General features: G+C 38.8%; 6 protein-coding genes and 1 pseudogene across 17 annotated transcripts; 3 read left to right on the top strand and 4 right to left on the bottom strand.

Moving 5' to 3' along the window:
* Positions 1 to 117,010: 117,010 nt before the first annotated feature.
* On the bottom strand, positions 117,011 to 141,865 carry LOC135581327 (uncharacterized). 6 transcript variants are annotated; one of them, XM_065104136.1, is made up of 9 exons: positions 141,469 to 141,865; positions 139,720 to 139,961; positions 123,851 to 124,320; positions 123,638 to 123,759; positions 123,480 to 123,546; positions 123,183 to 123,266; positions 118,952 to 119,046; positions 117,983 to 118,177; positions 117,011 to 117,845 (listed from the first exon to the last, which is right to left on the bottom strand). In XM_065104136.1, the coding sequence occupies exons 1-9, from the start codon at positions 141,658 to 141,660 to the stop codon at positions 117,576 to 117,578; spliced, it is 1,737 nt and encodes a 578-aa protein (XP_064960208.1). In that variant the 5' UTR covers positions 141,661 to 141,865; the 3' UTR covers positions 117,011 to 117,575. The 6 variants fall into 6 exon arrangements, with proteins under 6 accessions (XP_064960208.1, XP_064960209.1, XP_064960207.1 ...); XM_065104137.1 differs by having other exon boundaries at positions 123,498 to 123,546; XM_065104135.1 differs by having other exon boundaries at positions 123,183 to 123,546; positions 123,638 to 123,729.
* An 849-nt stretch (positions 141,866 to 142,714) lies between these two features.
* Positions 142,715 to 144,379, bottom strand: LOC135610098 (CBS domain-containing protein CBSX5-like). The gene is made up of 2 exons (XM_065104133.1): positions 143,988 to 144,379; positions 142,715 to 143,757 (listed from the first exon to the last, which is right to left on the bottom strand). Exons 1-2 carry the CDS (start codon positions 144,314 to 144,316, stop codon positions 142,914 to 142,916), a joined length of 1,173 nt encoding a protein of 390 aa, XP_064960205.1. The 5' UTR covers positions 144,317 to 144,379; the 3' UTR covers positions 142,715 to 142,913.
* Positions 144,380 to 150,564: 6,185 nt separating this feature from the next.
* LOC103972975 (uncharacterized) lies at positions 150,565 to 157,283 on the bottom strand. Of its 3 annotated transcripts, XM_009387401.3 has the most exons (11): positions 157,113 to 157,197; positions 156,854 to 156,903; positions 156,664 to 156,762; positions 156,466 to 156,574; positions 156,296 to 156,377; positions 154,764 to 154,849; positions 152,320 to 152,423; positions 152,095 to 152,225; positions 151,916 to 152,009; positions 151,382 to 151,437; positions 150,565 to 150,979 (listed from the first exon to the last, which is right to left on the bottom strand). In XM_009387401.3, exons 3-11 carry the CDS (start codon positions 156,706 to 156,708, stop codon positions 150,883 to 150,885), a joined length of 804 nt encoding a protein of 267 aa, XP_009385676.1. In that variant the 5' UTR covers positions 156,709 to 156,762; positions 156,854 to 156,903; positions 157,113 to 157,197; the 3' UTR covers positions 150,565 to 150,882. The 3 variants fall into 3 exon arrangements, with proteins under 3 accessions (XP_009385676.1, XP_064960204.1, XP_009385677.1); XM_065104132.1 differs by having other exon boundaries at positions 156,664 to 156,903; positions 157,113 to 157,283; XM_009387402.3 differs by lacking the exon at positions 156,854 to 156,903 and having other exon boundaries at positions 157,113 to 157,185.
* A 212-nt stretch (positions 157,284 to 157,495) lies between these two features.
* On the top strand, positions 157,496 to 162,680 carry LOC135610097 (bystin-like; annotated as a pseudogene).
* A 734-nt stretch (positions 162,681 to 163,414) lies between these two features.
* On the top strand, positions 163,415 to 207,958 carry LOC135610096 (probable allantoinase). 3 transcript variants are annotated; one of them, XM_065104128.1, is made up of 15 exons: positions 163,417 to 163,591; positions 163,912 to 164,005; positions 164,155 to 164,275; positions 165,204 to 165,277; positions 166,110 to 166,243; positions 166,344 to 166,380; positions 166,582 to 166,667; positions 167,437 to 167,496; positions 174,088 to 174,236; positions 175,224 to 175,350; positions 175,904 to 176,068; positions 176,141 to 176,251; positions 203,689 to 203,799; positions 206,288 to 206,386; positions 207,534 to 207,958. In XM_065104128.1, exons 1-15 carry the CDS (start codon positions 163,505 to 163,507, stop codon positions 207,660 to 207,662), a joined length of 1,584 nt encoding a protein of 527 aa, XP_064960200.1. In that variant the 5' UTR covers positions 163,417 to 163,504; the 3' UTR covers positions 207,663 to 207,958. The 3 variants fall into 3 exon arrangements, with proteins under 3 accessions (XP_064960203.1, XP_064960200.1, XP_064960202.1); XM_065104130.1 differs by having other exon boundaries at positions 163,420 to 163,591; positions 166,110 to 166,186; XM_065104131.1 differs by lacking the exon at positions 203,689 to 203,799 and having other exon boundaries at positions 163,415 to 163,591.
* Positions 207,959 to 209,181: 1,223 nt separating this feature from the next.
* On the top strand, positions 209,182 to 215,695 carry LOC135610094 (WD repeat-containing protein PCN-like). Of its 2 annotated transcripts, XM_065104125.1 has the most exons (12): positions 209,182 to 209,472; positions 209,565 to 209,708; positions 210,544 to 210,664; positions 210,731 to 210,847; positions 210,923 to 210,986; positions 211,202 to 211,315; positions 211,405 to 211,567; positions 212,469 to 212,622; positions 212,727 to 213,289; positions 213,508 to 213,689; positions 214,146 to 214,406; positions 215,017 to 215,555. In XM_065104125.1, exons 1-12 carry the CDS (start codon positions 209,305 to 209,307, stop codon positions 215,318 to 215,320), a joined length of 2,355 nt encoding a protein of 784 aa, XP_064960197.1. In that variant the 5' UTR covers positions 209,182 to 209,304; the 3' UTR covers positions 215,321 to 215,555. The 2 variants fall into 2 exon arrangements, with proteins under 2 accessions (XP_064960197.1, XP_064960196.1); XM_065104124.1 differs by having other exon boundaries at positions 210,544 to 210,847; positions 215,017 to 215,695.
* A 1,159-nt stretch (positions 215,696 to 216,854) lies between these two features.
* Positions 216,855 to 221,661, bottom strand: LOC135583223 (ACT domain-containing protein ACR10-like). Of its 2 annotated transcripts, none has more exons than XM_065104126.1 (6): positions 221,286 to 221,661; positions 220,664 to 220,900; positions 219,956 to 220,061; positions 218,258 to 218,585; positions 217,532 to 217,816; positions 216,855 to 217,286 (listed from the first exon to the last, which is right to left on the bottom strand). In XM_065104126.1, the coding sequence occupies exons 1-6, from the start codon at positions 221,437 to 221,439 to the stop codon at positions 217,149 to 217,151; spliced, it is 1,248 nt and encodes a 415-aa protein (XP_064960198.1). In that variant the 5' UTR covers positions 221,440 to 221,661; the 3' UTR covers positions 216,855 to 217,148. The 2 variants fall into 2 exon arrangements, with proteins under 2 accessions (XP_064960198.1, XP_064960199.1); XM_065104127.1 differs by having other exon boundaries at positions 221,296 to 221,490.
* Positions 221,662 to 255,000: the final 33,339 nt, after the last annotated feature.

Below are 255,000 nucleotides of genomic sequence, written 5' to 3'. Positions count from 1 at the left end.
GAAGTATTTCTATTTCATGGCATTTTGTGCAGGAAGCTAAGCTATTTTCATGCTCAATCTTTACTCTATCAAAGTCGCTACTAAGAGAAGCACGTTTATTTTTTAAAGAGTTATACTTTTTACTCAAGATTCTACATTCATCAAACAATTCATAAAAAGCACTTGAAAGCTCATCGAAAGTTAAATTTGTGTCTAATGAACTTATTACCTCATCTCAAATAGCTATTAGCTCATAATGAGCAACTTGCTCGGTGTTGGTTGGCTCCTCTTCTTCGGAAGCACTTGAGTCATCCCATGTAGCTTTGAGAGCCTTCTTCTTTGGTTGCTTCCTCTTTGCTTAGGGACATTCACTCTTGAGGTGTCCCGGCTACTTGCATTCATAACATATCACTTGTTCATTCTTAGGTTTAAATTTATTTTTAGTATTATTTTTAAATTTATTTCTTTTTATGAATCTTTTGAACTTCTTTGTTAAGAGTGTCATGTCATCATTAAAGTCCTCATCACTTGAGTTTTCTTTCAAGTGGTATTCTTGTGTTCTTCTTAGTGCCATATCCTTTTTGTTATTTGGAAGGGTGTTGTCCTCAAGCTCTTCATGAGCTTTATATGTCATTTCATAGGTTATTAGTGACCCAATTAGTTCTTCAAGAGGAAAATTATTTAGATATTTGGCCTCTTGAATGGCCGTTACTTTAGAGTCCCAAATTTTTGGAAGGGATCTAAAAATCTTATTAACAAGTTTAAAATCTAAGAAACTTTTACCAAGTCCTTTTAGACCATTGATGACATCCGTAAGTCGGGTGTACATGTCTCCAATGGTCTCACTCGGTTTCATTCGAAACAACTCATAAGAATGTACTAAAAGATTAATTTTTAACTCCTTCACTCTACTAGTGCCTTCATGAGTCACTTCGAGTGTGTGCCAAATGTCAAAAGTTGTTTCACATATCAATACTCGATTAAACTCGTTTTTATCTAATGCACAAAACAAGGCATTCATAGCCTTTACATTTAAAGCAAAAGTCTTCTTCTCCAACTCATTTCAATCATTTATTGGAAGAGAAGACTTTTGAAAGTCATTTTCTATAATATTTCATAATTCGAAATCTATTGAAATTAGGAAGATCCTTATTCTAGTCTTCCAATATGTGTATTCCGTCCCATTAAATATGGGCGGATATGTAATTGAATAACCCTCTAGGTTGCCAATAAATGCCATCTCTCTTGGGTTTAAAACCAAATAAGAGTAAACCTTGCTCTGATACTAATTGTTAAGATCAAGAGTGGCACTAAGAGGGGGGTGAATTAGTGCAGCGAAAAACTTTTCACGATTTCAGAAAATTGTTCATTTCATTTAAAACTGATTCCGACGAAAATGGTTTCGATTCAATCTGTTTTAAAGAGAAGTTGTGCTTGAAAACTTTCGTAGAAGTGCAAGAGAAGATTAAGGAGGTTTGCAGTAATGTAAATTATATAAATGAAACACAAACCAAAATTTACCGTAGTTCGGTCAAGGTGACCTACATCTACTTTCGGATTCCTCCTCTGACGAGATCACCAGCGTCCACTAAAGGCCTTCCTTCAATAGGTGAAGACTGAACATCTCTTTACAGTACTTTCTCCTTTTCTCGAGTTTAGGAGACAACCCTTACAAGTCTCACTCCTCTTTCTTATATGGTTACAAGGCTAAGAGATGAAAGAGGAGAACTCGAACTTTAATAATCTTTTATGACTCAAGAATTCAAGATTAAGTCAATACTTTCATACCCTTTTATGCAGAAAAGGTTAGAGTTCTTATAGGCCCCAATGGCTTCAAAATTGGAGCTAAAAAATGTCACATCCCCGGAATCCAGGGTACTAGCGATACCACAGTCGTTACTGGGCGATACTATCATCGCTAATCTGACATTGGGCGGTACCACCACCGAACAGGGGCGGTACCACAGTTGGCAGCACTACTGCCAGCGTACCACCACCAAGAATCCCAAGGGCACTGCCTTCTAGGCGGTGCCACCGTCGGCCATGTTTTTAGGGGCTGAATTGGGTGCTCAATTCGGCCCAATTCAGCCCTGTTAAGGGCCTAGTTGGCCTCTAAGTTAGTGGGATCATCTCCCAATCATAACTTAATTTATGCTCTAACTACAATAATTAAGACATGATTTACAGTGCTTCTTGTTCCGGTGTGTCAATTGCTCTTCCGACGAGCTTCCGACGTACTTTCGACGAACATTCGACGAACTCTCGGCAATGTTCCGACGGACTCTAAGTAAGCTCCTAGACTTTACGATGATCTTTTTGGTGAGTTCTGACTATTTTCTTTGGCAAGCCCATGGACTTCTCGGTTGGTTCCGGCAGAACTTCCGACGAATGTCCGGACTTTCGTCGAACTCTCGAACTCCCAATGAGATCTCGATCTTGACTCTGGCACAACACCTGCTTTATGTCTTACTACTATCGTAGTTAATCCTGCACACTTTTCTTAACATATAAATTAGATCAAATAAATTACAATTGACTTCATCATCAAAATCCGAGATTCAACAGCATGATCATAACTTTTCCCCCTTTTATCATTGTAAACAAGAAAGAATAAGGGAAGAACATAATAGTGTAAAATATTTTAATCATTTCAAGGCATTCATGCCATGCATACAAAGAAATCATGTTATTAAAGATAAGACCACTTAAATACCAAAAGACATGACTCATATAGTAAATCTCTTCTTTAGAAAATATCAAGAAAAATCGTAGGAGTACAAAGAAGAGATCTTGATTAAAAAAAATCTCAAGTAATTCCAAGAAACCAAGATCATGATTTTGATAAAACTCATTCAAATTCAAATCATCAAAACCATCAAAAACTTAACATTTCTTTCAAGAGATTCAAAATGGCATAAATAATTTTATTGATCTCTTAGTGAAAAATCGATAAGGTAGGGATTGAGAAGTTTTCAAGAAAAATACTTTCCTCTTTTTGTTTCGACTTATTGATTGATTTCATATATTTATGTTTTTTTCTTCTATGTCAAATCCATGCATCATTCTTTAATACCAAAAAAGAAATTCAAAAGATCACAAAAATTATCATACATAAGTTCAAAATATAAAATCATCATGCTTAATTAAATATAAAATCGTCAAGTATGATACTTACATTATTTCATATAAGCATGCCTTTGTCATTTATGCCAAATCAAGACATGTATCTTTTTTAAAATCGAAAAAGATACTTTCATTATGGTAAAAATCGATAATCCATAAATCGTAAGAATCATCATGCATAATTTCGAAAGATAAAATCATTAAGCATGATATTACTTCAAATCAAACGTGATTTCATAAGGCATTTTTAATCAAAAATTATTTTGTTTATTTATCATAAAATATGTAATTATTTTTAAAATCACTATAAAGGGTAAGCATGATCTAATTTTATTTTTGTATTTTCATTAAACATGCAATTCAAAAATATATATATAATTTTTCTAAGCTAATTTAAGAATAACTTATGAAAAGCATTATGTAATTTTGAAATAAATTAAAGGAGTTTCATATGAGTTGTTTACCGCATTGTCAATTGTCGTTAAGGCATAGTTTGCCACCTCACCTTTGTTAATTTTTTGCTTGTCTTCGGATGAGCTCAATTCGTCCAAAGTTGCCTTCTTCTTTTTTTTAAGTTCATTTTTAATTTTCGATTCTTGTTTTAAAATTTTCATGAGGAGTTCAAGTTCACCATCACTTGAGCTTATGCTCAAGTGGTCTTCAATTGTTCTAAGTCTGAAATCCTTCCTGTTCTTTAGAAAGTGATTCCCAAGTTCTTTACGTGCATTGCACGTCATTTCATAAGTCATCAAAGACCCTATAAGTTCTTCAATTGGAAAATGGTTCAAGTTCCTTGATTCTTGTATTGTCATTATTTTCGAATCCTAATTTTTAGAAAGCAATCGTAAAATCTTGTTAACTAGTTCAAAATCCGAAAAACTTCTACCAAGTGCTTTTAAACCATTTACGACATCCATAAAACGGGTGTACATGTCTCAAATGGTTTCGCTTGGTTTCATATGAAATAATTCAAAATCATGCATTAAAAGATTGACTTTAGAATCTTTTACTCTACTCCTGCCTTCGTGTGTGATTTCGAGAATGTGTCGTATTTCGAAAGTCATTTCACAAGTAGAAACTCAATTAAACTCAGTTTTATCCAAAGTGCAAAATAGAGTGTTTATAGCTCTAGCATTTAAGGAAAATGTATACTTCTCCAAATCATTTCAATGGTTCATTAGAAGAGAAGACCTACGAAAACTGCTTTCGACAATATTTCATAAGTTCAAATCCAACGAGAGCAAGAAAACTCTCATTCGAGTTTTTCAATCTGTGTAATTCGTACCATTGAACAAGGGAGGACAAATAAGAGAGTGACCCTCTTGAAAGCCGAAAAAACCCATTTCTATTTGGGTGTTAAACCAAATATAAAAAACGAGGCTCTGATACAAACTGTTAGGAACAAGTCGGCACTAAGAGGGGGGGTGAATTCGTGCAGCGGTAAAAATTACATCGGTTCTGAAAATCTTTCGTACAATAAAACATATTTCAGAAATGCTTAACTTTGAAAGCAATAAAAAGGCAGCTTGCAGTTAAAGTAAAGTGCTTAAAGGAAATGCAAACCAGATTTTTATAGTGGTTCAATCGTTGTGACCTACATCCACTTCGTCGATTCCTCTTCCATCGAGGCCACCGGCATCCACTATCGGTCTTTCTTCAATAGGCGAAGACCAACCACCTTTTACAACTCGATTCTCCTTTTACCAGGTTTAGGAGATAACCCTTACACCCCTTACTCCTCTCTCAAACTATTCTAATACTTAAAACTTTTGAGAGGAGTTCACACAAGATTGCAACAGCGTTTCTTTCTATTTTTACTCTCAAGTCTTTTGTATTGAATCTCGGATTTTGATGATGAAATCAATTGATGGGTTAATTGATCTAATCCATATTATTGAGTTAAGTGTGCAGGATTAACTACGATAACCAGAAAACACAAAGCAAGAATACCGGAGTCAAGATCGATGGACGTTTAAGAGTCCGAAGAATCATCGGAGATGCTGCCGGAACCAACCGAGAAGAAATCGGGAACCTGTCGAAACTTTCGAAAGTTCGCCGAAGAGATTGTCAGAGGTTCACGGAGATCACCGAGAAGGCTCGGCTACTCGTTAAAGTCATCACAAGATCGGGAGTTTGATGGGAGTCCGTTGGAAGAAGTTCGTCGGAAAGCTCGCCGAAACAAGAATCGACGTTCGCGGTTGAAAGCTTGCTTAGGATGTGTTTTTGTTATGTAGTTCACTTGTAATTAGGATTAGGATTAAGAGATAATCCTATATCCTGGTTAGGGGCCAACTAGGCCCAAAGTCAGATATGGTTTGGGCTAAAATTAAGCCAAACCAGTGAAATCGGAGAGCTAGGCGGTGGCACCGCCTAGCACCCGGGAGCTGGGCGGTGACACCTCCTTGGCTGGGCGGTTGCACCGTCCAGCACCCGAGCGCTGGGCGGTGGCACCGCCTGGCTGGGCGGTGGCACCGCCTGGCTGGGCGGTGGCACCTCCAGCATTCGGGAACCTAAAGAGAATTCAAATTTTGGAGCCCAAATTTGAATCCTCTTGAGGCCTATAAATACCCCTCAAATCTCAACTGAGGTTACAACTTTTGAGAAGCATTTTGATTGAGAGAAAAGTCTTAGAAAGTCTTAGCAAGTCTTGTTTTCAATTTGCTAGAGAGTTCTCCTCCTTCTTTCCTATTGAAAATTTGTAAGAGGTTGAACTGCTTGTAAAAGGTTGTAAGAGGGGTGTTTACCCTTCCATTTCAAGAGATTTGCTAGTGGAAGGTGGGAGCCTCATCGAAGAGGGGCATCACAAGTGGAGTAGGTCATTTGACCGAACCACTCTAAAAATCGACGTAATCTTTGGTTTGCATTTTATTATTGTCATTTACATTACTGCAAATCTTCTTACTGCTTTAGTTCCTTATTACCCTTGTTGCGCAACTTTAAGAATACGCTTTCAAGTTAAACTTTTCAAGTTCCGTTCTTATCGTACGAAAGATTTTGTTAAAATCGAAGTTTTAATCCGCTGCACTAATTCACACCCCCCCTCTTAGTGCCGCTCCGATCCTAACAAGTGGTATCAGAGCGAGGTTATCTCTCATATTTGGTTTAATACCCAAGAGAGATGGCTTACTCCGGCATGCAAGAGGGCCACTCTATTGCACGACCACCTTTGTTTAATGGGTCGGATTACACATATTGGAAGACTCGCATGAGGATCTTCCTCATTTCTATGGACTTTGAGCTTTGGTCTATTGTTGAGAATGGATTTGAAAAATCTTCTCTTCCGATTAGCGAATGGAATGAATCGGAGAAGAAGGTTTTTGCTTTAAATGCAAAGGCTATGAATGCCTTGTTTTGTGCATTAGATAAAAACGAATTTAATCGTGTTTCAATGTGTGATTCGGCTTTTGATATTTGGAGAACTCTTGAGGTCACTTATGAAGGCACTAGCCGAGTGAAAGAGTCCAAAATCAACATCCTTGTGCACTCTTACGAACTTTTCCGAATGAAACCAAGTGAGTCCATCGGAGACATGTACACCCGGTTTACGGATGTCATCAATGGACTCAAAGCTCTTGGTAAAGATTTTACTAACTTTGAACTAGTAACTAAAATCTTAAGATCCCTCCCTAAAAGTTGGGATCCAAAAGTTACGGCCATTCAAGAGGCCAAAGACCTTAAAGCATTCCCTCTTGAAGAACTCATTGGGTCTCTAATGACCTACGAAATGACATGTCAAGCTCATGACGAGCTCGAGAACCCCCTTCCAAAGAACAGGAAGGATATGACACTCAAATCACAAGAAGACCACTTGAAAGGAACATCAAGTGATGAGGACAGTGACAATGACATTGCACTTTTGACTCAAAAATTTAAAAAATATTTAAGAAAGAACAAAGTTAAAAATAATATAAAAAATAAATTTGAACAAAAGAAGGACCAAGTGATTTGCTATGAATGCAAAAAACCGGGACACTACAAGAACGATTGTCCTCAAGCCAAAAAGAGGACATCAAAGAAGAAGGCGCTCAAGGCAACATGGGATGATTCAAGCGCGTCCGAAGAAGAGGAGTCCAACACCGAGCAAGTTGCTCATTACGCGCTAATGGCTTTAGAAGAAGAGGTATGTGATTTATTTAATGAAGATTTATCTTTTGAAGAACTCTCTATCGCTTTTCATGAATTATTTGATGAATGTAGAACTGTTAGCAAGAAGTTAAGTATCTTAAAGAAAGAGCATGCTTTGCTACAAGATAAGTTTGATAGTCTTCAAACTCCTCCATGCTCGAAGTGTGAGCATTTAGAAGCAATAAAAAATGAAAATTTGCTTCTTAAGGAAACCTTAAACAAGTTTAAGGTTGGTAGCAAAGGATTAGATATGATCCTTGCACACAAGGGTCACATCGCAAATAGAAATGGAATTGGATTTGTAAAAGGATTACATCAAAATCCTACCACTTTCATAAAAGGACCTACATTACATGTTTCCTCTTATATGAAATGCAACTTCTGTTGCAAATCCGGACATATTGCCTACAAATGTCCATTTAGGAAAATTAGTTCACAAAAATTAATATGGGTTCCTAAAGGAACTATAAAGGATTCAAAAATAAATAACAAGGTTAGTGGGTCAATTTTTGAGGCACCCAAAATCAAATGGGTACCTAAAAATCATCCTCTTTTGTAGACAAACCCACAAGCTAGGAGCAAGAGATGGTATCTCGATAGTGGATGCTCAAGACATATGACTGGAGATCCATCTCATTTCTCTATGCTCACTAGCAAAGAAGAAGGGTACGTCACCTTCGGAGACAACAACAAAGGCAAAATCATTGGCAAGGGAACTATTGGTAACAAATTTAGTTTTTCCATTGATGATGTTTTACTAGTTGATGGATTGAAACACAATCTCTTAAGTATTGTCAACTATGCGATAAAGGTTATATCGTTAGATTTGAATCAAATATGTGCATTATTGAAAAACCAAATCATAACATGACTATGATTGCTTTAAAACAAAATAATGTCTATACCATCAATCTTGATGAACTAAGTAATGAAATGTGTTTCTCCATCGTAAATGATGATGCTTGGCTTTGGCATAGGAGATTAGGTCATGCAAGCATGAAAACAATATCTAAAATCTCATCTCAAGAATTAGTACGAGGGATTCCGAATATGAAGTTTATTAAGGATAAGGTATGCGATGCATGTCAACTAGGCAAACAAATTAAATCATGCTTCAAACCAAAAAATCAAACTAGCACCACTAGACCATTACAATTGATCCATTTGGACTTATTTGGACCAATTGATACAACAAGTCTAGGTGGAAGCAAATATGCTTTTGTGATTGTGGATGACTACTCTAGATACACTTGGACCTATTTCTTAGCTCACAAAAGTGATTGCTTCAAGTGTTTCTCTAAGTTTTGTAAACTCACTCAAAACGAAAAAGGCTTCATGATTTCATCAATTCGGAGTGATCACGGTGGTGAATTCCAAAACCGTGACTTTCAAAATTTTTGCGAAGTTAATGGGTACAATCATAACTTCTCAACTCCAAGAAATCCTCAACAAAATGGAGTAGTTGAAAGGAAAAATAGAAGCCTACAAGAAATGGCAAGAACTATGTTAAATGAACATAGTTTACCCAAATATTTTTGGGCCGAAGCCGTAAATACGGCTTGTTACATCATGAATAGGGTCCTAATAAGACCATCTCTATCAAAAACTCCCTATGAATTATGGAATAACAAAAAACCAAATATTTCTTATTTTAAAGTTTTTGGTTGTAAATGCTTCATTTTAAATGAAAAGGATGCCCTAGGTAAATTTGATGCTAAATCCGATGAAGGCATTTTTCTTGGTTACTCCTCCGTTTCTAAGGCCTTTCGTGTCTTTAACAAAAGGACCTTAGTAATAGAAGAGTCTATTCATGTAGTTTTTAATGAAATTTCTGATTTAAAAAAAAATGATTTTGATGATGATCTTGATTTTGATAATTTGAATTTAAACGAACCCCCTCCTCAAAATAGCCATTTGAATGCATCTTCTTCCGAAATTTCTTTACCCAAAGAATGGAAGTATGTAGATGCTTATCCAAAGGAGCTAATTATAGGAGATACAACAAAAGGGGTTCAAACTCGTTCTTCTTTCAAGAATTTTTGTGCTAACACCGCTTTCCTTTCTCAAATTGAACCTAAATGCATTGACGAAGCCTTAAAAGATGATTTTTGGGTCATTGCAATGCAAGAAGAATTGAACCAATTTGAGAGGAATGAGGTATGGAAGCTTGTTCCTAGACCAAGTGACCACTTAGTCATAGGTACTAAGTGGGTCTTTAGAAACAAGCAAGACGAAAATGGTATTGTGGTTAGAAACAAGGCTAGATTAGTGGCCAAAGGTTTCAACCAAGAAGAAGGTATCGATTACGAAGAAACCTTCGCTCCCGTGGCTCGATTAGAAGCCATAAGGATGCTCCTTGCCTATGCTAGTAGTAATAATTTTAAACTATTTCAAATGGATGTCAAAAGTGCTTTCTTGAATGGTTTTATTTCCGAAGAAGTATATGTCGAACAACCTCCCGGATTTGAAAATTCTCTTCTTCCTAATCATGTATTCAAATTGACTAAAGCTCTCTATGGCTTGAAACAAGCTCCTAGAGCTTGGTATGAAAGGCTTAGTTCCTTTCTTATTTTAAATAATTTTACCAAAGGCAAGGTTGATACTACATTGTTTATTAAACATTTTGAAAATAATTTTCTTATTGTGCAAATTTATGTTGACGATATTATTTTTGGCTCTTCGGATGAATCACTATGTGAATCATTTGCCAAATGTATGAGTCATGAATTTGAAATGAGTTTAATGGGTGAATTAACTTTCTTTTTAGGATTACAAATCAAACAACTTAGTGATGGTATATTTCTTAACCAATCCAAATATACATTAGAATTGTTAAAACGATTTAACATGGATAATTCAAAAGCAATAAACACCCCTATGAGTACTGCGACTAAGTTAGATATGGATGAAAATAGTGAAAATTTTGATCAAAAAACATATAGGGGAATGATAGGTAGTCTACTCTACCTCACCGCGACTAGACCAGATATTATGTTTAGTGTAGGACTTTGCGCTAGGTTTCAATCTAATCCTAAATTATCTCATCTAAAGAGTGTTAAAAGAATATTTAGGTATCTTAAAGGAACTCCAAATTTAGGATTGTGGTATCCAAAATCTAAAAAATTCGATCTAATAGCTTATGCAGATGCCGATTTTGGCGGATGCAGGATAGATAGAAAAAGTACATCCGGAACATGCCAATTTTTAGGACATGCACTTGTTTCTTGGACTTCCAAGAAACAAAATTCAGTTGCACTATCTACGGCGGAAGCCGAATACATTGTTGCAAGTGCATGTTGTGCACAAGTCATTTGGATGAAAAATACATTAGAAGACTATGGAATTCACTTTAAAAACATTCCCATAAAATGTGATAATACTAGTGCCATATGTCTTACTAAAAATCCAATTCAGCACTCTAGAACTAAGCACATCGACGTTAGGCATCATTTCATTCGCGATCATGTCCTTAACAATGATGTTGTTCTAGAATTCATTGACACAAAGCATCAATTAGCAGATATATTTACAAAAGCTTTGAATGAAGACCAATTTGAATTCATTAGAAGTGAATTAGGTATGTTAAATTGTCCCTACGAATAAACTTGTTTGAATGGATTTTTCATAAAGTTTTTCATTCTCTCTCCGTTCCTCGGTGACTTGTTAAATTATCTTATCCTATCTTGAGTCAAACACCGCTTCCATCTGATCAAGATTAATGATTTTATGATATTTTGAATCTCGAAATTGATTTTGATGGCTTGATTATGAGTTTCAAGTTGACGAATTGAATTTGAATGGATTTGTATTCGAATTATGATCTTGACTTCTTGGAGTTACTACTTAAAATTTTTTTTCGTATCCCAATCTCTTCTTTGTACATCTACAATTTTTGTTATTTATAAAAAGAAGAGATTTGATAATATGGATGAATGCTGAATTTTCCTTTAAGATGAACTCTGCGTAAATATTTTAGCATACTTAATTTTGAATGATAAAATCTTTGTATGATCAATGATAATATAGATGAGTGATGTATGATCAATGATAAAATCTTTGTATGATAAATTATGTGCTTCAAGTCTCATTCCCTTTTTGTTGATGACAAAGGGGGAGAAAAGTGATGACTTGTATCGTTTTAATAGCATGACTTATATGAATTGCAAAAGCTTGTGTGATATGAATGTCTTATATGCCTTGCAAAATCCTTGAGAATATCACAAGATTGATTGATCATATTGAAAGCATGCCTTACATCGATATCATGAAATTCATGTTGAAAATCTTTATCTCCTATCGTAGTAAAAATTGTCCCATATCATTTGACTTATGATTTTCATCGAAGTTTCGCATTGACTATTGCTTAATGAGAATAACGATAAGTTCTACGGTTAGAACTTATCGGTTTATGCTTGAATTCAATGGATGAAATTCAAGTGTTTTCATCTTCTCATAATATGGCATATAGATAGGGGGAGTTATGTTTAACTCCGTCATCAATTGATTGTCATCATAAAAAAGGGGGAGATTGTTGAATCTCGGATTTTGATGATGAAATCAATTGATGGGTTAATTGATCTAATCCATATTATTGAGTTAAGTGTGCAGGATTAACTACGATAACCAGAAAACACAAAGCAAGAATACCGGAGTCAAGATCGATGGACGTTTAACAGTCCGAAGAATCGTCGGAGATGCTGCCGGAACCAACCGAGAAGAAATCGGGAACCTGTCGAAACTTTTAGAAGTTCGCCGAAGAGATTGTCAGAGGTTCACGGAGATCACCGAGAAGGCTCGGCTACTCGTTAAAGTCATCACAAGATCGGGAGTTTGATGGGAGTCCGTTGGAAGAAGTTCGTCGGAAAGCTCGCCGAAACAAGACTCGACGTTCGCGGTTGAAAGCTTGCTTAGGATGTGTTTTTGTTATGTAGTTCACTTGTAATTAGGATTAGGATTAAGAGATAATCCTATATCCTGGTTAGGGGCCAACTGGGCCCAAAGTCAGATATGGTTTGGGCTAAAATTAAGCCAAACCAGTGAAATCGGAGAGCCAGGCGGTGGCACCGCCCAGCACCCGAGAGATGGGCGGTGACACCTCCTTGGCTGGGCGGTTGCACCGTCCAGCACCCGAGCGCTGGGCGGTGGCACCGCCTGGCTGGGCGGTGGCACCTCCAGCATTCGGGAACCTAAAGAGAATTCAAATTTTGGAGCCCAAATTTGAATCCTCTTGAGGCCTATAAATACCCCTCAAATCTCAGCTGAGGTTACAACTTTTGAGAAGCATTTTGATTGAGAGAAAAGTCTTAGAAAGTCTTAGCAAGTCTTGTTTTCAATTTGCTAGAGAGTTCTCCTCCTTCTTTCCTATTGAAAATTTGTAAGAGGTTGAACTGCTTGTAAAAGGTTGTAAGAGGGGTGTTTACCCTTCCATTTCAAGAGATTTGCTAGTGGAAGGTGGGAGCCTCATCGAAGAGGGGCATCACAAGTGGAGTAGGTCATTTGACCGAACCACTCTAAAAATCGACGTAATCTTTGGTTTGCATTTTATTATTGTCATTTACATTACTGCAAATCTTCTTACTGCTTTAGTTCCTTATTACCATTGTTGCGCAACTTTAAGAATACGCTTTCAAGTTAAACTTTTCAAGTTCCGTTCTTATCGTACGAAAGATTTTGTTAAAATCGAAGTTTTAATCCGCTGCACTAATTCACCCCCCCCCTCTTAGTGCCGCTCCGATCCTAACAAGTGGTATCAGAGCGAGGTTATCTCTCATATTTGGTTTAATACCCAAGAGAGATGGCTTACTCCGGCATGCAAGAGGGCCACTCTATTGCACGACCACCTTTGTTTAATGGGTCGGATTACACATATTGGAAGACTCGCATGAGGATCTTCCTCATTTCTATGGACTTTGAGCTTTGGTCTATTGTTGAGAATGGATTTGAAAAATCTTCTCTTCCGATTAGCGAATGGAATGAATCGGAGAAGAAGGTTTTTGCTTTAAATACAAAGGCTATGAATGCCTTGTTTTGTGCATTAGATAAAAACGAATTTAATCGTGTTTCAATGTGTGATTCGGCTTTTGATATTTGGAGAACTCTTGAGGTCACTTATGAAGGCACTAGCCGAGTGAAAGAGTCCAAAATCAACATCCTTGTGCACTCTTACGAACTTTTCCGAATGAAACCAAGTGAGTCCATCGGAGACATGTACACCCGGTTTACGGATGTCATCAATGGACTCAAAGCTCTTGGTAAAGATTTTACTAACTTTGAACTAGTAACTAAAATCTTAAGATCCCTCCCTAAAAGTTGGGATCCAAAAGTTACGGCCATTCAAGAGGCCAAAGACCTTAAAGCATTCCCTCTTGAAGAACTCATTGGGTCTCTAATGACCTACGAAATGACATGTCAAGCTCATGACGAGCTCGAGAACCCCCTTCCAAAGAACAGGAAGGATATGACACTCAAATCACAAGAAGACCACTTGAAAGGAACATCAAGTGATGAGGACAGTGACAATGACATTGCACTTTTGACTCAAAAATTTAAAAAATATTTAAGAAAGAACAAACTTAAAAATAATATAAAAAATAAATTTGAACAAAAGAAGGACCAAGTGATTTGCTATGAATGCAAAAAACTGAGACACTACAAGAACGATTGTCCTCAAGCCAAAAAGAGGACATCAAAGAAGAAGGCGCTCAAGGCAACATGGGATGATTCAAGCGCGTCCGAAGAAGAGGAGTCCAACACCGAGCAAGTTGCTCATTACGCGCTAATGGCTTTATAAGAAGAGGTATGTGATTTATTTAATGTAGATTTATCTTTTGAAGAACTCTCTATCGCTTTTCATGAATTATTTGATGAATGTAGAACTGTTAGCAAGAAGTTAAGTATCTTAAAGAAAGAGCATGCTTTGCTACAAGATAAGTTTGATAGTCTTCAAACTCCTCCATGCTCGAAGTGTGAGCATTTAGAAGCAATAAAAAATGAAAATTTGCTTCTTAAGGAAACCTTAAACAAGTTTAAGGTTGGTAGCAAAGGATTAGATATGATCCTTGCACACAAGGGTCACATCGCAAATAGAAATGGAATTGGATTTGTAAAAGGATTACATCAAAATCCTACCACTTTCATAAAAGGACCTACATTACATGTTTCCTCTTATATGAAATGCAACTTCTGTTGCAAATCCGGACATATTGCCTACAAATGTTCATTTAGGAAAATTAGTTCACAAAAATTAATATGGGTTCCTAAAGGAACTATAAAGGATTCAAAAATAAATAACAAGGTTAGTGGGTCAATTTTTGAGGCACCCAAAATCAAATGGGTACCTAAAAATCATCCTCTTTTGTAGACAAACCCACAAGCTAGGAGCAAGAGATGGTATCTCGATAGTGGATGCTCAAGACATATGACTGGAGATCCATCTCATTTCTCTATGCTCACTAGCAAAGAAGAAGGGTACGTCACCTTCGGAGACAACAACAAAGGCAAAATCATTGGCAAGGGAACTATTGGTAACAAATTTAGTTTTTCCATTGATGATGTTTTACTAGTTGATGGATTGAAACACAATCTCTTAAGTATTGTCAACTATGCGATAAAGGTTATATCGTTAGATTTGAATCAAATATGTGCATTATTGAAAAACCAAATCATAACATGTCTATGATTGCTTTAAAACAAAATAATGTCTATACCATCAATCTTGATGAACTAAGTAATGAAATGTGTTTCTCCGTCGTAAATGATGATGCTTGGCTTTGGCATAGGAGATTAGGTCATGCAAGCATGAAAACAATATCTAAAATCTCATCTCAAGAATTAGTACGAGGGATTCCGAATATGAAGTTTATTAAGGATAAGGTATGCGATGCATGTCAACTAGGCAAACAAATTAAATCATGCTTCAAACCAAAAAATCAAACTAGCACCACTAGACCATTACAATTGATCCATTTGGACTTATTTGGACCAATTGATACAACAAGTCTAGGTGGAAGCAAATATGCTTTTGTGATTGTGGATGACTACTCTAGATACACTTGGACCTATTTCTTAGCTCACAAAAGTGATTGCTTCAAGTGTTTCTCTAAGTTTTGTAAACTCACTCAAAACGAAAAAGGCTTCATGATTTCATCAATTCGGAGTGATCACGGTGGTGAATTCCAAAACCGTGACTTTCAAAATTTTTGCGAAGTTAATGGGTACAATCATAACTTCTCAACTCCAAGAAATCCTCAACAAAATGGAGTAGTTGAAAGGAAAAATAGAAGCCTACAAGAAATGGCAAGAACTATGTTAAATGAACATAGTTTACCCAAATATTTTTGGGCCGAAGCCGTAAATACGGCTTGTTACATCATGAATAGGGTCCTAATAAGACCATCTCTATCAAAAACTCCCTATGAATTATGGAATAACAAAAAACCAAATATTTCTTATTTTAAAGTTTTTGGTTGTAAATGCTTCATTTTAAATGAAAAGGATGCCCTAGGTAAATTTGATGCTAAATCCGATGAAGGCATTTTTCTTGGTTACTCCTCCGTTTCTAAGGCCTTTCGTGTCTTTAACAAAAGGACCTTAGTAATAGAAGAGTCTATTCATGTAGTTTTTAATGAAATTTCTGATTTAAAGAAAAATGATTTTGATGATGATCTTGATTTTGATAATTTGAATTTAAACGAACCCCCTCCTCAAAATAGCCATTTGAATGCATCTTCTTCCGAAATTTCTTTACCCAAAGAATGGAAGTATGTAGATGCTCATCCAAAGGAGCTAATTATAGGAGATACAACAAAAGGGGTTCAAACTCGTTCTTCTTTCAAGAATTTTTGTGCTAACACCGCTTTCCTTTCTCAAATTGAACCTAAATGCATTGACGAAGCCTTAAAAGATGATTTTTGGGTCATTGCAATGCAAGAAGAATTGAACCAATTTGAGAGGAATGAGGTATGGAAGCTTGTTCCTAGACCAAGTGACCACTTAGTCATAGGTACTAAGTGGGTCTTTAGAAACAAGCAAGACGAAAATGGTATCGTGGTTAGAAACAAGGCTAGATTAGTGGCCAAAGGTTTCAACCAAGAAGAAGGTATCGATTACGAAGAAACCTTCGCTCCCGTGGCTCGATTAGAAGCCATAAGGATGCTCCTTGCCTATGCTAGTAGTAATAATTTTAAACTATTTCAAATGGATGTCAAAAGTGCTTTCTTGAATGGTTTTATTTCCGAAGAAGTATATGTCGAACAACCTCCCGGATTTGAAAATTCTCTTCTTCCTAATCATGTATTCAAATTGACTAAAGCTCTCTATGGCTTGAAACAAGCTCCTAGAGCTTGGTATGAAAGGCTTAGTTCATTTCTTATTTTAAATAATTTTACCAAAGGCAAGGTTGATACTACATTGTTTATTAAACATTTTGAAAATAATTTTCTTATTGTGCAAATTTATGTTGACGATATTATTTTTGGCTCTTCGGATGAATCACTATGTGAATCATTTGCCAAATGTATGAGTCATGAATTTGAAATGAGTTTAATGGGTGAATTAACTTTCTTTTTAGGATTACAAATCAAACAACTTAGTGATGGTATATTTCTTAACCAATCCAAATATACATTAGAATTGTTAAAATGATTTAACATGGATAATTCAAAAGCAATAAACACCCCTATGAGTACTGCGACTAAGTTAGATATGGATGAAAATAGTGAAAATTTTGATCAAAAAACATATAGGGGAATGATAGGTAGTCTACTCTACCTCACCGCGACTAGACCAGATATTATGTTTAGTGTAGGACTTTGCGCTAGGTTTCAATCTAATCCTAAATTATCTCATCTAAAGAGTGTTAAAAGAATATTTAGGTATCTTAAAGGAACTCCAAATTTAGGATTGTGGTATCCAAAATCTAAAAAATTCGATCTAATAGCTTATGCAGATGCCGATTTTGGCGGATGCAGGATAGATAGAAAAAGTACATCCGGAACATGCCAATTTTTAGGACATGCACTTGTTTCTTGGACTTCCAAGAAACAAAATTCAGTTGCACTATCTACGGCGGAAGCCGAATACATTGTTGCAAGTGCATGTTGTGCACAAGTCATTTGGATGAAAAATACATTAGAAGACTATGGAATTCACTTTAAAAACATTCCCATAAAATGTGATAATACTAGTGCCATATGTCTTACTAAAAATCCAATTCAGCACTCTAGAACTAAGCACATCGACGTTAGGCATCATTTCATTCGTGATCATGTCCTTAACAATGATGTTGTTCTAGAATTCATTGACACAAAGCATCAATTAGCAGATATATTTACAAAAGCTTTGAATGAAGACCAATTTGAATTCATTAGAAGGGAATTAGGTATGTTAAATTGTCCCTACGAATAAACTTGTTTGAATGGATTTTTCGTAAAGTTTTTCATTCTCTCTCCGTTCCTCGGTGACTTGTTAAATTATCTTATCCTATCTTGAGTCAAACACCGCTTCCATCTGATCAAGATTAATGATTTTATGATATTTTGAATCTCGAAATTGATTTTGATGGCTTGATTATGAGTTTCAAGTTGACGAATTGAATTTGAATGGATTTGTATTCGAATTATGATCTTGACTTCTTGGAGTTACTACTTAAAATTTTTTTTCTTATCCCAATCTCTTCTTTGTACATCTACAATTTTTGTTATTTATAAAAAGAAGAGATTTGATAATATGGATGAATGCTGAATTTTCCTTTAAGATGAACTCTGCGTAAATATTTTAGCATACTTAATTTTGAATGATAAAATCTTTGTATGATCAATGATAATATAGATGAGTGATGTATGATCAATGATAAAATCTTTGTATGATAAATTATGTGCTTCAAGTCTCATTCCCTTTTTGTTGATGACAAAGGGGGAGAAAAGTGATGACTTGGATCATTTTAATAGCATGACTTATATGAATTACAAAAGCTTGTGTGATATGAATGTCTTATATGCCTTGCAAAATCCTTGAGAATATCACAAGATTGATTGATCATATTGAAAGCATGCCTTACATCGATATCATGAAATTCATGTTGAAAATCTTTATCTCCTATCGTAGTAAAAATTGTCCCATATCATTTGACTTATGATTTTCATCGAAGTTTCGCATTTACTATTGCTTAATGAGAATAAAGATAAGTTCTACGGTTAGAACTTATCGGTTTATGCTTGAATTCAATGGATGAAATTCAAGTGTTTTCATCTTCTCATAATATGGCATATAGATAGGGGGAGTTATGTTTAACTCCGTCATCAATTGATTGTCATCATAAAAAAGGGGGAGATTGTTGAATCTCGGATTTTGATGATGAAATCAATTGATGGGTTAATTGATCTAATCCATATTATTGAGTTAAGTGTGCAGGATTAACTACGATAACCAGAAAACACAAAGCAAGAATACCAGAGTCAAGATCGATGGACGTTTAAGAGTCCGAAGAATCGTCGGAGATGCTGCCGGAACCAACCGAGAAGAAATCGGGAACCTGTCGAAACTTTCAGAAGTTCGCCGAAGAGATTGTCAGAGGTTCACGGAGATCACTGAGAAGGCTCGGCTACTCATTAAAGTCATCACAAGATCGGGAGTTTGATGGGAGTCCGTTGGAAGAAGTTCATCGGAAAGCTCGCCGAAACAAGACTCGACGTTCGCGGTTGAAAGCTTGCTTAGGATGTGTTTTTGTTATGTAGTTCACTTGTAATTAGGATTAGGATTAAGAGATAATCCTATATCCTGGTTAGGGGCCAACTGGGCCCAAAGTCAGATATGGTTTGGGCTAAAATTAAGCCAAATCAGTGAAATCGGAGAGCCAGGCGGTGCCAGCACCCGAGAGATGGGCGGTGACACCTCCTTGGCTGGGCGGTTGCACCGTCCAGCACCCGAGCGCTGGGCGGTGGCACCGCCTGGCTGGGCGGTGGCACCTCCAGCATTCGGGAACCTAAAGAGAATTCAAATTTTGGAGCCCAAATTTGAATCCTCTTGAGGCCTATAAATACCCCTCAAATCTCAGCTGAGGTTACAACTTTTGAGAAGCATTTTGATTAAGGGAAAAGTCTTAGAAATTCTTAGCAAGTCTTGTTTTCAATTTGCTAGAGAGTTCTCCTCCTTCTTTCCTATTGAAAATTTGTAAGAGGTTGAACTGCTTGTAAAAGGTTGTAAGAGGGGTGTTTACCCTTCCATTTCAAGAGATTTGCTAGTGGAAGGTGGGAGCCTCATCGAAGAGGGGCATCACAAGTGGAGTAGGTCATTTGACCAAACCACTCTAAAAATCGACATAATCTTTGGTTTGCATTTTATTATTGTCATTTACATTACTGCAAATCTTCTTACTGCTTTAGTTCCTTATTACCCTTGTTGCGCAACTTTAAGAATACGCTTTCAAGTTAAACTTTTCAAGTTCCGTTCTTATCGTACGAAAGATTTTGTTAAAATCGAAGTTTTAATCCGCTGCACTAATTCACCCCCCCCCCCTCTTAGTGCCGCTCCGATCCTAACAAGTGGTATCAGAGCGAGGTTATCTCTCATATTTGGTTTAATACCCAAGAGAGATGGCTTACTCCGGCATGCAAGAGGGCCACTCTATTGCACGACCACCTTTGTTTAATGGGTCGGATTACACATATTGGAAGACTCGCATGAGGATCTTCCTCATTTCTATGGACTTTGAGCTTTGGTCTATTGTTGAGAATGGATTTGAAAAATCTTCTCTTCCGATTAGCGAATGGAATGAATCGGAGAAGAAGGTTTTTGCTTTAAATGCAAAGGCTCTGAATGCCTTGTTTTGTGCATTAGATAAAAACGAATTTAATCGTGTTTCAATGTGTGATTCGGCTTTTGATATTTGGAGAACTCTTGAGGTCACTTATGAAGGCACTAGCCGAGTGAAAGAGTCCAAAATCAACATCCTTGTGCACTCTTACGAACTTTTCCGAATGAAACCAAGTGAGTCCATCGGAGACATGTACACCCGGTTTACGGATGTCATCAATGGACTCAAAGCTCTTGGTAAAGATTTTACTAACTTTGAACTAGTAACTAAAATCTTAAGATCCCTCCCTAAAAGTTGGGATCCAAAAGTTACGGCCATTCAAGAGGCCAAAGACCTTAAAGCATTCCCTCTTGAAGAACTCATTGGGTCTCTAATGACCTACGAAATGACATGTCAAGCTCATGACGAGCTCGAGAACCCCCTTCCAAAGAACAGGAAGGATATGACACTCAAATCACAAGAAGACCACTTGAAAGGAACATCAAGTGATGAGGACAGTGACAATGACATTGCACTTTTGACTCAAAAATTTAAAAAATATTTAAGAAAGAACAAACTTAAAAATAATATAAAAAATAAATTTGAACAAAAGAAGGACCAAGTGATTTGCTATGAATGCAAAAAACCGGGACACTACAAGAACGATTGTCCTCAAGCCAAAAAGAGGACATCAAAGAAGAAGGCGCTCAAGGCAACATGGGATGATTCAAGCGCGTCCGAAGAAGAGGAGTCCAACACCGAGCAATTTGCTCATTACGCGCTAATGGCTTTAGAAGAAGAGGTATGTGATTTATTTAATGAAGATTTATCTTTTGAAGAACTCTCTATCGCTTTTCATGATTTATTTGATGAATGTAGAACTGTTAGCAAGAAGTTAAGTATCTTAAAGAAAGAGCATGCTTTGCTACAAGATAAGTTTGATAGTCTTCAAACTCCTCCATGCTCGAAGTGTGAGCATTTAGAAGCAATAAAAAATAAAAATTTGCTTCTTAAGGAAACCTTAAACAAGTTTAAGGTTGGTAGCAAAGTATTAGATATGATCCTTGCACACAAGGGTCACATCGCAAATAGAAATGGAATTGGATTTGTAAAAGGATTACATCAAAATCCTACCACTTTCATAAAAGGACCTACATTACATGTTTCCTCTTATATGAAATGCAACTTCTGTTGCAAATCCGGACATATTGCCTACAAATGTCCATTTAGGAAAATTAGTTCACAAAAATTAATATGGGTTCCTAAAGGAACTATAAAGGATTCAAAAATAAATAACAAGGTTAGTGGGTCAATTTTTGAGGCACCCAAAATCAAATGGGTACCTAAAAATCATCCTCTTTTGTAGACAAACCCACAAGCTAGGAGCAAGAGATGGTATCTCGATAGTGGATGCTCAAGACATATGACTGGAGATCCATCTCATTTCTCTATGCTCACTAGCAAAGAAGAAGGGTACGTCACCTTCGGAGACAACAACAAAGGCAAAATCATTGGCAAGGGAACTATTGGTAACAAATTTAGTTTTTCCATTGATGATGTTTTACTAGTTGATGGATTGAAACACAATCTCTTAAGTATTGTCAACTATGCGATAAAGGTTATATCGTTAGATTTGAATCAAATATGTGCATTATTGAAAAACCAAATCATAACATGACTATGATTGCTTTAAAATAAAATAATGTCTATACCATCAATCTTGATGAACTAAGTAATGAAATGTGTTTCTCCGTCGTAAATGATGATGCTTGGCTTTGGCATAGGAGATTAGGTCATGCAAGCATGAAAACAATATCTAAAATCTCATCTCAAGAATTAGTACGAGGGATTCCGAATATGAAGTTTATTAAGGATAAGGTATGCGATGCATGTCAACTAGGCAAACAAATTAAATCATGCTTCAAACCAAAAAATCAAACTAGCACCACTAGACCATTACAATTGATCCATTTGGACTTATTTGGACCAATTGATACAACAAGTCTAGGTGGAAGCAAATATGCTTTTGTGATTGTGGATGACTACTCTAGATACACTTGGACCTATTTCTTAGCTCACAAAAGTGATTGCTTCAAGTGTTTCTCTAAGTTTTGTAAACTCACTCAAAACGAAAAAGGCTTCATGATTTCATCAATTCGGAGTGATCACGGTGGTGAATTCCAAAACCGTGACTTTCAAAATTTTTGCGAAGTTAATGGGTACAATCATAACTTCTCAACTCCAAGAAATCCTCAACAAAATGGAGTAGTTGAAAGGAAAAATAGAAGCCTACAAGAAATGGCAAGAACTATGTTAAATGAACATAGTTTACCCAAATATTTTTGGGCCGAAGCCGTAAATACGGCTTGTTACATCATGAATAGGGTCCTAATAAGACCATCTCTATCAAAAACTCCCTATGAATTATGGAATAACAAAAAACCAAATATTTCTTATTTTAAAGTTTTTGGTTGTAAATGCTTCATTTTAAATGAAAAGGATGCCCTAGGTAAATTTGATGCTAAATCCGATGAAGGCATTTTTCTTGGTTACTCCTCCGTTTCTAAGGCCTTTCGTGTCTTTAACAAAAGGACCTTAGTAATAGAAGAGTCTATTCATGTAGTTTTTAATGAAATTTCTGATTTAAAGAAAAATGATTTTGATGATGATCTTGATTTTGATAATTTGAATTTAAACGAACCCCCTCCTCAAAATAGCCATTTGAATGCATCTTCTTCCGAAATTTCTTTACCCAAAGAATGGAAGTATGTAGATGCTCATCCAAAGGAGCTAATTATAGGAGATACAACAAAAGGGGTTCAAACTCGTTCTTCTTTCAAGAATTTTTGTGCTAACACCGCTTTCCTTTCTCAAATTGAACCTAAATGCATTGACGAAGCCTTAAAAGATGATTTTTGGGTCATTGCAATGCAAGAAGAATTGAACCAATTTGAGAGGAATGAGGTATGGAAGCTTGTTCCTAGACCAAGTGACCATTTAGTCATAGGTACTAAGTGGGTCTTTAGAAACAAGTAAGACGAAAATGGTATCGTGGTTAGAAACAAGGCTAGATTAGTGGCCAAAGGTTTCAACCAAGAAGAAGGTATCGATTACGAAGAAACCTTCGCTCCCGTGGCTCGATTAGAAGCCATAAGGATGCTCCTTGCCTATGCTAGTAGTAATAATTTTAAACTATTTCAAATGGATGTCAAAAGTGCTTTCTTGAATGGTTTTATTTCCGAAGAAGTATATGTCGAACAACCTCCCGGATTTGAAAATTCTCTTCTTCCTAATCATGTATTCAAATTGACTAAAGCTCTCTATGGCTTGAAACAAGCTCCTAGAGCTTGGTATGAAAGGCTTAGTTCCTTTCTTATTTTAAATAATTTTACCAAAGGCAAGGTTGATACTACATTGTTTATTAAACATTTTGAAAACATTTTGAAAATCATTTGACTTATGATTTTCATCGAAGTTTCGCATTTACTATTGCTTAATGAGAATAACGATAAGTTCTACGGTTAGAACTTATCGGTTTATGCTTGAATTCAATGGATGATAAGTTCTATGCTTGACCAAACCACTCTAAAAATCGGCGTAATCTCTGGTTTGCATTTTATTATTGTCATTTACATTACTGCAAATCTTCTTACTGCTTTAGTTCCTTATTACCCTTGCTGCGCAACTTTAAGAATACGCTTTCAAGTTAAACTTTTCAAGTTCCGTTCTTATCGTACGAAAGATTTTGTTAAAATCGAAGTTTTAATCCGCTGCACTAATTCACCCCCCCCCTCTTAGTGCCGCTCCGATCCTAACATTTTGTATCTTAACCAGGGATGAGAGGGGTATTTATAGGCCTCAACTTGATTCAAACTTAGAGCCTAAAAACATCTCATCCCGGGTTTCCCAAGTACGGGCGGTACCACCGCCTAGCATCTTGACACTAGGCAGTACCATCGCCTGACAAAGCTCGGAGGCCGAGCTCTGATGGTACCACTGCCTGATAGGGGTGTTAGGATCGGAGCGGCACTAAGAGGGGGGGGTGAATTAGTGCAGCGGAGTAAAACGTCGGTTTTGACAAATCTTTCGTACGATAAAAATCGAACTTGGAAGTGCTTAACTTGAAAGCGTATTCGTAAAGTTGTGCAGCAAAGGTAATGAGGAAATAAAGCACATAAGAAGGTTTGTAGTAATGTAAATAGCAATAATGAAATGCAAACCAGAGATCACGCCAATTTTAAAATGGTTCGGTCAAATGACCTACATCCACTTGCGAGGCCCTCTTCAATGAGGCTCCCACCTTCCACTGGCAAATCTCTTAAAGGGGAAGGGCAAATACCCCTCTTACAGCTCTTCACAAGCGGTTCACACTCTTACAAATTTTCAGTAAGAAAGAAGGAGGTGAACACTCTAGCAAATTGAAAACAAGACTTGCTATGACTTTTCTAAGACCTTTCTCTCAATCAATTGCTTCTCAAAAAGTTGTAATCTCAGCTAAGATTTGAGGGGAATTTATAGGCCTCAAGAGGATTCAAATTTGGGCTCCAAAATTTGAATTCTTCTTTGGTTCCCGATGCTGGTGGTGCCACCGCTTGTCAGTGGTGGTGCCACCGCCTGTCAGTGTCTGACACTGACAATGGACTGGCGGTGCCACCGCCCAGCCAAGCGGTGCCACCGCTTGGCTCTCGGGTGCTAGGCGGTGCCACCGCTTGGCTCTCGGGTGTTGGGCGGTGCCACCGCTAGACCCTTCGGTTCACTGTTTGGGCTTTAAATTTAGCCCAAACCAAGTCTAATTTTGGCCCCAGTTGGCCCCTAACCAGGATATAGGATTATCTCTTAATCCTAATCCTAATTACATGCGAACTACATAACTAAAAACATCCTAAGCAAGTTTTCAATCGCGAACGTCGAGTCTTGTTCCGGCGAGCTTTCCGACGAACTCCCATCAAGCTCCCGATCTTGTGATTACTTTAACGAGTAGCCGAGCCTTCTTGGTGATCTCCGCGAACCTCCGACGATCTCTTCGGCGAACTTTCAAAAATTCTGACAGGTTCCCGATTTCTTCTCAGTTGGTTCCGGCAGCATCTCCGACGATTCTTCGGTCTCTTAAACATCCATCGAACTTGACTCCGGTATTCTTGCTTTATGTTTTCTGGTTATCGTAGTTAATCCTGCACACTTAACTCAATAATATAGATTAGATCAATTAACCCATCAATTGATTTTATCATCAAAATCCGAGATTCAACAATCTCCCCCTTTTTTATGATGACAATCAATTGATGACGGAGTTAAACATAACTCCCCCTATCTATATGCCATATTATGAGAAGATGAAAACACTTGAATTTCATCCATTGAATTCAAGCATAAACCGATAAGTTCTAACCGTAGAACTTACCATTATTCTCATTAAGCAATAGTAAATACGAAACTTCGATGAAAATCATTTTCAAGTCGAATGATAAGAGATAATTTTTACTACGATAGGAGATAAAGATTTTCAACATAAATTTCATGATATAAATGTAAGGCATGCTTTCAATATGATCAATTAGTCTTGCGATATTCTCAAAGATTTTGCAAGGCATATAAGACATTCATATCACACAAGCTTTTGTAATTCATATTAGTCATGTTATCGATGCGCATAAGACATTTTCATTAAGTCATGCTATCGAAATGGTATAAGTCATCACTTAGTCATCACTTCTTCCCCTTTGTCATCAACAAAAAGGGAATGAGACTTGAAACACATAATTTGTGATTATAACATCAGGAATTAAGCATTGATCATACAAAAATTCATCATTCAAAATTAAGTGTGCTAAAATATCTACGCAGAGTTCATCTTAAAGGAAAATTCAGCATTCATCCATTTTATTAAATCTCTTCTTTCTATAAATAACAAAAATTGTAGGTGTACAAAGAAGAGATTGTGATTAAAAAATTTCAAGTAGTAACTCCAATAAGTCAAGATCATAAATCGAATACAGACTCATTCAAATTCAAATCGTCAACTTGAAACTCATAATCAAGCCATCAAAATCAATTTCGAGGTTCACAAAATGTTATAAAATTATTCTTGATCAGATGGGAGCGGTGTTTGACTCAAGATAGGATAAGGTAATTTAACGTTTCATTTAGAATCGAAAGAGAAGGATCAAATTCACCGAGGAACGGAGAGAGAGGATGAAAAACTTTACAGAAAATCCATTCAAACAAGTTTATTCTTAGGGACAATTTAACATACCTAATTCCCTTCTAATGAATTCAAATTGGTCTTCATTCAAAGCTTTTGTAAATATATCTGCTAATTGATGCTTTGTGTCAATGAATTCTAGAACAACATTTTTGTTAAGGACATGATCGCGTATGAAATGATGCCTAATGTCGATGTGCTTAGTTCTAGAGTGCTAAATTGGATTTTTGGTGAGGCATATGACACTAGTATTATCACATTTTATGGGAACATTTTTGAAGTGAATTCCATAGTCTTCTAATGTATTTTTCATCCAAACAACTTGTGCACAGCATGCACTTGTAACAATGTATTCGGCTTCCGTCGTAGATAGTGCAACTGAATTTTGTTTCTTGGAAGTCCAAGAAACAAGTGCATGTCCTAAAAATTGGCATGTTCCGGATGTACTTTTTCTATCTATCCTACATCCGCAAAAATCGGCATCTGCATAAGCTATTAAATCGAATTTTTCAGATTTTGGATACCACAATCCTAAATTTGGAGTTCCTTTAAGATACCTAAATATTCGTTTAACGCTCTTAAGATGAGATAATTTAGGATTAGATTGAAACCTAGCGCAAAGTCCTACACTAAACATAATATCCGGTCTAGTCGTGGTGAGGTATAGTAGACTACCTATCATTCCCCTATATGTTTTTTGATCGAAATTTTCACTATTTTCATCCATATCTAACTTAGTCGAAGTACTCATAGGGGTGCTTATTGCTTTTGAATTATCCATGTTAAATTGTTTTAACAATTCTAATGTATATTTAGATTGGTTAAGAAATATGTCATCACTAAGTTGTTTGATTTGTAATCCTAAAAAGAAAGTTAATTCACCCATTAAACTCATTTCAAATTCATGACTCATACATTTGGCAAATGATTCACATAGTGATTCATCCGAGGAGCCAAAAATAATATCGTCAATATAAATTTGCACAATAAGAAAATTATTTTCAAAATGTTTAATAAACAATGTAGTATCAACCTTGCCTTTGGTAAAATTATTTAAAATAAGAAAGGAACTGAGCCTTTCATACCAAACTCTAGGAGCTTGTTTCAAGCCATAGAGAGCCTTAGTCAATTTGAATACATGATTAGGACGAAGAGAATTTTCAAATCCGGGAGGTTGTTCGACATATACTTCTTCGAAAATAAAACCATTCAAGAAAGCACTTTTGACATCCATTTGAAACAGTTTAAAATTATTACTACTAGCATAGGCAAGGAGCATCTTTATGGCTTCTAATTGAGCCATGGGAGCGAAGGTTTCTTCGTAATTGATACCTTCTTCTTGGTTGAAACCTTTGGCCACTAATCTAGCCTTGTTTCTAACCACGATACCATTTTCATCTTACTTGTTTCTAAAGACCCATTTAGTACCAATGACTAAATGGTCACTAGGTCTAGGAACAAGCTTCTATACCTTATTCCTCTCAAATTGATTCAATTCCTCTTGCATTGCAATAACCCAAAAATCATCTTTTATAGCCTCGTCAATGCATTTAGGTTCGATTTGAGAGAGGAAGGCGACGTTAGCACAAAAATTCTTGAAAGAGGAACGAGTTTGAACCCCTTTTGATGTATCTCCTATAATTAGCTTCTTTGGATGAGCATCTATATACTTCCATTGGGTAAGGAAATTTCGGAAGAAGGTGCATCTAAGTTGCTATTTTGAGGAGGGGGTTCATTTAAATTCAAATTATCAAAACCAAGATCATCATTAAAATCATTTTTCTTTAAATTAGAAATTTCATTAATAACTACATGAATAGACTCTTCTATTACTAGGGTTCTTTTGTTAAAAACCCGGAAAGCCTTAGAAACGGAAGAGTAACCAAGAAAGATGCCTTCATCAGATTTAGCATCAAATTTTCCTAAGGCATCCCTTTCATTCAAAATAAAGCATTTACAACCGAAAACTTTAAAATAGGAAATATTTGGTTTTTTGTTATTCCATAATTCATAGGGAGTTTTTGATAGGGATGGTCTTATTAGGACCCTATTCATGATATAGCAAGCCGTATTTATGGCTTCGACCTAAAAATACTTGGGTAGACTATGTTCATTTAACATCGTTCTTGCTATTTCTTGTTGGTTTCTATTTTTTCTTTCAACTACTCCATTTTTTTGGGGATTCCTCGGAGTGGAGAAGTTGTAATTGTATCCATTAACTTCACAAAATTTTTGAAAGTCACAGTTTTGAAATTCGCCATTGTGATCACTCCGAATTGATGAAATCATGAAACCTTTTTCGTTTTGAGTGAGTTTACAAAATTTAAAGAAACACTTGAAACAATCACTTTTGTGAGCTAAGAAATAGGTCCAAGTGTATCTAGTATAGTCATCCACAATTACAAACGCATATTTGCTTTCTCCTAGACTTGTCGTGTCAATTGGTCCAAATAAGTCCAAATGAATCAATTGCAATGGTCTAGTGGTGCTAATTTGAGTTTTTGGTTTGAAACTAGTTTTTATTTGTTTACCTAGTTGACATGCATCGTATACTTTGTCCTTAATAAACTTTATATTTGGAATTCATCGCACTAATTCTCTAGATGAAATCTTAGATATTAGTTTCATGCTTGCATGGCCTAGTCTCCTATGCCAAAGCCAAGCATCATCATTTAAAGCGGAGAATCACATTTCATTACTTAGTTCATCAAGGTTGATGGTGTAGACATTATTTTGTTTTAATGCAATCATAGTTATGTTATGGTTTGGTTTTTCAATAATACACACATTTGATTCAAATCTAACGATGTAACCTTTATCGCATAATTGACTAACACTCAAGAGATTATGTTTCAATCCATCAACTAGTAAGACATCATCAATAGAAAATTTTTATTTGTTACCTATGGTTCCCTTGCCAATAATTTTACCTTGGTTGTTGTCTCCGAAGGTGACGTACCCTTCTTCTTTGCTAGTGAGCATAGAGAAATGAGATGGATCTCCAGTCATATGTCTTGAGCATCTACTATCTAGATACCATCTCTTGCTCCTAGTTTGTGATGGTGTATGTTTCTACAAGAAGGGATTATTTTTAGGTACCCATTTTCTTTTGGGTGCCTTAAAAATTGATTTGACTTGTTTATCGTATTGCATAGAATTGATCATGGTTCTTTTAGGAACCCAAATTAGTTTGTTCGGACTAATTTTCTTGAATGGACATTTATAAGTTTTATGTCCATATTTGCAACAAAAGTTGCAATTGCTTTGGTGCCGAATATGTAAGACGAGGCCTTTAATGAAGGTGGTTGGATTTTGGTGAGGACTTCTCACAAATCTGATTCCACTTCTTTTAGGAACGTGACCCTTATTTGTAAGGATCATGTTCAAAGATTTGCTACCAACCTCGAATTTCTTCAAGGTGTCCTTAAGTAGCAAGTTCTCCTTTTGGAGAGATTCTAGATCATGGCATTTTATACATGGAGCTAAACTATCATGATATTCAGTTTTTAATTTATCGATATCACAAGTGAGACTATCATGCTCCTTTTTTAGCAATTTGTATTTTCTACTAATTGTCTTACATTCATCAAATAACTCATGGAAAGCATTTAATAATTCATGATAAGGTAAATCTGCATCAATTAAATCCGTTACCTCTTCTCCGATGGCCATTAGGGCGTAATGAGCAACTTGCTCGGTGTTGGACTCCTCTTCTTCGGACGCGCTTGAATCATCCCACGTTGCCTTGAGCGCCTTCTTCTTTGATGTTCTCTTTTTGGCTTGAGGACAATCATTCTTGTAGTGTCCCGGTTTTTTGTATTCATAGCAAATTACTTGGTCCTTCTTGTGTTCGAATTTATTTTTTGTATTATTTTTAAATTTATTCTTTCTTAAATATTTTTTAAATTTTTGAGTCAAAAGTGTAATGTCATTGTCACTGTCCTCATCACTTGATGTTCCTTTCAAGTGGTCTTCTTGTTATGTGAGTGTCATATCCTTCCTTTTCTTTGGAAGGGGGTTCTCAAGCTCGTCATGAGCTTGACATGTCATTTCGTAGGTCATTAGAGACCCAATGAGTTCTTCAAGAGGGAATGTTTTAAGTTCTTTGGCCTCTTGAATGGCCGTAACTTTTGGATCCCAACTTTTAGGGAGGAATCTTAAGATTTTAGTTACTAGTTCAAAGTTAGTAAAATCTTTACCAAGAGCTTTGAGTCCATTGATGACATACGTGAACCGGGTGTACATGTCTCCGATGGACTCACTTGGTTTCATTCGAAAAAGTTCGTAAGAGTACACAAGGATGTTGATTTTGGACTCTTTCACTTGGCTAGTGCCTTTATGAGTGACCTCAAGAGTTCTCCAAATATCAAAAGCCGAATCACAAATTGAAACACGATTAAATTCATTTTTGTCTAGTGCACAAAACAAGGCATTCATAGCCTTTGCGTTTAAAGAAAAAACCTTCTTCTCCGATTCATTCCATTTGCTCATCGGAAGAGAAGATTTTTGAAATCCGTTTTCAACAATAGTCCAAAGCTCGAAATCCATAGAAATGAGGAAGATCCTCATACGAGTCTTCCAATAAGTATAATCCGACCCATTAAACAAGGGTGGACGTGTGATAGAATGACCCTCATATATGCCGGAGTAAGCCATCTCTCTTGGGTATCAAACTAAATATGAGAGTGAGCCTAGCTCTGATACCAATTGTTAGGATCGGAGCGGCACTAAGAGAGGGGGGGGGGGTGAATTAGTGCAGCGGATTAAAATGTTGGTTTTGACAAATCTTTCGTACGATAAAAATCGAACTCGGAAGTGCTTAACTTGAAGGCGTATTCGCAAAGTTGTGCAACAAAGGTAATGAGGAAATAAAGCAAGTAAGAAAGTTTGCAGTAATGTAAATAGCAGTAATGAAATGCAAACCAGAGATTACACCAATTTTAAAGTGGTTCGGTCAAATGACCTACATCCACTTGCGAGGCCCCTCTTCGATGAGGCTCCCACCTTCCACTAGCAAATCTCTTAAAGGGGAAGGGTAAATACCCCTCTTACAACTTTTTACATGCGATTCACTCTCTTACAGATTTTCAGCAAGAAAAAGGAGGTGAACACTAGCAAATTGAAAACAAGACTAGCTAAGACTTTTCTAAGACCTTTCTCTCAATCAATTGCTTCTCAAAAAGTTGTTATCTCAGTTGAGATTTGAGGGGTATTTATAGGCCTCAAGAGGATTCAAATTTGGGCTCCAAAATTTGAATTCTCTTTGGTTCCCGATGCTGGCGGTGCCACCGCCTGTCAGTGGCGGTGCCACCGCCTATCAGTGTCTGACACTGACAGTGGACTGGTGGTGCCACCGCCCAGCTCTCGGGTGCTGGGCGGTGCAACCGCCCAGTTTGGCGGTGCCACCGCCAAACTCTCCGGTTGATTAGTTGGGCTTTAAATTTAGCCCAAACCAAGTCTAATTTTGGGCCCAGTTGGCCCATAACCAGGATATAGGATTATCTCTTAATCCTAATCCTAATTACATATGAACTACATAACAAAAAAACATCCTAAGCAAGTTTTCAATTGCGAACGTCGAGTCTTGTTCCGGCGAGCTTTCCGACGAACTTTCTTCCGACGGACTCCCAGTAAGCTCCCGATCTTGTGATGACTTTAACGAGTAGCCGAGCCTTCTCGGTGATCTCCGTGAACCTCCGACGATCTCTTCGGCGAACTTCCAAAAATTTCGACAGGTTCCTGATTTCTTCTCGGTTGGTTCCGGCAGCATCTCCGACGATTCTTCGGTCTCTTAAACGTCCATCGAACTTGACTCCGGTATTCTTGCTTTATGTTTTCTGGTTATCGTAGTTAATCCTGTACACTTAACTCAATAATATGGATTAGATCAATTAACCCATCAATTGATTTTATCATCAAAATCCGAGATTCAACAGGTTTTGCTATGGATTTTCAAATTAAAAAATGAAGATAAAACATGCTTATTATCATGGAAATTTTTGTATCCAAAACACATAATTTCCAACATGTAATTAAGGCATGTAATTGTATAAAATCATCATGGCAATTAAGTGATTTGATCATTAAATAAAAAAAGTCTGAAAAATAATCTTAACAAGTTCATGCATTCGGACATATTAACATTCCTAATTCTCTTCTAATGAAATCAAATTGTTCTTCACTTAGAGGTTTTGTAAAAATATCAGCTAGTTGATGCTTAGTATCAATGAACTCTATGATTACATCATGATTAGTGATATGATCTCGTATAAAGTAATGTCTAATATCAATATGTTTTGTTCTTGAGTATTGAATGCGATTCTTTGTTAAACATATTGTACTTGTGTTATTACATTTAATGAGAATGTTTTTAAGATAGACTTTATAATCTTCTAAGGTATTTTTCATCCACACAACTTGTGCACAGCATGCACTAGCTGCAATATACTTAGCTTCAGTTATTGATAGTGCAACCGAGTTTTGTTTCTTAGATGACCAGGAAACAAGGGAATATCTCAAAAATTGACATATTCCTGATGTGCTTTTTCTATCTAGTCTACACCTAGCAAAATCCGCATCAGCATAAGCAATTAACTCAAAATTCTCGGATTTTGGATACCATAATCCTAGATTTATGGTACCTTTAAGATATCTAAGTATTCTTTTAACTATTTGAGATGAGATATCTTAGGGTTCGATTGAAACCTAGCACAAAGTCCTACACTGAATATGATATCTAGTCTAGTTGCAGTGAGGTAAAGTAAACTTCCTATCATACCCCTATAGTTTTTTGATCGAAGTTTTCTCCACTTTCATCATCTTCTAACTTAGTGGAGGTGCTCATAGTGTTAATAGCTTTTGAGCTATCCATATTAAATCTTTTCAGCAGATCTAAAGCATATTTAGTTTGACTAATAAATATGCCATTGCTTAGTTACTTAATTTGTAAGCCTAAGAAAAAGGTTAATTCTCCCATTAAACTCATTTCAAATTTAAGACGCATAGTTTTAGTAAAAGATTCACAAAGAGATTCATTCATAGAACTGAAGATAATATTATCAACATAAATCTGAATAATGAGAAAATTATTTTCAAAATTCTTGATAAATAATGTAGTATCGACCTTGCCTTTTGTAAAATTATTTTCAATAATAAAAGAAAGTCTCTCATACCAAGCCCTTGGGGCTTGTTTTAAACCATAGAGAGCTTTAGTTAATTTAAATACATGATTAGGGAGGCTATTATTTTCAAATCTGGGAGGTTGTTCAACATAAACTTCTTTAGAAATAAAGCCATTAAGAAAAGTGCTTTTTACATCCATTTGAAACAACATAAAATTATTATTACTAGCATAGGCAAGAAGCATCCTTATGGCTTCTAATCTAGCCACAAGAGTGAAGGTTTCTTCGTAATTGATACCTTCTTCTTGGTTAAAACCTTTGGCCACTAATCTAGCCTTGTTTCTAACCACGATACCATATTCATCTTGCTTATTTCTAAAGACCCATTTAGTACCAATAACTAAATTGTCATTTGGCCTAGGAACAAGCTTCCACACCTCATTTCTCTCAAATTGATTTAAATCATCTTGCATTGCGATAATCCATGAATCATCTTTCTTGGCTTCGTCAATACATTTAGGTTCAATTTGGGAGAGAAAAGCGACGTTGGCATAAAAATTTTTAAGAGAAGAACGTGTTTGAACCCCCTTAGATGTGTCTCCTAGGACTAACTCCTTAGGATGAGCATCTACATACTTCTAATCGTTGGGTAAGGATGTTTCTGTTAGGATCGAGAGCACTAAGAGGGGGGGGGGTGAATTAGTGCAGCGGATATTTTTCAGCGATTAAAAAGCGAAGGCTGCGTTCGTTCGACAAAGACTATTTTGATGCAAAAACCGATTCTAAGATTACTTATGATTAAGTGCAGTTTACGTTTAAGCGCAGTTAGCGTCTAAACGCAGTTAGCGTCTAAATGCAGATTGCGTCTAAACTCAGATTGCGTCTAAGCGCAGTTTGCGTCTTAGCGCAGATTGCGTCTAAGCGCAGATTGCGTCTAAACGCAGATTGCGTCTAAGCACAGATTGAGCAGAAGTATAAAGACAATGTGCTGTTGTTGTACAGCTCAAAAGGTAATCTGCAAAAAACAGATTTACGTCTAAACGCAGATTTGCGTCTAAACACAGATTTACGTCTAAACGCAGATTTACGTCTTACACGCAGATTTACGTCTTAGACGCAGATTTACGTCTGAACTTTGAAACTCGTTTGTATATTCGCAGAGGGCAGTATGCAGTTGAAATCAAGACATAAACGTAAACTGAAATCTGACGATTGTGCGAGGAAAGCCGATTTACGTCTAAATGCAGTTTTACGTCTAAATGTTGAAACTCGTTCGTAAAATTGCAGAAGACAGTTTGCAGTTATAAATAGAATCAAACTGTAAGTGTAAACTGCAAAGAAACTCGTTTGCAAAAGCACAGAGGATAGTTCTGTAGAATCGTAAACGTAAACTGTAATGTACTAAAACACGACTTTACGTCTGAATGCAGATTCGGAAGAACAGCACTTAGAACTTGTTCGTGAAAGCGCAGAGAGCAGTAGTAGTGGAGGAGGTTTGCAGTAAAGATAAAGTGCTCAAAGATAAACGCAAACCAGAGATTTAGAGTGGTTCGGTCAGTCCTGACCTACTCCACTTTTGGCTTCCTCCACCGACGAGGTTGCCGACGTCAACTAGGGGCCTTCCTTCAATGGGTGAAGGCCAAACTGCCCTTTTACAGTTTCTCTCCTTTTGACAGGCTCAGGAGACAACCTTTACAGACCTTTCTCTCCTCACTTTACAACTGAAAACTTGAAAAACAGAAGGAGGAGACTTAAAGGCTTTACAATCACTTTTGAGCTCTTAGAATCACAGAAAAGATCAAGATTTCGGTGTAGGTCTGTATCTTTTCAGTGTTGAATGGGTGGAGAATTTATAGGCCCCAACCCAATTCAAATTTGGAGCTCAAAACGATCAAATCCCGGAATTCCGGGATCAGGCGGTCGCACCTCTTGACTGGAGAGGTTGTACCGCCTGGCAGAGCTCGAAGACCGAGCTCAGGCGGTGCTACCTCTCTGCCAGGGAGGTTGCACCGCCCAGTCTTGCTCGAAGACTGAGCTCAGGCGGTGCCACCTCTCTGCCAGGGAGGTTGCACCGCCCAGTCTAGCTCGAAGACTGAGCTCAGGCGGTGCCACCTCTCTGCCAGGGAGGTTGCACCGCCCAGTCTAGCTCGAAGATTGAGCTCAGGCGGTGCCACCTCTCTACCAGGGAGGTTGCACCGCCCAGTCTAGCTCGAAGACTGAGCTCAGGCGGTGCCACCTCTCTGCCAGGGAGGTTGCACCGCCCAGTCTAGCTCGAAGACTGAGCTCAGGCGGTGCCACCTCCCGGCTGGGGAGGTTGCACCGCCCAGTCTCGCTGGGAGGCTTAGCCCAGGCGGTGCCACCTCCTGGCCTGGGCGGTTGCACCTCCTGGTGCAATCAGGGTCCGAATGGTTCATTCCATTCGACCCAATTTCAATCTTTCAGGGGCCCAATTGCCCCAAGATTAAGCCAATGGGATCACCTCCCATTTTCCAACTTAATCATCGTGCTAACTACGATTAAATCTAAGACAACTTCTGCAGCTTTGCTTCGGTGCGTCAATCGCTCCTTCCGGCGAGTTTCCGGCGAACTTCCGTCGATCATCCGATGAACCCTCGGTGATGCTCCTGCGGACTTCCGGCAAACTCCTGGACTTTGCGACGATCCACTTGGCAAGTTCCGACGAGCTTCGCTTGGCAAGCTTCTGGACTTCTCGGATCTGTTCTCGCAGAACCTCCGACGACCGTCCGAACTTCCGTCGAACTCTCGAACTCCCAACGTGATCATGAACTTGACTCCGGCGCAACTCCTGCTGCTTGTCTCTCTTTCATCGTAGTTAATCCTGCACACTTATCTCAACACATAGATTAGACAACAAATGACAATTGACTTCATCATCAAAATCCGAGATTCAACAATCTCCCCCTTTTTGATGATGACAATCAATTGATAATGGAGTTATCCTTAACTCCCCCTGTCTATATGCCATAGTTGAGATAAGTCAACCTTGAATTCAAGACCTAAGAATTCAAGTGACGTATTGATAAGTTAGATCAGTTAAACTTATCAATACTCCCATCATGATACTCATCATGATGTATCTCTTCAAAGATGATGTCAGGGCTTGACATACATCATCAGATTTGTATGATTGTGTTTGTAACCATTCATCATGTAGTATGAACATTATCATATAAAGCTGTGAAGCACTATTACATGATGCATACATTTGAAATATACTAGTAAGTTTTTGCATTTTCTTCACATGATAACATATCAACTCAGGGCATAATGCAAACTTTAGCACATGTTTTTGTATCTCTTGGTGATGCAAGGATGGCATAATCATAGCAGTGTTTATAGCATCACTATAGTATGGCATTGTTTATCAATTCATATATATATCTCCCCCTTTGTCATCAACAAAAAGCATAATAATCATGATACCAGGAAATTAATCAAAGCAAGCTTATAGAGGAATTTCACATAGATTGCTCTAAATACTTCTTCCCCTTTGTGTTATAATCCATTGTCCATGTAAAGATTTTGCAGGGTGGAATACATACACATGAATCACTTCATCAAATCTATTTCAGATACTTATTTTTCATGAAAGTGTATCTGATGCATTCGAAAAATCTGGTTCATAGCATTCGAAAAATAAGATGCATTCGGAGAAGATTTTGTTGCATATAATCATAGAGACATGGCAATCAAGTGATTTGATCATACAATATAGTCCGAAAAATAATTTTAACAAATTTAAGTATTCGGACATATCAACAGTCCTAATTCTCTTCTAATGAAGTCAAATTGTTTTTCACTTAGAGGTTTTGTAAAAATGTCAGCTAGTTGATATTTAGTATCAATGAACTCTATGGTTACGTCATGATTGGTGACATGATCTCGTATAAAGTGATGTCTGATATCAATATGTTTTGTTCTTGAGTGTTGTATAGGATTCTTGGTTAAGCATATTGCACTTGTGTTATCACATTTAATTGGAATATTTTTGAGATGAACTTTATAATCTTCTAAGGTATTTTTCATCCATACAACTTGTGCACAGCATGCACTTGCTGCAATATATTCAGCTTCGGTTGTTGATAGTGCAACCGAGTTTTGTTTCTTTGATGACCAGGAAACAAGGGCATGTCCTAAAAATTGACATGATCCTGATGTGCTTTTTCTATCTAATCTACAGCCAGCAAAGTCAGCATCAGCATAAGCAATTAACTCAAAATTCTCTGATTTTGGGTACCATAATCCTAGATTTGTGGTACCATTAAGATATCTAAATATTCTTTTAACTGCTTTGAGATGAGATATCTTAGGGTTTGATTGAAATCTAGCACAAAGTCCTACACTGAACATGATGTCTGGTCTGGTTGCAGTGAGGTAAAGTAAACTTCCTATCATACCCCTATATGTTTTTTGATCAAAGCTTTCTCCACTTTCATCAGTTTCTAACTTAGTGGAGGTGCTCATAGGAGTGTTACTAGCCTTTGAGTTGTTCATATTAAACCTTTTTAATAAATTCATGGCATATTTAGTTTGACTAATAAAGATGTCATTGCTTAGTTGTTTGATTTGTAAGCCTAAGAAGAATGTTAATTCTCCCATTAAGCTCATTTCGAATTCAAGACTCATAGTTTTAGCAAAAGATTCACACAGAGATTCATTTGTAGAGCCAAAGATGATATCATCAACATAAATCTGAACAATGAGAAAATTATTTTCAAAATTCTTGATAAACAATGTAGTATCAACCTTGCCTTTTATGAAATTATTTTCAATGAGAAAAGAACTAAGTCTCTCATACCAAGCCCTTGGGGCTTGTTTTAAACCATAGAGAGCTTTAGTTAATCTAAACACATGATTAGGGAGGCTATTATTTTCAAATCCAGGAGGTTGTTCAACATAAACTTCTTCAGAAATAAAACCATTTAGAAAAGCGCTTTTAACATCCATTTGAAATAACTTAAAATTATTACAACTAGCGTAGGCAAGGAGCATCCTTATGGCTTCCAATCGAGCCACAGGTGCGAAGGTTTCTTCGTAATCGATACCTTCTTCTTGGTTGAAACCTTTGGCCACTAATCTAGCATTGTTTCTAACCACGATACCATTTTCATCTTGCTTGTTTCTAAAGACCCATTTAGTACCAATAACTAAATGGTCATTTGGCCTAGGAACAAGCGTCCACACCTCATTTCTCTCAAATTGATTCAATTCATCTTGCATTGCGATAATCCATGAATCATCTTTCATGGCTTCATCAACACATTTGGGTTCAATTTGGGAGAGAAAGGCGGCGTTGGCACAAAAATTTTTAAAAGAAGATCGTGTTTGAACCCCCTTTGATGTGTCTCCTAATATTAGCTCCTTAGGATGAGCATCTACATACTTCCAATCCTTGGGTAAGGATGTTTCGGAAGTGGATGCATCCAAGTTGCTAGTTGGAGAAGGGGTTTCATTTAAATTTAAGGAATCAAAATTAACATCATCATCAAGATCATTTTTCTTAGTTTCGGAAATCTCATTAAAAACAACATGAATGGATTCTTCAATAATTAAAGTTCTTTTATTGAAGATACGAAAAGCTTTAGAAACCGAAGAATAACCAAGAAAGATTCCTTCATCGGATTTAGCATCAAATTTTCCTAAGTTATCCTTTTCATTTAAGATAAAACACTTACACCCAAAGACTTTAAAATATGAAACATTGGGTTTTTTGTTATTCCATAACTCATAAGGAGTTTTGGTGAGTAAGGGTCTTACTAGTACTCTATTTAAAATATAACATGCAGTGTTTACGGCTTCGGCCCAAAGATATTTGGGTAGGCTATGTTCATTCAACATGGTTCTTGCCATTTCTTGTAAATTTCAATTTTTTCTTTCTACAACCCCATTTTGTTGAGGATTTCTTGGAGTAGAGAAATTATGGTTGTATCCATTGAGTTCACAGAATTCTTGGAAGTCATGGTTTTGAAATTCTCCACCATGATCACTTCTAATTGACGAAATCATAGAACCCTTCTCATTTTGAACAAGTTTACAAAACTTGGTAAAGCATTTAAAGCATTCATTTTTCTGTCTTAGGAAGTAGGTCCATGTATATCTGCTATAGTCATCAACAATGACAAAGGCGTATTTGCTACCTCCTAGACTCGATGTGGAGATTGGTCCGAACAAGTCCATATGGATCAATTGTAAGGGCCTAGAGGTGCTTATTTGATTTTTAGATTTGAAACTGCTCTTAATTTGTTTACCTAATTGGCAGGCATCACATACATTATCCTTGATGAACTTGATATGAGGAATTCCTCTTACAAGTTCTTTGGATGATATTTGAGTGATCAGTTTCATGCTAGCATGACCTAATCTTCTATGCCATATCCAAGCATCCTCATTTAAGGCAGAAAAACACATTTCATTACACAAATCATTGATGTCAATAGTGTATACGTTATTTTGTTTCAATGCAATCATAGATATATTTTTGTGTGGTTTTTCAATGATGCAAGCATTAGATTCAAATCTTATAATATATCCTTTATCACATAATTGACTAATGCTCAAGAGGTTATGTTTTAAACCATCAACTAGCAAAACATCTTCAATAGAGAAGTTGGATTTGTTACCTATGGCTCCATTGCCAATGATTTTACCCTTGTTGTTGTCTCCGAAGGTGACATATCCTTCGTCTATGCTAGTGAGCTTAGAGAATTGAGATGGATCTCCGGTCATATGCCTTGAGCATCCACTATCAAGGTACCATCTCTTGCTCCTAGCTTGCGATGGTTTAGTTTTCTACAAGAAAGGATGATGTTTAGGTACCCATTTGCTTTTGGGTGCCTCATAAATAGATCTACATTTTCTATCATGTTGCATCGAGTTTATCATGGTTCCTTTAGGAACCCAAATCAGTTTGTTTGGACTTATTTTCTTGAATGGACAACAATGTGTCCTATGTCCAGATTTGCAACAAAAGTTACACTTGGTTTGTAAGATGGAGCCTTTTATAAAAGTCGTTGGATTTTGGTGAGGACTTCTCACAAATCCAATTCCGCTCCTTTTTGGAACGTGACCCTTGTTTGCAAGGATCATGTTCAACGACTTGCTACCAACCTCGAATCTCTTCAAGGTATCCTTGAGTAGCAGGTTTTCTTTTTGTAAAGTTTCTAAATCATGACATTTGATACATGAATTTAAACTATCATGATGTTCGACTTTTAACTTATCAAACTCACAAGTAAGACTATCATGCACCTTTTTCAGCAATTTATATTTTCTACTTATACTCTTGCATTCGTCAAATAAGTCATTGAAAGCATTTAATAATTCATCGAAAGATAAATCAGCATTTAATGAATCCGTTACCTCCTCTCCGATAGCCATTAAGGCGTAATGAGCAACTTGCTCGGTGTTGGACTCCTCTTCCTCAGATGCGCTTGAATCATCCCATGTTGCTTGGAGCGCCTTCTTCTTTGTTGTTCTTTTCTTGACTTGGGGACAGTCACTCTTGTAGTGTCCCGGCTTTTTGCATTCATAGCAGATTACTTGGTCCTTTTTGGGTTCAAGTTTATTTTTTGCATCATTCTTAAACTTGTTTCTTTTAAAGAACTTTTTAAACTTTCTTGTTAGAAGTGCCAAGTCATCATCACAGTCCTCATCACTTGAGTTTTCTCTCAAGTGGCATTCTGAAGTTTTGAGTGCCATATCCTTCCTGTTCTTTGGAAGGATGTCTTCTTGCTCTTCATGAGCTTTACAAGTCATTTCGTAGGTCATTAATGACCCGATTAGTTCTTCAAGAGGGAAATTTCGCAGATCTTTTGCCTCTTGAATAGCGGTGACTTTAGGATCCCAACTCTTAGGAAGGGATCTTAGTATCTTATTAACAAGCTCAAAATCCGAAAAGCTCTTTCCGAGTCCTTTTAGACCGTTGACGACATCCGTGAAACGGGTAAACATGTCGCCAATGGTTTCACTCGGTTTCATCCGAAAAAGTTCGAAGGAGTGTAACAGCAAATTGATTTTTGACTCTTTTACTCTACTTGTGCCCTCATGGGTCACTTCGAGTGTGTGCCAAATATCGAATCCAGTTTCACAAGTTGAAACACGGTTAAACTCGTTTTTATCAAGTGCACAAAATAAGGCATTCATAGCCTTTGCATTTAGAGCGAAAGCCTTCTTCTCCAAATCATTCCAATCGATCATTGGAAGAGAAGACTTTGAAAAACCATTTTCGACAAGATTCCACAGTTCAAAATCCATAGAAATAAGAAAGATCCTCATTCGGGTCTTCCAGTAGGTGTAGTCCGTCCCATTAAACATGGGTGGACGTGTAATAGAATGGCCCTCTTGGTTTCCGGCGTAAGCCATCTCTCTTGGGTTTTAATCCTTTTGAGAGTTAACCGGGCTCTGATACCAATTGTTAGGATCGAGAGCACTAAGAGGGGGGGGGGTGAATTAGTGCAGCGGATATTTTTCAGCGATTAAAAAGCGAAGGCTGCGTTCGTTCGACAAAGACTATTTTGATGCAAAAACCGATTCTAAGATTACTTATGATTAAGTGCAGTTTACGTTTAAGCGCAGTTAGCGTCTAAACGTAGTTAGCGTCTAAATGCAGATTGCGTCTAAACTCAGATTGCGTCTAAGCGCAGTTTGCGTCTTAGCGCAGATTGCGTCTAAGCGCAGATTGCGTCTAAACGCAGATTGCGTCTAAGCACAGATTGAGCAGAAGTATAAAGACAATGTGCTGTTGTTGTACAGCTCAAAAGGTAATCTGCAAAAAACATATTTACGTCTAAACGCAGATTTGCGTCTAAACGCAGATTTACGTCTAAACGCAGATTTACGTCTTACACGCAGATTTACGTCTTAGACGCAGATTTACGTCTGAACTTTGAAACTCGTTTGTATATTCGCAGAGGGCAGTATGCAGTTGAAATCAAGACGTAAACGTAAACTGAAATCTGACGATTGTGCGAGGAAAGCCGATTTACGTCTAAATGCAGTTTTACGTCTAAATGTTGAAACTCGTTCGTAAAATTGCAGAAGACAGTTTGCAGTTATAAATAGAATCAAACTGTAAGTGTAAACTGCAAAGAAACTCGTTTGCAAAAGCACAGAGGACAGTTCTGCAGAATCATAAACGTAAACTGTAATGTACTAAAATACGACTTTACGTCTGAATGCAGATTCGGAAGAACAGCACTTAGAACTTGTTCGTGAAAGTGCAGAGAGCAGTAGTAGTGGAGGAGGTTTGCAGTAAAGATAAAGTGCTCAAAGATAAACGCAAACCAGAGATTTAGAGTGGTTCGGTCAGTCCTGACCTACTCCACTTTTGGCTTCCTCCACCGACGAGGTTGCCGACGTCAACTAGGGGCCTTCCTTCAATGGGTGAAGGCCAAACTGCCCTTTTACAGTTTCTCTCCTTTTGACAGGCTCAGGAGACAACCTTTACAGACCTTTCTCTCCTCACTTTACAACTGAAAACTTGAAGAACAGAAGGAGGAGACTTAAAGGCTTTACAATCACTTTTGAGCTCTTAGAATCACAGAAAAGATCAAGATTTCGGTGTAGGTCTGTATCTTTTCAGTGTTGAATGGGTGGGGAATTTATAGGCCCCAACCCAATTCAAATTTGGAGCTCAAAACGATCAAATCCCGGAATTCCGGGATCAGGCGGTCGCACCTCTTGACTGGAGAGGTTGTACCGCCTGGCAGAGCTCGAAGACCGAGCTCAGGTGGTGCTACCTCTCTGCCAGGGAGGTTGCACCGCCCAGTCTTGCTCGAAGACTGAGCTCAGGCGGTGCCACCTCTCTGCCAGGGAGGTTGCACCGCCCAGTCTAGCTCGAAGACTGAGCTCAGGCGGTGCCACCTCTCTGCCAGGGAGGTTGCACCGCCCAGTCTAGCTCGAAGACTGAGCTCAGGCGGTGCCACCTCTCTGCCAGGGAGGTTGCACCGCCCAGTCTAGCTCGAAGACTGAGCTCAGGCGGTGCCACCTCTCTGCCAGGGAGGTTGCACCGCCCAGTCTAGCTCGAAGACTGAGCTCAGGCGGTGCCACCTCCCGGCTGGGGAGGTTGCACCGCCCAGTCTCGCTGGGAGGCTTAGCCCAGGCGGTGCCACCTCCTGGCCTGGGCGGTTGCACCTCCTGGTGCAATCAGGGTCCGAATGGTTCATTCCATTCGACCCAATTTCAATCTTTCAGGGGCCCAATTGCCCCAAGATTAAGCCAATGGGATCACCTCCCATTTTCCAACTTAATCATCGTGCTAACTACGATTAAATCTAAGACAACTTCTGCAGCTTTGCTTCGGTGCGTCAATCGCTCCTTCCGGCGAGTTTCCGGCGAACTTCCGTCGATCATCCGATGAACCCTCGGTGATGCTCCTGCGGACTTCCGGCAAACTCCTGGACTTTGCGACGATCCACTTGGCAAGTTCCGACGAGCTTCGCTTGGCAAGCTTCTGGACTTCTCGGATCTGTTCTCGCAGAACCTCCGACGACCGTCCGAACTTCCGTCGAACTCTCGAACTCCCAACGTGATCATGAACTTGACTCCGGCGCAACTCCTGCTGCTTGTCTCTCTTTCATCGTAGTTAATCCTGCACACTTATCTCAACACATAGATTAGACAACAAATGACAATTGACTTCATCATCAAAATCCGAGATTCAACAGTTTCGGAAGTGGATGCATCCAAGTTGCTAGTTGGAGAAGGGGTTTCATTTAAATTCAAAGAATCGAAATTAACATCATCATCAAAATCATTTTTCTTGATTTCAAAAATCTCATTAAAAACAACATGAATAGATTCTTCTATAATTAAAGTTCTTTTATTGAAGATACGAAAAGCTTTAGAAACCGAAGAATAACTAAGAAAACTTCCTTCATCAGATTTAACATCAAATTTTCCTAAGGCATCTTTTTCATTCAAGATAAAACACTTATACCCAAAATCTTTAAAATATAAAACATTTGGTTTTTTATTGTTCCACAACTCATAGGGAGTTTTAGTGAGTAAGGGTTTTACTAGAACTCTATTCAAAATATAGCATGCAGTGTTTACAGCTTCGGCCCAAAAATATTTGGGTAGGTTATGTTCATTCAACATGGTTCTTGTCATTTCTTATAAATTTATATTCTTTCTTTCTACTACTCTATTTTTTTGAAGATTTCTTGGAGTTGAGAAGTTGTGGTTGTATCCATTAGATTCATAAAATTCTTAGAAATCACGGTTTTGAAATTCACCACCGTGATCACTTCGAATTGATGAAATCATAAAACCCTTTTCATTTTGAACAAGTTTACAAAACTTGGTGAAATATCTAAAGCATTCATTTTTATGTTTTAAGAAATAAGTCGATGTGTATCTACTATAGTCATCTATAATGACGAAGGCATATTTGCTACCTCTTAGGCTTGATGTGGAGATTGGTCCGAACAAGTCCATATGGATCATTTGTAAGGGCCTAGAGGTACTTATTTGATTCTTAGATTTGAAACTACCCTTAATTTATTTTCCTAATTGAGACAAGCATCACACACATTATCTTTGATGAACTTGATATGAGGAATTCCTCGTACAAGTTCTTTGGATGATATTTGAGTGATCAGTTTCATGCTGACCTAATCTCCTATGCCAAAGCCAAGCATCCTCATTCAAAACCGATAAACACATTTCATTGCAAAGATCATTGATGTCAATGGTGTATACGTTATTCTGTTTTAATGCAATCATAGATGTTTTTGTGTAGTTTTTCAATGATGCAAGCATTAGATTCGAATTTGACGATATATCCTTTATCACACAATTAACTAATACTCAAGAGGTTATGTTTTAAATCATCAACTAACAAAACATATTCAATAAAGAAGTTGGATTTGTTACCTATGGTTCCTTTGCCAATGATTTTACCCTTATTGTTGTCTCCGAAGGTGACATAGCCTTCATCTATGCTAGTGAGTTTAGAGAATTGAGATGGATCTCCGGTCATATGCCTTGAGCATCCACTATCAAGGTACCATCTCTTGCTCCTAGCTTGTGATGGTATATGTCTCTACAAGAAAGGATAATTTTTAGGTACCCATTTACTTTTGGGTGCCTCAAAAACTGATCTACATTGTTTATTAAGTTGCATAGAGTTTATCATGGTTCCTTTAGGAACCCAAATTAGTTTGTTCGGACTAATTTTCTTGAATGGACAATGATACGTTTTATGTCCATGTTTGCAACAAAAGTTGCATTTGCTTTGGTGCCGAACATGTAAGATAGAGCCTTTTATGAAGGTGGTTGGATTTTGGTGAGGACTTCTCACAAATCTGATTCCATTTCTTTTAGGAACGTGACCCTTATTTGTAAGGATCATGTTCAAAGACTTACTACCAACCTCGAATTTCTTCAATGTATTCTTAAGTAGCAAGTTCTCTTTTTGGAGAGTTTCTATATCATGACATTTTATACCTGGAGCTAAACTATCATGATATTTAGTTTTTAATTTATCAAAATTACTAATAAGACTATCATGCTCCTTTTTTAACAATTTATATTTTCTACTAATTATTTTGCATTCATCAAATAAGTCATGGAAGGCATTTAATAATTCATCAAATGATAAATCTGCATCAATTAAATTTGTTACCTCCTCTCCGATGGCCATTAAGGTATAATGAGCAACTTGCTCGGTGTTGGACTCCTCTTCTTCGGATGCACTTGAGTCATCCCACGTTGCTTTGAGCGCCTTCTTCTTTGATGTTCTCTTCTTGGCTTGGGGACAATCACTTTTATAGTGTCTTGGCTTTTTGCACTCGTAGCAAATAACTTGGTCCTTTTTGGGTTCAAATTTATTTTTTGTGTCATTTTTAAACTTGTTTCTCTTAATGAATTTTTTGAATTTCTTTGTTAGAAGTGTCAAGTCATCATCATAGTCCTCATCACTTGAGTTTTCTCTCAAGTGGTCATCTAAAGTTCTAAGTATCATATCCTTCCTGTTCTTTGGAAGGATGTCTTCTTGCTCTTCATGAGCCTTGCAAGTCATTTCATAGGTCATTAATGACCCGATTAGTTCTTCAAGAGGGAAGATGTTTAAATCTTTAGCTTCTTGAATAGCAATGACTTTAGGGTCCCAACTCTTAGGAAGGGATCTTAGAATCTTATTTATGAGCTCAAAATCTAAAAAACTTTTGACGAGTCCTTTTAGACCATTGACGACATCCATGAAATGGGTGTATATGTCGCCAATAGTCTCGCTCGGTTTCATTAAGAAAAGTTCAAAAGAATGTATCAAAAGATTGATTTTTGACTCTTTCACTCTACTTGTGCCTTCGTGAGTCACTTAGAGTGTATGCCAAATATCAAACGTGATTTCACAAACCAAAACACGATTGAACTCATTTTTATCAAGTGCACAAAATAAGGCATTCATAGCCTTTGTATTAAGAGCGAAAGTCTTCTTGTCCAATTCATTCCAATCGATCATTGGAAGAGAAGACTTTGAAAATCCATTTTCGACAAGATTCCAAAGTTCAAAATCCATTAAAATAAGGAAGATCCTCATTTGGGTCTTCCAATAGGTGTAATTCGTCCCATTGAACATGGGTGGACGTGTAATAGAGTGGCCTTCTTGGTTTCCGGCGTATGCCATCTCTCTTGGGTTTTAATCCGATTGAGAGTTAACCTTGCTCTAATACCAATTGTTAGGATCAAGAGCACTAAGAGGGAGGGGGGGGGGGGGGTTTAAATTAGTGCAGCGGAAAACTTTCGATGATTTAAAACGACGTTCGTACGATGAAATCGTTTATGACATAAAATCATTTTCGGAAACTTAACTTGAAAGCGAGTTCATAAAGGAGTGGAGCAAAAGTAATGAGGAAGTAAAGCACATATGGAGGTTTGCAGTAAGGTAAGCAGCAAGAATAAATGCAAACTAGAGATCACCGCAATTTTAGAGTGGTTCGGTCAATCTTGACCTACATCCACTTTTGGCTTCCTCCTCCGATGAGGTCACCGACGTCCACTAGAGGCCTTCCTTCAATAGGTGAAGGCCAACCACCCTTTTACAATTTCACTCCTTTTGACGGGCTTAGGAGACAACCCTTACAGAATTTTCACTCCTCTCTTGAATGATCGAAACTTGGAAGAAAAGTGGGAGGAGAACTTTTAGCTTATACAACACTTTTGAGCTCTAAAAATCACAAAGTAAGATTGGATTTTCGGTACCCTTTCATGCAGGAAAGGGTGGGGTTTATATAGGCCCCAAACTAGTTTGAATTTGGAGCTCAAAAATGTCATCTCCCGGATTTCTGGGGTCCTGGCGGTACAACCGCCATAACTGGGTGGTACTACCTCTCGGAGACCGAGCTCAAGCAGTACCACCGCCTGACAGGGGCGGTACCACCACCCAGTCTTGCTGGGAGACTGATCCCAAGTGGTACCACTGCCTAACAAGGGTGGTACCACCGCCCAGTCTCGCTCGGAGATTGAGCCCAAACGGTACCACTGCCTGACCTGTGCGGTTGCACCGCCGACCAGGAAATCTGGGTCCGAATAGGCTGATCCATTCGACCCAATTTGGGTCTATCAAGGGCCCAATTGCCCCCTGATTAAGTTAATGGGATCACCTCCCATTCCTAGCTTAATCTACATACTAACTACGATATTTCTTAAGACATTTACTACAACTTGCTCCGGTGCGTCAATCGCTTCTTCCGGCGAGCTTCCGGTGAACTTCCGACGAACATCCGACGAACCCTCGGCGATGTTTCGGTGGACTTCCGGCAAACTCTTGGACTTACAATGATCCACTTGGCGAGTTCCGATGAGCTTCTTTGGCAAACTCCTGGACTTCTTGGATTTGTTCCCACAGAACCTCCGACGAACGTCCGGACTTCCGTCGAACTCTCAAACCCCCAATGTGATCATGGTCTTGACTCCGGCGCAATTCCTACTACATGTCTTACTTCTATCGTAGTTAATCCTGCACACTTATCTCAACATATGGATTAGATAACAAATGACAATTGACTTCATAATCAAAATCCGAGATTCAATAGGATGTTGATTAGATAGAAAAAGCACATCCGGAACATGTCAATTTTTAGGACACGCACTTGTTTCTTGGTCTTCCAAGAAACAAAATTCGGTTGCACTATCTATAACCAAAGCTGAGTATATTGCAGCTAGTGCATGTTGTGCACAAGTTGTGTGAGTGAAAAACACTTTAGAAGATTATAAGATTCATCTTAAAAACGTTCCCATAAAATGTGATAACATAAGTGTAATATGTTTAACAAAAAATCTCATTCAACATTCTAGAACTAAACATATTGATATTATGCATCACTTTATACGAGATCATGTTAACAATCATGATGTAATCTTAGAGTTTATTAATATAAAAAATTAATTAGCCGATATTTTTATAAAGCCCTTAAGTGAAGAACAATTTGATTTTATTAGAAGAGAATTAGGAATGTTAATTTGTCCGAATGCATGAATTTGTTAAATTTCATTTTCGGACTTTCTTGATTCTTTCGATCACTCACTTAAATTCTGTGCTGATAATTTTATATGATGATAAGGTTGTATGCTTCAATAAAATGTTTACTTTGATGTTGGAATTTTATGCTTTGATGCTGAAAGGTTCTATGATGTTGTGATCTCTTTAAATGATGAGCATGTTATCATATAATGATGTAATATCATGTTTATTTGGATGATTATGATCTCTATTGAATATTGAGAAGTTTTAATCATACATGATGCAATATCGGATTCTTAACTTTTGAGTGCTACAAGCACTAATGATATTATCTCATACAAGTAGTGATGATAGGCTATGACGAAACATTTTATAAATGCATGAAGTGTTTATATATATCTTGATGTTTGATTTATGAAAATCATTGACAAATGCATCTCTCACGGATTTCACTCTTATGAATTTTTAATGAGAAATGGATTTGATGTAATACTCTTCTCACTATGAAGTTTTATTCGTGAATTTTTCCTTCATGTGATACTCCTCTCCCATGAATAATTGAAGGAATTCCAATGGATATATTAATCCTTGAAAGATGAATTCTCATATGTGATAATGAAATCATTTATGTGATAATTTTCATAGGTATTTGATTTTATATGGATATCTCGATCCTTTTCATGAATTCCTTCTCTTTGTCAAAATGAAAGAATGTTTTAACAAAAATAACTTGTTTATCATTTTTGACTTGATTCAAATCATTTCACAAATTTAGTTCTTAATGGATTCCCTCCTTACCTTCTTTCCTCTTCTTCATGCAAAATGTGATGACAAAGGGGGAGAAGTTGTTGGAATCAATCGTTTTAATGTTGATAACATCTAATGATGAGAACTTTTGAGTGTGAAACTTGCTTGATTTTTTTTACCACACTTGCATTGTTGAATTGTTCTCCTTTTTGTTGATGACAAAGGGGGAGAAATAATACCAAAATGTGGTAAATTTATGACAAATGTATGCAATGTATTTAATCATATATACTTGAAATGTTTGCTTGATAAATTTCTTTCATTATGATAAGATATATAGAGCTTAACTTGCTATTTTATAATTGATATCTTGCCATAGAATGATGAATTGCTATCTTTGTCATCTTTCGTATTTGAAATATCATACTTGAAAATGGATGTCATGCCTTGACATCATTTTGAGAAATACTTGGCATCGTATTTTGAGAATTATAGATCATGATAGGATTCATGATGTGCATGTTGATAAGTTTAATTAATTTATCTTATTGATTTGTTTCTTGAATTTAAAGGCCTTGAATTCAAGAATGTCTTTTCTCAAGTATGACATATAGATAGGGGGAGTTAAGGTTAACTCCGTCATCAATTGATTATCATCATAAAAAAGGGGGAGATTATTGAACCTCGAATTTTGATGATGAAGTCAATTGTAATTTGTTTGATCTAATCTATATGTTAAGAAAAGTGTGTAGGATTAACTACGATAGCAATAAGACATAAAGCAGGTGTTGTGCCAGAGTCAAGATCGAGATCTCATTGGGAGTTCGAGAGTTCGACGGAAGTCTAGGCATTCATCGAAAGTTCTGCCAAAACCAACCGAGAAGTCCAGGAGCTTGCCAAAGAAGCTTGTCGGAACTCGCCAAGAAGATCATCGTAAAGTCCATGAGCTTGCTAGGAGTCCACCAGAACATTGCCGAGAGTTCATCGGATGTTCGTCGGAAGTACGTCGGAAGCTCGTCGGAAGAGCAATTGACGTATCGGAATAAGAAGCACTGTAAATTATGTCTTAATTATTGTAGTTAGAGCATAAATTAAGTTAAGATTGGGAGGTGATCCCACTAACTTAATGAGGGGCCAACTAGGCCCTTAACAGGGCTGAATTGGGCCAAATTGAGCACCCAATTCAACCCCTAAAAATATGGCCAGCGGTGGCACTACTTGGAAGGCAGTGCCTTTGGATTTCTGGGCAGTGGTACTGCCCCTGTTCGGTGGTGGTACCGCCCAGTGTCAGATCAGCGGTGGTAGTACCACCCAATAACAATGGTGGTACCGTCAGTACCTTAGATTCCGAGGATGTGACCCTTTTTTGCTCCAATTTTGAAGCCATTTGGGTCTATAAAAATTTTACCCTTTTTGCATAAAAGGGCATAAAAGTATTGATTTAATCTTGAATTCTTGAGTCATAAAAGTGTTGTAAAAGTTAGAGTTCTCCTTCTTAATCTCTTAGCCTTGTAACCATCTAAAAAAGAGGAGTGAGACTTGTAAGGGTTATCTCTTAAACCCGGGAAAAGGAGAAAGTGCTGGAAAGAGGCGTTCGGTCTTCACTTATTGAAGTAAGGCCTTTAGTGGATGTCGATGACTTGTCGGAGGAGGAATCTGAAAGTGGTTGTAGGTCACCTTGACCGAACCACTCTAAATTCTAGTGTGCTTTTCATTTGTGCAATTTACTTTACTGTAAATCTCCTTAATCTTCTCTTGCACTTTTACGAAAGCTTTCAAGTTCAACTTCTCTGTGAAACAGATTGAATCGAAACCATTTTCGTCGGAATCGGTTTTAAACGAAACGAACAATTTTCTGAAATCGCGAAAAGTTTTCCGGTGCACTAATTCACCCCCCCTCTTAGTGCCGCTCTTGATCCTAACACATGCATGGTAGGATGTAATTTGACAAATTGATACCATCATGTTGTGAAATATTTATGTTTTGGAATGATGCATGCAATACGTATGCTTTTTATTATGATAATGTATGTGATATATTGCATATGATGTGAATCATGATTGAAATTGCTTTGATTTGAATTCAAGGTTTATCTCAATTATGGCATTTTAAAATGAGAATGAATACTTTACCTTTGTCATGATTTGAAAATTGTTGTAAAGGGAAAAGAATTACAATATTGTATTCTTCCATTCTTTTTGATAATGACAAAGGAGGAGAAAAATTGTTAGCTCACGATGCAAAATTTGGAAACTTGCACATTGCAAAAGAAACAAACTTACTAGCTTGCTCATCTTAAAAGAGAAGTAAGAATCTTGCAAATCTCAAGACGCACAAATGCAAACTTGCAAAATTTATAATTTTGCACATCTTTAAAATTTATGATGATTTGGTGATTATGCAAGTTCTAAAATGTTGTAAGATTCACTAGCTTGCATGATGTAGAACTTGCTATCTTGAACATCACCAAGAAGTGCTATCTTGCCTATCTCAAGAAGCAAAAAATGTTAACTTGCACATCTAGCAAAATTTACAAACTTGCATATTTCAAGAAGTAAGAATTGCTTTCTTGAACATCTTAAAATTGTTAGCTTACATGTTTTAAAATGTTGTAAAATTATTGCTAGCTTGCATGATGAAAAAACTGAAGTATGCGATGATTTGACATTGTATCCAAACACTTGAAAGTTACACTTCTCCTTTTTGTTGATGACAAAGGGGGAGAAGTATGATCATGTTATACATGATGACGTGTTGCAAATATTAATGATGAAATTTGCAACGACTTGAATTCAGCTTGAATTCAAGGTTCTGTCAATATGGCATATTGATAGGGGGAGTTTGTTTAAACTCCGGGAGTTAAGGTTAACTCCGTCATCAATTGGTTGTCATCATCAAAAAGGGGGAGATTATTGAATCTTGTATTTTGATGATGAAACCAATTGATAAGTATTTATGATTTGATCTACATTTTGAGTGATGTAGGATGCTACAATCAGGGAGAGACATTTAAAACAGGAAGAATCATGTTGGGTCGGAGAAACATGTCAGAAGATTGGACGTCGCACCGAAGGATCGGTTGACGTATCAACAGAAGGCTTCGGGCCATGGATTTGGGCATCGGGCCAATAAGAGTGGATATTATGCCAAGGATATTAGAGTTGAGGATGTCAATTGGCCGATTGGGTAATAGGTTGCAAGAGAGGACGATGCGCCGAAGAATCGGACGAAGCGTCGATGGACCAATGACATGCCGGACGACATGATTCATGCTTAGTAATAATTGTTTAGATCGAAGTATGTTTTTGATGTGTGTAGGATTAACTACGATAGCAAGGCATAAAGCTAAATGAAGTTCCGAAATCAAGAATGCGATTTCGTTGGGAGTTCGAGAGTTCATCGGAAGTCCAAAGGTTCGTCAGAAGTTCTACCGGAATTGACCAAGAAGTCCTGGAGCTTGCCAAAGAAGCTTGTCGGAACTCGCCAAGAAGATTGTCGTGAAGTTTAGGAGCTTGCCGGGAGTCCGTTGGAATATTGCCGAGAGATCATTGGAAGTTCCCCGAAAGATTGCCGGAAGAAACCAGACTTATTTTGCTTAGAATATGTCTTAGGAATCGTAGTTAGCATATAATTGGAGTTGGGATTGGGAGGTAATCTCATCAACTTTGTTAGGGGCCAACTGGGCCCGAAGTTGGGCTGGTTTGGGTCGGATTCAAGGCCCAACCATGATGCTAAAACCTTGGCCGGCGGTGGCACCACCTGAAAGACTCAGTCTCCCAGGTGGTTTGAGCTGTGGTACCGCTCAAACTGGGCGGTGGTACCGTCAGTGGTAAATGCTGCCAGCGGTGGTACCACCCTTGTCAAGCGGTGGTACCGGCCCTGTTAAGCGGTGGTACCGCCAAAGCTCGGTCTCCGAGCTTTGTTAGGCAGTGGTACTGCCCAAGCTGGGCGATGGTACCACCCAGTGTAAGATGTTTTTAGGCCCTAAATTTGAATCAACTTGTGACCTATAAATACTCCTCTCATCCCTGGTTAAGATACACAAGACTCGAGAGTAAAAATAGAAAGAAACGCTGCTACATTCTTGTGTGAACTCCTCTCAAAAGTTCTAAGTGTTAGAATAATTTAAGAGAGGAGTAAGTGGGGGTGTAAGGGTTATCTCCTAAACCCGATAATAGGAGAATCGAGTTGTAAAAGGTGGTTGGTCTTCGCCTATTGAAGGAAGGCCAATAGTGGATGCTGGTGGCCTCGGCGGAAGAGGAATCGGCGGAGTGGATGCAAGTCACGACGATCGAACTACTATAAAAATATGGTTTACATTTCCTTTGAGCACTTTACTTTAGCTACAAGCTGCCTTCTTATTGCTTTCAAAGTTAGGCATTTCTGAAATTGATTTTACTATATGAAAGATTTTCAGAACCGACATAATTTTTACTACTACACTAATTTACCCCCCCTATTAGTGTCGACTCATTCCTAATAGATTAGATCCTGATCCCCACTAGAAGTCTGTCGGAGACTTTTGTTTCATGGGTTGAGGGTGTCACGTGACTCGTTAGTAAAATAGTGGGAGCATATTAAGATAGAATTTCATATCTTGATTATTTATTTTTTATAAAATATGTATATTTTTTATTTCTATTGTATCTTTATTTTTAGAAAATGTCGCTTTCAAATCCCTTACGTGACATACTTGATGTCAACCGCATCATTGGTCCAAATTATATGGATTGGCTTCGCAACTTTAGAATTGTTCTCACGGTAGAGAAAATCGTGTATGTCCTTGATACATGATGCCTACGCCCGAGGAAGAGGTAAGCAAGGATGAGATTGCTCGCTACATGAAGTACATTAATGACTCCACCCTTGCTCAGTGTTACATGTTGGGCTCTATGACTCTTGAGTTACAGAGACAATATGAAAAGATGGATGCCAAATTCATTCTCCTACATGTCCGCAAACTATTTAAGGAACAGGGAAGGACTCAGCGATATGAGATATCCAAGAGCCTCTTTCGCACTAGGATGATTGAGGGGACACCGATTCAGAACCATGTCCGAAAAATAATTGAGTGGATAGAGAAACTCACAGGTCTAGGAATGGTCCTAGAGGATAACTTGTGTGTGAATCTTGTGCTTCAGTCCCTACCAGATTCCTTTTCATAGTTCATAATGAATTTTAATATGAACAAGCTTGAGGTGACTCTCTCGGAGCTTCTCAATATGTTGAGGGGGGCAGAGAGCATTATCAAACAGGAGAAGCCAGTTCTCTACAATAGTGAGACCAGAAAGAAAAAGAAAGAAGAAAAGTCTCTTAAGAAGGGCAAGGGCAAGGGCAGATAAAGTAAAGCAAAGGCTGCTAAAAAGACTCAGCAAAGGATAAAGGCCATTGCATCCACTATGGCAAAGATGGGCACTGGATGAGGAACTGCAAAGAGTATCTTGCAAAGAGGGCAAAATAGAAACTTGGACAAGCTTCAAGTACATTCATGATCAATCTCTAGTTGTCAGATTTTTGTAATAGTGCATTCATATTGGATATTAGTATTGCATATCACATCTGCAATTTGTTGTGGATTCTAGCAAAGTCGAGGAGATTGGCGAGAGGAATATTGTGTAATGGTTTGTTTATACTAGACACTACTCCACATATCATGAATATAAGTGTGTCTAAGAGGAAATGAGATGAGGTGAATAGTACATACTTATGACATTGTAGGCTAGGTCACATCGATGAGAGAACGATTCAAAAATTGCTAAAGCAGAGTATTCCATCCTCCTGAGAGATATGTGGGACATATTAGAGGAGAGGATATTAAGGATATTGATTCTTAGATCTACGAGGAGGCTATTATTGTTAGGATCGAGAGCACTAAGAGGGGGGGGGGTGAATTAGTGCAGCGGATATCTTTTAGCGATTAAAAACAAAAGCTGCGTTCGTTCGATAAAAATCAGTTTTGAAGCAAAAGCCGACTCAAAGATAACTTATGACTAAGTGCAGTTTACGTCTAAACGTAGTTTACGTCTAAACACAATTTACGTTTAAATGCAGTTTACGTCTAAACGCAGTTTTACGTCTAAACGCAGATTTACGTCTAAACGCATATTTACGTCTAAACGCAGATTTACGTCCAAACTCAGTTTACGTCTAAAACGTAGTTTTACGTTTAAACGTAGTTTACGTCTAAACGCAGTTTTACGTCTAAAACGCAGATTTACGTCTAAACGCAGATTTACGTCTAAACGCAGATTTACGTCTAAACGCAGTTTGCGTCTGAACGCAGTTTGCGTCTAAACACAGTTTGCGTCTAAGCGCAGTTTACGTCTAAACGCAGCTTACGTCTAAACGCAGTTTGCGTCTAAACGCAGTTTGCATCTAAGTGCGGTTTACGTCTAAACGCAGTTTGCGTCTAAACGCAGTTTGCGTCTAAACGCAGATGACAGTTTGCAGTTCTAAATGAAATCAAGACGTAAACGTAAACTGCACAGAACCTTGTTCGTAAAAGCGCAGAAGACAGTTTGCAGTTGTAAATGAAATCAAGACGTGAACGTAAACTGCACAGAACTTATTCGTAAAAGCGCAGAGAGACAGTTTGCAGTTTGTAGATGGAATCAAGACGTAAACGTAAACTGCACAGAATTCGTTCGTAAAAGCGCAGAGAGCAGTTTGCAGTTTGTAAATGGAATTAAGATGTGAACGTAAACTGCATAGAACTCGTTCGTAAAAGCGCAGAGAGCAGTAGCTATGTAGGAGGTTTGCAGTAATGATAAAGTGCTCAAAATAAACGCAAACCAGAGATTTAGAGTGGTTCGGTCAGTCTTGACCTACTCCACTTTTGGCTTCCTCCACCGGTGAGGTCATCGACGTCAACTAGGAGCCTTCCTTCAATAGGCGAAGGCCAACTACCCTCTTACAGATTCACTCCTTTTGACGGGATCAAGAGACAACCCTTACAAATGTTTTCTCTCCTCTCTTTACAACTCAAACTTGAAGAACAGAAGGAGGAGGAAAACTAGCAGTTTTGAGCTCTAAGAACCACTGAAAAGATTAAGATTTCGGCTTGAGTTCTTTTTTTTTCAGTGCTGAATGGGTGGGGTATTTATAGGCCCCAACCCAGTTCAAATTTGGAGCTCAAAACGATCAAATCCCGGAATTCCGGGATCAGGCGGTTGCACCTCCTGACTGGAGAGGTTGCACCGCCTGGCAGAGCTCGAAGACCGAGCTCAGGCGGTGCTACCTCTCTGCCATGGAGGTTGCACCGCCCAGTCTTGCTCGAAGACTGAGCTCAGGCGGTGCCACCTCTCTGTCAGGGAGGTTGCACCGCCCAGTCTTGCTCGAAGACTGAGCTCAGGCGGTGCCACCTCCCGGCTGGAGAGGTTGCACCGCCCAGTCTCGCTGGGAGGCTTAGCCTAGGCGGTGCCACCTCCTGGCCTAGGCGGTTGCACCTCCTGGCACTATTCCAGATCACTGGTTGGGCTCCAAACTTGGCCCAAACCAGTCCGAATTCGGGCCCAATTGGCCCAAGATTAAGTTAATGGGATCACCTCCCATTTTCCAACTTAATCAACGTGCTAACTACGATTAGTTCTAAGACAATTTCTGCAGCTTTGCTTCGGTGCGTCAATCGCTTCTTCCGGCGAGTTTCCGACGAACTTCCGTCGATCATCCGATGAACCCTCGGTGATGCTCCTGCGGACTTCCGGCAAACTCCTGGACTTTGCGACGATCCACTTGGCAAGTTCCGACGAGCTTCGCTTGGCAAGCTTCTGGACTTCTCGGATCTGTTCTCGCAGAACCTCCGACGACCGTCCGAACTTCCGTCGAACTCTTGAACTTCCAACGTGATCATGAACTTGACTCCGGCGCAACTCCTGCTGCTTGTCTTTCTTTCATCGTAGTTAATCCTGCACACACAAAAACAAAAACTTCGATCGAGACAATTAATCCTAAGCAATTAATCAAGTTGTCCGGCATGTCATTGGTCCCTCGACGCTTCGTCCGATTCTTCGGCGCATCGTCCTTTCCTGCAGCCTATTGCCCAATCGGCCAGTTGACTCCGCAACTCCGATATCCTTGGCACAATACCCGCTCTTCTTGGCCCGATGCCCGAGTCCACAGCCCGAAGCTTTCTGTCGATACGTCGACCGATCCACCGGCCCGACGTCCAATCTTCTGACATGTTCCTCCGGCACAACATGATGTTCTTGCTTTAATTGTCTCATCCTGATCGAAGCACCCTGCGTCACTCAAAACGCAGATTAAATCATAAACATATATCAAGTAGTTTCATCATCAAAATACGAGATTCAACAATCTCCCCCTTTTTGATGATGACAACTACTTGATGACGGAGTTAAACTTAACTCCCGGAGTTTAAACAAACTCCCCCTATCAATATGCCATATTGATAGGACCTTGAATTCAAACTGAATTCAAGTCATTGCAATATTCATCATGAATACTTGCAACACGTCAACATGAACATATGCATAAACTTATGCATCACATGTCATGTCATCAACATACTTCTCCCCCTTTGTCATCAACAAAAAGGAGAAGTATCACAATCAAGTGTTTGTGATATTGGTTTAACTCATTGCATGAAAAACATAATTTCAAGTTTTATCATCATGCAATTTTGCTAGAAAATATAGCAAGTGTTGATTCATGCTTAGAATATTCAAGCTATCAAGTTTTAGATATGCATGTTTTATAGCATACAAGATAGCATTTTTAGAACATGTAAGCTAGCAATGTTACAACATTTTAGAACTTGCAAGCTAGCAGTTTAGAGATATTCAAGAAGGCAACTCTTGCTTCTTGAAATATGCAGGTTGCAAGCTAGTAATTTTTTGTTAGCTTTTGATATCGTAACGCAACCATTTTAAGTGTTTATCAATTGTAGCATTTCATCATATGGTAAGATATTGACATGTAAAGCTGTAAAGCAAGATTTTGATATCATTACATGATGTACATATTTCGAATATTTTAGCAAATGTAGCATTGCATCACATTGTAAGATATCAGCTCGTACGATGCAAATTTTTGTTTGATATCTTGATACAGAGCATATAGCAATGATAGCAATCATATCAATGATTCAAGGCATATAGCAATGATAGCAATCATATCAATGATTCAAGGCATATAGCAATGATAGCAATTATATCAATTCAATATATTTCTTCCCCTTTGGTATGTTACAATTTGTTGTGCTTGAAAGAAGAAACTCATTTTTCAAAAAAAATATCCATAAGAGTGTACATTAAAATCCGATTTTTTGCATTCAAATTGTTAAGCAAATCCGAAAATGAGATAAACTTTTCATGCATTCGGACATGAGTATGCTACTGATTTCAAAACATAATTTATATTTGACACATAATTTTCAACATGTTATTTCATCAAGTGATACCAGGGCATGTAATAGTAATTAAGTGATTTAATCATTCAATAAAGTCCGAAAAATAATTTTAACACGTTTAATCATTCGGACATATTTTTGCCAAATTTTTTCAAATGAAGATAAGGCATGTTCATCATCATGGTAGTACGATGGCAAGTTTACAATTTTAAGATAAGCAAGCTAGTAATTTTGAGATGTTCAAGAAAGAAATTCTGGCTTCTTGAAATATAAGTTTTGCTAGATGTGCAAGTTAACTTTTTGCTTCTTGAGATAGGCAAGATAGCATTCCTTGGTGATGTTTAACATAGCTAAGTTCTACATCAAGCAAGCTAGTAAATTTTATAACATTTTAGAACATGCATAATCACCAAAGCATCATAAATTTTAATGATGTGCAAAATTACAAATTTTGCATGATTGCATTTGTGTGTCTTGAGATTTGTAAGATAGCACTTCTTAGTGATGTTCAAGATAGCAATTCATTTTCTTTTGAGAAGTGTAATTATTTTCTTTCTCCTTTTTTTTTGAATTATATGAGCTAGCAAATTTCCTTTGAAGCATGTTTTGCTCCCCCTTTGTCATTGTCAAAAAGAAGGGTAGACCCTTTACGTTAATCTCTAAATTATGACAAAGGTAACTAGTATTGATGAAAATTCAAGTTTTGAATGTCAAAACAATTATTTTATCATGAATATTTCATCATTACATGCATCATTATCATCATATATAAGCTCAGTATTATATGATTCCAAATCATCATTTCTATCATTGTTTCAATCATCTTTATAGCTTATCATGCACAATGTGTCAAACAATCTAACATGATACAAACATTTATTTTCAAAGTATTTATCACTATTTTTGAACATTAAATCAATATTTATAATACTTCATTTTAGCACCAACTCATAGTATTTTAAATCATGATTAACATCATATGCAATACATCACATCATAAAAAAAAACTCAAGTATTGCGTGCATTATTGCAAATCATAAATGTTTTATATTAAGTGATCGATTTCATGTAAGCATGCCTTTTCATTTATGTCAAATGAAAACATGCATCAACGTTTAGGATCGTAAAATGAATTTCATCATAAAACCATCAATCACAAAAATCATCATGTATATCTCATGCATGAAATTGTCAATCGAAATATTTAATTTCATCATTATGCATTTCTTCAAATCAAACATGATCTTTAATCAAAATCGAGAAATAACAATGGAAATCAATGTAATGCACATTATTACTTTTTAACCATGATTTCATATTATCAATCAAGATCATTTTATTTGTTTATCATAAAATATGCAATATTATCATTTTCGAAATTACTTAGTATGATCATAATAATAATTTTTTTTTTTTTAACATGTAATTTTTAAGAAAATTAATTCTAAACTAAAAGAGAAAAATACATCATGAAAGCATCAAGTAATTTCAAAATAAATTAGGGGGATTTCGATTACCTCATCATTGTGGGCTGTTAAGGCGTAGTTTGCCGCCTTGCTTTTGTTGACTTTCTCTTCTTCGGAGGAGCTCGATTCATCCCAATTTTTGTTCTTCTTCTTGTGTTTAAAGCAAGTAGTTTGATTCTTTTTGCTTTTTAATTTTTGTTTCATTTGTAGTTTAAGTTCACCATCACTTGAGCTTATGCTCGAGTGGTCTTCAAATGTTCTATGTCCCAAATCCTTCCTGTTCTTTGGAAGGTTGTTTTGTTCATCATTGTCCTCATCACTTGAGTCATCGCTCAAGTGGCATTCATTTGTCCAGAGTTCCAAATCCTTCCTGTTCTTTGGAAGGTGGTTCTCAAGTTCTTCACGTGCATTGCACGTCATTTCATATGTGATCAATGAACCAATTAGTTCTTCAAGTGGAAATTGGTTCAAGTTTTTCGATTCTTGAATAGCAGTTACTTTTGAATCCCAAGTTTTAGAAAGTGAGCGCAAAACTTTGTTAACGAGTTCAAAATCCGAAAAGCTTTTACCAAGTGATTTTAAACCATTGACGACATCCGTAAAACGGGTGTACATGTCAACAACGGTTTCGCTTGGTTTCATATGAAAAAGCTCGAAATCATGCAGTAAAATATTAACTTTCGAGTCTTTGACTCTACTAGTTCCCTCGTGCGTGATTTCAAGAGCACGCCAAATATCGAAAGCCGTTTCGCACAAAGAAACCCGATTGAACTCATTTTTGTCCAAAGCGCAAAATAAGGCATTCATAGCCTTTGCGTTTAAAGAAAAATACTTCTTCTCTAAATCCGACCATTCGTTCGTCGGTTTAGAGGGAAGTTGAAAACCGTTTTCAACGATATTCCATAAATCCAGATTTAGAGAAATCAAGAAAACTCTCATTCGAGTTTTCCAATAAGTGTAGTCCAATCCGTTAAAGAACGGTGGACGAAAGATCGAAAAGCCCTCTTGAAGAGCCATTTCTCTCGGGTGTAAATCCGAAATGAGAAATACCCCGCTCTGATACCAATTGTTAGGATTGAGAGCACTAAGAGGGGGGGGGTGAATTAGTGCAGCGGATATCTTTTAGCGATTAAAAACAAAAGCTGCGTTCGTTCGATAAAAATCAGTTTTGAAGCAAAAGCCGACTCAAAGATAACTTATGACTAAGTGCAGTTTACGTCTAAACGTAGTTTACGTCTAAACACAATTTACGTTTAAATGCAGTTTGCGTCTAAACGCAGTTTTACGTCTAAACGCAGATTTACGTCTAAACGCAGATTTACGTCTAAACGCAGATTTACGTCCAAACTCAGTTTACGTCTAAAACGTAGTTTTACGTTTAAACGTAGTTTACGTCTAAACGCAGTTTTATGTCTAAAACGCAGATTTACGTCTAAACGCAGATTTACGTCTAAACGCAGATTTACGTCTAAACGCAGTTTGCGTCTGAACGCAGTTTGCGTCTAAACACAGTTTGCGTCTAAGCGCAGTTTACGTCTAAACGCAGCTTACGTCTAAACGCAGTTTGCGTCTAAACGCAGTTTGCGTCTAAGCGCAGTTTACGTCTAAACGCAGTTTGTGTCTAAACGCAGTTTGCGTCTAAACGCAGATGACAGTTTGCAGTTCTAAATGAAATCAAGACGTAAACGTAAACTGCACAGAACCTTGTTCGTAAAAGCGCAGAAGACAGTTTGCAGTTGTAAATGAAATCAAGACGTGAACGTAAACTGCACAGAACTTATTCGTAAAAGCGCAGAGAGACAGTTTGCAGTTTGTAGATGGAATCAAGATGTAAACGTAAACTGCACAGAATTCGTTCGTAAAAGCGCAGAGAGCAGTTTGCAGTTTGTAAAAGGAATTAAGATGTGAACGTAAACTGCACAGAACTCGTTCGTAAAAGCGCAGAGAGCAGTAGCTATGTAGGAGGTTTGCAGTAATGATAAAGTGCTCAAAATAAACGCAAACCAGAGATTTAGAGTGGTTTGGTCAGTCTTGACCTACTCCACTTTTGGCTTCCTCCACCGGCGAGGTCACCGACGTCAACTAGGAGCCTTCCTTCAATAGGCGAAGGCCAACTACCCTCTTACAGATTCACTCCTTTTGACGGGATCAGGAGACAACCCTTACAAATGTTTTCTCTCCTCTCTTTACAACTCAAACTTGAAGAACAGAAGGAGGAGGAAAACTAGCAGTTTTGAGCTCTAAGAACCACTGAAAAGATCAAGATTTCGGCTTGAGTTCTTTTTTTTTCAGTGCTGAATGGGTGGGGTATTTATAGGCCCCAACCCAGTTTAAATTTGGAGCTCAAAATGATCAAATCCCGGAATTCCGGGATCAGGCGGTTGCACCTCCTGACTGGAGAGGTTGCACCGCCTGGCAGAGCTCGAAGACCGAGCTCAGGCGGTGCTACCTCTCTGCCATGGAGGTTGCACCACCCAGTCTTGCTCGAAGACTGAGCTCAGGCGGTGCCACCTCCCGGCTGGAGAGGTTGCACCGCCCAGTCTCGCTGGGAGGCTTAGCCCAGGCGGTGCCACCTCCTGGCCTAGGCGGTTGCACCTCCTAGCACTATTCCAGATCACTGGTTGGGCTCCAAACTTGGCCCAAACCAATCCGAATTCGGGCCCAATTGTCCCAAGATTAAGTTAATGGGATCACCTCCCATTTTCCAACTTAATCAACGTGCTAACTACGATTAGTTCTAAGACAATTTCTGCAGCTTTGCTTCGGTGCGTCAATCGCTTCTTCCGGCGAGTTTCCGGCGAACTTCCGTCGATCATCCGATGAACCCTCGGTGATGCTCCTGCGGACTTCCGGCAAACTCCTGGACTTTGCGATGATCTACTTGGCAAGTTCCGACGAGCTTCGCTTGGCAAGCTTCTGGACTTCTCGGATCTGTTCTCGCAGAACCTCCGACGACCGTCCGAACTTCCGTCGAACTCTCGAACTTCCAACGTGATCATGAACTTGACTCCGGCGCAACTCCTGCTGCTTGTCTTTCTTTCATCGTAGTTAATCCTGCACACACAAAAACAAAAACTTCGATCGAGACAATTAATCCTAAGCAATTAATCAAGTTGTCCGGCATGTCATTGGTCCCTCGACGCTTCGTCCGATTCTTCGGCGCATCGTCCTTTCCTGCAGCCTATTGCCCAATCGGCCAGTTGACTCCGCAACTCCGATATCCTTGGCACAATACCCGCTCTTCTTGGCCCGATGCCCGAGTCCACAGCCCGAAGCTTTCTGTCGATACGTCGACCGATCCACCGGCCCGACGTCCAATCTTCTGACATGTTCCTCCGGCACAACATGATGTTCTTGCTTTAATTGTCTCATCCTGATCGAAGCACCCTGCGTCACTCAAAACGCAGATTAAATCATAAACATATATCAAGTAGTTTCATCATCAAAATACGAGATTCAACAATTATGAGTATAGACTCTGGGAAATGGCAAGAAGCCATGAATTCATAGATGAATTTCATGTACTCCAACAAGGTTTGGAACCTAGTTGATGCACCCAAAGGTATTATACCCAACGGCTGCAAGTGGATCTTTAAGAAAAAAATCGGAGTAGATGGAAAGGTAGAGACATACAAAGCAAGGCTAGTGGCTAAGGGGCATTATCAAAGGCAATGTGTTGACTATGACGAAACCTTCTCACCTATAGCAATGCTAAAATCCATACAAATTCTATTGTCTATTGCAGCACACTATGATTATGAAATCTAGCAGATGGATGTGAAAACTGCATTCCTCAACGGGAACTTCAAAGATGAGGTGTATATGATACACCCCGAGGGATTCGTGTCCAAAGACTGCCCAGATAAGGTGTGCAGGTTGCTTAGATCCATTTATGGACTAAAGTATGTATATATATATATATATGTATGTATGTATATGTATATATATGTATGTATGTATGTATATATATATATATATATATATATATATATATATATATATATATATATATATATATATATACATACATATATACATATACATATACATATACATACAATACATACATATATATATATATATATATATATATATATATATATATATATATATATATATATACATATATATATGTGTGTGTATACATATATATGTGTATATACACATATATATATACATACATATTATTTGGACTTCTGTTGACATGCTAATTGTAGTTCAAAATATGTGGGAATCCAGCACTACAATCATCCTATCCTAATAAAAATTTTATTTTCAAAATTTCTTACCTACGTAGCTTTGAAAATTTTCTCTCGTATCTTTGCTTCCCTTTACTACATTGCTTCCCTCATTGCATGATTCCCTCTATAGCACTTTAACTCAAGCGATATTCTTACTATGAAGTTCTTTTTCCCTTTTATCAAGAATCTATATAGCCTGTTCCTTGTATGTTAAATTTCATTCAATTCAATTGATTGTTTTTCCAATAGATAAAAAGGATCTAAAAGGCTAGTCTGTTGACCAAATCATCAATTTTATCAAAAATTTTATATGATCCTATATACTAAGGACTTAGCTTACCTTTCTTTCTAAACCTTATAATTCTTTTCATTGGTGCCACCTTTAAGAATACTTTATCGTCTATCTCAAATTTCAAAGATCTCCTCTTATTATCGGTATAACATTTCTATCTATTTTTGCTGCCTTCATCCTTTGTCCAATCTTTTCTACTACTTCTAATATTTCTCTCACCAAATTTGGCCTCAAAAATTTTTTTTCACCCTTCTCATCCCAATGAATATGTGATTTGCACTTATGATCATATAATGCTTCAAATGATGCTATCCTAATAGTTGCTTCATAACTGTTATTGTAGGCAAACTTTATCAAAGGTAAATATTTGCTCCATGATCCCTTAAGGTTTATGACATAAGCTCTTAGTCTATCATCTAATATTTGAATAATTTCTTTTGATTAGCCATTTGTTTGATGATGAAAAGCAGTGCTAAAAGCTAACTTTGTCTCTAGTGCCTTATGAAGACTCCTTCAAAATCTTAATGTAAACATAGAGTCTCTATCTAACACAATGGACATGGGCATACCATAGAGGCTAATTATCTCTTAGATATATAATTAAGCATATTGATTCATGGAATAGTTAGCATGAATAAGTATAAAGTGGGCTATCTTGGTCTATCTATCCATAATGATCCAAATTCTATCATGTCTTTTGCTGGTCTTAGACAAACCTATGACAAAATTCATATTGACATTTTCTCATTTCTAATAAATATTTGTAATGGATCTAAAATACCTGTTTTCATGTGATGTTCAATTTTGATTTGTTATACTTTTCAATAAATTGGATAATATCTCTTTTCATTCTTGGCCTCCAATAAAGATGAATGTGCCTCTATTAAGATTTTTTATTTTACCTTCCAATCCTAACTCAACTTATAGTCTAACTACAATAACTAAGACATTTAATAAGACACTCTTTTTTCGGTATGTCAATTGTTCTTTCGGTAAGCTTCCGGTGAACTTCCGACGATCTCTTCGGCAAAGTTCCAACGAACTCCCGGCAAGCTTCTGGACTTTTTGATGATCTTCTTAGCGAGTTCCGACGAGCTTCTTTGTCAATCTCCTAGACTTCTCGATCAGTTCTGATAGAATTTCTTACGAATGTCCGGACTTCCGACGAACTCTCGAACTCCCAACGAAGTCCCGATCTTGACTCTGGCACAATACATGCTCTATGTCTTACTGCTATCGTAGTTAATCCTGCACACTTTTCTCAACATATGAATTATATCAAATAATTTATAATTGATTTCATCATCAAATTTTGAGATTCAATAGTGGTGCCCCCTGCAACCAAGTTTCCTAATTGTAGGGGTTGCCAACTCCTAGGCCGAGAGCCCCCTTGCTACGAGCATCTTGGTTTTGATACCACTGTTGAAAAATTTAGGGTGACATTACATGCCCAGCAGAAGAACAAAAAATAAAATCCCAGAATTTTCTGTAGAAAAGAAGGTTTCATCGTCGTACAAAAATTGGTGCACAAAGACCCACGAAATAAAAAAACTACGCTATAAGAAAGATGTGTTACCTAGGGAGATCATATATCCCTAAAAACCTATAGATCTATGGGAGAGGATGAAGAATGTCAACTATCCTCCTCTTTAGCGATGATCCGCGTGGTAGGGTTGTGAAGACGATCCTCAAATCGTTGTACAATCCTTCTCATTATGCGGACCACGCAATCAAAAGGGGGGTTGCCCCTTCTTACTGTTCACATGCCCCAATAGGGGCTGTAGGTTGAGGAGGAGAGGGAGAGAGAGGAGAATAGGAGGTGACAGCAAAAAAGAACTTAGTCAATGGCTCTTTGGTTTTCTCCTATTTATAGAGGTCCCCTATCAACTTAACCCTAATGGATCCTACCATATTGGGTATTGGATCTCCATCCAACTACCCAAGCCTCTTAGATTAGTGAATTTCTATCCAATAATCTCTAATTGGCTTTTATTGGATCTCATCCATAGGATCCAATAATTCTAGGTCTTATTGGATATCCAATAAGATAAGGGCACCAACGGATATCTTATATCTGAATCGTCACAACACCTACCATATATATGTGACCCTTTAGGTCCAATATTGAGCTGGCCATGAGTCATACTTGTCATAGATTATTCTAACTCAATGAATTATTATAGATGTTCTAGACCACTACGCCGCAATACCCAGATGATACAAGGGAATCTAATCCATTGGATCTGTCCGCCCTTAGTTATCTAGTCTTTTATCTATCTAATACCCCAAAGACCGTATACCGGGATGGTGTTGTCAGACTCATATGATTTCTACTCGAGTCTCGCTCTAATCGGATTCCCCCGGAGAACTCTTTTTCTCTCAATCTGAATGACCCTGGCAAGGGATTTATTTGAGCAAGAACATATAGGATATTTCTCTTATGACACCGAGAGTGGATGATCCTTTATCAACTCTCAATAGCCCTCGTATGGTTGGCTAACACTCCCGATTATCGGCTATGTTAGATCTGAAACTTCTAGGCCTATGAGTCCAGTATCAAAGAGTGGAGTACTCATACAAGACATCCTTGGTGTCTCAAGTCTAAGGACCAGATACACCACTAGGATGACAAAATTATTGTTTGATAATAAGGCATCATTAACTGTCCAACATCCTATGAACGGATCTATTAGTTAACTCATTCTCCAATAAGCATCTACACTATATCCTTAGGATCCCCACATGAGCAACCATAAGACTAGCCACTTCCATCATATGGATGGGTATACAACACACCAGTCTATCTGATTATCTCGATATCCCTCTCGAGTAACCTATAACTAGGATTATTTAGGGTTTATGTTTAAAGATGAATTGGTCTCATTATCATGATCTCATTATTGAATCTCAAATTTTGATGATGAAATCAATTGATAAATTGTTTGATCCAATCTATATGTTGAGAAAAGTGTGTAGGATTAACTATGATAGCAATCAAGGCATAAAGCAAAATGAAGTGTTGGAGTCAAGATCAAGAATTCTTTAGGAGTTCGAGAGTTCCTCGGGAGTCCGGAGGTTCATCGGAAGTGTCGTCGGAATTGGCCAAGGAGAAGCTCGTCGAAACTCGCCAAGAAGACCATCGTAAAGTCCAATAGCTTATCGGGAGTCCGTTGAAAAATTATAGAGCGATCGTCGGAAGTCTGTCGAAAGATTGCCGGAAGCTCGCCAAAAGAAACCTAGACTTACCGGACTGGTTTTGTTTAGTGTATGCCTTAAAAATCATAGTTAGCACATAATTAGGCTTAGGTTTGGGAGGTAATCTCATTAAACCTGTTAAGGGCCAACTAGGCCCCTAATTGGACTAGTTTAGGCCGAATTCAAGGCCCAACCAGGTTTCTGAACCCTGTTTGGTGGTGACACCACCAAATTGGGGCGGTGGAACTGCCCAGGGCTCAGTCACCAAGAAGCCTGTGTGGTGATACCACCAGCAGTTATTATTGCCAAGCAATGGTACCGCCAGTAGTTATTACTGCCAAGCGATGGTACCGCTAGAGCACAGTCTCCAAGGCTCTGTCAGGCGGTAGTACCGTCAGACTGAGTGGTGGTACCACCTAATGTTAGTGCTGCAGGCGGTGGTATTGCCCAACACAGGCAGTGGTGTCGCTAGTACTCGGAAACCTATGATGAGGCACTTTTTGGCTCTAATTTTAAAGTTATTGTGGCCTACAAATACCCATCCTTTTCTGCATGAAAGGACAATCAAAGTGTGAAAAAAATCTTTACATATTGGGGTGTAAAAGTATTATAAAAGTGTAAAGAGTTCTCCTCTCTCTTTTTAGTTTTGCAATCATCCAAGAAGAGGTGTAAGGCCTGTAAGGGTTGTCTCCTAAACCTGTGAAAATGAGAAAGCGCTGTAAAGAGGTGGTTGGTCTTCGCCTATTGAAGAAAGACCACTAGTGGATGCCGGTGACCCCGACAAAGGAGGAATCGGGAGTGGACGTAGGTCGGACGACTGAACCACTATAAAATTGGCGTGTTCTTTTCTTGGTGCATACTTTACTTTTGCTGCATTCCACTTTACTTCATTGTAAACTATCCAATCCCCTCTTCTCTACTCACTTACAAACTTGTTCAAGTCAAACGATATTTTAATATGGTTTTCGTTAAACTAAGAGTTTCATCATACGAAGTTTTCCGAAAGCGATTAAATTTATTATTTTTATCCATTGTACTAATTCACCCCCCTCCCCCTCTCTTAGTGTCCTTCTTGATCCTAACAATTGGTATCAGAGCGAGGTTACTCTCATTTTGGTTTGAAACCTAAGAGAGATGATATTTGTCGGCAACCAAGAGGGTCACTCAATCACACGTCCACCTATGTTCAATGGGTCGGATTACACCTATTGAAAAACTAGAATGAGAATTTTTCTAATTTTTATGGATTTTGAGTTATGGAATATTATGAAAAACTGCTTTCAAAAGTCTTTTCTTCCAATGAATGATTGGAATAAGTTGAAGAAGAAGACTTTCTCTTTAAATGCCAAGGCTATGAATGCCTTATTTTACGCTTTAGATAAAAATGAGTTCAATCAAGTGTCTATTTGTGAAACGACTTTCTATATTTGGCACACACACGAAATCACTCATGAATACACTAGTAGAATAAAGGAGTCTAAAATAAATCTTTTAGTCCATTCTTATGAATTTTTTTGGATGAAACCAAATGAGACTATTGGAGATATGTACACCCGGTTTACGGATATCGTCAATAGTCTAAAAGCACTTAATAAAAAATTTTCTAACTTTGAACTTGTTAATAAAATATTGAGATCCCTTCTAAAGAATTGGGACCGTAAAGTAACGGTCATTCAAGAGACTAAGGATTTAAATAATTTTCCTCTTGAAGAACTTATCGAGTCGTTAATGACCTATGAGATAACTTGCAACGCTCATAAAGAGCTTGAGAATAACCTTCCAAAGAACAGGAAGGATATGGCACTAAGAACTCATAAAGACCACTTGAAAGGAAGTTCAAATGAGGAGGACTATGATATGTTAAATCTCGAATTTTGATTATGAAGTCAACTATTGTTAGGATCAAGAGCACTAAGAGGGGGGGGGGGGGTTTGAATTAGTGCAGCAGAAAACTTTCGACGATTAAAATCGCGTTCGTACGATAAGAGCGATTTCGGTAGAAAATCCAATTCGTAAATCACTTTAAATTGTGACCAAGCAAGATGCAGTTAAAGCAAAGATATAAAGGTAGTTTGCAGTTATGATAGAAATCAGAACGTAAACGCAAACTGAAATATGATGTTCGTACGATAAAAACGATTTACGTCTAAACGCCGATTCGGAAAATGCAGAGCTTGAAACACGATCGTATATGCATAGAAGGCAGTAAGCTTTTGAGGAGGTTTGCAGTAAAGATAAGATACTCAAATTAAATGCAAACTGAGATTTAGAGTGGTTCGGTCAATCTTGACCTACTCCACTTTTGGCTTCCCCCACCGACAAGGTCACCGTCGTCAACTAGAGGCCTTCCTTCAAAAGGCGAAGGCTAACCACCCTTTTATAGTTTCACTCCTTTTGACGGGCTTAGGAGACAACCGTTATAGAATTTCCTTTCCTCTCTTAACAGATTAGAACTTGGAAGAAAAGAGGAAGAAGAACTTTCAACCCATACAACACTTTTGAGCTCTAAAAATAACAAAGTAAAATCAGAATTTCGGTGGTTTCTGGGTACCCTTTCAATGCTGAAAGGGTGGGGTATTTATAGGCCCTAACCCAGTTTGAATTTGGAGCTTAAAACTGTCAATTCTCGAAATTCCAAGATCTGACGGTTGCACCGCCTAGCAGAGCTCGAAGACTGAGCCTCTAGCGGTGCCACCTCCTGTCAGGGGCGGTTGCACCTCCTACCAGAGCTCGAAGACTGAGCTCAGGCGGTGCCACCGCCTGACTGAGGCGGTTGCATCACTCAGCCAGAGCTCGGAGACCGAGCCCAAGCGGTGCCACCTCCTGTCAAGGGCGGTTGCACCGCCCAGTCTCGCTCGGAGACAGAGCCCAAGCGGTGCCACCGCTTGGCTTGGGCGGTTCAACCGCGTGGCAGAAATCAGGGTCCGAATGGGTTGATCCATTCGGCCCAATTTGGGTTTTTCAAGGGCCCAATTGCCCCAAGATTAAGTTAATGGGATCACCTCCCATTTTTAACTTAATCATTATGCTAACTACGATATTTCCTAAGACATTTATTGCAACTTGCTCCGGTGCGTCAATTGCTTCTTTCGGCGAGCTTCCGGCGAACTTACGTCGATCATCCGATGAACCCTCGGTGATGCTCCTATAGACTTCTGGCAAACTCCTGGACTTGCGACGATCCACTTGGCGAGTTTCTACGAGCTTCTTTGGCAAGCTCATGGACTTCTCGGATTTGTTCCCTTAGAACTTCCGACGACTGTCCAAACTTTCGTCGAACTCTCAAACTCCCAATGTGATCATTGTCTTGACTCCGACGTAACTCCTACTGCATATCTTACTTTCATCGTAGTTAATCCTGCACACTTAAAACAAAACTTCGATCGAGACAATTAATCCTAAACAATTAACCAAGTTGTCCGGCATGTCATTGGTCCCTCGACGCTTCGTCCGATTCTTCGGCGCATCGTCCTCTCCTGCAGCCTATTACCCAATCAGTCAGTTGACTCCGCAAATCCGATATCCTTGGCACAATACCCGCTCTTCTAGGCCCGATGCCCGAGTCCATGGCCCGAAGCCTTCTGTCGATACGTCGACCGATCCACCGGCCCGACGTCCAATCTTCTGACATGTTCCTCCGGCACAACATGATTTTCCTACTTTAATTGTCTCATCCTGATCGAAGCATCCTGCGTCACTCAAAACGCAGATTAAATCATAAACATATATCAAGTAGTTTCATAATCAAAATACGAGATTCAACAATCTCCCCCTTTTTTATGATGACAACCACTTGATGACGGAGTTAAACTTAACTCTCGGAGTTTAAACAATCTCCCCCTATCAATATGCCATATTGATAGAACCTTGAATTCAAACTGAATTCAAGTCATTGCAATATTCATCATGAATACTTGCAACACGTCAGCATGAACTTATGCATAACATCATACTTCTCCCCCTTTGTCATCAACAAAAAGGAGAAGTCCAACTATTCTTATGTTTGGAATATTAGTTTGACTTATTGCATGAAAAACATAATATCAAGTTTTATCATCATGCAGTTTTGAAGCCAGAAAATTTAGCAAATGTTACATCATGCTTAGAATATTCAAGCTATCAAGTTTTAGATATGCAAGTTTTACAGCATACAAGATAGCACTTTTAGGACATGCAAGCTAGCAATGTTACAATATTTTAGAAGTTGCAAGCTAGCAATTTAGAGATGTTCAAGAAGGCAACTCTTGTTTCTTGAAATATGCAAGTTGCAAGCTAGCAAATTTTTGCTTCCTTTGCAATGTTTGAGCTCGCAATTTTGCTTCCATTGCAAGGTGTAAGTTTAGCATGTTTAATTTTCTTGAGATAGCAACTATTTGCTTCTCTTTATACTACAAGCCAACAATTTTTACGATATGCAAGTTTTACTACATACAAGCTAGCAAAAATTTCGAAAGCAAATGCAAGATAGCTTTCTTGTATAAGCTTATGATTCTTGCTTCCTATTGCAATGTGTAAGTTGCAAGTTTTGCTTCTTGAGATAGGCAAGATAGCACTTTTGCAATTTTTGTTTGGCAAGCTTGTGATGTTCAAGATAACAAGCTCTTTCTTCTCTTTTGAGAAGTGTCATTTTTTCTTTCTTTGCAAAGTGCAAGCTAGCAAAATGCCAAACTAGCAAGAGATAATGTTTTACATGAGGCAAGCAAACAATTTGGCAAGTGTTACATTTGCATCTTCTCTTTAGAGGAGTGTAATTTTTGCTTTCATCTTGAATTGTGTAAGCTAGCTAGTTTGCCTCTTTTCATGATGTCCACGCTAGAAATTCTTGCTCCCCCTTTGTCCTTGTCAAAAAGAAGGGAAGACCCTTTTTTTCAATTTTCAGATTATGACAAAGGTAAGTATCAATTTTATTTGTGCATCATTATATATTCAAATTAAAACATACACAATTTCAAAAACCTTATTTTTCATGCACGATACCGAAAAATAAATCAATCATCATTAATGGATATATCATACATGATACTCAAACATTAAAATTTTTAAGCATTTATCAACATGTTGATCATGATACCAAACATTCATCATTTAAAGCATTCATGATACATATCATATGCAATACAGTACATCATTGTCATAAGTATTGCATGCATCATTTCAAATTCATGAATATTTCATCATTGCATGCATCATGCCAAATCATAAAATATATAATCATCATTAATGCATGATTCCCAATCATCATTTATTTTGCAACATGATGGTACCAAATTTGTCAAATTACATTCTACCATACATGATCGAAACTTCTTATTTGTATACATCAAAACAAATTAATGAATATTTCATGTATTCTTATCATCACATAAAGAATATCAAGAAGAATTATTAGGTGATGAGATAAACATTTCATGAATACAAGGAATTGCATAAAAATCATATCATGAAAGATTAGAACATGTGAATACCAAAAGACATGATTTCTTTTTGAAAAACCTACTCCATAATTAATCAAAAGAAAATCTTAAGAGAACGATTAATGAAAACATCTTGATTCATAATAAATCTTAATTTGTAAATATCACAGAACCAAGATCATGATTTTGGATAAAACTCATTCAAATTCAAATCACCAAAAATCATTTTTATGGTTCACAAAATTCGTGACATAAGTAGATTCATGATTTCATTGATAATATATTTTCCCTTTTTTTAAGTATTTCATTTTAAGTGATTGATTTCATGTTAGCATGCTTTTTCATTTATATTAAACATGCATCAACATTTAGGATCGAAAAATGAATTTCATCATAAAACCATCAAGATCAATAGATTCTCAAAAATGAATTATTATGATCGAGAAAATCCGAAAATGAAATTTAACACTTTCATGCATTCGGACAAGGTTTTGCTATAGATTTTCAAGTTCAATCATGAAGATAAAACATGCTCATGATCATAAAAATTTTTGTATCCAAAACACATAATTTTCAACATGTTATTAAGGCATGTAATAATGTAAAATCATCATGGCAATTAAGTGATTTGAACATTGAATCAAGAAAGTCTGAAAAATAATCTTAACAAGTTCATGCATTTGAGCACATTTTTGCCATAGTTTTTCAAATACACTCATGAAAATAATACATGCTTATCATCATGTATAGCTTAAAATCTCATGCATAAAATTGTTAATCAAAATATTTAATTTCATCATTATGCATTTCTTCAAATCAAACATGATTTTTTTTAATCAAAATCAAGAAATAACAATGGAAATCAACGTAATACACATTATTACTTCTTAACCATGATTTCATATTTTCAATCAAGATCATTTTATTTGTTTATCATAAAATATGCAATATTATCATTTTCGAAATTACTTAGCATGATCATAATTTTTTTTTTTGAAACATGTAATTTTTAAGAAAATTAATTATAAACTAAAAAATAAAATACATCATGAAAGCATCAAGTAATTTCAAAATAAATTAGGGGGATTTCGATTACCTCATCATTGAAAGCGGTTAAGGCGTAGTTTGCCACCTCGCCTTTCTTGATTTTCTCCTCGTCTTCGGAGGATTTCGATTCATCCCACTTTATGTTCTTCTTTGGCCTCTTCCTTCGTTCAAGTTTATTATTTATTTTAGATTTTTATTTAATAAACTTATTAAGATTTAGTATTCGAAGTTCAAGTTCATCATTGTCCTCATCACTTGAGTCATTGCTCAAGTGGTATTCATTTGTCCGGAGTTCCAAATCCTTCCTGTTCTTTGGAAGGTGATTTTGTTCATCATGTGCATTGTGCACCATTTCAGATGTCATCAATGAACCAATTAGTTCTTCAAGTGGTAACTTGTTTAGGTTTTTAGCTTCTTGTATTGCAGTTACTTTTGAATCTCACTTCTTAGAAAGAGAACACAAAATCTTGTTTACAAGTTCAAAATCCGAAAAACATTTTCCAAGAGCTCTTAAACTATTGACGACATTCGTGAAACGGGTGTACATGTCGCCTATAGTCTCACTTGGTTGCATTCAAAAAAGCTCAAAATCATGCAATAAAATGTTAACTTTCGAGTCTTTGACTCTACTAGTTCCCTCGTGCATGATTTCAAGTGTTCGCCAAATGTCAAAAGTCGTTTCGCACGTAGAAATCTGATTGAACTCATTTTTGTCAAAAGCGCAAAATGAGGCATTCATAGCCTTTGCGTTTAAAGAAAAATACTTCTTCTCAAAATCCGACCATTCGTTCATCGGTTTGGAGGGAAGTTAAAAACCGTTTTCAACGATATTCCATAAATCCAAATTCATAGAAATCAAGAAAACTCTCATTCGAGTTTTCCAATAAGTGTAGTCCAATCCGTTAAACAACGGTAGACGAACAACCGATAAGCCCTCTTGAAAGCCATGAAGAGCCATTTCTCTCGGGTGTAAATCCAAAATGAGAAATACCAAGCTCTGATACCAATTTTAGGATCAAGAGCACTAAGAGGGGGGGGGGGTGGGGGGGTGGGGTGGTGAATTAGTGCAGCAGAAAACTTTCGACGATTAAAATCGCGTTCGTACGATAAGAGTGATTTCGGTAGAAAATCCTATTCGTAAATCACTTTAACATGTAACCAAGCAAGATGCAGTTAAAGCAAAGATATAAAGGCAGTTTTCAGTTCTAATAGAAATCAGAACGTAAACGCAAACTGAAATATGATGTTCGTACAATAAAAACGATTTACGTCTAAACGCCGATTCGGAAAATGCAGAGCTTGAAACACGATCGTATATGCGCAGAAGGCAGTAAGCTTTTGAGGAGGTTTGCAGTAAAGATAAGATGCTCAAAGTAAATGCAAACCGAGATTTAGAGTGGTTAGGTCAATCTTGACCTACTCCACTTTTGGCTTCCTCCACCGACGAGGTCACCATCGTCAACTAGAGGCCTTCCTTCAATAGGCGAAGGCCAACCACCCTTTTACAATTTCACTCCTTTTGACGAGCTTAGGAGACAACCCTTACAGAATTTCCTTTCCTCTCTTAACAGATTAGAACTTGGAAGAAAAGAGGAAGAAGAACTTTCAACTCATACAACACTTTTGAGCTCTAAAAATCACAAAGTAAAATCAGAATTTCGGTGGTTTCTGGGTGCCCTTTCAGTGCTGAAAGGGTGGGGTATTTATAAGCCCCAACCCAATTTGAATTTGGAGTTCAAAAGTGTCAATTCCCGGAATTCTGGGATCTAGCGGTTGCACCGCCTGACTGAGGTGGTTTCACCGCCTGCAAGAGCTCGAAGACTGAGCCTCTGGGCGGTGCCACCTCCTGTCAGGGGCGTTTGCACCTCCTACAAAAGCTCGAAGACTGAGCTCAGGCGGTGCCACCGCCTGACTGAGGCGGTTGCACCGCTCAGCCAGAGCTCGGAGACCGAGCCCAAGCGGTGACACCTCCTGTCAGGGGCGGTTGCACCGCCCAGTCTCGCTCGGAGACTGAGCCCAGGCGGTTCAACCGCCTGGCAAAAATCAGGGTCCAAATGGGTTGATCTATTCGGCCCAATTTGGGTTTTTCAGGGGCCCAATTGCCCTAAGATTTAGTTAATGGGATCACCTCCCATTTCCAACTTAATCATTGTGCTAACTACGATATTTCCTAAGACATTTACTGCAACTTGCTCCGGTGCGTCAATCGCTTCTTCCGGCGAGCTTCCGGCGAACTTCCGTCGATCATCCGATGAACCCTCGATGATGCTCCTGCGGACTTCCGGCAAACTCCTGGACTTGCGACGATCCACTTGGCGAGTTCCGACGAGCTTCTTTGGCAAGCTCATGGACTTCTCGGATTTATTCCCGCAGAACCTCCGACGACTGTCCGAACTTCCGTCGAACTCTCGAACTCCCAACGCGATCATTGTCTTGACTCCGGCGCAACTCCTGCTGCATATCTTACTTTCATCGTAGTTAATCCTGCACACTTAAAACAAAACTTCGATCGAGACAATTAATCCTAAGCAATTAACCAAGTTGTCTGGCATGTCATTGGTCCCTCGACTCTTCGTCCGATCCTTCGGCGTATCGTCCTCTCCTGCAGCCTATTGCCCAATCGGCCAGTTGACTTCGCAACTCCGATATCCTTGGCACAATACCCGCTCTTCTTGGCCCGATGCCCGAGTCCATGGCCCGAAGCCTTCTATCGATACGTCGACCGATCCACCGGCCCGACGTCCAATCTTCTGACATGTTCCCCCGGCACAACATGATTTTCCTGCTTTAATTGTCTCGTCCTGGTCGAAGCATCCTACGTCACTCAAAACGCAGATTAAATCATAAACATATATCAAGTAGTTTCATCATAAAAATATGAGATTCAACAATTATAATTTGTTTGATCTAATCTATATGTTAAGAAAAGTATTCAGGATTAACTACGATAGCAGTAAGACATAAAGCAGGTGTTGTGTCGAAGTCAAGATCGAGATCTCATTGGGAGTTCGAGAGTTCGTTGGAAGTTTGAACATTCGTCAGAAGTTCTACCAGAACTAACCGAGAAGTCCAGAAGCTTACCAAAGAAGCTCATCATAAAGTCCAGGAGATTGCTGGGAGTTCACCGAAACATTACCGAGAGTTCGTCGAATGTTCACCGGAAGTACGCTGGAAACTCGTCGGAAGAGCAATTGATGCACCAGAACAAGAAGCATTATAATTATGTCTTAATTATTATAGTTAGAGCATAAATTAAGTTAGGATTGGGAGGTAACTCACTAACTTAATTAGGGGCCAATTGAGCCCTCAATAGGGCTGAATTGGGCCGAATTGATCAGCCAATTTAGCCCTTGAATTCTTGGCCAACGGTGGCACCGCCTGGAAAGCAGTGCCCCCCCAAGATACCTGGGCGGTGGTACCACCCAAAATGGGTGGTGGTACTATAGGCAGTGAATGCTGCCAGCGGTAGTACTGCACCTGTCAAGCGGTAGTACCGTCTAGTAACGACAGTGGTACTGCCAGTACCCCGGATTCCAAGGATGTGACACTTTTTGGCTCTAATTTTGAAGCCATTGGGGTCTATAAAAACCCCACCCTTTTTTGCCTAAAAGGGCACGAAAGCATTAGCTTAATCTTGATTCTTGAGTCATAAAAGTGTTGTAAAAGTTAGAGTTCTCCTCCTTCATCTCTTGGCCTTGTAAGTATCCAAGAAAGAGGAGTGAGACTTGTAAGGGTTATCTCCTAAACTCGAGAAAAGGAGAAAGTGTTGTAAAGAAGTGTTCGGTCCTCACCTATTGAAGGAAGGCCTTTAATAGACGCCAGTGACCTTGTCGGAGGAGGAATCCAAAAGTGGATGTTGGTTACATTGATCGAACTACTCTAAATTCTGGTTTGCTTTTCATTTGTGTAATTTACATTATTACAAACCTCCTTAATCTTCTCTTGTACTTTTACAAAAGCTTTCAATTTATAAAAAAAATAAATTAAAAAATGATACTAAAAATAAAATTGAACCTAAAAAAGAACAAGTGATATGTTATGAATGCAAAAAGTCGGGACATTATAAGAGTGAATGTTCCCAATCAAAGAAGAGATAACCAAAGAAAAAGAAGGCTCTTAAGGCAATATAGGAAGACTCAGGTGTTAGGATTAAGGGTCAGCCTTAGAGGGGGGGTGAATTAGTGTAGCGGTAAAATAATGTCGGTTTAAAAACTTTCGTACGATAAAATCATTTCTGATGAAAACCGATTTTGGAAGCTTAATAACTTGGAAGCATATTGACTATGTAAAGTAGTTTGCAGTATGTAAATGGCAAGAATAAAATGTAAAATAGAGAACACAACAGTTTTACCATCATAAGCTAGGAGCAAGAGATGATACCTTGATAGTAGATGCTCAAGGTATATGACCGGAGATCCATCTCAATTCTCTAAGCTCACTAGCATAGGCGAAGGATATGTCACCTTTGGAGATAATAACAAGATAAAATCATTAGCAAAGGAACCATAGGTAACAAATCTACATTTTCTATTGAAGATGTGTTGTTAGTTGATGGCTTAAAGCATAACCTTTTGAGCATTAGTCAATTGTGTGATAAAGGATACATCATTAAATTTGAATCTAATGCTTGAATTATTGAAAAATCACACAAAAGCACATCTATAATTGCACTAAAATAAAATAACGTATACACTATTGACATTAATGATCTTTATAATTAAATATATCTTTCGGTTTTGAACGACGATGCTTGTCTTTGGCATAGGAGATTAGGTTATGCTAGCATGAAACTAATCACTCAAATTTCATCTAAAGAACTTATAAGAGGAATTCCTCATATCAAGTTCATCAAAGATAATGTGTGTGATGCATGTCAACTAGGAAAACAAATAAAAGGTAGCTTCAAAACTAAGAACCAAATAAGCACCTCTAGACCTTTACAATTGATCCATATGGACTTGTTCGGATCAATTGCTACATCAAGCCTAGGAGGTAGCAAATACGCATTTGTCATCGTAGATGATCATAGTAGATACATATGGACTTATTTTTTGGCACACAAAAGTGAATTCTTTAGGTATTTCTCTAAGTTTTGTAAACATGTTCAAAATCAAAAGGGTTTTATGATTTCATCAATTCGAAGTGATCACGGTGTGAATTTCAAAATCATGATTTCCAAGAATTTTGTGAATCTAATGGATACAACCACAACTTCTCTACTCCAAGAAATCCTTAACAAAATATAGTAGTAGAAAGAAAGAATAGAAACTTACAAGAAATGGCAAGAACCATGTTAAACGGACATTGCCTACCCAAATATTTTTGGGCCGAAGCTGTGAATACGACATGCTATATTATGAATAGGGTTCTAGTAAGACCACTACTTTCCAAAACTCCTTATAAGTTGTGGAACAACAAAAAACACAACATTTCATACTTTAAATTTTTCGGATATACATGTTTTATTTTGAATGAAAAAGATATCTTAGGTAAATTTGATGCAAAATCCGATGAAGGAATTTTTCTTGGCTATTATTTTGCTTTTAAAGCATTTTGTATCTTTAACAAAAGAACTTTGATTATAGAAGAATTTATTCATGTTGTTTTTAATAAAAATTTTTGAAAGTTAAGAAAAATGATTTTGATGATGATATTAATTTTGACGCTTTGAATTTAAATGAAATCCTTTCTCCATCTAGCAACTTGGATGCATCTACTCTCAGAAACATCCTTATCCAAGGATTGGAAGTATATAGATGCTCATTCTAAGGAGCTAATCATACGAAACACATCTAAAGGGGTACAAACTCGTTCCTCTCTTAAGAACTTTTGTGCAAACGTCTCTTTTCTCTCCCAAATTGAACCTAAATGCATTGACGAGGCATTGAAAGATGATTCATGGGTCATCGCAATATAAGATGAGTTAAATTAATTTGAGAGAAATGAGGTGTGGAACCATTTAGTTATTAGTACTAAATGGGTCTTTAGAAATAAGCAAGATGAATTTGGTAACGTTGTTAGAAATAAGGCTAGATTAGTGGTCAAAGGTTTCAATCAAGAAGAAGAGATCGATTATGAAGAGACATTCACTCTTGTGGCACGATTAGAAGTCATAAGGATGCTCCTTGCCTATGCTAGTAGTAACAATTTTAAGTTATTTCAAATGAATGTTAAAAGTGGTTTTCTTAATGGCTTTATTTCCTAAAAAGTTTATGTTGAATAACCTCTCGGATTTGAGAATGATAATCTCCATAATCATATGTTTAAATTGACTAAAGCTCTCTATGGATTGAAACAAGCCCCAAGGGCTTGGTATGAGAGACTTAGCTCATTTCTTATCGAAAATAATTTTTCTAAAGGCAAGGTCAATACTACATTGTTTATCAAAAATTTTAAAAATATTTTTCTTATTGTTCAAATTTATATTGATGATATTATTTTTGGTTCTACGAATGAATCTCTATGTGAGTCATTTACTAAAAGTATAAGTCTTGAATTTGAAATGAGTTTGATGGGGGAATTAACTTTCTTTTTAGGCTTACAAATCAAACAACTAAGTAATGGTATTTTTCTTAGTCAAACAAAATATACTCTTGATTTACTAAAAAGGTTTAATATTGATAGCTCAAAGGCTATCAACACTCCTATGAGCAACTCCACTAAGTTAGATATTGATGAAAGTGGAGAAAGCTTTGATCAAAGAGCTTATAGGGGTACGATAAAAAATTTACTATACCTCTATTAGGACTCTAGCTTGGAGAGTCCTAATTGAGAGGGACATTCATGTAAAACTGTTAGGACTTTAGCTAGGAGAGTCCTAATTGAGAGGGACATTCTGTTAGGACTCTAGCTAGGAGAGTCCTAATTGAGAGGGACATTCTGTTAGGACTCTAGTTAGGAGAGTCCTAATTGAGAGGGACATTCATGTAGGAGGTTTTTTCTTAGAGAAGAATTAGGAGTTGTAAGGGAATAGGAGTCTTGAGTAGGAGTCCTATTAGGAGTTGGTTAGAAGTAAGAGTCTTAAGTAGGAGTCCTATTAGGAGTTAGGGTTTAGAAGCCCTATAAATAGCCATGTATTCCTCCTCTTTTCTCAAGCAATAGATGAATCTTTTCTGCAGCCTTTGAGCAGCAACTTGGAGGGAGGAACCCCTATAGAATTCCAAGGAGGCCGATCCCCTAAAGAGATCAACCCCAAGTTTAGAATCTGCAAGGGTTCTATCACCTGGTATCAGAGCAGCGTTCTTGGCGTCTCGCTGCCCTTTCACAGCCATCCATCAACCCTCCACAACCATCCAAAGCAATTCCCACAATTGCTTAAAAGATCGTCACCGAATTCCGCCATCATCTCCACCACCACGGATCATCCTTTGATCTCCCCGTGAATTGCAACAGGTTCTGGTTTCCTACCTTACTGCTGCTGCAATTTAGTTATCCTTATTCGAAAATCCAAAAAAAAAAAAAAAAAAATCGTTCCTATATTGCTGCATAAACTTTTCGTCACAAAGTTTTCATCTCTACGACGAAAGATATATTGCAGAATTCCAGCCGCATATCACCATCTGTTTGATCTTGCTACTGTGCTTTTTCTATCCAAATTTCTACGAAATTTTTATGACATCTTTAACACTTCTTAACAGTGGATTTCCCTTTTGGTTTCATCAAAAAATTCTAAATATAAACTACTGATCTTTTATGTCCAATCTGCTACACTTGAAAATCTATGCTGTAGAAAATTTCAACTGCATATCGTTGCCTTAACCCATCTATTTGCAATCTTTTTTGAATGAAATTTCTTATAGACCTCACATATCATCTTGGCTTCCATCTAAGATTGATCTATTAAGAAATTCATCTCTAAAAACGATTTTATGTTGCTGCAAATTTTCATCGTAACCCGCTGAAATTTTTCGACGATAATTCTGCAATTGCAACTTGCACCAATTTCTTTGCTGTTATACTGCCGAAATTTTCTTGATTAAATTAGATATCCTTGCTGTCATATAAACTGTGATTTTTCTATCAATTCCCTCCTCAATTCTCTTAAGTTTTTGGTGGAAATTACGTCGAGAAACCGTTGTTTCTTCGACGACAATTCTACTCTTACAAGACAGCACATACTTGCTGCAACTTCCACGGATTTCTGTCAAACCTTTGCTACCATCTACCACAGATCCAAAACTTTCATCCAGAGCCCTAAAACTCTACCAAACCACACCCTCAAACTGCACCCAAAACAGCCACAAAACAAGCCTAAACCGTAGCCTACATCCACCAATCCACCAACACTTTCGACCATCACTTCTCTCAACCTATATATGCCTTTAACCCAACAGCAAAAGAGAGATCTTAACATCATTGATTTGGGGCCATATACTATGGCATCTAAGGAGGCAATCAATGCTAAATTCGAAGCCTTGGAGGCGCGAATGGAGGATAAGATTCGGACGCTCTTTACCGAACTCAGATTGGGCCGACCACTAAGCCCGAAGAAATCATATCAAGGAGAGAGCTTTGCCCAATCACACCAAGCCCGAAGAGATGACTTCCAAGAGAGGGGAAGCTCTATGACCAACCCCAACTATCCATGCATGAGAGTGGACTTCCCTAGATGGGAAGAAGGAGACCCGATTGGTTGGATTTCGCATGCGGAGCGATATTTTCGGTACCACAAAACCGCGGATGTATCTATGGTAAAAATTGCAGCTATACATCTTGAAGGGGATGCTATTCAATAGTTTGACTGGTTTGAACATACTTATGGAGTCCTTTCATGGCGACAATTCAAAGAAGAACTACTGATTCGCTTCAGACCAACCGATTACGAGAATATTGACAAACAACTAGCAAAGATCCGACAAACCTCCACCATTCAGGAGTACCAAACCAGGTTTGAAAGGTTATCTAATCAAAATCATTATTGGTCTCAAAAACAGCTATTGAGGACCTTCATTGAGGGCTTGAAGCCGGAGATCCGAGGAGAAGTTAAAGCGCGACAATCGTATACGCTTATGGCAGCCATCTCTTTCGCACGACATCAAGAGGAGCAATTGAACCATGAAGCTCGGAGGACTAGGGTCACTCCTCAACTAGTAATATTGAAGCCCTCAGCCCCCCCTACTGTCGACCAAGTCCCTGCACCAAAGAGGTTAACAGGAGAAGAGCTTCGGGAGCGATATGCGAAGGGGTTATGTTGGCATTGTGACGAGCCGTGGAGCCGTGAGCATCGCTGCAGTAAAGGTGGACTTCTGATGATTGAACCGATAGAAGAAGAGGTCATTGAACATCCAAAAGAGAGCTTTGAATATAAAGAAGAAGATGCAGAAGAAGAGCCACAACCGACCGAAGTTACGGTACATACACTAGCTAGCTACTCAAACCCGCAAACGATGAAAATTGGAGGCCTTCTCAAACAACAACCAATCACTGTTCTCATCGACACGGGCAGTACTACTAACTTCCTAAATAGTAAGCTTGCTATTCGGATATCATTACCTATCGAGAATCGCTACAAGTTTGATGTTAAGGTCGCCGACGGACGGATTTTGAATTGTGATCATAGGCGCTTACAGGAGAAACTATTGCTGCAGGACCAAGAGATAATTGCATATTTCTTCCTTCTCCCTCTTAACAATCATGAGGCCATGCTCAGAATTAAATGGTTGACGACATTAGGTGATATTTCCTGAAATTTTATAAAACTAATTATGAAATTTTACAGTAAGGAGAAACAGGTGACATTGCACGGGAAACGTGGGGGCGACATAACAACGATTTGCACACAACAAATGGAGAATGTTTTGCATAAAGCATGCAGCGGCTTTTTGGTACAACTTGAGCAGCAAACTAAGGGAGAGCTAACAGAATTTGAAGATCCAAATCTACTTCCTTTGCTTGCTGAATTTTCAAATATATTTGACGAACCGCGCAACCTACCTCTTACCTGTCGGCATGATCATTATATAATGATTCTTCCAGGAAAATCTTCAGCAAATGCTCAGCCATATCAGTATCCACATCTCCAGAAGGATGAAATAGAAAGGATTATAAAAGAGATGCTCGAAACAGGAGTTATTCGGCCAAGTTGCAACCTCTACTCTTCGCCGGTGCTACTTGTATGCAAGAAGGACGGAACAAGGCGAATATGTGTTGATTACCGAGCTCTCAATGGCATAATCATCAAGGACAAATACTTTATTCAAATAGTAGATGAATTGCTAGATGAAAGGGAGCACAAATCTTTACAAAGCTGGACCTTTGATCCGGGTATCATCAAATACGAGCATGCGAAGAAGACATACGGAAAACCACCTTTTGAACACACAACAACCACAAATTTTTGCTTTCTTCAACAAAAGGTGGAATATCTTGGGCATATCATATCAGAGGAAGGTGTGGCAGTGGACCCCTTCAAAATTGGAGCAATGCAAAACTGGCCGACCTCGAGAAACATAAAATTGCTACATGGCTTTCTGGGTTTAACAGGCTACTACCGCAAGTTCGTGAAAAACTATGGAAAGATCAGTGCACCACTTACTTCCTTACTAGAAAAAAATGTCTTCCAATGGTTGGACAGAGCCTCCGCTGCCTTCGACAAACTTAAGGCAGCCATGACGACGACGCCGGTGCTAACACTACCAGATTTCAACCGACCCTTCATTATTGAGGCCGACACATCTGGAGTCAGAATTGGAGCCATTCTCATGCAAGATGGTCGACCACTCGCATACACTAGCAAGGCATTATCTCCCTCCGATCAAAATATGTCAACATATGATAAGGAGATGCTCGCCATTGTGCGTGCAGCAACGAGGTGGAGATTGTACTTGATCAGGCGATACTTTCAAATCAAGACCGACCATAAAAGCCTAAAATATCTCTTGGAACAGAAGATATCTTCCCCCGAGCAGCAAAAATGGGTAACAAAACTTCTTGGATTTGATTTTGAAATAACTTACAAAAAGGGGAAAGCGAATGTTCTTGCATATGCGCTTTCGCAGCTACCCGAGCAAGTTGAAGTTTCGACCGTTTCACTTCCGACCAGCGACTTCCTTCAGGATATTAAGATGGAATGGCAAGAAGATTCAGATACTAGTAAGATTATAAAAAAATTGGAGGAAGCACCAAGCCCCATGGCTCATTACAATTGGGACTCAAAAGAATTACACTATAAGGGACGCATTGTGCTTGTGACAAATTCTACTTGCATCTTCAATAGCAGATTTTGGACAAAGTTATTCTATATGCAGGGTACTAAATTGAAAAGGAGTACGACATATCACCCACAAACCAACAGCCAACCGGAAGTTTTAAACAGGTGCTTGGAGACAGCCCAAAGCCACCCACCAAATATGACTACCCAAAGAGAACTCCAGACCCAGCCAAGTGCCATTATTGATCGACGGATCGTGACTCGACGACGACGACCCACTAATGAAGTGCTAATACAGTGGGCGAACCTACCAAAAGAAGATGCCACTTGGGAGAACTATGACGACTTGAAGATCAAATTCCCAGAATTCATGAATCATCAGCCTCGAGGACAAGGCTGATTTGAAGAGGGCGGGTCTGTTAGGACTCTAGCTTGGAGAGTCCTAATTGAGAGGGACATTCATGTAAAACTGTTAGGACTTTAGCTAGGAGAGTCCTAATTGAGAGGGACATTCTGTTAGGACTCTAGCTAGGAGAGTCCTAATTGAGAGGGACATTCTGTTATGACTCTAGTTAGGAGAGTCCTAATTGAGAGGGACATTCATGTAGGAGGTTTTTTCTTAGAGAAGAATTAGGAGTTGTAAGGGAATAGGAGTCTTGAGTAGGAGTCCTATTAGGAGTTGGTTAGAAGTAAGAATCTTAAGTAGGAGTCCTATTAGGAGTTAGGGTTTAGAAGCCCTATAAATAGCCATGTATTCCTCCTCTTTTCTCAAGCAATAGATGAATCTTTTCTGCAGCCTTTGAGCAGCAACTTGGAGGGAGGAACCCCTATAGAGTTCCAAGGAGGCCGATCCCCTAAAGAGATCAACCCCAAGTTTAGAATCTGCAAGGGTTCTATCAACCTCACCGCAACTAGACCATATATCATGTTTAGTGTAGGACTATATGCTATGTTTCAATCATGTTAAAAATTTTAATATACCTCACCGCAACTAGACCGGATATCATGTTTAGTGTAGGACTATATGCTAGGTTTCAATCTAATCCTAAGATATCTCATCTTAAAGTAGTTAAGAGAATACTTAGATATCTTAAAGGAACCACAAATCTAGGATTATGGCATCCAAAATCCGAGAACTTTGAGCTAATTGCTTGTGCTAATGCGGATTTTGTAGGATGTAGATTAGATAGAAAAAGCATATCTGGAACATGTCAATTTTTAGGACACGCACTTATTTCTTGGTCTTCTAAGAAATAAAACTTGATTGCACTATCTACAACCGATGCTGAGTACATTGCAGCTAGTGCATGTTATACACAAGTTATGTGGATAAAAAACACTTTAGAGGATTATAAGATTCATCTTAAAAGCATTCCCATAAAATGTCATAACACAAAAATCTCATTCAACACTTTAGAACTAAACATATTGATATTAGGCATCACTTTATATGAGATCATGCCAATAATCATGATTTAATCTTAGAGTTTATTAATACAAAACATCAATTAGCCGATATTTTTACAAAGCCTTTAAGTGAAGAACAATTTGATTTTATTGGAAGAGAATTAGGAATGTTAATTTGTCCGAATGCATGAGTTTGTTAAATTTCATTTTTGGACTTTCTTGATTCTTTGGATCAATCACTTAAATCTTCTCCTTTTATGATGTGAATTTTACATGATAATATAAATAAGGTTGTGTGCTTCACGACAATAAGATGTTTACTTTGATGTTGGAATTGTGTGCTTTAGTGCTAGAAATTTCTATGATATTGTGATCTCTTTAAATGATGAGCATGTTATCATACAATGATGCAATATCATGTTTACTTTGATGCTGGAAATTTCTATGATATTGTGATCTCTTTAAATGATGAGAATATTATCATACAATGATACAATATTGTGTTTACTTCGATGTTGAAAATTTCTATAATGATTATGATTTCTATTGAATATTGAGAAGTTTTAATCATACATCGTATTCTTAACTTTTGAGTGCTACAAGCACTAATGGTATTACCTCATGCAAGTAGTGATGAAAGGCTATGACAAAATATTTTATAAATACATAAAGTGTTTATACATATCTTGATATTTGATATATAGAAGTAATTGACAAATGCATCTCTTACGGATTTCACTCTTATAAATTTTTAATGAGAAATAGATTTGATGTAATACTCTTCTCACTATGAAGTTTTATTCATGAATTTCTCCTTCATGTGATACTCCTCTCCCATAAATTCTTCTCATGAAAATTGAAGGAATTCCAATGGATATCTTAATCCTTGAATGATGAATTTTTGTGTGTGATAATAAAAGCATGTATTAACGAATCCCTTCTTGTGTGTGATAATAAAAGCATGTGTGTGATAATTTTCGTGGGAATTTGATTTCATATGGATATCTCGATCCTTTTCATGAATCCCTTCTCTTTGTCAAAATGAAAGCATGTTTTAATGAAATCTTATTTATCATTTTTTGACTTGATTCAAATCATTACACAAATTTAGTTCTTAATGGATTCCCTCCTTACCTTCTTTTCTCCTCTGCTAGTCATAGGTGCCCAGCAAGCCAATCACGTGAGTGATGGCACGTGTGACTTGATACAGAATCTTTTTGCTTATTATATTTTGGCGTATATCACTTTATAACTATTGCATAAATGCATATATATATATATATATATATTGTGATGTCCTTGGATTTGTGCAATGGGAATCGGATCGTGATGAGATCACGATAATGAGATCGATTCACCTTTAAACACATATCCTAAATAATCCCGGTCATAGGTTACTCGAGAGGGACATCGTGATAACCGGATAGACTGGTGTGCTGTATACCCGTCCATATGATGGATGCAGCTGGTCTCATAGCTGCTCGTGTAGGGACACTAGGGATACAGTACAGGTGCTCATTGGAGAATGAGTTCACTGATTGATCCGATTACGGAATGCTGGATGGTTGATGATGCCTTATTGTCAGACAGCGATTACGTAGTCCTAGTGGTGTATCTGGTCCTTAGACTTGAGACACCAAGGATGTCCTATATGAGTGCTCCACTCTTTGATACCAGACTTATAGGTTTGGCTGTCCCAGATCTAGTACAGCTGGTCATTGGGAGTGGTAGTCGACCTTACGAGGGCTATTGAGTGTCGATAGAGGATCATCCACTCTCGGCGTCATGAGAGGAATATCCCATGTGTTCTTGCTCAGACAAATCCCTGGCCAGGGTCATTCGAGTTGAGAGAGAAAGAGTTCTCCAGGAGAATCCGATTAGAGCGAGACTCGAGTAGAAACCGTATGGGTCTGACAACACCATGCTCGATATACGGTCTCTGGGATATTAGATGGATGAGGGACTATAGGTACATGGTAACTGAGGACAGACAGGTCCAATGGATTGGATTCCCCTGTATCGTCTGGGGACTACGGTGTAGTGGCCTAGTACGTCCGTAGTCGATGAGTCGAGTGAATTATTACAGAGATAATAATTCACTGAGTTAGAAGGAGTTCTGACAGGTATGACTCACGGCCAGCTCGATATTGGGCCTAGAGGGTCACACACATATGGTAGGCATTATGATGAGTAGAGGTTCGGATATGAGATATCCGACGGAGCCCTTGTCTTATTGGATGCAGATCCAATACCCACTAGGGAAGGACCCATTAGGGTTTGACACGGGATCTCTATAAATAGGAGGGATTCACAGCCTCATAGGCTAGAGTCTTTGCTTGTCTTTCCTATTCTCCTCTCCCTCTCCACCTCAGAGTAGGCCTGGAGTTTTGAGGAGCGTCGTCGCAACCCTGCTGTGTGGATCACCGCTAGAGAGGAGGACGCTTGACCTCCTTCACCCTCTCCTAAGGATCTGCAAGGAAACAGGGATATACAATCTCCCTAGGTAACACAATCTACTCTATACGCAGTTTTGTGTTTTGCGGATTTTTGCGCACCAATCTTCGCACGACGACGAACATCTTTTTGGGAATCGGGGATTTTTGTTTTCTTGTTCTTCCACTGCGCATATGATGTCGCCCCCCATTGATTTCCCAACATCCTCTTCACGTAAAATTGTGATGACAAAGGAGGAGAAGTTGTTGGAATCTATCGCTTTAATGTTGATAACATTTAATGATGAGAACTTTTGAGTGTGAAACTGTTGAATCTCGGATTTTGATGATGAAACTAATTGATTGTGTTTAGATGTTTAACTGCATTTTGAGTGATGCAGGTCTACTCGATCAGGATTATATAGTTAACGCAGGAGGAATTGACGTTGCGCTGGAGGAGATCACGTCAGGATATTGGACGGCAGAAGGCTTCGAACGTCGGGCATCGGGCCAAGGAGAGCGGGATTGCACCAAGGATATCGGGGTTGCGAAGGTCAACCGCCGATTGGGCAACAAGCCGCAAGAGAGGACGATGCGCTGAAGAATCAGATGAAGGGCCAACCAACGACGTGTCGGGCAACATAAATTCGCGTTGTAATAATTGTCTAGATCGGAGTAGAGTTTTGGCTTATGTGTGCAGGTTTAACTACGATAACGATGAAGACATAAAGTGAAACAAAGTGTCAGAGTCAAGCGCGACAGATTTGTTGCGAGTTCGAGAGTTCGATGAAAGTCCGAAGGTTCATCGGGAATGCTGCCGGAACTAGCCGAGAATGAGTAGGGAGCTTGCCGAAGGATTTTTCGGAAGCTCGCCGGAAGGTTCGTTGGAAGTTCACGGAGCTCACCGAGAAAGATCGGAGCTTGCCGAAGAAGCTCATTGGAACTCGCCAAGATCAAATCGTGAAGTCTAGGAGCTTGCCGGGAGTCCGTAGAATGGTTTCCGAGAGTTCGTCAGAAGACCGTCGGAAGTTCGCCGGAAGCTCGCCGGAAAAAGTCTTGACTTGCGGACTTTGTAATAGCTTAGAAAATATCTTTAAATTCGTAGTTAGCATGTTAATTAGGGTTAGGATTAGGTGTTAATCCTATAACTCAAGTAGGGGCCAATTGGGCCCGAGTTCGGACTGGTTTGGGCCAAGTTTGGAGCCCAACCAGTGAGTTGAAATAGTGTAGGCGGTGGCACCGCCTAGAACCTGAGAACCAAGCGGTGGCACCGCTTGGCTGGGCGGTGGCACCGCCAGTACACTGTCAGTGTCAGACACTGATAAGGGGTGGCACCGCCACTGACAGGCGGTGGCACCGCCAGCATCGGGAACCAAAGAGAATTCAAATTTTGGAGCCCAAATTTGAATCCTCTTGAGGCCTATAAATACCCCTCAATTCTCAGCTGAGAATACAACCTTTGAGAAGCAAGAGATTGAGATAAAAGTCTTTGCAAAGTCTTTAGCAAGTTTTTGTTTTCAATTGCTTAAGTGTTCACCTCCTTCTTGTTAGGATAAAGAGCACTAAGAGGGGGGGGGGGTGAATTAGTGCAGCGGAAAACTTTCGACGATTAAAAAGGTGTTCATACGATAAAACTGATTTATGTCTAAACGTCGATTCGGAAAATACTAAACTTTAAAACACGATCGTAAATGTGCAGAAGGCAGTAAGCTATTGAGGAGGTTTGCAGTAAGGATAAGATGCTCAAAGTAAATGCAAACCGAGATTTAGAGTGGTTCAATCAATCTTGACCTACATCTACTTTTGGCTTCCTCCACCGACGAGGTCACCGACGTCTACTAGAGGCCTTCCTTCAATAGGCGAAGGCCAACCACCCTTTTATAGTTTCACTCATTTTGACGGGCTTAGAAGACAACCCTTACAGAATTTTCTCTCCTCTCTTTAAAGATCAGAACTTGGAAGAAAAGAGGGAGAAGGACTTTTGGCCTTTACAACAATTTTGAGCTCTAAAAATCACAGAATAAGATCAGGATTTCGGTGTGTTTTTGGTGTGCTTTCAGTGCTGAAAGGGTGGGGTATTTATAGGCCCTAACCCAGTTTGAATTTCGAGCTCAAAACTGTCAATTCCCAAAATTTCAGAATCTGGCGGTTGCACCTCCTGCCAGAGCTCAAGGACCGAGCTCAGGCGGTGCCACCTCCTGGCTTGGGTGGTTGCACCACCCAGTCTCACTCGGAGACTTAGCCCAGGCGGTGCCACCGCCTGGCTGGGGCGGTTCAACCGCCTGGCAGAATCAGGGTCTGAATGGGTTGATCCATTCGGCCCAATTTGGGTTTTTCAGGGGCCCAATTGCCCCAAGATTAAGTTAATGGGATTACCTCCCATTTCCAACTTAATCATTGTGCTAACTACGATATTTCCTAAGACATTTACTGCAACTTGCTCCGGTGCGTCAATCGCTTCTTCCGGCGAACTTTCGTCGATCATCCGATGAACCCTCGGTGATGCTCCTGCGGACTTCCGGCAAACTCCTGGACCTGCGACAATCCACTTGGCGAGTTCCGACGAGCTTCTTTGGCAAGCTCATGGACTTCTCAGATTTGTTCCCACAGAACCTCCGACGACTGTCCGAACTTCCGTCGAACTCTCGAACTCCCAACGTGATCATTGTCTTGATTCTGACGCAACTCCTGCTGCATATCTTACTTTCATCGTAGTTAATCCTGCACACTTATCTCAACATATAGATTAGATAACAAATGACAATTGACTTTATTATCAAAATCTGAGATTTAATAATCTTCCCCTTTTTTATGATGACAATCAATTGATAATGGAGTTAACCTTAACTCCCCCTGTCTATATGTCATACTTGAGATAAGTCATTCTTGAATTCAAAACCTTTGAATTCAAGAGACATATTGATAAGTTAAAATCATTTAAACTTATCAATACTCCCATCATGATTCCTATCATGATGTTTCTCTCTGAAGATGATGTCAAGGCTTGACATTCATTTTCAAATTTTACATTACAAGTTTGAATGATGGTAATAGTAGCAATTCATCATATTGTAAGATGTCAACATGTAAAACTACGAAGTAAGATTTTGATATCATTACATGATGCACACATTTCTAATGTTTTAGCAATTATTGTATTTCATCACATGGTAAGATATCAATACGTAAAATTACGATGCAAGTTTTTTGTTTGATATCTTGACATGATACAAACAAGGCATAGCATAGCATTAATACTCATATATTTCTCCCCCTTTGTCATCAACAAAAAGTGTGGTAATTGTGATATCAGGAGAATAATATAAGCAAATTTTGAGCATAAGTGTGATAATTGTTCATGCCTTTACTAGGTTCATGTTATTTTCCAATAGTGAGTGATAGGAAATCAATTATACAAGCATATAAAGGAAAGCATGATATGTAGATCGCTTTGAGTACTTCTTCCTTTTTATTTGTTATAATCTTTTTGCATGAAGGAGGAAGGCTATTTGTGAGTTTACTTTGAGTGAAGTTAAAATCGATGAGAGATTAAATCATGCTTCATTTTTACAATGATCAAGATATGTATGTGAAACAAATCTTTGCAAGTAAAAACACTATCATCCATATTTCAAGATGGAATTTATAAGCAGGAATCATTTCATCAAATCCATTTTAGAAAAATATTTTTCATATAATAAGTGTATGAGAAAATCCGATTGTTATGATACCAATTGTTAAGCGAATCCGAAAATGAAATTAACACTTTCATGCAGTCGGACAAGACTATGCTATAGATTTTCAAATACAATCATGAAGACAAAACATGCTTATTGTTATGGAAATTTTTGTATTCAACACATAATTTTCAACATGTTATTTAGGCATGTAATGGCAATCAAGTGATTTGATCATTCAATAAAGTCCGAAAAATAATTTTAACTAGTTTATGTATTCGGACACATCAACATTCCTAATTCTCTTCTTATGAAATCAAATTATTCTTCACTTAGAGGTTTTGTAAAAATATCAACTAGTTGATGTTTAATATTATGGCAATATAATAACATTATGCATCAACTGCATTAGTATATCATTTTCTCAAATCATATTTATCATGGAAACCAAGGCACAAGGTTTTCAAGGTGGTTATAAAAATATTTAGTTTCAATGTAAAATCCGACAGTGAGTAACGAAATGAGGAGTATTTAAGGGCTTCTTAGAGAATACCTTAGATTTAGTTTCAATCTAAGAATTTAAGGGCTTCTTAGAGAATACCTTAGTGAGATCTTTAGGAGAAGGAGAGATTGTTGATCTTTTACTTCGAAATGAGGAGTATTTGGGATGCTGTGAGGGGAGAAATGGAGGTGGAGAAGCTTTGGAAGAGTAAAGAGGGGAAGGGAGTGAGTTGGGGTCAGTTCCACCGCCGGCCCTAGCTCGGGTTAAAAGGGGGCAGGATTGCGAGTGGTTGCATCGCTGGCTGGGGCGGTGCAATCGCTTGCAATACGTGATAGCCGAAGGTGCTACCTCTAGCTGGGGCGGTGCAACCGTTGCAGGCAGTGAGCATGGTTCTGATTGCTGTGTGGTATGATTTGAATGTTTTTGACTTTGAGATGAATTTTTATTTGTGGATCAATCAACTTTGCTTACGTAATTACGTAAGAATTTTCATTTTAAGATAAGAACTTTTGCACGATCAAGATAGATCTTTTGACGTGCATACTCTCAATGTCGTACACATGTTTGTGATAGATTGTTCAAGTTGGTAAGCCTTGCAAGTTCATGACAAACTTAGTCAGTTCATGATATAGTTGGATTCGAAAGTTATGAACGGATGAAATCGATGGGTTCGAAAATCCAGAGGATATGTGAAGGGAGAATCATGGGTTTCCAATTCTGAGGGATCAAATGGGATTGTATCCATATCGCATTTGTAATTTTAGTTTTCTAATCCTCTTTTTGTTATTTAGGCTAGAGAGCATCACGTGTTCTTTTTGGATCTCGGGTCATGAATATCGAGAATCCAAAGAGCAGGATATTATTTCTTGCTCCCAGCTTATGATGTTTTATATCTTTACAAGAAAGGATGAATTATTGGTACCCATTTGCTTTTGGGTGTCTCAAAAATAGATCTACATTGTTTATCATGTTGCATAGACTTTATCATGGTTCCTTTAGGAACCCAAATTAATTTGTTCGGACTAATTTTCTTGAATGGACAATAATACGTTTTATGTCCAAGTTTGTAACAAAAGTTGCATTTGCTTTGGTGTCAAACATGTAAGATGGGGCCTTTTATGAAGGTGGTTGGATTTTGGTGAGGACTTCTCACAAATCCGATTCCACTTCTTTTGGGAACGTGACCCTTGTTTGCAAGGATCATGTTCAAAGACTTGCTACCAACCTCGAATTTCTTCAAGGTGTCTTTAAGTAGCAAGTTTTCCTTTTGGAGAGTTTCTAGATCATGGCATTTTATGCATGAACCTAAACTATCATGATATTCAGTTTTTAACTTATCAAAATTACAAGTAAGACTATCATGCTCCTTTTTTAGCAATTTGTATTTTCTACTAATAATCTTGCATTCTTCAAATAAGTCATGGAAGGTATTTAATAATTCATCAAATGATAAATCTGCATCTATTAAATTCGTTACCTCCTCCCCGATGGCCATTAAGGCATAATGAGCAACTTGCTCGGTGTTGAACTCCTCTTCTTCGGACGCGCTCGAGTCATCCCAAGTTGCTTTGAGCGCCTTCTTCTTTGATGTTCTATTTTTGACTTGGGGACAATCACTCTTGTAGTGTCTCGGCTTTTTGCACTCATAGCAAATAACTTGGTCCTTCTTGGGTTCAAGTTTATTTTTTGTGTCATTTTTAAACTTGTTTCTTTTAATGAATTTTTTAAATTTTCTTGTTAGAAGTGCCAAGTCATCGTCACAGTCCTCATCACTTGAGTTTTCTCTCAAGTGGGCTTCTGAAGTTTTAAGTGTCATATCCACCCTTTTACAGTTTCACTCCTTTTGACGGGCTTAGGAGACAACCCTTACAGAATTTTCTCTCCTCTCTTTAAAGATCAGAACTTGGAAGAAATGAGGAAGAAGAACTTTTAGCCTTTACAACAATTTTAAGCTCTAAAAATCACAGAATAAGATCAGGATTTCGGTGTGTTTTTGGTGCGCTTTCAGTGCTGAAAGGGTGGGGTATTTATAGGCCCCAACCCAGTTTGAATTTCGAGCTCAAAATTGTCAATTCCCGGAATTCCAGGATCTGGCGGTTGCACCTCCTGACTGAGGCGGTTGCACCGCCTAGCAGAGCTCGAAGACTGAGCCTCTGGGCGGTGCCACCTCCTGTCAGGGGCGGTTGCACCTCCTGCCAGAGCTCAAAGACCGAGCTCAGGCGGTGCCACCGCCTGACTGAGGCGGTTGCACCTCCTGCCAGAGCTCGAAGACCGAGCTCGCGGTGCCACCTCCTGGCTGGGGCGGTTGCACCGCCCAGTCTCGCTCGGAGACTGAGCCCAGGCGGTGCCACCACCTGGCTGGGGCGGTTCAACCTCCTGGCAGAAATCAGGGTCCGAATGGGTTGATCCATTCGGCCCAATTTGGGTTTTTCAGGGGCCCAATTGCCCCAAGATTAAGTTAATGGGATCACCTCCCATTTCCAACTTAATCATTGTGCTAACTACGATATTTCCTAAGACATTTACTGCAACTTGCTCCGGTGCGTCAATCGCTTCTTCCGGCGAACTTCCATCGATCATCCGATGAACCCTCGGTGATGCTCCTGCGGACTTCCGGCAAACTCCTGGACTTGCGACGATTCACTTGGCGAGTTCCGACGAGCTTCTTTGGCAAGCTCATGGACTTCTCAGATTTGTTCCCGCAAAACCTCCGACGACTGTCCGAACTTCCGTCGAACTCTCGAACTCCCAACGTGATCATTGTCTTGATTCCGGCGTAACTCCTGCTGCATATCTTACTTTCATCGTAGTTAATTCTGCACACTTATCTCAACATATAGATTAGATAACAAATGACAATTGACTTCATCATCAAAATTCGAGATTCAACACTTCTTTCTCTTTGAAAATTTGTAAGAGAGTGAACCACTTGTAAAAGGTTGTAAGAGGGGTATTTGTCCTTCCCCTTCAAAGTGATTTCCTAGTGGAAGTTGGGAGCCTCATCGAAGAAGGCTTCGCAAGTGGATGTAGGTCGCATGACCGAACCACTATAAATCGGTTTGCGTTTATCTTATTGTCATTTATTTTACTGCAAACCATCTTCACTTTGATGCTCTACTTCTTTGTCTCCTTCTTACGTATCCCTTCAAGTTAAAACGCAATCGAAACGGTTTCAAACGAAACGTTGCTTTTATCATACGAAGTTTCTGAAAGTGTTTAAATCGTCAAAAGTTTACCCTCTTAGTGCCGCTCCGATTCTAACAATTGGTATCAGAGCCACGTTTTTCTACTTTGGTTTAACACCCAAATAGTAATGGCTCTTTACGGCTTTCAAGAGGGTCACTCTCTCATTTGTCCTCTCTTTTTCAATGGGACGGACTACAGTTATTGGAAAACTCGAATGAGAGTTTTCTTACTTTCTTTGGATTTGAATTTACGGCACATAGTCGAAAATGGATTTGAAATGTCTTCTCTTCCAATGAACCATTGGAATGATTTGGAGAAGAAGATGTGTTCTTTAAACGCAAAGGCTATGAATGTCTTATTTTGCGCTTTGGACAAAAATAAGTTCAATCGGGTTTCTTTGTGCGAAACGGCTTTCGACATATGGCACACTCTTGAAATCACACACGAAGGCACTTCTAGAGTTAAAGATTCGAAAATCAACATTTTAATGCATGATTTCGAGCTTTTTTGAATGAAGCCGAGCGAAACCATTGTTGACATGTACACCTGTTTTACGGATGTCGTCAATGGTTTACAAGCTCTTGGCAAATGTTTTTCGAATTTTGAACTTGTTAGTAAAGTTTTACGATCACTTTCTAAAGCTTGGGAATCAAAAGTAACGGCAATACAAGAAATAAAAGATTTAAATATTTTTTCACTTGAAGAACTTATCGGCTCATTGATGACATATGAAATGGTGCATAATGCACATGATGAACACAATCAATACTTTAACCACCTTCCAAAGAATAGGAAGGATTTGGAACTCCGGACAAATGAATACCACTTTGAGCGATGACTCAAGTGATGAGGACAATGATGAACTTGAACTTCGAACACTAACTCTTAATAAGTTCATTAAACAAAAATCTAAAATAAACAATGAACTTGAACGGAGGAAGAGGCCAAAGGAAAGGAAGGCACCCACGGATGAATCAAGAACTTCCAAAGGTGAAACGGTGAATTGGGCTTTGACGGGCTTCGACTATAAGGTAAGTAACTCAACTCACTTGAATTATTTTGAAATTACTTGAAGTTTTTCATGAGTGCTTAATTTAGATAGTAGGAATAGGAAATAAAAAATTATTTTTCAAAAATTATATCATGTTTTTCTTTTTAGCATCTTTGAAAAATTAAAAAATTTAAGCATGAAAAGATAGATTCACCTAAAAAGAAAAATATATGACTACAACAAATAACAAAATGATTTTTGTTTGAAAATGCCTTATGCCCAATGAAACCATCATTGATGAATATGCTTTATATTTAATAGTTTCTTTGGCTTATATGCCTTATCATGATAAACGTTTTGAAAAGTTTGTATCATACTTAATGATTGTTATACATGATGATTTATTGGTCTTGAAGTTATTCAATTTTTATTAAATGAAATCATGTTTGACTTGAAGTAATGAGTTGAAATAATTTTTTTTAATTATGTGTTGCATTTTTTTTTATGATTTTTGATCTTTCCGTTTTAAACGATGATGCATAGATTTTTAGGAAAAAAAAAAAAAAAGGACATGTATGGAATCAATCAATAAGTTGAAACAAAAGGAGGAAAGAATTTTTTATTAAAAATTTTCTTTTTCTCTATCTTATTGATTTCTACCTAAGAGACCAATAAACTTATTTATGCCCTTTTGAATCTCTTGAAAGAAATGTTGAGATTTTGATGATTTGGACGATTTGAATTTAAATGAGTTTTTATCCAAATTCATGATCTTGATTCCATGATATTTAGAAATTAAGATTTATTATGAATCAAGATTTTTTCATTAATCGATCTCTTAAGATTTTCTTTTGATTATTTATGAGTAGGTTTTTCAAAAAGAAATCATGTCTTTTGGTATTCACATGTTCTAATCTTTCATGATATGATTTTTATGCAATTCCTTGTATTCATGAAATGTTTATCGCATCACCCAATTACTTTCTTCTTGATATTCCTTATGTGGTGATATAAAATTATGCATGAAATACTCTTGATATTATTTTGATGCATACAAATGAAAAGTTATGATCATGAATGGTAGGATGAAATTTGACAAGTTAATACCATCATGATTTGAAACATTTATGATTTGAAATTATGCATGCAATTGTTTTTTATTGTGATGATATATGCATATAATGTGTATCATGAATACTTTATTATCATACATGAAAATAGTGATAAATATTTTGAAAATAAATGTTTGTATCATGTTAGATGATTTTACATTTTGTGCATGATGAGTTATAGTGATGATTGAAATAATAATTGAAATAATATGAATGATGATTTGGAATCATGCATATAATGATGAGTTTATATATTTTAAAAATATATATTATGATTTGGTATTATGTATGCAATACTTTAGTGTACAATAATGATGCACACAATGATGAAATATTCATGATAAAATTATTATTTTGATATTCATACTTGAATCTTCCTTTGTTTTTGCCAATGACAAAGGGAGAGAAAGAGTTGCTAATGTGCTATCTTGAATTGATGTAAAAGGTAATCTCAAAGATAAATTAGCTACCTTGCACAAGTCAAGAAAATGCAAAAACTTGCTTACTTTCTTGCACATCTAAAGAAAAGATACAAATGTAACACTTGCCAAATTGTTTGCTTGCCTCATGTAAAACATGGTTCCTTGCTAGTTTGGTATTTTGCTAAGGAAGCAAAAATGACACTTCTCAAAAGAGAAGAAAGAGCTTACTTTCTTGAACATCTTTAATATGCTAGCTAGCATGATGTACAATTTGCTTTCTTGAACATTACAAAGAAATACTATCATGCACATTGCAAAGAAAAGCAAATATGCCAACTTGCACATCTTTAAATTTGCTAGCTTGTATGTAGTAAAACTTACATATAGTAAAATTTGCTAGCTTATAGAGAAGCAAAGAATTGCTATCTCGAAAGAAGCAAAAAATGTAAAACTTAGAAAACTTGTAATATAATTACTCTTGCCATGCTTTGTATCAAAAATAGGTTGATATCCTTAAAAGCATCGTATTAAATTTTTTAGTATTGCAATGTATCACATGTATTGCAAATTAAAATTTTTGAGACTATTATCATATCATGTTTAACAATTGATGTCTTTCATGACATGATTTCTTTACATTTTTGTCTTGTATATATCATGTGATGATTGAAATATTGATTGATGCAAATTCATAATTTATGTAAAAGTCTAAATCATTGGTTCCTCTCCTTCTTTTCGGCAATGACATAGGGGGAGAAAGATTGCTAGCTCAAGGCAAATGCTGGCTAGCTTGTACTCTTCCCTTCTTTTCGACAAAAACAAAGGGGAGAAAGCTTTTGCTAGTTAGAACATGCAAAGAAAAGCAAAAGTACAATCTTGCACAAGAAGCAAGTGTTGAATTGCCATGATTGAACTTAAGAATCTTACTATGCTTTTGTGCTTATATGTTGTGATGAAAATCTAGCTTCATGTTACAAAAACTTGAATATCTTTTAAAATAGCTAGAGCTACTTCTCCTTTTTGTTGATGACATAGGGGGAGAAGTATATTGATGACTTCATGAATTGAATTAAATATTTTATATATATTTGCATGATGGTTTAAATGTTTTTCATAACATGTGATGAATGTTACTTGGATTTGGGATAATCCAAGTGTTCTATCAATGGCATATTGATAGGGGGAGTTTGGTTAAACTCTGGGAAGTTAAGGTTAACTCCGTTAGTCATCAATTAGTTGTCATCATTAAAAAGGGGGAGATTGTTGAATCTCGGATTTTGATGATGAAACTAATTGATTGTGTTTAGATGTTTAACTACATTTTGAGTGATGCAGGTCTACTCGATCAGGATTAGATAGTTAACGCAAGAGGAATTGACGTTGCGCCGGAGGAGATCACGTCAGGATATTGGACAGCAGAAGGCTTCGAACGTCGGGCATCGGGCCAAGGAGAGCGGGATTGCACCAAGGATATCGGGGTTGCAAAGGTCAACCATCGATTGGGCAACAAGCCGCAAGAGAGGATGATACACTGAAGAATCGGACGAAGCGCCAACCAATGACGTGTCGGGCAACATAAATCTGTGTTGTAATAATTGTCTAGATCGGAGTAGAGTTTTGGCTTGTGTGTGCAGGTTTAACTACGATAATGATGAAGACATAAAGTGAAACAAAGTGTCGGAATCAAGCGCGAAGGATTTGTTGCAAGTTCGAGAGTTCGACGAAAGTCCGAAGGTTCATCGGGAATGCTGCCGGAACTAGCCGAGAATGAGTAGGGAGCTTGCCGAAGGGTTTTTCGGAAGCTCGCTGGAAGGTTCGTTGGAAGTTCGTGGAGCTCGCCGAGAAAGATCGGAGCTTGCCGAAGAAGCTCATTGGAACTCGCCAAGATCAAATCGTGAAGTCTAGGAGCTTGCCGGGAGTCCGTAGAATGGTTTCCGAGAGTTCGTCGGAAGACCGTCGGAAGTTCGCCGGAAGCTCGCCGGAAAAAGTCTTGACTTGCAGACTTTGTAATAGCTTAGAAAAAGTCTTTAAATTCATAGTTAGCACATTAATTAGGGTTAGGATTAGGTGTTAATCTTATAACTCAAGTAGGGGCCAATTGGGCCTGAGTTCGGACTGGTTTAGGCCAAGTTTGGAGCCCAACCAGTGAGCTGAAATAGTGTAGGCGGTGGCACCATCAGATTAGGCAGTGGCACCGCCTAGAACCCGAGAACCAAGCGGTGGTACCGCTTGGCTGGGCGGTCGCACCGCCAGTACACTGTCAGTGTCAGACACTGACAGGCGGTGGCACCGCCAGCATCGGGAACCAAAGAGAATTCAAATTTTGGAGCCCAAATTTGAATCCTCTTGAGGCCTATAAATATCCCTCAATTCTCAGCTGAGAATACAACCTTTGAGAAGCAAGAGATTGAGATAAAAGTCTTAGCAAAGTCTTTAGCAAGTTTTTATTTTCAATTGCTTGAGTGTTCACATCCTTCTTTCTCTTTGAAAATTTATAAGAGAGTAAACCACTTGTAAAAGGTTGTAAGAGGGGTATTTGTCCTTCCCCTTTAAAGTGATTTGCTAGTAGAAGTTGGGAGCCTCATCGAAGAAGGCTTCGCAAGTGGATGTAGGTCGCATGACCGAACCACTATAAATCGGTTTACGTTTATCTTATTGTCATTTATATTACTACAAACCATCTTCACTTTGATGCTCTACTTCTTTGTCTCCTTCTTACGTATCCCTTCAAGTTAAAACGCAATCGAAACGATTTCAAACGAAACGTTGCTTTTATCGTACGAAGTTTCCGAAAGTATTTAAATCGTCAAAAGTTTATCGTACTTTACCGCTGCACTAATTCACCCCCCAATTCACCCGCCCCCGCCCCCCCTCTTAGTGCCGCTTCGATCCTAACAGAAACTTGCTTGATGATAAAGGGGGAGAAATAATACCAAAATATGATAAATTGATGACAAATGTATGTAATATATTTCATCATATATACTTGAAATGTTTGCTTGATAAATTTCTTTCATTATGATATGATATCTAGAGCTTAACTTGCTATTTTACAATTGATATCTTGCCATAGAATGATGAATTGCTATCTTTGCCATCTTTCATATTTGAAATATCATACTTGAAAATGGATGTCATACATTGACATCATTTTGAGAAATACTTGGCATCTTATTTTGAGAATGTTAGATCATGATAGGAATCATGATATGCATGTTGATAAGTTTAATGAACTTATCTTATCAGTTTGTTTCTTGAATTCAAAGGCCTCGAATTCAAGAATGTCTTTTCTCAAGTATAGCATATAGATAGGGGAGTTAAGGTTAACTCCGTCATCAATTGATTGTCATCATCAAAAGGGGAGAGATTGTTGAATCTCGGATTTTGATGATGAAGTCAATTGTAATTTATTTGATCCAATCTATATGTTGAGAAAAATATGCAAGATTAACTATGATAGTAGTAAGATATAAAGCAGGTGTTGTATCGGAGTCAAGATCGAGATCTCATTGGGAGTTTGAGAGTTCGTCAAAAGTCCGGACGTTCGTTAGAAGTTCTGCCAGAACCAACCGAGAAATCCAGGAGCTTGCCAAAGAAGCTCATCGAAACTCGCTAAGAAGATCGTCGTAAAGACTAGGAGCTTGCCGAGAGTTCGTCAAATGTTCGTCGGAAGTACGTCGGAAGCTCGCCGGAAGAGCAATTGATGCACCGGAACAAGAAGCACTATAATTATATCTTAATTATGCTAGTTAGAGCATAAATTAAGTTAGGATTGGAAGGTAATTCCACTAACTTAATTTGGGGCCAACTAGGCCCTTAATAGGGCTGAATTGGGCCGAATTGATCAGCCATTTCAACCCTTGAATTCTTAGTCGACGGTGGCACCGCTTGGAAAGCAGTGCCCCCCTAGGATATCTGGGCGGTGGTAGTACCGCCTAGTAATAGCGGTGGTACCGCTAGTAACCCGAATTTCGGGGATGTGACACTTTTTTGCTACAATTTTGTAGTCATTGAGGTCTATAAAAATCCCACCCTTTTTTGCATGAAAGGGTACGAAAGTATTAACTTAATCTTGAATTCTTGAGTATAAAAGTGTTGTAAAAGTTAGAGTTCTCCTCCTTCATCTCTTAGCCTTCTAAGCATCCAAGAAAGAGGAGTAAGACTTGTAAGAGTTATCTCCTAAACCTGGGAAAAGGAGAAAGCACTGTAAAGAGGTGTTCGGTCTTCACCTATTGAAGGAAGGCCTTTAGTGGACACCGATAACCTCGTCGGAGGAGGAATCCGAAAATGGATGTAGGTCACATTGACCAAACCACTTTAAATTTTGGTTTGCTTTTCATTTGTGTAATTTATAGTACTGCAAACCTCCTTAATCTTCTCTTACACTTTTACAAAAGCTTTCAAGTTCAACTTCTCTTCGAAACAAATTAAATTGAAACCATTTTTATCAAAATCGATTTTAATCGAAATAAATATTTTTTCTAAAATCGTGAAAGTTTTTAGCTGCACTAATTTACCCCCTCTCTTAGTTCCGCTCTTGATCCTAACATGATGATGACTTGGCACTCTTGATAAGAAAGTCCAAAAAATTCATAAAAAGAAATAAATCTAAAAATGATACTAAAAATAAAATTGAACCCAAGAAAGAATAAGTTATATGCTACGAATGCAAGAAGTTGAGATATTTCAAAAGCGAATGTCCCACAAATAAAGAAGAAACAATCAAAGAAGAAGAAGGCGCTCAAAGTAACGTGGGATGATTCGAGTGATTCCGAAGACAAAGAACAAAGCAACAAGGAAATTACCAACTACGCACTAATGGCTATTGGAGATGAGGTAAGCGATTCATTAGATGCAAATTTATTTTTCAATGAGCTTTTAAGTATTTTTCATGATTTGTTCAATGAATGTAGAATAATAAGCAAAAAGTTTAATTATTTGAAAAAGGAGCATGCTCTTTTAAATAATAAATTGAAAAAACTTAAGCATGAGAATCCTTCGTTGCCTCCATGCACTAAGTATAAACACTTAGAGGCACTTAAGAAGGAAAACTTACGACTCAAAGAAACTCTAGAAAAGTATAAGACTGGTAGCAAGTCCTTGAACATGATCCTTGCCAATAAGGGTCACGTTTATAGAAGAGGCGGAATCGGATTTATGAGTAGCTCTCACCAAAATCCAACCACCTTTATTAAAGATCCTACCTTGCATGTATCACCCCGCACCAAATGCAACTTTTGCTGCAAACTCAGAGATATTGCTTATAAATATTCATTTAAGAGATATAGTCCACATAAATTGATTTGGGTTCCTAAAGGTGTTGAATCTCATATTTTGATGATGAAACCAATTGATAAGTATTTATGATTTGATCTGCATTTTGAATGATGCAAGATGCTTCGATTATGATGAGACAATTAAAGCAGGAAGAATCATGTTGGGCCAATGGAACATGTCAGAAGATTTGACATCGAGCCGGAGGATTGGTCGACGTATCGACAGAAGGCTTCGGGCCATAGATTCGGGCCTCGGGCTAAGAAGAGCGGATATTATGCCAAGGATATCAAAGTTGCAGAGTCAACTGGCCAATTGGGCAATAGGCCACAAGAGAGGACGATGCACCAAAGAATCGGACGAAGAATCGATGGACCAATGACATACCGGACAACATGATTCAAGCTTAGCAATAATTGTCTAGATCAAAGTATATTTTTAAATGTGCAGGATTAACTATGATAGCAAAGCATAAAGCAAAATGAAGTCTCGAAGTCAAGAACGTGATTTCGTTGGGAGTTCGAGAGTTCGTCGGAAGTCTAGACATTCATTGGAAGTTCTGTTGGAACCAACCGAGAAGTCAAGAGCTTCCCAAAGAAGCTTGTCGGAACTTGCCAAGAAGATCATTGTGAAGTCCAGGAACTTGCCGAGAGTCCACTAGAACATTGCCAAGAGATCGTCGGAAGTTCACCGGAAGATCGTCGGAAGCTCGCCGGAAGAAACTAGACTTACGGACTTGTTTAGCTTAGGAAATGTCTTAGAATTCATAATTAGCACATAATTGGGATTTGAATTGGGCTAACCCAATTAGGAGCTAGTTGGGCCCATATAAGAACTATGTTGGGCCCAATGAAAAGGCCCAAACAGTGACCCAAGAGGTGGCACCGTCATGGCACAGTCTCCGAGACTGTGTCAAGCGGTGGTACCGTCGGTCTGGGCGGTGGTACCGTCGGTCTGGGCGGTGGTACCACCTAGACATAGCCTCCGAGAAGATATAGGCGGTGGTACCGCCAGTCTGGGCAGTGGTACCGCCCAACACAACCTCCCAGGTGATTGTACCGCCCAGTATAGTGTCAGTGTCAGACTGACATAGGCAGTGGTACTGCCCGAACCCAAGAAACCTGGGATGAGATATTTTTAGGCTCCAAGTTTGAATCAACTTGAGGCCTATAAATACCCCTCTCATCCCTGGTTAAACAACACAAGACTTGAGAGTAAAAATAGAAAGAAATGTTGTTGCAATCTTGTATGAACTCCTCTTAAAAGTTCTAAGTGTTAGAATAGTTTGAGAGAGGAGTAAGTGGGGGAGGGGGGGTGGGGGTGTAATGGTTATCTCCTAAACCTAGTAAAAGGAGAATCAAGTTGTAAAAGGTGGTTGGTCTTCCCCTATTGAAGGAAGACCGATAGTGGATGCCAGTGGCCTCGACGGAAGAGGAATCGGCGGAATGGATGTAGGTCACGACGACTGAACCACTATAAAAATCTGATTTGTATTTCCTTTGAGCACTTTACTTTTATAGCAAACTGTCTCTCCTCTTTACTATGCTTTTACTAAGCCTACACTCGCATATGCTTTCAAGTTTCCGAAAATGGATTTAATCACAACAAAGTTTTGAATCAACATAATTTTTACCGCTGCACTAATTCACCCATCCCCTCTTAGTGCCGACTCTTTTCCTAATAATTGGTATCAGAGCCTCATAATTTCTCATTTGGTAACACCCAAGAGAAATGGCTCTTTTCGGCTTTCAAGATGGTCACTCTCTTATTCATCCTCCCTTATTCAATGAGACGAACTACACATATTGAAAAACTTGAATGAGAGTTTTCTTACTTTCCTTGGATTTAAATTTATGGAGTATTGTTGAAAATGGTTTTCGAAGGTCTTCTCTTCCAATGAACCATTAGAATGATTTGGAGAAGAAGACTTTTTCTCAAAATGCAAAGGCTATGAATGCCTTATTTTACGCTTTAGATAAACTGAGTTTAATCAGATTTCTACTTGCGAAACAGCTTTCGATATATGGCACGCTCTTGAAATCACACACGAAGGCACAAATAGAGTAAAAGATTCGAAGATTAATTTTTTAATGTATGATTTCGAGCTGTTTCAAATGAAGCTGAGCAAAACTATTGTTGACATGTATACCTGCTTTACAGATGTCGTCAATAGGTTAAAAGCTCTTGGCAAATATTTTTCGAATCTTGAACTTATGAATAAAGTTTTACGCTCACTTTCTAAAACTTGGAATTCAAAAATAATGGCTATTCAAGAATCAAAAAACTTGAACTATTTGCCAATTGAAGAACTTATAGGATCTTTGTTGACCTATAAAATGACGTGCAATTCACGTAAAGAACTTGAGAATCACCTTCCAAAGAACAAGAAGGATTTTAAACTTTGAACAATTGAAGACCACTCGAGCATAAGCTCAAGTGATGGTGAACTTCAAAAAAACAAGAATCGAAAATTAAAAATGAACTTTAAAAGAAGAAGAAGGCTACTTTAGACGAATTAAGCTCATCCGAAGACGAGAAGAGAAATAAAGGCGAGGTGGCAAACTACACCTTAATAGCATTCGACGATGAGGTAATCAAAATGCCTTTAATTTATTTTAAAATTACATGATGCTTTTCATGAGTTATTTTTAATTTAGTTTAGAATAATTATTTTTCTTAAAAATTATATGTTTAAAAATAAAAATAAAAAAAAATATGATCATGCTAGTAATTTTGAAAATGATAATGAAAATTGTATGTTTTATGTTAATGTAATAAAATGTTAGATTTAAATCTAAATATCCTATGTTTGTTTTTCAAGAAAAAAATAATGTGTATCTTGATGATTTTTTATTTTGATTGAAATCATGCTTGATGTCTTAATAAAAATATTAAGAAGTTTGATATCATGCTTAATGATGATGCATGGCTTTTGTATGAAAAACTAAGCATTAAAAGTTAGATTCATCTAAAAAGAAAAATACATGACTATAACAAACAAAATGATCTTGATGGAAAATGCTTTATGTTGGATGAAATCAATTTCGATGATGCATAATGATGTAATTATGTAATGAAAATATTAAATATTTTGAAAACATGTTTTGATGTCATGCATAATGATCATGCTTAATAAATTTCAAAATTATGCATGATTCTTGAGATTTATGGATTATCGAATTTTACGGTACTGAAAGTGGCTTTTTCAGTTTTTAAACGTTGATACATATTTTTATTTGGCATAAATAAAATTAATCACATGAATTGAAACAACTAAAAAGAAGAAAGGTTTCTCCTTGAAAAATTTATTTTTTCCCTACTTTATCAATTTTTCCAAAAAGGAGATTAACGAATCTATTTATATCACTTTTATGAATATCTTGGACCATGAAAATGATTTTGATGAGTTGAATTTGAATAAGACTTATCTTGATTTTTTGAGATTTATAACTTGAGATTTCTTATGCATGAATCAAGATATTATATCATTTGATCTCCTATGTTTATTTTTACTATTTATAAAAATAATTTGATTAAATAAATCATGTCTTGTGGCATTCATGATTTGATATTATTATCTTTCATAACATGATATGCAAATTCCTTTGTATTTATGGTTGTAAACCTCATGTAATAAGTAGAGCATTGATGTGAAAATTGTATTCTTCTACTCTACTTCTTGTTTCTTGTTTACAATGACAAAAAGGGGGAAAGAAAATAGCTAGCATCTTAAAGAAAACCAAATTTGCTAGCTTGAATGATAAACTTAGACATGTTAGATCTTCCAAATGCATAAATTCCTCTTATACATTTTTCGGATTATGATCTTGATCTCTTGAATTTTAGACTTGATCTATCGTTTTTTATGATTTGGAATCATACATTTTATATTTTGAAAATATACATGATAATTTGGTATTATGCATGCTATACTTCAACTTATGATAATGATGCATGCAATGATGAAATGTTTTTGATGAAAAATTGTTTTGACATTCATGACTTGATTTTTCATCTTTGTTGTTTAATCTTTGTCATAATTTGGAAATTGATGAATTGCACAATTGTTTTAGTTATTTCCCTTTGTCTACAATGACTAAAAGGGGAGAAAGAATTTCTACCGTGCACATCCCTTCTATTTGACAATGATATAGGGGGAGCAAATTTTGCTAACTTTCTAGCTATCTTGTATACTTCAAGAAGATGGAAGAAGATTGCTCCTCTCAAAAGATGTAAAAATCTTGTCAACTTTCATGTGTGTAAAATTTGCTAGCTCACAAATTGTAAGGAGAAAAAAATCTTGCTAGTTTTCTTGCACATCTAAAGAGAAGCAAAAATTGCAAACATACATATCGTAAAGAGAGGCAAAACTTATTAGTTTGCTCATCTCAAAAGCAAGAAATGCTATCTTGCAATATCAAGCAAAAGTGCTATCTTGTCTATCTCAAGAAGCAAAACTTACAACTTGCACATTGCAAAAGGAAGCAAAAATAGCTAGCTTGCATATTCTAAAATTTTGTAAAATTTTTGCTAGCTTGCATGATGATAAAACTGGAAATTTATGATGCAACGATTTGAACTTGTATCTCAAACACTTAGATAGTTGTACTTCTCCTTTTTGTTGATGACAAAGGGGGAGAAGTATGATGTTATGCATAAGTTTATGATAACATGTTGCTTGGATTTTTGAATCCAAGAGTCTCTATCAATACGGCATATTGATAAGGGGAGTTTGTTTAAACTTCGGGAGTTAAGGTTAACTCCGTCATCAATTGATTGTCATCATCAAAAAGGGGGAGATTGTTGAATCTCAGATTTTGATGATGAAACCAATTAATAAGTGTTTATGAGTTGATCTACGTTTTGAGTGATGCAGGATGCTTCGATCAAGATAAGATAATTAAAGCTGAAAGAATCATGTTGGATCGGTGGAACATGTCAAAAGATTGGACGTCGAGCCGGAGGATCGGTCGACGTATCGACAGAAGGCTTCAAACCATGGATTTAGGTATCGGGCTAAGAAGAGCTGATATTGGCCCAAGGATATCAGAGTTGTGGAGTCAATTTGTAATATTCCTCACTTTTGAAAATTATTAATAAAGATTTATTAATAAATCGGAGGACCTATATATAAATATAGAAATTTCAAGGACTAAATTGTTAAGTTACAAAAAAAAAACCAAAAATTTTGGTTTTATCCCACCACCTCCCACGCTCTCTCTGTTTCTTTGAGAAAGAGAGAGAGGAGCGGTGGGGCGTGGGGAGAAGAAGAAGAGAAGCAGAGGAAAGGAAGAAGAGGGAGAAGAGAAGAATAGAAGAAGAAAAAAAAGAGAGGGAAGTGGGAGAGGAGCGAGAGGTGGCAGCAGCTAGGGCTGCAGCACCTCGGTTTCTTGCAGGCGGAAACAGAGGAGACGAGGTGTGGGGCGATGGGGACGAGAAGAAGAAGAAGAGGAAAAAGAAGAAGAGAAAAAGAAAAAAAAGATGGCTGCGGCATGGGCTGTAGTGAGAAGGTGTGGGGTGTCGGGTAGGAGAAGGGAAGAAGAGGAGAAGAAGAAGGAGAAGAAGAAGAAGAAGAGGAAGGGAAGAAGTAGAAGCGGGTGAAGAGGCGACACCTCTGTTTCCTGCAGGAGGAAACAGAGGAGAGGAGGTGATGTTCGTCGGGGAGAAGAAGGGGAGGAAGGAGAAGAAGAGAAGAAGAAGAAGAAAGGAAGGAGAAGGAAGATGAGAAGGGAAAGAAGTAGCTGCGGCTGCGGCTGTGGCAGCTGCAGCTGTGGCAGGGAAAGAGGAAGAGGAAGGATACCCCTCTCATCCCTGATTAAATAACACAAGACTTGAGAGTAAAAATAGAAAGAAATGTCGTTACAATCTTGTGTGACCTTCTCTCAAAAATTCTAAGTGTTAGAATAGTTTGAGAGAGGAGTAAGTGGGGAGTGTAAGGGTTATCTCCTAAACCCGGTAAAAGGAGAATCGAGTTGTAAAAGGTGGTTGGTCTTCGCCTATGGAAGGAAGACCGATAGTGGATGTCGGTGGCCTCGATGGAAGAGGAATCGGCGGAGTGGATGTAGATCACGATGACCGAACCACTATAAAAATTTGGTTTGCATTTCCTTTGAGCACTTTACTTTTATAGCAAACTGCCTCTCCTCTTTATTGTGCTTTTACTATGCCTATACTCGTATATGCTTTCAAGTTTTCAAAAATGGATTTAATCGCAACGAAGTTTTGAACCAACGTAATTTTTACCGCTGCACTAATTCACCCACCCCCTCTTAGTGCTACTCTTTTCCTAACAAAAGGAACCGTAAAGAACTTTATGCAAAATGATAAGTTAAGTAGATCAATTTTTGAAGCACCCAAGGTCAAATGGTTACCTAAAAATCACCCTTTCTTGTAGATATATCTACAATCACAAGCTAGGAGCAAGAATGGTAGTTTGATAGTGGATGCTTAAGGCTTATGACCGGAAATCCAAAATACCTCATAAAGCTCTCTAGCCAAAACAATAAAAAAATATCATTAGAATTAGAACTATCGGTTACAAAATGATTTTAATTGAAGATGCTTTATATTCAATGAAGTCACAATTGATGATGATGTAATTATTATTTGAAATCTTATGTTTTGGTATTATGTGTTACACAATTGATCTCGATGATGGTTGTAAAATCTTGGTTTTGGTTTTAAACGATGATGCATGTTTTTATTTAGCATAAAAGAAAAAGGCATGTTTGAATAAAATATATCACATAAATCAAAAATCATAAATAAGGGAGAATGCATTATTCTTCAAAATATCTCTATCCCTAAAATCTTATCGAGTTTTCAATAAAAATTGATAAATCTATTTATATCATTTAGAATCCCTTGAAAGTGATTTTGATGATTTGACAAATTGAATGAGTTGAAAATAATGATGATTTGAATAATTGTATCATATTTGATGGTTTTACATTTTAAAATTATGCATGATAAGTTGAAGTAATAATAGTTTAAAAAATATTTACTCAAATGTATGAATCGATAATCTTTTTGTTACATGAATCATGATTCCTTCACTTTATAACCCAATATTTCTTATGCAAGAACCAAGTTCTCCTTTCCTCTTGTTGTTTACTAAAGAGGAGATTTTTTTTTATGAATCATGACTTTTTGAATTATAACTTGAGATTTTTTTTAATATATAAATCATGATCTTGACAGATTTCTTATACATGAATCGAGATATTTTAGTTGTTTCTCCTATGATTCTTTTTGTTTTTTATAAAAAAAGTTTTATCTGCATCATGATCTTGATTCTTAGATAATAATAACTTGAGATTCTTTTGAATCAAGATTGTTTAATATGATTCTTCTTTTCATATCTAAAAGAATCATAATTTGTCTCTTGATATTCACAACTTAAAATTTATTTTCATGAATTGTATATCTCATCACCAAGTTAATTTTTCTTGATATATTTCATATGATGATTTGAAAAATGATGTAATGAGAAAAGTTTTGCACTATTGTAACCATTCATTCTTTTTGACAATGATAAAGGGGGGAGCAAAACTTGCTAGCTTGCTCATCTTAAAAAAGAAGCAAGAAGTGCTATCTTGCAAATCTCAAGAGAAGAAAAGTTTGCTAACTTACATATTTCAAGAAGATGCAAAAACATGCTATCTTGTACATCTCATAAAATAAATATATTTTTGCTAATTTTCATATCTCTAAAACTTACTAAGTTTGCATGTTCTATAGTGAAGTAGGAATTGCATGTTTCAAAAATATACTAGTTGCACTTTTCTCATTTTTATTGATGACAAAGAGGGAGAAATGTATGATGATGATTTGAATCATGCATGATATGATGCACTTTAATTATGTATACAATACTCATGATAATGATGTACCTTTCGACATAATGTGCTTTTCAATGATGCACTTCTTGATGATGGTATAATTGTCACAACCTAGGTCTGATGGGTTAACTGGCCTATCAACTTTGTTTAGTCTAAATCACTGACCAAAATACGTAAGTTGAAGTTGATAATAGTACACTCATCAAACCCTTATAAATCAATCTTAATCTTGCCCACTTCCGATGTGGGACTAATCAGGGGTATTACAATAATACATGCAACACTCTAAGAATTAGGCATGATAAATATTTTAAATGCATAAATTCCTTGATACATTTTTTGAACTTCTCAGTTTTTTGTAACTTGAGTTTTCTTTTTAAATCGAGATCGCTTTTTCTTTCTCGTGATATTTACAAAAGAAAAGATTCCACTTTTGGTATTTATAACTTGATGTCTTATTTTCATGTGATGATCATGAGTCCTTCCTCCTTCTATTTGCAAAGGAAGAGCCATGATTCATGGATTTTTAGATTAATGACTTGATCTTTTATCAATTCTTATGAATCCTTTTTTCTTTTATTTACAAGAAAAAATATTTTATTTATTCATGGATTTTTTATCCTTTATTTGATGATCCTCTCCCATGAATTCTTCCTCACTCTTCTCACGAAAGAAGAATTTTTATTCATGGACTTTTAATATGTGATGATCATTCGCAATAAAAGGGATTTGATTTTTTGGTACGGACATCTTGATCCTTTATGATGAATCCTCTCTCTTTGCTATAGTAGAAGCTTGATTTAATGAAACTTAACTTTCATGAATTTGGTTCTTGATGGAGAATAAATTCCTCCCTTAATATTCTTCCTCTTCTTCTTATTTTTATAACAAAGGAAGAAAGACACTAGCACATATCAAGAAGAACCAAAAAAGCTTTTGCACATCTAAAGCAAAAATGCTAGCTTATCCATTTCAAAAACCAAAAGTAGTTATCATGCAAAGTCTTTGCTTAACTTCTCTTTTTTTTTCTAGCTTGGATAAATTGGTGTAGAATTTACTTGAATATTTTTTTTTTAAACACTTGTATTGTTAAATGGTTCTCTTTTTTCTTGATGACAAAGGGGGAGAAATGTGGCAAATTGATGACAACTTGGCATTATGAATATTTGAAATAATGTGTAAAATGTATCGTATCGTAAATGCGTATTACAAATGCTTGAAAATATGGTTGGTATTGTCAAATACATCACAAATACTTAAAAAATATCAAAATATATCGCATATGCATCGTATGTATCATAGATACTTGAAATGTATCATGAATGCTTGAAATGCATCGTAATGTAGCATGGATACTTAAAAATGTTTCATGCTTGATTTAGTACCATTGTGATGAGGTATCAAACTTATCATTCTTAATTTCCTATTTACAATTAGTATAATGCCTCGGATTGATGAATTGTCGTCTTTTATCAAACTTGAAATTTGAATCTTGCTAAATTTCATATTTGAAATTGGTATGATGCTTGAAAATAATGATTGTCTATCATCATTCGATATTGGACTTGACAATGGATGTCATGCCTTGACATCATTTTTATTATGATAAATATGTGGTATCATATTTTGAAATGATAAACCATGATTAGTATCATGATGTGCATATTAATAAGTTTAAATGTATATAACTTATTGATTTGATGCTTGAATTCAAAAGGCCTTGAATTCAAGTATGACATATAGATAGGGGGAGTTAAGGTTAACTCTGTCATCAATTAATTGTCATCATAAAAAAGGGAGAGATTATTGAATCTCAGATTTTGATGATGAAATCAATTGGTAAATTATTTAATCAAATCTATATGTTGAGAAAAGTGTGCAGGATTAACTACGATAGCGATCAAGGCATAAAGCAAAATGATGTGCTAGAGTCAAGATCGAGAATTCTTTAGGAGTTCGAGAGTTTGTCGGGAGTCCGGAGGTAAATCAGAAGTGCCGCCGGAATTGGCCGACGAGAAGCTCATTAGAACTCACCAAGAAGATCATCGTAAAGTCCAAGAGCTTGCCGGGAGTCCACTGGAAGATTGCTGAGAGATCGTCAAAAGTCCGTTGGAAGATCGCCGGAAGAAACCTAGACTTATCATACTTGTTTTGTTTAGTGTATGCCTTAAAAATCATAGTTAGCATATAATTAGGCTTAGGTTTGGGAGGTAATCACAATAAACCTGTTAAGGGCCAATTGGGCCCATAATTGGATTGGTTGGGCCAAATTCAAGGCCCAACCAGGTTGTTGAACCCTGTCTAGCGGTGGCACCGCTAGACTGGGGTGATGGAACCGCCCAGGGCTTAGTCACTAAGAAGCTTGGGTGGTGGTACCACCCAAACTGAGCGGTGGTACCACCCAGATTGGGCGGTGGTATCGCCGGTAGTTATTACTACTATCAGGCGATGGTACCGCTAGAACCCAGTCTCCGAGGCTCTATTAGACGATAATACCACTAGACTGGGTAGTGGTACTACTCAGCACAGGCGATGGTACCGTCAATACCCCGGAAACCCAGTATGAGACAATTTTTTGCTCTAATTTTGAAGCCATTGGGATCTATAAATGCCACACCTTTTTTTTGCATAAAAGGGCAATCAAAGTGTGAAAAAAATCTTCAAGTGTTAGGGTGTAAAAGTATTGTAAAAGTGTAAAGAGTCCTCCTCCTCTCTCTTTTTAGTTTTGCAATCATCCAAGATGAGATGTGAGGCCTATAAGAGTTGTCTCCGAAACCCATGAAAAGGAAAAAAGCATTGTAAAGAGGTGGTTGGTCTTCGCTTATTAAAGGAAGATCATCAGTAGATGCTGGTGACCTCGACGGAGGAGGAATCGGGAGTGGATGCAAGTCGAATAACCGAACCACTATAAAATTGGTGTATTCTTTTCTTGGTGTGTACTTTATTTTTGCTGCATTCCACTTTACTTCATTGTAAACCGTGTAATCCCCTCTTCTCTACTCACTTACAAACATATTCAAGTCAAATGACATTTCAATATGGTTTTCGTCAAACTAAGAGTTTCATTGTACGAAGTTTTCCGAAAGCGATTAAATTTGTCGTTTTTATCCATTGCAAAGATTGGTGCGTAAAAACTTATATAACCAAAAAACTACATGTACAAGTGAGATTGTGTTATCTAGGGAGATCATATATCTCTAAATTTCTATAGATCTATGGGAGAGGATGAATGAGGTCAATTTGTCCTCCTCTCTAGTGGTGATCCACATGGCAGGAGCTACGAAGACACTTCTCAAATCCCTACACAATTCTCCTCGTAGCGTGCACCACACAATCAAGAAGGGGATGCCCCTTTTTTGCTGTCCACACACTCCAAATAGGGACTACAGGTTGAGAAGGAGATGGATAGAGGAGAATAGGAAGTGACAGGCAAAATAGACCTAGCTCATGGCCCTTTGGTTCCCTCCTATTTATAGAGGCCCTTATCAACTTAACCCTAATGGATCCTACCATATTGGGTACTAGATCTCCATCTAACTACCCAAGCCTCTTAGATTAATGGGTCTCTACCTAATAATCTCCAATTGGCAATTATTGGATCTCATCCATAAGATCCAATAATTCATGGGCTTATTGGGTATCCAATAAGATAGGGGCTCCAACGGATATCTTATATTCGAACTTCTACTCGTCGTAACACCTATCATATGTGTGTGACCTTTTAAGCTCAATATTGAGCTGGCCATGAGTCATACCTATTAAAACTCCCTCTAGCTTAGTGAATTTTTATCTCCATAATAATTCACTTGACTCAGACGTACTAAGCCACTACACTGTAGTCCTCATATCATATAGGGGAATCCAATCTTTTGAACATATCTATCCTTAGTTACCATATATCTATACTCCCTCATCCATCTAATACCTCAAAGACCATATATTGGGCATGATGCTATCAAGGCCATACAGTTTTTATTTAAATCTTGCTCTGATCGAATTCTCTTGGAGAACTCTTCACTATATACAAACTTATTAGAAGGGCCATGCTTTTTTTACTATAAAATATGTTTAAAATAGACATTGATTCTTATACATTCTCAATCAATATTTTGGAAAACACTAAGAATAATATTTTTTAAAAATATATACTTCAACTTTAAAAACCAAAAACATGAACATACTATTTATCATATTTATAAAAAATAAATATCATAAATCATATTAAGTGAAGATAACATATATATTATTTAAACTTCTATTGACATGCTAATTATGGTTCATATGACTCAAAAACTGTAATATCCAAATTATTATCATCCACTCGTCACTGCCACTATTAATCTTAGATCTAATCTGAAATTTATTCACAACTTATTTTGTAATTTATTGCTCCAAAACAAATGTGTCAGAAAACACACACACATAAATGTTGATTATAGTTGACAAGAATAATATATTAATAAAAAATGACTTATACATCTATACATGAAAATTGTAAACTTCGAATGTTCTGAGTGAAATCAAAATTTGACTGTTTTACTTTTTACAAAAAATAAATGACAAACACAGGAGCCCACAATCTTATGATAATCTATCAAATGACTTTATCAGCTAAGCTAGTAAGCATATTAAAAAACAAATGAGGACTTCACATCCTCGCATTTTCCCGCATTTTCTCAACAATATGTCTGCTCTTCTCCTCTATATGGCGTTTCTTTTCTTCCAGCTTATCTCCCATCATCTTTCCCAAATCCATCATCCTCGCATGCCTACTACTCTTCTTTGGCTTCTCATCTTCCTCAGGAGGTAGTAATGTTGGTTGATCGTCCCGTCGCAACTGCCTCCATGCTGCTTTGGCTATAGCTATTTTCGGTTTCACAGGTCAACAACGGTGTCTTCAACTAAGTATTCATGCCACCATGAGAATGATCAGGCGAAGCAGATCCAATCACTCTGCCACCGTAAGTGGAAGACTCGGGGAGGGCTTCCTACGCTGGCTGTTCGACATGTATTACATTCTTTGCTTCGTCAACTTTGTCATCAAGACTGTCTTTAGTTTTGTTACTACCATCAAGCTTTGGTTTGTCTTCCCTATTTTGGGGCACCGGAAACTCAGGCCATGTCATTTCAGTGTTTTCATTGTTGATCCACATAAATGGTGCGACTTTTCTTGGTACCCAATCATCCTTTTCAGCCAACATCCATGGGATGCATATGGTTTCACAATTAGGGAGCACAAGACTGTCTCGAATTGCAGCCTGCAAAGTAACATTGCCATAAAGTTAGACGAGCTTCTAAAAGCGCAAGATACTACATAAAAACTCGTACCAAGTTCCTGAGCTATTATACTAACATTTCAGACAAACGAAATATGAACATAGAACTAATATAGCACCTTAAATCGATTGCTGATAAGCAAAGCAATGTGGCTGCTGGTTATTTTCCGATCCCCAACTGAAGACTCCAAATTCCAATCTAATTCTGGCATTGTTGTGAAGCCAAACCATAGTTGATCAGAAGGTGGTGGCTTTATATATAAGCGCAATGTCCCACGAAGTGAAATGACTCGTATTGACAAAGAAAGTGGTACCTTTTGCAGAAACACAAATGTCATCCTTATAAAATGACTCTAAAATTATGTGGATCTGAACTTAAATGTTCAAATTGTAGAAAACAGCAAATGGATTCAACAAAGAAGAGAGAGCCATTGAGCACAAAATTGATGCTAAATTATAGAAAAAATCAAAGCACAAAAGAAAAAGTTATCAAATAAGTCAGTCCGTACAATAAGGAAAGTACTTCAATCAGTACAAATTACAAGTATATAACATGCATATCCTGTTATTTCATTACCATCAGACTGTAAGATTACTCATTTTCACTGGGCTAAAACCTTTTTGATGAGAACACGACATTCCCCTATATATAGTATTACTCACTGAGCTCAAAACTGCTTGTAAATATATATACTATTACTCATCTTCACTAGAGCTCCAAAATTCCCCTATCTAGTTTCTTCATCAGGGTACTGGTCTAAACATCAGTTGATAAAAGGGATGTCTCTGTGATCCTATACGAGAGCAAATATGAGTCAGACAAAGTCAACATGGAAAGGACATTAAAGGGAATTAAGTGGCTGTCTATGTGATCCAACTGTAGTTTCCCAATGTGCTTCTTAAACAACTAATTCCGTTATGAAGAACCGGAGTATAATAATGTTGAAAAAGTGATAAAAAAGATCCATCAACATCTTTATCACATCTGTTTTCAAGTAATAGATTTCCAACTGCAAGTATCATATTATCGAAATTAATTATCTTTTAAGAAATATCAACTTTCTGAAATACATTATACTGAGACAAACCTGTGAAACTTGATTAGCAAGAGAATGTAGGATGGCCTTCCATCTAGACACATGACCCGAAGTCCAACTGGCACTCTTGGAGTTTCTAAGGCCATCTGAATAACAATACTTGCTAAATTTAGTGACAGAAAAATCTACAATGAATATTTTCTTATTCACTTGGTGCTAATATGCATCTCCACGTCCTACCTTACTGCATATATCTTTGTGTGAAGACAAACATATGTTATAAGATGCACAATTTTTTACCAAAAGCAAAAAATTACACTATAAAAATTGAAAGAATGATAGTATGATGATATGAGAACAGAATACATGACAGAATGAAATTATTTCAGGTACACACAATTTCATTTGTCAAGGCCTGTAAAACACAAATTTGAAGAAATATCAAATGAGTAAAGTTATCGATACCCATATAACAAGTCTTAAAGGCAAAGAAAGAATTTTTTTAATAGTTGATCCAGATAGCATTGTTTCTTGTCAAAACATATTGGCCAGAATATCAACTTACAAGTACAAAAACTATCTTTATTATGCTCAATAACAAGGTTCGCCACACCGCAACATCGGGCGGTACATATTGGTCTGACAGGGGACTGGTACAGGCATTATTTCAGTACGCCCTACCATGTGTTGGTATGCTCGGTATAACTCGGGACAGTTCGGTATATACCATAACAACAGCTGGTCAATACACCGGTACAAACTGATAAGATGAACAATACTCAAAGGTATAAAAGTTCTGTTATGTACCATCCATCAAATGGATCATGCTATCCAAATGTGATTAAAGGTCTCATTTCATCCTAATAAGCTAAATCTATACCATATCACCTTAGACTTTTAGCATATACAACCCACATGAGAAGTCGTACTTATTAAAAACATGCTATATTAAGTGGTTGATTCACAGTAGGGGTCACATACCTCAGGATGAAGCAAGAGATCGTTGTTGGAGGAAGTAGAACACATTTCAAGTGTTTTCTAATACTGGTTTACTGTGGCATTTTTTTTTCTACTTTTTTTTCACTTATCTTCCAGTGAGAGACAAGTCAAATTCAGAGAGGATATGGATCATCAAAGTTTATCTTTTTTTGTTCTAGGGGGCATTACTAAATCTCATTATAATGTCAAAATACATTGGAAGGTGATTCATAGTTTTGAATTTAAACTTGCATTTGAAACATAATTTAAACATGGCATAACAAATATAGTTCACAGAGCATGGAATAATCAATTAGCCACCTAATATAGTAAAATGTGTTGAATCTCGTATTTTGATGATGAAACTACTTGATATATGTTTATGATTTAATCTGCGTTTTGAGTGACGCAGGATGCTTTGATCAGAATGAGACAATTAAAGCAGGAAAATCATGTCAGAAGATTGGACGTCGGGCCGGTGGATCGGTCGACGTATCGACAGAAGGCTTCGGGCCGTGGACTCGGGCATCGGGCCAAGAAGAGCGGGTATTGCGCCAAGGATATCGGAGTTGCGGAGTCAACTGGCCGATTGGGCAATAGGCCGCAGGAGAGGACGATGAGCCGAAGAATCGGACGAAGCGTCGAGGGACCAATGACATGTCGGACAACTTGGTTAATTGCTTAGGATTAATTGTCTCGATCGAAGTTTTGTTTTAATTGTGCAGGATTAACTATGATAACGATGAAGACATAAAGCGAAACAAAGTGTCGGAGTCAAGCGCGAAGGATTTGTTGCCAGTTCGAGAGTTCGACGGAAGTCCGAAGGTTCGTCGGGAGTTTGCGGAGCTCGCCGAGAAAGATCGGAGCTTGCCGAAGAAGCTCGTTGGAACTCGCTAAGAACAAATCGTGAAGTCTAGGAGCTTGCCGGGAGTCCGCAGAATGGTTTCCGAGAGTTCATCGGAAGACCGCCGAAAGTTTGCCGGAAGCTCGCCAGAAGAAGTCTTGACTTGCAGACTTTGTAATAGCTTAGAAAATGTCTTTAAAATCATAGTTAGCACATTAATTAGGGTTAGGATTAGGTGTTAATCCTATAACCCAAGTAGGGGCCAATTTGGCCCAAGTTCGGATTGGTTTGGGCCAAGTTTGGAGCCAAACCAAGTGAGCTGAAATAGTGAAAGAGGTGGCACCGCCCCAGCCAGGAGGTAGCACCGCCCAGGCTAAGTCTTCCAACGAGGCTGGGAGGTGCAACCGCCCCAGCCGGGAGGTGGCACCACCTGAGCTCAGTCTTCGAGCAAGACTGGGCGGTGCAACCTCCCTGACAGAGAGGTGGCACCGCCTGAGCTCAGTCTTCGAGCTCTGGCAGAGAGGTGCAACCGCCTCTGTCAAGAGGTGGCACCGCCTGAGCTCAGTCTTCGAGCTCTGCCAGGCGGTGCAACCTCTCCAGTCAGGAGGTGCAACCGCCTGATCCCGGAATTCCGGGATTTGATCGTTTTGAGCTCCAAATTTGAACTGGGTTGGGGCCTATAAATACCCCACCCATTCAGCACTGAAAGAGCAAGAACTTAAGCCGAAATCTTGATCTTTTCAGTGGTTCTTAGAGCTCAAAACTGCTAGTTTTCCTCCTCCTTCTGTTCTTCAAGTTTGAGTTGTAAAGAGAGGAGAGAAAACATTTGTAAGGGTTGTCTCCTGAGCCCGTCAAAAGGAGTGAATCTGTAAGAGGGTAGTTGGCCTTCGCCTATTGAAGGAAGGCCCCTAGTTGACGTCGGCGACCTCGTCGGTGGAGGAAGCCAAAAGTGGAGTAGGTCAAGGCTGACCGAACCACTCTAAATCTCTGGTTTGCGTTTATTTTTGAGCACTTTATCATTACTGCAAACCTCCTTCATTACTACTGCTCTCTGCGCTTTCACGAACAAGTTCTAAGTGCTGTTCTTCCGAATCTGCATTCAGACGTAAATTCGTATTTTCGTACATTACAGTTTACGTTTACGTTTGATTCTGCAGAACTGTCTTCCGTGCTTTTACGAACGAGTTTCTGTGCAGTTTACGTTTACGTCTTGATTCTGTTTATAACTGCAAACTGATTTTTGCGAACGAGTTTCTTTGCAGTTTACGTTTACGTCTTGATTCTGTTTATAACTGCAAACTGATTTCTGCGAACAAGTTTCTTTGCAGTTTACGTTTACGGCTTGATTCTGCTTAGACGTAAAACTGTGTTTTAGACGTAAACTACTTTTGAACGTAAAACTACGTTTAGATGTAAAACTGCGTTTAGACGCAAACTGCGTTTAGACGTAAAACTACGTTTAGACGTAAAACTGTGTTTAGACGTAAAACTGCGTTTAGACGCAAACTGCACTGCGCTCAGACGTAATCTGATCTTAGACGTAAACTGCGCTCAGACGCAAACTGCGCTTAAACGCAATCTGAGCTTAGACGTAAATCTGCGTTTAGACGCAAACTGCGCTTAGACGCAAAACTACGCTTAGACGCAAACTGTGTTTAGACGCAAACTGCGCTTAGACGCAAAACTGCGCTTAGACGCAAACTGTGTTTAGACGCAAACTTCGCTTAGACGCAATCTGCGCTTAGACGCAAACTGCACTTAGATACAAACTGTGAATCAGCTTTTGCATCATAATAGTTTCTATCGAACGAACGCAGCTTTCGGTTTTAATCGCTGTAAAATTTCCGCTGCACTAATTCACCCCCCCCCTCTTAGTGCTCTCGATCCTAACAAAATGGACCATGGCAGAAAGCAAGAAAGTTATAAATACTTTTTACTCGCTGTTAGAACATGGTAATGTTGTGCGGCATGCCTGATTTTAGGGAAGTACACTGTGAACTAGTGTGACCAATATCAGTCTCCTAATTGTTTATCTAAGACAAAATCTAAAATTAGCAACTTAATTTTAGATTTTGTCTTAGATAAAATCTAATTCATGAAAGACAAAATCTAAAATTACCAATTTTTTTAGTAGAAATTTTTAATTTTTTCTAAAATTCATGAAAGACAATAAAATCTTTGCAGTCAGTCAGAATACGGACAATTCGGTCCGGTTATCATTCTCATGTTCTCTCTGGAAGAGACAAAAAGGAGAGCTGAAACATGAGATGATGACTCCTGATCTTAGCGAAACCAGAAACTCAGATTACTCATACAACAGTATGCATGGAGTGAAATGGCAGTGAGCTTGACATTGGCTTCTCTTTGTTTCCCATATTAAAAATACATTTCTATAATTCAACATACTGCAGCATTCTATCAGAAAAAAAAGATATTTAACTTGCAAAACATTACTCTTACCTGCTTTATCCACTTCATTTCTGTTACCCATTCCAGTGGCTGAGTTGCTTGGAGATTTCAACTGGTTTCCATAATGCTCAATACCTTCAAGAAAATCGGAATTCAACTCGTAAGTAGAATTTGATTCTAAACTTGTTTTTATCAAGTCCTTTTGCAATTCCAATTCACGAACTTTAAGTCTTGTCTCTATGTCTAATATTATACCACCAGAGTATTCGATATCAATTTCCATAGACAACACCTGATTCAAGTCTACAGGGAAAACTCTCATTCTATGAATGTAAGGTAGAACGCTACCAAGATCTAAGCCAGTACATGATATTTCACACAGATAACTTGGTCTTCTTGTATTTGACAATGTCGTCTGTTCACATAAAAAGGAAATATCAGAATCCTATATATGAACAAAGAAAGCAAGAAGGTGATCAATCGGGATAATTTAATATGAAAATAACCTGGATGCATGCTTTTATGAGATTATTGATCTCAATACTATTTTTTGCATCAAAAAATAGCCTTGATAGCAACAGATTCCAACAAAGTGTACCTTTATCATTTACAAACTTTTCATCAGCAGCTGCATCATGAATACCAGAATGCAGATATTATGAAAACGAGTACAAGTTTGTTATAAAGAAAGGCTGTGCTAACATCTCAGAATGGCTTACTTGAAAATTTGTCTTCAGATGAACTAATTACAAATCCATCACTTGATGATGCACCAGCCGTGGAAGGTAACCTCTTGTCAATCTTCCTTTCACCACAACTTGATGATGAGATTGAACTTTGTCTACTTTCTAAAGCATTTTTCGAAGCCTTCTTAGAAAATTTTTTCAGAAAAAATTGAACTCTGGAGGATTCATCAATCCTACTTGTTCTGTTAGTAGTCTCAGTATAAAGCGTTGATGGCTTCAGAAAGGAAGGATATTCAATACTTAAGGATGACAGATAGTCTTGGAAATCTTCACCCAACTGAGAGAACCAGTTCCATTTTCCCCTATCAGGGCAGGAAGCAAGACGGAGTGCTTTGCACCAAGATTCCTTCTCCCAAGAAGTGTCAAAGTACAAGTAACATGCCTTACTCCCCTTATAAATCTTTGAGTCATTGCTCTCCAATTTAATGGGATACCTTTTAGCCCTAAGACGGGCAAGTCAGACAAAAAATATTAAGTATTGTTAAGCTTGGCAATTTATTCTAGCATCAAACATGAAACAGAAACATATAATGAATGACCTTTGTTGTGCACATCCATACACGGTATTCAGATTACATGTTGTGGCAGAAACCAACCTAGTTAGGCCATCAACACTGATAAAAATCAGTCATTTTTGGGATTACAACCCAAAACAAACTGCTATGACACCATTATACTTTCACTTGACCACATTATACTGAGTTCCATTAGTTCTAATTACCAAGCAGCAGCCCTTATGGAGATAATCCCACATCCAGGACAAAAAAGATGTAAAATATAAAGATGAGTTATGGAGGCCTGTCAGCAGATATAGTGGATATCAAACCTTATTTCAGACTGTTCTAATTTCTTCGAAATCTAATCATGTTTTCTAAAGATGTTTCCACTTTATTTCTTTTAATATTTATGAGGTATAAGGCTATTCTAGAATTTACTACTTAATAAGGGATCATTTGGTCAGTCGGCCATTGGTACAGCCCTTAGGCTCACGAAAAATTATCCGCTTTGGGCGATGGGCATACCTGCACGGTTTTGTCCTTTCAGAGCATGTGAGCTCCGAAAAGCCGCCAGAGTTTTGTCCTTTCAGAGCATGTGAACTCCAAAAGGCACCTCTAACGGCCTTTTGAAGCATGTGAGGCTATTTAGTCCCACATTGGTTGAGGAGTATGGGAACCAAGGGCTCATAAGTCCGCTAGGTCTTCCTTACCCACAGAGGTGCCTTTTGGAGCTCACATACTCCAAAGGGACAAAACCGTGCAGGTACGCCCATCACTCAAAGCGGACAATTCCTTGCGAGCTTACGGGCCGCACCAATGGCCGACCGACCAAATGATCCCTTATCAGATTGGCACTAGAAGGAGGGCCCGAGGCCTGCACCTCGGCCGAGCAAACTCGTGTTGAATCTCGTATTTTGATGATGAAACTAATTGATAATTATGTTTATGTTTAACTGCATTTTGAGTGATGCAGGTCTACTCGATCAGGATTAGACAGTTAACGCAGGAGGAATTGACATTGCGCCGGAGGAGATCACATCAAGATATTGGACGGCAGAAGGCTTCGGACGTCGGGCATCGGGCCAAGGAGAGCGAAATTACGCCAAGGATATCGGGGTTGCGAAGGTCAACCGCCGATTGGGCAACAAGCTGCAAGAGAGGACGATGCACCGAAGAATCGGACGAAGCGCCAACCAATGACGTGCCGGGCAACAGAATGTCAATTCGCGTTGTAATAATTGTCTAGATCGGAGTAGAGTTTTAGCTTGTGTGTGCAGGATTAACTACGATAACGACGAAGACATAAAGCAAAACAAAGTGTCGAAGTCAAGCACGAAGGATTCATTGCGAGTTCAAGAGTTCGACGGAAGTCCGAAGGTTCGTCGGGAATGCTGCCGGAACTAGCCGAGAATGAGTAGGGAGCTTGCCGAAGGGTTTTTCGGAAGCTCGCCGGAAGGTTCGTTGGAAGTTCGCGGAGCTCGCCGAGAAAGATCGGAGCTTGCCGAAGAAGCTCATTGGAACTCGTCAAGATCAAATCGTGAAGACTAGGAGCTTGCCGGGAGTCCGCAGAATGGTTTCCGAGAGTTTATCGGAAAATCGTCGGAAGTTCGCCGGAAGCTCGCCGAAAAAAGTCTTGACTTACGGACTTTGTAATAGCTTAGAAAATGTCTTTAAATTCGTAGTTAGCACGTTAATTAAGGTTAGGATTAGGCGTTAATCCTATAACCCAAGTAGGGGCCAATTGGGCCCGAGTTCGGACTGGTTTGGGCCAAGTTTGGAGCCCAACCAGTGAGCTGAATTGGCCTAGGCGGTGGCACCGCCCAGCACCCGAGAGCTGGGCGGTGACACCTCCTGGGCTGGGCGGTTGCACCGCCCAGCACCCGAGCGCTGGGCGGTGGCACCGCCAGCATCGGGAATATAAGAGAATTCAAATTTTTGGAGCCCAAATTTGAATCCTCTTGAGGCCTATAAATACCCCTCAAGTCTCAACTGAGAACACAACTTTTTGAGCAACAAGTGATTGAGAGAAAAGTGTCTTAGAAGAGTCTTTGCTAGTCTTGTTTTCAATTTGCTAGTGTTCACCTCCTTCTTTCTTGCTGAAAATCTGTAAGAGAGTGAACCGCTTGTAAAAGTTGTAAGAGGGGTCTTTAATGCTATACTGCTTTGTCTCCGTCTTACTTATCTCTTTAAGTTAAAACGCAATCGAAACGGTTTTAAACGAAAACGTTGCTTTTATCGTACGAAGTTTACGAAAAGTGTTTAAATCGTGAAAAGTTTATCGCACTTCACCGCTGCACTAATTCACCCCCCCCCCCTCTTAGTGCCGCTCCGATCCTAACAATTGGTATCAGAGCCCGGTATTTCTCATTTCGGATTTACACCCGAGAGAAATGGCTCTTAATGGCTTTCAAGAGGGCTTATCGGTTTTTCGTCCACCGTTGTTTAACGGATTGGACTACACTTATTGAAAAACTCGAATGAGAGTTTTCTTGATTTCTATGAATTTGGATTTGTGGAATATCGTTGAAAACGGTTTTCAACTTCCCTCTAAACCGATGAACGAATGGTCGGATTTGGAGAAGAAGTATTTTTCTTTAAACGCAAAGGCTATGAATGCCTTATTTTGCGCTTTGGACAAAAATGAGATCAATCGGATTTCTATGTGCGAAACGGCTTTTGATATTTGGCGTACACTTGAAATCACGCACGAGGGAACTAGTAGAGTGTTAGAACCCTTGCAGATTCTAAACTTGGGGTTGATCTCGTTAGGGGATCGGCCTCCTTGGAACTCTATAGGGGTTCCTCCCTCCAAGTTGCTGCTCAAAGGCTACAGAAAAGATTCATCTATTGCTTATCAAAAGAGGAGGAATACATGACTATTTATAGGGCTTCTAAACCCTAACTCCTAATAGGACTCCTACTTAAAACTCTTACTTCTAACCAACTCCTAATAGGACTCCTACTCAAGACTCCTATTCCCTTACAACTCCTAATTCTTCTCTAAGAAAAAACCTCTTACATGAATGTCCCTCTCAATTAGGACTCTCCTAGCTAGAGTCCTAACAGAATGTCCCTAGCTAGAGTCCTAACAGAATGTCCTTCTCAATTAGGACTCTCCTAGCTAGAGTCCTAACAGAATGTCCCTCTCAATTAGGACTCTCCTAGCTAGAGTCCTAACAGACCCGCCCTCTTCAAATCAGCCTTGTCCTCAAGGCTGAGATTCCATGAACTCAGAGAACCGGGTCTTCAGCTCCTCATATGGTTCCCATGTGGCGTCTTCAAGTGGTAGATTATTCCAATGCACTAGTACTTCAGTAGAGGGATGTCGGCGACGCATCACGATCCTGCGATCGAGGATGGCTTATGGTTGGGCTTGAATAACTCCATCCTCAGTTGTGTTGGGCAGTTGTATCTGGGGTGACTCGTGTTCTCCCAACTTGGGCTTTAGGCATGATACGTGGAAGACAGGGTGAATTTTGGCATCCTCAGGTAATTTAAGTCTGTATGCCACGGCTCCAATACGCTCTGTGATCTGATAGGGCCCATAAAAACGTGGGGATAGCTTCATGGAGGCTCGAGTATTGATAGAGAGTTGCTTGTATGGTTGTAGGCGAAGATAAACCCAATCTCCCACTGAAAATTCTCTTTCACTTCGTCGTGTGTCGGCTTGCTGCTTCATTCTGGCTTCAGCGGTAGAGAGATTATCTTTTAACAGTTGTAAGAGTTTGTCCCTATCAATCAATTCTTGGTCAACCTGATCTACCTTGGCCGAGCCAATTACATACTTTGGAATCACAGGTGCTGGTCGACCATACAATGCTTCATAAGGGGCACATTTTGTAGATGAATGATATGTAGTATTATACCACCATTCGGCCCAGGGAAGCCATTTCTCCCACTCTTTTGGTCGGTCGCTAGCGAAACACCGGAGGTACGTCTCTAAGCACCTATTTACCACCTCTGTTTGGCCGTCAGTTTGTGGATAATACGCTGTGCTCATCTTGAGTTTGGTGCCTTGTAACTGAAATAACTCGGTCCAAAATTTACTAGTGAAGATCCTGTCACGATCACTTACGATGGACCTTGGCATCCCATGCAGTTTAACAATATTTTCTATGAAAATCTGGGCAATACTAGCAGTAGTGTAGGGATTTCTCACAGCACAAAAATGAGCATATTTCGTAAGTCGATCAACCACCACGAGAATCGTGCTTTTACCTTTGGAAGATGGTAGCCCTTCAATGAAGTCCATAGAGATGCCAGTCCATACTGAGTCTGGTATGGGTAGTGGTTGTAACCAAGGTTCGCAATACCGTACCGTACCGGTATTTCGACCTGGGCTCGGTACCGGTACGGTACGGTATACCGAGCGGTACACCCAGGTGTACCGAGTGGTACATCTGAGTGTACCGAGTACTGTAGCACTGCTACAGTGCTACAGTACCTGCTATAGTGCTACAGTAACTGCTACAGCTCGGTACGGCAAACCCTGGTTGTAGCTTCCCTGGATTTGCCACAGTTTCACCCTTGTGCTGTTGACATACATCACATTGTGCCACATATTCAACAATAATTTTTTTCATCCCTCTCCAATAAAAATTTTGCTTCACTCTTTTGTAGGTTCTTAGGAATCCAGAGTGCCCTGCTGAAGGTACGGAGTGCATTTCATGCAAGATGATTGCGATGCAAGGGGAGTCAGGTATAAGCACAATGCGACCTTTGTAGCGTAGATCCCTCGAATCCCAAGAGTAGTGGGCTATTGCACTTGGATCCTCCTCCAATTTTTTTATGATCTTGCTGATTTCTGGATCCTTCTTCCATTCTTCCCTAATGTCCTCGAGGAGACCGGTGATAGGAAGGGAGATGGCTGAAACCTTAACTTGTTCAGGTAGCCGTGAGAGTGCATCTGCAACAACGTTTTCTTTCCCCTTTTTGTAAATAATTTCATAATCAAATCTAAGAAGTTTGGTTACCCATTTTTGTTGCTCAGGGGATGATATCTTTTGCTCCAAAAAGTACTTGAGGCTTTTATGGTCAGTTTTAATTTGAAATCGTCGGCCGATCAAGTAGGGTCTCCACCTCGTTACTGCGTGTACAATGGCAAGCATCTCCTTATCATATACTGATATGTTTTGATGAGAGGGAGATAATGCCTTGCTAGTGTATGCGAGTGGTCGACCATTTTGCATGAGAACGGCTCCAATTCCGACTCCAGATGCATCGGCCTCAATGATGAAGGGTCTATTGAAATCTGGTAGCGCAAGCACTGGCGTCGTTGTCATAGCTGCTTTAAGTTTGTCGAAGGCAATAGAGGCTTTGTCCGACCATTGGAAAGCATCTTTTTTCAGTAAAGAAGTGAGTGGTGCACTGATCTTCCCATAGTCCTTAACAAATTTTCGGTAGTATCCCGTTAGTCCAAGGAACCCCCGTAGTAATTTCACGTTTGTAGGTTTCGGCCAGCCTTGCATTGCCTCAATTTTTGTTGGGTCTACCGCCACTCCTTCTAATATTATATGCCCAAGGTACTCTACTTTTTGCTGGAGAAAGCTGCACTTTGGTTGCTTAACAAAAAGAGTATTCTCCCGAAGGATCGTCAAAACAATCCGTAAATGCTGAAAGTGAGTCTCAAGAGAAGGGTTGTAAATGAGAATATCATCGAAAAATACCAGCACAAATTTACGAAGAAAGCTCCGAAAAATATCGTTCATGAGACTTTGAAAGGTTGAAGGAGCATTAGTGAGTCCAAAAGGCATTACCAAGAATTCATAATGGCCATCATGTATGCGAAATGCAGTTTTTGGAATGTCATCGTCACATACCCGAATTTGGTGGTAACCGGATCGGAGGTCCAACTTCGTGAAGACTCGAGCTCCTTTCAATTCATCAAGAAGTTCATCCACCACTGGTATTGGGTACTTGTCCTTGACGGTGATGTCATTTAAAGCTCGGTAGTTGATGCACATCCGCCAAGTTCCGTCCTTCTTGCATACAAGTAGCACCGGTGAGGAATAGGGGCTGTAACTTGGCCGAATCACCCCTGTTTCAAGCATCTACTTTACGATCTTTTCAATTTCATCTTTCTGGAGGTGAGGATATCGGTACGGTCGAGTGTTCGCTGGTGGCTTGCCCGGAAGGATTGGAATTCGATGGTCATGTTGCCGAGAAGGAGGAAGACCGCGCGGTTCAGCAAATATGTCAGCAAATTCAGTAAGCAATTGGGCAAGATTTTGATCTTCAATTTCTATTTTCTTCCCCTCTGGTTGCTACTGGAGGTGCATCAAAAAGCCACCATTTACCTTGTGTAAAACTTTCTCCATTCGTTGGGTCGAAACAGTGGTAACGTTGCTTCCGCGCTTCCCGCATAGGATGATCTGTTTGCCCTTACAGTAGAATTTCATAATTAATTTAGAAAAGTTCCAAGAGACATCACCTAGTGTAGTCAGCCATTCTATACCAAGCACTGCCTCATAGTCATCGATTGGTAGGAGGAAGAAATCGGTGATAATTTCTTGGTCTTGTAGTAATAGTTTCACCTGCAAGTATCTTTGGTCGCACTTTAGGATTCTGCCGTCGGCAACCTTTACATCGAACTTGCTGCAACCTTCAATATGCAGTGCCATCCGAGCAGCAACCTTACTATTCAGGAAGTTATTAGTGCTACCCGTGTCGATGAGAACAGTGATCGGCTGTTGTTTGAGAAGGCCTCCAACTTTCATCGTTTGCAGATTTGAGTAGCCGGCTAGTGCGTGTACCATAATGTCGGTCGGCTGTGACTCTTCTTCCATATCTTCTTCTTCATGTTCAAGGCTCTCTTCTAGATGTTCAATGACCTCTTCTTCTACTGGTTCAATCATAAGAAGTCTACCTTTTTTACAGCGATGCTTGCGGCTCCACGGCTCGTCGCAATGCCAACATAACCCCTTCGCAGATCGCTCCCGAAGTTCTTCTCTTGTTAACTTTTTCGGTGCAGGGACTCGGTTGATAGTAGGGGGGGTTGAGGGCTTTAGTATTGTAGGTCGTGGAGTGATCCTAGTCCTCCGGGCTTCATGGTTCAATCGCTCTTCTTGAAGTCGTGCGAAAGAGATGGCTGCCATAAGCGTGTATGGTTGTCGCGCCTTAACTTCTCCACGGATCTCCGACTTTAAGCCCTCAATAAAGGTCCCCAATAGTTGTTTTTCAGACCAATCACAAGTTTGATTAGATAATCTTTCAAACCTGGTTTGATACTCCTGAATGGTGGAGGTTTGTCGGATCTTTGCTAGTTGTCCGTCAATGTTCTCGTAATAAGTTGGTCCGAAGCGGATCAGTAGTCCTTCTTTGAATTGTGGCCATGAAAGGGCTCCATAAGTGTGTTCAAACCAGTCAAACCATTGTATGGCATCCCCTTCAAGATGTACAGCTGCAATTTCCACCATGGATGCATCCGCAGTTTTATGGTAACGAAAATATCGCTCCGCGCGCGAGATCCAACCAATTGGGTCTCCTTCTTCCCATCTAGGGAAGTCCACTCTCATGCGCGAATAGTTGGGGTCGGTCATAGAACCTCCCCTCCCTTGGAAGTCATCTCTTTGGGCATGATTTGATTGATTAGAGCTCTCTCCTTGATGTGATTTCTTCGGGCTTGGTGGTCGGCCCAAACCGAATTCGGTAAGGAGAGTCTGAATCTTATCCTCTATTCGTGCCTCAAAGGCTTCAAATTTAGCATTGATTGCCTCCTCAGATGTCATAGTATATGACTCCAAATCTATGATGTTAAGATCTCTCTTTTGTTGACGGGTTAAAGGCATGTATAGGTTTGATAGAAATTAGTGAAAGTTTGCTGCAGAATTGTGTTGTCTTGTAAGAGCAGAATTAACGTCGAAGAAACAGCGGTTTCTCGACGAAATCTCCACAAAAAATTTGAGAGATTTGAGGAGGGAATTGACAGAAATATCTCAGTTTATATGACAGCAAGGATGTCCAATTTAATCAAGAAAATTTCGGCAGTAACAGCAAGAAAATTGGTGTAAGTTGCGATAGCAGAATTCTCGTCGAAAAATTTCAGCAACTTACGATGAAATTTGCAGCAATATAGGAACGAAATTTTTTTTTTTTTTTTTTTTGGATTTTCGAATAGGGATAACTAAATTGCAACAGCAGTAAGGTAGGAAACCAGAACCTGTTGCAATTCACAGGGAGATCAAAGGTTGATCTGCGGTGGTGGAGATGACGGTGGAATTTGGCGACGATCTTTTAAGCAATTGTGGGAATTGCTTTGGGCGGTTGTGGAGGGTTGATGGATGGCAGTGGAAGGGCAGCGAGATGCCGAGAACGCTGCTCTGATACCAGGTGTTAGAACCCTTGCAGATTCTAAACTTGGGGTTGATCTCTTTAGGGGATCGGCCTCCTTGGAACTCTATAGGGGTTCCTCCCTCCAAGTTGCTGCTCAAAGGCTGCAGAAAAGATTCATCTATTGCTTATCAAAAGAGGAGGAATACATGACTATTTATAGGGCTTCTAAACCCTAACTCCTAATAGGACTCCTACTTCAAACTCTTACTTCTAACCAACTCCTAATATGACTCCTACTCAAGACTCCTATTTCCCTTACAACTCCTAATTCTTCTCTAAGAAAAAACCTCTTACATGAATGTCCCTCTCAATTAGGACTCTCCTAGCTAGAGTCCTAACAGAATGTCCCTAGCTAGAGTCCTAACAGAATGTCCTTCTCAATTAGGACTCTCCTAACTAGAGTCCTAACAGAATGTCTCTCTCAATTAGGACTCTCCTAGCTAGAGTCCTAACAGAATGTCCCTCTCAATTAGGACTCTCCTAGATAGAGTCAAAGACTCTAAAGTTAACATTTTAATGCATGATTTCGAGCTTTTTCGAATAAAGTCGAGCGAAACCATTGTTGACATGTACACCCGTTTTACGGATGTCGTCAATGGTTTACAAGCTCTTGGCAAATGTTTCTCGAATTTTGAACTTGTTAGTAAAGTTTTACGATCACCTTCTAAAGCTTGGGAATCAAAAGTAACGGTAATACAAGAAACAAAATATTTAAATATTTTTCCACTTGAAGAACTTATCGGCTCATTGATGACATATGAAATGGTGTGCAATGCACATGATGAACACAATGAACACTTGAACCACCTTCCAAAGAATAGGAAGGATTTAGAACTCCGGACAAATGGATACCATTTGAGTAATGACTCAAGTGATGAGGACAATGATGAACTTGAATTTCGAATACTAAATCTTAATAAGTTTATTAAATAAAAATCTAAAATAAATAATGAACTTGAACGGAGGAAGAGGCCAAAGAAGAGGAAGGCAACCAAGGATGAATCAAGAACTTCCAAAGGTGAAACGACGAATTGGGCTTTGACGGGCTTCGACTACAAGGTAAGTAACTCAACTCTCTTGAATTATTTTGAAATTACTTGATGTTTTCCATGATGCATTTTCTCTTTTCTTTTGAATAATTATTTTTCTTGAAAATTATATTTTTTATGTTAATAGAATAAAATGTTAGATTTAAATAATCATATATATGTGCTTGAGAAGCAAGAATGTGTATTTTGATGATTTTCATATTAAATTTCAATGATGATGCATGGTTTTTATATGGAAGGCTTGATGATATTTTTTTTTTAAACCTTGTCTTTGGTTTTCAAACATGATGTATGTTTTTGACATAAGAACAAAACTTGAGCATGCTAATATAAAGTCAATCACATAAATTAAAACTAAAGAAGTTTTAGTTATCTATAAGAATCATTCAAAATTATGTTCAATGAAACCATTGCATAATGATGTAATGAAAATATTAAACATTTTGAAACCATGTTTTAGTGTCATGCATAATGATCATGCTTAATAAATTTTAAAATTATGCATATGAATCTTGTGATTTATGGATTATTGATTTTTACCATAATGAAAGTGCATTATTAATCTTTGTTGTAATAAATCTTACACTTTCGGTTTTAAACATTATACATGTTTTTATTTGGTATAAGTGAAATAAAATCATATGAATTGAAACAACTAAAAAGAGGAAAATATTTTTTCCTTGAAAATTTATTTTTCTCTATCCTATTGATCTTGATGTTTATTATGATAAATCTATGTATACCATTTTGAATCTCTTGAAAGTAATGTTGATATTTTGATGATTTTGATGATTTAAATTTAAAATGAGTTTTATCAAAATCATGATATTGATTTCTTGGAATAACATGAGATTACCTTTGATGATCATTTTGATTCATGGAATTTTGGATTCATGACTTGGTCTTACATTTGTTTATGAGATGGTTGAAATCTTTGTACGTTTGAATTCTTCCCTTCTCCTTTCAATTTATGCATGTTATATGTTAAAGATTTAAAACCATGTTTTGGTATCATGCATATCTAAGAAATATTGATGTGACAAATTGAATAAGTTAAAAATGAATGATGATTTTTCTCTTGAATATAACTTGTGATATTTTTTATATAAATCATCATTTTGATTTCTCGACATTCGATACATGAGATTTTATTATAAATCAAAATTTCTCATTAATCAATCTTCTACGATTTTACTTGCTATTCTTTTGAGAGAAGATTTTCTAAATGAATCATGATTTTTCCTTGTGAGTTCTTGGAGTTATTACTTGATTTTTCTTTTAAAACAAGATCTCTTCTTTGTACTCCTATGATTTTTCTTGATATTTTATTTAAAGAAGATATTTACTATATGAATCATGTCTTTTGGTATTCAAATGATTTTATCCTTCATGACATGATTTCTTTGTATTTATGGCTTGCATGGCTTGAAATGTTTTGGTATGATGCATGCAATGATGAAATATTCATAAAGTTAAAATGATGTATGTAATACTTATGATAATGATGTACATGATGTATTTATTGCATATGATGTGTATCATGAATGCTTTAAATGATGAATGTTTGGTATCATGATCAACATGTTGATAAATGCTTGAAAATTTTAATGTTTGAGTATCATGTATGATATGCTTATTAATGATGATTGATTTATTTTTCGGTATCGTGCATAAAAAATAAGGTTATTGAAATTGTGTATGTTTTAATTTGAATATATAATGATGCACAAATAAGAATGATACTTACCTTTGTAATAATATGAAAATTGATATAAGGGTCTTCCCTTCTTTTTGACAATGACAAAGGGGGAGCAAGAATTTCTAGCGTGGACATCATGAAAAGAGGCAAACTAACTAGTTTGCACAATTCAAGATGAAAGCAAAAATTGCACTTCTCAAAAGAGAAGATGCAAATGTAACATTTGCCAAATTGTTTGCTTGCCTCATGTAAAACATTATCTCTTGCTAGTTTGACATTTTTGCTAGCTTGTATGTTGCAAAACTTGATCACTTTTTCAAACATTTTGCTAGCTTACACTTTGCAAAGAAAGCAAAAATGACACTTCTAGAAGAAAAAGCTTATTATTTTGAACATCACAAGCTTGCCTATCTTAAGAAACAAAAATTGCAAAAGTGCTATCTTGCCTATCTCAAGAAGCAAAACTTGCAAATTGCACATTGCAATAGGAAGCAAGAATTATGAGCTTACACAAGAAAGCTATCTTGTATTTGCTTTCGAAATTTTTGCTAGCTTGTATATTGTGAAATTTACATATCATAAAAATTGCTAGCTTGTAGTCTAAAGAGAAGCAAAAAGTTGCTATCTCAAAAGAAACAAATGTGCTATCTTTCCTATCTTAAGAGGCAAAAATGCTAACTTGCACATCTAGCAAAACTTGACAAATTTGCATATTTCAAGAAGCAAGAGTTGCTTTCTTGAACATCTCAATATTGCTAGCTTGCATGATGTAGAACTTACTATCTTGAACATTACCAAAAGTGCTATCTTGTATGCTGTAAAACTTACATATCTAAAACTTGATAGCTTGAATGTCCTAAGCATGATGCATTACTTGCTAAATTTTCTAGCTTCAAAATTGCATGATGATAAAACTTAATATTATGTTTTTCATGCAATGAGTTGAACTTATATTACAAACACAAAGAATAGTTGTACTTCTCCTTTTTGTTGATGACAAAGGGGGAGAAGTATGTTGATGACATGATATGCATAAGTCTATGCATGAGTTCATAATGACGTGTTGCAAGTATTCATGATGAATATTGCAATAACTTAAATTCAGTTTGAATTCAAGGTTCTATCAATATGGCATATTGATAGGGGGAGTTTGTTTAAAACTCCGGGAGTCAAGTTTAACTCCGTCATAAATTGGTTGTCATCATCAAAAAGGGGGAGATTGTTGAATCTCGTATTTTGATGATGAAACCAATTGATAATTATGTTTATGTTTAACTGCATTTTGAATGATACAGGTCTACTCGATCAGGATTAGACAGTTAACGTAGGAGGAATTGACGTTGCGCCGGAGGAGATCACATCAAGATATTGGACGGCAGAAGGCTTCGGACGTCGGGTATCGGGCCAAGGAGAGCGAAATTACGCCAAGGATATCGGGGTTGCGGAGGTTAACCGCCGATTGGGCAACACGCTGCAAGAGAGGACGATGCACCGAAGAATCGGACGAAGCGCCAACCAATGACGTGTCGGGCAATAGAATGTCAATTCGCGTTGTAATAATTGTCTAGATCGGAGTAGAGTTTTAGCTTGTGTGTGCAGGATTAACTACGATAACGACGAAGACATAAAGCAAAACAAAGTGTCGGAGTCAAGCACGAAGGATTCATTGCGAGTTCAAGAGTTCGACGGAAGTCCGAAGGTTCGTCGGGAATGCTGCCGGAAATAGCCGAGAATGAGTAGGGAGCTTGCCGAAGGGTTTTTCGGAAGCTCGCCGGACGGTTCGTTGGGAGTTCGCGGAGCTTGCCGAGAAAGATCGGAGCTTGCCGAAGAAGCTCATTGGAACTCGTCAAGATCAAATCATGAAGTCTAGGAGCTTGCCGGGAGTCCGTAGAATGGTTTCCGAGAGTTTATCGGAAAACCGTCGGAAGTTTGCCGGAAGCTCGCCGGAAAAAGTCTTGACTTACGGACTTTGTAATAGCTTAGAAAATGTCTTTAAATTCGTAGTTAGCACGTTAATTAAGGTTAGGATTAGGCGTTAATCCTATAACCCAAGTAGGGGTCAATTGGGCCCGAGTTCGGACTGGTTTGGGCCAAGTTTGGAGCCCAACCAATGAGCTGAATTGGCCTAGGCGGTGGCACCGCCTAGGCTGGGCGGTGACACCTCCTGGGCTGGGCGGTGGCACCGCCAGCATCGGGAACATAAGAGAATTCAAATTTTTGGAGCCCAAATTTGAATCCTCTTGAGGCCTATAAATACCCCTCAAGTCTCAGCTGAGAACACAACTTTTTGAGCAGCAAGTGATTGAGAGAAAAGTCTTAGAAGAGTCTTTACTAGTCTTGTTTTCAATTTGCTAGTGTTCACCTCCTTCTTTCTTGCTGAAAATCTGTAAGAGAGTGAACCGCTTGTAAAAGTTGTAAGAGGGGTATTTACCCTTCCCTTTCAAGAGATTTGCTAGTGGAAGGTGGGAGCCTCATCGAAGAGGGGCCTCGCAAGTGGATGTAGGTCATTTGACCGAACCACTGTAAAATCGGCGTAATCTCTGGTTTGCATTTACTTATTGTCATTCATATTACTGCAAACCATTTGCACTTTAATGTTATACTGCTTTGTCTCCGTCTTACTTATCTCTTTAAGTTAAAACGCAATCGAAACGGTTTTAAACGAAAACGTTGCTTTTATCGTACGAAGTTTTCGAAAAGTGTTTAAATCGTGAAAAGTTTATCGCACTTCACCGCTGCACTAATTCACCCCCCCCCCCCCCTCTTAGTGCCGCTCCGATCCTAACAACTCGCTCCCGAGCCGTGCACCATGGCTATAAGCTCTTAGCTCCCCTACGGGAGGGAGCATTGATAAGGCTATTTAGTCCCACATTGGTTGAGGAGTATGGGAACCAAGGGCTCATAAGTCCGCCAAGTCTCCCTTACCCTTAGAAGCGCCTTTTGGAGCTCACATGCTCCAAAAGGACAAAACCGTGCGGGTACGCCCATCGCTCAAAGCGGACAATTCCTCACGAGCCAACGGGCCGCACCAATGGCCGACCGACCAAATGGTCCCTTATCACTATTGAAGTCATTCTTTTCAATATGTCAATTCAACCATACTCATGAACTTTATATTTAATATTTGTTGTTTCCTTTGTTGTTTGGTGGATCTTGCAAGAATATCATGCCTTCATAGCTTGATAAAAATATAATTGCCAAAACTAGCATATGCTAGGGTTGCTCAATTCAGTGTTTGAAGACTTGTCTAATATATTAAAATTCACATGGTTACCGAAGAAACGCAATCATATTGGCTTGCTCGAAGCCAACAGGATATAGTGATCATTGCTGGTACCAAGGTCCGCAATACCGTACCGTACCGGAGTTTCGACCTGGGCTCGGTACCGGTACGGTACGGTATACCGAGCGGTACACCCAGGTGTACCGCTCGGTATATTTAGGCGTGCCGATCACTGTAGCACTGCTACAGTGCTACAGCGTCGGAACAGTAAAAGACGGTCCGCGTACCGAAAGCCTGTCGGACCGGTACATACCGGACGGTACGATCCGATACTGCAGATCATGGCTGGTACAATCACCTAGAAACCACATGGGCACCAGTGTTAGACATAATTGTTTTTCTTTTCTTATTGTATCAACAAAATATCTATATCCATAAACACAAAAAAGATTTGTCTGTTTCCTTTACATGTCATTGATATTGATATTCTTTTTCTCTTTTTTGTGAACAAACCGATGAACATTATGTAAAAGAATTAAAGCCTCAAAATTAACTGAAACTCAAAAGACCCAGAACAAAACCAAAACTGAAAATGGACTTGGAACCTTGAGTGGTACTGAAGATATGCTGTTTAAAGTAGATACAGCATATCTCACAGACAATATATGTTTCAGAAGGGTCTTTGACTACCTACCTATACTTCATAGACATTATACACTTCAATATCATAGTATAGCTGGTAAAGGATATAGTTTTGTAGCTCAAACTGTGAATAGTTCCAAAGAACACTCTTGTGTTACATAAGTAACCAAGTTCAAGAGAGCAGTCTTGTATAACAGAAGTCATGTTCCAAAAGTTGTAGAACTCTTTTGGGTGATGCAGTGCATATGACAAGAAAATGCTTTAGTATGATAGAAGTAAAACATAACTGGCTTCAGATTATTCTTAAAAATACATAAGAAATTCCCTTATCCTAAATCCTCCATGTAAAACTGTGTCAATGTGGAAATTTCTGAAAGAGCAGTCCCTTTTAAGTAATTTACCACTTTCGTGAAGCTAAATTTGATGCAGAAACAGCTACCACCGTACAGCCCAAAAGTTGTATTGTTGTTTTAGAACCATCAGAATTGGACAAGATTAATGACTGATCCTTAATTTTAGCATATCTTTTGACAGGAATAACCTCCAGGATATCATTTTTCTTTTGTTGTTTGGTCCCTTTTTTTGGCAATTCATCAGTGTTAATTTTTCGAACTTTTTTTGGTTCTAGTACCCAAACTGAGCCCTGGTATTCAAAAGACAATAAAGCATAGATGTCAGCTAATGCAACACATAATGTAAACAGCAATGTTCATACATAGGCACAAATATCAACACGAAAAATGCAATGAAGGTATAACAAATCATGGCTAACTGATTTTTATTGACACATGAAACCATGTTAATACAAGCAATATCTTCAGAACCTATTCTACTTCCAGCTAGCCACAAAAGATTTCAAGAGCTAAAATCTGTCAGAAAAGCTCAACAAGCTCACAGAATTAAAGAAACACATTAGATTAGTTCATGACACTAAATAGCTGAATACATACTAAACGATCTTAATTCAAATTGTTCAGAAAGTTCATCATTGGCAAAGAGCAGTGCATGCAAAATTTTAGATACTAGAAGCAATGTATGGATGACCAATCTGATTCCATTAAATGTACCATATACATATATGTACATGTACATGTACATATACATACATATTTATAACACACACACACACACACATATATATATATATACACATACATGTATATATATGTATATGTATATGTATATATATATATATATATATACATATATATGTATATATATACATATACATATACATATACATATACATATACATATACATATACATATACATATATATATATATGTACATACATACATACATACATATATATATATATATATATATAATAATAATAATAATACAAATTACCACAAATACATCGCAAATATAAAATACCACTAAAGCACACTCAAATTCCAACATTAGTGTAATGAAACAAAAACTCTAAACCTGTTTCAGTTAAGATCATCGTAGACACAAGAAACTCATATTCCAGGTTACAGATATTTAGTTTTGGCAGAAGTTTCATGAGTTTTTGAGTCCTAATGCATATGATGCTGATAAGCATATAAGCCTCTGAGTCACGATATCTCCTATTGTTAACACAAGGAAAATACCAAATTTAAGAATCCAAAACCAACAAGTGCAAGCCAGAAGAACAAGTCAGATGAACTAATAATGCACTGAGCAAGTAAAAGGACTAGCTTCACTTAAAGGGTCATTGGTGCAAGGACTACGTGGAGCACCTCAGGACCTATCCCTGAAGATATAAAACTTCTTCTTATTGCTAAATGCTATGGCTGCTCTTACTAATTCATAAGAATCATTGGGAAATTGGGAATTACTACCAAATTGCATTCTTTGAGATGTCAGTAAAACGACAGATTGGCAAGTCATTCTTAGACGTTGTTAAGCAAAAGTCATCATATTTGGTTCTATTTTTCCTCATCATCATTCAGATAACTATCCCTAATTTTCCTCAAGTAGAAAACCAATGGCACAGGACATCAACCATCCAAAAAAAGCAAGTTTCAACATCTATTTTAAATGAAATCCTAAGAACTCACCAAAACCGGACCCATAAAACAAGGAAAACTACCAAGACCAAACCCAATTCGATACCAAAAGAAGCAAAAGGCCAGCGAGCAAATCGATTAGAAGCACCGACCTTCTTCTCAAAGGGAACAGTGAGCGACCGCTCGGCATCGAGACCGCGGGCGATCAACTGCGACCGGGAGGCCACGCCCACAGCGAGCCGCTTCCGGCGGAGGCGACCCATAAGCCACAGGAAGGCCAAGCCCTCGGCGGCCACCAGGGCCACGAACCCCGCCACGAAGCCGAACAAGAAGGAGACGAGCATCGTCTTCGCATCGACGGGAGGCCACCGAACCCTAATCCGAGGGGTTCTTCCAAGATCAAAGGAACGAAAATCGGAAGAGAGAAGGGAGGCGAATCGGCCACTCTCTCGCTCCCTATCGGGGATTAAGCGCCACTACCGAGTCATTTCGTCGAACGCTTCTAACATAATGCGAGACCGCTTCAAACGCCGGCGCTTTAGATTTGTTGGGTCGAGATAAAATGGACGTGAAGACTGAGATATTGGGGCCCCAAGCTAACGGTCTATGGGTGGGGACGAATTTAATGCTACGTCATTAGAGAAACAGAGCTTCGAAAAGGCACACGAACACGTGGCAGAAATCAAGGGTGGTAATTAAATCTCCATGATGGTAAAATTAATGGTTACGATCACTTGCATCTTTTTGTGGGTTTGAAAATTATTAAGCTTCTCTTTTAATAAGTTTATAATAATTATATTTTTTTTTAAATGTTATTTTACATTTCCATTCTTCTAAAGTTTTGTAGCGTCATGTTTACCCTTAATTTAATATGACATTATATATTTAAGTTTTAATAAATGAGTCTGATATATTATCAATCATACCAATATTTAATTTTGAGTGTGTGTATATCAATCTTCTTTACTGTGACTAGAAGAATAACAACATGATATTGGATGTTTCCTGTTGATAGAGAATATTCTCTCATATGGATTATGTCATTTGATCGGAAGAAAACAAGTATAGCCTTCATGTTTCTTATCAAATTTTTAATTTGCATGACACTCCATCTGCTTATGAATTATCAACTATAAATCTAAAATAATATGACTGACAAAACTTCTATCTAAATTGATGAATCAGCATGACAATTGACATCGGGAGGATGGAGTAAACTAAACATAGTGAATGATTATATATATATATATATATATATATATATATATATATATATATATATATATATATATATATATATATATATATATGTCGCATGCTGATTTATTGGAATGATTATTCTGCATTTATATGTTAAGCTTTTAATTTAGATTAGCAACATCAAACACATTAAACTCATAAGCTAAATGGAAACGTAGCAATTAACAGCAACCATCTAAACCAACACATTAAACCCCCCACAAACAACGATGCTTAGCGGACTAATGTACACGTACAGGAGCAGCTTAATTAAGAGAGAGAGAGAGAGAAAGAGAGAGAGAGAGAGAGAGAGAGAGAGAGAGGCGCATCGCTCTCCGCGCTCGTCGAGTCGAAGAAGCTAATCCAGCTGCTCCCGGAAGACGCTGAGGATATCAGAGAAGGCGACGATCCCCACAAGGAAGTAGTCGTCGTTGACGACCCACACGTAGCTCACCCGGTGCGTCAACGCCTGTATCATCACCGCCACCAGCGAGCTCTCCGGATGGCACACGATTGCTTCCTCTGACCGTCTCCCCATCCTCGCCGAGTAGCTCCCTGACCTCCCCGCCGACCTCAGCCGCCTCGGCCTCTGCAATGCCGCTGCTGGCGAGGACTCCTCGTCGGACGAGGACGAGGACGAGGACGAGGATGCCGAGGACAAGAACGGCGGGGAGAAGTCGGCCTCCAGGAGCTCCAGCATGCTCAACAGCCCCTTCTCCTGCAACCTGGCCTTGATGGCGCCTATAGCGGACTCGGGCGGAGCACCGAAGCAGTCGACGTAGGCCATGAGGTCGCCGGCGGATAGCGCGGCGAGGGCGGCGGCGACGCGCTGGTCGCAGTGGACGAGGGTGGAGGGGGAGATCTCCCCGAGGAGGCGGCCGTCGTCGGAGACGACAGCGACGGAGGTCTGGTCGACGAGGGCGGCGCGGATGAGCGGGAGCGCGGAGAGCGCGGGGTCCTGGGGGCGGACGGCCAGTGGGGCAGGGTGGACGAGGCCGAGGTCGGTGACGGAGAGCGCGGGGGCTGGGGAGAAAAGGGCGATGGAGTTGAGGAAGAAGCGGACGAGGTCCTCCTGCGTCAGCCAGCAGAACTCGAGGGCGGCGCCGCCTCCGCCCGCGGGCTTCCTCCGCGACGCGGCGGGACGGAGGGGCACCACCAGGCTCTGCGCCCCCTCCAGAATCGCGTCGAGGGCTTCCAAGATGCTGCAATTGCCATCAAGAAGCGTCAAATTAGCAACGCTGTTCATCAAATCCACGAATTTAAAGCAGAAAGGTCTAAAAAATTCTACTAGAAGAGTATGTATCGTAACAGAGAACCAAATAAGACCACTCTTTGTCTTCTATTTCCCCTTCCGTAGATCCAGAGAACAACATAAGATACTGCATCACCGAAAAAAGATCATCTTTTTTTAGGAAAAGGATGGCGGATGCACCTGGAGCTGGGCTCGACGCGGCGGACGAGGGGGGCGGCGGCCTTGGGCGGGAGGATCACGGAGACGGGTGCCGCGAGGGCGGCACCGGGCGCCGCGATATTCTCCTTGGAGCAGAGGTAACAGACGATGTCGACCATGCACACCGTGCCGACGCAAGCCTTCCTATCGGGCCGATTCCGGTCAGCGGCCCAGACGGCGAGGCGATCCTCTCCGCTGCTCCGGAGGGCGATAAGGGCGTCGCCGATGGTGGCAGAGAGCGGCAGCGACCTCACTGCCGGCTTCCCGATGCAGAGGTCGGACACCTCACGGGCCAGGGAGCTCACTGCCATGCAACGCTGGCGTTTCCCGAAGAAGAGAAACAAAAAGCGTCGTCCAAAGGCCAGATGGAGTCACGGGCGAGGGAAGCGGGGTGATGCGCGGGGCACTACTTATAGGCGCGGTGACCGGGAGCAGCCGGTGGAAGCAGGTCAGCCCGATGAGATGGCGACGTGGTAGGGGGCTGCAGGCGGTAGTAACTTGGCCGGCGGGGATTCGCGACGGAAGCGGTAACTTCGTTCGTGAAATACAACGCGTTGCCAAAAAGTTGCTTCCGGAGCAATCCGCGTCACGATACGGATTCCCTTCCCTTCCATCGCAGCCGTCTTGCCTCGTGATGCACGTCACATCTTGATAAGAAGCCTGATCTCGATAGAGACCTCATCTTCATAATAACTATTTAGTTATCTCACCAACATATATATATATATATATATATATATATATATATATATATATATATATATATATATATATATATATATATTGCAAGTGGCTTGGAAATAACCTTTTTGGCTGTAGGTGAGGTGACACAAGTTTGACTTAGTAGGCTTAGTACAATCAGGAGTTCCATAACTAAATGATATTTTACAGACAAAGGCATGAAATTGGTCCTCATAAAAGAATCAACAATAAAATATTCTATATGATGTCAAAATCATGTGATGAGTAAAATATTTTAAGTAATAATTGGGAAAATAAATCATAAAATGACGCAGATGAGTGAACCATTCTACAATGCAAAATAGTGAAACAAAAAATAATCCTCATAAATCAGAATCTGGCCTAACTACATATTGAGGAACAAATTGAAAAATATTCATGTATAAAATACAGAAGAAAAAAAATACTGAATTGGACTCTAATTCAAGAAAATCCAACATAATGAAAAGGTCACATTGTGGCTTCATTTAGATGCAGCATGAAACAAACATGAGTGGGTGTAAGGGAAATTTCTTATATTTCTCCACCTAATATTTGGGATGTCATGCTTTCCAATCCCTTCAACTGATTCAATCACCATCGAGAAAGAGAAAGAAAAAGAAAATGAAAATGAAAGAAAACAACATTGGTTAAGGACACAAGTCTTAATTTTAGGACTCAGTCCAATCCCTAGGAATTTGGCTGATGCAAATAATAATAATAATGTTTGCTACATAATACAGCATGAGAACTCCCCAAAAGTTCACTCCCAAACACTTTCTTTCGTGTGTGAAATGTTATTCTAATAATAAATAATCATAGATCTTATCAACGTAGGCCGGATGAAAAGAATAGTAGATAAAAATAATTATTGAAAAAGCTTTATTGAAGAAGTTTTAGCTTGAATACATTAATATGTTCCTCTTCTATTTATAGATTTTTCTCAACAGAATAGATGATTTCCCTCAATAGAATAGAGATAAGATGATGCTCCTGTCAAGGATACCAATTTTGGATTGATGCAAAGAATGATTTACGAGTAAGAGGCTTCGTGAGTAGAGCAAGAGCATATCGCTGCTGCTGTTGCGATTGCTATTACTGTGATGGCACATGCGTTCCCTTCGTTCTTCTTAAGTCCGTCCTTCGTTCTCCTTAAGTCTGTCGACTGTTGGCAAAACAGCGAAGACTACCGCGGTGAGGAAGATGAGGATTGGCCGTGGAGCCTCTTAGGAATGTGGCTGCAGCAATGTTGGTCGTTGGCTAAAAGCAAGGGTGAAGCTTCACTTTTCTCAGCGACATTGATCGCTGGTCGAAGGAAGCTTCGCTTTTTTCACTGATATCACGATGAAAAGAATAGAAGATAAGAACAATTATTGAAGAAGTTTTAGCTTGAATACATTAATATGTCTCTCTCTTATTTATATAGGAGGGAGGATAATATTATTGTATTCCTCTTCTCGGAAGCATGCTGGATGATGAACTCCGGCATTGGGACTTCTTCTTTCACGGAGGACTTTGAGGTGGCTGGATCAACATGAAGGAGATAGTGGAATCCAAGTTGTCCTCCATCTAAATTCTACTCCATGAGAACGATGAGCAAAGGATTTGATGGCAAAATTAGATTAATATAAATGAAAACAACATTTCATGATTTCTCAAAATTAGATCAATCCAAAAGCAATGAAAACAGATCGAATGGAGGACAAAGTCTAGGAAGTTTTTGCTTGAAGATGGAAATTAGTCTCTGTATCTCAAAGTTTTGGTATATGAATATAAAAGAAAAATATTTTGAAGTGCTTATATGAATTTTCTTTAATAGATCATAGGAGATCAAGAGAAATTAGTCTCTGAATCACAAGATTTTCGGGTTGATATTTAAATTTATTTTCTAATTTATATGTAATTTTATTAATATTCTGAATTATTCTTTTGTTACTTGTAGTTTTTTTGTTTTTTTTGGGTCTCTTATGATTTGTTTGAGAGTAAAATGTTTTATCTGTTCCATTTAGGTTTCTTCCGAGACATGAAGAACACATGAAATATATCAAAAAGCTTACTTATATTTCTCAGGTTCTGAGAAAACAATTTACAAGATTTTATTTATCCAATATTAGTTCCTAAACTTTGGATTCATTGGGGAAATGGTCATCCGGATTCCAAACTTGCACCTTCAGTCAAATTACTGTGGGACAGTTGATCGGGCACCGAATGCTTCACTTGTTCATCATACTTGACTTGTCTCGGTCAGCAATGGACGGAAAGCAGCCGCCTTCCTTTAACACCTCCGGCCGCCCATGCGCACCGAGACTTCCATTACAATCACGTCACGTATATATATATATATATATATATATATATATATATATATATATATATATAAGTCATATACCTTTTTTCTTTTATTACGGGTAAGAGAGTCAGATTAATACGTAGAAAAAGGAAGCGAATGCTATGGAGATGGAGACCGTCTCCCTTCTTCCCCAGTAATCTTTCAGCTAGCGAACTTGCTCTGATGACGCCTGAAAGAAGACTATTGATATCTCATTATGATACAATATGATCGATATGTTACGTTCGATACGACACGATCGCATCTGTGATTGAAGGGAATGTGCATGTAACTATTTTGATATCGAATCATAACCTCGAGTGCAACAATCATAAATTACATTATAAAAAGGCTCCTCAGATATGTTGTTTAGGATTGAAATTTTCTCGGTATATTTACTCTCGCACATGCTTAAACATTTGAAAGATTTTATCAAATATGTTTTCACACGTATGATAATTAACATATGAATATTATATATATATATATATAAATTAATGGAATAGAGCTGCTTTGTGCAGGGATGAAAGGTACTTCATCGGTCTTCTCTCTCTTCCTCTCATGTTGGAACACAAAATATCAGCTCTCCTGCAGCGTGTGTTTGTCGGTACCTTCGGCATTTCATGGTGGTTGGACGACTTTGGCGTCCATCTTCCTTAAATATTGTCTCTTCCGTTTTAGGTTTGGTGTGCAGTCACATTTCATGCGATCAGCCATCTGCATGAACAAGAGCGTGAGAGGAGGTAATTAAGGTCAAAGAAAGAGATTCGTGGCCGCCATAGCAGTAAAAGAATCATCACGTGGTGCAGAAACCCTAAACATGATGCAGAAAACATTCATTATTCTGTTGTGGGAGATCCAAAGCTCTGTGAGAGTATTAAGGTTGCTGAGTTCAGAAGCAGGAAGTCACAGAAACCCCATGCATTGGTTCCGTTCTTTACAGTGAAAGCTCCGCAGATCATGCTCATAGTTGATCATCGATTATTAATCTTCTAACTCGCCACATCCTTGAGTTCCACATGGGACTACAGATCTCCTCTTACTAGGTAGTGAGTTGGATGAGATCTGTGAGCTAATTAAAAGCTCCTACATGTGGATCCCAAAAAAAGGTGGGTCTTATGGAGATTTAAAAGTATAGGAGTAGTCAACTTTGTTGGCTAGCTGATAAGAACATGTATCACTAAAGAAATGATAAGACCACCCAACTTTGATCTGCCATTTTGGTTTTGGGTTGTGACATAGAATAAGCTGTCTATTCTGCACAGATGATATAAAGATGATTTATCTGAATGTCATGGGCACAGATAAGGGTTGTCTTACATAGTCAGCTTGATGTACTTACGATGATAAGGAAATACCATATGTATAGTAGAAGATATCAAGCTTATGGATTCCAACTCATTATATCACAAGATCCAAGAATTGAGATCTAATTTACCCATGTGGTTAGAGTGCAAATTAACAAGTGCCCACCACCACACCACACCTCACCTAGCTTGGCATGTGGGGTGGGGATGGTCTCTTCCTCCTGGTGGGAAGAAACCCTAACGAGAAGAGACCCACATGGAGACCGGAGGGGGTGAGAAATAAAGAAGAGAAATTGGAGCAGGCAGGCCAGGGTAGTAAATAAATAAATAAATAAATAAATAAATACTCTGATTTGTCTTTCTGACTTGTGAATTCTCCTTGGAAGAGACATGTGCGAGGGAGATGGAGTAGCATATATATCCATGTTGATCATTACCGAGAGAATATGGATTAGTCCTCCATGTTGTTTCTGCAACTGTTCAGAGTAGAAGATATCAAGCTGATGGTCAAAGAAAATGTCACTCCTTGATTAAATTCAATGGAAAAACCAAGATCCATCAAATTCTGCTGGAATACTTGGAGGTTAAGCAAGCAGATTATTTTACATGGAATTGTTATTTTTTGATCAAAAGAAGGATCAAACTCTTTCCTGGTGCTTGATTTGAGGTCCAAATTCAATTAATCATCTGGTTTTGGTGTCCAAATGCAGCAGCATCAATCAGTACATTTTTTAGTGTATATTACAACATATTGGTAGCTTTCATCACCGTGGTTGGAGATCATTATTTTTAGCTCTCAGAGACCTTAGTCGCAGATTAGCTACTCTCGGAACGTTGGCTCTTGGAGTGGTGGTTGGGCCTGCTGCTTGCTTAGCCAATGGAAGCAGCTGGTGATCAGTTTCGAGACATATCCTTGGGTGCTGCAGATTCTTCCGAAGAGGAACACAGGAAAGCAGCACGAAGGTCTGATACTTGGAGATTAAAAGTTTCGATGGCAAAATAACTAACTTTGTGCATTACATCTTGAATTGAAAATGAATTGATGAAATCTTCATCAGCATGCATGCAATCTTTGATGGCTAATTTTGATCTGTCCCTGCACACAACTTTGAAAATGCATCAGTCTGACAAATATGAGTTGAAAAGTGGTTGAGATATATCTGAAATGAAAAGGGTTCATGGATTATAAGCGAATAAATGCATCTATCATGATCCATTGCAGATAACCTAAAAGAGTTGACATCTGCTGTGTGGCACAAGGTTGGGTCAGACATCCATCTTGAGAGGCTTCCTCGTTACAGATTTGGAATCTCACAATGTAAACTCTTTCATCTTATTGCACCCTTTAATCAGATCATCTATAGCAACATGGAAGAACCGTATCTCTTAATTTTATGGAAGGTTATGATGTACATAGATAGTGTTTGTTACCTCTTGAGTTTATTTTTGTGACTTAAACATTGATTTCTCGAACTATAAATGAACAACCTTTCGATCGTATCAAGCTTCGCCCACGAACTTTAATTATGATCTTATATTTTTCTCAAATATAAGATATTTATGATCGTAGAAGATAGATGGGTCAGACGTCTATCTTAATAGGCTTCCTCGTTACAGATTTGGATCTCACAATATAAACTCTTTCTCTTAATTCTATGGAAGGTTGGTGGTGTACATAGATAGTGTTGTTACCTCTTTTTAAGTTTATTTTATTGTGAGGTTATTTTTGAACTTAAATATTTGATTTCTCGTACTACAAACGAGCAACCCTTTGGATCGTATCTAAAGACCCACAAACATTTCCTCTATTTTTTAATCATTAATATATTTTAGTTTTACGAAACCTAAATCTCTTAGTCTTTTGTCTCACTATGTTCCAAGGTCAACAGAATATATATATATATATATATATATATATATATATATATATATATATATATATAAGAACATGATGCTCTGAACGATGTAACAGGACAATTTATTTCTAATATAACTTGTCAAATCATCTTCTTATACAAATATAAAAAATCAATTTAATATTATAGAAAAACTAATCCATGAAAGCAGATGCGTCTTTTTCTCATCAAGCAATATATTATAAATTTCACCAATTACATTCGAGAAACCATTAAGAATTTCCTGTGATGAATATGACTTTTTTTTAACGTGGGCAGCTTATTCGAGCACAACAGAGAACAAAAAATTGTAGGCCAATTGACTTGATTTCTTCCATGAGTAGGTGACCAATGCACGCACAGGAGGAGATGCCTCCTCCCTATTACAGGACTCTAAACTAACGTGCCTTTCTTACTCGAGAGAGAGAAGACCCAAATGAACAGTTTACAGTTGAAAACAGTATTTAACTTTCCTGAAATGTAACCAAATGCAAGAAGGTTGAGATGATTAACAAACTTCTGGTCGAAGACTGTAGAGAAAGGAAAAAGGAGGCTTTACAAAAATGAAAAGTTGGGATATTTTGTCATGGTGGGGGTTCCTTATGTTCCCAGCATTGATAATTGAATTAATCGTCTTCGTCCGGATCAAAATCCTTGATCTTCACATCGGCATCTTCACCGTACTGGATGCAGTTGTCAATGCACGATAATACATACTGAATGCTGCATAAAAGAAAAAAGAATAGAAAAAGGTTAGTGTTTTTAAGGTTGGCTCAAGCCTGAACAATTATCAGCAGGAGGCAGGTCTGATCATCAGCAGGAAGTGGTGGCTAAGGATGCAAATAAAATCGATAGCTAATAGCACGATCAAATAAATTTGGACCCAGGGATGCGCAAATGCAGGTGAAGAATCCAATAGCAAGCTCGACAGCACATTGAAAACAGGAGCAAACAATTTGCTTGATCACCAAATTTGAAAAAGAAACTCTCAAAATCATAACGATGGCTGCCAAGCAGCAAAAAAATCCACAAGCACTTCAAATATCGATTGTGTATAAAACCACAGTTACCTCAATACTCTCAAATATAAGAAACTGCTGGGTCTTTACTAGGATGTTTGTTTACCTGCTCTCCTTCCTTAAGTCGAGGGGTATAAAGTTGACCATGCTGTAGTCATCAATCTAAGAAAAGAACAAAGATTATAACAATTGCATAAACCGATAAGAAAGTTATGAATAGACTGAAGGCACTATTTCAACACCAAAGTAAAATTTATTTGATCATTACAAAGCTAAATCATTTGCATTCTAAAACCAAGTTCCAGTGTCTTAATTCATACACTAGTCATGTTTTTCTAACAATTCATGTCACGCATCAGATTACGCCAAAAAAATATTATATACCTAGCAACTCCAACTCCTTATTTATTTAAACACAACACAGACCAAAATCCTGCATCTCCCTTTCATTCTAACTTGCATTTATTTGTACTGGTTTGTAGAGGCTTGCATTAATTGACAAGACTGGGCCCCATATTTCCTATATTAGAAAATGTAGTAAACATTACAAAAGAATCTCGATAATACAGACCCACCAAAACCGGAAGATTTATAAACATATAACTAATTGATGTCAAATATATGTTGCTTTTACTCGTACCAGTTCTGCCAAAGCTTTATTCAGGTTTGCAAACCGAGGAGCCATGTGCTTATTCAACTCAGACAGCAGAATCTTTGCCTCTGGATTTAAGTAACTAAATCAAATGAACAAGAAGTAAGAACCACAAGTAACAACAGTAAAAAACAATACAACTAAAGCATAGATGAATAATAACCCACTTCTCAACATCCTTTTTATCTGTCACCAAGTCCATTTTTGAAAGAATGTTGACATGAGGTAGTTCAAGCTGAACCATCGCAGAAAGAGATGCCAGGCAACCACTTATATACTTCGGCACATCTGTCATGAACTGAAAAATGTAACAAATACAATTAAATAAATGTTCACCAGTTTGAATGAAAGACTTTGAAGTTTGAACCTTACTAAGATAACTCGGGACAAACCTGTGAATCAAGCAAGTATACAGCACAGACATTGAAATTCTTGCGCTTTAGATGGTCCACAAAGTTCCGCAGAACAGGAACATGTGTAAAGAGTTCAATCTGACCTGGAGATCATAAAGTGACTATAAGCGGCAACCAAAAGTTGTAAATATGTTCCATCCTACTGGGCATGGATTCAATAATAACGGACAGGTAACTTAGACTGGTTATAGATATTAATGCAATTCCCATTTCGTAAGTTATTCGACCAGTACAATATACCATTTTTTGAGCTGTATAGCTAGATAATAATCACTATTTTTTTTTTATTTTTTGATGATATCCGACTATACAGATTAGTATCCTATACCACCTCATATACTGGTACTGTATTGGTCCGTTAAGTTACCGGAACCAAGATTGGACCGGTATTTAGAACTCTAATGGCGCACAAATACAAACTGAAATTCCATAAAATTTGAATGTGTTTGATATAGACAATATATGTTACCGGAACCAAGATTAGTTAGATAATAATAATCACTATTCTTTTTTTAAATTTTTTGATGATATCCGACTATACAGATTAGTATCGTATACCACCTCGTATACTGGTACTGTATTGGTCCGTTAAGTTACCGGAACCAAGATTGGACCGGTATTTAGAACTCTAATGGTGCACAAATACAAACTGAAATTCCATAAAATTTGAATGTGTTTGATATAGACAATATATGTGCAAATCCAAGGGCTATCAATTTTATAATGGTTGATAAAATAATATTTTGTAATTCTTGCAAATATACCATTGTCTTTAGTAGCTAGTGTGATTTGTGTTCACTCAACAACAGTATGATGTTACCACTCATTTACAGACCAAAATATTTAAGACTATAATATCTTAACTTACACTTTTGGCTTAATAGAAACATGAATTCAAGATTTTCTGCAGCATTTAGCCATACCTATGTCATACTCAGGATGCACTTGGCCATGGGAACTCTCCTATTATCACTTCCCGATACCAGGCTTTGGGATACCAAACCACGATTGGGCAATCGATGGTGGCCCTATCAATTAGCCCAAACAATAAATTGCGTGAAACCTGGAGTACATAGCGCAGGTTTATTCTAAAACTTGAGCAGGCCACACACAGGGAGAAGGTGGTTTACTGATTGTTTATTTCTAAACCTCACAGTCACTTCTTCTGATTTCCTTTAAAATAAATAGGAAGGCAAGATTCAAACATATGATACTAGTTCAAGTTTTCCTTTCTCTTAAAGATTTTCAAGTTAGTTGTCATTTTTTAAAAAAAGTATTATTTAAGCTTCTAGTATTGCACCTTTGCAACCAAGGTGACTAGACTTTAAGTGTGAAAGCAGCCTCTCCGAGAAATAGGGTTGCACAAATTGGACCTTCCTAGACCTCATATTGGCAAGAGCCTTATGTATAGAGTTCGTCATATTATATTTTGAATTAACATTAAATGGTATACATGATAAAACTATGTTAATACTAAATCCATCTCAAACTAGATTAGTTTGATGTCTGACTTTGATCTTTGGCAAAGTTCTAGGTCTACCTTTATCAACTTACAAACACGATTTATGGGAACAATTACGTCTAATGTTCAAATATTGTTAAACTGCAAAATAGACTCGATAACAGAGACATACAATGTATATATATACATATACAAATGTTCTCTATGGATGAGAAATATACAAACCAAAGATGATGGGCTTTATGGGACTAAATACTTATGATCCATGAAGATTACATTCCTTTGCCAGCAGGTATCATTTAAATTCTACAGCACTGTACTGTAATAGATCCCTAATGCACATAAAGTAAACTGTTTTACAATCCTAAGGAAGATAAGTAATTTGTTGCTTTTGTTGTTAAAGTTTGAAAGACCAATTTTTACCCATAATATCAGTTAAATTTGTATCTTTTTAGTACCAACAAACCATTTATGCAACCCTTGAGAAAAAATTGTCTTTAAACGGTTTTTGCTTTAGCATCTAACTATAATTGTTAAAATTAGAAAAATAATAATTATTTAAAACTATGTGCTGGCATCGAGATAAGCATAAACAACCACAATTTGAACTAAATAAAGTTAAGAACTCCATGATAAATTTGGAGTAGGCTGGAAGTGTGATAAGGTACCACTTGCATGCCACGATACTAGTTTCTCCTGTTATCATGATTGTTTAATCCATGATGCAGGCAGCACTATGCTAATGGCTAATGGGCATATGGTGGCACACAAAACTCTAACTTGGTTTTGCATCTTTGGGTAAAATTTAGCTAATGGCTAATCACTAACGTTTCACATGAATATCCATCATGGTAAAAATTAATTTATCCAATAACATCAATCGGAAGCATACTTGGTTTCTCCTTCTTATCATATACAAAGTCTCTCTAAAGCATAATATGTTTTATCTCAGTAATATTACCTGGACAATCAAACACAAGATAGTCATCATCCAAATAGTTGTCCAGTTCAACTGTCAACCAATCATCCAGGCTATCTTCTAGGTGCCTGAAAATACTTTAAGGAAATTCAAAATAAAACAAGAACAGAATGCAGCCTTCACAATAATGTTGCAGGTTCCTACCCAAATAATAAGATGATTATGAAGGAAAAAAGCAAGTTCTTCAAGCCATAACCAAGATCTCCACATCTACAAATCTAGTGTAGAATAGGATGCCCTAAAGTTTGTTTATCAAGAAGAAAAAATCTTTAAAAAAAGGCATGATGTCACAAAGACATAAATTCAAAAAATTCAACCACATAAGAATTTTCAACACCATGAAAGACCAATGGATTTGTCATGAAACCACAAAAGCAGCTATTCAAAACCAACATTTGCAATTCCAAAAAGTAGTATAACCGCAATGTGAGTGAAATTTCTTCACATGCCCCTTGTAAGTCAGATGATATTTCCAAATCTAAGTGTTTAGAACTGCAGTTTTCAAATCACAATAGGATAAATGCTATTATCAGCATGACACAATGAAAGAAAAAAATCTAAAAATAGCATGTACAGTTTGGAAAATAAAACATGCATTATCTTTAGCATATATGATAAGGTAAACGTATGACCATTCCAAATTTCACTAGACAGTATATGATAGTTTCTTTGCCTATCATTATATTAGTTTGAAGAGCCTAAACTATACAAACTAAGACTGAACACAGCAGCCTCAAGGAAGTTATAGTATAAAGGAAATAATTATACAAATCAAAGAAGTCAGAGTAGTAAACTAATCATTGGTCTCAGGTTGCAATAGAACTCTTAAGGACACTATGAACTACCGTAGGAGATTCAAACACATAGAACAAGCTGACGGAAACAAAGCTGATAGATGATGAAGCATGAAGATCAGGTTCTTCAAGTCACATGGAAGATGGGAAAATTATTTACTAGAAAAATATAAAGTCCATAGTATGGGTTGTAATGAGGTTTTTTATTAGGTGCTCCAGAGGTGGACTTTGTTATCATTCATAGTCCCATACATATATAATTCAGACGACTAGCAACACATTGATGTTTCCGCCATAATCAGACTCAATGTGTGAAACCAATGCATGAAAAACCCCCAAAAGTCAATCATACATGCATCTTGAATATACTTTGACAAGCAGAAAGCTTGGCAAAGCACAACACAAACCAATATGTCATAATCTACTCGGAGCAATTAGCAGTCTAAACCAAGTTATGGATATCTTATATATAAAAACATATGCATAATTCCCAGATATTTATTCCGTTTCAAGGTTCTGCAGAAAAAAATCATGCTTTTCTGATATTATTCTGTCTTCCATCAAAAAGCTTGGCATAATCCTTTGAGGAATTGTGCATTTATATTCATTTTCTTAACTAGTCATTTCAATTAGTCTTTCAGGTTAAAAATCATCCAATTTGGGATGCTTTAATCAAACAAGGACATTGTTAGACGAGAAGGAAATTATGTGAAAGGATACTCCATGCAATAGATAAGCCCCCCATTCGGGCCCAATCCAAGTTCCTCCATGACATCATCCAAGGATATGAGCTCTCTTATATCTGCATTTCGATAATATGACATCACAAGTAAGTCAACCATTTCAAGTAGTAGAACCTGGAAGAGAAGGAAGAATAAAAGAACACAAACCCATAGCGACAGGATAGTCGAAATTTTCAGCTGCTGGGTCTAAATTCACTATATGCATAGTCCTTCTCACGGTCTCGCAGTGTTGATATAAGCTAGAACAGTAAGTTGACTGCAGTACAAAAGAAGGCACATCGAGAAGCAATGATCAGAGTAGCGATCAGCATGATTCAAGCACCAACAGGGAAACAAATTCTTCACCTTGCCGCTTCCGGCAGGTCCAATAACAAGCTGCGCGAAGCCCATCGCGGACGCTTACGACTATCCTATCGGCTACTTGTGCTCCAGCTATTGCTTTTGCTGACAACGACGACGAAGACAGACTCAGTAGAATCGGAAAAAGACGAGGACTGTGGCAGCATAACCGGCAATCCAGACAGCTGCGGCGTACATCAGGTTGAGAAAAACAGAGAGTTGCATGTGTGAGTCACCAACCAACACCTGAAACGATTCAAGGATAAAGAATCTCCAGAAAAAATTCGTGTTATCATGTTAAATCGATCGATTGCATGATAAATCACTCCCTACAAACATCAATACCCTAACTTTACGACGGGCGAAGGGCAAACCAAAAGAGATCAACAAAACAAATTAAGATAAGGAAGGAGACGAAAAGATAGCGAGATTGGGGAGGAGAGATTCTTCACCACCTGTCCTCCTCCGTCGCAGTCTCTCCCACCCGTACTAGCTTCTAGGGCAAACAACGCCACCGCAAGGGAAAAGGACCGAGCACGGAAGCATAAATATAGCGCTCCTCCACGACGCGGTAATAGGGACGACTTTGAGTACGAGCATACGTCTCACGCTCTCCAACACCTCCGCTCGTTAGGTCGACCGCGACCCAAATCGTGGTCTCAGTCAATCCGTATTATATTTGTTATAACATATTTCTTAGGACTTCCTTTTTCCATGGACCGTCGATAAGGTGATTCGATCTAATTATAATATTTTTATGCTATGTTATAAATATTTTAATACTATAATATAAAAATATGAACCATTCAAAATTGAACCGAATCGATCTACCCAGACATCCTCTGCTTCTGCGTGTGCCGCCTAATGTGCCCGTGATACGTTGATTGGATTGTGATTTTTGTGACCTGATGAAATCTAAGCCGTCCATCAGACAGTCGCTATCTCGAGGTTCATCTATTTGCAGACGAACATCCGCCGGAGAACAGCACGAGGGTTTCTTGCTTCAAATCTTTCCTCTCCTCTTCCTCGCGTTGCTGCTTGCCGTCTGTGCTTCGACCTCCGCGGCAATGCCAGAGAAGGAGAGTAATGAGAATTCGGCACCGCCGCCGCCGCAACATCGCGTGGCCACAATCGTCTCCAAGAAACGCGCCCGCCCCCCGAAGCACCACTAGACCGAACACAAGGCAGAATCCTCCCTCTCTAGCCTTTCCTCCATGTTCTCCAATAACAAAGCTGAAGATGCATGCTTTGCCATTTCACAGTTGATTTGATCCCTAAGCTCCGAGATCCTGAAGGAAGCCGTCAACCAGCAGAAGGAAATCCTCCAGGAAGCGGAGGAAGAGAACTTCACCCGCTCTCCGCCGTTGCCGTCGATCCGTCGGTCGCCTTGAATAACGACGCGGAAGACGTGGATGAATTCGATGGGTTCTCCGAGACCCAGAGTCGGTATGATGGCGGCGAAGTGAGTTATCTTCGTCTTAGTTTTTCGGATTTGATCGGCCGTTGTTTAGAGTTGGAGATCTGTGTTTCCTTTTAGGTGGAGATTGATGAGGAGGACGAGAAGGTTATGGCAGCATTCATGTCTACCAAGTCAGGACGCAGCTCACACTGGCGGACATCATCATTCAGAGGATCAAAGAGAAGGAAGCGGAGGTCACTTCTGGTCAGTTTAGTCTCCTTTGTTACTTGTGTGATTTTTCCTTGTTCACTTTATAATGTTCAGTGGTGGTTTTGGAATATGTTGAATTTACTGATACCTATCAAAACCCGGAAATTTGAAGTTACTATTTACATAGAAAGAAAGATGCTGTAGTTGCAGTCGGACTTGGAACAAAACAAATATTGATTGCTATGGTGCTCAATTTGTAACTGAAATTTAAAATCCAAGCTTAGTCCATCTTCTTCTTTTATATATAGTTTGCTATGGTGCTCAGTTGGCCTCAAATTGACTTGATCAAAGCAAGTTGGCGAGACTCATATGTTGCATACTTTGTCATTTACTTATTTATTCACATGATTTTTTTGCTGCAATCTAGGATGATAAATGGAATTATCATTTGGTTATTCTATAAATTCTTATCTTATTTGCCAGATTGTTACATGTTAATTTTTTCTTCTATTTTGTTAGGTACCTATTGGACATTTCCATGTAGTTAACATTGAAAAACTTAAATATTTCTTTCACTTCAATATCAAATCTTAGAAGATTATAAAACCAAAAGTCAAAATTTAGTCTGCCAACTTTATGCCAGTGCTCTTGGCATGGTATCCTCATCGGCATTTTGTTTTGGTAAAACATTGAAATTGCAGAGGTCTATTGAGTTTGGTACAAAGATATTTTTTTGCTGTGTGCAAATACCAATGTAAGTTGGTTTACTATGGGCCAGAACAGGGATCCTTGTTTGTGGGATGTGCCTTCTATAGCTGGCACAATAGTTACCTTTGTCCCACCATAGGAAAGGTCTTTTATCTGTAAAATTTCATGCTGGGTGGGTATATCTGCATGGATTGAACAAGATGGATGTGAAAAACATGGAGTCAAAGCGTGACACAAGAAGTGTTCCTGATTGACATTGGCAGCAGGGATCTTGGCTATCCTCTCTGTCTCTCTGTCTCTCTCTCTCTCTCTCTCTCTCTTGGAGTTATGACTTCAATGCTACGTGCTAGATGTTATTAATCATTTTTACTTATCATATATTGACAAAGTGATTTTATCCTAGTGGCATGTAACATTCAGTAGAGTTATTTGCTGTTTCATGTCTCTACAACATCCAATAGATGGATTTATGTCTTGTACCATTTTTATATCTTGTATCATTTTTATGATTTTTTTTTTCTTATGAATTTAAGATCTGAAATCTTTTCACTGCTTATGTTTTGTCACAGAACAACCTCTCCCTAAATTGGATAGTAGCATCATTGATCTGTATAAGGGGTATGTTTCAATCTTTCTCAATTTTCTTGTTGTTTCATCTTCCTGTACCTTATGTGATATGATGGTTGTATGATGTTTTAACTTTTAGGTTATACAGTGTAGGCAAGCTGCTCAGTAGGTATACCACTGGGTAAACTCCAAAGGCCTTCAAACACATCCCGGCCATAGAATTTTGGGAGGATGTATTGTATCTAACAGAACCAGAAAATTGGTCTCCAAATGCAATGTATCAAGCTACCAAAATATTCTCTTCTAACTTGAGTGTGAAAAAAGCCCAATGATTTTACAATCTTGTTGTTCTCTCACGAATCAGGGAGGATATAAGAAAGAATAAGAGTACATTTTGCTCTGTATCAGGCTCTAAGAAAGTCCGTCTATAAACCAGCTGCCTTCTTCAAGGGTGTTCTGTTATCACTTTGTCAGGTATGCACCTTTGGTTGCACAAATTTGATCAAGTTATATGTAGTCAGCAAATCATGTATGTTTGATTATTGGCAGTCGGGAACATGCACTCTTCAGGAAGCAGTTATCATTGGAAGCATTATTCAGAAAGTATCCATTCCTCCCCTTCATTCAACGTATAGTGCAATTAAAGAATCTAGTTGTTGGAGTGGCTTGCAACTTGGTGATTTCCTTGGTTGACAAACCTCTTCTACGGATGCACAAATTCATCATTGTCCACAGTGCAGCTCTCATGAAGCTGGCAGAACTGGATTACTGTGGCACTACTAGGTAAAATTAATCTAATCTTGTTACTCTTAACTCCAATTGAATTATTTTGGGTGGATGAGCAAATATTGGTTCCTTCGCTGTTTTAGTAATTACTTTTATGATTCTGGCATTTATTTGTTTACCACACATGATATATCCAACATCTATTTTTTTGTTTATTCTCTACCCTCTGAATGTATGTTAATATACCTAACCATACACTTTAGTGGTGTTGACAGGATTTAAAATACAAAGTAAGATTGTAAGTTACATGTCATGTCCTTTTGTCCAAATGCAGTTTAACTTGTTTGTTCTTATGAGAAAACTGAACAAAGATTTGCCTTCAAATTTAAAATATCTAACATATTTAATTCCTGTGTTGACTATGATAAATTGGCCAACTTTCAGCATTCTGTTAATGATCTCTTATTCATAATTTAGTTTTTTAAAGTAATATGCAACTGTGATGTCATAGATGAGTATGCTGAGTTTCTTCCTTGCTATTTTCTTGATATTGAATGCTTTGTCTGCAATAAGTATTTTCACAGTATGCCAATTCTTTGTCTGCAATGAGCCTGGTTGATGTATGTCATTGGCCATAGGACAATATAATGGAAAATAATTTTTCTTGTTGCTGCCAAATGCAACCTTGGTACATGGCTTTGTTGAGAACAGTGTCTTTTACCTTTTTAGGTCTATTTACATATTTTGTCTTGTACGCACTCATCTAAGAAGATCCTATAGATAAAAGTCTCCCTTCAGAATGATGTTGTCATTTCAGAATATCAAAAATTAGGTCCACCTTTCTTCCTCTGATAATTTGATGTGAGAAGGTTTTCATGGACTTGGATTTAATGAACTTCTATGAAAAGAAGGGGTAAGATGTGTGATAATGTTTCTTCTTTGTTAATGAAGTGATTTGTGCTGCTTTGTCTTTTGGTAGATGTAGTAGTGAACATTAGGCATTTAGCTTGAGCTATATGTGCATTGATTTAGTTGCCTATGTATATAAAGGAGGCATGATTATCTACAGTAGAACTTAATGCTGTCTATCAATTTAATTTGTTGCAGTTATTTTATTAATCCTTTTCTCGGCAAGAAATATGCATTACCATATCGAGTGCTGGATGTGGTAGTTGCACATTTCATGAGGTGCCTGGAGGATACAAGAATCATGCCTGTCATATGGCACCAATTAGTTCTTGCATTTGTGCAAAGGTAGTAACTCATTCAACCTGTGCTGACAAGTAGAACAATTATGTTTTATAGGACATGCTCTATGATTATGGTTTGTTATAACCATTTATTTAAAGTGCCTTTATGAGTAAGGGCGATACTCAACAGGTACAAAAATGAATTAAACAAGGATCATAAGGATGATCTTCAGCGGTTAATATAAAACCAGAAGCATCACTTGGTATGAAATTAGTACTTGTTGCAGTTTTTAAATGATTTTGAATTGAAGCATCTGCTGATTTCTCCTATTGTGATATTTACTTAGGTCACTCCTGAAATCTGTAGAAAATTGAAGAATAGCTGGAATCATGGGGAGGAGGATGATCCCATGGCTACATATATCCTTGTCAGTGTCGTTTTGATAAAATCTAGTTGGTTGCTTATACAATATTTCTGATGTCATTGTTTTCCTTCTACTTTCTCATGTATCTTGTTCGAATTATACGTTTCTTTTCAACTAGTCACTAGTTGGCTTTTATAGAACTTCACCTTTTGGGTCAGCTCTATAATTTACGAGCTGAAAACTATCAGTTAACCTTTTATGTGGTGGAAAATGGTTACACTTTTTCCAGTTGGGTTCTATTTTTATTATCTTTGGTTGTTTAACCCTAGACTTGAGATGTATCATCTTTTCGCCCACTGTGTGGCCATTACCACCTTGACTAGCCTTACCTTTACCTTTTTCTGTGATCAACAAACCAATTGAGGAGGACAGATGGGACTTCCCAGAAGTCCCAATGGTCGAAGATTAGGTAATTCCGTCTACTCTTGGCTCTAGCTTCAAACTTTGTTCATTGCTCTTCTGATTCATTTTTGCTTTTGCAATGTTACAGATGCCATAACCCCATGGGATCTTCCACTTATATACTTGGAACTGCTGCTGTAGAGCCAGTGTTTTGTGGTTATGTGAGAGTTGCAGCTCATTATTTGCCTCGAAGGCTGCTGCGATTGGTGTCCCAATGGATGATTTGGTTGAGAGCTAACATATAAAGGCCATAAATATATCAAAGCAATTGTTTGGGAGAGTCAATGGTGTGGTTATGTGATTCTTGTACAGCAGCGTTAAGAGGTCATACATCTGCGTGCCTTTTCCTGTTACCTATTATTGTTTATGGTTTCATTTAAGGCGTTAATTTTGTCATGGATTAATCTACTGATGATTTAATTAAAATGATGGATTCCTTTCCTGTCACCAAAAGAATTCTCGGATAAAAGGAGGGACTATTATTATTATTATCGTTATTTTTGTAATCTTATTATTGGCCCTATGCTCACTTAAAAATCATTGGGAGGAAATAATAATAATAATAATGTTTGAGCCTAATTGTTGGCAATTAGCAGACCAGCCGTCGCGAATCCGAATGGAGATCTTCTACCGTTCATATGTATCCTCGTGTCTACGCAGCAATACTTTTCTACCGTTGAGGCGTACTAATGTGTCTACCCGTGGAATGACCTGAGGTCAAGATGGGGCCCGACGCGTGGGAACCACCTTTCTCTCAAGGTTAGCTTGGGAGTTGGTGAACAGGCGAGTAAGAAAAGAAATTTTGGGATGAATATTCCGAGTGACGGCGAGACGGTGGAATCCAACGCCTCTCCACGGCATCTCCACCGAAATATTCGCAATTGTTTATTCTGACATAACAACCCTCGTCTTTTCAGAAAACACGCCATTCGTCTACCAGCAGGTTCGTTGCCTGCGTGTCTCTATCAGCAGCCTCGCATAAAATATTGGAGTGATAATACCAGCAATCCTCGTGAACAAGTACGGTTTACCTGCAGACTATTTTAAGCCACCGAACCATCCGGTAGACGAAGCGTTATATACCGTCCGATCTGGGAATCGAGACCTACTCGTTTCCGATCCTGACGCTTCGCGAAGTAACACACCCGACTCTTCGAGAATGAACTCAAATTGGGAACAATCGAAAGCGAAAACGGGGCGAGAAGGAAGGAGAGGGGCGAATGGGTGATGTACTGAGATGGAGGGTGCTTCCGATGCTGGTTTTGCTCGCCTCCTCCCTCGTTCTCTACGTCAGAATCCTCCCCAAGGTCCATCTCGCCACCACTCTCCTCCTTCCTTTTTCCTTGTTCCAGAATCAAGACAAGCTTGGCATTTTGTCGCAAACAGAGACACTAGGTGTCGCTGCATAACGTCTTTCTTTGCCTTTGGCTAATGTCTTTAAATTGACGTCTATTATTCTCATTTAATGAACTTAGATAGAAGTTCCTTATAAGAGATGGACGTTACTAGGTCTCGATTGTGTTTGTGGTAGAGAGAAACGACCAAATCTGTGCTTCCTTCAAATTTCCGACCATTGATTGATTGGAAAAATCAGCCGTTGAACCTTTTTAGTTTTCCTGTGTTACAGAAGTCAATCAGTGAATGTAGCCTTCTACCCTATGATCACTACTGGATAACCAGCAAGCGCATTGTTACACCTCAGGGTGTCATAAATGGTGCAGGTATGTTCTTTATGAAACAATAGCTTATGTGATTGAAATTTATGAAGAATTGCATTAGCTCCCGATTCGGTTCCCATATGCATGATTATGTGTGAACAGTGAATAGCTGCTATTAACTTCTACTTCTTTCTGAACTTTTCGATGGTCAGTGGAGGTAAGAGACGGGAAAATAGTCTCGGTGGTTGAATCAGACTATCAGAAGGGGTCGTTACTTGGAGGAAAGGTTGTGGATTATGGAAATGCAGTCATCATGCCTGGTCTGATTGATGTGTATGCAATCACACCTTTTATCAATTTATTACCTTGCTGATACATGAAAGCATAATTGTAACTTAAATTCTGATGTTTGGAGTCAGAATGCAAACTATTCTATTGTATCAGCAGATAGGTAACATGTAGTTAGATTACCACTGTTATCCTTGCTCTTGTTGGCTTTTCCCTTGGAATTGTCTTTCTGTATTTTTCCTAGGAGCAAAAGTTTGGCATTGCATATAGAAGTGACCAATTATGAATTTGCAATTTGGTAAATGAAAATAGCATAAAGTGCTAAAAGAGTGCTAAGCTCCAAAAGATGTGAATAGTACCTCTGTGTGCCTGTCTTGGTATTAATTATGAACATTTTATGCTGAATCATTTACTCTAATTTGATCTCATACTTCTATATTAGTGACTATCGGCTATTTACTGATCCCTGTAATTACAACAATGCACTATGAGCTTTTGCTGTGAACTTTTTTATGCTGGTCAATTGTCAATTTATGTACCAAGTTGACTTTTAGTGATGTACATTTCTCAAGTGTTTTAGGCGAAAACATCTGTTTATGATTGTTTAATACTTTTGAAAAATTAGATTTATGTCCCATCTTGTGATCTTCAGCATGCTAGGAATTTTTAATTTCATGTTGGCCAACAAAGTATAGTACTAATGTTGACTTAAATAGCACTTGGAACTGACATTTTTTTATTAGTGGTTTTGTTACTGAATCATGTGGCGATGAACCATGACTTATGTCAGATCATTCATAACATTTGGTGCAAGTTGATTTTGCAAAATATTTGATGCCCTGTTGATTCTTTTATGTATGACCATTTGCTTCTCTCTTGATACCTAGATATGCTTTTATAACTTTATCATTTTATCTAATGAATTTAGGACAACTTTTATAATTAATTTGGTGGATGTGCTTCTGTGCAACAGTCATGCACATCTTGATGAGCCTGGAAGAGTTGAATGGGAAGGATTCTCTTCAGGAACTAAAGCAGCTGCTGCAGGTACATAGCAAAAGTCTCTGTTGATCAAGATTCTATAATATCACATATAGATTGGCAATGACATACTTGAAATTAATGTAGGAGGTTAACTAACATGGAGATTGATGTTGTTGTAAGTATTGGATATAGGTGCACTGGAGTTAACATAAATCTCTGAAATTCTAGTCTATATATTCACAAGAATGCATCCTATGTGCAAAATTACTAATATGGTCACCAACTAAATCTTGTTATAGTCCACTTATTTACCAATAAAAGTATTGTATAACAGAAATACAGCCACAGACAAATATATAAAACCTTCTGCACTGTTTAGGCATAGCTATTTGAACCCATATTCTATGAAACCACCTTCAGGTAAACATCTATTTTGGTTGACTTGATTTTCATTAATTTTAAGCACTAAGAGTTAAACACTGGTACAGTTCATATTCCAGTATATTTTTCAGATTCTATTTGCCAACAAAGAAAAAGCAGAACATAATTAATCAGATGGATCACTGCAATCCAATCAGCCAGTAGGCCTATCATTTTCCTTTTCAATCATTGATATAATTAAATAGTTATACTCCCTAATGGACTTGGCTTGATTTCTAGTTTCTTGACTTCTAAATTCTGTTGTTATCTTGGCAAATTGGAGTAAAAGTTAATGATGTTAGACTGATATCTGGTTTCATCTTGACAATAATATCATATTAATTGATTTTACAGTAAGATATATTAACTTACTTGTTCTGATGGTTATACTCTTTTTCATATTATATTAATTTGATTGTGATCCAAAGGTTGACTGACTATATCAAGATTGTTCTCTTGATCCTTTGTGCTGCAGGTGGTGTAACAACACTGGTAGATATGCCTCTAAACAGTTTTCCTTCTACAGTTTCCGAAGAAACATTAAGAATGAAGGTCCAGTTTTTGATGATCTTGGTCTGCATCAATCTAGTATATTGTCAACCTATGACAGTATGACTAGTATTTTGTTCTGCATCAATCTATGTGATCAAAATTTTCTCACTTAGACAGTTCTTCTCTGCTAATTCATCAAATTCTGTACATCAATCAGGTTGAGGCTGCACAGAAGAAAATTTATGTGGATGTTGGTAGGTTTTGAATCATCCATGTAGAAGATTAAATCACAAAAATAATGTCTCAGTATAGCATTTTTCTTACTTTATAATTTCGAAAGAACTATATTTAAGGTTTTATTTGCTTTCTGCTTTGGAATATTTTACTGTTTCAATTGTCATCTCTAAGGCCCTTATGTTTATCATTTGTTTATTTGTTAATTTGTTGGCATGTAGGTTTTTGGGGAGGTTTAGTTCCACATAATGCCTTCAATACAAGTATGTTGGAGGGTCTCCTACATGCAGGTGCACTTGGTCTGAAGGTATCCAACAATGCTGCCACTTAAACGGTTTTCGGATTGATACTTGATGATGCAGCTTCCAAGGGCGTTTTACCAGCTACTCTGTTTCATATCCTTCATTAATTGATGATGACAGGTTATGAATTGGAAGAGCTAGAGTTGTTTATTTGGGACCACCTTAAATGAAATACTATACCATAATAGTTATGAATAAGATTTATGAGAAGTTTCCTAGTTCTCCCTTCTCCTACTCTTCTGAACCATCTTGAAATTATACTTGAATATATTAGCAAATTAATTCACACAAGCCCAAAAGCAGGCCTAAAGTTATCTGGCTGTTTAGTTTGTCAGATGAATGCATAATAATTTCAGAGACATGATTGCCGAATACAAAGAATTTACACTAGTATTATTCTTACAAGAAATTATTGCACTAATTGTAGATTTAGCAAGAAAAAGTGTGTTGCAATTCAGTAGTAAGGCAAGATGTATTTTGACTGTCTTAGAAATTGTTAACAAAGTCAGTATTATTCTTCATTCCTATTCAATGTTGGCAATTGACGATAAAGAAGAATAGTGGTTATGCTGTTGAAATTGTACTCAATTAAGAGACCATATAAATGATGGCATCTAATCAGCAATTTAGTATGAACTAAAATTCTGCAAGTATTTTGGTATAATTTAGAGTTTAGTCATTGCTAGTGGTAGAAATAGAATACTTGAAAATGAGTTTGAAATAGAATCGGACATCAAAATTCTGACTTTTCGTTTTTCTTTTTGCTTTGTGGAGTCTTTTATGTGCCCTTCAGGAATAAATGACTTCCCAATGACAAATTCAACACATATCAAGGTTTGATTCATAACCTTCTCTCTTTAAAAGTCATCCACTATAGTTATTTCATATCTTAAGAATTCCGATGTGCTTGCATTTTTAAATTACTTGGATAGTTGGTAACTTGATATGCTTCTGCTGATAATTTGACTAACCATTTAATAGCCATCTAAAACAATGTAAATTTAGTGCTTATTTATCTCTCAAATAAATCAATTATTAAATTTCTATGAAAACTTGAAATTTTTTTCCTGTATTCTAATGTTTTATAATTTATGCGTTAGTTTGCTCATACATTCTGACTTGGTTATTCAGTTCTAACTAACGTGGTTAACTACTTGTTTCCAGAACCTAGATTGATTGTTTTTGAATCACTTTTCTGCTTTTGGTCATAACTTCTTGACTCTGTTAGTGGAATTACTGATTAACATTAACAATTTTCATGGGTAGGAGATCCAGCTGGTCATTCTCATTCATAATGTAGATTTATGGAACATTATCATGACAGATGACTTTTACATAAATTAAGTTCAAGTTAGAAAAAATAATGTGCTTCTTAGTTTTAGTATTAGTATTCGTGCATCAAATTGTTGCTAGAGTTGGTTCTTTTTGCTGTAGGTGTGTACCTTGAGGCTCTTTAAAAAACCTGCAAGCTTGAGCCATAAATCTACCTGGATTGCTTTAATGTTTGGTTCGATAAAAAATAAATCTATAGGATACTATGAGCACAATTCAGGTCAAATGCATGGATCTCAAAGCCTTTTAACTCTTTTCGTATGATTTTTTACTTGAATTGGACACCTCTTCTCTAACGGCCATATCCATTGTTTATCATTGTGGAAAAGTGCCTAAGATGGAACATATAAAAACTTTGGCCGAGGTGTCACGGACTTAGCTGGTTTTGCCTAAGTCGTGCGGCACCTATGCATGTCCGTCCGTAAAGGTCAGCTTTCCCGAAACCTCCCATGGTCCCTTAGAACCTACAAAAGAGAAAACTGGTTAGAGAAAACACCTCACTCGGGATCCACAAGCAAACCTTTCAGGAAACACTTCATAGACAATGCAAATTATAAACAGACTTTACAAGCTCTGAACGGTTGCACAACAAACGGTTAAAATGGTCCACTACAGATTGAATATCTCTCATAAGTGTCCACATGACACAACCTTTATTTACAAGCCTAAGAAGACCACCAAACCCAATTAAAATGGGGCTGTTAAGCCTTTGATCGTCTCTCTACATGCTGTGCAAAGCATGAACAAATCAAAAGACACGGACATACATAAGTATTACATTAAACATCCTGTTTAGAACTTTGTCTGTGACATTCTCCCCCACTTATTCCTTCGACGTCCTCGTCGAAGCTTTTGCCAACACTGCAACTCCTCGCCTTTGCTGAGTCTTCAATCTTTTGCTCCAGCTGCAATGCGCCTTTTGGCTCTTAGCTGCTCTCCGCTGCTGTTTTTGAGTAGTTGAACTTTTGATCTGCTATGCTGCTTCAACTCGCCAATGACTCTGACTCTAGTGTGGGGTTGGCTGAGTTGTGCTGATCTCTGTTGGTTCCTGCAGATCCATTAGATGAAGGAAAAAACCATCCTTACTATGCGTCAGTCTCTCAAATGCTTTATGCTGCTTGAACTGGGTGGATGCTTGTTGGAGCTTTAACGAGCATCGCCTCGCAAACTTCTAAAGTTTTGGGTCATTCCTCCACAAAATTTGTCCATCGACTCTTTTTTTACTTAGTTGTCACTTCCAAGTAGATTCGCATCACTTCCACTTTCGATTGGCATTCTGTTGAGAAATGAAGCGAATAATCTACTCTCAGTAGCACTGATCACCATTGGTAAGGATTTGACAACTATTGTCATCTAATATCTTCGAAGGATCTTTGAACTTATGTAGGGCTCCTCTACTGGATAGATAAGAGAATTGGGGTACTCGATTTCACCCATTCTCTTAAGAGTTGAGAAGACAATTGTTACTTGACTTCGCCTGCCTCCTCAAGGGTTGTATTCCATGCATCGAGCTGGTTACTGACTTTCGCTTGCTCTTCTTTGCTCACACTTCTGAAGCACACGAAGTGTTTGCACTCATTGCATTGAGTTAGCTACTGTGATTCACCTTCTCAATGCCATCGAACTTCTAGAACGCAGAAAGTTTTTACCCCAACTTGGAGTAAGTCTCTAATAGTTTTGGTCGCCTCTGGGATTGTACCGTCTTCTCCATCAACCCTGCCGCCTACTCCACTGAGTAGCAAAGGTACAGTAGCACGTACTGCCTGCTTCGTTCCTTAGTCGTGCACTCTTGCATGACTCGAAGTTCTTCACTTTCAGCTATTTTGATGAGAAGCTCACTGACACCGGTCTTACGAAGTTCCTTGGTCTCTACCCTTCAGCCTTGTCTTGGTACTTGGAGTTTGCCTCTGCATGCTCCACCTTCTCGGCCCCTTTCACGACCAAGCGCTCTCCTTCTATGAGAGCAAGGGATCAATGACATTTACGGAAGTCTCGCCTCTGCAGTACCATGGCGTTGCCCATGGCCCATGGCCCTTCATGATCAGTAGATATGTCTCTATGACACTCCTCCGAGTCCACCTACATTCTAACTGATGCTTGATTTTGGGTAGTTAAGTCCCTCTGGGCTCATCGTCGCTTCCTCGCCCCTTTCGACCCCCTGCTTCAACACTTCTGTGTTCTCCAAGTAGTTCCCTTTGGTCGATGGAGAGACAGACTACAACTCCCATGCATGGCCTCTGTCATCATGTTGTAGGGTTTGCACCGATTCTGTTCTCCTTAGTTTCCTTAGTAGCAATGTTTGCTTACTCGACCTTGTCCTTTGACTTGTCAAGCTCCCTTAAGCGAATATAGGCTCTGGAGCAGTCCAACTCTCCAACTGCTTTGATGATACCTCTGTATGATCAAGTCCCTCCCATGGGACTCACTGGTACTTGCATTCGAACTTTTCCCTCGGTGGTACACATCCCCCATATACTGATGACCAAGGCTTTCATCCGATGCACGCACGGAAGACCCGCCTCTGTGGTACCATGGCCTTCACTCGAATCTATAGCCCTTCTTGCCGTCGTGTTATTCACCGAAGTGGAGCTCCCAGTAGCTCCTGATCATACCTCCGTATGATATAGTCCCTCACGGGATTATGTCGTGTGTATCGCATTGCCACGAACTGTTCCACCACGATCCGCTGCACCTTGTCGCCTCCTGGTGACATCTCCATTGCATTCTGATCCTTATGGGATGAACTCAAATTGTGATCCCTCCATGTGTGGCCTCTACCAATACATCGCAAGGTCTCTTCCACCTTCGATTTTATTCGCTCCTTTGGTAATCGACCTTCATCTACCCGCTCTTGGGTCACACTTAGATGAAGCACCGCTCTAGGACAGTCCGTCGCCTAGTAGCTCCCGAAGTCCACCAACTTCGCTGAAAATTGTGCACTATCGTCTGGATCCTAGGCCTCTGCCCCCACCAGCATAATTTTCGTTGCGCACCGCTTCCTTTATGGCAACTTTAATGGCAACACTATGGCATATTCTTCAAGAGCACTCACCTCCGCGTCTTCTTGCCCCGTGCCAAGGCCTTCTGAACCCAACTTCGCCTCTGCAATTTGAGTCGCCTTAGTTCCTCCATCAAATGCTTCTCCGAGATAAGGTGCATGTGCCCAGAAGCTCCCTTCGTCTTTGGCACCATGCAAGATAAGTCCGCTCTATCAGAATGAAGGACCCATGGAACAATATAGTCCTGCTCTTGCCTCTGCAAGAGTTCATGTCCTTGACCTCTATCCAAGGAAAGCTCTATGCCTCTGCTCCATGTTCCATCTTCTATGCCGGCTCACTTCATGCGGCTTAGGTACTTTGCCAAGTTACACCTAAGTTGCTCCGCTCCTCGTTTTTGCATTGAGTTGATGGTGGCCCTCGTGCTTATCATTCCACAGGTCAGCCCTCCCTTGAGTCTGATCTCCATATCGACTCCAAGTGTGCCTTCGTTTGTGTTGCTGCTTTGGGTCGCTCCCCCACTTGATCTCGTAATGCATCCACTAATGCATTCTCTCAAGCGAAAACATGCGACGACTCCTCGCCGCTCGCTCGGTCCATTGAGCTTCATGGAGTTGTTGTTTTTGAGGTATTACTCAACATGTGCGGTCTATTGCACGTGATTCTCCCTCTAGAGAGCTGGGACTTATCCATCCTGGATATCTATCCCGTTGGAGCAACATCTCTCTTCGTTTCCTTCTCTCTGAAAGTTTCGTAGACCACCATCCCCTTGGACTACTTCGATTTGCTGAACAAACTATGTATTGTTCTGCCTCCTGCAAACGCACTTGCTAGATTGCGACTCCACGTCAATACAGCCCCCGCTGCACCACTCAAGGCCTAGCAACATGCTGAACTCGCTGCACACTTCAGCCTCCTACGGACGTATCCTTTTCATGTCGAAGAGAAAGTTCCAATGCTCCATGGCGCCGAGTTTCGATCGCCTTGGGATGGCCGCGAACATTCCATCGTCCACATACAAGCCCTTGCATGAGTACCGAATTCTTCGAGTTAGCAATTCCCCTCACCTCTATGAGCTTTGCACAACTCTTTCGGTCATTGTGCAACTCATTCCACCTTGTATGGTCTCATCCTTTACCAAGCGCCTCGCTTGCCTTGAGCACCATTAAGTGTAGTTGTCAACGTCGAGCCGTAGCTCAAACTCAGCCATCCCAACCTTTGTGCGCTACGCATTCTTCCAAGCTTGCTTGTTCTCGTGGTGCCTCTTGCGCGAAGGGTTGGCCATTCCTCTGAATGTCAATCTTAGATGCTCGCTATTCCGAGCGACTCCTTTTCCCTAGGACAGTCAACACACACAACCCCGTTAGGTCCCCTGCATTTGCATGCCAAGTGTTTTTATGAGTGCTTGTCCCGCTCTGATACCATCTGTCACGGGCTTAACTGGTTTTGCCTAAGTCGTGCGGCACCTATGCGTGTCCGTCCGCAAAGGTCAGCTTCCCCAAAACCTCCCATGGTTCCTTAGGACCTACAAAAGAGAAAACGTGTTAGAGAAAGCGCCTCACTCGGGATTCACAAGCAAACATTTCAGGAAACACTTCATAGACAATGCAAATTACAAACAGACTTTATAAGTTCTAAACGGTTACACAATAAAGGGTCAAAATGGTCCACTACAGACCGAATATCTCTCACAAGTGTCCACATGACACAACCTTTATTTACAAGCCTAAGAAGGCCACCAAACCCAACTAAAATGGGGTTGTTAAGCCTTCGATCGTCCCTTTACATGCTGTGCAAAGCATGAACAAACTAAAAGACACGGACATACATAAGTATTACATTAAACATCCTGTTTAGAACTTTGTCCGTGATAGAGGGTCGGTATGAGCTTCTTAGGAAGAGACATGGTAGCTCAACTAAGATTTGGGAGGCAAGCCATGAAAAGGAGGGGCTTATGTTAGACATGTTAACTGGTCATGTACCTGAAACAAGAAAGATGTGATGAAGAACTAATTGTGCAAACCTTTCTAAAGTAGCCTTTATCAAGTTAATTAAATATATAGTTATCTTTTTAGGCACACACATTTCCAATTGTCAAATTTGTTAATGTTCTTCTCTTCTAACATGGCAGAAAAACCAAATAATGGAGGAGGTCTTGTTTATGTTAGGTATGGATGGTAATGTTGAAGGACAAAGTTTGAAAGTTCATAGATATGAAATATTAAAAAGGAATGGAGTGTGTGAATAAAAGGTACCTTCAAACACTGTATACTTTGCTGTATCAAGATTCAGTAGCAATGTACTTGGAACTGACCCATCAAGTGAAAGAGAAATTTATCAGATACTTAGTAGGTGCATTCTACTAAAAAGAAGGTTGATATTCTTGTAAGAAGCCTTCAGTATCTAGGACTTATATAATTCTTTTAGAATTGTATCTTAATAAGACATATCAACTATGTAGGACTTTTGCTTTGACCAGTTACAGGATATAACTCTCCTACCGTGATTTTTTTCCAATTTGAGGAGAAAAGGACTCTCAAAGAAGAAAAAGAGAGATGAAAACAAGAATGAAGTAAACCATCACTAGATTAATTGCATAAAAAACAGTCTCCAGGAGTAACATCAAGGCTACACAGGTATTTATATTCAGAATTGTAGGAGATAAGCTGATATCATCATTCCACAAACTTATATTAATAATGAACTCTATAACAATCAAAATATGTTTCTAATAGGTAAAAATTGCCTATCTGTGTGATATAATTAATCTAAACACTAAATAATCTTAAGATCTCAGATGCCCAAGAATAGCTATTATGATTAAGGATGAAAATTCTGTCTGAAAATAATATTAAATAAAAATTCGTAATCTACTACCATTCTAAGTATAAATCAATCAAAATTCATCTAAAATCAGCCCTTCTTAATCCTCCTCGAAATCATTGTCAATGGATGTTGTTCTCTAAAATCAACCATATGAATGCAAAAACCAAAGGAAAATATTTATTTTATTTTGAGATTTTAACTTGTTAAGCTGACACCCATATGTTTATTTTGCTATGTTTTCTCATTTTTAATTTTTTCGTTACTTCTGTAGGAGGGTTTATATGTCTTGGCCAAGTTCAAGAGACCCTTGCTTGTGCATGCAGAGGTAGTTTTGGATTCCAAAAACAGTGAAGGACTTCTTGATGATGATCCCAGTTATCGGTCCTATGCAACATACCTTAAGTCCAGGCCACCATCATGGTAACCTACAGCATGCTTTTGTTTTGTAGAGGACACCATTTGCATTTAGAGCTGAATGCTGAAAAGAATATCATTAGCATTCTGAAGAGTTCACTAGTGTAAACTATAACAGTGAACTGTGTAACAGGTCTTGATCAATGCATCTAGAAATTGAATGTTAAATGTTTTGATTATGTTATGGTCTTTTGAAATGATATGGTCTGCCTCTGCCACATCCTCCTTTTCATTGTTTATGAAAAAGTGTTTTGTGGTCCTTGTCCATTATTTTTCCAAAGTCTGTATTCTTTACCTACCTCTTTATCTCCCTCCCTCCCTCCGACTTTCTATCTGATTCTGGAAAGATGATGGAGAGGACTTATTAATCATTGAAGAACCTTCTTCAGGGGCAAGAAACATATATATTGTTGGGAGAAAATTACATGATAATTTGTTTCTTTTGTTGAACATCATTTACTTTTGTCAATATCGTATGTTGATTTGTAAAACTTCATAACATGGTCTTGATGTCATGTCCACATCATTATATACCCAGTGGCCCATCTCATAGTACAGAATAAAAGTTGGTTAATACAAGCTAACATTAACTTAATCATCTTATATTAGAACCTTTATAGTGCAACAAACCTCCCCCTCGCCTCACCACACCATGCATGCCCCTTTTTCTCTATCTAGGTGTGTATGTATATGTATGTGTTTACTTTGGTGATATCCTCTCATATCTGGGCTTTTCTAACTTCCAAGCAAATCAATGTGCTGAATTTGTGGTCTCAATCCTTCGGAATCCGTTTCTGTCTTTGAGACATATCAATAATGACACTTCACTAGGTTCATCTATCCACTAGAAGCACATCATTTTAGTTCAAATTCATTATGGGAAATAAACCCTTCTTTCATAAGTCTTTTGCATGTTTGAGAGTAGAATTGAGATGAATACACCTAATTTGTAACATAAGTTGGTGACTTGTTTAGCTGCAATTTTCTTTTCAGGGAGGAAGCAGCTATTAAGGACTTGCTAGCAGTAGCACAGGATACAAAAACTGGAGGTCAAGCAGAAGGAGCTCATGTTCATATTGTTCATTTGTCAGATGCAAAAGCTTCACTAGATCTGATTGAGGTATATAAACATGTATATGTGCCACTTATTATCTTTTTTCCTTTCCTTTTTCTGGATTTAATTTGATCTCGAGCTATTGATTAAAGTTTGCTCTTAAATTATTCACATGTTGTAAAAATGTGTAATGCTGCACTTGAGTATCCTTCTTTCTAGTTTCAACCATATCAATCGTTATTATATACGAAGAATAATAGGGCTAATTGTTATGCATATCGCATACTATTGCGTAGTGCATGGGTTTGAAAGACTGCACATCTCAATGGACCTTCTCAAGTTGTTTTCAGATGCCCAATTTGAATGCATATCAGACATGCCGGAACAGATCGGACATGTCAATCCGGCCACTAAGAACTGCTAAGAGTGCTGGCACTGGAAATGGATATTGTCATCATGTCTTATACACTATTCTGAGTTTGTTTCATCCTTGCAAGACAATGCATTTGTTCATGCAAGTTTTCTATTTTTGAAACTATAATCAGCCCACTTTTCTGCATCTCATTTAATAGTTAAAATTCATTTTATACTCAAATGTGCCACCTTTTTTTTTATTCAGGATGAAAAAAGAAATGGACCAAATGGTGCTAGTATAAGTGTGGAAACTTGCCCTCATTATCTGGCATTTGCAGCTGAAGAAATTGCAGATGGGGATACTCGATTTAAATGTGCTCCACCTATACGAGATGTGACCAATAGGCAAAATCTGTGGGAGGCATTAATCGTATGTTAATTTTATGATGCAATTTTTGTTTCTAAGAGTTATTCTGTTACATGTTTTACAACTGGGTTTCAGGATGGACATATTGATATGTTGAGCTCTGATCATTCACCGTCTATACCAGAACTCAAGTTATTCGATGAAGGTGACTTTCTAAGGGCTTGGGGTGGAATATCATCTTTGCAGGTCAGTTAAGCATTCATTTCTAGATGCCAGGACATATGCATGTCTGTATCTAATCTGATTTATTTCTTTTTCAAACCTCATGTATGCTCTTATGCTGAAAAATACTTCAATCTATAGATATGTACACTAAATTCCTAACTACTTGTTTGGTCCAGCGATTTCAATAGGCGCTCGGGAGAGGCGAGGCGAGGCGAGGCCCGAGTGCCTCGCTTTAAAGAGGTGTCGCTTGGGCGCTCGCCCGAGCCCAGGCGCCGAGCGCTTCGGGCGAGCGCCCGGGTTAAACCAGGCGATCAAACCAATGTTTTACGTCTAGTTCGGTCTCCGATGCTTTAGTTGTTCAATTAAACCAACTAAAGCACCGATATCAGCTTCCCAGCATCCCTCTCGCGACTTCCCCAACCCTAACCCTGCTCGCGATTTTGTTGTTGACATTTCCTCTCTGCTGTTGTTGCCTCTCTCCGCTATCGTTGCTGCCACTATCACCGCTCTGTCACGGACTTAGCTGGAATAGCCTAAGTCGTGAGGTACACTTGCGGCAAAGTCACGGACTTAGCTGGAGTTGCCTAAGTCGTGAAGCACCCTTGCGCCAACTCCTCGGACTTAGTTGGGATTGCCTAAGTCATGAGGCGCCCTTGCGACATATGTGTCCGCAAAAGGTCAGCCTAGTTGCAATCTCGTACAGGTCCCGAAGGACCTGTGAAACAGAAAGTTGATTAGTTATGGTTTGAAAGCAAACCACAACAAAAGTCTCAATGCATGACTTAATTATATGATTCATAAATCTTATGAAAGTGCTAGGAGCATTAGATAGCCCAAATGACATAATCAACCATTCATATAAGCCTTCTCTAGTTTTAAATGTTGTTTTTCACTCATCTCCGGGCCTCATTCTTATTTGGTGATAAACACTCCTCAAATCAATTTTAGAGAAAATAGAAGCACTACAGAATTGATCAAATAAATCATCTAACCTTGGAATAGGAAAACGATAATCCACTATGATTTTGTTGATGGTGCGGCTATCCACACACATTCTGTAAGAATCATCCTTCTTAGGCACCAACAAGGCTGGAACCGCACAAGGACTCATGCTCTTCCGAATTAATCCTTTTTTTACTAACTCATCCACTTGCCCTTGAAGTTCTTTATGCTCCTTAGGACTCATTCTATATATTGCTTTATTAGGTAGAATAGCCCTCGGAATAAGATCAATGTGATATTGGATCTCTCAAAGGTGGAAGGCCATGTGGAATCTCTTCTAGTACATATTGAAACTCCTCCAGGATTGGTTTCATGATTGCTGGTGTCTCCTTGTGTTGTTCATCCTCCTCTACTACCACTAGAGCCAAAACATGACCACCCCTGTCTAATTTACCTTTGCATTTACCATAGGATATAAAAATGCTAACATCCTTCTTTGGTGCACTGATTTTCGAAGGTTGTAATGGAGCTAAAATAATCTTCTTTTCATTCACTTTAAAAGAATAAGTATATTTGTAACCATCATAAAACAACCTTATATCATTATGTCAAGGTCTTCCCAACAGCAAATGACAAGCGTTCATAAGAGCAACATCACACCATATTTTTTATCTTTATAATACTTTCCAATAGAAAAGAAAACTAAATATCTTTTAGTTACCTTGATATCATTTTCTTTCTACAGCCAACATAATTGGTATAGATGTGAATGAGGGATTATGTCTAACTTTAGCTTCTGCACCATCTCCAAAGATATCACATTCTTAAAGAAGCCTCTATCGATGATCACCAAGCACACCTTGCCAAGAGAAGTGCATTTAGTGTGAAACACGTTCTTTCTCACTCAACTTTCATCCTCGACTACATAGGACACTTGTAAGCTACGTTGCAGTACAATAGACAAACCATGATCAGCATAAGTAACCTCTTCCTCATCATTATCATATTTTGGTTCGTCGTCGGCTTCATCTTCTCCTCCATCACTATGATCTTCAACCAAAGTTACAATCCTCCTATTTGGACAATCTGAAGCAATATGCCCAAAACCATGACATTTAAAGCATTTTCGGCCACTTTATCACAGACTTAGCTGGTTTTGCCTAAGTCGTGCGGCACCCCTGCGTGTCCATCCGCAAAGGTCAATCTCCCCGAAACCTCCTATGGTCTCTTAGGACCTAGAAAAGAGAAAACGGGTTAGAGAAAGCGCCTCACTCGGGATCCACAAGCAAACATCTCAGAAAACACTTCAAAACCAATGCAAATTACAAACATACTTTATAAGTTCTGAACGGTTACACAACAAAGGATTAAAATGGTCCACTACAGACCGAATATCTCTCACAAGTGTCCATATGACACCACCTTTATTTACAAGCCTAAAACGATTACCAAACCCAACTAAAATTGGGTTGTTAAGCCTTCGATCGTCCCTCTACATGCTGTGCAAAGCATGAACAAACCAAAATACACGGACATACATAAGTATTACATCAAACATTCTGTTTAGAATTTTGTCCGTGACATTCTCCCCCACTTATTCCTTCGACGTCCTCGTCGAAGCCTTTGCCGACACTACAACTCCTCGCCTTCGTTGAGTCTTTAATCTTTTGCTCCAATTGCAATACACCTCTTGGCTCTTAGTTGCTCTCCGCTGTTGTTGTTGAGTAGTCAAACTTTTGATCCACCATGCTGCTTCAACTCGCTAATGACGCTGACTCTAGTGTGGGGTTGGCTGAGTTGTGCTGATCCCTATTGGTTTCTACGGATCTATCAGATGAAGGCAGTGATTTAAAAAGCGCTAGGCGTTAAAAGGCGCTAAGGTCCTAAAACGCCCAAGGCGCTAGGCGCTTGCCCAGGCGCTCGCTCGAGCGAAGCGAGGCACTAAAATATAAAAATATATAATATAATTAATAAATATAATTATTTAAAAATTTAAATAAAAATATACTATTAAATTAAGAATAATATATTATTAATCTATTAACAGTATTGAAAATTAATAATTTCAAATAAACCTAACAATATTAACAGTATATAGAAGGAGAAGAAGGAAGAGTGTAAGGGGGTGCTGATTGAGAAAAGAGGAAGCGGCAGCGGCAACGGGAGTGTAAGGAGGCAGCGGCAGTGTAAGGAGGTAGCGGGAGGCAGCTGCAGTGGGAGTGTAAGGAGGCAGCGGGAGCAGGAGCGGCGAGCGCCAGCAGCAGCGGCTAGTAGCGACAGCAGCAACAGCGAGCAGTGGGCAGCGGGAGCAGGAGCGGCGAGCAACGGGAGCGGCGAGCGACGATAGCGGCGGCGGTTGCAAGCAGCGACAACGGCGAGCAGCGGGAGCGGGAGCGGCAGTGGCAACGAGCAGGGTTAGGGTTGGGCAGCGACAGCTGATATCGATTTTAGTTGGTTCGATTGAACCAACTAACCACTGGAGACCGAACCAGACCTAAAATCCTGGTTCGATCACCTGGTTTAACCCAGGTGCTCGCCCGAAGCGCCCAGCGCCTGGGCTCGAGCGAGCGCCCAAGCGGCGCCTCTTTGAAGCGCGCCGCCTGGAAGTGAAGCGAGGCGCTCGGGCCTCGCCTCACCTCGCCCAAGCGCCTAGGTGAGCGCCCGAGCGCCTTTTTAAATCACTAGATGAAGGAAAAGACCATCCTTATTATGCGTAGTCTCTCAAATGCCTCATGCTGCTTGAACTAGGTGGATGCTTGTTAGAGTTTTAACGAGCATCGCCTCACAAACTTCTGAAGTTTTGGGTCCTTCCTCCACAAAATTTGTCCATCGACTCTTCTTTCACTTAGTTGTCACTTCTAAGTAGATTCGAATCACTTCCGCTTTCGATTGACATTCTATTGGGAAATGAAGCAGATAATCTACTCTCAGTAGCACTGATCACCATTGGTGAGGATTTGACAACTATTGTCTTCCATTATCTTCGAAGGGTCTTTGAACCTGTGCAGAGCTCCTTTGCTGGATAGATAAGAGAATTGGGGTACTCGCTTTTGCCCATTCTCTTAAGAGTTGAGAAGACAATTGTTACTTGACTTCGCACGCCTCTACAAGGGTTGTACTTCATGCATCGAGCTAGTTACTGACCTTCGCTTGTTCTTTGCTCACACTTCTGAAGCACTCGTAGTGTTTGCACTTCTTGCATTGAGTTAACTACTATGATTCACCTTCTCAATGCTATCGAACTTTTGGAATGCAGGAAGTTTTTACCCCAACTTCTGGAATGTCATCGAACTTTTGGTCGCCTTTGGGATTGTACCGTCTTTTCAATCAACCCTGTCGCCTACTCCTCTGAGTAGCAAAGGTACAACACCGCGTACTGCCTGCTTCATTCCTTGGTTGTGCACTCTTACACACCCGATGTCCTTCACTTTCGGCTATCTTGATGAGAAGCTCGTTGACACCGGTCTGACGAAGTTCCTTGGCCTCTGCCCTTCAGCCTTGTCTCGATACTTGGAGTTTGCCTCTGCATGCTCCACCTCCTTGGCCCCTTTCACGACCAAGCGCTCTCCCTCCATGAGTGCCAGGGATCGATGACTTCACGGAAGTCCCGCCTCTGTGGTACCATGGCACTGCCATGCCCATGACCCTACTATCCATTACCTCGCATCTGCATCCCTTTTTTTCACAATCGGTAGATCTGCCTCTGTAGCACTCTTTCGAGTTCACCTCCATTCTAACCGATGCTTTGTTTTGAGTAGCTAAGTCCCTCTGGACTCGTCGTCGCTTTCTCACCCCTTTCGACCCCCTGCTTCAACACCTTTGTGTTCTCCAAGCAGTTCCCCTTTGTCGATGGAAAGACAGACTGCAACTCCCATGAATGGCCTCTAACATCATGTTGTAAGGTTTGCATCGATTCTGTTCTCCTTAGCTTCCTTGGTAGCAACGTTCGCTTACTCGACCTTGTCCTCTGACTTGCCGGGCTCCCTTAAGCGAATATAGGCTCTGGAGCAGTCCAACTCTCTAGCTGTTTCGATCATACCTCTGCATGATCAAGTCCCTCCCATGGGACTCATTGGTACTTGCATTCGAACTTTTTCCTTGGTAGTACACACAGTGATTGAAAAAGGCGCTCGGGCGAGGCGAGGCGAGGCCCGAGCACCTCACTAATCTCCCATGCGGCGCGCTTCAAACAGGCGCCGCCTGGGCGCTCGCCCGAGCCCAGGCACTGGGCGCTTCGGGCGAGCGCCTGGGTAAACCAAGGCGATCGAACCAGGATTTTAGGTCTGGTTCGGTCCTGGTTCGGTTGTTAGTTGGTTCAACCGAACCAACTAAACCGATATAACCCTTACCCAACCCTAACCCGCTGCCGCTGCCGCTCCCGATCCCGATCTCGCTGCTCGCCGCTGTTGCTGCTCGCAAACGCTGCCGTTGTCGCCGCTGTCGTTGCTCGCAAACGCTGCCTCTATCGCCGCTCGCGCCTCCCGCTGCTCGTCGCTCCTGCTCCCACTATCGCTGTCGCTGCTCGCGCCTCCCGCTGCTTGCGCCTCCCGCTGCTCGCGCCTCCCGCGTTCCCTCTCGCTGCTCGCCGCTCCCGCTCCCTTTCCCGCTACTGTTGTCGCCGCTCGTCGCTGCTTCCTCGTTTCTCCGTCAGCAGGCTTATACTGTTAATATTAAATTTATTTGAATTTTGAAATGATTAATTTTCAATACTGTTAATAGATTAATAATATATTATTTTGAATTTAATGTTGTTAATTTTTATTTACTTGAAATTATTGCTAGGTTTTAACATAAATGGCAATTGTAGAGAGTAACTCAATAGAGTCTCCAATGGTATCAAAAAAAGATTCTGCATGGAAGTATAATTATTTGAAGGATCCGAAAGATCCTAATGCAGTGACTTGCATATTCTACGATAAGACTACCAGAGGTGGTATTTTTCGTGCAAAACAACATCTAGTAGGAAATTTCAAGAATGCAGCAGCTTGCAAAAAATGTCCACCTGAGGTAAAAGAAGAGTTGCTGAGTTATATGAATGAAAAGAAGACACAAAAGAATGAATCTTACGGGAATTTACCAGAAGACAATGTTGAACATCTCAGGGATGAAGAAGAAGATTATTCTATGAGTATTAACCCAAGTGAAAAAAGAGTATACGACAAAAAGGAAAAAGAAGTTATGAGTACTAAGAAAGGTAAAAAAGGACCGATGGATCTATATATGCTTCAAGGATCCCAGAAACAACAAGGGCAAGCAGGAGGCTCAAAATTTAGACAAACAAATATAAGTGATGCTTGTGATAAAGAAATAAGAGGAAGAACAATTCAGCACATTGCTCGCTTCTTCTATCAGGCTGGTCTTCCTCTTAGTATAACTCATTTAGACAGTTTTAAGGATATGATTGAAGCTATTGGAAGATATAGTGCAGGATTAAAACCTCAAGTTATTATGAGATGCGAGTTCCATTGCTGCAAAAAGAGTTGAATTATACAAATGACTTACTAAAGGGTTATAAAGAATCATGGGCAACACATGGTTGCTCTATTATGTCAGATGTTTGGACTGACAGGAGGCGTAGGAGTATAATTAATTTTATGGTTAATTGTTCTTTAGGGACTATGTTTGTGAAGTCAATAGATGCTTCATCTTTTGTAAAATCTGGAGACAAGATATATAATTTACTTGACAACTTCGTGGAAGAAATTGGAGAACAAAATATCGTTTAAATCATAACCGACAATGAAAACAACTATGTTTTAGCTGGTAATATTCATCTTTTGATTTTGTTAATTATTTTATCTTCAATTAAGTGTGTTAAACTCTTAAGTCTTATCATTTTTGTTAATCTTTGTCTCAGGTAAATTGCTTGAATAAAAAAGACAATACTTGTATTGGACTCCATGTGCAGCACATTGTATTGATTTAATGTTGGAGGATATTGGAAAGATCTTAAAAATCAAGAAAACCTTAGAAAGGGCAATTTTTGTTGTTGGATTTCTTTTTAATCACATTGGGGCTTTGAATATGATGAGAGAATTTACAGGGAATAAAGAATTAGTGAGACATGGTGTCACTCGATTTGCGACTTCATTCTTGACATTACAGAGCGTGCATCGTCAAAAACATACTCTGAGAAATATGTTTACTTCTGAGAAATGGGTGACAAGCAAATGAGCAAAAGAAGCAAAAGGCAAGAGGGCTGCTGATATCATCTTAATGCCATCCTTTTGGAATCATGTAGTTTAAATATTAAAGGTAATGGGCCCTCTTGTTCGAGTCCTTCGGTTGGTGGATAATGAAAATAAGCCTGTAATGGGATATATTTATGAGGTTATGGATAGAGCAAAGGAGACGATTAAAAGATCTTTTAATGAAAATGAAAAAAAATATGAGAAAATTTTTACAATCATTGACGAAAGATGGAATTGTCAACTTCATCGTCCCTTACATGCAGCAGGATATTATTTGAACCCTGAATTCTTTTATAAGATTAAATCTGTTGGATTTGATGCAGAAGTTTTGGGTGGGTTATATCAGTGCGTTGTAAGATTAGTTCCCAGCCTTGAGATTCAAGATAAGATTATTCATGAATTATCTTTATATAAAAATGCCGAAGGTCTTTTTGGAATTCCAATTGCCGTTCGATCCAAGACAACTACGTCTCCAGGTATTAATAATTTGATATAATTAATTTCATATATATTATGTTACTATGTTATTGTTAATAATAACATAAATTTTGCAGTTGAATGGTGGAGTCTATTTGAAAATTCCACCCCGAACTTACAGCAATTTGCTATCAAAGTATTTAGTTTGACATGTAGTGTTTCGGGTTCTGAGCGAAACTGGAGTGTCTTTGAGCATGTAAGAATTACTAAATATTTTTGTTTTAATTAATTTATTTATTTAGATATATGTATTAATATATTTTTAAATTATATGACATGACAGATTCACTCGAAGAGAAGAAATCGGTTAGAACATCAACGATTGCACGATCTTGTTTATATAAAGTATAATCAAGCTTTGAAGACTCGTCATGATTTGCAAAATAGATTGGATTCAATCTCATTGCAAGATATTGATGATTCAAATGAGTGGTTAGTAGGAGAAATGGGTGCTAACTTGCAAGATGCCGAAGATGAACTTGTATTTGAAGATGATAGATTGACATGGGGAGATGTGGCAAGAGCTTCAGGTGCTGGAGAATTACAAACATATACAAGACAGATGTCAAAGAGAAAAATGAGTGCAAAAGCATCAAGTTCGGCTCCTGCTATTGTTGAAGACATAGAGAATGAAACATATCTTGATGAAGAGGAAGGAATCGAAGGACAAGAGGAAGAAGACGAATTCAATGAAGATAATGTGTGAAAATGACGATAATATTGATTATGATGAATAACTTTGATGTAAAATTTTATTGTTTTGAATTTGGAACTTTTTGTTACTGTGACATTGTGATTTTGTATCTTAGATTTTCTTAATTTAATAGTATATTTTTATTTAAAATTTTAAATAATTATATTTATTAATTATATTATATATTTTTATATTTTAGCGTCTTGCTTCGCTCGGGCCAGCGCCTCAGGCGAGCGCTTAGCGCCTCAGGCGTTTTTGGACCTTGGCGCCTTTTGGCGCCCAGCGCTTTTTAAATCACTGAGTACACAGCCCCCATATGCTAATGATCAAGGCTTTCATCCGATACAAAATTTGATGCAAGCATGGAAGACCCGCCTCTGCGGTACCTTGGCTTTCACTCCTTAAATCCATAGTCCTTTTTGTTGTCGTGTTGTTCACCGAAGTGGAGCTCCCAGTAGCTCCCGATCATACCTCCGTATGATCTAGTCCCTCACGGGACTAGATTCGTGTGTATCGCATTGCCACGAACTGTTCCACCACGATCCGCTGCACCATGTCGCCTCCTGGTGACATCTCCATTGCATTCTGATCCTTGTGGGATGAACTCGAATTGTGATCCCTCCATGAGTGGCCTCTGCCAACACATCGTAGGGCCTCTTCCACATTCGATTTTGTTCGCTCCTTTGGCAATCGACCTTCGTCCACCCGCTCGCGGGTCATACTCAAACGAAACACAGCTGTAGGATAATCCGTCGCCTAGTAGCTCCCGAAGTCCATCGACTTTGCTGAAATTGGTGTACCATTGTTTGGATCTTGGGCCTCTGCCCTATCAGCACAATCTCCGCTGCGCACTGCTTCCTTCATGGCAACTTGAATGGCAACACTGTGGCATATTCTTCAAGAGTACCCGCCTCCGCCTCCTCTTGCCTCGTGCCAAGGCCTTCTGAACCCAACTTTGCCTCCGCAAGTTGAGTCGCCTTAGTTCCTCCATCAAATGCTTCTTCGAGATAAGGTGCATGTGCCCAGAACCTCCCTTCGTCTTTGGCACCATGCAAGATAAGTCCGCTCCATCAGAATGAAGGACCCATGGAACGACATGATCGCGCTCTTGCCTCTGTAAGAGTTCATGTCCTTGGCCTCTGTCCAAGGGAAGCTCTGTGCCTCCGCTCCATGTTCCATCTTCTATGTTGGCTCCCTTCATGCGGCTTGGGTACTTCGCCAAGTTACACCCAAGTTGCTCCGCTCCTTTTTGCATCGAGTTGATGGTGGCCCTCACGCCCACCATTCCACGGGTTAGCCCTCCATTGAGTCCAATCTCCATATCGACTCCAAGTGTGCCTTCATTTGTGTTGCCTTAAGTCGCTCCCCCACGTGATCTCGCAATGCATCCACCAATGCATTCTCTCAAGCGAGATCATGCGATGACTCCTCGCTGCTCGCTCGGTCCATTAAGCTTCGTGGAGTTGTTGTTTTTGAGGTCCTCCTCCTCAACATGTGCGGTCTGTTGCACATGGTTCTTCCTCTGGAGAGTCGGGACTTATCCCTCCTGGATATCTATCCCGTTGGGGCAACTTCTCTCTTCGCTTCCTTCTCTCTAAAAGTTTCGGGGACCACTATCCCCTTGGACTACTCTGACTTGCTGAACAAACTGTGCATTGTTTTGTCTCTTGCAAACGCACTTGCTAGATTGCGACTCCATGTCAATACAGCCCCCGCTGCACCACTCAAGGCCTAGCAAAATGCTGAACTCGCTACACACTTCAGCCTCCTACGGACATATCATTCATATGCCGAAGAGAAAATTTTAATGCTCTATGGTACCGAGTTTCGGTCACTTTGGGATGGTCGCGAACATTCCATCGTCCGCATAGAAGCCCTTGCATGAGTACCGAATTCTTCGAGTTAACAATTCCCCTTCACCTCTGTGAGCTTTGCACAACTCTTTCGGTCGCTTAGCAACTCATTCCACCTTGCATGGTCTCATCCTTTACCAAGCATCTCGCTTGCCTTGAGCACCATCAAGTATAGTTGTCAACGTCGAGCCGTAGCTTGAACTCAGCCATCCCAACCTTTGTGCGCTATGCATTCTTCCAAGCGTACTTGTTCTCGTGGTGCCTCTTGCGCGAAGGGTTGGCTATTCCTCTGAATGTCAATCTCAGATGCCCGCTCCTCTGAGCGACTCCTTTTCCCTACATCTCTATGCCCGTTTTCCCCCATACAGTCGCGCGTGCTGGCTACCCTCAACGCAGCCCCGCTAGGTCTCTCACGTTTGCATGCCAAGTGTTTCTATGAGTGCTTGTCCCGCTCTGATTCATCTGTCACGGACTTAGCTGGTTTTGCCTAAGTCGTGCGACACCCCTGCATGTCCGTCCGTAAAAGTCGGCCTCCCCGAAACCTCCCATGGTCCCTTAGGACCTAAGAAAGAGAAAACGGGTTAGAGAAAGCGCCTCACTCGGGATCCACAAGCAAACATATCAGAAAACACTTCATAGCCAATGCAAATTACAAACAGACTTTACAAGCTCTGAACGGTTGCACAACAAAGGGTTAAAATGGTCCACTACAGATCGAATATCTCTCATAATTGTTCACATGACACCACCTTTATTTACAAGCCTAAAACGGCCACCAAACCCAACTAAAATGGGGTTGTTAAGCCTTCGATCGTCCCTCTACATGCTATGCAAAGCATGAACAAACCAAAATACACGGATATACACAAGTATTACATTAAACATTATGTTTAGAATTTTGTCCGTGACAACTTGGCGTAGAAGAATTATGTGTTTGTTTGCTGCCAGCAGGTCCTTCACCCTTGTCTTGCACCTTTGATACCACCTTGCTTTGGACAGTAGGTTTGGAATTTCCTCCTTTTGTATAGCCTTCTTTTGACCTATACTGAGAACTCTTTTCAAACTTCTGTTGCTTTTCAACTTTTAAAGCCAACTTGCTTACATCATTTAAAGAACAATATAACTGTAGTTGAACCACTTTAGCAATCTCATATTTCAAACCTCCTAAGTATCTTGCAATGGTTTGCTCTTTTGGTTCTACAAGCTCTCATTTTAACATGAGATTATCGAATTCTGCTGTATACTCCTTTATACTAAGATCTTTTTGCTTGAAATCATGGATTTTAAGAAAGATCTCTTGCCTATAGTTTTCAAGTAAGTATTTTCTCTTCAGCTCCCTTTTTATTTTTTCCTTTGTCACGATCTTACTCTTCCCCTCATGTTCTCTTTGTTTCTTCATATTTTTTCACCAAAAAGATGCATTCCGTCTAAGTTTAAGTACCATAAATTTTACCATCTTTTGTTCTGGTGGTTCATGAAAATCGAAAATACATTCCACTATATTAAGCCAATTAATAAAGTCATCAACAATAATTTTACCTTCAAACTCTGAAATATCCAATCTTGGGTTGTATTTGTTTTGTCACTCATCTTGGACTCCATATCTTGCCCAAAATCTTCTCGACTCCCTTGGATGAGGAGGTGTATCATCATCAGAAGTAAATTCTTGGACAACATTTTCATGTTGGTTGTTTTTACTTCGAAGTTCTTCAATTATTTCATTTTTTTTCTTGTAGACTACACAACAATCTTCATAGCTGTAGCCTCAACGACTAAACATCATCTTCATGGTCGTTACCTTCACCAAATATATCGTTTCCATTCCGCCTTGCCATGATCTCTAACCTTTAGCTCTGATACCAAACTGATACTGGGGGAGTAAAATGCATAATAGATTTCGAAAGAAAAACAGGTAGTACAATAGTATTTGCTGGAATAAGTTTTTTCTGATCGAAAAGGAACGAACTCACGATAATACTTCAATAAGATCGAAAAATAGCTCATCACAAAGTTTAAAATCACAAAGGGATACAAAAAGTTCACCACCCCAAGGAAATTAAATAAGGATACAGAACTGAAAATAAAAGACTCACCACTCAAGGAAGCATCCAAGAGATACAGAGTTTAAGAGAGAACTTCAACATAACTTCTGCCAATATCATCAGTTTCTAAAACCCCTTTTTAACCCCTAAACACCAAAATAAGTACTAATACATGAAACAATCCTTCATGCATAGGAAATTTCGAAATTAAGTATTTTACAATTGGTAACCAACTTCTTTAATGTATTCCTTGGTTATGAAGAAAAGCACCTTGAAACAACTGTAACTTTATCTAAAGAATATGCAAATGAGCTGTCATATTTGAGTGGGCTGAGTTGAAAACTATGAGGCAACATTGTGGGCTGAAAAAAATACCATAGCATTAGCAAGGTCCATATGAGCAGATTGTAGCAAATTAGATACTCCCATGTCATCATCGACGCTTGTTGGTAGTTTTTGATAACTGCTTCTTTATGTCGTAAGACGCCTTCGGGCTCTCAATTGGCTTCGGTTCGGGGAAGCTTTCGCCACTTCACCAAGTACTTAGTCTGCTCAGCTCCATTGGGTAGCTTTATCTTGCGATCCCTAAAATGGTTTCAACTCGCTTCTCGTAGGAGGCTCTAGTGGGGGGTAGCCGAGTTGGAACACTTCGGGAAGCATCTTGCGGATCTGATAGGCTTTCAATTTATTGGCATGAAAAACATTGTGAATTTTGAGCCATGTCGGCAGTTGCAACTTGTAGGAGACGTTGCTCACCCTACTGATAATTAGGAAGGGCCCTTCATACTTGTGCACCAATCCTTTGTGTACTTTGTGCCTAAAGAATTAGAGTGATATTGGTTGGAGCTTTACCAACACTATACCGTCGACTTTGAACTCCTACAGTCGCCTTCCCAAGTTTGCTCACTTCTTATCTTTTGGTCACCTTTTCCAAGTAAGCCCGCGTAATATCTATATTTTGTTGTCATTCTTTTGCAAAGTAATATGCTGACGAACTACTCCTAGTATATCCGATAGCTAAGGTGTGAGGAGTCGAAGGTTGTTGTCCTGTAATGATCTCGAAGGGGCTCTTGTTGGACGTAGAGCTCCGTTGCATGTTGTAGGAGAAATAGGCTATGTCCAACAGCTTCACCCAATCTCGTTGGTTGGCACTCACGTAGTGCCGAAGATATTGCTCAAGGAGCGAGTTTATCCTTTCAGTTTGGCCATCTGTCTGGGGGTGGAGGCTTGTGGAGAAGAATAACTTAGACCCCAACAATTTAAATAGCTCGGTCTAGAATCGTCCAAGGAACCGAACGTCTTGTTCATTGATGATATTGTGCGGGACTCTCCAATACTTTACCACATTCTTCATCATCAGCTTGGTCGCCTCCTCTGCTGAATAGTGTAGGGATGCAGCAATGAAAGTTGCTTACTTTGAAAATCGATCAACTACCACGAGTATTGATCCGAGTCCCATACTGTCGGCAAGCTCGATATGAAGTCCAAGGAAATGCTCTCCCACAACCTTTTTGGTATGGGCAACAGCTTCAAAAGTCCCACTGGCTTCCGTTGCTCTACCTTATATTGTTGGCAAGTACGGCACGTTCGAACATATTCCTCCATATCAATCTCTATCTTCGGCCAGTAAAAGGCCCTCTCCACGAGAGCCACTATTCGGTGAATGCCTGGATGTCCTGCCCAAAGAGAATCGTGACACTCTCTTAAGAGTTCACGTCTTAAATTGTCCACTCGAGGAACATAAACCATATTCCCTTTTGTGTAGACGAGTCCCTCCTAGACCCAAAATCGTCGTGTCTTGCCTTCTTTGATTAGTTGCATAAGGGTTATTGCCTGGGGATCACTGTACAGTCCATCCTTGATCCTAGAAAGGAAGTTGGAGTACAGCTGACTTGCCTAGCCTTCGTCCTCCAGCTGCATGGCATTCACCTGCTCCACCTTCCGGCTCAACACATTGGCTACGACATTTGCTCTTCCGGGCTTGTACTTCATTATCATATCAAATTCGGCTAGGAAGTCCTGCCATCGTGCTTGCTTTGGGGAGAGTTTCTTTTGAGTTTGGAAATAACTCAAAACGATGTTGTCCGTCCTCAGCACAAATCGCGATCTGAGAAGGTAGTGTCGTGCCGCCAAACTCGTAGACAATGAACCACCGCTGTTATCTCCTCGTGCAACGAATATCGCCACTCGGTCTTGTTGAGCTTACGGCTCTCGTAAGCCACCGGGTGACCCTCCTGCAATAGTACTTGTTAGAACCCTTGCAGATTCTAAACTTGGGGTTGATCTCTTTAGGGGATCGGCCTCCTTGGAACTCTATAGGGGTTCCTCCCTCCAAGTTGCTGCTCAAAGGCTGCAGAAAAGATTCATCTATTGCTTATGAAAAGAGGTGGAATACATGACTATTTATAGGGCTTCTAAACCCTAACTCCTAATAGGACTCTTACTTAAGACTCCTACTTCTAACCAACTCCCAATAGGACTCCTAATCAAGACTCCTACTTCTAACCAACTCCTAATAGGACTCATACTCAAGACTCCTATTCCTTTACAACTCCTTATTCTTCTCTAAGAAATAACCTCCTAACCCTAGCCGGCCACTTCACCTCTTTAATAGGGGTCGGGTTAGGTAGGTTTTACATGAATGTCCCTCTCAATTAGGACTCTCCTAGCTAGAGTCCTAACAAACCCGCCCTCTTCAAATTAGCCTTGTCCTCGAGGCTGACGATTCATGAATTTTGGGAATTTGATCTTCAAGTCATCATAGTTCCCAAGTGGCATCTTCTGTTAGTAGGTTTGGCCACTGTATTAGCAATTCAGTAGTGGATCGTCATCGTCGAGTCACGATCCGTCGATCAATAATGGCACTTGGCTTAGTCTGAAGTTCTCTTTGGGTAGTCATATTTGGTGGGTGGCTTTGGGCTGTCTCCAAGCACCTATTTACAACTTCCGTCTGGCTGTCGGTTTATTGGTGATATGCCATACTCCTTTTCAATTTAGTACCCTGCATATGGAATAACTTTGTCCAAAATCTACTCGTGAAGATGCAAGTAGAATTTATCATAAGCACAATGCGTCCCTTTTAGTGTAATTCTTTTGAGTCCCAATTGTAATGAGCCATGGGGCTTGGTGCTTCCTCCAATTTTTTTATAATCGTACTAGTCTCTAAATCTTCCTGCCATTCCATCTTAATATCTTAAGAAAGTCGCTGGTCGGAAGTGAAACGACCGAAACTTCAACTTACTCGGGTAGCTGCGAAAGCGCATCTGCAAGAACATTCTCTTTCTCCTTTTTGTAAGTTATTTCATAATCAAATCCAAGAAGTTTTGTTACCCATTTTTGCTGCTCAGGGGATGATATCTTTCGCTCCAAAAAGTACTTGAGGTTTTTATGGTCGGTTTTAATTTGAAATCGTCGGCCAATCAAGTAGGGTCTCCACCTTGTTGCTGCGCGCACAATGGTGAGTATCTCCTTATCATATGTTGACTTATTTTGATGGGAGGGAGATAATGCCTTGCTAGTGTATGTGAGTGGTCGACCATCTTACATGAGAATGACTCCAATTCCGACTCCATATGCGTCGGCCTCAATAATGAAGGGTCGGTTGAAATCTGGTAGTGTTAGCACCGGCGTCGTCGTCATGGCTGCCTTAAGTTTGTCGAAGGCAGCGGAGGCTCTGTCCGACAATTGGAAGACATCTTTTTTCAGTAAGGAAGTAAGTGGTGCACTGATATCTCCATAGTTTTTCACGAACTTGCAGTAGTAGCCTGTTAAACCCAGAAAGCCATGTAGCAATTTTATGTTCCTCGAGGTCAGCCAGTTTTGCATTGCTCCAATTTTGAAGGGGTCTACTGCCACACCTTCCTCTGATATGATATGCCCAAGATATTCCACCTTCTTTTGAAAAAAGCAAAAATTCATAGTGGTTGTTATGTGTTCAAAAGGTGGTTTTCGGTATGTCTTCTTCGCATACTCGTATTTGATGATACCCGGATCGAAGGTCCAGCTTTGTGAAGATTTATGCTCCCTTTCATCTAGCAACTCATCTACTACTGGAATAGGGAATTTATCCTTGATGGTTATGCCATTGAGAGCTTGGTAATCAACACAAAATCGTCATATTCCATCCTTCTTTCGTATGAGGAGCACCGATGAAGAGTAGGGGCTGCAACATGGCCGAATAACTCATGTTTTGAGCATCTCTTTTACAATCCTTTCTATTTCATCCTTCTGGAGATGTAGATAACATGGCCGAGTATTTGCTGAAAGAATCGTTATATAATGATCATGCCGACGGGTAAGAGGTACGTTGTACGGTTCGTCAAATATATCTGAAAATTCAGCAAGCAAAGGAAGTAGGTTTGGATCTTCAAATTCTATTGGCTCTCCCTTAGTTTGCTGCTCAAGTTGTACCAAAAATCTGCTGCATGCTTTATGCAAAACCTTCTCCATTTGTTGTGTGTAAATCGTCGTTACGTCGCCCCCATGTTTCCCGTTCAGTATCACCTGTTTCTCCTTACTGTAAAATTTCATAATTAGTTGCATAAAATTTCAAGAAATATCACCTAATGTCGTCAACCATTTAATTATGAGCATGGCCTCATGATCATCAAGAGGGAGAAGGAAGAAATATGCAATTATCTCTTGGTAAGGCCTCATGATCAGCAACAGTTTCACTTGCGGGCGCCTACGATCAAACTTCAAAATCCATCCATCGGCGACCTTAACGTCAAACCTGTTGTAATTCTTGATAGGTAAGGTCATCTGGATAGTAACCTTACTCTTTAGAAAGTTATTAGTACTGCCCGTGTTTGAGTAGCCGGCTAGTGTATGTACTGTAACTTCGGTCGGTTGTGGCTCTTCTTCTGCATCTTCTTCTTCATATTCAAGGCTCTCTTCTGGATGTTCAATGACCTCTTCTTCTATTTGTTCAATCATAAGAAGTCTCTCTTTACTACAGCGATGCTCACGGCTCCACGGCTCGTCACAATGCCAACATAACCCCTTCGCATATCGCTCCCGAAGCTCTTCTCTTATTAACCTCTTTGGTGTAGGGACTTGGTCGATAGTAGGGGGGGCTGAGGGCTTCAATATTACTGGTTGAGGAGCGACCCTAGTCCTCTGAGTTTCATGGTTCAATTGCTCCTCTTGATGTCGTGCGAAAGAGATGGCTGCCATAAGCGTATATGGTTGTCGCGCTTTAACTTCTCCTCGGATCTCCGGCTTCAAGCCCTCAATGAAGGTCCTCAATAGCTGTTTTTGAGACCAATCACGAGTTTGATTAGATAACCTTTCAAACCTGGTTTGGTACTCTTGAATGGTAGAGGTTTGTCGGATCTTTACTAGTTGTCCGTCAATATTCTCGTAATCGGTTGGTTTGAAGCGGATCAACAGTCCTTCTTTGAATTGTTGCCATGAAAGGACTCCATAAGTATGTTCAAACCAGTCAAACCACTGTATAGCATCCCCTTCAAGATGTATAGTTACAATTTTCACCATAGATGCATCCGCGGTTTTATGGTACCGAAAATATCGCTCCGCGCGCGAGATCCAACCAATCGGGTCTCCTTCCCAACTAGGGAAATCCACTCTTATGCAAGGATAGTTGGGGTTGGTCATAGAGCTTCCCCTCTCTTGGAAGTCATATCTTTGGGCTTGGTGCGATTGGGCAAAGCTCTCTCCTTGATGTGATTTCTTCGGGCTTAGTGGTCAGCCCAATCTGAGTTCGGTAAAGAGCGTCCGAATCTTATCCTCCATTCGTGCCTCGAAGGCTTCGAATTTAGCATTGATTACCTCCTCAGATGCCATAGTATATGCCGCCAAATCTGTGATGTTAAGATCTCTCTTTTGTTATCGGGTTAAAGGCATGTATTGGTTAAGAGAGGTGATGGTCGAAAGGGTTGGTAGATCGATGGATGTAGGCTACGGTTTAGGCTTGTTTTGTGGCTATTTTGGGTTCAGTTTGAGGGTGTGGTTTGGTGGAGTTTTAGGACTGTAGATGAAAGTTTTGGATCTGTGGTAGATGGTAGCAAAGGTTTGATAGAAATAAGTGGAAGTTGCAGCAAGTATGTGCTGTCTTGTAAGAGTAGAATTGTCGTCGAAGAAACAACGGTTTCTCGACGTAATTTCCATCAAAAACTTAAGAGAATTGAGGAGGTAATTGATAGCAAAATCACAGTTTATATGACAGCAATGATATCTAATTTAATCAAGAAAATTTCGGCAGTATAACAACAAGGAAATTGGTGCAAATCGCGATTGCAGAATTCTCGTCGAGAAATTTCAGCGGGTTACGACGAAAATTTGCAGCAACACAAAATCGTTTTTAGAGATGAATTTCTTAATAGATCAATCATAGATGAAAGCCAAGATGATCTATGAAGTGTATAAGAAATTTCATTCAAAAAAGATTGCAAATAGATGAGTTAAGGCAACAATATACGGCTGAAATTTTCTGCAGCACAGATTTTTAAGTATAGCAGATTGGACGTAAAAGATCAGTGGTTTATATTGAGAATTTGTTGATAAAACAAAAGGGAATTCCACTGTTAGGAAGTCTCAAAGATGTCATAAAAATTTCGTAGAAATTTGGATAGAAAAAGTATAGTAGCAAGATCAAACAGATGGTGCTATGCGGTTGGAATTCTACAATGTATCTTTCGTCGTAGAGATGAAAACTTTGTGACGAAAAGTTTATGCAGCAATATAGGAACAAATTTTTTTTTTAAGATTTTCGAATAAAGATAACTAAATTGCAGCAGCAGTAAGGTAGGAAATCAGAACCTATTGCAATTCACGGGGAGATCAAAGGATGATCCGCGGTGGTGGAGATGATGGCGGAATTCGACGATGATCTTTTAAGCAATTGTGGGAATTGCTTTGGACAGTTGTGGAGGGTTGATGGATGGCTGTGGAAGGGCAGCGAGACGCCAAGAACGCTGCTCTGATACCAGGTGTTAGAACCCTTGTAGATTCTAAACTTGGGGTTGATCTCTTTAGGGGATCGGCCTCCTTGGAACTCTATAGGGGTTCCTCCCTCCAAGTTGCTGCTCAAAGGCTGCAGAAAAGATTCATCTATTGCTTATGAAAAGAGGTGGAATACATGACTATTTATAGGGCTTCTAAACCCTAACTCCTAATAGGACTCTTACTTAAGACTCCTACTTCTAACCAACTCCTAATAGGACTCCTAATCAAGACTCCTACTTCTAACCAACTCCTAATATGACTCATACTCAAGACTCTTATTCCTTTACAACTCCTTATTCTTCTCTAAGAAATAACCTCCTAACCCTAGCCGGTCACTTCACCTCTTTAATAGGGGTCGGCTTAGGTAGGTTTTACATGAATGTCCCTCTCAATTAGGACTCTCCTAGCTAGAGTCCTAACAGTACTCTCCCAATAGCGAAGTCTGAAGCATATGTATGATAGACTTCGAAGGGCTCTTTATAGTCCGACAATTTGAGCACCGGTTCTTCCTAACACAGCAACATTTAGATCTTGGAATGTCGATTCACATTTGTCGGACCATCTCCAAGGCTGCTCCATCAGCAACTTCGTCAGTGGAGTTGCGCACTTCGAATTCCCAGCTATGAAGCGTCGATAGAAGTTGACGAAGCCTAGGAAGGATCTTAATTCCAGCACCTCCTTTGGAGTTTGTCATTCCGCAACAGCTTGCACCTTTGATTTGTCCATCTGAATGGAACCATCACCGATTCCATGCCCTAAGAATAAGATCTCCGTCTGAGCAAAATAGCACTTCTCCCTTTTCACGAACAAAATGTTCTCCTTAAGAACCTTGAAAATTGTCCGAAGGTGCTTGACATACTTTTTGTGTTGGGAAATCTAAGGGCGACATCATATGCGCAGCAAAAGAATATAAAACAAAAAACCCCAAATTTCTCAATATGTGTTCGTCGTTGTGTGAAGATTGGTGCGTAAAACCCGCGACACAGAAAATCACGTGTGAGACAGATAGTTGTGTTATCTAGGGAGATTGTATATCCCCGAATCCTTACAGATCTGTAGGAGTGAATGAAGGAGGTCAAGCGTCCTCCTCTCTAACGGTGATCCACACAGCAGGGCTGCAACGACGCTCCTCAAATCTCCAGGCCTGTTATCTGAGGAGAAGGGAGAGGAGAATAGGAGGTGGCTACCAAGAAACCCAAGCCTATGGGCCTTTAGTTCCCTCCTATTTATAGCGGCCCCTAGTTAACCCTAATGGATCCTGCCCTATTGGATACTGGATCTCCATCCAATTACCCAAGCCTCTTAGATTAGTGGGTCTCTACCTAATAATCTCTTATTAGTTCTTATTGGATCTTATCCATGGGATCTAATAATTTAGGGGCTTATTGGATATCTAATAAGATAGAGGCTCCAACGGATATCTCATATTCGAATCTCTACTCATCGCAACACCTACCATATGTGTGTGACCCTCTAGGTCCAATATCGAGCTAGTCGTGAGTCATACCTATCAAAACTCCTTCTGGATCAGTGAATTATTATCTCTATAATAATTCACTCGACTCATCGATTGCGGACGATTTAGGCCACTACGCCATAGTCCTCAAACGATACAAGGGAATCCAATCTTTTGGACCTATCCGTCCTCAGATACTGCGTACCTATAGTCCCTCATTCATCTAATATCCCAGAGACCATATAGCCGGCATGGTGTTGTCATACGGTTTCTACCATATAGCCGGCATGGTGTTGTCGTACGGTTTCTCCTCGAGTCTCACTCTAATCGGATTCTCCCGGTGAACTCTTTCTCTCTAAATTCGAATGACCTTGACCAAGAATTTGTTTGAGCAAGAACACGGGATATTCCTCTCATGATACCGAGAGCGAATGATCCTCTATCGACACTCAATAGCCCTCGTAAGGTTGGCTGCCACTCTCAATAACCAGTTGTACTAGATTTAAAACTTTCAAACCTATAAGTCTGGTATCAAAGAGTAGAGTACTCATACAGGATATCCTTGGTGTCTCAAGTCTAAGGATCAGATACACTACTGGGACTACGAAATCGTTGTCTGATAGTAAGGCATCATCAACCATCTAGTATTCCGTGAGCGGATCAATTAGTGAACTCATTCTTCAATGAGCACCTGCATTGTATCCTTAGTGTGTCCCCACACGAGCAACTATGATACCAATTGCCTCCATCATATGGATGGGTATACAGCACACCAATTTATCCGGTTATCTCGATGTCCTTCTCGAGTAACGTATGACTAGGATTAATTAAGGTTTGTGTTTAAAGGCGAATCGATTTCATTATTATGATCTCATCACGATCTGATTCCCATTGCACAAATCCACGGACATCATAATATATATGCATATATGCAACAAGCAATATAAAGTGATAAAAATGTCAAAATATAATAAGTAAAAACAATGTGTATCATGTCATACGTGCTATCACTCACGTGATTGGCTTGCAGGGCACCTATGACTAGCACCTCGAGCATTTGGCTATAAACGACGATATCGTCTAAGTAGACGACCACAAACTTATCCAAATACTCTTTGAATTGTTGGTTCATAAGAGTGCAGAATGTGGCCAGGGCATTGGTTAAGCTGAAAGGCATCACCAAGAACTCAAACACTCCATACCTGGTCACGCAAATAGTCTTCGCTTCGTCGCCTTCAGCAATGCGCACCTGCCAATACCCCGACCAGAGGTCGAGTTTGGAGAAATACTTTGTTTTGCCCAATTAGTCGAACAAGTCCGCAATGAGTGAGATGGGATACTTGTTCTTCACGTCATCTTGTTGAGGGCTCGATAGTCGACGTATAGTCGGAGGCTCCCATCTTGTTTCTTTTGGAAGAGAACTGGAGCTCCGAATGGTGTTTTGGAACTGCGGATGAGACCACTGCTTAGCAATTCGTCTAACTGTTTTCTGAGCTCTGCCAACTCTGGAGGGGACATGCGATATGGTGGTCTCGCTGAAGGCTTGACTCTCGGCTCCAGCTCAATATTATGATCCATGCCTCTACGTGGTGGCAGAGTTTTCGGCAACTCAGGTGGCATAACATATGTAAACTCCTTCAAAACGTTCGCCACCACAACAGGTTCGTAAATAGCCTCCCCGTCAAGTGGCTCTAGCTTCACAGCAGCCACGAAGGTTAATTCTCCTTTTCGTACCCCTTTCTTCAATTGTAATGTCGATATTTGTTGGGGGTCCTTGGTTCCACTCCGAGAGACGGGAACCACACAGGGGTCGTCGCCTCCTATTAAACATAGGGTTCAGGAACGGCAATGGCACCAATGTTGCCGCGTGCGTGAACTTTATTCTGAGAATCACTTCGAAGTCGTCTAATGGCACCGCCATCATATTTGTGCTCCCGCTCCATGTTCCGATCTTGAGGGGGACTCCCTTTGCCAGCCCGGAGATCCGCTTGGCCGTTAAGTTCATCGCCTTCATCCGACTTGGGTTCTTCTCCAACATCAGCCCTAGTCGCTTTGCTTCTAGATTAGCAATCATGTTGTGGTTAGTGCCCGTGTCCACCATTGCATGGGTTGTTTGGCCATTGAGCTTGATATTCACGTACATCAGCTCACTGCTCCTTGCTTTATGTGGCTTTGTCTTCATGTTCTCCCCCACTTGACCCCGCAAAGCATTTAACAAACGCATTGCTCCTATCCGGGGTCCTTGTGACTCATCGTCGCTGCTGGATTCCGAACTACTCGAACTAAGAGCGACGACTTTGCCCTTGTATGATTTGGGGGGGTGGATTGAAGTTGTTAAGGCATCAAGTTCTTGTTTCTGTGGGCATTCCCTCACCATGTACGGTCCTCCACACGAGGAGCATCCGTCAGGTTTTAGGGTCTTGCCTTTCGAGCTTGGCCCTTTATAGGAACTCTTCTTCCTTTGCTCGCCCTCGGTCTCCTTTCCTCGAAAATATTTTGGAGGGCGATTTCTTGAAGATTGTTTCCTTTTCCCTGAGTCCTCCGAGGAAACAAAGTTGGTAAGCCTTTTTGCGGTCGCAATTGCGTCGATCATATCGGTGACATTCCTTCGATGCAGTTCCTGTTAAGCCCATGGCTTCATGCCATCAAAGAAGCTGAACAACTTATCCTTCTCAGACATATCCTATATGTCTAGCATCAATGCAGAAAATTGCTTTACGTAGTCTCGAATGGAAGTACTTTGACGGAGTTGTCTCAGCTTCCTCCTTGCGCCGAATTCTATGTTCTCGGGTAGGAACTGAGTTCTCAACTCCCGTTTCAAGTCCTCCTATGTGTCCACATGAAACTGACCTTGTTGGATCTCCTCCCAACGGTTCGCCACCAAAGTTTTGCATCCCCATTCAGATATATGGTTGCTATTAAAACTTTGGTATCTTTAAAATTGGGCCTTGTAGCTCGAAAGTATTGTTCCATATCAAACAAGAAATTCTCGAGCTCCTTTGCATCCCTAGCACCTCCATAGCAATGATGCTTAAGTGCCCTCAAGTTTTATGGCGACGCAACACTGGTGTTGCTCCCTCCCGCATTTAGTACCCTTGTGAGCGTTGTCACTCTGGAAGTGAGTTCCGCCACGACTTCGTGCAAATGTTGCACGGAGTCTTTGTTATTGTCCGTCAGTCGATCGACTAGAGCCTCAACGTTGTCGATTCGGGATTCAGCTTCTTCTTGCAAGCTCTCTACCCCAAGAAGCCTTCGTTGGCCTAGGTAGAGTTCCTTCAAGCTCGCTTCAAGAACATCCATGCGAGTTTTCGATATTGTGAATCTCTCCTTATGGCTCTTTTTCCCGATTGGCGCTCCAGATTACGCCTCTGCTTATGGAGAGTAGCCAACATCTCACTCATCATGTTCGCTACCACGTTCTTCCAAAGCGGCTTCAACAACATGAGAGCGAGTTTGCACTTGTAGCCCACCTGCGGTTGCTTGGGGCAATAGTCCGGCTTGCCCCGTCTTGCTCGATTCGTAACAATGCTTTGTCATGGCGAGATTGCGAAGTTTCTTCGCTGCTTGCTCGAATTGCTTGCCTGCTCTGATACCACAATGTCACGGACTTAGCTGGAATTGCCTAAATCATGAGGAACCCTTATGGCAAAGTCACGGACTTAGCTGGAGTTGCCTAAGTCGTGAAGCACCCTTGCGCCAACTCCTCGGACTTAACTGGGATTGCCTAAGTCATGAGGCGCCCTTGCAACTATGCGTCCGTAAAGGGTCAGCCTAGTTGCAACCTCGTACAGGTCCCGAAGGACCTACGAAACAGAAAGTTGATTAGTTTGAAAACGAGCGATGGATAAGTCTCGACGTCTCGCGAAAAGGGAAGCTTTACAAACAATTCAGCGAGCACCTTGAGTGCAAGAGAGAAAGAGAGGAAGGAGAAAACAAGGACTTTAGAAGGTAGAACAAACAGTTGTAAGTCTGCAAACAACTGCTCACCGGGAGTCGGGTGCAAAGGTAAGTTCCCGTTAAGTTAACGTGCGAACTTGTGAAGATTGTTCAACGCCCGACACTACCCCGAAGCCCCATCCCCCCTAGTGCCACCCAGGGGGTTCCAGGGTGCTGAGATGGCTGACGTTTTGCGTGAGCCTGCAGTCTGCAGAAAACAAGCTGTGGCATATGAAAATGAAGCCATTTTGGGGTAGTTTGGTCCGGCGCAATGAGCGGTCGCACTGCAGCGTTGCGAACCGTCATTGCTTATATTTTTCAAGCAAAAACACATAAAATCAAGGCAAAACATGCTGTCATGTATCTGTACAAGCATGCAAAAGCGACGAACGATTCGTTGAACGAAGTTGTTGCGGGTGCGCGACGACCGTTCGTGACAGCTCGCTGCTCCCGCTCATGCTGTCGCTGGTCGCTACTACCATTGCTGCTTCTCTTAGTCAGCAACCTCGATCTTACTCTTACACTATGCCTCCGCTACCACGATCGATGCCGCTACTCGTTGCTACCGTTATCGCTGCCACTATCGCTGCTCGCCACTATCGTCGCTCCCGCTCCCACTGTTGCTGCCGCTACTCACTGCTACTATTACTCTTACTCTCTCTTCTCACGTCGACTCGATAGTACACTGTTAACTGTATACTAGTAATAATACTTTTTTATTTATTAGATTAATAATATATTATTTTGATTTTAATACTGTTAATTTTTATTTATTTGAAATTATTGTTATTATTTTGAATTTTGAGATTTTTTGTTAATGTGATATTGTGATTTTGTAAGATTTTTTTAATTTAATATCATATATTTTATTTAAATAATTATATTTATTAATTATATTATATATTTTTATATTTTAGTGCCTCGTTTCGCTCTGGCGAGCGCCTAGCGCCTCGGGCGTTTTTAGACCTTGACATCTTTTGGTACCTAGCGCTTTTTAAATCACTGGTTTGGTCATAAGAGCGCCACTAGTATAAAAAATATATAAAAAATAATATTCTCGTATAGTTTTAGTTTGGAAAAAATCAAATTTCGTATCATTATTAATATGTCATGAACTACACCATATTGTTTACTAGTGTAGCCTTAGTATTTCTTGCTTACAACTAGTGATTCATCAATCTCTCTTGCTTACAACTAACAAAATCTACTGTAAGCTTGTTTCTGATCTGAAAATATGCATGTTAACCTTGTAGGCATTACTATAGCATTATTAGATGTTCAAACTTTTGAAAATACTATATTTTAGAGATGGCCAAAACCTGTATTTGCATGCAAGAAACTTTGGTGCTTCCATATAAGGATCTGCCATTTACATTTATGAATGAGATTCATGCTGCATCTATGTGAGTCATGGTCCACTTATATATGAACAGAACATCTTATTAACAAATCCTGAGAATTTAAACTATACTCATAGATGGTCTAGGGAAGAAGAATGTATGTGAACTATCAACTGTCATCCTGCATTAAATATGCATATTATTTTCGCTCACAAATTGTGATGGGATAATACAAAGTGCAAGCTCTTTCGTGTGTAGAATTGACATGCTTCATTGTAGTCACTGACATTGAATTTTGATGTGATGTTGAGCAAATTAGATTTCTTATATTGGTACCATGCCAACAGAGTTAGCACGAGAATGGTCTTTCTCATTTTATCACCCACTTTTTTTCCACATCTTATGTTGCCATCTAGGTAAACACCGTGCATGAGGCATCTGGAAACGGTTAATATACACAACCTTAACTCTAAGATAGTTGTTTTTTGTAATTTGAACCCTAGTTTTTTCATGTACCAAAGCCTGCCTCTGGCATTTGACATCTGACTCTCCTTAAAAGGTGATCATCAATTAGGATGGGACTCGAATGAACTTTGTCATCTGATTTATGGAAATCTAATTTACATATCTAAGTGACTGACCACAGATCCATGCTAAATTTCATAAGCCCCTTCTTGAATTGTCTTTGCTTGCCCGTCTTATATTTGCCCACCCTGGAACCTAATATTTATCTCCTATTCTTCTTCATGAAGCTCATAGGAACTTTCTTGGTATTTATATTTTTTTCCTTATTTCTCATTGGTTGAGTCTCACCATAAACATTTATTTTATCTGGATATCTAGGCCTTGTCATCATAGTTGGGTTAAAAGAGTTTAGCTTTATGTTCCTAGCAAGTAGAAAATGTTGACAGGGTAGTGAATAGCATCTGGGTCAGACGATCCAGTTCAAGGAACATTTATAATTTGGAATGAAAAATATCAACATTTCAAAAATCCTAAAAAGGATACAATAAAAAAGAAAAAGGTACCTACATACAGTCAAATATCCAATAGATAGCAAGTATTTACCTGTGGGCTGGTCATTCTTGTCCATAACCCCTGAACCCTTGTTTATAATATATACATATAAGTATATATATATATATATATACTGACGTACAAATGTATACCTATTTATTTATAAAGGTGTGTTCTACATTCGACTTATTTTATTCTAAGAAATTAGAAGAAGTTGACCCCTGCAGTACAACATTTCAGGACTAGTATTATTCTATGCTCTTATTTTCAGGCCACATAGTAAAGCAATTTGCTCTCCAGGTAAAGTTGGTTCATTTTCCCTGTTTTTGGTAACCAACTAAACTGGGGTGTAACTACAGCAAGAAGAGCTGTATTGGAGTGCAAAACAATCGGTTTATATACTCTTTTTCTTTTTTGATTAAAAGCTTCATGACATATCTTTGTAGTAACAATTAGATACATCACTAAGCTTTTCAATGTCACTTCAATAAATGGATTTTTTAATCCTCCCTTTAAAAACTAATGGGACATGAATGTTCTGTAGTATGTTCTTCCTATCACATGGACTTATGGACAAAAGTATGGAGTTTCGTTCAGTCAGATTGCAACATGGTGGAGTGAGAGGCCTGCAAAGCTTGCAGGCCAAAAGTACAAGGTACTACTTGATTTCTCTTTAGGAAACTTTATTATGCTACAGTAGGATGATAACTTCTAGAACCATTGATATCATTCATGCAGCTATGAATCTACAGTATTGCCAGTCTTTTGCAGTACTTGTATATAAATGAGACTATCACGTGCAAATACTATCACGTTGGTACCATGATCTAGGCGGTAGAAACTTTAGAGCATGAATATTGGTCTTATGCAAGGTTCGTCGTATCGACCCGTACTACTCGGTACGGGTGGTATGTACTGGTCCGATAGGGGACCGGTACGTGAATCGTCCTCTACTAGATGGTACCATAACCTGACCCTGTATTGGGCCATACGGGGTCTGTACCGAGCGGTACAGGTCGGTAATGATCGGATTTCGATCGTTACCGATCAAGGGCTGAGATCGCGCTATTTCAAACGGTCAAATTTAGTGTTTGAACCATAGAAAAGAGTTTTAAAACCCTTTCCTCCCTCTTCTTTTGACTCATCACTCTCTAAATCTCTTCAACTCTCTCAAACTCATTCTCACTCACATCTCTCTCTCATTTTGATATTTTCACTCTTTTAAACTCAATGAGGCTATGATTTGTGGATTGGATCAAATTTGGGAGGATTAAGAGGAAGATCCCTCTCGGTCAGAACGTGGCAGAAGGGGCCAAACAACATCGAGTCAGACTGCTCGAGGAACTAGAGACACCCAATTGTCATAGTCGTCCGCCTAGTGTGCAAAGGCAAAGGCAAAGAGGAAGGCAGTAGCATCAGCTACACTGTTGGAAAAAATCAAGTCGGGCGATGAAACACCTTCTCAATTGCATTCAACAACCCGCTCAATCCAATGACATGGCAGCGACGTGGATGGCAATGCCTCAATTGATGATGACAACGATGCTAGGGAGTTGATGGTCCTGTCTACACAATTTGAGGGTGGTGCATGGATCGAGAAGTAGTATTTTACACATGCCACTTAAAATTCATATCATGGAACTCGACGAGGATGGTACGAAACATATCACAATATAACAATTCAAATCATTTCTTTGTAGATAATTCAATATTAACAAAAGGATGTCCGGAGTGTACCACAAAGGTACTCCTCAAAGCTCGAAAAAGATATCAGTATTCTTTTGTAATTTAGATTATTTTCGCTAAAATTATACTAAATTTATATTTATTTTAAACCAAAAAGCCCTAATCTAATTTTTTTTATTTTCAAGTATTTTTGGAGTTATTTCCAATGTTTTTTAGGCATATCGTCGGTACGTCTCGGTACGTACCATACCGATCATTGGTCGGTACATTGGTACGGACCAAAATTGCAAGCCTTGGTCTTACGTATATTGATGCATTAATACAGTTTCACAGTTAATAGCTAGTTTATGTCTGTTAACAATAGCTTATTATCCTACAATTTGTCTTGTTTGGTATGAAGCACAGCGTGGATAATGGACATTGCCACTTCATGTTAGTGCCCAATCTTATGTGGTATGAAGCACAGCGTGGATAATGGACAAAACCCTTTTATTTCCACTGGAACTAAAATGAGTTTGTATATAAGATTTTCTTTTGTGAGAGGTTAAGTTTTCATCTTCGGATGCTAATCATTTTATTAAAAAAACTCTAATCAATAAATACGGAATATTTATTGATTGCTAGGTGTTCTATAACTGTATATTTATCATGTACTGTATTTATCATGTACTGTAGAATCTTCATTAGCAAAGCTGTCAGAAAGAATGCTTACAACATCTCATAATTTATTTTTAAGCTTTGACTTTGTCATAAATTCATAATTTAGAGCAAGGTATGCAATACTGTATCGTACCGATGTTTTGAGGTTGGCTTGGTACAGTACGGTACTGGCGTACCGAGCAGTACACCAGGGTGTACCGAGCGGTACACCAGGGCGTACCGAATAGTTTTATATATTTTCTTCCTACTGTAGCAATGTAGCATGTTCCGTCCGGTACTAGGCGGTCCACGTATCGGTATGCCGTCGGACCGATACATACCGCCCATAACGGGCGGTACCATTCGGTATTGCATACCATGATTTAGAGTAAACCTTGTGACATTCAGAATATCTGACGATTGATTTCAAATTATTGGAAATAAATATACAAAAAACTGTCCGTTCTAGATAAGACAACTGTGGATGAGATTTTTCTTCTTGTCCTCTTAATATGTAAATCTTTTACCAATCATGGATGCAGTCCTAATCTGGAACTGCACCAAAATAGTGCATGCTAAAATCAGTCAGATTGCTATGCATGTTATTAGTAATATATATGGGCACAGGAACCATCTACATACTGCACTGGGCAACATGGCCTACCTGGACAATCCATGTTATAAGATGTCCTGGGAACATGGAACTATGGAATATGCACAAGAGGTGGATGGTATTTTTGGTTCATATGTATCACAGTAGAGATGTCACATACATATTAATATTATTATGCTGATAACTTTTAAATGATTTGTTTCAGGGTGCCATCATATTGGGAAATGATGCAGATTTTGCTGTATGGGAACCTGAAGTGGAGTTTGAACTTGATGAGAACTACAAAACATACCATAAGCATCCGGTATATGTTTGTTTCTCTTAAAAATCTGTTTACTACTCTGCCACTTAAGGCGCTCATCATTGTCAGATAACCCACTGATTTGTTTAACACGTATGAGTGGTTCCTGGTCATCATTGTTCGTCATTGTCAGATAACACATTTAATCAGAGTCACTAAACTAAGTTCACTTATGTCAATAGGATATTTTGTGTTGCTAATAAGACCATCTGCAGAATTTGAGGGAACTTGGTAATTGATACAGGTCCCCATATCTGAAGTTACTGTGTATGTCATTGTTTTTGTTAGACATAATTAAATGGTACACCTTACAAGCATGGACTCTGCAAATAAATTTGGTTGTGACCCCAAACCACAAATATGCTTGTGCTCCAATGCCCCTCTGCAATCCCATCATTATTATTTAGCTCTAATCATGATTCATGTGGTTTTCATGGCACGTTATATTTAATGTGCCAACCACCGATGTGACTACGTTCTTCTGCACAAGCAGTATGATTTTCTTTCAATAAAAAAGTCTTTTATTAGAAATTATAGAAGCATCGTGACTTGTCAGCTGAACCATTATAAAGCATGATCAGAACCTTTACTTTTTAACACCTTCAAGTGGATTTAGTTTTTCTCATAATAAATAAACCATGAATGAAAAATTGTCATTAGGCTTCTTGTACTGATGATATCTGAACAATGAATGAAAGCAAGGGCATCTCAACTCCAAATATACTAACTACTTAATACACTACGAAGCTGTTTCTACGGTGTATTTTTATTTAGCAAGAGACATATACCATAAATATGTGTTCCTTTAAATATGTAAAGCAGTGGCCGAGAATTAGATTGCATCATTCCTGAAAAGGCATCTTGTTGCATGCCAAAGCTTGACAGACAATAGGGGAGTTTCAGGATAAGTCTTTATTTGGAATTAATGATCATGATGTTTCTGCTTATCAAAAAGAAAAAAAATTGGTGTTTAGTGATGTTCTCTCATCCCTGTGCTTTTAATTCGACAGCTTTTAACGATATAAGCATATGGCTTTTTCCTGAGAGCAGGTTCCATTTGTATTTTATAAGAATTTGAGTCCTTATACCATCATTCTTCATCAGATCTGGTTTGTTCTTCCTTAATATAATTGTGGATCTCCTTATGCAGAATATCTCACCCTATATAGGAAGGAGACTCTCGGGCAAGGTTTTGGCCACTTTTGTGAGGGGAAATCTTGTGTTCAGTGAAAGATCACATGCACCTGCAGCCTGTGGTTCTCCAATCCTTGCAAAATAGGCAACAGTGACAAGTTACAAATTAGCTTCCTTCTTGGAGACCAATCATCAATTCCAATAAGATGCGAGGGAATTGAAGATTCCTGAGCTTCCACCTGCAGTGGCATCTGTTAGTGGAGAAAGGTGGAAAGAAGGGTAAGAGCTAGCTTTCTGTTCATCAGCCAAACATGATATTTGGAAAGTGATGTTTGGTGAAATCGTACTTGATTCATCATAGAATAGGGAAAACACTTTTCTCCCATGCAATGCTTTGGCTTGTGATAGATATACTTGGAAAGATATCCGGATTCCCTTTCATAGATTGAGTATCTATTTCACTTAATAGAAAACAGAATAACGCTCATCATTAGCTTAGACACTTCTATAGAAATTAATTTCACATATATTTGACATCATATCCGGCTATCATCTTCTGTCTCTTTTAGTATCACTAATAAATAATTATTGATAATATTTCTCGTATGAAACAATTGCTGTTCTTAAAAATGATGTAGAACTTATGGACACAAAATTGATATTGAAAATAGAATAAATGTGAGATTCTTCTGTTTTTCGTTTTTGGCATACATATAATGGCCACTACAAATCCTATTTCTTAGGAAAAATGCCCTGTTGCTGTGTAGGCCTAAACAAACAATAGTTTATTTTTGGTCAAATTTAATTAATTCGATAAATGTTCAAATAAATATCTCCAGTAATTTTTAACTACATCCTTTTAATTTCGAGTTTCTAAAATTTTATTGGAAGTTTAAAAAATAGTAATCAAAGAAAAGCATTTCAGTGAGTCTCCACATTTACACGAAAATTTTGATATAAAGAAAAGGTTAAATGATTAATTGACCACATAGAGAACGTTTTTCTTCCATTCGATGGGCATCTTTGCAAGAAATCTATATTTGTAGTATTGATGAAATCATATGTATTTAGGTATTTATATGTGTGTGATGTATGTATGTATGTCTGTGTATGTGATGTGTATGTATATGTATATGTATATGCATATATTTATATATTTATATATATATGTGTATATATATATATATATATATATATGTATGTATATGTATATATATATATATATATATTTATGTATATATATATATTTATATTTATATATAGTATATATGTATACATGTATATATATATATATATGGATACATACATGTATACATATATATACACACACATAGATACACATATATACACATATATACATATATATACATACATACAGATATATATATATATATATACATATATATATACACACATATACATATATATATACATACATACAGATATACAGATATATATATATATATATATATATATATATATATATATATATATATATATATATATATATATATATATATATATATATATATATATATATATATATATATATATATATATATATATCGGAGGGAAGGCCTTAGGCCGGGACTTAGGTCGGGCGATATGTGGCGTGTGCCGTACTGGTCGCGTAACTTAGGTTGCTACAAAGAGATTTGCGTGAACCGCTTCTTAAAGGGCAGGGTTTGGCGTCTCAAAACCCTCGTCATTGCGGCGTCCGGCCGCCATCGCGCTCCTCTGATCTCGATCACAGATTTTGACTTGGAGATTCTTCCGTGATTCTCCTCATGGAAAAGCTGCGAATTCATCGGACTAGCTCGGTGGAGTGGAAGCCGTCGGCGGTGGTGGCCTTGGCCACTAGCGCGGACGGCTCGCAGGTGGCGGCGGCGCGGGAGGACGGGTCCGTGGAGATATGGCTCGTTTCGCCTGGTTCCGTTGGATGGCATTGCCAGCTTGTACGGTTCATGGGCCGTCGTGGTGTTGGTTGTTTCTTGTTCTTGTTGCCCTAACTATTTTCTAAATGTTAATCTATGTGTTTTCCCTGAAGACGGTTCAAGGAGATCCTAGTCGGAGGATTTCTTCGTTGGTCTGGTGCCGCTCGAGTTCGAAGAGCGCCGGCCCTGGACGGTTGCTGTCCTCGAGAATAGATGGGTCGATATCAGAGTGGGATCTGTACTCGCTAAACGAAAAGGTTCGGTTTTTCTTTTTTGTTTTTGCATTAAAGACCCGTTCTTGCCTCTTGTTGTACTTGCTGAAACTACAATTCTGCATGCTAGCAATGTAGGATGCAACTGGTCAATGCATCAAATTTGCTCAAATTAGTCACCTAGCCTTGTCACAAGTTTCTTGTGCATGAATTTGCAACTTGATCTGGGCGTTTTACATAGTGTGACTTCTATTATAGTAAATTTCTGTAAGGTGAATCATGTGCTGAGAGCTGCACTGATGATTTGAAACCATGAAAACTAGTTTCAAGAACCTAAGAGTTACTTATTGTGTTCCCTATTGTCAACTTCAACTTACATGTGTTATGACTCAATTAAGTACAGTTATGAGCCTTCTCAAATCAATGGAGAGTTATGAGGGATTTATTAATATATTTCATGAGTATGAGAAGAGTCGGACATTTTTGAATTACATGAAACTTCTTGCAATTGCATAAGGTGAGGAACTTTTTCTCAAAAAAGAAAAAAAAAAGAGGTTTCAGAGCCTTATGGTTAAGGACCAATCAAAGTCCATATTGGCCACAAGGGCCAAGTACAGATGGAACCTAAGACGGGACAAATGTGGAAACTGCAGTGAGGATCCATTTCACTCTGTTATTAACATCTATTTAGCTGCAGTATTGAGCATTACATATTAAAAATCTAGTTGAAGCTGTAATGCTATCATTAAACGGGCTGGTGTTTTTTTGCTTGATTAATTTTATCATGCAATCTCAATGGATTAAGAAATTTTGCTGTTTAATGTTCATTTGTTTATAATACTGCAATACTCAGATTGTCCTGTTAATGTGGTTCCTCTAGATCGCACTAGATTCAATTGGAGTGTCTATCTGGCAGATGGCTGTAGAGCCTTCTGTTGATTCACTGCAATCAGAGAAGACTGACTCTGGACTTGTACCAAATGGTTGCACAAATCATGATGGTCAGAGTGATTCTGAATCTTGTCTTAATGATGATGACGATGAATCTGATGAGCTTCACACTGTAGCCTCTCAGACATCTAGTCAACGTTTGGCTGTTGCCTGTGATGATGGTTGTATCCGAATGTATAGCGTCTCTGATAAAGATGGGTTGACTTGCAGCAGATCTTTCCCCAGGGTTAGCGGTTAGATTCTTAACCTTATTCCTCATTATTTTTCGTTATTTCTATTATGAAAACTTGTTATTTCCTTAATTGCAGGGCAAATTTTGAGTGTTACATGGAGCCAAAATGCAGAGTTGATATTTTCAGGGAGCAGTGATGGGTATGTTCATTTGTTAATGGTTGTACTGTATATTATATATGTTAATCTTGTTACCCTTTTGTATTTGTATGTAAGCCCAATCCTTCCTTGTTAGCTTCATTCTGTGGTGTGTTGACCTTTCGTCATGTACTACTGTTTTCTTCTCGGCCATTATTTTTGTGCTATTTAGAACATATTTTTACAGGATCATGTTGTTGTCCTGATGGTTCTTGCAGTTTCATAAGATGTTGGAATGTTACATCTTTCCACGAGACATACCGCATTACAGTTGGGCTCGGAGGTTTGGGCAGTGGACCGGACCTTTGTGTGTTGTCATTGCTCTTCTTAAGGTAATTAAAAAAATGCTATAGTTATTTGGATGTCTATGTGAAACTCCTTTCTAGCCAATTCTTCTCTCATCCACAAGCTATTCTATTAGGTCTGGCACACTTATCAGTGGAGATAGTACTGGGAGTGTTCAATTCTGGGACAGTCACCATGGAACACTTGTGCAAGCACTCACTTATCATAAGGGTGATGTGAATGCTTTAGCTGCTGTCCCTAGTCAAAACAGGGTGTTTTCTGCTGGTTCAGATGGACAGGTACTGAGTTCATATCATTATCATATAAGTGGCTTTCAGTTGTTAAATATACTTAGCTTCCAATGTACGTTATTGGATTCTTTTGGTGGATGAAAAAAGAAGGCTTTTTTACCTAGTAATAAATATGACATACCTATTTGTGAATCAGGTATTCAATCGTGTCTACAATGTTTGTTATCTTTCTACAATTGCTTAATGGCTTAATCTCAACTTTACCACTTTGAACATGGGACCAGCTTAAGCAGTGTATAAAATTAACAAGATGATCTATCAAGCATAATTATGAAGCATAGCATATGAAATTTATTTTCTTGCTTAGACAAAATATAGGCTTCAGGAAAGGTAACATATTTGTTCTTTTTTGCTAGTCAAAGAGAATGAATGATCAAGAAAACAAGAAGCTAGATTTAGAGTAGTGATGGCTTATCTGTAAGCTGAGGACACCCTCAATAATTAATTAGTGTAGTTGCAGTGACTAACATTTGGGTGTTGGTTGAGCTGTAAGATCTACCTCTGAATTGCTATGCTTCAATGCACAAGACTCTAGAAAGCTTGAAGCGTCTGTAGCAGTTCAAGTATCACCCTTGAGTTACAGTTTTATTTGTTCCCCACTGCACTGTGAAGGATCTTGAATATGCTCTTGCAAAGTTCTTCTCTTTCATTTTTGGTCATAATAATCATGTGTATTTGCTTCATTGCTCAATTTGTCATGTAGATATATTCTCACATGATATATAGAAGGTAGATCAACACTATTTAGAGGGAAGCTTTGATTACACCATGCAAAATCATTGGTTTAGCTTATTCTTGTATTCTTAACTTGTAAATACAGGTTTAGATCTATGAATCTAAATGTGTTATTGAGCTGTAACTGATAAACTTCATTCTCATGGTTGTCCAGGTTATTCTTTATAAGCTTTCGACTGATATGATTAGTACGGAGAAAGAGGGGCTTCCTAAGGAAGAAATGGTTAAATGGACCTATGTTGGATATATAAGGGCTCATACTCATGATGTTAGGGCATTGGCAATGACAGTACCAATTAATAGAGAAGGTTTGCTAATATGAACCACTAATGAAGTGTTCAATTTTTTCTTGTTTGCATTGCACTCTAAACATCATATTGAACTTGTGTATGTTCCATAATTTCTTTGATAGATACATTACCTGATGAGAAGGTGCACAAGGTACGTCGTCAAGAGAAACCCATCAGTTTTAGTTATCACAGATGGGCACATCTAGGGGTCCCAATGCTCATTTCTGGAGGCGATGATGCAAAGTTATTTGCTTACTCTGCTAGAGAGTTCACCCAATTCTCACCTCATGATATTTGCCCTGCACCTCAGCAGCCATTGATAAAGTTGGTGAATAATACAGTTGTACATGGGGCTTCAACAATGCTTGTTCAATCCTCTGGTGCATTGGATGTTTTGCATGTCAAGTTAAATGGTAAAGAGGTGGCGACACAACTTCTTGCTCGGGTGAAAAGCAAAGGATCCAGAAAAATTGTTTGTAGTGCAATAAGTACTTCTGGAATGCTCTTTGCATACTCTGATCAAGTAAAGCCCTACCTCTTTGAATTGAGAAAACAAAAAGTTGGAAAAAGCAAGTGGTCTATTGTCAAAATAAAGTTACCTAAGAGGCTGTTGCATGCGCACACTATGATTTTCAGTGCAGATTCCTCACGCCTGATGCTAGCTGGTCATGATAGAAATATTTATGTAAGTTAATTTTGTTTTGTAATTGAGGATTTAGGGCAGATTTAGTCAGCTGTACTAAGTGAACTTCTTAGTTTTGTTTCTTGATAGCTTATTTATTGTCTTTACTTGCTTGTTTATGCATGGGTTTGAGTGGCACAGATCTTTTGCTAATACTTCTACCGTGTCTCATTTTACTTCTTATCAATTATCACTGATGTTGAGCGTGTTTTGGAGAACAGGTTGTGGACATCAAAGGATCAGAGCTAGTTCACACTTTTGTCCCTCAAAGGAAGTTGGATAATTTGAAATTTGCACCCAGCGAGCCTCCTGTTACCAAAATGTTCACTAGTGCAGATGGGCAGTGGTTAGCTGCTATTAATTGTTTTGGTGACATCTACATATTTAATTTAGAGATAGACAGGTAAGTTGATTTAGCTATAATGTCATTTACTGATTTGAGTCCAATATCATTTGCAGTTATATACAAATTTCACCAACAGTTGACTATCTTTTCTGATATTTATTATAATCTTTTGGGGTGGGAGAGTGAGAATTTTTAAATAGTCTTTTTGAAATTATTTCTTTTAACTATCTTTCAATTGGTCAAGTGAATAATTTTTGCTGGAACTCTGGATGTTTGAGTATATTCTATAAATTGTTTTTTTTTTAGCCATGATTATCATCAACCTGGAAACTTTATGTTGAGAGAATTTGTATATCTGCTGTGTGACACCTTTTCTTTCTTCAGTTGGCCTAAAAACTTTGCATGTGCCTGTTACAGATTAACATCCCTTTTGTGCCTCTATTTTTTCATTTGCTTGTTAGTTCAATTGTAATAGTCTTGGTTGATCGAGACAGTTTTATTGTCGTTTGGCAGGCAACACTGGTTCATATCCAGGTTGAACGATGCTTCTGTCACTGCTGCCGGTTTTCCTCCTAAAAACAGTAATGTGTTTGTCGTCACAACATCTTGTAATGAAGTCTTTGTGTTTGATTTAGAAGCAAAACAGTTAGGTGAATGGTCAAAGCACCACAGTCACCATCTTCCTCGAAGATTTCAAGAATTTCCAGGAGAGATCATTGGCCTCACTTTTCTGCCTTTCTCCTTATCATCTTCAGTTATCATATATAGTGCAAGGTATGATTTGTCTTCATTGTTTAGCTTTAGTAACATGGCTGATTTTTCATGGTGGTACATAAATGTGCACTTGTATGTTAACTTTCATAAAGCAAGGAAATTAGGTTGAACTATGTCTTGTCTGAGAACTGCTTTACTATTACTTTGAGGACCAACAAATTAAGCAATTATTTTATATTTAGTTGTTGCTTTTACCAAAAGCAGCAACTCTTTGATATTTAATGTGTTTTGCTCACTTGGGAAGTTCTTTTGTTTGCATTAGCATACTTCTTTGAATAATGTGGCACTGACATTTAGTAAATCTTTGTAAATAAAGATCATTATAGTCGAGAACCTCTCTAATGAGTTGAAAGTAAAATTGAACAATCATATTTGTTAACTGCTCGAGGTGATTCAATGAAATTAAATCTGGAAAGATTTACTTGTGTTATTTTGCATCAGGCTGCCAACTAGTGTGAGATCAACGTCTTCGTTTGTTTCATTATATTTTTTTGATATTATATTTCATTGCAAAGGATTTGACTTTTATTGTCTGAAAGGACATTTGTCCACCAACACTAGTGTTCAGGGGGATCCTTAATCATGTTTTGACCTTTTCTTATCCATACAGGGCGATGTGCTTTATCGACTTTGGGTTGCCAGTTGATCAAGATGATGAAAGCCCCATTCATTCAGATCTACCACTAGAGAAAAATGATTATAACAAAATTTTTGGAGGAAAGCGAAAGCGAAAATATCTAGAACAGAAATCTAAACCTTTTAACAAAAAGAATTTTGATTTTTTTGCATTCAGAGATCCTGCCTTATTCGTGAGTCACATGTCAGATAATTCTCTTCTGCTAATAGAGAAGCAGTGGATGGAAGTTGTCAGGGACTTTGATGCCCCCATTCACAGACACATATATGGAACATAACACCAGATTGTGCTGGCATTGCCGCAGAAACAAGTGAGACATGCCGTGACCAAGTTTTATCTTCTTTTCTGCATCAGACCAGGCTTCCGCAACAGTATATCCTTACAAGTATTTATCTACAGTTCCAGATTCTCATCTGTTTACGGGAGGAAGTTTTGTTTCCATCAGACAGGTAATTTAGTATCTGTAAAATGAGTGAACTGATAATAATCGAGTAATTGTTCTTCTATGTTCACTTTGAAGATTATCATTGTGGCATCAAGTTTTTTCTAGGCCAAACAGGTTATTAGCTAATCCATGGAAGGAAAGCATTGTTGTGTACTAAGTGAAATGTGTAAAGCTGAACAGCACTATTGATCGAGCTTGGCTTTTTTACCTCTCCCTATGTTCAATCATCATTCGTTATGTGCCAGACCGCAGTGTTAGATGAGTTTAACACAGGTTAAAAGTAATGTCTCCTCTCCTCCCCTTGCCAGACCTCAAATGATGTTACTGCTACAACATAAAGATTACTTATTACAGTGTATTCACGATATTTTTTGCAGTGTGTTCGTGATGCACTAATTATTACATTATGAAAGAGAATAAGATTTCCTCTCTCTCTCTCCATGTTTAATGATAGAATCATATTATGGCTTTTCTTATCTGTTAACGATAGATCAACGGTATCTATCGAACGAAGGGTGACGGGCGTGGTTTACGCTTCGTAGGTGGCTCCCATCAGCAAGGTCGGCAGCTCGGCCTCGGATCCGCTGTTCGATCCCCAAGACGCTTCGCAGGGTCCGAGCGCGTAGGACGCCAAACGTGGGATACGTGTCAACGTTGCGGTTTGCATAACTTTGACTTTGGTGGTCAACCAGGCTGCAAAACACCCCATTTTTAGGTAAATAAATATGTAGAAATTAATTTCCCAATCGGATTAATATTTGGGGGATTTAAGTGGGACGGATTGTTGTGATGATGTATGTATGTGGATTTGGGATTAATGTGGTGCAGGTGGACCATATGATGGATGGACGGGCATGGCCGTACGTGACGACGATTAGCACGCGCTTATGGAGTGTGATGCCGATACATAAACCTTCTCGACATGTAGCAGAAGATTAAAGGCATTTGGTAAAAGCACATCACTAATGGTCATAAATTAGCATAACGCAAGTGGTAACGCAGAGACTGACGATTGAGATGGGATTTATTGCTTCGTCAAAGGCGCATTTGCCATGGCGACCGGGCATCATCCGCAGCGGTCGGCCCTGCCAGATCACTGCATACGGCCGGTTACATCCCACGGCAGCCACAGCAACGGCGATGACCCCAGCAAGCGAGGTCGCATTACCAGTATGCGTCCCAGGGAAGAAGAAGACAACGGGTTTTCAGAGGTCACATTACCAGGGTAGAGGATAAGGGTTTTATTTAGATGCATCGGAATTCCCCTGCACTAGAGGAAAATGACTATGATGATAATGGTGGATTGTCACATTCTCTAGAAAAGTGATCTACGGAAAGCTTGAAAGAGTTTCAAAACCAAACAAGATGGATGGATATGAACAAGTAATTACTAGTTATTGGACATACAAATTGTATCTTCTACTGTCACTTTGGATGTAGTAAGGATTCCTATTTGCCTAAAGCTACCATGTACAAAACAAAACTAGTGAGAGAGAAGTAACTTGTCAGCACACTTTCTGGTCTTAGTATATGAACCCTAGAAATATTTACACCACCACTGGGTATGTTATGTTGAGCAGTGATTTAGGCTGAAGATGTTTCTGTGCCGTAGAAGAAGACTTCATAAACCTCAGAATCAGAGAACGTTGACGATGCCGGATCAGTGCCAACCCATCAACATTTTTGTCACTGCCTCCACAATTTTGTCCCTTGATCCACAAAGCTCATGATCGTCGCCGAGATGGACTCTGTAAACTTCCCACTCTCTATCACCAACAACATGCCTGCCAATCTCCGCCTGGAAATCCAGATTCGGACACTGTATCAGCTAATGGATTCGGCTTAAAAATTGATGCGGTAAAAGTTTTATGCAAAGAGTGGGAAGAAAATATCTGAAATTGCCCGACCAAAGATTGATGTCAGGCATGTGATGGTTATAACTGCTATATTCTGTCATGGCAATTTCCAGAATATGTAGCTGATAATTAAAAAAATTGGTGGTCTTTGAAAAGATGTAATCAGATTGAAAGAGCAAAGATATACCAGAAAGATTCTTATCTTGAGGATTTTAAGTGCAAGGGTGATGTCAAAGAAAACAAGAGGCCGGCCCTTGCCAGATAATTCAACTGGATTCGCAACTATAAGTTCAGTGTCAGGCCCCCGGCTGATCAGATTCACTCGTAGCGAACAGGATAACTCCATTCTCAAACGAGAACATAAAGCTTTCTGCTTGTTGGAGTCGACAATCTTCTTTCCATCATTTTGCACCACAAACAAGTCTATGTTGCAGTTTCCATTTTCGGCTGCGTTGAACCGCCCGTAAGAAATCTGGTCAGATCAAAATTTCACATGAATAGGCTTACAAAAGGAAGGAAGATAAGTTAGGAATTGCTAATTTTGCAAACAGGCATACTATCTATGCATTTAACCTCTGTGATTGCAGTAGTAAAACCCAGCATAGTGTGCAGGAAAGAAAAAGATTGCTGTTATTATAATGGCAAACGAGCATTCAAAGTAGAGAACGATTAGCAAAAGGAGGACAAATTCTACGAAGATTACCCACTGCTGGAAAGTGATTTTATCCTATCCTACTGCTGTCCACAATATACGATAGAATTAAGGCACAATAAAAAAACAAAATTACCTTAGTTTTGCACTATGAACAGTGAAATATAAACCGTAGACTCATGAAGCCATTTCAAGACGAGATAAGTATTGCCACTACAAAGTACAAGATTAATGTTTGTCTATTTATTTCTCGTTTATTACCTGGATGTTGTAATCCTTGAGGGTCCTCATGATGTCATAGAGGAGGCCCTTATGATCATGACATTGAATTTGAATCAGTGAATGAGCATGGCTGAGAGAGTTGTCCACCGAAACACTAGACCTAGGAAGAGAACTTGAAGGTTCTTCTTGAAACTCTAGGGTAATCAAGTCCTCTGTCACAGAAGGAGGTAGAAAAGATGATGCTTGCAAACATTCAGCAAGCTCTGCGCTTGCCAGCTCAATGTCACAACTGCACATAGAATCCCCCAAGACAGCACTCAGTTGAGTGCACGCCTCGTCCTTCCTGTTCTTTGTATGGAGAAGCTCCCTGAAATCATCACCATAGTTATCAGTTATGGTATAAGCTGGAAAGGAAGCAAACAGCTAGGCGAAATCCACATATATACACACATCATCATGTAAAGTTTATAAGACTTCAGTAATGCTTCTTCTATCATAGATTGTGATCTAGGATTTATAGTGGCTTTCAAAACCATTAAAGTAGAAAAAATATCCAGTTTCCACTTTCCAGTTTATAGAACCTAACATTTAGAAATGGCAATCAACGATCCTTTAAGGTCAACTGTTACCAGCAACAGGCTCCTGTCACCAACCATATAACAGAAAAGCTAGGACCAATTGCACGAGAAAATCAAGAAAGAAATGAGTGAAAAGGTCACTGCCTTGAACTCCTATTAGCCACTACCAAGGATTGCCAGACCACATGATGCCAATCATTCTGGTTGGTGCAAACCAGTTCATGGTAAATCAGCATTTCAGCCAAAACTCATTTCAATGAACCAGACAAAAAGCTGAAGCTATTTCCTGAATTGATCGATTCCAATTCATTCTAAACCAGTATGTCATACTGTTTTGGAAATTGATCAGTCACTTATTAACTCTGCAAATGCTAAAATTGTTTCAAGTTTTTCACTTCTCCACTTGATGGTGGTAGCTGCTGGAGAAACGAGAAGAAGAAACATAGCGATCCCTACCGGTTGGGTTAGAGAGCAATGCTATTGTTGCCATCCTTCTCAAATTCCAAGCCAGAGATATGACAAGACTAACTAATATAGGATGTTCATCAGCGTACTCAAATCCCCATCAATCGAAATCTCAAACCCCTCTGCCAGGTTGTGCCCCAGGGATCAGTGGTTTGCAAGTCGCAAGATGGATCCTAGTCTTAAATCATAAGTATCAGATATCAATAGCGAACAAAATCTTGCGACAAGTATCTTGCAGTGAACTTCATATCTCTTGTTGCTTTAGCAATGCATATTTTAAAACAACTTTCCATAGATCTCCCGACCAAATAAGTGTCTCTTGTATCCTTGGATACTCAATATTAACAATAGAAGTATACATATCCAAGAATCTATGCTGCTTTAAATGGGGTTTTTTCTCTCATATATAACCACAAACTAAAAATGTTGTTGCACCTTGCCCAAACAGTGTGAATTTTTACGACATCACTGTTTTTTTTAGCAGCCCATCACCCAAAAGGCCATAAACTTTTAATATTTTTAGAGAAATAATTACAACATGGCCAACTGGTTTTTGTTTTTTGTTTTCCAATCAGTGGTCAAAAAAGATTTTCCTTTCATGAACTAATGCTAACAACAATTGATCAGAAAACAAGAATTTGGATACTAGGCAAAACAAAGAGACTTTCTGAATGCTATTGGAAATGTAAGGAACCTGGTGTCCGTAACCAAGAAGAGGTCCACGACTCTCCCATCCGGAGTTGTCGATACCTTCACCCTCCTGATTGTAAGCTCCAACTCGCACAATACCTCCGTAACATCTGCCGTTTTCATAATAAAAGAAATTATCTCATGCTAAAATGCTCAAAACTGAACAATTCGAGGATGCTCTTGGAAATAGGGGTGAAAAGGACTCAAAAAAGTATAAGAGAAAGAAAGTGCACACACATGCATCACATCGGCATAGGCAAAAGACCCAAAGGAGGGAGTTTGTTTAGAACTAAACATGCACATAAGTGCAGCAGACCTCAATTAATTGTCTCTCTTACAGAAAAGAAAACACGACTAGAGAGTGCAAACCCAATAAACTCATACATCCACAGATAAACTCCAGACTGTGCACGAACGAAAGGAGATGCAAGCTCAAACTATCTGCGCATACGAAACTAAGAGAAAATAATGAAACCAATACAGTATAATCTCGAAACAAAGGAATGCTCTGAAACCTGATTACATCTAGGAAAACAAGTATATAGATAAAACGTTCCACACAAGAAGCATATGTGCAATGTTATAGAAGCAACTTGAAGATTCCACAGAACGATAAGATCCAAGATTCCTAGATTTAAAGAGAATCCAGATTCCATACAAATTGAAGCATGATAAGCAACAACAGAAGAACAAAGAAGAGTAATATTATTACCATGCAAAAGGCCCATCCTGTCGTAGCACGAGAACATGAGCAAAAAGACCTGAGGGTTCTGCTCTGTGGCCGTCTCCTGACGTCTGTTGAAGTAGTAGCTATCGATCCCCAACGGGGACGAAGCCGGCGGACAGGCCGCAATCAGCCTCTTCTTCAACAAGGCCCACCTCGTCGCCTTCCTACCCCTCTCCACCACCCAAAACAGTACATAGCACCATTTACCATCCGTGCTGAAATCTGGAAACCAAATCGCGTTTCAGTTCTTCCACAAAAACCATATACGATGTTTCTTTCTCTTTTTGTCAGAAGGAAATAGAGAACAGCCAAGATCACGTATAAAGTCGAGCAAGAATCGCATCAAGAACAATTGTATGGTCGAAAAGACGAACAAAGATTTCAACTTTCACACGGAAACCTCAACGAGATCAATCTTTTTTAAGGAAAGAGAAGAATTCATCTCGTTTCCCTCCCAAAAATCGCGTGAAGACGGACTTGCTGGGTTGAAAAGAGAGAAAAGGTTTCGACTTTGACACGGAAAACACACCAAGATTCAGATCTTTACTTGGGGAAAACAGAAGAACTCGACGGGGCAAAGAGGGGCGAAAAGAGGACCAGGGTTCACCTCCCCGTACAATGTTCAACCCGAAGAGGAGAATCACGCGGCAGAGGTCGCATCCGAGGCCGGTCTTGTCGGGGCAGCTGATGGTGATCAAGCTCGGCTCTCCCGGCCTCTCCGGCGGCCGAATGATTACCACGTCGTCGCTCGGGATGCCCATCGCTTCTCTCCTCCTCCCCTTCGTTCGTGTCCTCTCCGCTCCCCGATCCCTTGCTCCCCGACTTGGGAGTTCGGCGGCCTCCGAGTGGAGCACCAGCAGTAGGCGTTGACGCAGCCGCTTGGCTTCCCTATAAGATGGGAAGATGCGCAAAGACTCGGACAAATCTTTGTGTCCTCTGTTTGTTTCCTATTGCTCGCTTATTTTCAGCGATCTTTCTTTCTTTCTTTCTTTCCCCTTTTTTTTCGGAGCTGTCCATTTTCCGATATTACAGTTTAACTGTAGGAATTATGTTGGATGTATCATCAATAATATTAAAAGGCTTTTCAATAATAAAAGAGTATTAACATAAAATCTCACTTAATTCGGCTGATAAAGATTTTGAAGGCACTTATCCATTGCCCCCAAAAAATTTCAACGAAATACTTTTTTCTTGCCACAAAAAAAAAAAAAAAGATAATGATATATATATTTATATAATTTTTTTTCTTGCAAAAAAAAAGATATATATATATATATATATATATATATGGAATTATACCAAAAATGTTATCAGTGCAGACATAAACTCTAATATTTTTTTTCTTGCAAAAAAAGATATATATATATATGGAATTATACCAAAAATGTTATCAGTCCAGACATAAACTCCAATTAAACTTACTCAATACAGATCTATCTCATCGTCTCTCGCATGTTTCTTTACGTCTGTTCTTGTTCTTCCCCTAACAAATGACCGAGACATCACGGTAGGTTCTGTCGTATGCATGTGATGTTGCAAGGATAGTGTGAGTCGTCTTCATCCTGGAGCCGCCTGTGACGTGTGGAAACTGCGTTGCCGGGTGATCGACGAAATGACCAAGGGTCCAGTCCACCCAAATCTCCACCAAGGTTGCAGATTGAATCCAAGAAGATCTCATTAATGGTGCTGAGGAACGAACTCAAACGAAGTAACCAATCTGGAATCGGAGGGGAAGAAGGAAACAACATCTCTTGCTAGTTCTTGGCAGACATCACCAGCTGCAGTCAGAAACAGACCTCGTCTTCAACCCGGACCCTCTTGTGATGCGTGGAAGCCGTGTCGCCAGGTGATCGATGAAATGACCAAGGGTTTAGAATCCATGAAAAGGAAGAGGAAAGAACATCTCTTTCCGGTTCTCGGCAAACATCACCTGCTGCACCTCGCAAGGCGCCATCGGCCATCGGTGGCTTGTGGCTAACGAAGCGGGCGATCAGCATTTGCATACGTAGAACGGGAGAAGGTTAGAACAGATCGCAAGTTGGTGAAAGGGACGTTGCTACTGCTGCCAACATGAGCGTGCCAGTGGTTACGGTGCGTGCATGTCATTTTCGCCGGCTTTCGTGGCCGTAACGCAGCGGTGCAGCAGTGTGAGACAGTGGAATCGTGGTCGTTGTCACTGTGATCCGTGCCGTAAGCAATTGGCCCCGTCAAAGATACGACGGCTGCGACTGTGCTTGGCATTCTTCTGTAGCTTGCAAGGCAGCATGTCGGTGAAGTTCGATCTGCTGCTAATCCTCTTCGTCTCTCGATTCGGAGCTTCATCGAGGAATTAAAATCCCATTCATTATCTAACAAAATTACATGTGAGAATAATTAAGGAGACTGAATTTAGTGAGAAAAAGCATAGTGATTGATCTTTGTGAGGAATAATCATTTTGTAGACATAAAAATCATAATACATTATTGTTATATCAAAAATTAAAATTAAATATAAGATATGTATCATTCGATACTATTTAGAACTTCTTTATCTAATATGTAGGTGTATCGTTATCGAATTGAAAAGTCAACGATATCGATCTACAAGAAAAGCTAAACTCGTATTCTCTTTCTCATCTTATTCTTCACAAGATTACTATGAAAAATGGATTATAAACAAAGATGATATGAGAGAAGATCTATAATCTCTCAATAACTAATATTTTTCCTTCTTAAAAGGTCTTATTCTTATCATGGACAAGAGCAGAGGATCGATGATGGTAATTACGAGAGCTTCTTTTATCAAAATCAGCTCCTAAAGAATCCTATCATAATTAAACTTATTTTCTATTGATCGATAATCGTAATTAGAATTTAATCATATTTATAATATATATATTAATCAAATAGGGTTACAAGCTCAACATTCTACCACTTAACTCATTAATTGGTAAAATATAAAAAAAATTAAAATAAAAATAAAAAATATTAAAAAAATATTTTACTTAATTAGATTATGAGACTTCGAAAAAAAATAAGATGTGTACACGAATTTTATAAAACAGGCTAATAAGTACAATAAACATAATATTAATTAAGTTTGACTATTAATACGAGTTATAATAATTATATGTTATAAATATTATACTTTCTTCTATTTATCACATCATTGTTAGTCCTTCTTAATGCAGTCTAAGTACCTTTGTAATTTATCTTGTCAAGATAATCATATTATCACATTCAATCATAATATACATATATATAAATGTGAATAGGATGATAGAAATAAATAATATTAATTACATAAGCAAGAATGTCAATTATAATATGCACTCAAACATATATCAATATATCTTTTATGAATTACTTACAAACTCAATTATAAAAATATGATCTTTTAAACACTCTAAGTTATAGGTCCTAAGTGAATAGATCAACAATTAATATGGTAAATTTTTAGTTTTTAATTGACATTAATTGTTTCTATATATTTTCTCTAACAATAAATCTAATAGAATTATACCATAATACATAGAACTACTAGAGTACTTTCTATTTTTTGAGAAGAAAACGATTGTAATATATCACAAAATATCTTTAATGATTTAATAATTGAGTTTGACTATATCAAATCCTGAGATAAAACATTACAGCCATAAAACTTGATTAGTGGCTTCTAGGCCACTTTGACAACTACATGACTAATACAATAATATAAAATATAATTTAAAATATTCTATAAAAAAAATTTATTATAATTTAAATCTCATAAGTCTCTCGTTTCAAGCCACTTTAGTAACTATTAGTTAGATAAAATTTAGAGATATAAGTTACAAATAATATTCACTAATTTTTTTCATTTTAATATATATCAAAATAATTTTATAATAATAAAATAATAATCATAATAATTATTAAATATTAATCAGCATAAAGAAAAATTCATATGATAACTATAATCATAATAAATCACAAAGAATGTCTTTACATAAAAAATAAATATTATTTCATAATTTCAAATATATGCATGTGAATAACTAAATAAATATCCAAGAACAATAATTATATTTTTATTTATTGATATAAAAATTTATCAATATATTATATGAAAAAATAAAACAAAATCATAATTTATGATTTTTTAAATTTCACATAGAATCCGAAATTAGACCAATCAACCTTATTTAATTGGGCAAGCTCAAAATTGGGCCACCTGAATTAAGCTTATAGATTTCGGCTATGTATTTGCTCAATTAGGCTTACCAAAATTAAAATAAATCAAAGTCAAAATTTGATTTTCTTCAAATTCGATTAAAAATTGATTGATCACCCAAATTAAGCTTATAGATTTGGGCTAATTATTTGCTTAATTAGGCTCGTCAAAATTAAAATAAATCAAAGTCAAAAATTGACTTTCTTCAAATTTGATCAAAACTTGATTGATCAATTTTAAATCCAGTTAAGCAATCAAAATACAATCATGGTCAAGTTCAATCAAAATATTTTATTAAAATAAATTAAATTAATTAATATTATAATTAAGAACATTAGTTAAAAAAATTTTACTTTCAAGGGCAAAAGTATACTTTTTTATGGCATATATAATGAAAATATTTAATTTTTGAAGGGTATAATTGAAAGGTAAAATTTAAGGACACATATGTTTTTAAGTTTTGAGGGGTAAAAATATCATTTTTTTAAAACATAATTCGGTGTGCGGCCGTCGACTATGCATAGCCTACAACCGTCACTTTAGGCGGCGATTATCCTTATGCTATCGATCAATAACCTCTTCGATCATTGTGCGATGTTGTGCCACTGTGCCCATGCATGGCTTGGTATATGCATCGCTAGATGGTTGCAATGAGGGTTGTTGGGAGTGCAATTGTGCTCACGCTTCCACTCGAAGCAATCGTTAAACTTCGGTGTGTAGTTGACATTGGCTATGGTCAGTAAATGTTATGATGACATTGTTGCAGCCGCCACAGCTTGCAATACTACTATAATCACCTGCGACCAAGGTAGGCCAACTACCACAAGGCTGTTGTCCATTGGCAATTGTGTATACGATTGTTGTCGGTTGTTGCACCTTATGGCATTTCTGTTGGAAAATCTTGGGGGCGACATCACATGCGCAGCGGAAGAACAAGAAAACAAAATCCCCGATTCCGAAAGAGATGTTTATCGTCGTGCGAAGATTAGTGCGCAAAATTCACGAAACTTAAAACTGCGTATAGAGTAGATTGTGTTACCTAGGGAGATCGTATATCCCTATTTTCTTGCAGATCTTTAGGAGAGGGTGAAGGAGGTCAAGCATCATCCTCTCTAGCGGTGATCCAAACAACAGGGCTGCGATGACGCTCCTCAAAACTCCAGGCCTACTATGAGGTGGAGAGGGGGAGGAGAATATAAGAGGCAAGCAAAGGCTCTAGCCTATGAGGCTCTGAATCCCTCCTATTTATAGAGGTCCCCTGTCAAACCCTAATGGGCCCTCCCCTAGTGGGTATTGGATCTGCATCCAATAAGACAAGGGCTCCATCGGATATCTCATATCCGAACCTCTACTCATCGCAATGCCTACCATATGTCTGTGACCCTCTAGGCCCAATATCGAGCTGGCCGTGAGTCATATCTGTCAAAACTCCTTCTAACTCAGTGAATTATTATCTCTGTAATAATTCACTTGACTCATCGACTATGGACGTACTAGGCCACTATGCCGTAGTCCCCAGACGATACAAGGAAATCCAATCCATTGGACTTGTCTGTCCTCAGTTACCGTGTACCTATAGTCCCTCATCCATCTAATATCTTTGAGACCGTATATCGAGCATGGTGTTGTCAGACCCATACGGTTTCTACTCGAGTCTCGCTCTAATGGATTCTCTCGGAGAACTCTCTCTCTCAATTCGAATGACCCTGGCCAGGGATTTTTCTGAGCAAGAACACATGGGATATTCCGCTCATGACGCCGAGAGTGGATGATCCTCTATCGACACTCAATAGCCCTCGTAAGGTCGACTACCACTCCCAATGACCAACTGTACTAGATCTAGGACAGCCAAACCTATAAGTCTGGTATCAAAGAGTGGAGCACTCATATAAGACATCCTTGGTGTCTCAAGTCTAAGGACCAGATATACCACTAGGACTACGGAATCGCTATCTGACAATAAGGCATCATCAACCATCCAACATTCCGTAAGTGAATCAATTAGTGAACTCATTCTCCAGTGAGCACCTGTACTGTATCCCTAGTGTCCCTACACGAGAAACTATGAGACTAGCTGCATCCATCATATGGACGGGTATACAGCACACCAGTCTGTTCGGTTATCACGATGTCCCTCTCGAGTAACCTATGACCGGGATTATTTAGGATATGTGTTTAAAGGTGAATCGATCTCATTATCGTAATCTCATCACGATCTGATTCCCATTGCACAAATCCAAGGACATCACAATATATATATATGCATATATGCAATAGTTATAAAGTGATATACGTCAAAATATAATAAACAAAAAGATTCTGTATCGAGTCACACGTGCCATCACTCACGTGATTGGCTTGCTGGGCACCTATGACTAGCAATCTCCCACTTGACCTAAAGCCAATCACCTATGTCTCGGATCCCCATTAGACCCCTGTGACGCTCAAAGATAATCTGAGATAACAGCTTTGTTAGTGGATCTGCAATGTTATCTTCGGATGGAACTCTTTCCACTACTACATCTCCTCGGGTTACGATCTCTCTGATAAGGTGGAACCTCCTCAGAACATGCTTAGATTTCTGATGAGACCTAGGTGCCTTCGCTTGAGCAATCGCCCCATTGTTGTCGTAATGTAGGGAGATCGGCTCCTCGCTACCCGGTACGACTCCCAAATCTGTGATGAACTTCTTCAACCAGACTTCCTCCTTTGCTGCATCTGATGCAATAATGTACTCTACCTCTGTGGTCGAGTCAGCAGTGGTATCTTACTTGGAACTCTTCCAGCACACTGCTCCTCCATTTAAGGTGTACACATACCCTGAATTCGACTTACTATCATCGACATCAGACTGAAAACTTGAGTCCGTGTAGCCTTCAACCTTAAGGCTATTACCTCTATATACTAGTAAAAGATCCTTAGTCCTTCTCAAGTACTTAAGGATACACTTTACTACTTTCTAGTGCTCCAAGCCTGGATCCGCCTGATACCTGCTCGTGACACTCAGAGCATGTGCTATATCAGGCCTAGTACATAGCATGACATACATGATAGACCCTATTGCTGAGGCATAAGGTATCATATCCATGTTCGTCCTTTCTTCTGGAGTCTTTGGGGACATACTCGTAGAAAGCGATATCCCATGTCTCATTGGTATGAGACCTCTCTTGGAATTTTCCATGCTAAACCTTTTGACAATGGTTTCTATGTACCTGGACTGGGACAAGCCAAGCATCCTCTTGGATCTATCTCTATAGATTCTAATCCTCAAGATATAGGATGCTTCCCCTAAGTCCTTCATGGAGAAGTGTCTAGATAACCAAGCCTTTACTGTGGATAGCATTCCTACGTCGTTCCCAATGATCAAGATGTCATCCACATATAACACCAAAAAGGTGATAGCACTCCTACTTACCTTCCTGTACACACAAGGCTCATCTTCGTTCTTAACGAAATCATAAGATCTGATTGCCTCATCAAATCTTATGTTCCAACTTCGGGAAGCTTGCTTTAGTCCATAAATGGATCTAAGCAACCTACACACCTTATCTGGGCAGTTCTTGGACACGAATCCCTCAGGTTGCATCATATACACCTCCTCCTCGAGGTTCCCATTGAGGAATGCGGTTTTCACATCCATCTGCCAGATATCATAATCATAGTGTGCTGCAATAGCCAATAGAATTCTGATGGAATTTAGCATTGCTACGGGTGAGAAGGTTTCGTCGTAGTCAACACCTTGCCTTTGACGATACCCCTTAGCTACTAGCCTTGCTTTATAGGTCTCTACCTTTACATCTCCTCTGATCTTTTTCTTAAAAATCCACTTGCAACCGATGGGTACAATACCTTCGGGCGCATCACTAGGTTCCAAACCTTGTTGAAGTACATAGAATCTATCTCAGAATTCTTGGCTTCTTACCACTTCCCAGAGTCTAGACTCATAATAGCCTCCTCGTAGGTCTGAGGATCAATATCCTCAACATCCTCTCCTCTAATATGTCCCATATATCTCTCAGGAGGATGGGATACTCTATCAGACCTATGTAAAGTTGAAACTTCTGTATTAGGTACCTGAACAGACTCGAGCTGTAGAGTGGTGCTTGAGCTTGGTTCTCCAACCTCGCTCAACTCTATCATTCTCCCACTATCTTCGCCAAGAATGTGTTCCTTCTCAAGGAACACTGCTCTCTTAGCTACAAAGACCTTTTGGTCCTCGAGATGATAGAAATAATACCCACAAGTTTCCTTGGGGTATCTCACAAATTTTCATCGCTCTATCCTTGATTCTAACTTATCGGAGTTGTGTCTTTTAACATGGGCAGGGCAGCCCAAATCTTAACAACCTTAAGATCAGGCTTCTTCCCTTTCTATATCTCATATGGTGTAGACACTACCGACTTAGTTGGAACTCTGTTCAGAAGGTAAGCTATGGTCTCTAGGCATATCCCTAGAATAAGATGGGTAGGTCAGCGAAACTCATCATGGACCGTACCATATCTAATAGCGTACGATTCCTCCTTCCAGAGACACCATTGAGTTGAGGTGTATAAGGAGGTGTCCATTGGGATAATATCCCATGGTCCTTGAGGAACTAAGTAAACTCTGCACTTAAGTACTCACCTCCTCGATCTGATCGAAGAGTTTTGATACTCTTTCCAGCCTGGTTCTCTACCTCATTCTTATACTCTCTGAATTTATCAAAAGTCTCGGACTTGTACTTCATTAAGTACACATATCCATACCTTTAGAAATCATCAGTAAAGGTAATGAAGTAGGAGTAACCACCAATGGCATGAGTTAACATGGGTCCACATACATCACTATGTATGAGTTCCAACAGCTCAGTGGCTCTCTCTCCAGTTCCACTAAATGGAGAGTTGGTCAGTTTTCCATGAAGGCAAGGCTCGCAAGTTGTATATGACACATAGTCGAATGAATCTAGATATCCATCATTTAGCAACTTTTGAATCATTCCCTCATGAATGTGACCTAGCCTACAATGCCATTGGTATGCACTATTCACCTCATCTCGTTTCCTCTTAGACACTTACATTCATGATATGTGGAGTAGCGTCTAGCATAAATAAACTTTTATGCAATATTCCTCTCGCCAATCTCCCCTCGGCTTTGCTAGAATTTATAATAAATTATAGATGTGATAAGCAATACTAGTATCTAATACCAATGCACTATCATAAAAATCTGACAATTGAAGATTGATCATGAATGTACCTGAAGCTTCTCCAAGTTTCTATTTCGCCCTCTTTGCAAGGTACTCTTTGTAGTTCCTCTTCTAGTACACATCTTTACCATAGTGGAAGCACTGGCCTTCATCCTTTGTTGGGTCTTTCTTAGCAACATTTGCTTTACCTGGTCTGCCCTTGCCCTTTCCCTTCTTAAGAGACCATTCTGCTTTCCTTTTCTTTCTGGTCTCACCAGTGTAGAGAACTGGCTTCTCTTTCTTAATAGTACTGTCTGCTTCCCTCAACATATTGAGGAGCTCTGGGAGAGTCACCTCAAGCTTGTTTATATTAAAATTTATTATGAACTGTGAAAAGGAATCTGGTAGGGACTGAAGCACAATATCCATACACAAGTTATCCTCTAGGACCATTCCTAGACCTGTGAGTTTCTCTATCCACTCAATCATCTTTAGGACATGGTTTTGAACCGATATCCCCTCAGTCATCCTAGCACGGAAGAGGCTCTTGGATATCTCATATCGTTGAGTCCTTCCCTGTTCTTCAAACAATTTACGGACATGTAGGAGAATGGATCTGGCATCCATCTTTTCATGTTGTCTCTGTAACTCAGGAGTCATAGAGCCCAACATATAGCACTGAGCAAGAGTGGAGTCATCAATGTACTTCACGTAGCGAGCGATCTCATCCTCGCTTGCCCCTTCTTCGGGCGTAGGCATCACTGTATCAAGGATGTACACGATTTTCTCCGCCGTGAGAATAATTCTCAAGTTACGGAGCCAATCCGTATAATTTGGACCAGTGAGGCGGTTGACATCAAGTATGCCACGTAAGGGATTTGAAAGCGACATTTTCTGAAAATAAAGATGCAGTAGAAATGAATAACATGTAGATTTTGTAAAAAATAAACTATCAAGATATGGACTTCTATCTTAATATGCTCCCACTATTTTACTAACGAGTCACGTGACACCCTCAGCACATGAAACAGAAGTCTCCGACAGACTTCTAGTGGGGATCAGGATCCAATCAGTGTCTTAGTGTAACCTCGAGAGACTCGACCAATCACACTAAGCCTAAAAGGTAGGCAACTCTTGCCGATCACAACTCCTTGTGATTCCCGTCCTGTTCGGCCTCCGAATCACCATGGCCTCGAGGGACTCGACCAACCATGATGCTCGGTTAAGTCAACACCTTTGTTACAAGATGAGTCTGATTTGATAATATTTCCTCAAGGGACTCGACCAAGCATACCATGCCCTCAGGTCACCGGTGACATCTCTATGTCGTAAACAAGATATCGAATCGTGATATAGGTGAGTCTCGAGGGACTCAACCAACTCAACCTACACCGGGAATCGGTTCCTACTTATAACGATGGAAGGTCACGTGGGTCAATCTAATTGCCTCACGTTTACCGACTTAATATTAACGAGAGATATTTCTATGATTTGGTCTCCTAATATGACATGTCACACATATACATATTTAATATATATCTACATCGCATGCAAATATATATACATATATAATATGTGTATAAGCAATCACACCAGATGATCATGGACCACAACCTAATATGATTAGGCCCGAGCCAGTAGGCCTAATCACTCACATCAAGATCTATGTGTGCAACGGTACATCTCCATGCCCTGTGGTCGTCCATCTCGTCCTCGTTGGTTTCGTCGACATCTTGATGCATCGCGATCATCCGTCTCGTGGGTCCCGCTATCGTATCCACACTCTCGCTGCGCCTCCTCATGTGATTATAACTTAATCATAGGCACGCAGGCCCAACAATAAACGAGAAATATAATGGAGGCTCGCAGACCTCAATAATAATAATCACAAGTACACACATCATACGGTCCATGATCATCCGTCCATACATCATACATCACATATATAAATAATAATCATCATGTAGGACTATTAGATAATGATAAATAATAATTAACTAAACTTTTTAATTAATTAATATTTTATGAAATCAGGGACATATAGGAAATTTCTAAATTCATAGGGGTATTTTCATAATTTGGACAAAAGACAGAAATTAGAATTTCTCAAATTTTGAGGGGTAAAACTATCTTTTACCCAGAAAACCCTAATGTCCCACTCCCCTTTGCTGCTGTCGCCGTCGCCACCCTGTTGGCGGTGTTGAATCTCGTATTTTGATGATGAAACTACTTGATATATGTTTATGATTTAATCTGCGTTTTGAGTGACGCAGGATGCTTCGATCAGGATGAGACAATTAAAGCAGGAAAATCATGTTGTGCCGGAGGAACATGTCAGAAGATTGGACGTCGGGCCGGAAGATCGGTCGACGTATCGACAGAAGGCTTCGGGCCGTGGACTCGGGCATCGGGCCAAGAAGAGTGGTTATTGTGCCAAGGATATTGGAGTTGCGGAGTCAACTGGCCGATTGGGCAATAGGCCGCAGGAGAGGACGATGCGCCGAAGAATCAGACGAAGCGTCGAGGGACCAATGACATGCCGGACAACTTGGTTAATTGCTTAGGATTAATTGTCTCGATCGAAGTTTTGCTTTAAGTGTGCAGGATTAACTACGATGAAAGTTAGACAAGCAGCAGGAGTTGCGCCGGAGTCAAGTTCATGATCACGTTGGGAGTTCGAGAGTTCGACGGAAGTTCGGACGGTCGTCGGAGGTTCTGCGAGAACAGATCCGAGAAGTCCAGAAGCTTGCCAAGCGAAGCTCGTCGGAACTCGCCAAGTGGATCGTCGCAAAGTCCAGGAGTTTGCCGGAAGTCCGCAGGAGCATCACCGAGGGTTCATCGGATGATCGACGGAAGTTCGTGCGGAAACTCGCCGGAAGAAGCGATTAACGCACCGAAGCAAAGCTGCAGAAATTGTCTTAGATCTAATCGTAGTTAGCACGTTGATTAAGTTGGAAAATGGGAGGTGATCCCATTAGCTTAATCTTGGGGCAATTGGGCCCCTGAAAGACTGAAATTGGGCCGAATGGAGCTAACCATTCGGACCCTGATTGCACCAGGAGGTGCAACCGCCTAGGCCATGAGGTGGCACCGCCTGGGCTAAGCCTCCCAGCGAGACTGGGCGGTGCAACCTCCCCAGCTAGGAGGTGGCACCGCCTGAGCTCAGTCTTCGAGCAAGACTGGGCGGTGCAACCTCCCTGACAGAGAGGTGGCACCGCCTGAGCTCGGTCTTCGAGCTCTGGCAGAGAGGTGCAACCGCCTCAGTCAAGAGGTGGCACCACCTGGGCTCAGTCTTCGAGCTCTGCCAGGCGGTGCAATCTCTCTAGTCAGGAGGTGCAACTGCCTGATCCCGGAATTTCGGGATTTGATCGTTTTGAGCTCCAAATTTGAATTGGGTTGGGGCCTATAAATACCCCACCCATTCAGCACTGAAAGCACAGAACACACACTCGAAATCTTGCTATCTTTCTGTGTTTCTTAGAGCTCAAAACTGCTAGTTCTCCTCTTTCTATTCTTCAAGTTTGAGTTGTAAAGAGAGGAGAGAAAACTTCTGTAAGGGTTGTCTCCTAAGCCCGCCAAAAGGAGTGAATCTGTAAGAGGGTGGTTGGCCTTCGCCTATTGAAGGAAGGTCTCTAGTTGACGTCGGTGACCTCGTCGGTGGAGGAAGCCAAAAGTGGAGTAGGTCAAGACTGACCGAACCACTCTAAAATCTCTTGTTTGCGTTTGTTTTGAGCACTTTATCATTACTGCAAACCTCCTACATAGCTACTGCTCTCTGCGCCTTTACGAACAAGTTTCTAAGTGCTGATCTTTCCGAATCTGCATTCAGACGTAAATCGGTGTTTTCATACATTACAGTTTACGATTACGTTTTGTAACTGCAAACTGTCTTCTGCGCTTTTACGAACGAGTTTCTTTGCAGTTTACATTTACGTTTTGATTCTATTTATAACTGCAAACTGTCTTCTGCAATTTTACGAACGAGTTTCAAGGTTTGGACAAAAATCTGCATTTAGACGTAAAACTGCATTTAGACGTAAATCGGCTTTCCTCGTACAATCATCAGATTTCAGTTTACGTTTACGTCTTGATTTCAACTGCATACTGCCTTCTGTGAGTCTACAAACGAGTTTCAAAGTTCAGACGTAAATCTGCGTTTAGACGTAAATCTGCGTTTAGACGTAAATCTGCTTTTTGCAGATTACTTTTTGAGCTGTACAATAGTAGCACACTATCTTTATACTTCTGCTTAAACTGCGCTTAGACGCAAACTGTGTTTAGACGCAAACTGCGCTTAGACGCAATCTGCGCTTAGACGCAAACTGCGCTTAGACGCAATCTGAGCTTAGTCGCAATCTGCATTTAGACGCAAACTGCGTTTAGACGCAAACTGTGTTTAGACGTAAACTGCACTTAATCATAAGTAATCTTAGAATCGGCTTTTGCATCAAAATAGTTTTTATCGAACGAACGCAGCTTTCGTTTTTAATCGCTGAAAGATTTCCGCTGCACTAATTCACCCCCCCCCCCCCTCTTAGTGCTCTCGATCCTAACAGGCAGCGGCATGTGCGGCGGAGCGGGGGCACCCCCCCTGTAGGTGGGTGCCACCGTGGGTTGGCGCCCCTGCCGGTGGTGCTCCCCCCGCGAGCGCTGTGCCCGCGGGTGCAGTGCCCCGCCGGGCGGCCACCCTTGCGAGGGGGTTTGCCAGCAGGAGCAACGGTCGCAAGCATCGTTGCCCTGTAGCGCCTCAGCCCGCGGGCGTTGCGGCCGCAAGCGCCTCGCCCCATGGTGCTGTTGAATCTCGGATTTTGATGATGAAATCAATTGATGGGTTAATTGATCTAATCCATATTATTGAGTTAAGTGTGCAGGATTAACTACGATAACCAGAAAACACAAAGCAAGAGAACCGGAGTCAAGATCGATGGACGTTTAAGAGTCCGAAGAATCGTCGGAGATGCTGCCGGAACCAACCGAGAAGAAATCGGGAACCTATCGGAATTTTCGGAAGTTCGCCGAAGAGATCGTCGGAGGTTCACGGAGATCACCGAGAAGGCTCGGCTACTCGTTAAAGTCATCACAAGATCGGGAGCTTGATGGGAGTCCATCGGAAGAAGCTCGTCGGAAAGCTCGCCGAAACAAGACTCAACGTTCGCGGTTGAAAGCTTGCTTAGGATGTGTTTTTGTTATGTAGTTCACTTGTAATTAGGATTAGGATTAAGAGATAATCCTATATCCTGGTTAGGGGCCAACTGGGCCCAAAGTCAGATATGGTTTGGGCTTAAATTAAGCCAAACTAGTGAAATCGGAGTGCCAGGCGGTGGCACCTCCTGGCTGGGCGGTGACACCTCCTTGGCTGGGCGGTTGCACCGTCCAGCACCCGAGCGCTGGGCGGTGGCACCGCCTGGCTGGGCGGTGGCACCTCCAGCACCGGGAACCCTAAGAGAATTCAAATTTTGGAGCCCAAAATTTGAATCCTCTCGAGGCCTATAAATACCCCTCAAATCTCAGCTAAGGTTACAACTTTTGAGAAGCATTTTGATTGAGAGAAAAGTCTTAGAAAGTCTTAGCAAGTCTTGTTTTCAATTTGCTAGAGAGTTCTCCTCCTTCTTTCTTATTGAAAATTTGTAAGAGGTTGAACTGCTTGTAAAAGGTTGTAAGAGGGGTGTTTACCCTTCCATTTCAAGAGATTTGCTAGTGGAAGGTGGGAGCCTCATCGAAGAGGGGCATCGCAAGTGGAGTAGGTCATTTGACCGAACCACTCTAAAAATCGGCGTAATCTCTGGTTTGCATTTTATTATTGTCATTTACATTACTACAAATCTTCTTACTGCTTTAGTTCCTTATTACCCTTGCTGCGCAACTTTAAGAATACGCTTTCAAGTTAAACTTTTCAAGTTCCGTTCTTATCGTACGAAAGATTTTGTTAAAATCGAAGTTTTAATCTGCTGCACTAATTCACCCCCCCCCCCTCTTAGTGCCGCTCCGATCCTAACAAGTGGTATCAGAGCGAGGTTATCTCTCATATTTGGTTTAATACCCAAGAGAGATGGCTTACTCCGGCATGCAAGAGGGCCACTCTATTGCGCGACCACCTTTGTTTAATGGGTCGGATTACACATATTTGAAGACTCGCATGAGAATCTTCCTCATTTCTATGGACTTTGAGCTTTGGTCTATTGTTGAGAATGGATTTCAAAAATCTTCTCTTCCGATGAGCGAATGGAATGAATCGGAGAAGAAGGTTTTTGCTTTAAATGCAAAGGCTATGAATGCCTTGTTTTGTGCATTAGACAAAAACGAATTTAATCGTGTTTCAATGTGTGATTCGGCTTTTGATATTTGGAGAACTCTTGAGGTCACTCATGAAGGCACTAGCCGAGTGAAAGAGTCCAAAATCAACATCCTTGTGCACTCTTACGAACTTTTCCGAATGAAACCAAGTGAGTCCATCAGAGACATGTACACCCGGTTTACAGATGTCATCAATGGACTCAAAGCTCTTGGTAAAGATTTTACTAACTTTGAACTAGTAACTAAAATCTTAAGATCCCTCCCTAAAAGTTGGGATCCAAAAGTTACGGCCATTCAAGAGGCCAAAGACCTTAAAGCATTCCCTCTTGAAGAACTCATTGGGTCTCTAATGACCTACGAAATGACATGTCAAGCTCATGACGAGCTCGAGAACCCCCTTCCAAAGAACAGGAAGGATATGACACTCAAATCACAAGAAGACCACTTGAAAGGAACATCAAGTGATGAGGACAGTGACAATGACATTGCACTTTTAACTCAAAATTTTAAAAAATATTTAAGAAAGAACAAACTTAAAAATAATATAAAAAATAAATTTGAACAAAAGAAGGACCAAGTGATTTGCTATGAATGCAAAAAAACCGGGACACTACAAGAACGATTGTCCTCAAGCCAAAAAGAGGACATCAAAGAAGAAGGCGCTCAAGGCAACATGGGATGATTCAAGCGCGTCCGAAGAAGAGGAGTCCAACACCGAGCAAGTTGCTCATTACGCGCTAATGGCTTTAGAAGAAGAGGTATGCGATTTATTTAATGAAGATTTATCTTTTGAAGAACTCTCTATCGCTTTTCATGAATTATTTGATGAATGTAGAACTGTTAGCAAGAAGTTAAGTATCTTAAAGAAAGAGCATGCTTTGCTACAAGATAAGTTTGATAGTCTTCAAACTCCTCCATGCTCTAAGTGTGAGCATTTAGAAGCAATAAAAAATGAAAATTTGCTTCTTAAGGAAACCTTAAACAAGTTTAAGGTTGGTAGCAAAGGATTAGATATGATCCTTGCACACAAGGGTCACATCGCAAATAGAAATGGAATTAGATTTGTAAAAGGATTACATCAAAATCCTACCACTTTCAAAAAAGGACCTACATTACATGTTTCCTCTTGTATGAAATGCAACTTCTGTTGCAAATCCGGACATATTGCCTACAAATGTCCATTTAGGAAAATTAGTTCACAAAAATTAATATGGGTTCCTAAAGGAACTATAAAGGATTCAAAAATAAATAACAAGGTTAGTGGGTCAATTTTTGAGGCACCCAAAATCAAATGGGTACCTAAAAATCATCCTCTTTTGTAGACAAACCCACAAGCTAGGAGCAAGAGATGGTATCTCGATAGTGGATGCTCAAGACATATGACTGGAGATCCATCTCATTTCTCTATGCTCACTAGCAAAGAAGAAGGGTACGTCACCTTCGGAGACAACAACAAAGGCAAAATCATTGGCAAGGGAACTATTGGTAACAAATTTAGTTTTTTCATTGATGATGTTTTACTAGTTGATGGATTAAAACATAATCTCTTGAGTATTAGTCAACTATGCGATAAAGGTTATATCGTTAGATTTGAATCAAATATGTGCATTATTGAAAAACCAAATCATAACATGACTATGATTGCTTTAAAACAAAATAATGTCTATACCATCAATCTTGATGAACTAAGTAATGAAATGTGTTTCTCCGCCGTAAATGATGATGCTTGGCTTTGGCATAGGAGATTAGGTCATGCAAGCATGAAAACAATATCGAAAATCTCATCTCAAGAATTAGTACGAGGGATTCCGAATATGAAGTTTATTAAGGATAAGGTATGCGATGCATGTCAACTAGGCAAACAAATAAAAACAAGCTTCAAACCAAAAAATCAAATTAGCACCACTAGACCATTACAATTGATCCATTTGGACTTATTTGGACCAATTGATACAACAAGTCTAGGTGGAAGCAAATATGCTTTCGTGATTGTGGATGACTACTCTAGATACACTTGGACCTATTTCTTAGCTCACAAAAGTGATTGCTTCAAGTGTTTCTCTAAATTTTGTAAACTCACTCAAAACGAAAAAGGCTTCATGATTTCATCAATTCGGAGTGATCACGGTGGTGAATTCCAAAACCGTGACTTTCAAAATTTTTGCGAAGTTAATGGGTACAATCACAACTTCTCAACTCCAAGAAATCCTCAACAAAATGGAGTAGTTGAAAGGAAAAATAGAAACCTACAAGAAATGGCAAGAACTATGTTAAATGAACATAGTTTACCCAAATATTTTTGGGCCGAAGCCGTAAATACGACTTGTTACATCATGAATAGGGTCCTAATAAGACCATCTCTATCAAAAACTCCCTATGAATTATGGAATAACAAAAAACCAAATATTTCTTATTTTAAAGTTTTTGGTTGTAAATGCTTCATTTTAAATGAAAAGGATGCCCTAGGTAAATTTGATGCTAAATCCGATGAAGGCATTTTTCTTGGTTACTCCTCCGTTTCTAAGGCCTTTCGTGTCTTTAACAAAAGGACCTTAGTAATAGAAGAGTCTATTCATGTAGTTTTTAATGAAATTTCTGATTTAAAGAAAAATGATTTTGATGATGATCTTGGTTTTGATAATTTGAATTTAAATGAACCCCCTCCTCAAAATAGCCATTTGAATGCATCTTCTTCCGAAATTTCTTTACCCAAAGAATGGAAGTATGTAGATGCTCATCCAAAGGAGCTAATTATAGGAGATACAACAAAAGGGGTTCAAACTCGTTCTTCTTTCAAGAATTTTTGTGCTAACGCCGCTTTCCTTTCTCAAATTGAACCTAAATGCATTGACGAAGCCTTAAAAGATGATTTTTGGGTCATTGCAATGCAAAAAGAATTGAACCAATTTGAGAGGAATGAGGTATGGAAGCTTGTTCCTAGACCAAGTGACCACTTACTCATAGGTACTAAGTGGGTCTTTAGAAACAAGCAAGACGAAAATGGTATCGTAGTTAGAAACAAGGCTAGATTAGTGGCCAAAGGTTTCAACCAAGAAGAAGGTATCGATTACGAAGAAACCTTCGCTCCCGTGGCTCGATTAGAAGCCATAAGGATGCTCCTTGCCTATGCTAGTAGTAATAATTTTAAACTATTTCAAATGGATGTCAAAAGTGCTTTCTTGAATGGTTTTATTTCCGAAGAAGTATATGTTGAACAACCTCCCGGATTTGAAAATTCTCTTCTTCCTAATCATGTATTCAAATTGACTAAAGCTCTCTATGGCTTGAAACAAGCTCCTAGAGCTTGGTATGAAAGGCTTAGTTCCTTTCTTACTTTAAATAATTTTACCAAAGGCAAGGTTGATACTACATTGTTTATTAAACATTTCAAAAATAATTTTCTTATTGTGCAAATTTATGTTGACGATATTATTTTTGGCTCTTCGGATGAATCACTATGTGAATCATTTGCCAAATGTATGAGTCATGAATTTGAAATGAGTTTAATGGGTGAATTAACCTTCTTTTTAGGATTACAAATCAAACAACTTAGTGATGGTATATTTCTTAACCAATCCAAATATACATTAGAATTGTTAAAACGATTTAACATGGATAATTCAAAAGCAATAAACACCCCTATGAGTACTGTGACTAAGTTAGATATGGATAAAAATAGTGAAAATTTCGATCAAAAAACATATAGGGGAATGATAGGTAGTCTACTCTACCTCACCGCGACTAGACCAGATATTATGTTTAGTGTAGGACTTTGCGCTAGGTTTCAATCTAATCCTAAATTATCTCATCTAAAGAGTGTTAAAAGAATATTTAGGTATCTTAAAGGAACTCCAAATTTAGGATTGTGGTATCCAAAATCTGAAAAATTCGATCTAATAGCTTATGCAGATGCCGATTTTGGCGGATGCAGGATAGATAGAAAAAGTACATCTGGAACATGCCAATTTTTAGGACATTCACTTGTTTCTTGGACTTCCAAGAAACAAAATTCAGTTGCACTATCTACGGCGGAAGCCGAATACATTGCTGCAAGTGCATGTTGTGCACAAGTAATTTGGATGAAAAATACATTAGAAGACTATGGAATTCACCTTGAAAATATTCCCATAAAATGCGATAATACTAGTGCCATATGCCTTACTAAAAATCCAATTCAACACTCTAGAACTAAGCACATCGACGTTAGGCATCATTTCATACACGATCATGTCTTTAACAATGATGTTGTTCTAGAATTCATTGACACAAAGCATCAATTAGCAGATATATTTACAAAAGCTTTGAATGAAGACCAATTTGAATTCATTAGAAGGGAATTAGGTATGTTAAATTGTCCCTAAGAATAAACTTGGTTGAATGGATTTTCCATAAAGTTTTTCATTCTTTCTCCGTTCCTCGGTGACTTGTTAAATTATCTTATCCTATCTTGAGTCAAACACCGCTTCCATCTGATCAAGATTAATGATTTTATGATATTTTGAATCTCGAAATTGATTTTGATGGCTTGATTATGAGTTTCAAGTTGACGAATTGAATTTGAATGGATTTGTATTCGAATTATGATCTTGACTTATTGGAGTTACTACTTAAAATTTTTTTTCTTATCCCAATCTCTTCTTTGTACATCTACAATTTTTGTTATTTATAAAAAGAAGAGATTTGATAATATGGATGAATGCTGAATTTTCCTTTAAGATGAACTCTGCGTAAATATTTTAGCATACTTAATTTTGAATGATAAAATCTTTGTATGATCAATGATAATATAGATGAGTGATGTATGATCAATGATAAAATCTTTGTATGATCAATGATAATATAGATGAGTGATGTATGATCAATGATAAAATCTTTGTATGATAAATTATGTGCTTCAAGTCTCATTCCCTTTTTGTTGATGACAAAGGGGGAGAAAAGTGATGACTTGTATCATTTTAATAGCATGACTTATATGAATTGCAAAAGCTTGTGTGATATGAATGTCTTATATGCCTTGCAAAATCCTTGAGAATATCACAAGATTGATTGATCATATTGAAAGCATGCCTTACATCGATATCATGAAATTCATGTTGAAAATCTTTATCTCCTATCGTAGTAAAAATTGTCCCATATCATTTGACTTATGATTTTCATCGAAGTTTCGTATTTACTATTGCTTAATGAGAATAACGATAAGCTCTACGGTTAGAACTTATCGGTTTATGATTGAATTCAATGGATGAAATTCAAGTGTTTTCATCTTTTCATAATATGGCATATAGATAGGGGGAGTTATGTTTAACTCCGTCATCAATTGATTGTCATCATCAAAAAGGGGGAGATTGTTGAATCTCGGATTTTGATGATGAAATCAATTGATGGGTTAATTGATCTAATCCATATTATTGAGTTAAGTGTGCAGGATTAACTACGATAACCAGAAAACACAAAGCAAGAGAACCGGAGTCAAGATCGATGGACGTTTAAGAGTCCGAAGAATCGTCGGAGATGCTGCCGGAACCAACCGAGAAGAAATCGGGAACCTATCGGAATTTTCGGAAGTTCGCCGAAGAGATCGTCGGAGGTTCACGGAGATCACCGAGAAGGCTCGGCTACTCGTTAAAGTCATCACAAGATCGGGAGTTTGATGGGAGTCCGTCGGAAGAAGCTCGTCGGAAAGCTCGCCGAAACAAGACTCGACGTTCGCGGTTGAAAGCTTGCTTAGGATGTGTTTTTGTTATGTAGTTCACTTGTAATTAGGATTAGGATTAAGAGATAATCCTATATCCTGGTTAGGGGCCAACTGGGCCCAAAGTCAGATATGGTTTGGGCTTAAATTAAGCCAAACCAGTGAAATCGGAGTGCCAGGCGGTGGCACCGCCTGGCTGGGCGGTGGCACCGCCCAGCACCCGAGAGCTGGGCGGTGACACCTCCTTGGCTGGGCGGTTGCACCGTCCAGCACCCGAGCGCTGGGCGGTGGCACCGCCTGGCTGGGCGGTGGCACCTCCAGCACCGGGAACCCTAAGAGAATTCAAATTTTGAAGCCCAAAATTTGAATCCTCTTGAGGCCTATAAATACCCCTCAAATCTCAACTGAGGTTACAACTTTTGAGAAGCATTTTGATTGAGAGAAAAGTCTTAGAAAGTCTTAGCAAGTCTTATTTTCAATTTGCTAGAGAGTTCTCCTCCTTCTTTCTTATTGAAAATTTGTAAGAGGTTGAACTGCTTGTAAAAGGTTGTAAGAGGGGTGTTTACCCTTCCATTTCAAGAGATTTGCTAGTGGAAGGTGGGAGCCTCATCGAAGAGGGGCATCGCAAGTGGAGTAGGTCATTTGACCGAACCACTCTAAAAATCGGCATAATCTCTGGTTTGCATTTTATTATTGTCATTTACATTACTACAAATCTTCTTACTGCTTTAGTTCCTTATTACCCTTGCTGCGCAACTTTAAGAATACGCTTTCGAGTTAAACTTTTCAAGTTCCGTTCTTATCGTACGAAAGATTTTGTTAAAATCGAAGTTTTAATCCGCTGCACTAATTCACCCCCCCCCCTCTTAGTGCCGCTCCGATCCTAACAGGTGCCTCTGCCCGCGGGTCCAGCACCCGCAGGCGTCGCCCTTGCGCACGGGCATAGTGCCCGCACGTAGGTGGCCGCCTTGCCTATAGCCCTACCTGTCGGCGCCGTGCAGCAACGACCGCGGGTGGGGCACCCACGGGCTGCCAGCCCCACCGGCTGTAAGCCTGCTGCAAGCAGGCCGCCGGCCGGCTGCTATAGGCGCAGCCCCTGTGCTGCCTGCCTTCGACTACGCTGCACGCATGTAGATCGAGGGCAGCAACTGTTGTTGCCCTTCCTTGTTTTTGCGTCAACGATTTTGACATCAAAATTCTTCCTAAACACAACACACACAGTTCAAAACCAATCTATCACACAAACAACCTGACTCTGATACCACTGTTAGAAAATCTTGGGGGCGACATCACATGCGCAGCGGAAGAATAAGAAAACAAAATCCCCAATTCCCAAAAAGATGTTCATCGTCGTGCGAAGATTGGTGCGCAAAATCCGCGAAACTTAAAACTGCGTATAGAGTAGATTGTGTTACCTAGGGAGATCGTATATCTCTGTTTCTTCGCAGATCTTTAGGAGAGGGTGAAAGAGGTCAAACGTCCTCCTCTCTAGCGGTGATCCACACAACAGGGCTGCGACGACGCTCCTCAAAACTCTAGGCCTACTCTAAGGTGGAGAGGGGGAGGAGAATAGGAGAGGCAATCAAAGGCTCTAGCCTTTGAGGCTCTGAATCTCTCCTATTTATAGAGGTCCCCTGTCAAACCCTAATGGGTCCTCCCCTAGTGGGTATTGGATCTGTATCCAATAAGACAAGGGCTCCGTCGGATATCTCATATCCGAACCTCTACACATCGCAATGCCTACTATATGTGTATGACCCTCTAGGCCCAATATCGAGCTGGCCGTGAATCATACCTGTCAGAACTTCTTCTAACTCAGTGAATTATTATCTCTGTAATAATTCACTTGACTCATCGACTATGGACGTACTAGGCCACTACGCTGTAGTCCCCAAACGATACAGGGGAATCCAATCCATTGGACATGTCTGTCCTCAGTTACCATGTACCTATAGTCCCTCATCCATCTAATATCCTTGAGACCGTATATCGAGCATGGTGCTGTCAGACCCATACTGTTTCTACTCGAGTCTCGCTCTAATAGATTCTTTCGGAGAACTCTTTCTCTCTTAACCCGAATGACCCTGGCCAGGGATTTTTCTGAGCAAGAACACATGGGATATTCCTCTCATGACGTCGAGAGTGGATAATCCTCTATCGACACTCAATAGCCCTCGTAAGGTCGACTACCACTCCCAATGACCAACTGTACTAGATCTGGGACAGCCAAACTATAAGTCTGGTATCAGAGAGTGGAGCACTCATACAGGACATCCTTGATATCTCAAGTCTAAGGACCAGATATACCACTAGGACTACAGAATCGTTATCTGACAATAAGGCATCATCAACCATCTAGCATTTCGTAAGCGGATCAATCAGTGAACTTATTCTCCAATGAGCACCTGTACTGTATCCCTAGTGTCCCTACACGAGTAGCTATGAGACCAACTGCATCCATCATATGAACGGGTATACAACGCACCAATCTGTCAGGTTATCACGATGTCCCTCTCGAGTAACCTATGACCGGGATTATTTAGGATATGTGTTTAAAGGTGAATCGATCTCATCACGATCCGATTCCCATTGCACAAATCCAAGGACATCACAAAATATATATATATAAATATATATATATATTGTTAGGATCGAGAGTACTAAGAGGGGGGGGGGGGGGGGGGGTGAATTAGTTCAGCGGAAAACTTTCTGCGATTAAAATCGAAAGCTGCGTTCGACCGATAAAAACAACTTCTGTATAAAAGTTGATACTAATCGATGTTAATGTCAAACTAAGCAGGCAATTTGCAGCTATTATGAAAACCAGAATATCGGCGCAAACTGAAATCCGAAGTTCGTACGAAGAAACTGATTTACATCTAAATGTTGATTCGTAAATCACTTGATTAGATAAGATGCAGTTTAAGTAGGAGTATAAAGGCAGTGTGCAGTATTGGTAAAGCTCAAAACGTAAATGCAATCTGCAATATGATGATCATACGAAAAAGCAGAATTACGTCTAAACGCAGATTTACGTCTAAACGCAGATTTACGTCTAAACGTTGAAACTTGTTTGTAAAATCGCAGAGGGCAGTAACTATTGAGAAGTTTGCAGTGAAGGTAAAATGCTTAAAGGAAATGCAAACCGAGATTTAGAGTGGTTCGGTCAATCTTGACCTACTCCACTTTTGGCTTCCTCCACCGATGAGGTCACCGACGTCAACTAGAGGCCTTCCTTCAATAGGCGAAGGCCATCCACCTTCTTACAGATTCATTCTTTTTGACGGGCTTAGGAGACAACCCTTACAGAAGTTTTCTCTCCTCTCTTTACAACTCAAACTTTGAAGAACAGAAAGAGGAGAACTAGCAGTTTTGAGCTCTAAGAACCACAGAAAGACAGCAAGATTTCGAGTGTGTGTTCTGTTCTTTCAGTGCTGAATGGGTGGGGTATTTATAGGCCCCAACCCAGTTCAAATTTGGAGCTCAAATCTGTCAATTCCCGAAATTCCGGGATCAGGCGGTTGCACCTCCTGACTGGGGCGGTTGCACCGCCTGGCAGAGCTCGAAGACTGAGCCTCTGGGCGGTGCCACCTCTGTCAGGGGTGGTTGCACCTCTATGCCAGAGCTCGAAGACCGAGCTCAGGCGGTTGCACCGCCTGACTGGGGAGGTTGCACCGCCTGGCAGAGCTCGAAACTTGAGCTCTGGCGGTGCTACCTCTTGACAGAAGAGGTTGCACAGCCCAGTCTCGCTCGGAGACTGAGCCCGGGGCGGTGCCACCTCTTGGCTGGGGCGGTTGCACCGCCCAGTCTCGCTGGGAGACATAGCCTGGGCGGTGCTACCTCCTGGCTTGGGCGGTTGCACCTCCCACAGCAATCAGGGTCCGAATGGGTTAATCCATTCGACCCAATTTGATTCTTTCAGGGGCCCAATTGCCCCAAGATTAAGCTAATGGGATCACCTCCCATTTCTAACTTAATCAATGTGCTAACTACAATTATTTCCTAAGACATATTCTGCAGCTTGCTCCGGTGCGTCAATCGCTTCTTCCGGCGAGTTTCCGGCGAACTTCCGTCGATCATCCGACGAACCCTCGGTGATCCTCCTGCGGACTTCCGGCAAACTCCTGGACTTGCGACGATCCACTTGGCAAGTTCCGACGAGCTCCTTTGGCAAGCTTTTGGACTTCTCGGATTTGTTCCCGCAGAACCTCCGACGACTGTCCGAACTTCCGTCGAGCTCTCGAACTCCCAACGTGATCATTGACATGACTCCGGCGCAACTTCTGCTGCATGTCTTACTTTCATCGTAGTTAATCCTGCACATGTAAAACAAAAACTTCGATCGAGACAATTAATCCTAAGCAATTAACCAAGTTATCCGGCATGTCATTGGTCCCTCGACGCTTCGTCCGATTCTTCGGCACATCGTCCTTTCCTGCAGCCTATTGCCCAATCGGCCTGTTGACTCTGCAACTCCGATATCCTTGGCACAATACCCACTCTTCTTGGCCCGATGCCCGAGTCCACGACCCGAAGCCTTCTGTCGATACGTCGACCGATCCACCGGCCCGACGTCCAATCTTCTGACATGTTCCTCCGGCACAACATGATTTTCCTGCTTTAATTGTCTCATCCAGATCGAAGCATCCTGCATCACTCAAAACGCAGATTAAATCATAAACATATATCAAGTAGTTTCATCATCAAAATACGAGATTCAACAATCTCCCCCTTTTTGATGATGACAACCACTTGATGACGGAGTTAAACTTAACTCCCGGAGTTTAAACAAACTCCCTCTATCAATATGTCATATTGATAGAAACTCTTAGATTCAAAAATCTAAGCAACATGTCATCATAAACGGAGTTAACCGTAACTCCCAGAGTTTAAACAAACTCCCCCTATCAATATGCCATATTGATAGAAACTCTTGGATTCAAAAATCCAAGCAACATGTCATCATAAACTTATGCATAACATGTCATGTCATCAACATACTTCTCCCCCTTTGTCATCAACAAAAAGGAGAAGTACCACAATCAAGTGTTTGTGATATACGTTTAACTCATTGCATGAAAAACATAATATCTTTTGTTATCATCATGCAAGTTTACTATCATCAAATGGTAAGATATCAACATGTAAAATTGTGATTCAAGTTCTTGATATCTTAACATGATATGACATTCATAGCACCTATTCATATGAATGCTGCTTTTGATATCTCATCATAATATGGCATTCATGACATCTATTCATATTCTTCAAATATGGCACTCATAGTATCAATTTATATATTTCTCCCCCTTTGTCATCAACAACAAGGAGAACGATATAAGCAAATTTTAAATATAAGTGCGATGCCATAAGTTGGTTTATGTCATTTTCCAACAGTGAGTGATAGGATACCAATTATGCAAACATCTCGAGGAAAACATGACATAGAGATAGCTTTTATTGCTTCTTCCTTTTTATTTGTTATCTTTTTACATGAAGGAGGAAAGCCATATGTGAAGTTCAAATTGATAAGATATTAAAGCACACTTCATTTTTGCAAGGATTAAGATATGTAAGTGAGTCAAATCCTTGTATGTAAAAATATCTTCCTTTTATAAGAGGGAATCATCAAATATGTTTCTCGAAAACTATTCTTCACATGATAAGTGCATTTGCTAGATGATTCCATATGTCAAAAATCAATGATGTGAATTAAACTTGATATGACATATGCTTGTTAAGTTCGGAAGAGGATAATGTATCAAGAGAATCCAATTGTTAGGATCAAGAAAATCCGAAAATGAAATTTGACACTTTCATATATTCGGACAAGACTATGCTACAGATTTTCAAATGAAGACAAAACATTTTTGTATTCAACACATAATTTCCAACATGTTATTTGATCAAGTGATACCAAGGCATGTAATGGTAATCAAGTGATTTGATTATTCAATAAAGTTCGAAAAATAATTTTAACACGTTCAATCATTCGGACATATTTTTGCCATAGTTTTTCAAATATAATCATGAAGATAAGACATGCTCATCATCATGGTAGTATGATAGCAAGTTTACCATATACAAGCTAGCAAAAAATTTCTACATTTTAAGGCCCGCAAGCTATCAATTTTGAGATGTTCAAGAAAGCAACTCTTGCTTCTTGAAATATAAGTTTTGCTAGATGTGCAAGTTAACTTTTTGCTTCTTGAGATAGGCAAGATAGCATTCCTTGGTGATGTTCAATATAGCTAAGTTCTACATCATGCAAGCTAGTAAATTTTATAACATTTTAGAACATGCATAATCACCAAAGCATCATAAATTTTAATGATGTGCAAAATTACAAATTTTGCATGATTGCATTTGTGTCTTGAGATTTGCAAGATAGCACTTCTTGGTGATGTTCAAGATAGCAATTTCTTCTCTTTTGAGAAGTGCAATTTTTGCTTTCTTCTTGAATTGTGCAAGCTAGCTATCTCCCCTTTTGTCATTGTCAAAAAGTAGGGAAAAACCCTTTACATCAATTTTTAAATCATGACAAAGGTTAGTATCAATCTCATTTGTGCATCATTATATTTTCAAATTAAAACATGCACATTTTCAAAACATATAAACTCATTATTATATGCATGATTCCAAATCATCATTCATATTATTTCAATCATTGTTTCACTCATCACTATAGCTTATCATGCATAATATGTAAAACCATCTAACATGATATAAACATTTATTTATTTAATTTTTTTTTAAGCATTCATGATACACATCATACATTATCATAATAAAAAGCATATGCATCATTCCAAATCATAAATATTTCAAATCATCATGGTATTAATTTGTCACATTGCATCCTACCATGCATGATCGAAACTTCTCATTTGCATACATCAAAATAAATTCATGAATATCTCATGCATTCATATCATCACTTGAGGAATATTGAAAAGAAATAATTGGGTGATGAGATAAATATTTCATGAATACAAAGAATTGCATAAAAATCATATCATGAATACAAGGAATACAAGTCACAATCATTCAAGAGAAAAATCATCATTCATTTTCAATTCATTCAATTTGATAAATCAAGATCATGATTTTGATAAAACTCATTTCAAATTTAAATAATCAAAATCATTTTTATGGCTCACAAAATTTATAACATAAATATATTCATGATTTCATTGATAATATATTTTCCCCCTTTTTAAGTGTTTCATTTTAAGTGGTCGATTTCATGTTAGCATGCCTTTTCATTTATGAAAACATGCATCAACTTTTTTAAAGCCACTGTTATTATCATGAAAATTGATAATCCATAAATATCAAGAATCATCATAATTTCAAAAATATATACTCATTAATCATAACTTCAAATTAAACATGATTTCATATACTCAAAATCGAGAAATAACAATGGAAATCAACATGATACACATTATTACTTCTCAACCACATATAGCATGATTTCATAAGGTATTTTTAATCAAAATCATTTTATTTATCATAAACATGCAATTTTCATGATTATTTTCAAAATTACTAGAATGATAAGCATGATTCCTAATTGTTTGTATTTTCATTATAAAATTATTAAACATGCAATTTTCAAGAAAATTAAATAAAAAAGAAAAATGCTTTATGAAAAGTATCATGTAATTTCAAAGTAAATTAAAGGCATTTTGATTACCTCAGCGTCGAAAGGCGTAAAGGCGTAGTTTGCCACCTCGCCTTTGTTGATTTTCTCCTCGTCTTCGGAGGAGCTCGATTCATCCCAATTTTTGTTCTTCTTCTTGCGTTCAAAGCAAGTAGTTTCGTTCTTTTTACTTTTTAATTTTTGTTTCATTTGTAGTTTAAGTTCACCATCACTTGAGCTTATACTCGAGTGGTCTTCAAATGTTCTATGTCCCAAATCCTTCCTGTTCTTTGGAAGGTGGTTCTCAAGTTCTTCACGTGCATTGCACGTCATTTCATATGTGATCAATGAACCAATTAGTTCTTCAAGTGAAAAAATATTTAAATCTTTTGTTTCTTGTAAAGCCGTTACTTTTGAATCCCACTTCTTAGAAAGAGAACGTAAAATCTTGTTCACAAGTTCAGAATTCAAAAAACATTTGCCAAGAGCTCTTAAACCATTGACGACATCCGTAAAACGGGTGTACATGTCACCAATGGTTTCGCTTGGCTTCATTTGAAAAAGCTCGAAATCATGCAGTAAAATATTAACTTTCGAGTCTTTGACTCTACTAGTTCCCTCGTGCATGATTTCAAGAGTGCGCCAAATATCGAAAGCCGTTTCGCACGTAGAAATCCGATTGAACTCATTTTTGTCTAAAGCGCAAAATAAGGCATTCATAGCCTTCGCGTTTAAAGAAAAATACTTCTTCTCCAAATCCGACCATTCGTTCATCAGTTTAGAGGGAAGTTGAAAATTGTTTTCAACGATATTCCATAAATCCAAATTCATAGAAGTCAAGAAAACTCTCATTCGAGTTTTCCAATAAGTATAGTCCAATCCGTTAAAGAACGGTGGACGAAAAACCGATAAACCCTCTTGAAAGCCATGAAGAGCCATTTCGCTCGGGTGTAAATCTGAAATGAGAAATACCGGGCTCTGATACCAATTGTGAGGATCGAGAGCACTAAGAGGGGGGGGGGGGGGGTGAATTAGTGCAGCGGAAAACTTTCTGCGATTAAAATCGAAAGCTGCGTTCGACCGATAAAAACAACTTCTGTATGAAAGTTGATACTAATCAATGTTAATGTCAAACTAAGCAGGCAGTTTGCAGCTATGATGAAAACCAGAATATCGGCGCAAACTGAAATCCGAAGTTCGTACGAAGAACCTGATTTACGTCTAAATGATGATTCGTAAATCACTTGATTAGATAAGACGCAGTTTAAGCAGGAGTATAAAGGCAGTGTGCAGTATTGGTAAAGCTCAAAACGTAAATGCAATCTGCAATATGATGATCATACGAAAAAGCAGATTTACGTCTAAACGCAGATTTACGTCTAAACGTTGAAACTTGTTTGTAAAATCGCAGAGGGCAGTAACTATTGAGAAGTTTGCAGTGAAGGTAAAATGCTTAAAGGAAATGCAAACCGAGATTTAGAGTGGTTCAGTCAATCTTGACCTACTCCACTTTTGGCTTCCTCCACTAATGAGGTCACCGACGTCAACTAGAGACCTTCCTTCAATAGGCGAAGGCCATCCACCTTCTTACAGATTCACTCCTTTTGACGAGCTTAGGAGACAACCCTTACAGAAGTTTTCTCTCCTCTCTTTACAACTCAAACTTTGAAGAACAGAAAGAGGAGAACTAGTATTTTTAAGCTCTAAGAACCACAGAAAGACAACAAGATTTCGAGTGTGTGTTCTGTTCTTTCAGTGCTGAATGGCTAGGGTATTTATAGGCCCCAACCCAGTTCAAATTTGGAGCTCAAATCTGTCAATTCCTGGAATTCTGGGATCAGGCGGTTGCACCTCCTGACTGGGGCGGTTGCACCGCCTGGCAGAGCTCGAAGACTGAGCCTCTGGGCGGTGCCACCTCTGTTAGGGGCGGTTGCACCTCTCTGCCAGAGCTCGAAGACCGAGCTCAGGCGGTTGCACCGCCTGACTGGGGAGGTTGCACCGCCTGGTAGAGCTCGAAACTTTAGCTCTAGCGGTGCTACCTCTTGACAGAAGAGGTTGCACCGCCCAGTCTCGCTCGGAGACTGAGCCCGGGGCGGTGCCACCTCTTGGCTGGGGCGGTTGCACCGCCCAGTCTCGCTGGGAGACATAGCCTGGGCGGTGCTACCTCCTGGCTTGGGCGGTTGCACCTCCCACAGCAATCAGGGTCCGAATGGGTTAATCCATTCGACCCAATTTGATTCTTTCAGGGGCCCAATTGCCCCAAGATTAAGCTAATGGGATCACCTCCCATTTCTAACTTAATCAATGTGCTAACTACGATTATTTCCTAAGACATATTCTGCAGCTTGCTCCGGTGCGTCAATCGCTTCTTCCAGCGAGTTTCCGACGAACTTCCGTCGATCATCCGACGAACCCTCGGTGATCCTCCTGCGGACTTCCGGCAAACTCCTAGACTTGCGACGATCCACTTGGCAAGTTCCGACGAGCTCCTTTGGCAAGCTTCTGGACTTCTCGGATTTGTTCCCGCAGAACCTCCGACGACTGTCCGAACTTCCGTCGAGCTCTCGAACTCCCAACGTGATCATTGACATGACTCCGGCGCAACTCCTACTGCATGTCTTACTTTCATCGTAGTTAATCCTGCACATGTAAAATGAAAACTTCGATCGAGACAATTAATCCTAAGCAATTAACCAAGTTGTCCGGCATGTCATTGGTCCCTCGACGCTTCGTCCGATTCTTCGGCGCATCGTCCTTTCCTGCAGCCTATTACCCAATCGGCCTGTTGACTCCGCAACTCCGATATCCTTGGCACAATACCCGCTCTTCTTGGCCCGATGCCCGAGTCCACGACCCGAAGCCTTCTGTCGATACATCGACCGATCCACCGGCCCGACGTCCAATCTTCTGACATGTTCCTCCGGCACAACATGATTTTCCTGCTTTAATTGTCTCATCCAGATCGAAGCATCCTTCGTCACTCAAAATGCAGATTAAATCATAAACATATATCAAGTAGTTTCATCATCAAAATACGAGATTCAACACATATATATATATAATAGTTATAAAGTGATATACGCCAAAATATAATAAGCAAAAAGATTCTGTATCAAGTCACACGTGCCATCACTCATGTGATTGGCTTGCTAGGCACCTATGACTAGTAATTTCTGCTACATACGTAGTCGTTGCCTCACGATTGGACTAGCGACCATCAAAGGTCACGACCTTCAACAATACTATCGTCGACAATAAGTTGCCGATGGTATTTTATTGATCAAACACGAGAAAGCTTGCATCGTTTGTAACTAAACGACATGATGGATTAGATAGAAAGACATATCAACAACACAAATGGATCATTTAAGCATCATAAATCAAAACCAAAAAATATATTTTCACAAGAAAAGAGTACTAATAAATAGATCAAAATACAAAATAGATTTAAAATACTTTTCTGATCTAAAGTATTTGATTTCAAAGCATGGATATGATACCAGTTATAAGCATAAAAACTATAATATGCTACTATTATGCAAAAAATTTAATACTAGAAACTAAAATCAGATAACAACGAATCAAATATATAATATGTACCTTTCGATGCTACTCAGAATTCTTTATTTGAATTAAAAAACCACAACAATACTGATATATAAGAAAAGCTAAATTTGTCTTCTCCTCTCTTCTTATCATTCGCACGACTACTATGAATGATGGATAGAGATACTGTGGAGATGAGAAAAAATATATTATATCTCAATAACTAGTATTTTTTGTCCCTAGTGAGTCCTATCCTCTTTATAGGCAAAAGTAAATGGTCTAGGATAGTAATTAGGAAGTTTCTCCCATCAAGGTTATTTCTTAAAGAATCCTATTATAATTAGACTTCATTTATATATGTTATAACTATAATCAACATTCAATCATATCTATAGTATATCTTACTTAATTATATAGAGTCACATAATCTAACATACTCTCTTATTCTTACATCCAAATCACTAAAAAGAATTATTTATTAAGAAATAACATAATATCTTATGTTGACATGTGATCACTCTCATCGTTATATCGACATCTCCTACCTCAATTATCATCCTCGCTAAAGAGAATGATTTTAGTGATGAATAACATAGCATCTTATGTTGATACATGACCCTCTCATTCTTACATCAGCATCAAACACTAAGGATGTCCTGTATGAATGCTCCACTTTTTAATACTGGATTTATAGATTTGAAAGTTCTAAATCTAGTACAACCGATCATCAAAAGTGATAGCCAATCTTACGAAGATAATTGAGTATCGATAAAGGATCATTTGCTCTCGGTGTCATAAGAGGAATATCCTATATGTTCTTGCTCAAGTAAATCCCTAACTAGGGTCATTTGAATTGAGAGATAAAAAGTTTTCCGGGAGAATCTGATTAAAGTGAGACTCGAGTAGATTCCGTATAGGCTTGACAACACCATACTCGATATACGGTCATTGAGATATTAGATGGATGAGAGACTATAGATACACAATAATTGAAAACAAACAAGTCCAATAGATTGAATTTCCCTATATCGTCTAGGGACTACGACATAGTAGCCTAGTACATCTATAGTCAATAAGTCGAGTGAATTATTATGGAGATAATAATTCACTAAGTTAGAAAGAGTTTTGACATGTACGACTCACGACCAACTCGATATTGGGTCTAGAGGGTCATACACATATAGTAGGTGTTGCGATAAGTAAATATTCGAATATAAGATATCTATTAAAGCCCCTATCTTATTGAATATCCAATAAGCCTTTCAATTATTGGATCTTATGGATAAGATCCAATAAATGCCGATAAAAGATTACTAGGTAGAGATTCACTAATCCAAGAGGTTTGGGTAATTGAATAGAGATCTAGTGCCCAATATAGTAGGATCCATTAGGGTTAAGTGGTAAGAACCTTTATAAGTATGCTAGTCACATCTTGGTCATCCCTCCTATTCTCCTCTTTCTCTCCTCAACCGACAACCCCAATTGACGGTGTGCAGACAACAAGAAGGGTCAACCTCTTTTTGATAATATGGTACACGTGGAGAGAAAGATTATACAGCGATTTGAGAAGCGTCTTTGCCGAATCTACCATGCGGATCACCACTAGAGAGGAGGACAGTTGATCTTCTTCACCCACTCTTATAGATCTAAGATTTTTCAAAAGTATACGATCTTCCTATATAAGACATCTCGTATGACACATGATTTTTTATTTTATGATTTTTGTGTACCAATCTTCGTACGAGGACGAGATATTTTTTCTTCAGAAAATCTGATGTTTTATTTTCTA

The sequence above is a fragment of the Musa acuminata genome, chromosome BXJ2-4 (genome assembly GCF_036884655.1).
Source record: "Musa acuminata AAA Group cultivar baxijiao chromosome BXJ2-4, Cavendish_Baxijiao_AAA, whole genome shotgun sequence".
In the NCBI taxonomy this organism is placed as follows: Eukaryota; Viridiplantae; Streptophyta; class Magnoliopsida; order Zingiberales; family Musaceae; genus Musa; species Musa acuminata.
This window is presented reverse-complemented; position numbering and strand designations above follow the sequence as displayed.

Coding starts and splice junctions, on each gene's coding strand:
- LOC135610098 (XM_065104133.1), bottom strand. CDS start 144,316: ATGGCAGTGAGCTCCCTGGCCCGTGAGGTGTCCGACCTCTGCATCGGG. Junction 143,758..143,987: donor CGCGTCGAGCCCAGCTCCAG/GTGCATCCGCCA, acceptor TGGCAATTGCAG/CATCTTGGAAGCCCTCGACG.
- LOC135581327 (XM_065104134.1), bottom strand. CDS start 141,660: ATGCTCGTCTCCTTCTTGTTCGGCTTCGTGGCGGGGTTCGTGGCCCTG. Junction 124,321..139,719: donor AATTTAGCTTCACGAAAGTG/GTAAATTACTTA, acceptor TGCCCGTCTTAG/GGCTAAAAGGTATCCCATTA. Junction 117,846..117,982: donor TTATCAGCAATCGATTTAAG/GTGCTATATTAG, acceptor GTTACTTTGCAG/GCTGCAATTCGAGACAGTCT.
- LOC135610096 (XM_065104128.1), top strand. CDS start 163,505: ATGGGTGATGTACTGAGATGGAGGGTGCTTCCGATGCTGGTTTTGCTC. Junction 163,592..163,911: donor ACGTCAGAATCCTCCCCAAG/GTCCATCTCGCC, acceptor CCTGTGTTACAG/AAGTCAATCAGTGAATGTAG. Junction 203,800..206,287: donor TTGCAGGCCAAAAGTACAAG/GTACTACTTGAT, acceptor GATTTGTTTCAG/GGTGCCATCATATTGGGAAA.
- LOC103972975 (XM_065104132.1), bottom strand. CDS start 156,708: ATGGGCTTCGCGCAGCTTGTTATTGGACCTGCCGGAAGCGGCAAG. Junction 152,424..154,763: donor TCTTGTGTTTGATTGTCCAG/GTAATATTACTG, acceptor TATGATCTCCAG/GTCAGATTGAACTCTTTACA. Junction 152,010..152,094: donor GATAAAAAGGATGTTGAGAA/GTGGGTTATTAT, acceptor CATTTGATTTAG/TTACTTAAATCCAGAGGCAA.
- LOC135610094 (XM_065104124.1), top strand. CDS start 209,305: ATGGAAAAGCTGCGAATTCATCGGACTAGCTCGGTGGAGTGGAAGCCG. Junction 210,987..211,201: donor TTTTCAGGGAGCAGTGATGG/GTATGTTCATTT, acceptor TGGTTCTTGCAG/TTTCATAAGATGTTGGAATG. Junction 214,407..215,016: donor GTTATCATATATAGTGCAAG/GTATGATTTGTC, acceptor TTATCCATACAG/GGCGATGTGCTTTATCGACT.
- LOC135583223 (XM_065104126.1), bottom strand. CDS start 221,439: ATGGGCATCCCGAGCGACGACGTGGTAATCATTCGGCCGCCGGAGAGG. Junction 218,586..219,955: donor TTCTTGGTTACGGACACCAG/GTTCCTTACATT, acceptor TGATGATTTCAG/GGAGCTTCTCCATACAAAGA. Junction 217,287..217,531: donor TCAAGATAAGAATCTTTCTG/GTATATCTTTGC, acceptor CTGGATTTCCAG/GCGGAGATTGGCAGGCATGT.